At 32.7% G+C, this 271,531-nt stretch overlaps 21 protein-coding genes, 5 long non-coding RNA genes, 2 other non-coding genes and 1 pseudogene across 51 annotated transcripts; 12 read left to right on the forward strand and 17 right to left on the reverse strand.

Annotated features, from left to right (window-relative positions):
• Positions 1-3,936: 3,936 nt before the first annotated feature.
• Positions 3,937-6,878, reverse strand: LOC146930849 (cyanogenic beta-glucosidase-like). The gene is made up of 11 exons (XM_085702287.1): positions 6,616-6,878; positions 6,417-6,486; positions 6,256-6,314; positions 6,056-6,131; positions 5,859-5,936; positions 5,676-5,763; positions 5,208-5,579; positions 4,893-5,110; positions 4,657-4,791; positions 4,431-4,539; positions 3,937-4,335 (listed from the first exon to the last, which is right to left on the reverse strand). The coding sequence occupies exons 1-11, from the start codon at positions 6,787-6,789 to the stop codon at positions 4,119-4,121; spliced, it is 1,596 nt and encodes a 531-aa protein (XP_085558413.1). The 5' UTR covers positions 6,790-6,878; the 3' UTR covers positions 3,937-4,118.
• Positions 6,879-15,863: 8,985 nt separating this feature from the next.
• On the reverse strand, positions 15,864-18,580 carry LOC146930850 (beta-glucosidase 12-like). Its single transcript, XM_085702288.1, has 8 exons — positions 18,044-18,580; positions 17,770-17,935; positions 17,305-17,676; positions 16,983-17,200; positions 16,842-16,873; positions 16,639-16,741; positions 16,359-16,467; positions 15,864-16,263 (listed from the first exon to the last, which is right to left on the reverse strand). Exons 1-8 carry the CDS (start codon positions 18,102-18,104, stop codon positions 16,065-16,067), a joined length of 1,260 nt encoding a protein of 419 aa, XP_085558414.1. The 5' UTR covers positions 18,105-18,580; the 3' UTR covers positions 15,864-16,064.
• A 6,113-nt stretch (positions 18,581-24,693) lies between these two features.
• On the reverse strand, positions 24,694-27,325 carry LOC146930851 (cyanogenic beta-glucosidase-like). Its single transcript, XM_085702289.1, has 9 exons — positions 26,909-27,325; positions 26,738-26,815; positions 26,549-26,636; positions 26,084-26,455; positions 25,661-25,878; positions 25,531-25,562; positions 25,330-25,432; positions 25,135-25,243; positions 24,694-25,041 (listed from the first exon to the last, which is right to left on the reverse strand). Exons 1-9 carry the CDS (start codon positions 27,291-27,293, stop codon positions 24,843-24,845), a joined length of 1,584 nt encoding a protein of 527 aa, XP_085558415.1. The 5' UTR covers positions 27,294-27,325; the 3' UTR covers positions 24,694-24,842.
• Positions 27,326-35,939: 8,614 nt separating this feature from the next.
• On the reverse strand, positions 35,940-37,983 carry LOC146930852 (putative transcriptional regulator tpeD; annotated as a pseudogene). Its single transcript, XR_015006517.1, has 2 exons — positions 36,738-37,983; positions 35,940-36,656 (listed from the first exon to the last, which is right to left on the reverse strand). The product of XR_015006517.1 is annotated as a putative transcriptional regulator tpeD (transcript).
• A 42-nt stretch (positions 37,984-38,025) lies between these two features.
• LOC146930853 (non-cyanogenic beta-glucosidase-like) lies at positions 38,026-54,877 on the reverse strand. Its single transcript, XM_085702290.1, has 13 exons — positions 54,599-54,877; positions 53,944-54,013; positions 48,252-48,310; positions 41,499-41,574; positions 41,307-41,384; positions 41,107-41,194; positions 40,781-41,027; positions 40,550-40,668; positions 39,246-39,463; positions 39,099-39,130; positions 38,834-38,936; positions 38,553-38,661; positions 38,026-38,394 (listed from the first exon to the last, which is right to left on the reverse strand). Exons 1-13 carry the CDS (start codon positions 54,860-54,862, stop codon positions 38,223-38,225), a joined length of 1,635 nt encoding a protein of 544 aa, XP_085558416.1. The 5' UTR covers positions 54,863-54,877; the 3' UTR covers positions 38,026-38,222.
• LOC146930854 (uncharacterized) lies at positions 43,082-47,592 on the forward strand. Of its 2 annotated transcripts, XM_085702291.1 has the most exons (7): positions 43,082-43,258; positions 44,038-44,199; positions 45,056-45,520; positions 45,622-45,739; positions 45,835-46,113; positions 46,200-46,301; positions 46,812-47,592. In XM_085702291.1, the coding sequence occupies exons 3-7, from the start codon at positions 45,069-45,071 to the stop codon at positions 47,310-47,312; spliced, it is 1,452 nt and encodes a 483-aa protein (XP_085558417.1). In that variant the 5' UTR covers positions 43,082-43,258; positions 44,038-44,199; positions 45,056-45,068; the 3' UTR covers positions 47,313-47,592. The 2 variants fall into 2 exon arrangements, with proteins under 2 accessions (XP_085558417.1, XP_085558418.1); XM_085702292.1 differs by lacking the exon at positions 45,835-46,113.
• Positions 50,540-52,598, forward strand: LOC146930855 (uncharacterized). The gene is made up of 3 exons (XR_015006518.1): positions 50,540-50,791; positions 51,278-51,387; positions 52,324-52,598. It is a non-coding gene; the product is annotated as an uncharacterized LOC146930855 (long non-coding RNA).
• LOC146930856 (uncharacterized) lies at positions 51,231-52,496 on the reverse strand. Its single transcript, XR_015006519.1, has 2 exons — positions 52,443-52,496; positions 51,231-51,417 (listed from the first exon to the last, which is right to left on the reverse strand). It is a non-coding gene; the product is annotated as an uncharacterized LOC146930856 (long non-coding RNA).
• A 14,011-nt stretch (positions 54,878-68,888) lies between the features above and the next one.
• LOC146930857 (small nucleolar RNA R71) lies at positions 68,889-68,995 on the reverse strand. Its single transcript, XR_015009130.1, has one exon. It is a non-coding gene; the product is annotated as a small nucleolar RNA R71 (small nucleolar RNA).
• A 7,454-nt stretch (positions 68,996-76,449) lies between these two features.
• On the forward strand, positions 76,450-83,984 carry LOC146930858 (putative E3 ubiquitin-protein ligase ARI7). The gene is made up of 15 exons (XM_085702294.1): positions 76,450-76,794; positions 77,525-77,649; positions 78,166-78,271; positions 78,388-78,478; positions 78,736-78,908; positions 79,211-79,315; positions 79,410-79,498; positions 79,935-80,042; positions 80,398-80,488; positions 80,580-80,669; positions 82,368-82,415; positions 82,728-82,799; positions 82,998-83,097; positions 83,185-83,311; positions 83,402-83,984. Exons 1-15 carry the CDS (start codon positions 76,624-76,626, stop codon positions 83,658-83,660), a joined length of 1,755 nt encoding a protein of 584 aa, XP_085558420.1. The 5' UTR covers positions 76,450-76,623; the 3' UTR covers positions 83,661-83,984.
• A 1,242-nt stretch (positions 83,985-85,226) lies between these two features.
• Positions 85,227-89,237, forward strand: CPK24 (calcium-dependent protein kinase 24). Its single transcript, XM_085702295.1, has 8 exons — positions 85,227-86,067; positions 86,842-86,965; positions 87,059-87,202; positions 87,320-87,472; positions 87,583-87,698; positions 87,784-87,951; positions 88,451-88,678; positions 88,767-89,237. The coding sequence occupies exons 1-8, from the start codon at positions 85,513-85,515 to the stop codon at positions 88,914-88,916; spliced, it is 1,638 nt and encodes a 545-aa protein (XP_085558421.1). The 5' UTR covers positions 85,227-85,512; the 3' UTR covers positions 88,917-89,237.
• Positions 89,238-94,831: 5,594 nt separating this feature from the next.
• Positions 94,832-96,168, forward strand: LOC146930860 (uncharacterized). The gene is made up of 3 exons (XM_085707611.1): positions 94,832-95,382; positions 95,521-95,702; positions 95,885-96,168. The coding sequence occupies exons 1-3, from the start codon at positions 94,832-94,834 to the stop codon at positions 96,166-96,168; spliced, it is 1,017 nt and encodes a 338-aa protein (XP_085563737.1).
• A 4,161-nt stretch (positions 96,169-100,329) lies between these two features.
• On the forward strand, positions 100,330-102,847 carry LOC146930861 (cyanogenic beta-glucosidase-like). The gene is made up of 7 exons (XM_085702296.1): positions 100,330-100,984; positions 101,070-101,441; positions 101,546-101,763; positions 101,866-101,897; positions 101,991-102,093; positions 102,246-102,354; positions 102,450-102,847. The coding sequence occupies exons 1-7, from the start codon at positions 100,446-100,448 to the stop codon at positions 102,646-102,648; spliced, it is 1,572 nt and encodes a 523-aa protein (XP_085558422.1). The 5' UTR covers positions 100,330-100,445; the 3' UTR covers positions 102,649-102,847.
• A 474-nt stretch (positions 102,848-103,321) lies between these two features.
• Positions 103,322-107,524, reverse strand: LOC146930862 (gamma-secretase subunit APH1-like protein). 2 transcript variants are annotated; one of them, XM_085702297.1, is made up of 7 exons: positions 107,340-107,524; positions 107,076-107,231; positions 105,957-106,042; positions 105,538-105,663; positions 105,124-105,251; positions 103,817-103,956; positions 103,322-103,569 (listed from the first exon to the last, which is right to left on the reverse strand). In XM_085702297.1, coding segments are annotated over exons 1-7 (750 nt in total). In that variant the 5' UTR covers positions 107,453-107,524; the 3' UTR covers positions 103,322-103,568. The 2 variants fall into 2 exon arrangements, with proteins under 2 accessions (XP_085558423.1, XP_085558424.1); XM_085702298.1 differs by lacking the exon at positions 103,322-103,569 and having other exon boundaries at positions 103,816-103,956.
• Positions 107,525-108,356: 832 nt separating this feature from the next.
• ATNTH1 (DNA glycosylase superfamily protein) lies at positions 108,357-113,903 on the reverse strand. Of its 2 annotated transcripts, none has more exons than XM_085702306.1 (10): positions 113,604-113,903; positions 113,262-113,325; positions 113,036-113,101; positions 111,972-112,090; positions 111,542-111,608; positions 111,059-111,150; positions 110,721-110,858; positions 110,531-110,635; positions 109,082-109,165; positions 108,357-108,864 (listed from the first exon to the last, which is right to left on the reverse strand). In XM_085702306.1, exons 1-10 carry the CDS (start codon positions 113,877-113,879, stop codon positions 108,715-108,717), a joined length of 1,161 nt encoding a protein of 386 aa, XP_085558432.1. In that variant the 5' UTR covers positions 113,880-113,903; the 3' UTR covers positions 108,357-108,714. The 2 variants fall into 2 exon arrangements, with proteins under 2 accessions (XP_085558432.1, XP_085558433.1); XM_085702307.1 differs by having other exon boundaries at positions 109,077-109,165.
• A 6,082-nt stretch (positions 113,904-119,985) lies between these two features.
• LOC146930864 (uncharacterized) lies at positions 119,986-129,059 on the forward strand. 6 transcript variants are annotated; one of them, XM_085702303.1, is made up of 12 exons: positions 119,986-120,047; positions 120,490-120,660; positions 121,182-121,707; positions 122,121-122,271; positions 122,793-122,903; positions 123,618-123,697; positions 123,755-123,978; positions 124,399-124,638; positions 125,267-125,336; positions 126,698-126,843; positions 127,849-127,915; positions 128,635-129,059. In XM_085702303.1, exons 2-12 carry the CDS (start codon positions 120,520-120,522, stop codon positions 128,781-128,783), a joined length of 1,905 nt encoding a protein of 634 aa, XP_085558429.1. In that variant the 5' UTR covers positions 119,986-120,047; positions 120,490-120,519; the 3' UTR covers positions 128,784-129,059. The 6 variants fall into 6 exon arrangements, with proteins under 6 accessions (XP_085558429.1, XP_085558426.1, XP_085558425.1 ...); XM_085702300.1 differs by having other exon boundaries at positions 120,479-120,660; positions 123,618-123,978; XM_085702299.1 differs by having other exon boundaries at positions 123,618-123,978.
• A 9,745-nt stretch (positions 129,060-138,804) lies between these two features.
• On the reverse strand, positions 138,805-147,087 carry LOC146930865 (cell division cycle protein 48-related / CDC48-like protein). Of its 3 annotated transcripts, none has more exons than XM_085702309.1 (11): positions 146,957-147,087; positions 145,550-145,837; positions 144,052-144,153; positions 142,119-143,963; positions 141,843-142,031; positions 141,559-141,701; positions 140,827-141,072; positions 140,461-140,647; positions 140,195-140,260; positions 139,842-140,091; positions 138,805-139,481 (listed from the first exon to the last, which is right to left on the reverse strand). In XM_085702309.1, exons 2-11 carry the CDS (start codon positions 145,772-145,774, stop codon positions 139,096-139,098), a joined length of 3,639 nt encoding a protein of 1,212 aa, XP_085558435.1. In that variant the 5' UTR covers positions 145,775-145,837; positions 146,957-147,087; the 3' UTR covers positions 138,805-139,095. The 3 variants fall into 3 exon arrangements, with proteins under 3 accessions (XP_085558435.1, XP_085558434.1, XP_085558436.1); XM_085702308.1 differs by having other exon boundaries at positions 138,805-139,484; XM_085702310.1 differs by lacking the exon at positions 146,957-147,087 and having other exon boundaries at positions 138,805-139,484; positions 144,052-144,212; positions 145,550-145,678.
• A 3,723-nt stretch (positions 147,088-150,810) lies between these two features.
• LOC146930866 (protein SEMI-ROLLED LEAF 2-like) lies at positions 150,811-160,576 on the reverse strand. 9 transcript variants are annotated; one of them, XM_085702315.1, is made up of 21 exons: positions 160,413-160,576; positions 160,225-160,294; positions 159,313-159,462; positions 158,580-158,654; positions 158,251-158,366; positions 157,656-157,770; positions 157,178-157,306; positions 157,012-157,059; positions 156,663-156,817; positions 156,372-156,568; positions 155,993-156,285; positions 155,772-155,921; positions 155,359-155,679; positions 155,006-155,155; positions 154,210-154,285; positions 153,491-153,618; positions 153,150-153,344; positions 152,319-152,459; positions 152,106-152,234; positions 151,750-151,956; positions 150,811-151,222 (listed from the first exon to the last, which is right to left on the reverse strand). In XM_085702315.1, the coding sequence occupies exons 3-21, from the start codon at positions 159,445-159,447 to the stop codon at positions 151,061-151,063; spliced, it is 2,922 nt and encodes a 973-aa protein (XP_085558441.1). In that variant the 5' UTR covers positions 159,448-159,462; positions 160,225-160,294; positions 160,413-160,576; the 3' UTR covers positions 150,811-151,060. The 9 variants fall into 9 exon arrangements, with proteins under 9 accessions (XP_085558441.1, XP_085558445.1, XP_085558440.1 ...); XM_085702319.1 differs by having other exon boundaries at positions 157,178-157,302; positions 160,225-160,283; positions 160,382-160,576; XM_085702314.1 differs by having other exon boundaries at positions 160,225-160,283; positions 160,382-160,576.
• A 6,640-nt stretch (positions 160,577-167,216) lies between these two features.
• LOC146930867 (uncharacterized) lies at positions 167,217-168,116 on the reverse strand. Its single transcript, XR_015006520.1, has 2 exons — positions 167,648-168,116; positions 167,217-167,550 (listed from the first exon to the last, which is right to left on the reverse strand). It is a non-coding gene; the product is annotated as an uncharacterized LOC146930867 (long non-coding RNA).
• Positions 168,117-168,274: 158 nt separating this feature from the next.
• On the forward strand, positions 168,275-172,687 carry LOC146930868 (uncharacterized). Its single transcript, XR_015006521.1, has 2 exons — positions 168,275-169,419; positions 172,379-172,687. It is a non-coding gene; the product is annotated as an uncharacterized LOC146930868 (long non-coding RNA).
• A 16,232-nt stretch (positions 172,688-188,919) lies between these two features.
• Positions 188,920-195,955, forward strand: LOC146930869 (glycosyltransferase family protein). Of its 2 annotated transcripts, none has more exons than XM_085702322.1 (11): positions 188,920-189,260; positions 190,050-190,125; positions 190,223-190,295; positions 190,371-190,422; positions 190,919-190,980; positions 192,168-192,231; positions 193,501-193,558; positions 193,657-193,743; positions 194,088-194,181; positions 195,238-195,344; positions 195,597-195,955. In XM_085702322.1, the coding sequence occupies exons 1-10, from the start codon at positions 189,095-189,097 to the stop codon at positions 195,328-195,330; spliced, it is 825 nt and encodes a 274-aa protein (XP_085558448.1). In that variant the 5' UTR covers positions 188,920-189,094; the 3' UTR covers positions 195,331-195,344; positions 195,597-195,955. The 2 variants fall into 2 exon arrangements, with proteins under 2 accessions (XP_085558448.1, XP_085558449.1); XM_085702323.1 differs by having other exon boundaries at positions 188,951-189,260; positions 195,516-195,955.
• Positions 195,956-196,700: 745 nt separating this feature from the next.
• Positions 196,701-198,032, reverse strand: GUN4 (protein GENOMES UNCOUPLED 4). The gene has a single exon (XM_085702324.1). The coding sequence runs from the start codon at positions 197,653-197,655 to the stop codon at positions 196,861-196,863; it is 795 nt and encodes a 264-aa protein (XP_085558450.1). The 5' UTR covers positions 197,656-198,032; the 3' UTR covers positions 196,701-196,860.
• A 5,028-nt stretch (positions 198,033-203,060) lies between these two features.
• On the forward strand, positions 203,061-220,885 carry GCN2 (protein kinase family protein). 4 transcript variants are annotated; one of them, XR_015006522.1, is made up of 29 exons: positions 203,061-203,356; positions 203,439-203,507; positions 203,934-203,993; positions 204,423-204,528; positions 204,666-204,770; positions 205,042-205,431; positions 206,289-206,417; positions 206,504-206,590; positions 206,695-206,781; positions 206,869-206,980; positions 207,282-207,393; positions 209,010-209,064; positions 209,287-209,483; positions 210,760-210,944; positions 211,389-211,537; positions 211,630-211,879; positions 212,887-213,166; positions 213,261-213,357; positions 215,795-215,875; positions 216,142-216,198; positions 216,553-216,684; positions 216,765-216,848; positions 216,990-217,098; positions 217,185-217,321; positions 218,460-218,556; positions 219,021-219,106; positions 219,313-219,415; positions 219,498-219,605; positions 220,416-220,885. XR_015006522.1 is itself a non-coding variant. In XM_085702325.1 (29 exons), the coding sequence occupies exons 1-29, from the start codon at positions 203,217-203,219 to the stop codon at positions 220,524-220,526; spliced, it is 3,726 nt and encodes a 1,241-aa protein (XP_085558451.1). In that variant the 5' UTR covers positions 203,061-203,216; the 3' UTR covers positions 220,527-220,885. The 4 variants fall into 4 exon arrangements, 2 of the variants coding, with proteins under 2 accessions (XP_085558451.1, XP_085558452.1); XR_015006523.1 differs by having other exon boundaries at positions 213,264-213,357; XM_085702325.1 differs by having other exon boundaries at positions 218,449-218,556.
• A 17,055-nt stretch (positions 220,886-237,940) lies between these two features.
• LOC146930872 (uncharacterized) lies at positions 237,941-240,684 on the forward strand. Its single transcript, XR_015008357.1, has 3 exons — positions 237,941-238,015; positions 238,134-238,343; positions 240,054-240,684. It is a non-coding gene; the product is annotated as an uncharacterized LOC146930872 (long non-coding RNA).
• A 5,379-nt stretch (positions 240,685-246,063) lies between these two features.
• On the reverse strand, positions 246,064-247,100 carry LOC146930873 (umecyanin-like). The gene is made up of 2 exons (XM_085708320.1): positions 246,884-247,100; positions 246,064-246,710 (listed from the first exon to the last, which is right to left on the reverse strand). Exons 1-2 carry the CDS (start codon positions 247,068-247,070, stop codon positions 246,391-246,393), a joined length of 507 nt encoding a protein of 168 aa, XP_085564446.1. The 5' UTR covers positions 247,071-247,100; the 3' UTR covers positions 246,064-246,390.
• Positions 247,101-251,058: 3,958 nt separating this feature from the next.
• LOC146930874 (umecyanin-like) lies at positions 251,059-251,767 on the reverse strand. Its single transcript, XM_085707612.1, has 2 exons — positions 251,553-251,767; positions 251,059-251,378 (listed from the first exon to the last, which is right to left on the reverse strand). Exons 1-2 carry the CDS (start codon positions 251,737-251,739, stop codon positions 251,059-251,061), a joined length of 507 nt encoding a protein of 168 aa, XP_085563738.1. The 5' UTR covers positions 251,740-251,767.
• Positions 251,768-256,149: 4,382 nt separating this feature from the next.
• On the reverse strand, positions 256,150-256,944 carry LOC146930875 (umecyanin-like). The gene is made up of 2 exons (XM_085708321.1): positions 256,730-256,944; positions 256,150-256,555 (listed from the first exon to the last, which is right to left on the reverse strand). Exons 1-2 carry the CDS (start codon positions 256,914-256,916, stop codon positions 256,236-256,238), a joined length of 507 nt encoding a protein of 168 aa, XP_085564447.1. The 5' UTR covers positions 256,917-256,944; the 3' UTR covers positions 256,150-256,235.
• A 4,247-nt stretch (positions 256,945-261,191) lies between these two features.
• LOC146930876 (umecyanin-like) lies at positions 261,192-262,175 on the reverse strand. The gene is made up of 2 exons (XM_085708322.1): positions 261,961-262,175; positions 261,192-261,786 (listed from the first exon to the last, which is right to left on the reverse strand). Exons 1-2 carry the CDS (start codon positions 262,145-262,147, stop codon positions 261,467-261,469), a joined length of 507 nt encoding a protein of 168 aa, XP_085564448.1. The 5' UTR covers positions 262,148-262,175; the 3' UTR covers positions 261,192-261,466.
• Positions 262,176-270,564: 8,389 nt separating this feature from the next.
• TRNAT-UGU (transfer RNA threonine (anticodon UGU)) lies at positions 270,565-270,636 on the forward strand. The gene has a single exon. It is a non-coding gene; the product is annotated as a tRNA-Thr (tRNA).
• The last annotated feature ends 895 nt before the right edge of the window (positions 270,637-271,531 follow it).

The following is a 271,531-nucleotide window of genomic DNA, read 5'->3' on the forward strand; positions in this document are numbered from 1 at the left end:
ATATAATGCACTAAGATAAATCTTGAAAGAATAGTCAAAAATTATATTTGATATGAATCTCCATCTATTATAAATTGTATTGAGCGAACTTGTTTACAACTAAGTAGACTTATAATCCATTGATGAATTAGTTTTCTAAATATTAGAGCGAGACAGTAAGTGGTTGAAAATGTGAACCTAAAGTTCAAATGAATTATTTGAAATAAAATATTATTTTCTCATCTTGACCCTTGTATAAATCAATATGAACTGGAAGTTCAAGATGTAATTGATTAGCAAAGTTAAGCAAATCAAATACCAGTTTCTAATAACCCAAACAAAATGGATGTACCTGTCAGATAATCTATATTGAAAATGAGTGTCTACCGTGAATGAAGTGTGGTAGATCATTCGGTTCCAAATATAAAAATTCTCAACCAAGAAAATGAGCTAAAAGGAAAGATGACCCAAATGAGGATACAAAAACTCTAAACGAGTTGTCTGATATAATTGATTTTTAAGTTCCATTAAAATAAATTGATTTCGATATATTATGTCATAAATGAAAGATCTTGATAAATCATGTCATGAATGGAATGAGATAAAACCGAAATGAAGTTAACGTTGATATGTTTTTGCATATATTATGACCCTATATGTGATAAGAGATAATGATGATCATGAATTATATTCTATTAAAGATTAAAATCGCTTTATAAAGAGGAACTTTTTGGACTTCTAGTCCACACACTTGAAGATGCGAAGTTAATTAGATATTATATATGACTTTTTCGCGCAAAAAAAAAAAATAGAATGATAAAATACATTATCTATAAAATTTGATATGTTCACCAGAAGTGAATTGATAAATGTTTTTTTTTTTTTTGAAGAAGCTAAATGGCCCACCTAAATTGGCACCGGAGAGTATCGAACTTGAGACCTTGCGGAGGAGCACACTCCTAAGTTCAAATGTTTACCATTTATTTTAAAAGACATATTCATCTAAAGTGAATCCAAGAACTTTTTTATGCTTGTAAGTTTAGGAGAATATGAAAGATTCAATTTATAGGAAAGATGTGTTGCAACGTATTTGTATGGCTGGCTTAATAATGATGATTATATGAAAATCCCTGTATGATTAAAATTTTGAGACATACTATTCAAACTATTGAAGAAATGACTAATCTAATCAGTAATTTTAGTTTTACACAATCTTGTTTTACATTCAAGAATCTAAGTTAGATGTTGTGAATGAGTTTGTTGTTAGGTCTTTATGGGGATCAACATCTGTGGGTTTTTCTTTTAAGCCATCAGTAGGTGCTTCAGTTGGAATGATAACGTTATGTGATACTAATGAGGTGGGTGTTTATTTGACTATGACTGTTGACCATTGTTATCCGGCCAAAGAGAGATTTATTAAGAATGATATTGAATTTTACACCACTAATTTTTATGCTCCATGTGATAGTGGGAAAAAAGTTAATTTGGGAAGAGTTAGTTGGATTGATTAGTAATGATCAGGAGATTGCTTGGTGTATCTTGGGTGATTTTAACGTTATTCGGACCAGTGAGGAAAGAATGAGTCGAATATTGGGGGTAAGAATTGAGGTTTTTTCTCAGTTTAATCAGTTCGTTGATGGTAAATTTTTAATTGATTTGCCGTTAAGTGGTTGGAATTATACCTGGTATCGGGAGGATGGTCTATATATGAACCGGTTGGATAGTTTTTTGTTATCCGAGGCATGATGCTTATCTTGGCCGAATTGTCTCCAAGCGGCTCTCCCTAGAGGATTACATGATCATTGTCTAATTCTGTTAATTGTTTATGAAGAGAATTGGGGTCCTATAGACCTCAAGGGATGCTAAAATTTTAGGCGGACCTTCCGGTGTATAAGGAGTTTGTTCAAGAGAAGTGGTTATCTTTTCTTGTTCAGGGGTTGAGTGGAAATGTGTTGAAAGAAAAGTTAAAATTGTTGAAGGGTAGCCTAAAGACATCATCAGATATCAAACTCAAAATTTAGATAGTAATATTCGTGGTGTCAAAGAGCGTATAACTTTATTGGATATTAGAGGGAAGTACCAAGGACTAAAGGAGGATGAGAATGAAGAGCTTCATCTATTATCTGCAGATATTGTGGCTATATCCAAATTTCATTCGAGTATTCAGTGGCATGATTCAAGAATTAATTGGTTGAAGGAGGGTGATGCGCCCATTTGCTGAATCATCCATGTCACTGGTATTTACAAAGAAGTGGTCACTTTACTGTTGGGTTTGATTGTCAAGTTTCTTGAATAAAGAAGGAGGTTAGAAAATATTAGTTATTGGTGATATGTCCCACATCGCTTAGTTTAGTGAAGCAAGGGGAAGACCAACGCTATATATTGAAGTGGCCACTTTACTGTTGGGTTTGATTGTCAAGTTTCTTGAATAAAGAAGGAGGTTAGAAAATATTAGTTATTGGTGATATGTCCCACATCGCTTAGTTTAGTGAAGCAAGGGGAAGACCAACGCTATATATTTAACCTAGTTTCTTTGTTTTTAGATGCACCAGTCAGTAGCACTTTAAGCTTATATCTGATTAGTTTAAATATTTGTTTTGTGAGAGTGTGGGTGTATTGGGGCATTGGGTGAGAGTTAGAGAAGTCTATGTGTTGTAACAATTTTCACATAGTAATAATTCTCTGGTTGTCGGTTTAGACAACGGTCGTGGTTTTTTCTCCGGTTTTGGAGTTTCCACGTTATATTCTTATGTGGTGATTGTGTTTATTTTCCTTCTTCAGCCCTGTTATTTTCTAACATTTACTAGAGCACCAAATATGATGGGAGGTCATTTTTGCTATATCTTTGTGTTAGTTCATATTTTCAATTGTCGTCTTCGCGTGCAAAACTATGCTATGAGTGAAGACATTAGATTAAACTGCACTCAGTGCAACTAGGACATGAGCCAACTGCTGTTGGGGTTACTAAGATAATTTTGGAGTGTAGGAGAGCAATTTTTAAAGTCTAAAGAGCGATTTCCAAATTAAAGATTCAAATGTGATGTTTTTTGAGAAATGTCTATCTCAATTTAGACAATTGTTAGAAGCTGATTCGTCGGTGATAACTACCCCTCGTTATAGTTTCTCATCTCCTTTTTTTGGCCATTTACACACTCTCTCTCTAACAAAAAAAAAAAAGAAAAAATACACAAGTTAGCATTTTTGTTGATTAAAAGTAACTATTTTAAAACATAACTATATGAATCTGATCCACAGAGGGAAGCATAACATAAGCCCAAGATCACATTCTGCTTAGCTCAGAAAAACAAATACTGTAAAAAATGGTTCGATAAAGGGTAAACGCACAAGAGGAAACCCTAGCAAACAAATAGAAAATCATTTTATATCCCTGCTCTATTCTGTCAACAAACCGTGTTCATTTTATCAATAGTAATTACTCTACTAATTTCTACAAAATTGACAATTCAGTCTTTATAATAATGTTTATAATGTAATTACTCTATTCTGTCAACAAACCGTGTTCATTATTTAAGTATGCTAAATTATGTGTTGCTAACTCATTAAATGATTCTTTAAAAAAAACTCATTAAATGATGTGAAAATATATAATTGAAAACATGCAATTTTTTTCACTGGCAATCAGTGGTTGAGCCAGTACTCTAGTGTAGGGGTTCAAATTTTCGAATTATTGGACCTTTAGGACTATAGTCGTGCAAAAAAAAAAAAAAAAAAAAAAAAGAGGGGATTTAAGATTCAAAATATATAAAGGAATGTTTGTATTTTCTTTTAAAGTTCATTGGGCTTAGTTCAACCCCTACCTCTGCCCTAATCGATGGTATACATAAATAACATATTTCTTCACCGACAATGTGAGAAGAGGTGTGTGTAATTTCCCCTTAATTTTATTCTTTTACTTTTTCTTGAGTTAGAAAATAATAAAACAATAAGTCCATAAAATTATGGTAAAATGATATATTTAACCATAAGAATTATAATTTTCCTTCATTCTTCAATATGACCAATAATATTCACAAATAAAATGAATACATTTTCAATCCCTTTTTGGTCAAATAGGACCTCATTGGAACAAATAAAACAATTTAAATAATGAAATAATATTTACAAATATATATAATTATTTAATGAATGAATCTCATAACCTTTCTCATTAGAAACATAAGTTTAGTTTCTTTTTTGAGAAAATTTTTAAACCATAATGCAGACAACTTCTGGTATCTTTTCAAGCCATTCTTATAGTCGACAAAGGTCATTCCAAATCTGACACTATAACCGGATGACCATTCAAAATTGTCGAACAATGACCATACATAATAACCCTTGACATTCACACCTTCCCTGTAATATATAATCAAATGGACATAATTTAGAAAACTATTAACATGTATGATGAACAATAGAGAACTCTTTTGGGAAGATAAAGTACTACTTACCTAATGGCAGATCGAAGATAAAATAGATGACGATAATGGTAATCAATTCGAAAAGTATCCAAGAGTGATTCCTCAACTGATAATGTAGAATCATCGTATTCATTTATACCTACAATTAAAATATGCAGAATAAAAATTGTCATACACAATTGATTTCAACAAGTCATAGAAAATGGTAATTCAAGACAAGAAAACTATGATTTTATATACAGGTAGGTGTTTTTACCATTTTCTGTGATGTAAATAGAAGGATTGTTGTATTTTTCTTTGGTGTATAACAAAAGATCACGAATTCCTCTTGGATAAACGTACAACCATTCCGAAGCAATCTTAATGCCAATAGGTTTCCCGTTGCGCTCAACTGCAATTCATCACGAAAAAAAAGGGTATCCATTGTCAAAATACATTGAATTTAAAGTGTTTCAGTAAATTATAGAGTTGTAAAATGGATTGGTTGCTTACATGCTGGATTGACCAAAGAATCTGTTAAGTAACTAGGTCTAGCATTGGTTAACAATGGTGCATCAGAGGCATAAGTTGAAGAGTAATAGTTTAGACCAATAAAATCAAATGAACCAATGAGTAGTTTAGTTTGCTTTGTATTGAATTTTGGTAATCTAGCACCAACGAGGGCTCTCATGCTTTTAGGATAATCTCCTGATGTTAGTGGATCCATAAACCTGAAATAAATAAATTTGAATTAAATTTTTGGTCCACAAATTTGTCATGTTTTTTTAAGATACATAAAAATGGAAAGAGTTATAGATGAGCTCTTACCATCCATACATAAAATCAATTGCTCTTTCTGCTGCTTTTTGGTCGGATTTGGAATTTGAGAGTGGAAGATACCAATTCGCTACTAAGGTTATGCCTATTACGCCCTTTTGAGATTTCTTGTACTTTTTCTTGTACACATCAACAACAGCGGCATGTGCAAGAAGTTGGTAATGCGTAACCAAATAGGGCTCGATCGCAGAATCACCTCCGGTACAATTTGGATTCAACCAACTAGAGCAACGACCCGGTGCCATTCGCCCATTTGCATAGCCATTTTGGCTGTAGCTCCATGGCTCATTCAAAGTAACCCAATACTTGACTCTATCACCAAATTCCTTGAAACAAAGTTCCGCATAGTCTTGAAAATCTTTTCTGAAAATTTAAGAAACATGTAACAAATCAAAATCAAATTTAAATATATAGTGTATATATATTATGAAGACAATAAACAATGTTTTGGATACTCACACTATAAGAGGGCTTAAGAAGCCACCATACTCTTCTTCTAAAGTTTGAGGGAGATCCCAATGGAAAAGAGTCACTAATGGTTGTATACCTATAATATTTGATAATCAATTAATTATGTTATTTCATCAACAAACATATATATGAAAATAAGTTAGTGAAATAAACGTATGAATCATTTCTAACCATTAGCTAGTAGCTCGTTGATGAGATTGTTGTAATAGTTAATTCCTTCTTGATTGACACCACCACTAAGCTTTCCATCTGTTTGGATAAATTAATTATTATAAAAAGATATTGATAAATATTTAAATTAAGTTAAACATCTCTATTACGATAAAAATTAGTTGAGAATATCCATCATATATATTGACTTGACTTACTTGGCAATATTCTAGACCAGGATATGGAAAATCTGTATGAATCTAAGTTCATATCTTTCATGATCTTAACATCTTCCTATAATACAAATGAACAACAAGATATTAAATTATTTTACTAAATCAAAACACAAAATCAAAATTAATTACTAAAAAACCTATACACATAATTATTGAAGTTTGAAAATCACATAATTAATTACCTTGTATTGATGATATGTGTCAATGGCTACATCTCCATTGCTTCCATCCTTGATCTTTTCTGCATGTCAATCCAAGTTGTACAAATTGTAAATTATATATCAAATTGTAAAATTGTGTTTCTTATGTAAATTGAAAAATAGAAAGATTTATTTGTTCATACCAGGATATCTATGAGTGAATGTGTCCCATATACTTGGTGTTCTACCACCTTCTGTTGCTGCACCTTCAAACTAATCATACAAACATACACACATGTTAGAAACAACACAATCAAAACAATAATATCATATATATATATATGTATAATATGTTAATTAATATATTGTAAAAAGTTGATTATAATTTATTTAATTAATTACCTGGTAGGAAGATGAACCAGCCCCAAAGATAAAGCCTTGAGGGAAACTATTCCGATTCAATGAAGCAATGTCAAGAATAGGTTCAACTTCAACACTTTCTGTGCAATTCACAATATTTGATTTGCTAAGAAAAATAACAAAAGTAATAAAGAAGAGAAGGTAATTGAATGCCATTTCTTGATGATTATTTGAATTTGCTTATGTAATCTTAATGAAGGACTAAATACAATATTTGATTATGCTAATAAATCGTTTTATGTTTTTATGGTAAATGCAAGCTTGCACGGTCTTCTTATATAGAAACTAGACAGTTAGTTGGTCAAAATGGATAACAATATTGATTATTCAAAAAAAAATATTTGGTCAAGAAAATATGTATTATTCTAAAGTTGTCACTTTGGAGTGTTGACTAGTCAATAGTGGAAAAACAAATAAGCCGGCAAGTTTTGTATTGTTGTTTAGTCGTGAGTTCTTATAAAATGTATAAGGTTATTGATTGATCTTTTTCTTTGAAAAGAAGGTTATAGATTGATATTTTTTTTTTTTAAGAAGCTAAATTAGGTTATAGATTGATCTTGTTTTTGTCACCTAATTATTTTCAAGAGAATAAGGTTTTTTTTTTCTTGGTGACATTAAGGCCAGATTCTTATTTTCAATTTTTTTTCTTTGATATACGTTAATTGGTTAATTAGGTTAATTGGTTCACATGCTTAGTGATCGAATTACTTGAAAATTGAATTAAAAATATAATTGATAGTTTCAATCACTATACATTATTGACATTATCATTTTGATTGATTCATCATATATCAAATAACTTTGTTTCTTGTGATAGAGCTTAATTTCATAGTCTTCGTGAACTTAATCAGTTGATAGGAACAATGCATAATATATGCAAGGTTCGGAGTTTAAACCCCGACCACCACAAAAAAAAAAAAAGAGTTTAATTTCTATTAGAGATATATAGTTTAGTTACAAGTAGTATTGGTCCCATTAGTATATATAGTTGTAACCTCCCCATAAGTGGGATAACTTTCTCATATTGTAACATTTCATTTCCATCAATAGAAAGAATTTCATAAGCTTCTCTCTCCTTCATCAATGGATGCCATGTTTCCTAACATGGTATCAGAGCTTATCTGGTATCCACCTTGAAGGAATTTTCCGCTGCATTTTCTTGAGAAAATCCAATTTTCTCGCCGTTTATTTTTCCTCAATTCTTTTTCTTTCACTTTTATTTTCTCGAGAAAATTATTTTCTCATTTCTGTTTCATTTTCCTTTTCCGTCCTTCTTTTTTTTTATCCGTTTTTTTCCCTTTTCTGAATCGGTGAAGTTTGCGTCATTCTTCATTCCATTTTCCGATTCGGTTTCACTTTCTTGATCATTTTTGATCGATTTTGTTTCTTCTCACTGAATTTCATTTTCGTTTTTCTATCTGATTGTCTTCGCTTTGATTTCGATCGTTTTCGTCTACGATTCGTATCTCAATTCTGTTTCTCATGTCTTATCCATTGTGATTCTGTTTGCAATTTGGTTAGATTTCGTTGTCATCATTTTCCCCCAATTTCTAGGGTTACAGTTTCGTCTTTCATCAGAGAAAATTCATTTCATTTCGGTTTGGATTCCTTTCACTTATTGTTTGATTTCTTGATTGGAATCTAATTCCTGTTCAATTTCAAGGTTCTTTCGATTTCAGAATTCGGGATCGTATCATATGATCTGTTTTAGATCAAGTTCGATTGCGCATTTTGGAATACGATTCAGTGTTTCTTTCGTTCTTCGCTTCATCCTTCATTTTTTGTTCTTTCTCTGAGTTATCAATTTCAGTTTTGTGACTCTGTTTAGCAAATCGGTTTTGCAATTCTCGCGATTCCAATTGCGATTTGTTTCCTCCTTTATTGTCAATATCTGGTTTTGGTTAGTGATTTTAGAGAGCACTCAATTTCTGTTAGAGGTTGTGATCTGTTTGGATGATTGTGAATGATTTGAGGTTGTGATTTGTTGCAATTTGTATATCACAGTGTTGAAGCTCCGGTTGCCTTAAACCTTTGACATCATCATTGCATTTTCCGATATAAGTTGGTACCACTGAGTGATTTTGCAGTCGTTGTTAAAATCCTCTGCTGCACTCTATCCAATTGCTGTGATTGGTGTTCACTACTCAGATTTGGTTTCACTTAGTGACGTGGTGTGTATGTGCACTGCTACTCATTTGCATATGAGGATCTTTGTGTTTGGTATTATCTCTGGTTGCCGTAATTTCACCATCATCGCTACAATTTTTGAGCTTTTACATCAGGTTGCTTAAAGGTTTCATTCTTACTCCATCTTCCATTTAATTTCAGTTTTGTTCAATCATCATCTTCAAGTAAATGTGGAGAAGATTGTGATGAGTATGAATTGTTCCGATATTGGTGTTCTTTGTGCTGAAATTAAGAAGGTTATGGATTCTGTTTTGATTCTATTGGTACCGTGTGGTGTCATTAATTCATTCAAGGATAACACTTAGTTTGAAGTGTTTTGCTATGTTGGTGCTTCAACATATTTTTTTAGGGCTGCATAATTGTGCTGGTTATGGTAGATTGTTTCCTATACTATTGTTTTTGGGACTTGGTGGCTTTCCTTTTAGTGCATTAATTTCTCCTTTTGGTTGTGTATATCATGATCTATGAGAGGTATCTTCTTAACTTGTGGATTGTCAATGATTGGCTTGGATGAAACTGAGTTGGTGTATGGTATGGTAATCCTATTATCTCATCCACATCTTTGGAATTTTGATGACATCCACCTTAGCATGGGAAGCTACACCTGCATATGTTATAGGATTAACAAGAGAAACAAGTGCTGCCATTAAAAAAAAGTTGTCCTATGGATCTCTAATGGAATTTCATTCTAACACTTTTGAAGATTATTGTTTTGGTCTGATTGGAGCATTCTTTGATTGTTGCTGCCCCCTCATCAGTTGTTACTTGCTATTGGCAGTTTGTATGTTCTTTGACCTCTGTTTTGTTTTTCCTGGATCGTTCATGAAGGTTTTTTTCCTACTGATGAACTATGTACTATTGGAGTTTGGTACCTGTTTGTTATCTCTCTGTTATGTGCTACTTTTGATTGCATTATGCAAGTGGTAGCACCCTTTGAAGAGAAAATTTGGTTGCCAAATTTTGGGCAGTCCTTTTACAGGTTGCATTTGGTTCTTTTCTTGTCTCGGCTCGGCATTGATGGGCATCACTTTTATCTTTGGAACCTTGGTCTTGTTGCTTCATGATACCTTTGGTGTGAAGTTTGTTCAACATATGACCTCCTTCCATTGTAGACTATGGCCCTTCCTTGCACTTCTTTTCTTGTTTTGTGCTTCTGTTCATGATGGTTAAGACATGTTGATATGCTTCCGTCAGGAATGGTTAAACGTTCTTGTGCTTCTATCTTGAGTGATTGAACACTCTTGATGGTTAAGCGTTGTGCCTTTTAAGGCTTTGTTGATATTGGCTTCTACCGGATGGTAGTTAAGCGTTGCTTTGATGCTTCTTCCTTCAATTGGTTCAACCTTGAGTTGTGGTTGCTTCTTGTTGGATAAGCACTTGTTTGATGACTTTGGTTTTTAGCCGATGTGTTTCCGGCATCTTTCCTTGTATTTTCATTTGCTTGATGTATTTCCTTGTATTTTCTCATTTCAAGTTGGAAGTGTTTTGAGCACCTTCCAACTTGAGGGGGACTATTAGAGATAAATAGTTTAGTTACAAGTAGTATTGGTCCCATTAGTATATATAGTTGTAACCTCCCCATAAGTGGGATAACTTTCTCATATTGTAACATTTCATTTCCATCAATAGAAAGAATTTCAGAAGTTTTTCTCTCCTTCATCAATGGATGCCATGTTTCCTAACAATTTCATAAGTTTAGGTTTGGTTAGATATTGTAATTGGTTTTCTAGATTATATTTTGTATTCATAGTTGATTGGTTAATAGCAATTAAAGTGTGAATTTCTCGTTTAAAGTTAAATTGTTTTTTTGTTATTGCTTATCTTATTATCATTTGTAGCTAGTGCGTAATTCCTTATAGTAATTCATTTTTCTAAAAATTGTAAAACCGCACTTTCAATTTTTTTTTTTTAAAAGGGAATACTATTTACCCTCGCTCCTCTAACTTATCGTTGCATTTGTCATATCGGTCAACACTTATTTGAAACTTTAAATAGTAATGATGCATTCGTAATAATCACAAGTAAAGAATAAATGGTTCCGGTCCTCCACCACTCCACAAGCCGCCGAACAAAAAGAGTGGGCATACTCCAAAATATGTCACATGCACAAAATATCCTTTGTCACTAGTCTATTCATAAACAAGCGCGAAACAAAGATATTAACCTTTAGTAGAATTGCCTTTAGCCACAACACATGATTGAAGCCTTCATTGTGAACAGTTTTAGCATCAGTTAAATTATTATACGCACTTTCTTATGAAAGAGAAATATTTATCATAACTTTCTTATGTATCAGTGACAATTATTTGTCCTTTTTTTTATATATTTATCGATGACAAATTTCGTCGCATGTTTTTTATACTAACTAATGACAAATTTTGTCTTCTACCTCTTTATGTATCAATGGCAAATTTGTGTCTCCTATTATTTTTTTATATTTACCTGTGACTAGTATTTGTTCAGTGTGTATTTATGTATTAATGAAAAATAATTGTCTCGTCTTTTTATTATATTAATCAGTAGCAAATGTTTAACTACAGTTTTTTAATTATCAATGATAAATATTTGTTTCGTGATTTTTATATATCGGTGACAAATATTTTTCTTATATTTCTTTTTAATTGTCGATGACAAGTATTTATGTCATGTTACTTATAATAATCATTGTATAATTCAAATGTTTTAAACATGAGGATACAATATTTATCTGAGTGTCACCATAAGTTTAACTCAATTGATAGTAACATTACTTAATATATATATATATATATATATATATATATATATATATATATATATATATATATATATATATATATATATATAGTGATTGAGGTTCGTTCATCTTAAAAAAGTGAATTTTATAATCGTTGAGCTACTAAAAATCGGCTGATCTTAGTAATCCTACCTAGCTTAATAGCGTGGCCATGCATGAAACTTATGCATATCAGGCTCAGCGTAGTATCTATCTATCATTGTTAGAATTGGGACAGTGAAGATTATCAAATTGGAGCATTATTTCATCGTGTTTCATGTCAAATAATTATACCTTTTCAAAGAAAAAAATATGTCAAACAATTATAAATTACTTTGATAATCGTAAAACAAATAAATTTATTAAATATTTAAATGTTTTTTTAACATCGGTGTAGGTATCTATCATTGTCAGAATTGGGACAATGAAAATTATCAAATTGGAGCATTATTTCATCGTGTTTCATGCTATGAAGCTCAGATATATGATACGATATGGATACGATACGACACTGATACGTCGATACGGGAAAATTTTAAAATTTAAGATACGATATGGCTGGGATACTTCAATAAAAAATTAAATTTAAACTACATATTAAAACTCAAAATACAAAATATGGACTAAAACTCAAAAGCAAAAAAATTGGCGCAAAACCTAGACCAAACAGACATAGAAAAACGATAAGGCACAACAATGAAATTGCCTTCACACAACAATCAACAATATCATCGTTCTCAAACAACAAAAAGACACAAAACAGATGGCGGCAACAATAGAAATAGAAATATAAATGTAAGTAGTATTGATAATAAAGAAAACGACAATTAGTCAATTACATATATATCCTAGATAGAAAACATCATTACTTAGTCAATTACATATACATCAAATATAATAGAAACATCAGATAGCCCGTACATATCGATTTTCCACCGCCTATCGTTCATATCCTAGATGTATGTGAAAAGTATAGGATAATTGTTTTTTTTTTTTAAATAAAATTTAATCTTCGGATACTCTCCTGATACATATCGGGAAGTATCGGGCAGGTATCGGTGCAGGATAAGGGATAATTGTTATTTTTTTATTTATTCGTTAAATATGCTATTTTTGTATTTACAAAATTACTAACTTTTTTTCCATCCCTAAAAAAAAGTAACACTTTGTCATATCTAAAAATTATTGCTTTACGAAGTTTCAATCACTTATATTAAGTCAACATGTATCTGTGAATCATTTTTTTTTTTGGTGAACATTATAAAAAGTTCTTCTGCAAAAAGTGAGATCAAAATCTGATATATAAATTCATGTTATCATTACTTTTATTTTCGAAATTTAGTATTAAAAAACTATTTTAATTCATTTCGTCTTAAAAAAAGCTAATTTTTTGGAAACTAATTGTTTTTTTATAATCTTCTAATTAAGCAGCTATGCCATAATAACCATGAGTCTACACTCTTGGTTATGAGGCACTTCGATCCCTTTGATGAAACATCATCTACATCCCTTAACCCCTTAAACACACTTTGTTTGTTTGTATCATTCTCTATTACACAACCAAGGGGGTTGAAATAAATTTTCCACCATTTGTCGCATAATTGACTAAGAATCAACAAAATGTGTCCAAGACACTTAACAAGTAAACATCTTCAATATTTGTTGTGGTGGGATTTCTAAAACACCAAGATTGTGAGAGTTAACTTAAAATCAGGATTCTGCAGAAGCAACGTGCCACGATGGAGAAGCAACGTGCCACGATGGTTGAAGAATTTCGTGAGGCAAGTCACTGGATTTTTCGTGCCACGATGGGGTCGCAACGTGGCACGATGGTGTGCTGGCAGCGAATAACAGAAACGTATTTTCTGGTGCAGATTTGTTCCAATTTTTAAGCAAAACTTTTACTATAAATATAGACCTTGTATCAGACTATTTTAAGAGAGATAGAAGGGCTGAAACAAGGGTTTAGAAAGGCAACAACAAAACTAGGGTTTGTATAGAGTTTGTCTCTTGGCAACAAAACTAGGTTTTGTGGGTTGATTCACCTTGGGAAACACTATTAGGATTGAGTCTCTTGGTTACGGGAAGAGACTGGGATTTGGGTAGAATTAGGCGGGAGACTTATTCTTGTAATCCATCTCTTTGTAACGCTACTCATCATATAGTGGAACGGAGGGCTGCTCTCTCCCCCAGACTAGGTCAATTTGGACCGAACTGGGTCAACAAATTCTTTGTGTTCTCTCTTCCTTTTCTTTCGCTGTTGTTTTCTACTTTTGGCTTGTGTTAATTGTTCCATACACTTTGATTTTGGTTGCTTAATTATCTCTTGCTCCACACATCAAGTTGTTATTGGTGTGAGTTTTCTCATCGAATCCTCAACAAAGATCCAGAATTTTACGTCTATTGTTGTCACCATAAGTAACATGTCCTCGTTCTATCATTATCCAAGTATGATTTCATTTCTAAGATTCTCAGGTATTCCATTTGTCTCAACCTTAAGAAGATGTTCAGATCTGATGATCTGACGTATATATCAAAATGAATTTCGATACAAGAAAAGATTGGATGATTGTGTTTTCTTATGAACTAGCAAATAAAGGAGTTAAGGGATAGAGAAGATGACACAAATAAGTTATCATGGTTCATCCTAATTTAGCTAGTATGGTCTCCATAAATTTTGCAATTTTTCAATATGGTGTCTGAGATACCCCTCTCAGATTGTGAACACTTTCTCTTCTTTTCTGGTCTAACTGACCTTACAAGTTCTGGACAACCTCTTCATACTTTAGCTACCACACAATCCACCTTTATATCCTAAAGAGAATTAGTGAAACTTTACAATTGATTATAAAATTTGTTTTGTGATCTTGATCTTAACAATGATCATTTTGATTTCATAATGACCTTTCTCTCTTTATCTTTAAGTTCAATCTGATCACACTAAGGCGAATCTAAACTTTTCAAATACACTATAAAAGATGTGCCAATTATATATTGGATGCTTGAGTGTATTTCTGATTGCTATCCAATGTTTGAGAATTGAATCTCAAGTTGAAAGATGTATATGATCTCTTTCAAGCAATCTGTAATTTTCAACTTTTAATCTTTTTTAGTTCAAGTGATTCTGAAATGAGAAAATATTTTGTTGAGAGTTTGTGTTGTTTATAGGTGTTGATCTTCATTACTTTCTTCAAAAGCTTTTATCCTAATTACTTTTGAGATGAGAATCGGTGTTGAGAACCAATTATGAACTTCCTTGTTTAGCCATTATGAAGTGCTTCTGATCTGCTAGCTTTTTTTGTCTTCGGATATGCAATATCAAGTGTTTCTAATGTCTAATATGATGTTCTTCTTTACTGAAGAACTTTTTTCATAAGATTGTCATGGATCAACTTCTGATCTCACATTTCCTTAGTCAATCTTTTTCTTCAATTTTGTAGTGCCCATGAGATGCTTTTGATCTCATTCTCAAGAGCTTATGATCTTTCTGAAGTCCTTCTAAGCACTTTGTATTGTTAAGTTAGATGTTTCTTTGTATATAGTTGTATTTGTAATGTCATGTTCTTTTGAAAACATAAAGAAACTTGTTAAATCACAAACACATATTAGAATCATATTGATCTCTTTGTTTCAATGAAATTTGCTATCGTTAACGTTAACGCCTCACATGTTGAAATTTCACTTTATGTCGATGTAGAACCTTCGAATTTTAGAATATATACTCTGTAAACTGTTGTATTGTAATTAGTTAGAGAGATAACTTGCTATGCAAGTTATCTTGTTGGTTAGTTATAACTAACTAACTTAGAATTCTATTACCTACAATCATTGTAAGATTGTTATCATACTCCTACACTTTTCACAATTAATGAGAATACATTTGATTCATTTCTCTCTTCATAATAAAAAGACTTCGAGAATAATTGACCAAAATGAGAATATTCTCTCATATAGATGATAACATTATCAATTCTGATGAAAAAAAATGTTCTCATAATGCATATATTCATTTCACTCATAAATATTTCTACCAATTTAACAAATATCAAAAATTATATTTGACGAAGAAATAAATTCCAGATTGAATTATTAATCAAGTCATTTATTGGTGAGAATGATTGAAAAATAATTCAAAAGAACATTCTCATTATCCAGAAACATGAAGATTCTGTCATAAAGAAATTAGAATGATACAAGAAGTTTCCAACACTATTCAAGTTTCTTTTCGACAAATAGAGATCAATCAAAGCTTATTCTATATAAATAAGTATAGTGAAATAATAATTACTTTCACCAAACAAGTCTGTAGATAAGTAAAATGAAATTACAAGTTACATGAAGAATAAACGAATAGGACCAATTACATATAGATAATATATATTTACATACAATTTCAAATGGTATACTTTTTATATTCAAACAATGAAATAATTAAATGAAATAATTGTTTTTACAACTATGGTATTTATAAAAGAATTTTGTAGCACTGTTAAATGGAGTCTATGTAAACTTTTTTGTTCTCTGATGTGAGAAAATTCTTGAACCACAATCCTGAGAGCTTTTGATATCTTTTCAAACCATTTTTATAATCTACAAAGGTCATTCCAAATCTTACGGTATAACCCTTATGCCATTCAAAATTGTCCAACAAAGACCATGCAAAGTATCCCTTTACATTTACACCAGCCCTGTATTTAGATTAAAAGAAAGAAAATAGTTTAGCTAAATTCCATGAAAGAAAGTGAAATAGACTGATCTTTAGATATATCAAAAATTTACTCACTTGATTGCCTCATTAAGATAGAATAAATGACGATAATGATAATCAACTCTATACGTATCCATAAGTGATTCCTCAAGTGATAACGATGGATCATCGTACTCATTAATACCTACACACATTATGAAAAAGTTGAGTTATGTTCATGAGTAATAAAATTTCATATAGAAATTTATATATCTAGAGTAAAATGTTTTTTTTAAGAAGCTAAAGTAAAAAGTTTTTTACTATAACTTTATCTATTTAAAGAAGAAAAAGCATGATATGAAAGTGATTTGCTTACCATTTTCAGTAATATAAATTAAAGGGTCGTTGTATTTTTCTTTAACTTGTATCAGAAAGTCTCGAATTGCTCTTGGATAAACATACAACCAATTTGAAGCAACCTGTGAAAGTAAAATAACCAAATTCATTAATTACCAATTTAGACAAAAACCAAATAACAGATGAGATATTGGAACATTTCATGGTTAATTTAACACTTACATTTAGACCAATGGTTTTTCCATCACGTTCAACTGCAATCACACAAAAAAAAAAAAAAAAAATATACCATTAATTTAAATTTATAATATATAACTTAAATAATCAATCAATAGATATAAAGTAGGCCAAAAATGTTCTTACATGAAAAACGAGAAAGTGAATCTGTTAGGTAGCTAGGTTTGCCATTGCTCAACTGAGGTGCATCAGAAGCATAGCATGAAGAGTAGTAATTTATGCCAATAAAATCAAATGAACCACTCACTAGCCTTGATTGCTCTTTTGTAAACTTTGGTAATCGTGACCTAACCAAGGCTCGCATGTTTTTTGGATAATCTCCATTGCTTAGGGGATCCATAAACCTATAATTAAATAAAAAAAGAGAATAAGTTATCATATATATATATATATATATATATATCTCCTTGTGTTAATTTGGATGATTATATCTTTGTAATCAACTTACCATCCAAACATGAAGTCTGTAGCTCTTTCAGCAGCCTTTATATCAAGTTTGTTATCTGAGAGTGGCACAAAATAGTTAATAACCAACGTTATCCCTATCACACCCTTTTGAGAGACTTGATACTTTGTCTTGTATAAATTAACAACTGTTGCATGAGCTAGAAGTTGATAATGTGCAACTAAATATGGTTCGGTTCCAGAATCACCACCGGTGCAATTTGGATTCAACCAAGATGAACATCGACCTGGTGCCATTTCACCATTTGCATACCCATCTTGACTGTAAGTCCATGGCTCATTCAAAGTTATCCAATGTTTTACTCTATCTCCAAATGTTTTGAAGCAAAGTTCTGCATAGTCCTGGAAATCTTTTCTGCAGTTTAAAGTATGTGAAGATGAATGAGAAACATTTCCACAAATATTTAAACTAAGTTATTAACTGAAAGTTTGAAATTGTATCACTCACATGATGAGTGGGCTTAAGAAACCGCCATATTCATCTTCTAGAGTTTGAGGAAGATCCCAATGAAAAAGTGTTACAAATGGTTGTAATCCATTTGCCACCAATTCATCAATGAGGTTGTTGTAATAGTCGATTCCTTCTTGATTAATTCCTCCACTTAGTTTTCCATCTGCATAAATTAATGAAGTTAAGTAATTAAAAATAATGAAATATGGTTTATAAAGAGATAAACATATAATTGATAGGGATTAGTATAAATTCAATTGACTAGACATACTTGGGAGTATTCTAGACCAAGATATAGAAAATCTGTATGCATCCAAGTTCATATCCTTCATGATTCCAACATCTTCCTTATATCGATGATACGAGTCAACTGCAACGTCTCCATTGTTTCCATCACTGATTTTTTGAGGATATCTATGAGTGAAGGTATCCCATATACTTGGTCCTCTTCCACCTTCACTTGCTGCACCTATACTGATATGCAGAAGATGCTGTGCCAAATATGAAGCCTTCTGGAAAGTCTTTTCTATTCAATGAACCTATTTGCAGTGATTCAGTGTTAATTATTTCTTGACCTTCTGTTAAAGTAATGATGAATGTTGAAACTAAAGACAAGAAGAGAATAAATAGGAAATATCTCATGCTTAATGAATTTGTTTCAGTGAATTAGTTGACGATGATGACAAAAACAAAGGTGTGGTTTTATGTAAGAATAAGAAAGAAAGAAAGAAAGAAAGAAAGAAAGAAAGAATGAATGAATGAATGAATGAATGAATGAATGGATGAATTTGTTGTGGGCTATGAAAGTGTGTGCATGGTTTCTATTTATATAAGAAAAAGAAATGAAGAATTTTGGTGGGTAGTAACTGCCACTAACCTTTATTTTTCTAGTCAAATTTTCATAGTCAATTAATGCGACGGCTGCTGTGCTCTATGACTCACTAACCAATTAGGTACTCCTTTCAATCATTTGTAGCTCTTTTTCTTCATTGATTGATTACAAAAATATCATGACATCTCAGCAGCTAAATAAATTTTGTTGAGTGATAAACCTTTCAAGAAGTGTATTGAATCACACAGTTAGTACTATGATAAATTAAAATTATGTATCCAATGTAATTAATAAATTTTCGGTATGAATTGTGTTTGGAACATAAAATGGAGGAATCTATTGAAATAGAGAAAGACTAGAATAAAGGTAATCAAGATATTGTTTCGCCGTAGAATTTTGCATGACAGCTCTCGTCCTTAGATGAATATGTTGATTTTTTTTTTTTTTTTTTGTAACAAGTTTGATAAAATTTTGGTTCTAATATTAAATGGGCTCGGTATTAATAGTATTCTCTTTACTTCTTCCGCTTATCATGTCACCCAGTTTGGTGGTACGACTTTGTGCTATAAAAAGATACAATCAAATGTTAATCTTTTTTGGCTTGCTTGTGTTTGGAGTATTTGGAAATGAGAGAAATACATGTATCTTCCGCAACAAGGAAATTTCAATTCATTAGGTATTTGATAAAGTGAAAATGTTAGTCTTTTGATTGCTTAAAGCTAAGTTTTTTAATTTACACCCTCCGATCACTAATATAAGCAAAAATCCAATTTCTAGGTTCATTCAATTAATGATGTATGTAGTCTTTATTATAGGCTACATACATCATTTATTGAATGAACCTAGAAAGTGGATTTTTGCTTATATTAGTGACCGGAGGGTGTATCATTCTATTTATATATTTGGTCGGTAAATCCCGTAGTTTGTCTTCGGATACCGCTTAACAAAATCTCATTTGATGTACTACAGACTCACCACTAACCAAACCAATTAGCTTCTGTATACGTACTCCCTTCAATTATTTGTGCCTCTTTTTTCTTCGTTGATTATAAAATAAGCACGACATCTTAGCAAGAAAATAAATTCCTTTTAAAATGTTAATATTAATTTTACATCAACTATTTTATTCCTTTTGCTATATAGAGTTTTTTTTATATATAAAAAACATTAGAATAGGGACGACCAATTTAATGGCTTTTTCATAATGCAATTTTTGTTGATGAAATATATTTTACAATATTGATATATCCTTAACAATTGCCCATTTATTTTAATTCCAGTAAGGCAGTAACTCATTATTTTCTGCTCCAAAAGAAAAAAGGAGGAATCTATTAAGACAGGAATAAAGGTAATCAAGATATCACCCTACAAGAAATCTTGCAATTTACCAGGGGCAAAATCCTTGACAAAAGTGCATAAAGCCCTGGGAAACTGACGTTTGACAGGGGTTTTGCCAGGGGCAGAATCCCTGGCAAAACAGGTCATCGCAAATAAATTTGCGGGGTTAAACCCCTCGGAAACTTGTGAGGGGGGCAAGGCTCTGGCAAAAGTCCTCGCATAGGTGTTGAAAAATGGGGTTTTTGAAATATCACTAATCTTGAAATAAATTGGGTGGTTTTTGAAAGAGGAGGAAGAGAGAAGTTCAAAGGTGTTGGTTTCATGGCTAATAGAAGTCGGAGTATGTAGATCGGTCACCGTGAAGGTGGGTGGTTGTGGTGGTGTTTTTGATGGAAAGAGAGAGAGTATGTCTCAAGCACATAGAGGAGAAAATAAAGGAAACTGTTCTCAAATGAGAGAAAATAGAGGAAAAGGCATTTTTAGTAACGATGTATGTCAGGGATTTTGACAAGTTACCCGTCGTAAAATTTGCCAGGGGTTTGCCAAGGCCTTGCTCTTGGCAAATTTGCCAGTTGCCCCTGGTAGATAGCCCTGTGAAACTAGGCTTTTTCGTGTAGTGTCATCAAAGAAAGAGATTCTGATAATTTGGAGTTTGGTCGGAAGATAAGTAACGTATGTTCAAAAATTGTTTCCCTCATAAATCGAATTCATATATATATATATATATATATATATATATATATATATATATATATATATATATATATATATATATATATATATATATACACATACAAAATAAGAAAAGATCATCCGTGAGTAAAATTTTGAGCTTATTTCCTTAAAAAAAAAACGTGGAATTACATTACTGATGTTAAGATAATTTAATAAGTACACTACCAAAAAAAGATAATTTAATAAGTATATGATGAAGATTCATGCACAAACCACATTTTTGAAGAAAGGGATAGGGTATACGCTGCTTTTCAATTTTTTACTCTGATTTATTTATAATTACCCATGTTTTAAGAGTTAAAGCTCATCGGTCATAGAACTGATGAATAAACCTGCAACTTGTTTAATTAATTAATCAGCCAAAATATTTTTGATTGGTCTTATGGTCTATACGTTATTAACTGTTCCAGTCAAATTAACCAACGATCAAATATTGTCAAGTGTTCGTCCCATCAAAATAATATAGTAAGTAAAAGTAGGTGGTGTTTGTCAAACGAAGATGACCGTGGCATGCACGTAAAAGGAAGCATTATATTTATATTCCTGCACGTGATAGATATCATTAATATTGAAGAGTCAAATATATCTATGAGTTTAATCCTTATGCATTTCGTTGAATGTAATAGTACATTAGTAATATTAATATCAGGGAAGTAGGGAACCAACCTTCGGTTGTGACTTTTCAATCACATTAGCCATTCTTATGTGATTAACGCACTATCTTTTCCTCTTAAAAAAGCACTATCTTATTTTTATGAAAAATAAACAAATTAGTGGAGGACCAACAATATATTGGTTGAAGTGATAAAAAACGGTATCCATTTAAATTTATGATTCAGGTTCGATTTCAAACTCATGCGTATAAAAAGAATATTGTTGTGAGGGGAGAACTTATCTTGTGTGTCCCAGATATTTGCCAACCAGAATTAATCATTGTTAAACGGAGATAAAAACCTCGTACCAATATTATAGTAACAAAAAAGTATTGTTGAGGATACCCTCCACAATATTAGTTATACCATGAACCTCAACAATATTTATAATAGAGTGAGATTTCATGAATCATTAATGAAATTTACGTATAGTTTATAGCAGTTAATTATAGAAAGAGAGATATATTAATGAGGAGTGCTAGGCACAACCGCTCTAACACTCTCTCTTAGCTACTCTCTAAACTATTGGGCCATTTCATCAATTTTCATTAATCCTCTAACCGGCAACCGATCCATCTTGTTTAGTAATTAGTATATTTTAATACTTTTTATTATTTTAAATTGTCCTCTAACCGGCAACCGATCCATCTTGTTTAGTATATTTTAATACTTGTTTAGTATATTTTAATACTTTTTATTATTTTAAATTTTCATTAATCCTCTAACCAGGCATGCCATTGTTAACCAAAAAATCACACACGCATCACTTCAAATTCCAGTTTTCATTTTTTTTTTCACAGTCAAGGAATTACATGAATCCCCCAAACTCTTTGCCCAAATAAAAGAACCTTTCGAACAACTACAATAGCAAGATGACTCTAATTAACATGACATAACTCCACAATGACAGTAAGGTTCTTGCTTGTTCAAGTCTCAAACTTTATCTCAAATTAAAGGGCAAAATAAAAACAATCAAAAGAACTTTTTTAGAAAAAAACTGAATAAAAATTAAAATTCACAGGACTTTCTTTTCATTCTACATTAAATCCAGAAGACAATATACCCAGTCAAAGATTCCATGTTTCTATTTCACAGTCCCTAGGTTTCTTTTCTTTTTTTTCTCACTCAGACCCTGAAATTAATCCTTTTTATGAAAAACTGCATCAATTAATTATGGAGGCAAGCTCTAAATTTATGGATTCATACTAATAACAACCATAAATCAAATAGAATTAAAATAACAACATAATCTCTTCGATCTTGATGACGAAAATGACCTTGAACTTGTTGGGATTATAGATTCTTAGATCTAACGAAGAAGATGATCTTAAACCCTTGAACTGTAGATCCTAATCGCAAACTTGGTGCTGGTAGGATAAACAAAGAAGACAGTGGGAACAGGTATTGGGTGAGAAAACCTTTCAGATGGCAGAAGAGAGAGAACACGCTATTATAGGCAATGGCTTAGCCGGTTACCCGGTGATAGAGTTTGCAAAGAGAGTGACGTGGGCCAATAAAAAAGCAAGTGTCAAAAGGATAGTTTGAGAGATTGTCCATAGCATTACGGCTGAGATTATCTTATCTATATCACAAGTCAACCTACCTGCCAAAACTTTCGCAACCACCTTGTTGAGAGACCTTAGAAGCGAGATGAGGTGAAAATCTCCCAAGTGAAGTGGAGAGTCCACCTTAGGAATTAGCAAGACAAAATAGGACGAAAAACTCTATAGTAGGCTAGAATTAGCGAAACATTGCTCAAACATAACCCCGCAGGGAGACCATCTAACATCGTTCCTTTTTCTCCTTGTTGTGGAAGGGTTGAGTGTGTCCATAAAGATGGCGGAAAGGATTGGGGGAGTATTCCAAGTTTAAGGTAGGCTTTGCAAGTTTGACTATGTCACACCTCAAGTAATGGGCATTTGGTTGTAATTAGGCTAGAATTACATGACTCAATATAAAAACATTACAAAATATCCCATAAACCATAGGAAATTGTTCTAGAACTCCTTTAATTTGGGTCAAATCATAACTAAAATGAGTAAAAAAATATGCTAAAAATAACGTAAGATGATTTGTCATTAGAGCTCATACCTTGACTATCAAAAATTTGTTACCATGATAATCTTCAAGAGAAGCAATTTTATTTACCTTTTCCTTGTTGTAGCAGATGCATGAAAATATTTGGTGTTATGGTCTCCGTCTTTATATCAACGTGCCTTAGCTCTTTGACGCTAATACGCATCTTACTGCATAAGCAACCTATTCACGTATTTCCTAACGGGAAGCATCCGAGTCTGATTATCACCAGAATTAATATTACGAGCATTGTTCAATTGATGGCTACACTCCTTAATATCAAGTTTCAACTTATTAAAATGATCTATGCTCTAAGAGTACATGTCTTCAGCACACCAACTCATAGGTCATGTCGTTATAACTTGATCATCATACATAGGATTGTTAACATACATTACAACATCCCCCCAACTCTAACATCAACACCTAAAGGATTATTCCCCATATCTCCATCAACAGTAGACTCAAATTCAGACTTAGACTGGTTGTCTTCATTCTAGTCTTTAACAACATTAATGCGCTTATGCTTCTTCAGTTCAATCCCAAAGGCATCTGTTTCAACATCAATAGCAGCAAGAGAATTATTCCCACCCATATCATTTTCATTTGCGGCCAGCAACATAAGAACAACTTGACATGGCTATTGCACACCATTTGTAAGCATAGGAGTAGTAGCATATGGAAGCATAGACCCAAGCAAGGCTTACTTGGCCTCGTGAGAATGCTTAGTTGAGCAACAAGGATACCTGTTTTGATAGCACTAATTTCATGGAGCACCGCATTGATACGACCATCCATATTAACCATTATGGAGGACCCAACATTTGATTTACCAGCATTTGCAACATTCTGAACTGCACCATTCATAGTCCCTTCCCTCAGCCTCATTGAAGGAATAGGATCTTGAAGACACGTGTTGGTAGCAGTTGTTCCTATACGCCTTATCACATGTGGCAACACATCTCCTCAAAGGTTATTCGAGATTAAGAGTCAATCCCTCATCTGTCGAACTTATATTTAGTTTAATAGTGGCAGATTGTTTTCCTCAGGTTTTAGGTTGTAAGTCGTTTCAAGAGGACTAGAATATTTTCAATTTAGAATAATATACTTTAGGAATTATTTTTTCCTTAAAAGGTATAAACCATATTTTGAGATGCCTAATGGTATATTCATGTTTGACATAAACATACCCTAGTAGATTTTTTGTAATCACAACTTGGTTAAAATGGAAAAATTCTTCAGTTTGTGAAGGGACTAGTCATGCAAAATGAAATTACAAGATATATGTAGAATCATCAAATAATATCAATTATAATAATATATTTACATACAATTACAAATAGTATCCTTCTTATATTTAAACAATGAAATAATTAAATGAAATTATTGTGTTTACAACAACAACTATGGTGTTTATAAAGAATTTTGTAGCACTGTTAAATGGAATCTATGTAAACTTTTTTGTTCTCTGATGTGAGAAAATTCTTGAACCACAATCCTGAGAGCTTTTGATATCTTTTCAAACCATCTTTGTAATCTATGAAAATCATTCCAAATCTCACAGTATAACCCCTGTGCCATTCAAAATTATCCAACAGAGACCATGCAAAGTATCCCTTTACATTTACACCAGCCCTGCATTTCATTGAAAGAAATAATATCATATAGTTAAATTCCATGCAAAAAATGAAATAGACTACTCTTTAGATATTTCAATATATTACTTACATGATTGCCTCTTTAAGATAAAAGAGATGACGGTAATGATAATCAATTCTATAAATATCTAAAAGAGATTCCTCAACTGATAATGATGGATCGTCGTACTCATTTATACCTACACATGAAAATTTGAATTATCATACATAGTTTCGTTATATAACGAAAATATGTTTCAATATGATACATGCACGATTTGCGTACCGTTTTCAGTAATATAAATTAAAGGATTGTTGTATTTTTCTTTAGCGTATATCAAAAAGTCTCGAATTCCTCTTGGATAAACATACAACCATTCTGAAGCAACCTGAAATTAAATACACATATAACAAGATTATTAATTACACAATAACAGAAAACCAAAAAAAAAAGTAAGATGTTGCAATTTTTAACGTATAAACTTACATTTAGACCAATTGGTTTTCCATCTCGTGCGACTGCAATCACAAAAATATAAAATATACCATCATTTAAATTTATAATACTAATTAAACAATCAATAAATACAAGATAGCAGTAAGCTAAAAGTGCTTACATGAAAAACTAGACAGAGAATCTGTTAGGTAGCTGGAATTTGCATTGCTTAATTGAGGTGCATCAGAAACATAGCAAGAAGAGTAGTAGTTTATGCCAATAAAATCAAATGAACCTTTGACTTGCTTAGATTGCTTTTTAGTAAACTTTGGTAATCGTGATCTTACCAATGCTCGCATGGTTTTTGGATAATCTCCATTGGCCAAGGGATCCATAAACCTATAATTAAACAAGAAATGGAATAAGTTATCATGTGTATATATATAGAGAGAGATAGATAGATAGATAGATATGCTTGTGTTAATTTGGATGGTAGAATTATGTAAGTGACACAGTCGGAAGTGTAGGCTAACAAGCTCTAGATGGAAAAGAAACAAGTTTGGATGCGACAAACTTGTGTAAATAGCTTTATCTTTGTACTTACCATCCAAACTGAAAGTCTGTAGCTCGTTCCGCAGCATTTTGATTATGTTTGTTATCTGAGAGCGGCACATTCCAGTTAATGATCAATGTTATACCGATCAAACCATTTTGAGAAACTTGATACTTGGTCTTGTAGACATTAACAGCTGCTGCATGTGCTAGAAGTTGATAGTGTGCAGTTAAATAAGGTTCGGTTCCAGAATCACCACCGGTGCAATTTGGATTCAACCAAGAAGAACATCGACCTGGTGCCATTGCGCCATTTGCATATCCATTTTGACTGTAACTCCATGGCTCGTTCAAAGTTATCCAATGTTTTACTCTATCTCCAAATGTTTTAAAGCAAAGTTCCGCGTAGTTTTGAAAGTCTTTTCTGTAGTTGGAGGTATGAAAAGATGAATAGGAAACATTTTCATAACTATATAAAATAAATTTTCAGATTAAAATTTGAAATTGTATCACTCACATGATGAGAGGACTTAAGAAACCGCCATATTCATCTTCTAGAGATTGAGGAAGATCCCAATGAAAAAGAGTTACAAATGGTTGTAAACCTGCAATTTTTTTTACATAAGACGGCTATTTTGGAAAAATGCTAAAATGCAAATAAAAATAATAATACTACAATAATTGAAAATGAAGTTTGTATTCTTACCATTTGCCACCAATTCATCAATGAGGTTATTGTAATAGTCAATTCCTTCTTGATTAATTCCACCACTTAGTTTTCCTTCTGCATAAATTATAAAAAAAAAATAAAAAATATGGTTGGTGAAAAGAAACTAAGTTTAATTGAGAATAGTCAATTGGTATAAAATTGACTTACTTGGGAGTATTCTAGACCAAGATATGGAAAATCTATATGCATCCAAGTTCATATCCTTCATGATTCCAACATCTTCCTTATATCGATGATACGAATCAACCGCAACGTCTCCATTGTTTCCATCACTGATCTTTTGAGGATATCTATGAGTGAAAGTATCCCATATACTTGGTCCTCTTCCACCTTCACTTGCTGCACCTTCATATTGATATGCAGAAGATGCTGTGCCAAATATGAAGCCTTCTGGAAAATCATTCCTATTCAATGAACCTATTTGCAATGGTGCAGTGTTAATTATTTCTTGACCTTCTGTTAAAGTAATGATGAATGTTGAAGCTAAAGACAACAATAGAGAAAATAGGAGATATCTCATGCTTAATGTCATAGGTGCTTATTTTATAATCGCTTTTGTAGGTTATGGAAACAATGCAAACGAGCGTTGCTTCTTATATAAGAAAGAAAAACTTGTGTGGCAGGCTTCTATTGCACATTTTTCTAGTCAAATTAAATTTCAACACGCGGTTCCTTGTATTGTATGAGTCGTTATTTTTTTGATAATATCTATGACTCATTATTTAATTGGACTCCCTAACTTAAATTGATTGATTAATTTTTTTTGTCAGGTAGCATATGAGTAAATAGATATTTGTGATTTGAACTACAATAATTTGGTATGAAGTACCATATTTATTACACCCTTCGGTTACTAATATAGGCAAAAAATTTCATTTTAAATTCATTCAATTAATGATGTATATGGTATTTATTATAGACAACACGCATCATTTAATGAATGAATCTAAAATGCTTATAATAGTGACCGGAGAGTGTATTAATTATCGGATGATATTATTCGTTTTACATTCTAAAATGAATTGCTCACCTTAGGAAAATCAAATCATTATTTTGAAAACCTATATCATAGACAAATAAATATATAACATGTAAATAAATGAGCAGGCCTAGGACGTTAAATTAAACATATGCTATAACATGTAAAAAAAGAGCAGATTAATTAATTTTTAATCAGTGTCGAAAAGTCAAATACTTTCTCTGCACCGAGAAAGGGACTCTTGTACACTATTCCAAAAATATAAAATTATCAACGAAAAAAGAATAAAGTCTCTTTCAAAAAATCTCTCTATCGACTTGAAAAGTAAACTAAAAAATCTCTCTGTTGAAAAGAAAAGCTCTCATCACTATGGATCTCACATTTTCTTTCTTGAAATTTTGCTTCAATTATTTAACTTCTTTTTGGAAATTTGGGTTTCAAAAGTGTCATTTAGCCATAAAAAATATATTAGCATGGTTATTTATAACAAAAAAAAATGTTCAAGAAAGGAGTTAGCTTTCAAATTCTCGATAATCACCTTGCATGTTTAAATTTGACTAGAATTTTATTACAAAGGATAAATTCTTCCAAGAAATTGGTCCGACCATATAGTTAATTAGTTTCGAAAATGAGTGTATTTTTGCAAATGCATAAGTTATGTGAACATGATTGAGCATATAAAGGGTCGCATTGTGTAGGTGGTTTTTGGTAAAATCCACGGTAGGATACGTCTTACATTATGAGTTTTTTGAATGATAAATATTAGTAGAGTTTTTCTATCATTTGCAAAAAAAAATTATTATGAGTTTTTTGAATGATAAATATTAATAGAGTTTTTCTATCATTTGCAAAAAAAAATTATTAGGGTTTAGGGACCAGGGGTTTAAGGTTTAGTATATTACTTGTTAGGTAGTATATTTTGTATTTTTAAGACTTGAACTTTAAACCTTTAACTCCTCTACTCCTAAAATCCTTCAACTTAAATAAGCTGAGTTATACAACAACATAGTCTTACATTATGAGTGATATTACAACAGTGTATATCCAAGTAGCAATTTTTCTAGTTTGGGTGGAGCATTTGGTTTGTATATTTGATAATATTGAGCTGTATTAGATGACTTAGTTTTGTTTGTTAAAGAAAAATAGCTCCCCCAAGTAGTGTGCAAAATTTGAGAGCTAGTAGTTTGGGATTCTAGTCCTCAACAAGGTTAATTTGGCTTCTGGCATTTGGTCATTTATGCGATAATTGTAGGAGTTGCATGATGGTTGTAATTTCAGATTTGCAAGATCTAAGAGTACTCCATTTCTATATTATAATATGTATGGTTTGCTGATATATACTCTCACTTGTTTGAGTAGGTAGTAGCTTGTTTGTTATTTTGTTGTCGATGGTGTTTTGCTCTTGGTAGATTCTATTGTTACCTATAATAGATATTGTTGTTTTGGGTTGGCATACCCTCTGATCCCCTTAATAATAAACCTATTATTATCTTTAATTTACTCTTGGAAACTGCATAAAAAACCAAACTTTAATCAAAAAAGAAACTGCATAGAAGAAAAGTACGAGTATATATGATCCCGTTATTAATATACCTATCTTTTTTTGATGAAGAATATGCCTATTATCTTTAATTTTATAATAGTACATACGTATCTTTTTTTTTTTTACGTGTTATATTTAAGCTATATAAGAAGACTAAGGGAGAAAAATAATTCGAATCAACAACCTTTTAATGATGAATTCACACTTTAAAGAAAAAACATTACCACGTGTGAATATGTATGTAGTTTATGAGATTTGGTCAAAAACGATGTATTTTACGAGATAAATACAGTTTCTTCTACGTATAGATAAATACAGGTTGAATATAGTTTTTTGAAGAACGGTTGAATATAGTTTTTTGAAGAACGGTTGAATATAGTAGTTATCTTTTGATGAGTAGGGAATTTGGTCAACCTTTTGAATAAGATTTATTTTCCTTTCGATCAGGATTGGTCCCAATCTCTAACGGATGAAAATACGTGTCAAAGTTGTTGCCTGACTATTTATTTGTCACAAAATTACTACGAAATGTGTCGTTAGGAAATTTGGTCTCACATTTATCTTTGATCTAGTTCATTGTCAAAGCATATGCACGTGCCCTGAAATTAGTCAATAAATTTGCGTAAGGATACAAGGAGCAGTGTAAGGTATCAAATTAACAAGCAGGCATGCAAAAAGGCAACGTGATATGGAAAGATAAAATAACTAAAACAATATAGGATATAGTAGAGGAAGATAAAGATTTTGATATTTGGTCCCTCAAAAATTGATTTTTTTTTTAAGTAGTCTGGTGGTTAGAGTTCACATATTTTAAATATGAAGAAGTGAGATGTTTCGGGTTCAAACCCCGACAACTGCATATAAAATGCATTATCTCTACTATCTACTATCTGAACTAAACTCACGGAAATAATTGATGTATTTTTTCTAATGTAGTCCTTAATTAAGTAATCAAGTTATGTGAAAAATAGCACCGAATAGAACAAACACATGCAAGTGGTTATAATTGCATTTAACACAAGTTAACGCATAAGTATTCATATATCCTTATTTATTAATTTTGTTACGTCTGCAGCAATTTAACCTAATTTTTTCCCGCTCCTTTGCTTTATTAGGTTTGCAATTATTTAACCTAACAAATTCCATCTAAAAAAATGCATCGCACCAACATTCTATCCTCTTGCCTTTTTTTTTCTACACTTATCCTTATTTATTAATTTTGTTACGTCTGCAGCAATTTAACCTAATTTTACCTTATTTATTAATTTTGTTAGGTCTGCAACAATTTAACCTAATTTTTTCCCGCTCATTTGCTTTATTAGGTTTGCAATTATTTAACCTAACAAATTTCATCTAAAAAAATGCATCGCACCAATTTTATTCATATCCTCTTACTTTTTTTAAAAAAATTTTATTAGGTCTGCAGCAACTTTAACCTAATAATTTCCCTTTAAAATGCTGTATTAGGTTAGCAGCAATTTAACCTAACAAATTCCATCTAAAATTCAGTATATCACTTTAACCTAACAAATTCCCTCTAAAATGCAGTAATCCCTAATATTTCTGCTCGCTTTTCATTCCTATCATGTTTTGTTATCGTTTGTATATATCTATTGTTTATGTAGACTTTTTTTTTACAATAATTAATGTTAATATTCCTGAAGTCCAATAACTTCAAACCAAATATTCTCATACTTCTTTATTTTCATACGTCTTTAAAATTTTATTTTATGGCAAAGTATTATACCTTTTAACATATTATTTTATTTATGATGCAGACTATGAATATTATTTTCTACCACTATAAGCCAAGTATTGATAGCTTATTTAGGTGCGAAACTAAAGTCAATATTTGTTAGTTAAAGGATTTTAACCATTAATATGTTATGTTGTTTAACGAATTTTATTTATAAATTTAAATTATTTCAACCTAATATATTTATGTTTGCCCGAACACAAAAATTTGCTTATAATAATTAACCCGGGCAACGCCGGGTATTTAGACTAGTTGCACATAATCACATGTTTACTTACATACATACATACATGCATACATACATACATACATATATATATATATATATATATATATATATATATATATATATATATATATATATATTTGTACAATTTTATATAATCACTTTTAGCAAAATAAAGCTTCAATATATTCTTTTTGTCAAAATATAGTTTCGGTATAAGTGATCCAAGTATTTGGTCTAGTGCTAAAAAAACAGGTCTTGAGTTCATATCTCGAGTTCGAGCTCCATAGTGCTATTGAATGAAAATAAATATAAATACTTTTGTAAGTGTTTTTCATTCCAAATTATTACTCTATCTTGTATTGTGATACCCCTCACCCTATTGCTCTTGGATTTGGATCTTGAGTCGGTAATGCTCTTGGATGGATATAAAAAGAAATACATTTACAAGTGGTTTATTAGAGTATTGTGAATAAACTAAAGTTAGTTGATAGGTGAAATATGGTTAGTTGGTTGGTTAGGTTGTTAAGATCGAGTTAGTTAAATTAACTCATCCCTATAAATAACTCTCATCATTGTACTCTTTTATTTATGTTTTATCAATCTATGTTCATTCTATGTACAGCAGTTGGTTAAGCAGTTGAATTGAATGTAGATTGTGTTAGTGTGGAGAAGACTATAAAGGAAGGTGTGACAGATAGTCGCTTGGGTAGAGCATTGGTTAATAAAATTCGTCGCTTATTGGAGATGGATTGGAACGTTGTTGTTTCTCATTCTTATCGAGAGGCCAATCGGTGTGCAGATGCTTTAGCCAACATTGCTTGCTCTTTGGATTATAATCTGAAGATATATGAGTCATGTCCGACTCAAATTAGACATTTACTTTTAGCTGATATTATGGGGATTGCTACCCCTCGGTTAATTTCTATGTAGTTTTTCCTTGTTTTCGGGCTTACGCCCTCATTTCTATCAAAAAAAAATCTATGTTCATTCTATAATGATTTTATGTGGGTATCTCTCGCATGAATACTCTTATTCACTATTTTTTGTTGTTCATTATGATCTTTATCCCTGAGATTCCATAATTACTAATATGGTTTTCAATTCCGAGTAATAGTTCTATCTTAATTGTGACACCATCCTCTCGTCATATTTTTTTTGGTCAAAAAAAGAAAAGATCATCCGTGAGTAAAAATGATGAATTTATTTTACGCAACAAAAACGTGGAATTAGATTTACTAATGTTAAGATAATTGAATAAGTATCTGGTAAAGATTCATGCACACAAACACACTTTTGAAGAAAGGGATAGGGTGTACGCTATTGAACTTTTCAATTTTTTATTGATTTATTTATAAAATAGCCCACGATCAAATACATCATTTTGAGATTTGGTCAAAAAAGATGTAATTTTTTTACTGATGCCTAATCAAGCCTCCAACTTGCTTAATTAAATAATTAGCCAATATTTTTTATTGGTTTATACGTTATTTATTGTTACAACCAATCTAACATAGAATCCTAATCCAATATTGTTAAGATTTCGTCCTATCCAAAATAATAAAGTACGTAAAGTAGGTGGTATTTGTCAAATGAAGATGACACTGGGACTGGGATGCACGTAAAAGGAAATACTATTATATTCCTGCACGTGATGATATATTTGGGCCAATATAGCAGCGTAAGTGCATAGTCAGTATATTTTATTCGGAGTTGGCACATAAGACTATGCAATATACTAATATCCCTAAAAAAAAATTATGTAATACATTATTAGTAGTAGCATCAATACAAGGGGAGAGAAGTAGGGAACCAACCTTCGGTTGTCACATTTCAATGACACTAGTCATTCTTATGTGATTAAGGCTCTATCTTTTGAAAAATATTTGGTGACTTTGAGTCTTGATGACTTTAATGTGAATTTAATGGAATAGATGGATGATTAAAATAATACTCTCTTCGGTCTTTATTATAAGAAACAATTGACTTTTTGGGTACATTGAATAATTAATATATCTTGTTACAAATACAGGGCCGGCCCTGGGCATAGGTCGGGAGTGCGACGGCCTAGGGCCCATGCCCACAGGGGGCCCTAAATTTTTTTTTATAGGGGTGTATATTTCAAATCTAAGTAAAAAGGTGGGGTGCTTATAGAAATTCGTATCAGAAGGCCCAAGCCAGAATCCTTTTCTCAGCCCAGCATGTAAAAAACAGGGGAAAAAACGTTAAAAGGCCCAAATAAAGTAAAAAAAATGAAATTGTTCTTTAGGCCCCCCAATATACAAAAACAAAAACTCTTTTTGTGCAATTAGAAAGATGAAAAAAGAAACCTAATAAAAACCAAAAACTTCCTTTGTCAAAAAAAAAAAACCAAAAACTTCTAAAATCAGCCATTCTCTCTTCAGGTGAATTGTTTTAGGTTTATGTTTTTTCTTTCTTTCTAATTTCAATTCTCTTTGATAATGATTGTTTCAATTCTCTAATTGCTTCAGATGTTGAATTCTAAATTTCTAATTGAATGATTTATGCTTTTTCCAATTAAATTCTTGATTTTTGCATATAACATGATTTATGATTCAACTTCAAGTATTGTACATCGATATTCTTCAAGATTCCGTAAATATCAAATTATCAATTCAATTCAATTTTTTTATTTTTGTTTTTCCAATTCAAGTACTCGTGAATATCATTATATCAATCCAATTTGATTTTTTTTACTTTTTTTTTTCAATTCAATTTTTTTTTTGTTTAATTAAGTGTTGATATATTTTTTTTTTGTTGCGCTTTTATTTTCAGGTGTTAAAACTTCGATCTGCTTTTAAGGTGTTATTGTTCTCTACTTCACTATTTTTATGGTTTTTTGTTTGTTTGTTTGTATATTTCTATTGAGTATTTGATTTATTTTGAGATGTTGCCTAAAAAACATTTATGTGGTAGTGAAAAGCGAAAACAAGGAGCTCTTGATAAATTTATTTTCAAAAAGGTAGATACCCAAGAAAATGTTCTTAATGATGTGCCAAATTTAGAAAACAACAACAATGAAAATTTGGATCATGAAAATGAAAATTAGGAAATTAATGATAATTCAAATGTTTCTAATGATGTGCCAAATGCATATAATATTGAAAATCTTGGTGATGATTGTGAATAAGAAATTCCTCATTTTGATATTTATGATACAAGAAATTGGGAGAATCTTGATAACACCTCAAAGGATATTCTAGTTGAAAAGGGGCCTATTAGAGAAATGAATCTTAATTTTCCCAATGACAAATATTTTAGGCATTTCTCATATGCAAATTATTCAAGAAAATTAAGTAATGGTGAGATTAGTGCTCGAAAATGGCTAGTTTATTGCAAACATGTTGACAAAGTATATTGTTTTTGTTGTAAATTGTTTAAATCTTATATAATGTTAATTATTCATTTATCAGAAGAAACAAATTTATTATATAATACAAAGGGTCCTTTTTCCATACTATGTCTAAGGCCCGTAAAACTCTAGGAACGGCCCTCTACAAATATAGACTAGATACATCACTTATCCAATGAATTTAAAAAGTCAATCATTACAAAATAATTAAAGGTATCAATTCCTTCAAATGCAGACATTCACCTCAACATTTTGTAAGCCACAAGGTATAACCAGACACAAAATTGTTAGGCATTCACCTCAACAAAATAGATTGGGAGAAAGAATGAATAGCACCATTCTTGAAAGAATGATGTACGTACATATTATCATATTCAGGCATGCCAATTAAATTCTAAGTTGAAGTTGCTCATACAACATGTTATCTCATAAACATGATTCCATCACCATCTATAAAGTTTTTGGTTGCAATGTGTATTATCATGTCAATGAGGGAAAATTGGTGCCTACAGCTTAGAAGGGCTATTTTGTTGGATACCCTAATGGAGTAAAAGGATAAAAGATCTGGTGCATTGAAAATAATAGATGCATCAATATTAGTAGAGATGTCAAATTTCATGAAGAAGAACTCTACAAGTCCCTAAATTCTGATGAAGATCATATTCTATCTTAGAGAAAGATTTGGATAGTTTTGAGTTGGAGCCTATAAGTGGGAATGAGTCACTGTCTCAATAGAACCAAACAAGCGAGTTCTTGCAAGATCAATGATACCTGATATATTGTATGTCGATTTTCTTTTATACGTTTATCATGCAGAAATCAATCTTTCTTTAATTCAGTTTGTTTTTTGAACAAATAAACTTGATTGTTGAACCAAGTTCTTGCATGAAAATTATCAAGACTCAATCAATGTTGGTTTTTTTCTTTTTCTTTTTTCATTGGAAATGTGATTGCTTATATATGAAGTTGAGTTAATATTTGCTATCATGCTTATTGAGATTTCTTTTGATCAAGGTTGCACCATATGATAGTTAGGTTTTTTAGTATAAACATAGTTGTGACTTTTGACGAAATAATCTTGCTTGACGTTTTGCAAATCAATTTTACTTAAAAAAAGGAAGATAATCGGATTTCAGACATTGTTTAATGCTATATGTGTGCACTTCTATGATGCACGGACACGGACGCGGGACACGACACGGACACGGACACGGGACACGGCTAATCTAAAAAAACGTAGGACACGGACACGGCTATATATATTTTATATATTAATAAAATAAAGTATTTTGTGAGAATAATTTATAAAAAGTCTAAAACGAGAGGCATAATTCATGTTTATTTAAACTTTCAATCAACCAAACAAAGACAAAAATTAACCAAAATAAACTTAGTACTTTCAATCAAGAAAAATAATCTAAAACAAAATGATGAAATTATATCCTAGTCACTCCTCATTGAGATAATCGGACTCTATGTCTGGCTCATCTAAAGACAAGTCACCAATGTCAAGAAATCCATTATCATCCAATGATCCAAACTCATCTCCAGTGACATCCCACATTTTAGTTTCCTCTTCATTATATTGGGGAGAGTTCCTTGACAGAAGTCGGAGGTTACTATGCACATAAACTAAAGCTTCTGCTCTATGTGGTGCCATCGTGTTTCTCTTCAGAGAATGAATAAATGAATATGTGCTCCAGTTTCTTTCACAAAATGATGATGAACAAGGTTGTGCAAGTAGCTTAAGAGCAACCTTTTGAAGTGTTGGAGCTCGAGCACCATGAGCCAACCACCATACTTTTGGCTCCATTATACCTCTATCAACCATAACATCATGATTGTCAAAACCTGCTCTTCCATCTGCGAAGTTTCCAAACTCTGTATTCACTTTCCTCCTTTCGTCTGCATCAGGAAACAACCTTCTAAAACATTTATCTCTTTCTTCAATGAGCTCATGGTCTTGATGTGGAAGGACTCTATTAGGATCTTCACTTAGCCATTCTGTACTATAAAACCTACATTAAACAATATATATTTATAAATTTATGTAACGCAAAAGATGTAAGTAACAAAGTATAAATTTAAAAGTTATTAACCTTGGATTTAAAGAATGAGCTAGGCAATGAAGAGGTGTGCTACTCTTAGTCCAACGATCAATTAATATACCATGCACTACCTGATGAAAGGTTGACTCTTCAACAGGTGATATTCCTTCATGCTTATAGATGGCATTCCTAACATTTTCAATCATTGTATCCCACATCTCATAGACTAGATGAAGACATGAAGCTTCTCTATCAGTTCTTCTAAGAACGTGATAAATAGGACCGGTGAACAAAAGTATATAATCAACCTTACCCCACCAAGTATCGTTCAACAAAGTAGCCTTCACAAAAATTGTGCCTTTTGAACATCATCATCTTTGTAAGAAGACCATTGTTCACTAATCACCATTTGCTGGAGTCCGGTCTTCAAAAGTTTAAATCTCTTTAGCATAATAATAGTGGAGGCAAATCTTGTTGAAGCTACCGAAAGCAACTTCAAGGGACTGAATGAAGAGAAAATCGACAATCTCATAGAGTGATTCATCACAAAGTTCTTGATAAACAATGCATCATCCGAAATTTGGGTGATCCAAGAACACTCTTTATAAACAACACTATTTTTTTCAGAATCCTTGGCTGCGCATATATTCTTCAAAGCAAGATTTAATGTGTGCACAACACATGGAGTCCAGTAAATCGAAGGAAACTCAGCTTCAATAATTAAACCCGCTGCCTTACAAACCGGTGCATTATCTGTAACTACTTGCGCAACATTTAAAGGGCCAACCTCCATAATTACTTCTCTGATGCATTTAGCAATGAATTCTCTATCTTTTACCTCATTAAAGCAGTTTACGGCCTTTAGAAACATAGGTCCACTTTCTGTGACAGCCATGAAATTAATAAGAGGTCTTCTCTGTGGATCACTCCACCCATCGCTAACAATAGTCACACCCTTTTGACTCCATGTATTCTTTATAGGCTGCAACAAGTTTTCCACATGATTCCGCTCATTATGAAGTAATGTTGTCCTCAATTTGTTATATCCTGGGGGTAGATAACCAGGTATAGAATTGTTGGCGGCATAAGCAAAAGCCTTCCTAAAGTGAGGATTTCTTGCTAAATTAAATGGCAGCCCTGCAGAATAGAACATCCTAGTGTTTCTCTTCCTTGAACATTAAAAGCAGATTCCTTGAAGTGCACTTCTCTCAGCCGATATTCAATCTTTGAGTTTCTATGTTGTGAGAATCTAGCTCATTTCGATCTATCAGCATTCTTTAGTCTTTAAAAACTAAAATTAAAATACTAATACAAATTTTAACATAAGTTAATCATTAAATTTGTCGAAACAAATAAATTTTTTATTCAAATTAGTCTTAAAATCAAACTGATATATGAAGGACCAACTAATATATATGATCATAGCTGCTGGTACAAGGCACTTATTTCTATTTCTACAAGCTGTTAATTAAGATTAACAACTTTTATTAGGTGCTGAATTTGGATATGCATGCACCAGCTTCAAACAATATAGGACTAGTTTCTTTTGAGAAAGTTCTTGTACCATTGAGCAGAAAGCTTTGGGTACCTTTTCAATCCATCATTGTAATCTACAAAGTTTAATCCAAAACGAACAGTAAAGCCTGCAAACCATTCATTACAGTCCAAAAATGACCATGCGAAAAATCCCTTTACATTCGAGCCGGCCCTGTAAAAAAAAAAAAAACCACGAAATGAAAATTCATAACTTGTGTGCATATATTATAGTATTAATCTTTTTGTTACTTTATAATATATATTAGATGGAAATGTTGAAAACAAAGAGTATTTTCTCTTAAAAAAAAAAAAGCAAAGAAAGATTATTACTTGATTGCGGAACGAATATAGAAGAAATGTCGATAATAGTAATCAATTCTGTAAGTATCCAAAAGAGCTTCTTCTACAGAAAGTGTTGCGTCGTTGAATTCATTCATACCTGTACATATCATACATATTCTTTCAAATTAGTCAGGATAAGAACAAAATTAAATTTATACATACATTTGTATAAGAAAGAAAACAAAATATAAACATACATTTTGTATAATAGGATTGTTCCAGTTATGATGGCATTCAAGAAAATTAATATGATTTATTTGTGTATTTACCATTTTCAGTAATGTAGACCACAGGATTGTTGTATTTCTCCTTAGTGTATAACAAAAGATCTCGAAGTCCTCTTGGATAAACGTATATCCAAATTGAAGCAGCCTATATATACAATTATTATAAATATATATTATTACTGTTTTATTTATTAATTGATTTAAACTTTGACAAAGAAAATGTTTCACTCACAAAATTTAATAAGAGAATTAGAGATGTAATTTTTTTATTTTTTTTTAGTAGTACTTTAAGTTACTAGAGACTTACCCTTGGACCTAGAGGTTTTCCATTTTGTTCAACTGCAATTGTGAAAATAAAGAGAGAGAATCATCAAAATCAACATACTTAATTTATCATAATATTAAAGGAACTAATTAACACAGGTAGAAATGTAGAATAGATAAGTGTCCTTACATGAAGTATTAGTCATAGGATCTGTTAAGTAACTTGGAGGAGCATTGCCTTGTGGAGGTAAATGGTTAATATAGCTAGAAGAGTAATAGTTTATACCAATAAAATCAAATGAACCATTCACTAGCTTTGATTGCAATTTAGTGAACTTAGGCAATCGGTTTTTCACTATGGCTTGCATGCTTTTAGGATAATCTCCGGTTGTTAGAGGTTCCATAAACCTGAAATTAACCAATCAAACAAATTAAAATAAACAAATAAATAAATACTACTAACCTTTAATATTTTGATACATTTGTCCTTGCGCACCTTAACCTATGAAGTGTTTAAATGTGTGTATGGATTTTGGATATATATATATATATATATATATATATATATATATATATATATATATATATATATATATATATATAATTTAGTCATAAGAATACTACTTGGAGCACCTTCATAGAGGGTCTAAGGTGAAGGACACTATTTACATAGGATAGAAACGACCTCAAGAAGGTAGGATGAAGTTCAATAGCGACAGTGCCTGCAAGGATATGGGTCGTATTTCCAGTTGTGGTGGTATTTTTTTTGATGCAGATGGTAAATGGATTAAAGGCTACACTAAGAAGATTGGAGCTTGTGATGTCTTACATGCTGAGATGTGGGGGTTGTATTTGGGTATAGAGATGGCTTGGAGGGAGCATTTTGATCATCTTATAGTGGAAAGTGACTCGAAGATATTGATCGACATGATTTCTGACAAGTTCAAGTTTAATGGGAATAATTTTAGTTCATCTTATCAAGAAACTACTGAAAATGGATTTGCATGTGCTAATCAACCATACTTGGCGCAAAGGAAATAGAAGTGCCAATTGGCTTGCTAGTTTTAGCATTTATGTGAATCATTTGATTTGATTGTTTTGGAGACTCCAGCCACTGAGCTTCAAAAGTTCATGTTTGATGATATGTCCAAGGCTTGCATGCCTAGGAATGTCCGGTTAATTTTGTAGTTTATTTTCACTTGGGCTTTGCCCTCTTTTTGTACCACAAAAAAAAAGTGTCTTTATCTCCAGCAATTTCTAAAACTCTCCTTTAATCCCAATGCATCATTTCGAATGGACAAAAAACATGTTTTCCTCAGATCCTTTGTTTCAGAGGTGAAGAAAATGATGGTTTTAGTCCGTCCGAAAGAGTGTATCCAAATGGAATCGGTGTATTAGAGATGGTAGTGGGGTGTAGCTTTCATGGATATATGACTTTCTTGTACTAGATACTAGATTTGTGTTTGAAATTTTTATGAGCACTTAATTAATTACCATCCAAATTGGAAGTCAAGTGATCTCTTGGCAGCCTTTTGATCGGGTATGCTATTGTTTCCAAGTGGTATGAACCAATTTGTTACCAATGTTATGCCTATCTTGCCCTTTTGATATGCCTGCACACTTATGTAACTTTAAATATGAACTATTTAAAATTTAACTATAATCCAAATTTGTTTAAAAACAAGGACTAGAGACGGTTTTAAGTTGTGAACAAAAGAAATTTACCTGATACTTGATCTTATACACATGTACAGCTTGTGCATGAGCAAGAATTTGATTATGTGTAACTATATAAGGTTCTGTGCCAGAATTACCACCCAAACATGTTGGGCTAGAACATCGACCTGGTGCTGTTGTTCCCATTGCATATCCACCATTACTAAACAACCATGGCTCGTTAAATGTAACCCAGTACTTCACTCTATCTCCGAATTCCTTGAAGCAAAGATCAGCATAGTCTCGAAAATCATTTCTAAAACATTAACCAAATTATAGTTATCTATACATTGAATCGCTATGCTAGGCAAATGATATTTGAAATGGAAACTCACATTATGCGAGAGCTTAAGAAACCACCATACTCGTCTTCTAAGACTTGGGGAAGATCCCAATGAAAAAGAGTTACGAATGGTTGTATACCTAAAATTTCACCGACATATATTATGTGTATTTGATTGTTTTACTAACAACTACTTTATTATTAAAATACAAAATCTAACAAATAGTTTGGACCGTAAATTTTGAATGTTACCATTAGCCAACAATTCGTTGATGAGGTTGTTGTAATATTTGATTCCTTCATGATTTATGCCTCCACTCAACTTTCCTTCTATTTTTATGAAGTAAAAAAAAAGTGATGATAAAATTGTTGGTGTGAAACAAATATAGCATCCAACCAGAAAATATTATGTTAAAAACTGTCTATGATCAAATTTTGACTTACTTGGGAGTATTCTTGGCCAAGCGATTGAGAATCTATAGGAATCCATATTCTGATCCTTCATAATCCCAACATCTTCCTGTAGTAATAAATTTAATATATTTGTTATATTGTACACAAACAAAATGAAATTAATTAATAGAAATGAAATGAAATTCCCTCAAAAAAAATGGAATGAAATAGTGCCAAAACAAATCAATAATTAATTCCAATTCATATTACATGTGTTAAAGCAACTGTATGTAACAACTTTTTATTTTTTTTTTGAAAGATATGTAACAACTTTTTATTGAAAACAACAATTATTTATTATAAATTTATACATTTAATATAAAATGTAAAAGTCCAATGCAATCTTATTATTTTGAACTTCTTAATATATGAAAATTATACATGGTACAAACTTACTATTTTGAATTTTTTAAGTTTTTTTTTAATTCTTTTTTATGAATCAAAACAACAATATTATAGGTATTTTCAAGCATTAAATGTTCCATTAATTCTTTTTTAATTCTTTTTAAGTTATTTTCAAGCATTAAATGTTCCATTAATAGTGTATGCTTACATTTTTTTTGAAGGAATAGTGTATGCTTACATGTTAGAGAAAAATCCTACAATTTATTTTAGGTACTCCTAGAGAGTGATCCGATAACAAATGACTAATCAAATTTGGAATAGACTTTGACTTTATATTATATATAATTTGGAGGAAAAATGATATTTGTACAATCAATTTGTGACAACTTTCACTTTTATACTCACATTATGTTCTTACTTCATCTCTTCTTTTTTCTCACTCCATTGTTTTTTATTACCAACAAAAAGAGAAACATTGAAGGTTATCTCAAAAATTGTTGCAAAATAGTTGTACGAATATCATTAATCAATTTGAAGTGGGGGTCATTCAACTCTTTAAAGTCGGCTTATAAATTGAAAGATGTCTCGCACATAAAAATTTGTTTTTAGATTATATCTCATATAATATATGACTCTTAATAAATAATTTAGTTGTTTTAAAAAAAACAAAAGAGGGTGCTAAAGAGTGCCCTGGAAACCTAGTTAAAGAAACTAATATAAAAATATTATATTGTAAAGTGATAAAAGGTGGTATATTCAACTTTTTGTAAATAAAAAATTTGTTGTTTTCGGTGAAACACTACAAGAAAATAGCCATTTAGCTTCAGAAATATTAGCTTCAGGCCATTTCCAATGCTAATATTGTGTGTTTAGCGTCCAAAAATACTGATGCAAATGCATTTTTTACAATGATTTTTTATTATGAAATTTAGCTTCAGTGTTGTGGACTCTATAATATATATTGTAGACGCTAATATTTTTAAAATTTTATTATTAAATTAGCGTCCATGAATTTTGATGCTAAATTTTAGTAATTTTTAATTTTACAAATAGCATCCACAAATATTGATGCTAAAAAATTTAGGCATTTTTTTCAATTTCTTTTTTCTTTATTTATTTTGACAAAATTTCATTTCCCCCCATTTTTTTCTTTCCCACATTTTTTTTCACGGTTCCCAAAATCTTTTTTTCCACCACTATTTTATATTCTTTTTTCTTCTTATTACAATAATCCTTATCTTCAGCATATGAGTAACTTTACCAAATCCATGTGAGCGACACTTTCTCCTTTCAACCAAAAAACCAAAGTCACTTTCCCAATCCAACCAAAATCCATATCCTCTTCTAATTCGATGGTTACCTAGTGATGGCTACGTTCCCAATCCAATTTCAAGCAACTGTTTCAGGTTCTTTCTTCTTATGTTTAATCATTATCAATCATGTTTTAAGAATACCCTTTTAATCGTTCTTCTTTGTTTATTAAATTTTGATTTTTTTTTTATGTTACTTTAGGCTTACAGGGTATGACAGTAATCAAGTTCTCTTAACATTCTAGATCTTGTGGGTTTCTCTAAAAAATTACATTGGTACAAATTTTGAATTTATAAGCAATTTGTATGTTTGACCCACTTCTGGCTTGGTGGTGAGGAACTGGCTTATATAGAAAATAAGATCCTTTGTGACACATACTAACAGCATGTTTATTTTCTATTAATTAATTGTTTGCTTTACTTTCCATCATGCTTTCATCATTTCAATATGTGGTGGCATTGTGTTGGAATAAGGCCCCCGAGCCTATTAATCTTGATGAGTTCACTAGGCACTACCTTGTATATAAATTGGCTCATAACTTTATGATATTCTTTTTGCCATCACAATGACTTTTAATGTGGAGCTTTTTTACGGCTTTTTATTTTCTTTTGTATGAAATGAAGTTGGTGTGGTTTGAATATTAGTTCTCTTTACTTTGCACCCAATATATGACGTGGTTTAAAAGTGTGTTATGATACGTGGATTCTAACTTTGCGCTTAATTAATTGAAATAACCTTATTACTCTATTAGTAAGAGTGTAAGATAAAAGGGTTAATTTTGACAATTTAGTTATTAAATGTGTGCTTTGGTATTGTTATTACAAAAGTACAGAATTTGCTACTGAAATGTTAAGGGGTTAATCTTTGGTAACAGGATTTGACATCAACGTTCTCGAATTGCTTCGACGTTGTCTCCGGTGAAGGTTCTGAGTTGCTTCGCTGTTGTCTCCGTTATCGCCTTTCATCGATTCACTGTTCGGAGGCAAAATTGTTCCTTGAAGTTCTTCACTGCTGGCTCTCGCGTTTTCTCGAACTGGTATCCTTCTTTTCTCTCTCAACTACTTTCTGGTGTGTGAAGATTTTTTATTTTTGATTTCCCATATAGTAAGTACTATTTGAATAAGTAATAAATATTTAGTAGAATAGTTTTTGGTGTGTAAGGAACGATAAAGTAGTAGTATATAAATAAGTAGTAGTAAGATTAGAAAGGAAGATCTATGAGTGAATGAGTAAGGTGGGGAGGTTGGAAGTGCATTCAAAGCAACTTGTACGTCCCTACATTTATCTTTAATGTGTTTCATCAATCTCCTTCCTTTCTTTTTCAAATTTATTTGTCTCACAGCGTCTCTGTGGAAATAATAGAGGATGAAATTCCTTATCAATACGATCATATGTCACCCACTGTCCGTCACTGAGTTGGAAATACTACATGATGCAGCACTAATTGAAGAGGTTGAGATGATTATTGATCATAACAATGATCCGATGGACCAAGATGGTCAATCAGAAGATGATGATGAAGAGGAGAGTGATGGGGAGGACAATGAGGATGAGGAAAATGAGAACGAGGATGGGGATGACGATGACTACGATGATATATAGATTAGATTATTATTGTATTGAAGTAGTTGTTAGTTTAAGGGAAGGATCAAAATTGTATTTTGGAGTAGTAATGTTTAAACTGTATTTATCTTAATTTGTAGTACACTATGTATTTATTTTTATTTCTCTTATTTCTGCTATCACTACATGCTTTCAGTTGTTTTTATTATTCTTCTAGTTCTAACTGTATGTATTTTCTCTTAAGCTTTCACACATTTCTCTTATTTTCTGTTAGTTCTAACTGTATGCTTTCAGTTGTTCTAATTGTATTTTTTTGTTTTGGAAAACAGATTGCTTGACCAAATGGCTGGACAATGTCATGGAAATAAGCGGAAAAAGTCTTCCACCAAAATTCATTTGAAGGTATTAAAACCAGGAGATCTTGCTAGAGCCACTAAGAAGCTTGCTGTAGCCAACGAGATACGGCGAAAGAAACTGGGTTTAGCACCATCAGTCGAGCCTGCCTCACCAGCAGCCCAACTCACCCCACCAGCTGTGGTCCAACCTGTCCCACCAGCTGCGGTCCAACCCACCCCACCAGCTGCGGTCCAACCTGCCCCACCAGCAGTCCTACTCACCCCACCAGCAGTCCTACCTTCCCAGGTGACTGCACCATTGCCGGCCCAATCGATAATACCACCTTCCCTAGAGGAGGTTCATGTCCAGGGCTTGCAGGGAGACAACCTAGAGAATGAGCAAGAGGACGATCAGGATGATGATATTATAAAGACTGTCATACGCCCTCTTGGTCATGGGTATTTCATTTTTGTTTCTTTTACAATTTATCATGCACTTACTTTTATAAATTAAAATCTATTTCTTTTATAGTTATTTTGTTTTTGTTTTTTTTTTGTAGATTGTCTCCTAGCAATGAAGCTGCTAATGCCATGAGGATGGCTATTAGGCGTCAATTTCGCACTGCTTATTCGTGTTGGAAAAAGGTTCCTCAAGATGACTGGTTTAAAACATTTTCGGTAAGAATATAGCATAATGGTTGAGAATAAATGCCTATCGTCTGTCAGTTTTGGACTAAGATGTAAAATTTACTATATTTATATTGTCTTAACAGAAATATGTTTCATGGGAACCACATCATGCTAAGGAAATCAGGGGCATATTTAATAAAAAGTGCCCCAAAAGGCTTACTGACATGCTTACAAAAGTAAGAAATAAGGGGAAAAGACCTAGTTGGATGGGAGAGGATGCATATGATGCACTTCTTGACTATTGGAAAGGAGACAATTTCAAGAAGCTTTCTTCACAAAATAAGACCAATCGGGGTTCAACCAAGGGAGGAGCTCTCCACACCACAGGTCGTAAGGCTCACCATGATGTGGCGCTAGACATGGTATGCATTCATTAAATTCTTTAAATATTCATTGCTAGATTTTTTTTGTAATTTCCCTTAAATTTGTTTCATGACTTCATTGGCAGTGCAAAAAACTAGAACGGCCTATCTATCCCGATGAGCTCTTCTTGTTCACGCGTAAGAGGAAGTCTGGTGATTGGGTTGAAAGTCGTGCTGGAAAAACTTATGTAAGTTATTCATTGTAAAATTTTGAAGTTGGCATTGAGTTACTAGTTGCATTGGTGCAAATGTGAATTGTAATTTTTTTCTAAGACAAGATTAGGAACCTTAAATCAGAATTTGAAGCATAAGTTTGAACTAATGTATAAGAATTAGAAACCTAGGATCAGCTGAGTGCTAGTCCCTACATAGCAAAACTACAATTAATGTTTGTTTTTAAGGCAACAGAAACAGAATCACTATCACACAATAGTTGAGACTAGCTAGTGATGTTAAATATTACATTGGGCTGTAATATAATCTGGTTGTTTTATGAACTATAGGAATTATTCTTTGTTGCTGAATTATTCTTTGGTGTGAATTGAAATTGATTACATACATTTTGGATTATGGCGGAAATTATGCATTGTTGTAGTAGAGACTACATGCATGTTACCTTTAGGAATAGACATGAAACATGCACTACAAATGTGTTCGCTGATTTGACAATATATTAATAAGTTGTGTTTTTTTCCCAGGAAAAATATCAAGAGCGTCTGACTCAGCTAACAACAATTGGTGAGGACTCTACTGGTGAAATACAAGAGGTGGATGGAGAGACAAGAATTCAATTATGGGCAGATGTTGCTGGGGGTATTTCTCGAGGTCGGTGTTACGGTACCGGGGCTTTGTCTGGCAATATTAGACCAGGTGTACTTAATCTAACTCAAGAGTCTCTTCCTCCTGAAAATGAGGCGATTGAGATGTTTCGTCAGGAGGCAGCTGGGGCGCGTGCAGATGCTGCTGCAGCTAACCAAAGAGCCGAGGAAGCAAACCAAAGAGCTGTTGAGGCTGATCAACGTACGAAAGAGTTGGAGAACAAATTCTATACTGAAATGGCAGAATTTAGGCAACGGATGGCAGCTTTAGAGAATCAATCAGGTGATGGTTCTTGTAGTATGATTCAACCTCGTAATACTCCTCAACATCCACATTATGATGTTGCTCTCGATGATCAATCAGAGGATGACCTCACCTAATCATTGTCAATGTTGTAGTTTTTGTTGGATATAACAAAATTGTCATGTGTTTTTTGGATGACCTCACCTAGTCTCTTGAACTAATGTCACCTTATGTTTTGGCTTTAGGATTATGTATAGTTTCTACTAATTTTACATTTCAGACTTCGCCAAGCTTTTTTGGATGACCTCACCTAGTTCTCTTTGAACTTGTGACTCATTATGTTTTGGCTTTAGGATTATGTTTAGTTTCTACTAAATTTATGGTTAAGACTTCATTATATTTGTGGTTTGTTTATCATTAGATGCCTCAATTTCAATTCCTGTTAATATCTCTATAATATTATATTTTTGGGTCTTAAATATTATTTTGTAAGTATGATAAGGGGTCGTTGACCAACAAAAAATATATGCATTCAAGTTAATTAATGTCAGTGAATTGAATGCAATTGCGTACGGTATTTTTCAATAAAATTGATAGCTTATTATTTAGCATCCACAATTTCGAAAGCTAAACTTGACAGAATTTAGTTTTCTAAATTTTCATCTTAGCATTCACAGTTACTGATGCTAAATTTAGCCCAACTTTTAGCGTCCATTTTTATAGATGCTAAGTAGCGTCTACATTACATACAATTTTAACACGTGTTTAGCTTCAATTTTAGCGTCCACTTTTGTAGATGGTATTTTAGCGTCAACTGGATGCTAGTGTTTAGCATCAAGGCTTTTACTGTCGTCAATTTTTTGGACTCTATACTGACTCTAAATGGCTGTTAGCATCCACAATTTGCCTTTTAGCATCCATTTTTCAGCTGAATCTAAAACACCATTTTCTTGTAGTGAAAAAATCCTATTTATTATTATAGGCACCAACTTCCCTTAAGTTATCATTAAATATACTTTCTCCTATTTCACGACTAAGGATAATAATTCCTATTTAATATAGGACGGAGCTAGTACCTTATAGCGATGGTATTGGTCAACAGTCACGTCTGCATTGCTTCCATCCCTTATTTTTTCTACATTTAAAATCATATAATGCATCATATAAATATTGTAAATTATGCATATACACAATTTAAAATCAAACAATGAAGGAGAAAATATAACTGTAAGTTCTGTTGAATTTCAAATATCTAATTGAAGATTTTCATTACATGTTTAATCAAAACATCTGGCATAGGTTGTTCGTATGGAAATTGGTCTAAAATCAATCATATTCTAACAAAAGATAATCTATTTAAATGGAGGGTCTATGGTTAAGAATGACAATTATATTGTGTAGATTGTTACGTGAATGAATAGTGAGTAATTTGTTTTTTAAATAAGAGTAACTAGTAACATACCCGTGCATCCGCACGGGTGCTGGTTGGTCGGGGACGAATTTGTGCAGTATAAACTTGACATTAAATATTTGTAAACAGTTTTTTTTAAAGAGAAAGAATTTGTAAACAGTTGAAATGTATACATATTAAACAAATTATTATTAATATTTTTGTAATGTAGTATATAAAACGTTGGATAACAAAAATGATTATTAAAAATATGTTTTTCTATCATGTGCAAATTTGCAAATTTTTTGTATAATAATTTATATTATAATATCAAAATTTTTTATATGCAAATTGAAACAATAATATTATAAACTTATATGATTTTTCTCCTAAAACAATATTGACTAATATAATTTTAAAATATGTTTATCAAATTGTCATGTGTATAATAATCATTTTAAAAATTTACCAGTGACAACATGTCTCGTGTATAATTATTATTTTAATTTTTTAATCAAAGACAATACGACACATGTATTATAATTACTTTAAGTTTTTAATTAATGAGAACATGTCTCGTATATAGTGACGACTCGTCCCATGTTTAATAATTATTTTAAAATATATATCAATGACAACATGGTCCGTGTATTATAATTACTTTAAGTTTTTTATCAATGAAAACATATGTCGTGTATAGTGACGACTTGTCCCGTGTATAGTAATTATTATTAGTGACGACTTATCTTGTGTATAATGATAATTTTTATATTTTTATCAGCAACAATTTTTCAAGTATAAAATAATCATTTTAAAAATTTATTTGTGACAACCTGTCATGAGTATAATAATCATTTTAAAACATGATCTGACGACATATTCCATGTATAATTATTATTTTTAACTTTTTAGCAGTAGCAACCTATCCCTTTCTTATATTGTGGAGACTTTTTTACATTGTATAGAATTTTAGCAACGACAATTATTTAAGTGTATAATAATTTTCGACTTATACAATTTTATAATATGTTTTCCAACTTGTCGTGTGTATTAGTGATGACTTGTCCCAGGTATAATAATTATTTAAAAATTTATATCAATGACAATATGACTCGTGTATTATAATTACTTTAAGTTTTTATGAATGAAAACATGTCTCTTGTATTAGTGACGACTTATCTTGTGTATAATGATAATTTTTATATTTTTAGCAGCAACAATTTTTCAAGTATAAAAAAATTATTTTAAAAATTTATTTGTGACAACCTGTGCAAAATAACTTTTCCCGTGTATAATAATAATTTTAATTTTAATTTTTTGACGGAATTTTTAAATTTTTAGTAGCAATAACTTTTCAAGTGTATAATAATCATTTTAAAAATTTATCAATGACAACTTTTCATGTGTATAATAATTGTTTTAAAACTTCATCTGCGACAACGTGTCCCGTGCATGATTAATATTTTTAACTTTATAGCAGCAACAACTTGTTCTTTCTTATGTTGTGTAGACTTTTTTATATTGCATGGATTTTTAGAAACGACAATTTCTCAAGTGTATATTAATAATTGACCTATACAATTTTAGAATATGTTAGCCACTTGTTATGTGTATAATAAAGAATAAATATCAATCTTCAAAACAAAATTATAGTTGAAAAAAATAGGAGTCTAAAAAGCAATTTAAAAAATAGGATAATTGTCATGGTTAGGCCCAAACCGTGTAAAAAGACAGAAGAAAGCCCAATAGATAACTTTCCATAACAAACCCTAATTTTCATTTCCCATTAACCAAAGACAGAAGAAATTTTTCTCTCTCTCCCTCTCTGCGCCGTATCTTCTTCTTCTCTGCCCTCACAAATCAAGAAAACCTCCTTCTCTCTTCATCTGCAACTAACTCCGACCACCGTACTTATAAATAAAGCCACCGTTTTTATCGTCTCATTCTCCTATACAAAACCCACTTATTTATTTTGAGATCAAGGAAAGTATGAATATTGAGTCCAATTTCTCTCCGATTTTGCAGCCACCGTACGTTAGCGTCCTCTGCAAAAATCAAAGTGATATTTTGCTTACTCTAAACATCTACAACAGAAAATTACGGCCGGAGCAACTTTTTTTGGGGACAACCGCAACATCAATAGCTTCAGTTTCGTCGTCCAACATGCAACAACAAAAACATTCAAAAGATGAAAATTGATGTGATTCTCTTATATTTTCAAGACATGTAAGATTTGTTTTTGTAGATTAATGAATATGTTTTAGGTTTTTTTAGATCTAATACTAATGTTATTTTGGTAATCCTTTTACTGGATGGATCTTTGATAAAGAAGCTAATATTGCAATTTCCTTGAAGACTTCGTTTGAGTTGTTTTGTGGTTCATGCAAAAATAGATGGCTTTCTTTACCACAAAAAATTATCATTTTTATTCCAATTTTGAATTTAAAAAAAAATAAAAAAAAAATGAAACTTTTGTTCAGCAAATAAGGTTTTTTTTTAACTGGTGAATGATATTTTTCTTTTGCATATCAAAAAAATGTTTTTTTTCCTTATATATTCGATCCCTGTTTTTTATTTTTTTATTTAACAAAAGTTACAACTCTGTTTTTTCTTTTTTGAAAAAATTATTTCTTTAATAGATTCTTTTTAGAGAGTCTCTAGAAAATCAGAACACCAGCAACTCATCCCTGTTTCTCATTTTTTTTTTTGTAGCTTTGATATGGAATCTTCAATGGACAGCTTACAAAAGTCTATAATTCCCATTTTCGACAAACTTGGATCTCAATCATGGAATTGTGCAGCTGATCTGGAACCATCATCATGTAAGCTCTCTTTTGGACCTATGTGATCTACTTCTTTCACACATGCAACAAATAACAACAACAACAAACAAAATCAGCTTTTATATTCATATCCTTAATTGTATGAAATTGATTTCTTCATCATATTTATTTATTTGATACATGCAACAACAAAATCACATTTATTAAAGCAAAAGAAAAGTTTCTTGTGAGGAAACAAAATTGGTTATAAGTCAACAAAAAAAAATTATGTTTTGCTGGTAAATATTGTTTAGTAAATTATTTTGTTGTTGTTTTCAAAGAACTTTTTTTTTGTTTAATTTTAATGAAATTGATTATTTACATGATAGACAAAAAAAAATTATGTGTAAACCTTATTTAATATTTTTTTCTATCATTTAAATGATTTATTTATGTACATAGAAAAAACAGATTTTAAATAATTTTTTTGTCAAAACATAAATTTTGTTTCAATTGATAGTTTTATGTTTCGACAAAAAAATATAAATTTTGTAGGAAAAAAAGTATGTTGTTTTGGCTGTTGATACAAAAACTCATTAAATAAAATTAAGTTAACTTAAGTTGGGTCCTCCTATTTTTCCTTATTTCCTCATACTTAAATTGACATATTTCTTTTATGCATTAAAAAAAAACACTACAGTTTCTGAGATTTACAATAGCATGGGTTCTTCAAGTGTGATATTCTATCCCAGTTTATACATAATAATGACATTACAATTCCAAAATTTATATTTCTTCCTACTTTTATTGTTCTTACTCTTTTATTGTTCTTACTCTTTCATAATGATATTCATCACGTCTATTTCTTCTTTGTTATTTTTGTAGAGGAAAAAAAAGGGTAAGTTTGCAAAAATATAAAGGCAGAACTTTATTATAGTTTGGATATGAATATTGTTCGATATACTTTGAAATAGAGTTTGTTATATGTTTATGCAGTTGAAAAAAAGAAGAAAGTGAACTTAGTTTAGTTTAACATGATGATATGAAGGACATAAAGAAGGGAGAAGACATGTTTGCAAAGAGAATGAAGAAGAAAGAAGAGTTGTTTTTGTTACCTTACATTTCCTTTACATTTGCTGCAAAATAAGAAAGTGAAGATTAAGAAAAAGTGAGAGAGAAGAAAAATGAAATAACAGATTTGTAAAAGTATTGAATCTTATAGAAAAGAGTTATGAAATTTGAAATTCAAATGTGAGAGTTTGCCCCCAAAATTTTATACAGCAAGTGGACATGTGAACTCTATGTATTGGTAGAAGTGCATATTGAATTGACACTTTGGGTCAGACTTGGGAATCCGAAAAAGTGAATACTATTTAGTTTTAGTAGTCAGCATGAAACCGGGAAAAGAAATTTGAAGTGCAATGAAACAATAAAAAACATAACTTGGTAGTTACATGACATCATTTTTGTAAAGATAGGTCATTTGGTTACCAAAAGCAATATTTAGACTTGTTTTACCCCTCAATTTAGGACGTGTCATTAGTAGAGGATGTCCAGTTTGGGTTTTTCCACAACATAGTATCTTCTTATATTAAGGAGGATGATAACTTAAACTTCTCAATCCTCACACTTAGCATATTTTATGCCATGGTGGTGCTTATTAATTTTAAATTATATTATACCTTTTGTCATTGAGAAAAAAAAAAGTTCAATTTTGATTTATGTATATCAAACTTGGCATATTTTATGCCGTGGAGTGCTTAACTTTAATATTATACCTTTTGTCTTTATTAAAAAAGTTTAATTTGGATTTTATATCAAACTTGTATAGCATGGACGTCATCATAATCACATATTGATATCATTTTTTTTTTGAGGGCACATATTGATATCATGTTTAGCCAATTTATTTTTAAAGAATTTTGCTCTATCGGATATTTTCTTAAAAGACGATCATAAAGTTTTTACAATGTTAATCAATTATCGATTATTTAAAATATTATTTAAAATTTTCAACTAATTTATAATTAATTGACAGTGTAAAAGATATATATACCAACCTACCTACTACCGGATTCTTCAACAAAAAACAAAAAAAAAAGAAACCTACCTACTACCGGTAAAAAAAAAAAAAAACAAACAAACCTACATACTATGGCTATTAAAAAAAACTACATACTAATAATTAGATCATATTATAAATTTACAAAAGTTGTGTTCTTTTTCATTTACGAACTTTTCAAGTAGGCTTGTAATTGAAAATCACAATTTGCATAATATCTTAATCTTAAAAGAGAGGAGTTAGGTCTCAAAAGGTTAAAAGTACATTTTATTTTATTTCTTTGCAAATTAAAATATATTTTATTGCAAGTGGGTTAGGGATGTATCTTCCCATGATTAACAAGTTTTAAATGTTTACATTCAATTTTGGATAAGATACAAGTAATTCTTTTTCTTTTTTTTTTTTGGTCAGGTGATACAAGTAATTCTAAAAGTGATAAATTGATTTAAAATGTATTCATTAAACTAGAAATGGAAATTAACTGGCAAAGCAATATCTCCTTTCCTTTTTCTCTGTATGTTAGAGTGTTAAACTGAGATAGAATTAAAAAAAACCTGGATGTTGATGGGTGAAGGTGTCCCAGATACTTGGTCCTCTACCACCTTCCTTTACTGCACCTTCAAACTATATACATGTTTGCATTTCACAAACACAAAAAGTTAATTATTAAGAAGATCAAGTCAAGTAAGCATGAAAAACAAATAGCTGTGTAATTCTTTTAAATATAGTTTCTCATATATTATAAAGGTTTTGTATGAACTCCTCTCATTAACTTTTTGTATGTAATTTCACTAGTTTAATTACAAGGATTTTCTTAATTACAAATAAAAACATACACTTATTCCAACCAAAAAAAGCTTTTCTAAAATCATGTCACGATTTGCCTCAAAATTGGTTAACATTATGTGGCGACAATCACGACATGGTTTTAGAATCATGGCACGATTGTGACATGATTTTAGAATCATGGCACAATTGTTGAGATAGAATGTGGGTTAACTACTAAAAGAAAAAATCGTGACACGATTTTAGGATAAAGATGTAGTTATTTATTGTGTAATAACTTCAATATAGCACGATTTCGAAAAATCATGACACAATTTTGCACTAGTTTAAGCACTATTAAGGCTTCATTGTTCCAAGAAGAATTACTCTATACAGTTGCGTGAATAAGATATCTTAATTTACATCAACAAAATATGTACATACTTGGTAAGATGACGATCCCGCCCCAAAGATGAAGCCACGTGGAAAACTACTCCGACTCAGGTTGCCGATGTCAAGAGGAGTTGAAACTTCAACTCCGTTTGCGAAAGTAAGTGTGACTGAGCTAACAACAAAGAGAGCAAGCATGGCCACATTGAAATAGCCAATGAATACCATATTTGGTTTGTTCTGCTTGACCAATTTACTTTTTTGTGTTAGTGTCTGCCTTTTTATACATGAAGGAGGACTTCCCCTATTACGATCCATATGCTTGTTTAATAATAACATGTATTAAATAATTGTTTTTGCCCTATAATTGAAGGATACTTGTTAGAATATTGCTACAAATAATTGTTTTTGCCCTATAATTGAAGGATACTTGTAAGAATATTGCTACACTTTGTCATCCATAATTTTATTTTTCTTAATTACCTCTTGTGTTTATTTTATTTGTTGTGTTTTGGAACGCAACAAAAAGGTGAGTGTGATATTTGATTTTACAATTGTGGTGAAAGGACTAATAAGTATAGTAGAAAAGATGAAAGATCTTGGGGATACTATTGTTTTTCCTTTAGTATTTTTGTCTCGGCCAGTAGTAGGGTGTATCTTTTGATAATTTTTAGTACAAGTGCATGCCAACTGATATCCATGGATAATTGAGTTTGGAAACACATTCTAAATAACTTGGATAGTGATATCATATTGGAGGAAAGACCTAATATTTATGTCTTGATTTCTCTTATGATCTTCTTATGGCTTCAGAGATTGGGAAAAATAGTAGAAATTTGAGTTTACTCAGTTCTTGATTAATTTCTTATAACTTCTTTGTATATCTTATAATTAAAGACTCGTTGATAGTGGATCATAAAAATTTTCTCTTCCTCAGATGTAGGTCAATTTTGATTGACTTGGGTATCCTATCTTTGTGTGTTTGTTTCAATTATCTTTGATCTTTAGTTATGATTGCATTTTCTATACACATAAGTTGTTATGATTGTTTCAACTAACAACACTTTGTTCTTGTTAGTTTTGATAAAGGATTCGAATTCACAACACAGTTTTCTTTTCTCTATTGCACAAGAGTAAATGTTGAGACTTTATTATATAATTTTTTTTTTTGGTTGATACGCTTGAAGTAAATGTGCAACTCACTTCATGGTTACCAAAATACCCTAAAAGATATTCACGGCTATTCATATTGCATCAAGTTTGTATAAACTTATGGGCGAATTGAATCTAAAATATAGCATGTTCATATACGTTTTGAAATTTATGTGTGCAACATTCATCGTGTTATTATTTTAAGTTTTTGTCAATACATTGTTAAAAAACAAAGTGTATTTGTAAATACTATCTATAAAGTAGGACGGAGAGGGTGATTTATTATTTATTTGAGTCAAAGAGTTAGAAACAAATCCTTGTTTTACTAAAAAAAAAAAATCTTGTTCTTTTGCTACTTATTCTCAAATGAAACATTACTTGGCACAAGTGCAGACAACCGTGGGTTCCGTTTATTGGAACTTTGTTTCTATTTATTTTTGTTTCGAATTGGTCAGGGGCTCTTTTGCCTTGGAAAATTATAAAGTTACCTCATGGAGAATTAGCTGCACCCACAAATGATATAAATACTACTGTTGCATTAGCTTTACTTACGTCAGTAGCCTATTTCTATGCGGGTATTTCAAAAAAAGGATTGGCTTATTTTGGTAAATACATCCAACCAACTCCAATCCTTTTACCGATTAACATCTTAGAAGATTTCACAAAACCCTTATCACTTAGTTTTCGACTTTTCGGAAATATATTAGCTGATGAATTAGTAGTTGTTGTTCTTGTTTCGTTAGTACCTTTATTAGCGGGCGTACGTAACGGACCGCTTGCACTCCTTGTTTTTTTGCTACTTATCGGCCGTCCTGTAATAATTTAAGGATAGTTGCTCTTTAGACAAGTCTAATTCGGTTCTGATCGAGTCGATTATTTTTATGTGTAGAATTTGATCGGGTCGTAACTTTCGATCGATCTTCTTTTATAAGGCGAGCAATTTTGATATGCTTAAAGAGCAATTGTCTTTTTTTAGTGTGAATCAGATATCCTTTGCACGTAACTGAATAGACTAATTTCTCGATCTAGGTAAGACTGCAATTGATGACAAAGTTCTCTTTCAAAAGATTTAATATTGTTGCATTCACATCGTTGAATTTGAACTCAAGACCTCTAATTAAATTAGAAGAGATCTTTTATCATCAACTGTTATCTAATTTAAGACTTAGTCTATGATGTTTTTAAATTGGAGACAAATTAGTTTTTATTTTATACTGAGTTTGGAGAATAACTTGTCCTCCATATAAAAATATTAAGACTAAATAAATAGGTCGACGAGAAAATTATAAACTTAATAAAAAAAGGTCGTTTGTTTTGGAAATTCAAGTAAGTTTTTTATTTTGACAATGAACTTCAAATAAGTTTTCTTTTTTAGGAGAATTAACTTCAAATAAGTTAACAAAAAAAAAGTTGGACCAAATTATTTTCATTCATTTAGATAATGGAAAAATAACGTGCTATACCATCATGGATTCTCTCAAAAAAAATGATCGAAATAAGAAACTTTATACTTATAAAAGAAAAGTATATACACTTGTATAAAATCCAACACTAACTCACGGGGGTGTCTTCTTAATAATCTAGTAGTATTATTAAAACTATAGCAGCCGGGGATATAGGAAGATCAATGGAGGGATCTAGATTACTTCTTTTTTTTTTTTTTAATAAAGTTATATCTAGATTACTAATGAGTATTCCTTAGATATGGTAAATATAATTGAATACTATAGGTTTTTTTTAGGGGAGGTTTGGATACTATAGTATCAGTTCACATATCCGTAATTTGAAAAAAATAATTGTACTCATACTTGTATCAAATAAGAGAGTGAGTATTAAAGAGAGTGTTCAAAAGAGAATATTGTTAATATTACTCATCAAATAAATAATTGTACTCAGACCTATTTTTTTTTTTTACAAAAATTGTACACGGACCTATATCAATGTGTGCATATATAGCAACTTCAATGCTGATATATTATATATGTAACTTGTGGTCGGTGCTTAAATATTTGTAACCATTATATGTTTTTTTAGCTTTTCGGTTATCAGAAAAAGGGGTCTTGTAATCTAAAATTCGATTGAGAAGTAAGTAAAGTTTAAATAAAAATAGTCGATAAATAACAGCTACATCATTGTATTTTTTTCAATTGAAAAACCATTCAAATTTCTTATATCTGAATCATTAAATATTACAAACCAAAATACTTTCTAACTGAAAATATGTCAATTGATCACACATTGCCATAAACATCAAAAAGAATATTAATCTTGAATTGGCAGTCTCAAAGAGAAGAAAAAAAAAATGACAAATGAGAATATCACTTGATTTGTCTTTTAATGAGTAATTCAAAATAAAAATAATTGTATTTTTACTAAATTATTTTTATTAAGTATTGATGTATTCACCCCATGAGTATTAAGTGAAGAAAATTGAGTGATGAAAAAATATTAATTAAAAGGTACAACTTGTAAAAAAAATGTAATTAATATTAACTAAAAATTTAAATGATCGTTTATTTTAGGACTATTCTTTTTTCAAATACATCAACGCTAGTTCTTTGTTTGTGTGATGAGAAAAACATAATATGTCAAATGAGTGTATTGTATGTGTTAGCAAGCAATAAGATTGCATAAATAAACACTTCGGATTTCTAAAAAGGCTCTCTCAATTTTATATATGTAATAAATAATAAGTATATAAACCTCACTATACAGTGTTTTAAATTAAGTGGTGTTATTTGAACAACTATAAATTGACAATTGTATTGTTGATGGAGCAAGAGTTTGGCAAAGGTTTGGATAGTTGTCCTCGAATGTGATATCAGTTGCTTCAAACGACGCCGAGGAACGAACTTTGTCCATCGGTTGTGGATTCCCGAAGTTCTTCATTAGAACGTCAGACACCCAAAAAAAATAGAAAAACGAGAGACACACAAGCCAAAAAGGTTAGTCTCTTCAAAAAAAGAGAAATGATATTTGAACAACCATTTTTAACAACTTTTGTGACAACTTTCTCTCTCATACTCACATTATCTTTTTACTAATCTCTCTATTGCTTTGGTTTTTGTGCCAATATCTCATTTCCTTTGTAAAATTTTAGTTGTCACATATATGGATGTTCAAATAACACAACTCAAAAAAAAAAAGGAATGAAGTAGTTCTACTGGTACCCAATTGTTTGTTTTGGCAAAAAGTGATGCAAGTTGAAGGTGGTGTTGATTGTTAGGGATTCGATAGTTATTCTGACTCCAAATGTTCTATAGCCTAATTTCTCAAATATATTTAAAAAAAAAAAAGAATTAAGTAGTTCTACTAGTATTCATTTCTTTGAATTGGCAAAAGTAACGAAAATTGAAGGTACTGTTGAATTGTGTAGAGAATATCTAGTTAATGTAACTCAATTGTTTGTTGACCTATTTTCCTAAATATATCCCACGTTTAATCTCTTTCATGTTATAACTTTGAAAAGACCTTCAAATGTGTGTCTGATCGTACTCCCTTCGTCCCAAATTATATGTTGTTTCGGGGGGGGGGGGGGGGGGGGGGGAAGTTGTCTCAAATTATATGTTGTTTTACGATACCAACGAACTATTAATGTTACTTTTCATATTATATCCATAACTATTTATTACTCTCTCTTCTTTCAATTATTTCATTTATCTTTCTCGTATCATTTATTAAGGACAGTTTTGTAAAACAACTCATAATATATATTTCTCACATAAAATTAATTGCATTTTTTTAATACGTGTGAAATGCACAAAACGTCATATAATTTGGGACAGAGGAAGTACTAATTTTATTATTGAAATCAACACAATTAATCATTTGCCTTAAAAATCGTGTACAAACCTTAAACGACTATTATTTTAAAACGGGGAGAGTAATGTATTCAATCAGTGGTGGAACCACCTAATGCACAGTGGTTCATGTGCACCTCCTCAATTTTTTGTTCTTACACCAAGTTTCTATCTTTTATCTATCACGAACCCTCTAAAAAAGAGTCAATATCATCTCCATTTATCAGTCTCTCCATTTCTTTCATTTGGAAAGATAAAGACATAAAGAAGTTTGAAAATAATTAATAGTAGTGGGACTCACTTAGTGGTAAGACCCACTACATATTTTTTTTGTATCTATCTCTCACTAAATGGCATTGTCCATATAGTTTTACCAAATAAAGATGATCTTAACTCCTAAACAACAAACCATGCACCTCATTTGCACCAACTCGCTTCCTTTTATACCAACATAGACCTTTCTTTTAGGGTCGGCCCTAGGCATATGTTGGGGGGTGCGATGGCCTAGGGACCATGCCGGTAGGGGGCTAAAAAAAATTTATGAAGGAGGATGTATATAGAAATATTTGGTTTATGGGGGGGGGTATATATAGTAAAGTTCACTGAAAGGCCTCAAATGTTGACATGATGAAGGGTCGGGTTTAAGTCTGTTAATGTTTTTGCCCCTTTTGGGGTAATTTGCTATATATACCCCCATGTAGAACAAAGATTTCTATATACACCCCTCCCTATAAATAAATTTGGTTGTTCTTAATGATGTGCCAAAAAAATTATTATCGAAGAAATTGGTGATATTTTTTTGGGCCTCAAATTATATGTTGTCTCAAATTATATGTTGTTTTACGATACCAACGAACTATTAATGTTACTTTTCATATTATATCCATAACTATTTATTACTCTCTCTTCTTTCAATTATTTCATTTATCTTTCTCGTATCATTTATTAAGGACAGTTTTGTAAAACAACTCATAATATATATTTCTCACATAAAATTAATTACATTTTTTTAATACGTGTGAAATGCACAAAACGTCATATAATTTGGGACAGAGGAAGTACTAATTTTATTATTGAAATCAACACAATTAATCATTTGCCTTAAAAATCGTGTACAAACCTTAAACGACTATTATTTTAAAACGGGGAGAGTAATGTATTCAATCAGTGGTGGAACCACCTAATGCACAGTGGTTCATGTGCACCTCCTCAATTTTTTGTTCTTACACCAAGTTTCTATCTTTTATCTATCACGAACCCTCTAAAAAAGAGTCAATATCATCTCCATTTATCAGTCTCTCCATTTCTTTCATTTGGAAAGATAAAGACATAAAGAAGTTTGAAAATAATTAATAGTAGTGGGACTCACTTAGTGGTAAGACCCACTACATATTTTTTTTGTATCTATCTCTCACTAAATGGCATTGTCCATATAGTTTTACCAAATAAAGATGATCTTAACTCCTAAACAACAAACCATGCACCTCATTTGCACCAACTCGCTTCCTTTTATACCAACATAGACCTTTCTTTTAGGGTCGGCCCTAGGCATATGTTGGGGGGTGCGATGGCCTAGGGACCATGCCGGTAGGGGGCTAAAAAAAATTTATGAAGGAGGATGTATATAGAAATATTTGGTTTATGGGGGGGGGTATATATAGTAAAGTTCACTGAAAGGCCTCAAATGTTGACATGATGAAGGGTCGGGTTTAAGTCTGTTAATGTTTTTGCCCCTTTTGGGGTAATTTGCTATATATACCCCCATGTAGAACAAAGATTTCTATATACACCCCTCCCTATAAATAAATTTGGTTGTTCTTAATGATGTGCCAAAAAAATTATTATCGAAGAAATTGGTGATATTTTTTTGGGCCTCAAATTATATGTTGTCTCAAATTATATGTTGTTTTACGATACCAACGAACTATTAATGTTACTTTTCATATTATATCCATAACTATTTATTACTCTCTCTTCTTTCAATTATTTCATTTATCTTTCTCGTATCATTTATTAAGGACAGTTTTGTAAAACAACTCATAATATATATTTCTCACATAAAATTAATTACATTTTTTTAATACGTGTGAAATGCACAAAACGTCATATAATTTGGGACAGAGGAAGTACTAATTTTATTATTGAAATCAACACAATTAATCATTTGCCTTAAAAATCGTGTACAAACCTTAAACGACTATTATTTTAAAACGGGGAGAGTAATGTATTCAATCAGTGGTGGAACCACCTAATGCACAGTGGTTCATGTGCACCTCCTCAATTTTTTGTTCTTACACCAAGTTTCTATCTTTTATCTATCACGAACCCTCTAAAAAAGAGTCAATATCATCTCCATTTATCAGTCTCTCCATTTCTTTCATTTGGAAAGATAAAGACATAAAGAAGTTTGAAAATAATTAATAGTAGTGGGACTCACTTAGTGGTAAGACCCACTACATATTTTTTTTGTATCTATCTCTCACTAAATGGCATTGTCCATATAGTTTTACCAAATAAAGATGATCTTAACTCCTAAACAACAAACCATGCACCTCATTTGCACCAACTCGCTTCCTTTTATACCAACATAGACCTTTCTTTTAGGGTCGGCCCTAGGCATATGTTGGGGGGTGCGATGGCCTAGGGACCATGCCGGTAGGGGGCTAAAAAAAATTTATGAAGGAGGATGTATATAGAAATATTTGGTTTATGGGGGGGTATATATAGTAAAGTTCACTGAAAGGCCTCAAATGTTGACATGATGAAGGGTCGGGTTTAAGTCTGTTAATGTTTTTGCCCCTTTTGGGGTAATTTGCTATATATACCCCCATGTAGAACAAAGATTTCTATATACACCCCTCCCTATAAATAAATTTGGTTGTTCTTAATGATGTGCCAAAAAAATTATTATCGAAGAAATTGGTGATATTTTTTTGGGCCTTTTATTCTTAATAATGTATAGGTGACACTTATTATTCAAGAAATTAGGATAATTTTCATAACAAAATAAAAGATATTTTAGTTAAAAATGGGCCAGCTAAATAATTTAATCTTAATCTTTTTTTCTTTTTTAAAGGAAATTTAATCTTAATCTTGTCTTTCAAAATATAACAAAACATAAAATTGATTATTCAGCATGTATATATTTATTTATGTTTATAACTTATAAAATGTATAGGATTTTAACATAGTGCTTCCAAAATACAATTGATTTTAAGATTTCAACTTTTTATTAAAATGTATTGAAATTTATAATTATACTACATTCGTCCATAAATATATAAAATTCTCTTTATAAGAAGTTGAATGACTAGACTCTTTCAATATGTTTAATTTTTTTTCACTACCAACGAGAGTTAAGGCTAGCAAAAATGATTAAACTCTCACAATGTGGTGAATCAATATTCAAATTTCAAATATAAGAGGTACTCACATTTGATGTACAACTCGTCTCAAATCTCAATATAATTACCTCTAGTCGAAGCAAGTTATGAGACACTAAAAAAAATTGCACCCCGTGAACTAGGGTCTTAGCAACACCACTTTATTCAATGATTTGTTGTCACGTTAATCAATAAATATGAAAACACATAAGTTATCATATTCACTAATTGACATGACAATACATCATTTAAACTCAATATAGTCGGAAGTCGGAACAAACTTTAAGACTCAAAAAATATTTATAAAACTTATAAAATAATTTTACAGAAGTTAATTTTTTTATGACACCATTCATGTATCTTCTTTGTACTTTCATGCCCATGAAAATAGAACCATCTAAATCATTAATGTCTTTCTCCTAAAAAGAGAAATAAAAAATCTTAATGTCGTTAATTTAGCAGCTAGATTGCCTTTTGATGATGCCATTAAACCAGTCTAATTCGGTGAGGTAATGTCAAAATTGCTATGCGACAAATGTTTCCATCTTCAGATATAATAATTGTTTTTCTCTCAAAAAAAAAATATAATAATTGTTTTAAGGGATCTTTAGATATATTGTTCAAAAAGGGATCTTTAGATATAATAATTTATTAAAAAAATAGATTTAATAATTTATGAATTTAGTTTGTATGTATATAAATGTAGAAAATGTTTTTTAATAAAAAAATATTAGTGTCTTGTGAATCATGGAATTGTTGGGAAAAAGATCATAATGATCAGCAACAAGGCAAACATGAGACTCATGAGGAAAGTACTCACAAGGATTCATATATTGATAAAAGATTATGGGAATGGTTGAATGAGTGTTTTTATAAATAGAGATTAGTTAGAGTAATTATCTCTAACCAAACTTTTCAAACAAGGGTTAATTATGTTTCTAGTCCCTATAAAATAGCGACCTTGTAAGTTTAGTCCTTACTTAATTTTAATAGCATTTTTAGTCCCTAATTTTGTTTTTTTGCCCTGAGTATTAGTCCCTACTCAATTCAAATTTGTTTAATTTATGCTTAAACTCTTAAATTTTTGAACAATTTTTTGCAGACATGTTTAGAACATTACTAAAAGTTCCTCCGCAAAAAATTATCGCAAAATTTGATTTCTACATCCAGATTTTATTACTTTTTATCTTAACTTTTGTCGTTTTAAAAAATTCATATTTAATTCATTTCATGTCTGAAAATTCTAAATTTTAGTAAACGAACCTTTCATAATGTTCTAATCTTGTCTCAAAAAAATCGTTCAAAAATTTAAGAGTTTAAGGATAATTAATCAAACTTTGTTTTAGCAGGGACTAAAATTATAAGTAAATTTTTTTTTATAGGGACTAAAAATGCTATTAAAATTAAGTAAGGACTAAACTTACAAGGTCGCTATTTTATAGGGACTAGAAACATAATTAACCCAACATTCTAACTAACTATAATGTACTCTAACTAACTATAATGTAATAGTCATCCTCAAACTTAAAATTGAAAATTTATCAATTTGAGTTTGGAATACAATGAATTAACAAACAAAACACATAAAACCTAAACCAAACAAGCTTCTCAAACACACTAACTATAGTGGTGTAACTAAGAAAACAGAGGGTATACTAAGTAAAACACTTCTGCAACGCAGGCCCAATCTTCAGGAGGCCCAATGTGAAATCCAGATCCTTGAGTAGTCTAGGCCCAATTGAGAACATGTCGAGAATGCGAGATACGCTATCTTCTGCTTCTCCTTCTTGATCTCTAATATCTTCAACCTTCCAAAAGCTTTTTTGCAAAACACGTTTTTCCAAGACAGCTTATTGAAAATGCAACTGAACCAAACCGGCTTGTCCAAAACGCGCTTATCAAAACGTGATATTGCAACTCAGAAAACGAAGATGCAAGACAGGCAAACAAGTCTCATATAAGATGTGAGATTAACAAACAAAACATGAATTCGTCTAAAAAATGCGATTCAAAATATAAGCAAAGCGCGTCCAGAATATGAACTGAAATATGTTCTTCAAAAACATATTTCTGCAAAGAAAGCAAAAACACGATTATGCTCGAATTCTCCCTTTTCTAGCCATACTTTCTTGATTGCGATTGAATTTGAAAAAGGAAGAAGAAAGAATATTCTGAACTGGAAAAGTATCATAGGAAGGTGTATGATGAGCACATCGGGGAGTTCCATCGAAGAACTGTTTCATGGTATCCACCATAATCGATAACAAAGCTTGTGAAAACAAAGAACAAGATTGAAAGGAAACTTGATAGAAAAGAAGGCGACGAACCACAAAGATTTCCATCAAGATCAAAATCGACGATAGATTCGTCATGTAACTAAAAATGTTGAAGCTTGTTATTGATGGTGAATACAACTTGTTTAGTATGTTTTTCGACAAACAACCTCGAGGCGAAAAGCCTCGCCGGAGCTCAGTGAATGATGAAATCTTCTAACACTCCAGATACAACGAAATTAGAGTCACATCCAGCAATTTAGGTTCAAGAACCATTAGTTTCTCATTTTCTTGTGAAACAACAAACACATAATTGTCATTGTCGATGATGTTGCTGCAAGAATCGACTAGAACACAAGAAATCTCCCCAATGGAAAACATATGATGTTGTCTTAGAATCAACCACAAAAGTCTACATTGTCAAACTACATATCGTGAATCCATTGTAACACAACCACATAGCACATCGGTGAAAAACTCATAGTTTTAGCTAAATCAAAAGCAATGTCATCATCACGCAAACAAATACCAAAACTTGTGCGGTTCTAATGAGACGAGAAAGATGTATCAATGTTACACTTGAGTCGACCCTGCTGAGGTTTTTGCCAACGAACCTGGGGTGTTATTTCGGAGGTTTATGTATATGCCTGCACATTTCCCACAAGCTGAGTGTTAGGGCGTCTTGAGCATTATGATGTTGCTGACTTGTTGTACTTGTAGGCATGTTGGCTGCATGTCAGTCCTCCAATAAATGTCATGCTCGATCAACATGAGCGCACAATTCATTCTTCTTTGTCCAAAGCTTAAGATTATGATGTTTCCACACACTCCATATAATAGCAACTATTTTTTGACCATGCTCAGGTTGCAAGTTTTGGAATAGGAAAAAGATGGCGTCAACGGTCGAGACATTCGTGAGGAAAATATGATGCACATCATGCTATAGACTATCCATACTTAATATTTGAATAGCAAAAGGGAAATCAAAGAAAACATGATAAATATCCTCATAGGTTGCGTTAAAACTTACATAATTCGTCGGGCATTACACATCTGTCTTACAATCGACTTCTAGTTGCCAAACAACCACGACACAACCTCCAAATAAGATTTTTGACTTTTGGCGACACTTTCAGACGCCAAATGCTTGACTAGAAACCCAAGTGCCGTATGTGGGAAGAATTAACTAGATCATCCGCATAAAGTCGATACACACTCTTAGCCAAATAGAGGTCATTTTCCTCCACTTTTCAGGCCAAAATATCAAACAGAACATGAGCAAACAGCGAGTTGCGTAAGTTATCAGACGTTATATCCTCCCTAAACATCTGTTGTACCAACGTTGTATTGTATTCCAACTCTTAGACGAGGCATCAATTAAGCTATCCACTGTAATGTTCCGTACAAAGTGCGCCCCTGGTATATTAACATATATACATATACCATTCAGGAGCCAAGGTTCATCAAGGATATGAATGGAGGTACCTGAGCCAATGCACCACCTCGCACCACCCCGAGCAATCAAACATGCATGCAAGATGCTTCTCCAAACATAGCTCGAATTATGACCCAGATTGACTGTGAGATAACTCTTATAAGAGAAATATTGAGCTTTAAAAATGTGTGAGGCCAGAGAGTGCAGATCGGTTTGGAATCTCCTATAGATATTATCATCAAATCTATATTATATGTGAAGAAAATACATGAATTTGGGATAACTTTTTCAATTCCAATTATAACCTATAATTTTAGGGTTAATTATGTTTCTAGTCCCTATAAAATAGCGACCTTGTAAGTTTAGTCCCTACTTAATTTTAATAGCATTTTTAGTCCTGATGAGTCTATATTTAGTCTATTTTTATGCATTATTTAGTTTAGTTTTATTTAGATTTGAATTTATTTTATTGCAATAATATTTCCTTTTTGAATCTTTTTACTACAATTGCATATTTTATATTTCAGGAACGAATATATGATGGAAGGTGTCTTGGAGCAAAAGAAAGGAGTCTGGAGCTGATTTGGAGCAAAAATACGAAAGATTCGGAACAAAAATATAGAGCCCCCAAGTCAGAAGCTTGGCACGGCCCGTGCTAAGGTTGGCACGGCCCGTGCTAAGGTTGGCACGGCCGTGCCACCTCTCTGGATGACTTTTGCTGCTTTTGCTTTAGGCCCAAGTTACCCTGTTGTAGTTTTACCGAATAGCCCTTATAGTTGCTTAGATTTTAAGTCAATTGTAAAGCTATAAATAGAGTAACTCTCCATCATAAACAATCATCTTTTGTTCTTGGAATAAAAGTTCACTTTTACTTTACTGTTTTATTTTATATTCTTCTTCTCCTTCCTCTCTATGTCTACAATGAACGTTAGTGAGTAGACTCTTCTTGTCTTGGGATTGTTGGATAAGTCTAATGACGTAATCTGGATCAAGCCAAGCCTTAAACCCTAATTATATGTTACCTTAATTTCTTATCTAAATTCACCGTTTTAACATGAATTAATTATTATCAAACTGTGGAAGCGAACGCGGAGGGTTTGATAATGGTTAATTCATCATCACAAATATCAATTCATAAAGCGAACGCGGAGCTTTGATATTCGAACAAGTGAATTTAGACAAGGTTTGCGAAACATGAGAATAGTCTAGCAAACCTTGGGACACATAAAGTTTCGACCTTCAAGGGTCCCAAAGGCAATCACCCATGAGAATAGGTGTGGTTGTTGGAGGGATACACTCACTGACTTCGAGAGAAGCTTTGATATGCTAAAGAGAAACTTGTCCTTAGAAATTAAGATTAACGCATAATTATAAGTTTAAGGCTTGCTTGTGAAAAGATTCGTTGTTATGATGAACCAATGATCTCAAGGCTCTTTTATTATTATTGTTATTTACCTTCAGCAACTAAACCTCCCTTTTTATAATCTTTCTTCTTTTCTAATCATTCTCTAAAAGTTAATCGAATTCATAACTCCCTAGCGGAACGATAACTCTACTTACTACTATTACTTCGATAGACCGTGCACTTGCGGTTTGGCCCTATCAAGTTTTTGGCGCCGTTGCCGGGGAGTTATTGCAATTTGGTTAACTTTTTTTTAACGATTAGAAAGAAAAAAAAATCTTTTTCGTTATTTTATCCTATTCTATTTTATTGTGTTTCTTTTTATATTTCTTTCCAAAAAAAAAACATATATATATATATATATATATATATATATATATAATATTATTTCCTCTTTTATTATTATTTTACTTTTATTTTAGAAAAAAAAAATCTCTCTCTCTCTCTCCATAAAAAAAAAAATCTTTTGCTTATTTTATTTTATTGTTTCTCTATTTCTTCTTTTTCCTTTAACTTCTTGGGAAGATAATAACGATATGACTAAGGAACGCTCTCTCAATGAGTATGCAATCCCATCTTCAAATGAGTCATACGATGCTATTGTGTACCCAACGGTTGAGGACAATTTTGAAATAGAACCTGCACTTGTTCACTTAGTGCAACAAAATCAATTTTTCGGATCACCCACTGAGGATCCGAATTTTCATATTTCAACCTTTTTAAGACTCAGTGGAACCTTGAATGCAAACCAAGAGGCCGTAAGGCTGCACCTCTTTCCTTTCTCCTTAGGGGGTAGAGCTAGTGCTTGGTTTCATTCATTGGAAATTGGTTCTATCTTTTCATGGCAACAAATGAAGCAAGTTTTTCTTGCACGATTCTTTCCCTATTCTAAAACCGTCCAATTAAGGAATCAAATCACACAATTCACTCAAAAAGATGGAGAATCTCTTTACGATGCGTGGGAGCGTTTCAAAGAAATGCTTAGACTTTGTCCCCATCATGGTTTAGAGAATTGGCTTATTATTCACATTTTTTATAATGGTCTTTTGTATACCACAAAAATTTATGTTGATGCAGCTGCAGGTGGAGCTTTAATGAACAAGAATTACACAGAAGCATACGCCTTGATTGAAGACATGGCTCAAAATCATTACAAGTGGACCGACGAGAGAGACATCATTAATTCTTCACCCTCCAAAAAGGAGGCAGGTATGTATGAAGTCTCTAACTATGATCACCTTGCCGTTAAGATTGATGCATTAACCCAAAAATTTGAAAAAATAAATGTTAGTGTCATCTCTTCTTCTTCTTCTGCATCTCCTTCTTGTGAAATTTGTGGTGTATTTGGCCATATTGGCATTGATTGCCAACTAGGTAGTGTTGTTAGAAGTCCTGAGCAAGTAAACTATGCTCAATATAATCAAGGGTTTAGAAACAACCAAATTTTTTCTCAAACCCCTCAAAATCTTTTTGGACAACAAACAACAACACCTAGTTATGCAAACAACAAAAGAGTCCCTCAAAAATCCAGCTTGGAACTTTTTTTAGAAAATTATTGTAAAAATCAATCCGAGCAGCTCCAAGAGCTTGAAAATCAAACTGGATTTTTGAAGGACTCTCTTGCCAAACTTACATCGAAAGTAGACTCCATAGTTACTCACCGTGAGATGCTAGAGACTCAAACATCTCAAGTGGCTACTCCCTCTCAATCCTCCGAAGTCCTCCTAGACCAAACCGAAACCAACCCCAATAACCATATAAGTGTCATTACCCTTAGGGATGGTAAACAATTAGAGGATCCCATTGTGAAAGCTAATAACAATGAAGGAGAGATAGGATGTGATGAGCCTCAAAGTGAGAAAGCCATAGGAGAGAATGAAAAGTCATTTGTTTCACCATCTCATGAGCCTGAAATTCCATTAACACAAGGGTTTGATGAGTCCAAGTTAGATGAGCAGTTTATGAATCTTATTAAAATACTTCCAAACAAATTGCCACCTAAGCTTAAGAATCTAGGAAGTTTTTCCCTACCTTGTGTCATAGGATCTAAAACCTTTGAGAAAACCATGTGTGATTTGGGAGAGAATGTTAGTTTGATGCCATTATCCCTTTCCGAAAGATTGGGTATAGGATAGATGAACCACTTTCTAACCGTCAAGCTAATGACTCTAAACGAGCGCTTCGTGGGAGGCAACCCATGAATTTTATTGCTTTTATTTTTGTTTTGTGTTATTTTAATTTGTTTTGTAGGTATTTGTCCAAATATGATGCAAAAAGGGGAAAGAAAGTTGAAGCCATTGACCAGAAAAAAAAAATCCAAAAAAAAAAAATCCAAAAAAAAAAATCTCAAAAAAAAATAAAAATTCTTCCTTCTTTTTACAGAAGCTTGGCACGGCCCGTGCTAATGTTAGCACGGCCGTGCCAACCTTTCAGCCAAAAAAAAAAATTGAAAAAAAAAATATTTATTTTTTATTTATTTATTTTTTTATGTTATTCAAAACAACCTCTTTCATTCTTCCTCCATAACTCTCTTCAAACTTCACCAAACCATAATCTCTCCACCAATCTTCATCAATAAACTCAAAAACCTTATTTAAACCCCAACCCCATCACTAAACCAACCTTTCGCACACAAAACCCTAACCTTCACCCAAAATTCACACCAAGTCAACTAAGGTCAATTGGAATCAAAGAAGAAAGGTAAGTAGACTGAAGACTTCAGAAGTGGTGCAACCAAGAAGCAATCAACAACTCATAATCATGGGATCCAAATCAAGGATTCCAAGCAAAGAAATAGGTACAATTCTCTAATCTCTAGAACTATCTATGCTTGCAGGTACCCTGATGATTAATGTTATGGATAGACTAGGAATGGATGAACATATGATTAGGCTGTTGAATAACACAACCCTGTGCTTAGGTACCTTCAAAGGGTTATGGCTTGCACCATATAAAGTAGGAAAGAGGTAGGAATGATGAGGATTGATGAGCTGTTGTTGTGGGCTATGCTTTATAACCATCCTATTAACATTTGCCATTATTTGCTTGATTATCTTGTTTTAATTGTTAAAAAGAAACCGGATGATAAGGGTGATATAATGGTAGGTGGAATCATCACTTTTATTGCTAGGAAGTTTGGGGTGAGTGTGAATTAAGGGATCAAGAGGATAGAGGGGAACTATTATCTAGACTTATATACTACTTTGTCCTTCCTTAGAACTCATGACCACAATTACCAATATGAATAGAAAATTATTAGAGCTTATTGTTTGATTATTCTATCTAATCCGGACTTAAATAATTCGGAGGTGGTGGAAAATTTGCTTTATGTTGGTACTAACCCACATGTACATAATGATGGTGATGATGGTGGTGATAAAGCGGAGGTAGGTGCCAACTTGCACCATGAACAAGAAGCCGGTGGAAGCTATAATGATGAACGGCGGGCATGGATGCAAACCAAAGTTCAAAGAATAAAGCACCGAGCAACAAAGACAAGGTGTTGAAAGAACCAATGTCCAAAGGAGCAATCGAATAAATGAAGAAAACAATCAAATGCTCCGAAACATGATGTAACACCTTCACCTCCAAAGTCCACTATGGACCTCAATAAAATTGTGAGCTTTCCTCTTCCTCTACTCTTCTCTATTCTAATAATTCTTCTTCTTCTTCTTCTTCTTCTTCTTCTTCTTCTTCTTCTTCTTCTTCTTCTTCTTCTTCTTCTTCTTCTTCTTCTTCTTCTTCTTCTTCTTCTTCTTCATCATCATCTTCTTCTTCTTCTTCTCTTTTCTTTTCTTTTGAATCATTGAGGACAATGCTTCTCCTAAGTGTGGGGGGGCCTAATAAAGTGCCTAGAGTCGTAGTGTTCCCAAACTCCCTTGAACTTTATTCTTTTGTTTTGTTTTTATAACAAGAGGCATAACTAAAGTAGCTTGTTTTTAATGTAAATATGGCATGAAAATTTTTGTTTTGTCTTTTCCTTAGGTTGCTTCTTGTACATGAAAGTAGTTTCTAGTGTTTCTTGTGTTCTTGCTATACCCATATCTTGTTTTAATGTGAAAATTCTCCAATGAGAAAAGCACCCGGTTGCAATCCTTGAGCAAATGTATGAATAGGTATTTTAAGGAGCACGTTCTATCTTTAGTGTTAACTTAGACCCTTTAAAGTCTTAAGAGTAAAAGTAGTATAAGTTTGTGTGGGAAAATTAATCAAATTGTTCTTAATTGTTATATTCTTATTAATTTGTTAAATGTTAAATGGGGCGGGAGAATGGCACCAACATGTGGTGGAAAGGACAATTACATCCTAACTTCCTAATTGTGGTGGTGACTCCCTAATTTGAACTTAATGTGAAACAAATTCATCAATGCTAGGGGGAAAGGACAATTACATCCAAAAAGACTTCCTACGCGGAGATGAAACAAATAATAATTTTGCAGCACTGCTTAGGGTGATTTTGAATCTAGGGGGAAAGGACAATTACATCCGAGAAGACTTCCTACGAGGATAGATAGCCCCTAAGCATCTGCAGCCCCTTTGTGCTTAATTGTTAATTTAATTTAATTTTAACTTAAATTCCCATCACTCTTATATGAAATGAAGAAAGGACTTTTCTCGGTTACTTTAGCATTAAGGATAGAACCTGTTCCTCATAATGTCTGTCTTATACATGAGCAAGAAAAGGGTTGGACTGCACACACACTCACTTGAGACTTGATGTTGGGTTGAATAGGTTCACGAGGAATGTTTGAAATTGTGATTAGTGTACTTGAAACAAAACCTTCAAAGAGACTTGTGTTTTCAATTGCATTGCCATAATTAATCCTTTTAGTTGCTGCTATGTCCATTGCCTTTTGCTTGAGGACAAGCAAAGATTCAAGTGTGGGGGAGTTTGATGAGTCTATATTTAGTCTATTTTTATGCATTATTTAGTTTAGTTTTATTTAGATTTGAATTTATTTTATTGCAATAATATTTCCTTTTTGAATCTTTTTACTACAATTGCATATTTTATATTTCAGGAACGAATATATGATGGAAGGTGTCTTGGAGCAAAAGAAAGGAGTCTGGAGCTGATTTGGAGCAAAAATACGAAAGATTCGGAACAAAAATATAGAGCCCCCAAGTCAGAAGCTTGGCACGGCCCGTGCTAAGGTTGGCACGGCCGTGCCACCTCTGTGGATGACTTTTGCTGCTTTTGCTTTAGGCCCAAGTTACCCTGTTGTAGTTTTACCGAATAGCCCTTATAGTTGCTTAGATTTTAAGTCAATTGTAAAGCTATAAATAGAGTAGCTCTCCATCATAAACAATCATCTTTTGTTCTTGGAATAAAAGTTCACTTTTACTTTACTGTTTTATTTTATATTCTTCTTCTCCTTCCTCTCTATGTCTACAATGAACGTTAGTGAGTAGACTCTTCTTGTCTTGGGATTGTTGGATAAGTCTAATGACGTAATCTGGATCAAGCCAAGCCTTAAACCCTAATTATATGTTACCTTAATTTCTTATCTAAATTCACCGTTTTAACATGAATTAATTATTATCAAATTGTGGAAGCGAACGCGGAGGGTTTGATAATGGTTAATTCATCATCACAAATATCAATTCATAAAGCGAACGCGGAGCTTTGATATTCGAACAAGTGAATTTAGACAAGGTTTGCGAAACATGAGAATAGTCTAGCAAACCTTGGGACACATAAAGTTTCGACCTTCAAGGGTCCCAAAGGCAATCACCCATGAGAATAGGTGTGGTTGTTGGAGGGATACACTCACTGACTTCGAGAGAAGCTTTGATATGCTAAAGAGAAACTTGTCCTTAGAAATTAAGATTAACGCATAATTATAAGTTTAAGGCTTGCTTGTGAAAAGATTCGTTGTTATGATGAACCAATGATCTCAAGGCTCTTTTATTATTATTGTTATTTACCTTCAGCAACTAAACCTCCCTTTTTATAATCTTTCTTCTTTTCTAATCATTCTCTAAAAGTTAATCGAATTCATAACTCCCTAGCGGAACGATAACTCTACTTACTACTATTACTTCGATAGACCGTGCACTTGCGGTTTGGCCCTATCAAGTCCCTATAAAAAAAAAAATTACTTATAATTTTAGTCCCTGCTAAAACAAAGTTTGATTAATTATCCTTAAACTCTTAAATTTTTGAACGATTTTTTTGAGACAAGATTAGAACACTATGAAAGGTTCGTTTACTAAAATTTAGAATTTTCTGATATGAAATGAATTAAATATGAATTTTTTAAAACGACAAAAGTTAAAGATAAAAAGTAATAAAATCTGGATGTAGAAATCAAATTTTGCAATAATTTTTTGCGGACGAACTTTTAGTAATGTTCTAAACATGTCTGCAAAAAATTGTTCAAAAATTTAAGAGTTTAAGCATAAATTAAACAAATTTGAATTGAGTAAGGACTAATACTCAGTGCAGGAAAACAAAATTAGGGACTAAAAATGCTATTAAAATTAAGTAGGGACTAAACTTACAAGGTCGCTATTTTATAGGGACTAGAAACATAATTACCCCATAATTTTAATCAAAATCAAAACAATTTTAATCAAAACTTCATAAAAATGTTGTTCGTAATTTATACACATTAGCGTAATAAAAAGAATAGACAGACGCATGAACACTAGTTAAATATAAGGAAAGTAATATAATTTGCTTATATCTTTTTTTATCCCAAACATATGAAGCTTAGAGATATAGTACGTGTGTGGGTACAATACGTTACGGGTATGCGAATACACAACTTTTTTAAAAATTTATGATACGATACGACTAAGATACGTTGACAAAATTTTTATACTAAAACACATGTAAAATATATTAATAAAAGAACTCAAACACAAATTTTGTTTAATGTTGATTGATTGAATCTCATCTCTCTGGTTACTTTCATCCATAAAAAACATAATTTTTAATTGATTAATCGAAAAACATAATTTTTTGTCCTTCATATTTTCCAGGATACATATTTGTGAAATATGTTATAATTACTAGCGAAAAGACGGGCCTCTTAAAAAAAAAAACTAGCGAAAAGACGGCCACTCATGTGCCCGTCTTTCCGCTTTTTTTATTGCACTCACGTTTGAAAATTATTAACGGTGTTTTTTTAATGAAATTTTGATTTGGATTAAAACTAAAAATATTAATGTTTGTTGCTTTCAAGTTATAACAAATCAAACTAATCATGATTATTTATTTTAGTGTTAATGAAATTTTATTTTGGATTAAAACTAAAAATATTAATGTTTGTTGCTTTCAAGTTATAACAAATCAAACTAATCATGATTATTTATTCTAGTGACACCAATAATATAACCAAAAAAAAAAATACAATCTAAATTCTTTTTTTAATGAAACCAACAACAACGATCTTTATTATAGAAAAAGTTATTTAAGGGTATAATTGAAATAATGAAAAAGTTATTTAAGGACACACACACACACACACACACACACACACACACACACACACACACATATATATATATATATATATATATATATATATATTCATATCATGTTTGTTTCATTTTTTTTAATATTTAAATTAAATTTATTCTTATCTATTTGTTACACGTATTATTTGTATTCAAAATTAAGGGTATTTTTAGAAATAAAAATCCAGCCCAAAAGTGCTGAAAGAGGTAGTTTCCTTTATATATAGTATAGATTTGTGTGTACATGTCCAATATCTATAAGTATCCGATAAAATCTATATTATAAATTAAAATAATTATTTTTGGTACACCTTAAATATGTATACGCGAGTATCCATAGAGTATCGTTGTTCGATAAGTATCTATACGAATATATCTCTATATTTGGATTAACTGAACTTCATAGCTGCAAACTCATATTTCAATGAAGATATAAAAAATATTTTCTTTACAATTTTAGTCAAAAGAATTTTTTTATCTATTGTTATTTTATATTTTTGACTAAAAACTCATATTTTAATCGAAGAAATGCAATGTAGTTTGATTATATTTATATTTTTGACTAAAAACTCATATTTTAATCGAAGAAATGCAATGTAGTTTGATTATATTTTTTTGACTGAAAAGTAGTAATATTTAAGTCTAATAACATATATTCCTAAAAAAAAAGTCTAAAAACATATAAAAAAATTCTTTACGATTTTAGTCAAAATAAAAAAAAATACAATTGTCTTCATACAGACATTTACTCATTACAATATATTTTGTCTATATTATGTTTTGACTAAAAAGAAAAAACTAATAATTTTATCCTAAAAAAACATAAATCAAATCTTATTCATAATTGTGTTTGTCTTTTTTTTTTTGTGTGTACTAATTATCCTTGTCTTGATACACACATTTGTCTGAATCTGACCAATAATAATTACATTTGGTATCCATTTATGACTAAAATTTACTACTTCTAAATATTTTTCTTTTACAACTTTGGTCCTTATCTTCCAATTTTCAACTTCTATTCCTTTCTTCTTTCCTTTCACGGACCATCATCACATTTTTATTTTATTTTTTTTGGAATCAATAAAGCAAAGTAACATTTTTTTTTCTTCTCTCTTTAAATTCCCCAATTTCTCAAGCCCTAGATTCTCGATTTGGGATCCAAATTCTTCAATGGACTCCGAAGATGATATGCACGATGCTCACGATATGGAGTCCCTTGAAGATGACGATTTCTACAGTGGTGATACGGAAGAAGGTGCGATGGATTATTATAGTGATTATGATGATGATGCTGGTGATTACTTTGATGATGCTGATAAGATTGAGTCTCGTCGACCTGAGGTATATATCAATTTCTCTTTTTTCATTCTCAATTTTCGATTTTTATCATTTTTTTTAATTTTTAATTTTTTTATGCAAAAAAAAAATTTTGTTTTTTATAATGTTGCTTATGTGAATTTGGTTTGTTGAAATCAGTTATGTGTAACAGAATTTATGTAATGTTTGTTTTTTTGTTTGTTTTTTTTTTGATCAGGTGTTTGATTTGTTGAGACCACATTTTCTGAACATGTTTTCTGAAACCAAACAAAAACCCTGTTTTTTTTAATGTTGATTATGTGAATTTGTTTGGTTTCTTGAAATTACTTGGGTGTTACAGAATTTATGAAATGTTTGGTTTTTTAGTTTGTTTTTGTTTTTGATCATGTGTTTGATTTGAGACCACATTTTCTGAAACCAAACAAAAGCTTGTTTTTTTTTTTTCTGTTTACCTTAAAAAGATTGATTTAGTGATTAGTGGTGGTTGGATGAGGTTAATTGCAGTAATTGTTGGTTTGCTATAATGAGATAAGATGTTGGTTTTAATGGTTAGATTCTGTTTTTTTTTTGTAGGTGGTGGTTAGATTCTGTTTTTATTGTTGTTGTTTGTTGTTATGTATATGAAAATAACTGTGTTTTTTTGTTGGTTTTGAATGGATTTGACTTGAGTTTTAGAATGTCAAGTTGATACATTTGTTTTGTTTACAATCATATACCGATTTCCGTGTAACTGATTAGTTTGGTTGGATTTCAGCAAAATTTTACCATATTGAAGGAATCTGATATCCAAGTAAGACAGGAAGATGACATTGATACAGTTGCAGCTGTTCTTTCTGTATCAAAAGTTGCTGCAAGCATACTACTTCGTCACCACAATTGGTAAATTCAATTTCATAAACCTGTTTTGAATATGTTTTTTTTTGTCCTAAAATTGATTATGTTTTGTAAAGGAGTATCTTTTTGAATTTTATTCATTTCTAATCTCAACGTGTAATAAAAAATGAAGTGTTTTAGTCTATAAGAAACATGTGTTTTAGTCCTCATAAAGGACTAAAGTCTAAAAACACATTATTTTATTGATTGCGTGAAATAAAAATGAATATGATTCAAATGAGGACTAGTTTGACAACATATCTTGCTATTTGTGATAAAAAATATTGTGAAGTCTTTTAAACCTTATTGGTTGATATTTGTTTCATTTAAGTGTTTCTTCAAAAAAAAAAAGTGTTTTTGTATGGCTTTTATTATACCTTCTTTAGTGTTTTAACTTTCAAAATATTCGCTGAATCACTTCATATGCATGATGCATTCACTGCTCAATGTATACTTTGTAAGAGATGAATAGCTGCAGCATATTGTATACTCGTGTGATGTGAGAGATGCTTTGTGTTGTAGGAGTGTCAGTAAAGTGCATGATGCATGGTTTGCTGATGAAGAGCGAGTCCGAAAAGCGGTTGGCTTGTTGGAGAAGCCAGTTGTCCAGCATCCTAATACTAGCGAGGTGAGATATGGATGGGTTTTAGAACTGTTTGATAATGTTGCTACTTGATTTTTTCTCCTGCTGTGGGAGCTATATTCTCTATATAATTTTTTGGTATTTGTTTCTGCTGTGGCCAGCTTACATGTGGCATCTGTTTTGAAAACTATCCTCGCTCTGGGATTGGAATGGCTTCTTGTGGTCATCCATACTGTTTCTCATGCTGGGAAGGTATCTCTCGTATTCCATTCCCCTCTTCTTTTGTTAATTCTGATCAAATTTTGGCATTGAGCTGAATATATGTCCTTTTTATTGTTTTGGGTGATAGAATATGCAATTTGGTGCAAGTTTCCTATACCCATCTTAAGTTTTTTGGTAGCTTTTATGGCCTGTTTCATATGTTATATTTATTGATTAGTTAGTGTCCTTTCCTTCAGTTCTTTTTTGTTCTTTCAAATGACATTTTTTTGTCCTTTTCGGCATGCTAGGATACATCAGCACGTCCATCAATGATGGTCCTGGATGTTTGATGTTGAGATGTCCTGAACCCACTTGTGGCGCTGCTATTGGTCAAGATATGATTGATTCATTAGCATGTAATGAAGATAAAGAAAAGTATGCCCGTTACCTTCGTAGATCTTATATCGAAGACAATAAAAAGGTATACGATTATTAAATATGAATTATGACCTGCCAATTCGAATCCATGTAGACTATATGTTATCCATATTTCATTTTCATCATGCGATCATATTTCTTTACATACTGAATCAATCGTTTGACATATTTATTATGTCCTGGCTAAAGCTAAACTAGTAAACTTGAATATAAATTTCTATGTTATGTGATTAATAACCTTCACTACTTTTCTCAATCAAGATCAATATTTATATATCTCACAAGTCACAGCTCTATGATTGTTGTAATAACCTCATTTTTTTTACTTCTTTTGTTTTTGTCTAGTCAAAGTGGTGTCCTGCCCCTGGTTGTGAATATGCAGTTACTTTTGATGCTGGAGGTGGAAATTATGATGTCTCTTGCCTCTGTTCGTATAGCTTTTGTTGGAATGTAAGTTCTGCTGGAATTGTTTCCAATTATTACAGTATTGGATTTTAGAATCTTCTTGTTTGTTCTCCTGACTAATGTGACTGTGAATCTACAGTGCACCGAGGAGGCTCATCGTCCAGTGGACTGTGGCACTGTGGTAAAGTGGATTATGAAAAACAGTGCAGAGTCTGAAAACATGAACTGGTACAGATTTCTAAGAGTTTTGCTCATGCAAATTTCTTTTAGTAGAAAGAGAGAGTAATGTGGCATTCTCACAAATTAAATATATCTAATGTCTTAAACGGATACTAATGGAGAGTATTTAAGCGGTGAAAACTATCCATATTTTCATGCTTAAGTTGAAGTGGACCTTGGTTAAAGGGGTGTGAGTCCTCACTTCATTTATAAGAATTTTATAAATGAAATGGAGAACAGTGATGCCTAGCCCTTTATGTTTGGACTATAACTTTACCAGACAAACTAATAATCCATGGACTATATTAGGATTCTACATTCGCTTGGTCTCTTTAATAATTCTTGAGTTTCTCTGCATTTCTGTAGGCAGTCATGAATAAATTGCTGCTTTTTGGATAGTTGAGATTTGAGAACCCGAGCTGACTGTTAATTTAATTACTTGCAGGATACTTGCTAACTCAAAGCCATGTCCCAAATGCAAGCGACCAATCGAAAAAAATCAAGGATGCATGCACATCACGTGCACTCCACCCTGTAAATTTGAATTTTGCTGGTATGCGTTTTGTTTTTTTTTTCTTTTTCCCCAACATGTTTTTTAATCAAATTATATTGCATTCTATGTTCTTGGATAAGGATACAAAATGTGTATGCATGAACGCGTGATAGACAATTTCAAGAAAGTTACAAGTATGGGTATATTGGAATAAATTTTACATGAAAGACTTTCAAAAATACATGACTTTATAGTATAGTTTATATAACATAGAAAAGGAATAAGATATCGATATTGTTATGAAAACAATTTATAATCCTTTTGAACAATTATTTTTTTGGGGTACGTTAACATATATTACCATGTTTTCAAACTGATTGAGCTCATACAAATTTGATACATTTTATCTACATAGGTTATGCCTTGGTGCATGGTCAGACCATGGTGAAAGAACTGGTGGTTTTTATGCTTGCAATCGTTATGAAGCAGCTAAGCAAGAGGGAGTGGTAAGAGGCACATACTGAACAAACTTTTCTTGATTCATGTTTCTGGCTACAATTAGCTCACTTTTCTTGAACTAAATTTTGTTTCATGTAGTATGATGATACTGAAAGAAGAAGAGAAATGGCGAAGAATTCATTGGAGAGATACACCCATTATTATGAGCGGTGGGCCAGCAACCAATCTGTATGTATCACTCTATACTTGTTCGGTAGTCATGTCTTAGGGAGTTGTCTTCTGCTATAATTTCTGAATTCTTTCATCAATAATTTATAGTTGCTAGGATTTCTAATATTTTGATAGCTAAATGACTAATTTTAAGTTTATTATTTCGTTGCATGGTATTTTGAGTCACAATCTTCTTGCTTATGTATTTTTTGTTCACTGGAGATCAAATTTAACCGAAAACCATAGATGTACTTTCACCTAACAACTTAAGCTTTTATGAAAGTAATGATGAACGAGAATTCCAACAATGCTCCTCCTGCAAGACACTTCTTATTTGATAAACAAACCAAGAGTACTCCTCTTGACTGGTTATTCCTTTGATAAACCTGAAGTGACAGAGTTCTTTTTCAACTCACATATAGACTATTTAGTTGTATACTTCTCCTCCTAATGGTCTGGCCTATAGTTTTCTTTGGTCTCTCTTAAAAGGTCCAGGGTTCAAGTTCTGGCAAGGAGAAAAACACTAACATAATAATTAACATACTAATATTTGCCATTAAAAAAAAAGTCTTATCTCGGCCTCAAAATTTTATGTTTGTGCAATGAATTTTCCTTTTGAACTTGAGTGGTGCTTTTCTATCACAAATTACATTGAAAGAATTATTTTGTTTCAAGCTCCCTATGTGGATTATATGGTTAACATCTCAGTGAGCAAGTCCAGAACCAAGACTAAAAGATAAGGTACCCCAAGTCTCTTGGGCCACACCTCTAGTTATAGAAAAATCTTCCAAATTTTCTAGCTGTTTCTCGTTGTAAATATCTTTACTTGGTTCAATATACCCAATCATAACACCTTTCTTAGCACTCCATCATTATTTTTCCTTTCACATCAATTATATACATGTATAGGTCTTTTGTAGCTCCCTGATATCTTTCCATCAATCTTTGTAGTAAGTAGCATTCATGATCAATCTCCCCATGTAAAACTAAATTGATTTTATGTGATGTGAATATCTTGGACTTTGAATAACAACTGAGTTTAATACTTATTCGATATATGTTTATCATGTGGTACCTTATATTATCTAAATCTAATTACCGTGCTATCTAAATCTCAGAATATTTGGTAGTGTGAATAATTTTGATTCTCCAATTTAGCATTAAGTTTAGCTGAATAAAATCAATATCCTATAAATAATTATCATCAAATTTAAATATTAAAAATATTACAAATAATTGGATATCTGTTCTGTGTCATCCTGTGGTATAAAGTTTGATTCTCGTTGCTCTCATTCTTATAATAAGATGTTGAATTTTAATACATTGTCAAGGACCAACTCCCTTAGAGGAATGTTGAAGCTGTTCCCTCAGAGGAATGTTGAAGCTGTTGGGTGAGTTGGTCCTTGACTATGTTGAATGATTGACTAATAAGGAACGTTTTGACATGCTTCTTATTTTTGTTATTTTGAATATGCAAACTTACATGGAATGGAAAGTTAACCGGTTAGTTTATACTTTATAGTGATTTCTTTCTTGATTGAGGTTGATTTTACCTTGATTCTATATTTTAAACTGTATTTTGTGTTACTACTCTGGAAATGCATTTAATCTAGCATCTATCTTATTATCTCGAGTGTTCTGTTTTAAGAATGTTTCGTATGTGCTTATATTAGTTATTCATATAACATGTGCAATATATTTTTTCTCGTCTCACAGTCAAGGCAGAAAGCTCTTGCAGATCTAGAACAGATGCAAAATGTTCATGTAAGTTGCATGTACTCAGCCATCTCTCTCCCGGCCTTTTAATTTTGTATTGTAGCTTGTAACTTTTGACAACTGAGATAACATTTTTTACACTTGTAATATCTATTTTTCACGCATGTCGTGTCTTTACAAAAAAAAAAAAAAAAAAAGTTTCGCCTTGTTCAGGAATATGCCATTTCTACAATAGTAGCTTATTTTCCCTTGCTAGTTAGATTTTTTTTGTTGCTTTTTGCTTGCCTTGCATAATCTGTCGTTGATGCTTCTAGGGATAATATAATTGCCAGTTAATCCTCATCTTTCACTTTCTGGCAGATTGAGAAGCTTAGTGACACGCAGTGCCAACCTGAGTCACAGCTTAAGTTTATTACGGAGGCCTGGCTGCAGGTAAATGATTTGTTCAGTTTCTAATGCTGCTGTTATTCATTGAACTATTTCATGAAGCTGATAATTTCACGAGAGATTTTATTATTTTTATGATCTTTATGTTGGTTTTCTTTGTCACAGACAGCAACCATAATTTCTGAAGTTCATTTCAAGGTGAAATAGAAGGCTTTCTAAACATATTTTTTTCTCTTCTTCCAGATAGTTGAGTGTAGGAGAGTGCTGAAATGGACGTATGCATATGGGTACTATTTACCTGAGCATGAGGGTGCAAAAAAACAGTTCTTTGAGTATTTGCAAGGTTTGAATTTTCAACTCACGTTTAATTAGAAACATGTGTTTTTGGCAGTTTCCCCATGATTAATACTCAACTATATTTTGTTTTCAGGTGAAGCAGAATCTGGTCTGGAGAGACTTCATCAATGTGCTGAAAAAGAGCTACAGCAATTCCTCAGTGCTGAAGGCCAATCTAAAGAATTCAATGACTTTCGTACAAAATTAGCTGGATTGACTAGGTATATATTTCTTCTAAATTTTTAAACATCTTTCGCTCTTGTTTTGTTCATATATTCTTAATTTTGATTTCCTGGTATATTTTTTCGTAGTGTGACTAAAAACTACTTCGAGAATTTAGTGAGGGCTTTAGAGAATGGTCTATCTGATGTAGATGCTAATGGGGCTTCCTTCAGCAAAGCAACGAGCTCAAAAAATGCTGCAGGGAGCAGTAAGGGGAGAGCTGGGAGAGGAAAGGGAGCTTTGCGATCAAACAGAACTTCTGATGATAGTCACTGGAGCTGCGAACATTGTACCTCTGTGAATGTCAAATCTGCCACCACATGCCAGATTTGCAATCAACGTCGATGAAAATGTGGGTTCTCCGTTAGAAACACTTGTTAAGGTGCGTGGCCACTGCACCAAAGGCTGAGATTGGGTTCTTCTCATTACCCTCCTATCACTCAGCTGAATTTGTTGTTTATTTTCTGTTATAGGCTGTTGTAACTGAATGTTGTAACATAATAGATGCTGGAGATGAACACAAATGTGCTTGTTGTGCCTTTTTTTGTATTTTATTTTATAAGAAACCTAGATATATTCGTGTATATAAATAACCTTATGGTTGGGTTACATTTTTAAAAATCATGATAAGGAACAAAATGAATTATATACCATATCATTTGGGATTTGTAATACCTTTTGTCAACTATCTTGTTGATGTCTTCACAATATGGTGTGTGCCTGTGTCTGAACTAAGGTTGCCTTTAGAAGAATATGTAGTTTATAGGGCTTGCTTGTTAACATGTGACCTAAGAATCAACAAAAAAAAAATAAAAATTAACTGTTAAAGAAATTGAAATTTAAGTTTTTATATTTAGTTTACTAACAATTGCTAAAAAGATAACATGTTAGCATTTGCAATAAGTTGTATTCAGCTTATTTGCATAATTTCGTTGGTATAGATTATGAAAATAATTTGTGAACTTACATTGAAATACTGTAACTACCTTCAATTTCTCTTATTATGAAAATAGTTTATACATTTAAATGTTTTTGGTAAAATTATACATTTATTTTTACTGAAGTTGTTTTTATACATAAAGCAACAATAGACTTTTTCCATAAGGCGTCGTATACATTAGTATTATTCAGTAAGTGTTTAATTATTACTTTTCCTTTACCTCCACCAAAATCTTCTTCCTTTGCTAGTTTTTACGTGTTGCCATGCATTTAGTAAATTCTAAACCAAAAGAAAATCCAAGAAGCTACTCCAAATTCTGAACGTATCAATTCAAATAAACAAGATGTAGTTTCAATTGAGCAAGTCTTGCCATGGCTTTCCAAGTTATTTTAACTTTTTTTCTTCTTCTTTCAAATATCCAAGTGGCAAGAATCACCCACCAACCTTAAGTGTGAAGACGTGGTGAATTCTTGAGTTCGAACCTGCGCCCCTACACATCAAGTGTCCCTGCAACTACCAACTGAAACGTACTTGCGAGAAATTATACCTTTTTTTTATCAACTAGAGACTAGTTAGATTAGTTGAAACAAACTATGAAAAACATAAGTCTATTTTTTTTTTTTGAAATATAAGTCTATTGTCTTGATGTTCAAAATTAAATAAAGTATACTGTCTCTTGTTTATAGAGTAGAAAATTTAGAAAATTTAATATAGATTCATTTATAGATAATTTACTTGAAATGCATGAGAAACATTATGTGTTTTAATAGATTTTGAATGCATTCGATGTTTTTAAAACATGGTAGTTATAAATATGTTGTATGAAAATTTGTTGGATACAACATGAACGTGTCAATGTGTGTACAACATAAAATGGCGGGACCAACTATGATTTTGCAATGTTCCAGCACAACACGCTAATCTTAACCAAATATAGATTTCAACCTTTTAATTCTCATTCTGTCCCTCTCCACTTTTTTTTTTAGATTAGTTAGTTTATTCCCAATCTCCCTACACCTTCTATGTTATTCTTCCCATGGAGATTGGGTAACTCACCAACATTATCATCATAATCATAACAATAACTATCATCATCATTGAGCTCAAATTCACATTGCATTAATTACATTGCATTGGATTATATACACAATAACACATTGGTATATAATCCAATTCAATTGAATTTAAATACTTCTAAGATACGTATCTGAGAAGTATTTTAACATTTGTGTTTAAACCAAAACCGGTGCGTATTCATCCATGGGAAGTTGTGTATCAACGCAAGGTAAACATGGCGGGCGAAAGAAATCAAAGGATCATCACATCAACACCAAACACAAAATAAATGATCAAAACCATGAGCCTAACACACCAACAACGCGTAGATCAAGCGTGACAGGGCGTAGATCAAGCGTGACATCTCGTCAACTTAACGTGGTAACGAATCCAAGTCCAGGAAACATATTTGATAAATATGAATTAGGAAAAGAGCTTGGGAGAGGTGAATTCGGCGTAACACACCGTTGTGTGGAACTTAAAACAGGTGAGGCGTTTGCGTGTAAGAAGATAGCAAAGACGAAGCTGAGGACGGAGATTGATATTCAAGATGTGAGGAGAGAGGTTCAGATTATGAGGCATTTGCCTGAACATCCTAATATTGTGGCATTTAGAGAAGCTTATGAAGATAGAGATGCTGTTTATCTTGTTATGGAATTGTGTGAAGGTGGTGAACTTTTTGATAGGATTGTTGCTAAAGGTCATTATACAGAAAGAGCTGCTGCTAATGTTGCCAAAACCATTCTTGAAGTATGCAAGGTAATGAACTAATATTCTACCTAATTAATTTACTTATTTTTTATTCAATTTTTATCTTTATTTTGGAATTTGTAATGCTGCTAGGGATTTCCGTAAGATGTTATGTGCGGCTCATGCGGCCTTAATTGCACTTGTATCGTAGTTGCGAAAATATTTAAAATTTCATGTCACGTACGACGTCAAATTGTTGTCATGAACATATTTCGAAGAGGTTGTGACATGGTAAATATGCATGTAATTTGTTCAATAAAGTGGATGTTCATCCCTAAAATAACACCTAATTCAAAATATATACAAATGTCATTGCTTTGATAAAAAAAAAAATGAATTATCAAAGGTGTTTAATGACAAAAGGAAGACACTCTTCCTTGCATTGTTGTTTTAAGCAAGATTTTAAATCATAGTAAAAAATGTGTTGGAATTTAGGGAATCAAGACCAAATGTGGCTAATACGATGTTACTTGTAGTCGAAGAAACATACATTTTTTTATGTCACGGTCAAAATTGCAGACATTTAAAAAGAAAATGATGATTGTGATCACTTTCATATTTAAAATAACCACTTAACCTTTCACAAAGAGAAGAGAATAGTTGAATTGATGAATGTGTGAAGTCCATAATCCCTCAAAGTGTACTAATGTAGGTTTTAATTTTTCTTTCATTCTTTTTAGGTTGATCCATTTCAGTTAATCCTCTTAGAATCTAACAATAAATCATAATCTTCTTTTATCTTATTTTTTTGTTTTAACTTATTTTGTGTTGTATATTTTGCAGGTGTGCCATGAGCATGGTGTGATACATAGGGACTTGAAACCTGAAAATTTCTTATTTGCAGATGGAAGTGAAGCAGCTTCACTTAAGGCAATTGATTTTGGCCTTTCCACTTTCTATGTAAATGGTAAAGCAATTTTCTGATTACAAGCATTGTAGGAGTCCATTTTTCGCTGTAAAATTAGAATGAATGACGAACATTACAATGTGGTGGTCACAGGCGATAGATTCAACGAAATCGTTGGAAGTCCCTATTACATGGCTCCTGAGGTTTTAAGACGTAACTATGGACCGGAGATCGATATCTGGAGCACAGGAGTTATTCTTTATATTTTGCTTTGTGGAGTTCCACCCTTCTGGGCAGGTTCGTCCCGTTTGATATTTTCTCTTGTATAGATATATGTATGTGTACGCGTGAGTGTTGAGAAAAATTCATGTAAATGTTCCTTTTTCATAAAGTTTGTGTGTTTTTTGAGTACAGAAACTGAAGAAGCCATCGCACAAGCGATTATCCGGGGTAATGTAGATTTCACAAGAGATCCTTGGCCTAAGGTTTCCGAGGAAGCAAAATACCTTGTGAAGCGTATGCTTGATCCAAATCCATTCTCAAGAATCACAGTTCAAGAAGTTCTTGGTATGTATGGTGCTCCTCCATAATTCAGCAAGTAAATACTTGATAAATTAAATTTCATTGACATGATGAAAAATTTCTGCTAATAATTAAATGTTTTCTTCTGTGTGAAGATCATTCCTGGATACAAAATAGGGAGCATGGTAAAAATGTTTCTCTTGGAGACCAAGTGAGGTCGAGAATCAAACAATTCTCGTTGATGAACAGATTCAAAAAGAAAGTCCTTAGAGTAAGTTTCATCGAATCGCTTTTCATATGCAAGTCAGGGATTGATATGTTTTTACACTTCTGAATTAAATTGGTTCTCTCTTTAGGTGGTGGCTGATAACTTGCCAGATGAACAAATCGACGGGTTTAGGAAAATGTTTGATATGATGGACAAAGACAAAAATGGACACTTAACATTTGAAGAGCTCAAAGATGGCTTTGCAGAGATCGGAAATGTTATTCCGGATCCTGATCTTCAAATGTTAATGGATGCTGTAAGTTCCTTACTATAAACAACTGTTATAAATTATACTAACAATAAAGGCATGCAAGTATAGGATGATAAAAGAACACTATCTTTGATTTGATTGTGAAAATTTAGCTTTCTTGAGAGAGGTATCACCTAGTTGCTTTAAGCCTCAAATAAGATTGCCTCTTGCGGCATCATAGTGTATTTTGTATTAAAAAAATGATAGCAAGCACCGACATTTTTGATTGAAGGCGTGTCTGACATGACACAAACACATGTGATTACACTCAATTAATTTATTCCTCGAATTATTATTAGTGTTGGTGTGTCAGTGCTTCATAGATTGCAACAATTAATCACTAACCGAATATAACTCAATTTCCTTCATAGGAAAGTTTTGGCTGATTTCCATCATTATCCAAAAGAAATATAGAAATTCTTTAAAAAATTACATGAACTTTTTCTATGTAGAGAAATGTTACTATAATGAAAAAATAAACTTGGTTGTTAATTGATGACAACAGGCAGATTTTGATGGAAATGGCACCTTGAATTGTGAAGAGTTCATCACAATGAGTGTTCACATGAGAAGGCTTGGAAATGATGAGCATCTCACAGAAGCATTCAATTTCTTTGACAAGAATAAGAGTGGATATGTTGAGTTTGATGAGTTGAAAGATGCCTTATCAGATAATGGTTCGACCGATGACCAAGTGATCAGAGACATTCTCAACGATGTCGACTTGGATAAGGTAAGATATATGTAAGATGTCGGATATAAATCGGTTATATTAGTTAGAAGTCGGTTATAATGTTTTGTTTTGTTTTGTTTTGTTAAAGGACGGTCGAGTAAGTTTTGAGGAATTTAAGGCAATGATGAAGACAGGAGGAGATTGGAAAATGGCATCTAGACAATATTCAAAAGCATTTCTAAATGCATTAAGCTTCAGAATGTTTAAAGACAAATCTACGGGAGTAGCAACTAACTAAACTAAATTAACTGAATTTCAAATTCCATGTGGGGGGGTAGGCCAAGTTCTTGAGTACATACCATATGATATAATGCAGATTACTGTACCATTAATTTTTCAGCAGCATGCAAATAAATATGTTGCAATATTTTGAGTTGTGTACAGTTTGAGAGTGTAAACGGAAAAATAGGCCTCATCTGAAGAAAGTGTGAGGATCTCGTCATATAGTGTGCTCATGTTAACTTTAATTATTTATTCATTTTATTTTATTTTATTAATTAATTGTTGTGAATGTGAAAATCATTTGAATGATTGAGATATTGAAATTAATTGGTCTTGATGTGTAGAACCTCAGTACTTTACATACTTCACCTATTCTATATCTTTGATGAACATGATTATAAAGGGGGATGATGTATGACCTAGAATTTAGTATTCTTATTCAACTCAATTCACTTAGATTGACCTGATTATAAATCAAGCAATCGAACGAACAATTTTAATATTCTCCCTCCTAAAATTAGTGTCGTTTTATATTTTTTCACTAGATTAGGAAAAATTATAATTAAAGATCACATGTTAAAGAAACTAAATATATAAAAGAAATTGAAGTACATGGAAGGAGTTGAGTTATTAGTATTTCTTTATTAGTAATTTCAGTGGAAGAATGAAGTACATCGAAGGAGTTGAGTGCAAGCAAATATCCCAATATCTTTTCTTTTTGTGTGTGTGATTAATATCCCAATATCTTGATTACCTTTATTCTTGTCTTTTTCTATCCCAATAATTCCACTATATTCATAAATAAATCATCAAAAAACCTACTTGATGAAAAAATACATAAACTAGCTTTGTTCTTTTGAGCGATTTTGCACCCCCTCCGTTTTCCCTTTCTGGTTCGATGACCCCTCTTGTATTTCAGTGCTGATGTGTTCAATTTTGATGACGTGTTTTTAATAAATGGTGTTCTATTTCCATCTAATATTTTATAAACTAGCAAAAAGACGGGCACATGCTCATCCAAAATCCTTACTATTGCTCTTAACGGTACTAGTTTAGAGATCCGGCGTTGCCCGGGTTAGATATTAAATAAGTTTTATAAGTTTGTGTGCACGAATACACGTGTCAGTATATTAGATTGAATTTTTTTAAATTTACAATTATAATAATATCATAAAAATAAATATAAATGATGAGATGAATGTCCAATGCAAGAATAAAAAGTGTAACAAAATCAATAATGAATTAATCCAAGTGGTAAGAGTTTTGGGTCCCTTTAAACATGTGGTCATGGGTTTGTTTCGTGGCTCATGGGTATGAGAGAGAAAAATCGATTGAAAGGGAAGAAAGTTGTTGATATATATATATATATATATATATATATATATATATATATATATATATATATGAGAGGATCCGTTGACACCAGGTGTCAACGGATTCGTTAACACCAAATCTCAACCGTTTATTTTATTTAATCAAAGGCTAATTTTAGTGCCATATTTCTCTTTATTGTGTATCCTTTCTTGTGATCACACACTATTATTGTATTCAATGATTATAAAACTCAAAATAGAAACATGATCATATCATGATCCTCCATATTCTCTTGTCTGCAAAATTAAAATACTCTTCTTTTCTCTTATTTGCAATTTAGCGACTACAATCATTTTATGAACTGTTTGATCCACGTAAGAGATAAACAAGTTGATCCAATATTTGATCCCAATTTCGTATAACCCATGTTTCGTATTGGTCTTTGGATATAACTACTGTTCTTATATCCCATCTTGGGACAATAGTAATAATCCAATATCTTCATCTAAAAATGGTTCGTATATCCCAATGTAATAGTAATTGAATCGAATGTGTGCATAGACATTTGAAAGAGATGTAGTAGAAATTTGAACAGTTAACATATACAAAAACTGGGGATGATAGATTAATTAGGGGCGTGAATTACATAAACAAAATCTGGGGTTAATAGTTTAATTAGGGGCATGAATTACGGCAACTAGTCTGTGAGTCACCTCATGTTAGCAATTTAGGGAATAAACGTGTACCATTAGATTAATTAAATGGACGGATTAGATTTGGTGTCAACGAATCCGTTGACACCAGGTGTCAACGGATCCTGACTATATATATATCAAAGTATATGTATGAGAAATAATAAAATTGGTGTTTGGCAAACCTGAAGAAGGAAAAATGTTAGATGAAAAGAAGGTTTGGGGATTCTACTTGTGCTCAAAATATGTAAATATGTGATTAACGAAAATTTATTTATTTATAGTTAACATTTGCATTACAATATGCTGGTAAAAGATAACATTTTTTATAAAAAAAAAAACTAATCGAACCTTTTTTTTCCTCAAACATAACAACTAATTGAATGATATAGTGCTAAAAGATTAGTAATAACTAATTGAAGCTTCTTTTCCTAAGAACAAATAAACAAATTGGAGTCTTGTAATCATAAAATAAGATCGTATATGTAAACTTTGTTGAAAATATTATGTGTAGTTTCTTGAGATATTTCTGCTACATAAAATATTAGAAATTCAATAAAAATTAAAAAAAAAATACTGAGTGCATATAAGATCAAAAGTTTGTTGAGATATTTATGTTAAATAAAATATTGGTTTTTAAAAATAGAAAAAATAATAAAAATATTGAGAATGAATGTGAAAGTGACACGTGGCATAAAAAACCTTACTTTATATATATACTATTGATATTTATATTATCACATCTCATTATAAGTTTTTAGCATATATCTCCCTTTATAGCGCAAATTCGTTGCTTTTTTTTTTTTTTTGAACTCTTAAGTGCTCTAAAGTTGGTTGAGTAATGATACCTCGTAGATAAAACCATTCAAATTTGATGCATACCCAATAAAAATACTAAACCTCATGGTACCATTGTGTTGTTCACACACACACAAATGTAAAAATGGTTGAAAGTAATTTTTTTTTGGAAAAGTAATTAAAACATATTGAAAATATACCAAATAAATTATATATTACCTTTATTATTAGCAGTAAGTATAGGTATCTCATTTTTCCTTCAAAAAAGTATAGGTATCTCATTTGGGCATTTGACCCTGTTCTTTACCAAAAAAACAAAGGTATAGGTAACAATATTAATTAAATGCATTCAATAATTTCAGAAAAATTATTCTAAATTTAAAATTTCCATTTAACCACATCAATTCTTTCCTTTTTGACCGGATCCACATTTATTCAAAAAAAGTATAAAAAGTTTTGGTAAAAAATAAAATACGATAACCTCATTGATTCTATTTTTTTTAAATATAATTTTTTTTATGAGTAGAAATAAATTTAATTTTCCTCTCAAAAGAAAAATATTTCTATTTTAGGTTTACCATAAATCGGGACACACCACCCTCTGTATCATATTTTTATACTTGAATCATATAAGATCAATCTCGTTCTCACACACAATTGAAAATCATAAAATTTTAAAATGATTAAATTTCCATTTAACAATAATAACAAAAAAGCGTATGTGATTCTATCAAGAATCATCCATTTAAGGTATTACAAACCCCACGAGCGTCACTGAAGAAGAAAAAAAAAGTTTACGTGATGACACTTACAGCTATAAAGATTTTTTTTTTTTAGGAAAGCTTTAAAGAATCATTAGGTTTTTTTTAGGTTCTCAAGTTTTCACATTATTTCCCTAAAAACAAAAAAAAAAGTACCTAAAAACAAAAACAAAAAGTTTTTGCATTATTGTATTTTTTGTCGTACCTAATTTTTTACCATATAGTAAATGGTGACTTTTGGACCAAAAAGTGGCAATTTATGGTCACATAACGATATTTTTTGTATTTTCTCTTGAGTCTCGAAATTGTTGCAAAATATCATAATTTTTTGGGTTGAAATTTTAAATGAGGACTAACATTATACTTTATCCGACCCACGATGAGTGATTTAGTTAGTTGTTTAAGTGTCAATGTACATTTTTAACCTTTAATATATTTAATTATCTATTAGTAAAAATAAAATTACAAAATTTTGATATTTCAAAAATATTCATCGAAATAATTTAGACAATATCTTATATATTAACATTTGTCGTTATATATTAACAAAAAATATAGTCAATGATTATACGAATAATGCACATAGTTAAATCGAGTTACTCATTATGGGACAGAGCGAGTAATAAAGCATAAACGCAAGGAACCAAGAATCCGGATTCAAAAATAAATGGACAACAATCTTGGTTTAGAAAAAAATATATTTTATTTTATCGACGCTTTTGATAAATAATACTTAATTGTTATAATTTTTTAAATATAGAAAATAACTAATAAAAAAACAGTTCATTGTCTCATAAGCCCCATCTCAACGGATAAAAATGTCGAAATTGTTAGGTCGGACGTCATGATTGAGGTTCGAACCCCAGCACCTCCACTTTGTGTGTGAGATTGAGAGTTTATGATGAATTTGCTATTTTGTCTACCTACCAAAAAATAAAAACAGTTTGTTTACTTATAATCAATAACAATTCATTTATTTATTATTCAAGGGCCTTGTTATATACTTCCTCCGTTTCAAAATACATGTCCAATTTTTGTAATGTGCACTATTCACTTGACTTACTTTGACCATACTTTTCAACTAATGTATAAATATAAATATTAGCATGTAAGATGTTGTTTGATTTGTCTCGAAAAATATTTTCAAAATTTTAAATTTTTATAATTTTTTACTTTAGATAATTAAAGATATTAACGGTCAAAATCGTGCATTGGCATATGCGAAGTAGTTGACTTGGACATGTATTTTGAAACGGAGGGAGTAGTAGAAGAATCGTTTGTTCAATTCAACGAACCAGGATGTGACTTTATTTTTTGCGACAATTAATAATGAATAAAAATATAGTATATAGTTGGATTCAGCGGAGTACACACATCGTGGTGGTTTAACGAATTTTCCTTTGCACTTATCGTCGCTTTCCTTTTTCAATTTTCAAATGGAAATTGTCGCATAGTACAAGACATACTTAAACGAAAAATGACAAAGCACGTAAATATTAACGGTTGTTTGAGATTTTAAATTTTTCCCTCATTCTATTTCTATATTACCACACTACTAATGAATAATTTTGCACTGCGTAGCAATGCTCTTTTGTTTTTGGAATGTCATTAATCAATATTAATAATAATGTTAATATTTTGATGGCTTTTATATGTGATTAATCCCTACAATAGGGGTCATATAAAAAATGGTCTCTGTATTCCTTAATCCTGACATTTTGTCCTGCCAAAATTTAATCACTTAAAAATTGGTCCCTCAGCCCAGTTAATTACTGCCACGTCACTGTAATTACAAGCATGAAATTACAAAAATACCCCTGTAATTAGTGATTAAGTAGGGAGAGGGACGAAATTTTAAGTTAAATTTTGGCAGGGCAAAATGCCAAGATTAAGGAATACATAAACCAATTTTTAAATGACCCATATTTGTAGGGACTAAACACGTATAAAAGCCTATTTTAATTAAAACCGGATGTGCGGCCTCTTTCAAGCGTCCCATTTTTTTTGGGTGAATACAGTCGGTAATTAGTCTTTCCCACATTTCAAATTTAAATTTCCCCACATTTTTGCATTCCTTTGCCAAATTGCTACTTATATCTTGCAGTAAAACATATAAATAAAGAAACAATTTTATTTGCCCCTTAAATATAATTACAACTCAATGAATGTGGGCATTAACTAAAAAGCAAATAAAGAAAGGACATTTATTTTACTAAAATTAGTTTACTACCACATGAATAAATTTAGGAGTGATTATGGGCATTAGCTCCTATAAATAAATAAACTTTCACACTCACTCTCACATCACCAACATCACTTCCTCTCCTGTCCCTCTCTTACAAGGTTGTTGTCTCTTGCATAGAAAAATGACCAAAGCTCTAGCATTTTTGCTGCTCGTACTCCAACTAACCTCTTTCAGTGCATTCGCTGAAGACCCTTTTGATGCATTTAATGACTTAATCGATTTAGTTGACCCTTTCAATGCATTTTCTAAAGATTCTGAAACTCTTCACAAATCATCACATGCTCATTCCCTTCACCACCAATCTCCCGCCTCTTCCCCTCACCATCACCTTCACTCACCATCACATTCTCCCTCCCCTCATCACCAATCACCTGCTCCCTCACCTCACCACCACTATCACTCGTCATCACCCGCTCCCTCACGTCACCACCAATCCTCTCCTCCTTCCCCCCAACACCAACCACATACTCCCTCCCCCCACCATTACTCACAATCTCCCGCTCCCTCCCCTCACCACCAATCTCCCGCTCCCTCCCCTCACCACCACCATCACTCGCCATCACCCTCTCCTTCCCCTCACCACCACAATCACTCACCATCACCTTCTCCTTCCCCTCGCCACCAATCTCCTGCTCCATCCCCTCGCCACCAATCTCCTGCTCCCTCCCCTCACCACCAATCTCCCGCTCATTCTCCTCACCACCACCATCACTCGCCATCACCCTCTCCTTCCCCTTCCCCTCACCACCACAATCGCTCACCATCACCTTCTCCGTCCCCTCGCCACCAATCTCCCGCTCCATCCCCTCGCCACCAATCTACCATTGTACCTGCAAAATCCCCAACCCATCACAACCCTCCCACTCACTCACCATCGCCATTGAGTCCCACTCCCGTCCCTAGAAGCGTCATGGTTGTTCGAGGTGTTGTTTATGTCAAATCTTGCAAGTATAGTAGTCTTGACACCCTCAAGGAAGCTACACCGCTTCTTGGTTTGTTTCTAGGCTTTATACTTAAACAACATTAATTTATGTTTTTGTCTTTTATATTTTACGTAGTATTTATTTTTTAAAATTATATACATTATTTATTTTTTAAAATAGTATATATATTATTCGTTGGTCCTTTTTCATTGGTATGTCAAACTTATGCATCTTTTGTTTTGAAATTGAAGGTGCCGTTGTGAAGCTCCAATGCAACAACACCAAGTACAAGTTGGATGAGACCGATAAAGACGGCCACTTTTCTCTTGTAGGTCCAAAGATCATTACCATTTCTACTGCTAAGCAATGCAACGTTGTTTTGGTCAGTGCACCACATGGCCTAAAGCCCTCAAATCTCCATGATGGTATACATGGTGCTATTCTTAGGCCGAAGAGAAGATTTGTATCTAAGGGTGTTCCCTTCATTCTCTTCGCCACTCAGCCACTTGCTTTTGAGCCCAACTGCCCTCGTTAAGAAAATAATAATTTAAAAATTCCGAGTTTATACAGACCGTTGCATTTTAATGTTTAGGTTTTGATTTTCGCTTTCATGTTAAAATAAAATGTCAAGAGCTTAAACTATCAATTTTGAAAAGAAAAAAAAGAAAGGGCTTGATACATTATGTGTGATTGATAGTTCTTGTAATAATTAAGTATTAAAATAAAGATGTTTATCACCTTTATTTAATTAGTTTACTGCAATGACATGTTTATCCTTTTTATCATGAAAATCGTCACATTTCTCGACATAATAAGTTCTAGATTTTTGTATCTATGAATATACAATATCTTGTATAGATATGGGCATCGTACCTAGTAAAATATGGATACAAGTACACGAATACGAAATGCTAACTAATTTAATGCTAACTAATTTAACAACTTCAAAAAAAAAAAAAAAAAACTAATTTAACAACTTAAAAAAAACACAAATTGTTTAATAAATATTCCATTATTATTCATATTTAATTTAATGAGTAACTTTGGTGCCTTTAATCCTATATCTCTTTTAACCAATTATTCTCTTTTATCTAAATAATTTATTTTAATCATTTATATATACCTTAAATATATCAAAGACGCTAAATCCCAAAGTCACCCAAGTGAATTTTCATATCGCGACCAATACACTATTTTAATATTGTCAAATATCACAAACGCATCTCCTACAATGCCTTGTGAAGAGAATATCATTTCACATCAGCCATAATCACCATGAGGTGGCAAGCCATATTAAACTCTTGGGTTTAGTTGAGACTCTACCTTTCAACATCACTCTAAACCGATCAAAATGCTCCTCAGCCACAGTAATATTCAATGGCATGGATGTGCCTAACCATGTACATACCTTTCTCCATGCACAAATTAAAATAACGAACTTAACAGATAGTTGTCTAACCAATCAAACAGCTTTGAATTACTCATTGCCTCAAATCTTAGCCTTCTCGTTTGGGGCTGTTTGTTGTGCTTTCTAGGATTGGTCGTGTGCTGGTGGTGTAGTGGCTTTCCTAGATGCAAAAACGAAGCACATAAAATTGAATGAATGAAATCTACTATATCAAACTGTCAAATTATAAACAAAAAATAAAAGCTGTCAAATAAAATTACCTAAGGCAAAACTAACTTTAGCGTGTTTCCATCAAACTGCCTAAGACATAGAGGAAAAGAAAAAGAAGAAGAGAAAAAGTATACACGACACACTTCTCACTTTGTTGTTGAACAGGAAGCGTGTCATGTATACTTCTTCTCTCCTTCTTCTCTATTTTTCATATTTCATAAGTAACTAATACAAATACACATAAGGCTCAACTATTTATAGCTACAACACTTGCTATGCAAGTTACTTGTAATGCAAGTTATATCTTATAACTTGTATCCCAGGTGAAATAACAAACTTTTTCCTAAAAAAAACAAAATATTTTGTTCGTGGATATATATGTACGAGGATTGTATCTTTAAACTTTCCTGTAATATAGGCTCACATCAACAATATGTTCCTACTTTTTAGATCTATAGCTCAAAATAAGAATTTTCACCAAAAGTATTCATTTTTCTAGGATATAAGTCTAACGAAAAAAAAAAAAAGATCCCTAAAAAAAACTAACGAAAAAAAGAATATTTTTTTTATAAGGAACAAAATATAACATTATTTTTAAAAAGAATATTTATTCTTTTTATAAATCTAGTATATTTTCCTGGCGTTGCCCAGGTTAAATATATAGTAATTAAGTGTGATCAAAATTCTGCATGTATGGTATCAATCAACTAACAAAATTCACCATATATTGGTATGAGACGAATATAATAAAATATACTATATTTTAAATATTCATAGATTAATAGATGCACATGCGGATGAAATTAACAGATTTAATTTTTTTTTTAAACTACTCAATGAATAGAATATCTACTTCTAGAGTTAAACTTGATAAATGTCATCCCACCATTGATACTCAGTTCCATCTTCTTTGTTCTAAAACCCTTTCATCTTCTTTCCTTCGTCACCGTTGTTCTTCACCGTCGTCATTCTTCCTCCTTGACCCTTTTTCTTCTTCGCAACCCATTTCACCGTGTTCTTCCAATCTTACCAGGGGCGTAGCCCTTCATGTGGGAGGGGTAGCCTTGGCTACCCCAAAAAAAATATTATTCTTGAATTAGTCGGTGTGTATTTATATCCGGCTACCCCAAATAATAAACATTGAGCTACCCCAAATAAGTTTAGTTGCAAAAATTAGCATAAATAATAAAGTAAAAAAAATTACTACAAGATTGATAGATTTATTTGTATTAGTTTGATACTTTCGGTCTCAATAACAACAATAGAGAAACAAAAAATTATCAAGACAATAGTCATAGACAAATTAAATGGACAATGAGTTTCTTGCAAATAACCTATGTATTTACATTAGAAAAGACATTATAAATCCATTATTAAAAAGACAATTATTGATTTTTTTGACAAGAAAAAGAATTATTGATGAAATTGAGTTCTTCAAATGCATTTTGCCCAACATTTTAAAATAGCGATTTTTATGTTAAGTTGTAAGATTTGTTAATTTTAGTCCTTAATTTTTTGTTAGAGATTAAATTCAAGACTAAAAACACTTTTTTTTTTTTGTAAAATTTTAAAAAACTGAGACAAAAATTGAATTTTTTTTTAAGGATTAAATCTCATAAATGATAATTTATGAGACTAAAAATATATTTTATCCTTAAATTTAATATGTTTGTTTTCAAAAAAAAATTCTTCTTTATAGTTGGCCCCTGCATAAATTTTATGCGAGCTTCGCCGCTGAATCTTACAAATTCGAATTTCTGGGATTCAGTTTGAAAAATTAGGGTTTGAGATGAGTTTGAAATGATAGGAGTGAAAATGAGAACAACACCTTTCATATTTAATTTTAAATTTCATGAATTTTGGGGTTTTTTCTTTTTTTAAATTAATTAATGATGTGTCAGACAATTACACTTGTGGCCAAATGAAAAAAAAAAATATGAAAAATTAAGTTAAATATATATGCCAGCGCCACATCAGCGAATCTAATGAGTCAGATGGTCAGGGTCTATTTCTGATGAATCTTTATTTTGCAATGATGGAATTTTAAAAAAAAAAAAAAAACATAGGATAAACCAGAAATGGTCTATATTACGTAAAACACTACTCCCTCCGTTTCAAAATGAGTGTCGCTTTAGCCAAAATGAATGTCACTTTCGGTAAAATTGTTATGACATTTGACTACTTTATTCTATTCCTTAATCTGTGTGCAATTGGCTAAAGCGACACTCATTTTGAAACGGATGGAGTATTATTCTTTTAACATTGCATTGAAATGGATTATTTTAGGACTGAGGGTGTAGCATTTTTCAAAAAGAGTTGTTAAAGTAATTCTATTAAAAGTCAAAATTATAGTTAGTGTGCGTACGAGTCCAATTTGAGTGGAACATTGAATGAAGTACATTGAAGGAGTTGAGTACAACCAACATCTGTTTGTTTTGTGTGTTATTAATGTCCCAATATCTTGTTGACAAAATATCCCAACCCGTTATCTTTATTCCTGTCTTTTTCTTTCTTTTTTTTTTTTTTTTTTGGTGAACTATTCCTGTCTTTTTCTATCTCAATAGATTCCATCATGTTACTGTCCAATGTTATTGTCCAAATACAATTAATTACAAAAATAATGAATTATGCTCCTTCAAAAAAAAATGAATTATGTTGGAAACATAATTCATCGTATTAGTAATTGCGTGATTCAATTCAATACGTACTTCTTGAATGATTTATTATCACCACTCAACAATTCAATACGTATATGCATGACACCTCTCAAGTATTAACATTTTAAAATGGATCTATTTCAGTTCCTAAGACGTCTTGATTATTTGAATATAATAAGAAATCAATTATTTTAATATATTGTTGGATTCATTAAGCACAACACATGAAATAATTGAATGGAGTCTAGTCTAGCTAGCTAGGGCTAATTGGTTAGTGACTCAGTCATACATGAAGGAGCCGTCACATTGACTGGCCATTAAATTTTGACTACAAAAAACTTTTAAGGTAGTTTCACTGAACCCACCCACCAACCTTCTTTTTTTTTCGTATATAAATAGAAACCGCACGCTTGCATAATCCACAACAAATCCATTCATTTCATTCATTCTTTCTTTCTTTCTTTCATTCTTACATAAAACCGCACCCTTGTTTTTGTCATCATCATCAATTAATTCACTGAAACAAATTCATTAAGCATGAGATATTTCCTATTTTCTCTCTTGTTGTCTATAGTTTCAACATTCATTATTACTTTAACAGAAGGTCAAGAAATAATTAACGCTGCACCACTGCAAATAGGTTCATTGAATAGGAATGATTTCCCAGAAGGCTTCATATTTGGCACAGCATCTTCTGCATATCAATATGAAGGTGCAGCAAGTGAAGGTGGAAGAGGACCAAGTATATGGGATACTTTCACTCATAGATATCCTCAAAAAATCAGTGATGGAAACAATGGAGACGTTGCGGTTGACTCGTATCATCGCTATAAGGAAGATGTTGGTATCATGAAGGATATGAACTTGGATGCATATAGATTTTCCATTTCTTGGTCTAGAATACTCCCAGATGGGAAACTAAGTGGAGGAATTAATCAAGAAGGAATCGACTATTACAACAACCTCATCAATGAATTGGTGGCAAATGGATTACAACCATTTGTAACTCTTTTTCATTGGGATCTTCCTCAATCTCTAGAAGATGAATACGGCGGATTCTTAAGCCCTCTCATCATGTGAGTGATTTCAAATTTTTCACTTAATTACTTTAAATGGTTATGAAAATGTTTCTCATTCATCATTATATATCTTCAACTACAGAAAAGACTTTCAAGACTATGCGGAACTTTGCTTCAAAACATTTGGAGATAGGGTAAAACATTGGATAACTTTGAATGAGCCATGGACTTACAGTCAAGATGGGTATGCAAATGGTGAAATGGCACCAGGTCGATGTTCTTCTTGGTTGAATCCAAATTGCACCGGTGGTGATTCTGGAACCGAACCATATTTAGTTGCACATTATCAACTTCTAGCTCATGCAGCAGTTGTTAATTTGTACAAGACCAAGTATCAAGTGTCTCAAAAGGGTGTGATAGGTATAACATTGGTTATTAACTATTTTGTGCCACTCTCAGATAACAAACTTGATATAAAGGCTGCTGAACGTGCTACAGACTTTATGTTTGGATGGTAAGTTCATTACAAAGATAGATAAAGCTTATATAATTATATTATTCAAATGAACACAAGCATATACATATGATAACTTATTCCATTTCTTTGTTTAATTATAGGTTTATGGATCCCTTGGCCAATGGAGATTATCCAAAAACAATGAGAGCCTTAGTAAGAACAAGGTTACCAAAGTTTACAAAAGAGCAATCTAGGCTAGTGAGTGGTTCATTTGATTTTATTGGCATAAATTACTACTCTTCTTGCTATGCTTCTGATGCACCTCAATTAAGCAATGGCAAACCTAGTTACCTAACAGATTCACTTTCTCGTTTTTCATGTAAGCACCTATTTGGCCTACTTTATATCTATTGATTATTTAAGTTATAGTATATTATAAATTTAAATTAATGGTGTGCATTTTTTGTGTGTGTGATTGCAGTCGAACGTGATGGAAAAACCATTGGTCTAAATGTAAGTGTTCAACCCTCAAAATTTCTAACTACTTACCTGTTATTTTGTTTTGTCTAAATCAGTAATTAATGAATTTGGTTATTTTATTTCCAGGTTGCTTCAAATTGGTTGTATGTTTATCCAAGAGCAATTCGAGACTTTCTGATACAAGTTAAAGAAAAATACAACAACCCTTTAATTTATATTACTGAAAATGGTAAGCAAATCACTTTCATATCATGGTTTTTCTTCTTTAAATAGATAAAGTTATAGTTAAAAACTATTTAATTTAGATAATATAAATTTCTATATGAGATTTTTTATTTTATTACTCATGAATATAACTCAACTTTTTCATAATGTGTGTAGGTATTAATGAGTACGATGATCCATCATTATCACTTGAGGAATCACTTATGGATACTTATAGAGTTGATTATCATTATCGTCATTTATTCTATCTTAATGAGGCAATCAAGTGAGTAAATTTTTGATATATCTAAAGATCAGTCTATTTCACTTTCTTTCATGGAATTTAGCTAAACTATTTTCTTTCTTTTAATGTAAATACAGGGCTGGTGTAAATGTAAAGGGATACTTTGCATGGTCTTTGTTGGACAATTTTGAATGGCACAAGGGTTATACTGTGAGATTTGGAATGACCTTTGTGGATTACAAAAATGGTTTGAAAAGATATCAAAAGCTCTCAGGATTGTGGTTCAAGAATTTTCTCACATCAGAGAACAAAAAAGTTTACATAGATTCCATTTAATAATGCTACAAAATTCTTTTATAAATACCATAGTTGTAAAAAATATTATTTCAATTAATTATTTCATTGTTTGAATATAAAAAGTATACCATTTGAAATTGTATGTAACTATATTATCTATATGTAATTGGTCCTATTCGTTGATTCTACATGTAACTTGTAATTTCATTTTACTTATCTACAGACTTGTTTGGTGAAAGTCATCATTATTTCACTTTAATCCAAAAGAAACTTGAATAGTGTTGGAAGCTTCTAGGATCATTCTAATTTCTTTATGACAGAAACTTCATGTTTCGGGATATGAGAATGTTCTTTTGAATTATTTTCCAATCATTCTCACAAATAAATGACTTGATGAATAATTCAATCTGGAATTTATTTCTTCGTCAAATATAATTTTTGATATTTGTTAAACTGGTAGAAATATTTAAGAGTGAAATGAAAATGTGCATCATGAGAACATTTTTTTCATCAGAATTGATAATGTTATCTATGAGATGATATTCTCATTTTGATCAATTATTTTCCCAATCTTTTGTTAATGCAATATCTTTCATAATTCATCTTGGTGTTTGCACACTTTATTTATTGTCCAATGAGTACCTTTGAGAAGCTTTTGTATAGACATGAATGTGCAACTTAAATAACAAAGTTAATTTTGCAGACATTGTGCTACTTAAAAGATGGTTTCATTTCAAGGTGAAAGCACACATATATATACACTTATTACAATACACCAATTTAACAGAGTATATATTTTAAAATTCGAAGGTACTACATCGACGTAAAGTGAAATTTCAACATGTGAGGCGTTAACATTAATCTCTTCACTAATCTAATTACCTTTTTAGTTTTGCTGGACATAAAATGTCTGAAGATTTCAGCTTCTCTCACCATTCCAAGACTTTTATAAACCTGCTTCTGCAAACAGAGACTTCATTATTTAGTAAACCTGATCCCAGTGATGATAAATGAATCTAGCAATACAATATGAAGTTGATTTGATGCCCCATACTAACCCTGCCCATTTAAATCAGAAACAGGAGCATAACATCAAGGAAACATTTTCCATGCAATACAAACTACTGGTATTTTTATGTATTCTAACCGGAATGGTGAGGACAGGAAGTAATCATTAACAAGAACTTTACACAAGATTATCACTTACTACGAGTGACTTGGTCTGATTGGGTTTTCTGTCAATCTTCTCCAAACCATCCTCCCACAATGAATTAATGTCAAGATTGCAGTGAAATAAAGGAGAGGAATGCCAACAGCGCAACCCCCAGGTGCCAAATTAACCATTGTCTGAATAAGGAAACAGCAAGTCAACCAATATAATTTTGACCATTAATTGGAAGGGAAAAATCAAAGCACAAGGAAATCATATTTATGTTCCTTTTTTTTTATGACACATCATATTAAAGTTCCTACTCAATAATAATGTCTCTAAGTAGGCCTCCAAGGTGTCCATTTCCGTTGTAGTTTCACTGTTTTCGACCAAATTCAAGTAGATAGGCACCAGAGGAAGGATACTACATTATCAATATGACAAATTGCAGTGTACAGAAAATCAAATCATTTGCAGGCTATTCAAGCTTGACTAGCTATAGGCAATCACCTAGATAAAAGGTTTTCCTATGGTAAATGCATGGTTTAGTTAAGACAGTGAATAATATATTTAGTACCTATTCCTACATCCCAAAGTAATTGTGTTAATCATGTTGCCAACTTTTCAAATCTGCAAACTAACAAAGGTTGTACTACTCTGACTTTACTGAGCTGTGTTTTTTATGTTGTTTTTATTTTAGTTTGCCACATGCCTTTCATAATGTAAGAAAACTGTTGTACGGTGGCCCGGCCAAACAAACCATAACACCATCTTACAACAAAAAGTATGTGGCAAGTTGGCTACACAAAGTTAAAGCAATGCCAAGGAAACTGAAGGGTGGTAGCAAACAAAAACAAAGGCAACATAGCAGCGGCTTTGCAGCTTCGTTAGTAAGGCCATAAAGTATTTCTGTTTTTCTTTTAAATTGTAAATAAGAAATTATGATATTTTAAGTCATTCATTTCACGTATGCTGAAGTACAAAACAAATTTCTTCCACGTCACAGTTCTAGTTATTTCTAACCTTACTCATGTGACTTTCAATATTCACAAGGGATGATGTAGGTTCTAAATTTTCAGGTAACCCAAATAACAAGCTCAAAAATGATAATGTAAACTATGTCATAAAACAAACTGGACACAATTGATATTTTGAGCAAGTTATTTGCTTTCAAGAGTTCATTAGTTGCACAACAAAGGATATGGTATAACTTTGCATCATTGGTTAGGCACTGTCCCTATGTTGTAAATATATCAATTTGTAACAACTAGCTGCATAATAGAAGCTAATGTGATTTTGGCAACACAGCGACAGAGTATGTATAATAGGGTAGAAATATGCATATACAAAGTGTGAATTTTTACCAGCATTCCTGCAACAACGTGAACAATGGGAACAAAATAACGATCCACTTTGTTCCCCTCTGCATACCCATTAAATGCAATGACCATCGAAAAGGTGTGGATGGTGACAAATGCAAGAGCGATAACCGCTGCAATCATATAAAAAACAGTGAACAATTTGGAGGAAAAACATTAAATATTAAAAACATGACTTCTTATGTAAATTCAAAAATCCAAGTCGCTGTTGTTTATGCACTAAAAACTGGGGCTTAATAGAAAAGTCCACTTCAAGATACTCTTAAACCAACTCCAATCCATCTCTATAGATTCACATTAATGAAATAAATATACAGTTAAGCCTCGGGTACTAAAAATTCCAAGTTTGAAACTGCAGAATCCCATGCATATGAGAACTAGGGGTGGAGAAACTCTCACCAGAAAGAAGGAAAAATGGAATCTTTGAACACTTATCAACAAAATATGTAGCTGGACCAAATGCAGGAGTTAATAGGCTGATACAGAAGAACACGGCATGGGCCACACCATGACCCAAACCACCAGCTGTGAAAAAAATGGAAAAGACAATTCATAAATACAGGTTATTATTTATGATATACAGATAACATTCCAATAAATAGTATCTTTTCTCAATAGCATCACAACAAGGGATTCATTTTATAATGGAATTAGATTCAATCAAGGATCTGGTTAAATGGCAAAAGAAAAGGGAAGATAATATGGAAGATTGTATAGCTAATAATAAACTTATTCAAATCCGATCAAACAAACACTTGACAAATAACTGTAAAATTTAAGAATTGGAAAACAGGCCGGAACGTCTCAATTTTTCTTACCGAGAGCAATCAGCATCTTATCTGTCAGGAAAAGATGTGGCTTTGATACTCTATCAGCAAAAGCATCTAACATATCTTCTAATCTCCTACACAATACCAACCCGAAAATAAAACATTAATCTGTAATAGAACCAGCATAAGAAACATCACCATAATATTACAAAGCAGTTTCCATCAAAATAGTCACAGATTTCCTTATCAGATTGTAAAATAGTTTCCGTCCAAGGCCAATAAAACAATGAGTATACAACCTCTCCCCAAGGCATATATTTTTCACAATTGTCAAACCTAAAAACCTCCCTCTAAAATGTGTTTACAACAACAACAACAACAACAACAACAACGACCAAGATTTATCCCACTCAGTGGGGTCAACTACATGAATCAAACGATGCCATAGTGTTCTATCAAAAACCATATCTTTCTCCAACTCATTGATCTCTAGATCCTTCTTGATAGTTTTCTAGGTCTTCCCCTACCTCTGGTGATTTGCGTCCCCTCCATGTGATCTACTATCCTTACAACAGCATTCACAGGTCTTCTCTCTACATGCTCAAACCACCTAAGTCTTAGCTTCTATCATCTCTGCTACACTTAATTTCTTTCTTGCTGGTTCTTTACCACCCAACACTGTGTCTCGTACAACATCGCCAGTAGTCTTACTGTTGCCCAATAAAATTTTCCCTTCAATTTGAGCGGTACTTTCGCTAAAAAAGACATCTGACCTACCGGAATTGAACCAGTGACTTAAGGATATCTATCAGGTTATTAACCCATTACACTCCTCCGCTCTACTGACTGAGCTAAGGTCGGGCCCTAAAGAGTACTTATTCTTTATATATTCTCGTCACTTGCAAACGAAGCATGCTTCCACTAGGCCAGCCTCAATGACTATATAGTAAAGTAGTTTCTAAATACATCTAATCCAATATTAATAAGAATTACTTAAAAAAAGCTATGCAACACGGATACTTCAGATTGAAAACGTGTTCAGTGTTCCAACACTAACACGCACGATACCAATATATGTGGTTACATTTTCTCAAATTATTACTGATGTCTACGTGTCAGTGTTTGTGTGAGTGTATCATAGGTAAAAAGTAGAGTTGGAAAGCTTACTTGAATATTTTCCAGAAGAAAAGTCTAAGGGCTTCTTGAAAAGCAACAGAAGAGAGAATGAGTATTGCATAAGGCCATACAGAAGTTGAATTGAATGGAAGAAAAGCTCTCCATATACCAGACAACGCAATTAAGCTTATAAGCCATAATAGTGTACTGCAAATTGTTGTAATCAGAAAAAGCATGAATTGGAGTAATTAATTAATTAATTATAAAACCCTAAATTAACAAAATTGAGAGTAATTAATGAATGAATAAAGGTACCTAGCGAGAAGAGTGAGAATTAAGAATGGTTTTTTGGAAATGACGGAAACGAAGATGGAGAGAGATGGTCCTAATGCTATCAGCGCGTACCCGATTCCTGCTGCTACTGTCATTCTTCTTCTAATCTCTCTCTCTCTCTCTCTCTCTCTCTAAAATGAGAGAGAGAGACAAAAAAACTTGAAGATGGAGTTTCGGATCTTCGAATCCAGATTATTCTTTCGGATCGGATCCGTAAACCCGGTTGTACTGTCTTGGGACTTACGGATCCGGGTTATTGTTTCGGGTGGGTCGGAAAGTTGTTTAATTGTTTTCATATGTCATCTTCAATTGGGTTGTAACTTTCTATTGACTTTTTTCAACAAAGTGATTTTAAATGAAAAAAACCCAAATTTTTTACTTAAAACAAATGGTTTCTAACAAAAAATGAAAATAACTAACTTACATGTTTTCCTGTTATTATTATTTTTGTAAATAGCCATTCATGGCTAGACTCGTACTTTAAATGGAGAAGTGGAGAATCTAAGTTTGAATATTAACTCTTGCATATCAACGTTCTTATATCTATCAATTGAGTTGCGCTTGTAGGACACTTATTTTCTTGTTGTTTGTATTAGTTTGCAAGCATAAATTTTACTAAATTTCATTTTAACAATACATGGTTAATTTAAAAATGAGCTTTCTGTAGCGTAGTTTATGTTTGAATACTTTTTCTCCAAATGTATGTTTTATAAAATAAAATGTGTTTAAATCATATTAATCAAAAGTATATATTTACCAAAAAAAATACATCTTAAAAGAGTACACTAAAGTGACAAGAAGAGGGATTTCGTTTTGTCCTTCGTGAGCATAGCTCAGCTGATAAGACAATGCATTTTTATATGCATGGATTAGGGTTCGAACCCAGGACATCCGACTTATTCACTTTAAAATACTAGACAAAAAAAAATTGACAAGAAAAGGGTAAATAGAGATGTTGAGCTAGTTTCTTAAACAGAAAAATAAAAGCATCGGTGATGGTACTTTCAAGTTTCAACTCAATTGACATTCAAATTCAGACCAAGTTTCAACATCCAAGGTTGCAACTTGCATATGAGCATTAGTGTTCCCTACTACAAAATCAATACACATCTCTAGATGTTTAGCTGTGTACAATGTGAGCCTAATTAATAATAATTTAATCACATACGCCATACATACTTGTATGTACGTGTGAAAATAGAGCAAGATGACTAACAACAACAAAACCAGACCCATATCTAATCGAATTTGTTAAGGGTGTTACTTTCTGTGTGGTTTTGGATGGTACAAAATTAGAAGTTTTGTCAGACGTGTACATCTGAACTCATGTTTGGAGCGAGGAAAGTTTTCCCCTTTGTCAGCGCTTCTTGTTCCTTCCGGACTTTGTGGATTTGGAAACTGGGCTTGAACCTGCGGCCTCCTTGAACGCGGATGGACACAAGTGACTTATACTACATTCTCCACAGCGAGGTCTTAGAGGCGTACAAATTGTCTGTCCAAATCCAACCTGTTGATATTCAATAGATATATAGATAGATAAATAGATATGCTATGATGTTGTATGAAATAAGATGCCAAATTGAAAATTTCTTGTGTTGAGTCTCATCGGTGTAAATGAAATATTTAATAACTATCTTCCGTGTAAATTAATGAAGCTCAACATTCATAGCAAAATATAAGAGTAAAATTGCACAGGTTGAATTTGGACAATGAGTTTACCATACCAATAGAGGATTAATTGGATCCCATTCTTCCCTTGGGAGCCACAATTGCAGTGACACTCTTGTCTCTTCAGGTGTCAAAGTTTTCTAGCACAAGTGAAAAAATAAATGGTAAATTTCAATTATCATCTTTAGAACCAAGTGACAGAAAAACTACATCCAAGTTATAAAGCACTAAAACAGACACGGTACTTACAGTGACACGTAAACATGGATAATAATTTAAGAAAATGGAAGTAATAATAAAATGTAACCAAATGTGTAGGTGTAGGTGTCGGTGTCAAACACCAACACATGTTTGACACCAAACACGCCTTCAATCTGAAGTGCTGGTGTCCAAGCCACTTACAAAGAGAGTTTGTAATAACTTATAGGCCAAATACCTCCCTGGGTCCTTTAAGTTTCACGTTTGTAACAGATAGGTCCTTTAAGTTTTTTAGGTAACAGATAGGTCCTTTAAGTTTCTAAGGTTTCAGATAGGTCCTTTAAGTTTCGAGTTTGTTTCAGATAGGTCCTTCATATCAACTCCGTTAAGGACCTATCTGAAACTTTAGAAACTTAAAGGACCTATCTGTTACCTAAAAAACTTAAAGGACCTATCTGTTACAAACATGAAACTTAAAGGACCCAGGGAGGTATTTGGCCTAACTTATAACTAACATTGAATTTCTAACGTGTAAAAGTGATATCATTCGATAATACAACATACGAATATTTCAGATTCCTTGAAGTTGGGAGATCACAAATCTTGGAAAGAATGAAGAATTTTGACACAACAATGTATTTTGAATCCGATTTATTAAATTCGAAACATGAGTCATCCGAACAAGACTAATAGAGGAAAGAAGCTAGGTTAGCTAACTATGGTCTAGTCATAGCTTAACACCACCTGTAAGGCTGTAACTGATTCTCCACTTAATGAGTTACTGGCATAACTGACTGACTCACACCAGTCAGTCACTGCCAATGTGCAACTGGCAGTGGACCAGTCACAGAATGCATCTATAAATATATGATTCCACTTTGTAAGATGTAATCTCAATTCATAATCAAAGAAATTAGTTTTAGAAATTTTACAATTCTCTCTAGCTCTCTATGCATTCAGCTAAATTAGAATATTAATATGATATCAGAGCCCGGTTCTTTCCTCTATTAAAGATGGACAATCCAGGTTGCATTATTGCAGCAATTTAATGGTGCTCTAATCGCTAGGAATCCAAATCCATGTACATTGTAGCATATCAACCTAAAAAAATGCCATGATAAAGTCTACCAGAAACAAAATGGATACATTTCTTGATAACAGAAAATAATTTGCATGATTTTTGACAGCAGCAAATATGTTGAAGCTCAATTACATATCTGCACCAGCATCAAGATGCTATGGGAACAAATAAACTAGGTAATAACGATTTGGGAACAAAATGTGATGCCACCAAACTTAAAACAGACCTGTTTTGTGCCCGATTTTGACACCCAACCTAGCCGATTGCAAATGCGGTGGACATGAGTATCTACACATATCCCTTGGACATCGTTCCATGCAACATTCATAACCTATTGTGCCACGAACAAAATCAGCTTCAGAAAAAACTGATGAACCATACAATTCAAGTCGAGTTAGAAAATCTATCACGCATACCAAATGAGCCATCTTAGGACCTATGCCTGGAAGTTGTAGTAGTTGCTCGATTTTACTAGGTATGTCTCCACCGTATTTCATGAGACAAATATTTGCAATTTTTTTCAAGTTAGTGGCTTTTCTCGTATAAAACCCAACCTGGAAAAAGAAGAAACAAAAAAAATACAAGCACAGATTCAGTTAATACAGCGAAAAACAAACATAACCTTGAAAGAATTGACACAATAACATGCAAGCTGAGGAAAACCTTGAATCTTCATAAGTCCCTTTCTTAACTTAACACTAAATCCAAATCATTTGAACCAATGTAATACTTTTAAAAGAAACAGGGAACATACTGGGTAAATCAACTTTTTGATGGTTTCTTCCTCAGCATTGTTAATTGCATCAGGAGTAAGCAGATCGTTTTGAAGAAGGCGTTGGATTGCCCCTATATTCATAAAAACACATTTGTAACTATCACTGTTTCATAAGTTGAAACATGACAAAAAAAAAAATTAGCAACTACTAAGCATCAATCACATACTTCAAAAGTAAAATGGCAGGATGCCGTTCGTTAAATAAGTTAACTAGCAATGTATTTAAATATTGAACTGACATGACTTTAAGTCATTCTATGAAAACGTGTTTGTATATTCAATTTCCAGTATTCTTTTTCTTCTTTGACAGAACCCTTTTAAGTTTTAACTATCTGGTTTGAATCGGTATTTGATCTTAAAAACAAAATAGCAGCATGTACTCAGAGTGCATCGCTATGTACAGAAGCCAGGAAACTTAACAAGTTTTATATACTAAAAACTTTAGAAGGCATATGTACTCACCATGATTAATATGATCCTTGGTTTGGCTTGATAAAAGAGAAGATACCAGGACAGCAAATCTTCTTTCCTGATAATACACATGGAAATTTTGATAAGGGTAAATTCAATCACATAATGCTTTAAATAAATAAACTTATACAACTGAAAATCATATGTTGAGCAAACGAATCAATTCAATACAAGATTACATGAATAGTTGACAAGGTTGGTCATCATCGTCGCCAACTCTTGAAATGAGTAACGGCTATACTGGTTGATGATTGATGAAAAACAATTTATTATCAAATCAATAGCAATTACACATATTCTAGTCACGTGTATAATTTGTGTCATTTTTTCAAAAAGTCCAAGACATGAATCAACAAATAAATGCTTATATTTTCCCCAAACTGAAATATCAAATTAACAGAAGTATAATACAGAGTCACACCTTAGGAGGTAGTGTAGAACCAGCTTTCTCACATCCCATAGTGTCTACTGGTGCATCTCCAGAACACCTCATTTTGCGAATACCCTCAAGCGTCTCTTCCCAGTGTGCAGGTGATTTAACTATATCATATATGAACTAAACAATTTAAGCATCCCAGACTAGTAGACTTAAGGTGTTGTAATTCTAACAGTCAAACAGTGGGGAAGTAAATTAGTCTCAAGTTAATATGGTCACAAAATGATAATATGAATATCTCCATTGATATAGACTTATAGGTGACAAATCAAATAAATATTCTTCATTATATGCATTCTTGAGAAAATGTCATGGAATTTAACCAACACACAAACATGCTGTACTATAATATATACACAAAGGAAAGATGGAAATGAAATGAAATTAAATAAAAGTTGCAAAGTTCATATAAATCCCTTTTTTAGAATTTGATTATGTTCACTGAATACACGTATTTTAATTTAATAAATGGTTAAACAGCCAGCATTGTTAAAATGATGAGTGAAATCCTGCTTTACAACATTAATTATTACCCAAGTTTCCTGATTAACAATTCTTAAAGCATTATATAATACCAAAAGAGGACATAAACATTTATGAAAAATACCTAAAACAATGGTGTCTTTTAGGGTGAGGAAGTGTCTCATATGGCCTACAGTGGACGGATAATTAAAAATCATTCAACTCCAACAAAGATCGGTGTCACTCCCCATAAATAGAAGCTCATGGTATAATTCGGTCATCATGAGATTCACAACCTAGACAGTGACCTAATCAGTTTCAGTTCAGCGAAAAACAAGGAAAATAAATGACTCAAAACTCAAACTTATATCTGTTTTTCTTGCTTTTGCTGAACCGACGCTGATCATATCACACTTTATCACACGTAAGAATGTCAAGGACCCTGAACTTCTACTTAGGGTAACGACATCATTGTTTTGAGTGATTTTCAAACATTGCTCCGCCGTAAACCACATTTCCCCACTCTAGCAATTGCCTAAAACAATTGCCATTTGCAACTATTTACTATATCATTTCTTACTACTTACTGCTATGTGTTGTAGAAGCAACTTCACTTTCAGTTGGAGTCACATCTAAGCTCATTTCTGATTTTACTGCAACGGAAACATACTTTTATAAGATCGTCTAGGAACGATTATCTGCATTCAGGGAAATCGTACAGTCAGCGTGTTTGGAACACTGATGGCTCCAAACACGCTGACTGCGTGAATGCATTAAAATCAGCATAACAAACTTTAGCAAAGAAGTACTTACTGCACTGAGTCAATTCATTTGATCCTTTATATGCAAAGTCTTCAATTTCAGGCAAACCAAACTTCTACAAAAACAGATATACAGAACAGAATCATAACTTATTCATCACAAGTCACATTTTAAAATAGCTTATTCATTGTAAGTCACATTTTAAAAATAAAATTACTTAATACATTGCAAGTTCAAAACTTTACTGTAAAAAACACAAATGGGCATGCTAAAAATTCATGATTTAAACTTCCTAAATAGAAAGATTGAGAAACACGAAGAAAAAAAAATTGATAGAGACACCCATGAATGACCCGTTAAAAATAAAGAATCAATGATGAAAAAGTTAGTTACTTTATGAGTCTGTGTTGAAGGTAGATGTTGATTTTGTTGAAGTTTTGTGATAGTGGTGATTCCTTTGGCTTTTTTGTTTCTTCGGACGTAGACATGAACTGGTTGGGAAGGTGAAGCGCCGGATGTGGGGTCGGAGTCGGAGGGTTTGATGGAAGCGGATGTTGTTGTAGTATCAGACATGATCATAGCTTTGATTCTCCAACTTCCCAAAACAAACCAAGGAGAAGAGGGAAGGACCAACATTTTTGTTTTGGAGATGTATTTGTATGGAAGCATGGTGATTATACGGATACCGAACACGACACAGACACGTCGACACCACTAATAATTTAATTTTAAGAAAATCATATATTTCGTGTAATTATATATGTCGGTATCGTGTCAGTACACGAGTCCAACACGAGAACACGCTTAATCTGAAGATTGTTTGTGTTTAATGGTTATCTAATTAAATGATTAATTGGAAGTAAAAAAATAATCAATAGTTAACATTATTCATCACCTTATCATTATCATATAACCAATTGCAAGCCAACAAGTCATAATTCATCAATTCACTAATCCCGTCTATTTTCATCATTCACCTAAGTTCGTATATTTTTACACATTTCACATATGCTAAGTTTACCTCCATCATAAGCTACGTCAATTACTTATACACATCCAAATAATACTCTTATTAATCAAGTTTAGGCGTTTGAGACCTATTCACATGCATTGGATACCTTAAAAGGTAAAAAAAAATGAAGTCCCTCTACACTGGATGGGCGCACGGTCGTACCACATGGGCGAACAATCGTGTCATAGGTGCAAGACACACACGGTTCGTGCCACAAGGGCACATGGTCGTGCATGTCATGCAGGACAGGGAAATCTAATACACAAACATACTTACTTTTGATATTACATCATGTATCAAAACATATAAACAACTTCACATTCAACTATCTTTTAACTAAAATCGATAAGGCAAATTCAATTATTCAAAAGAACTTTTTATCATTCCATAAGCAAATACACACTTAAATATGAAATAACAACCTTTAACATTCTAAACTCTCTTTCTATCTTCACCCCTCTTGTATAACCTTCTCTCTCCCCCTTGTTTTTCTTTTTTTAGAAAAAAAAATGAGCGCAGAGAGAGTGTGTACTTAGAAAATGAATTATATACAGTTTTTAATTTTATTTTTTAAACAAAATTTACTTTAAGTAAATTAATTAAATATGTGATTTTTTTATCGAAAAAAGATATTTGGTTTTTAATTTATAATATTGTAAATTTACATAAAATCAAATCTTAACCTAATTTTAACCTAATCTTCGATTAGCCTCTTATATAAGTGGTCACGCTAACACTTTTGACAGAAGTTGTGAGCACCATCGTCGTTTTCCAAAAGCATGATGGTCCCTCTATCTAGGTGCATATGGATCAAAGGTTAGATCAATTGAAATTTCATTCTAATCAAACAACCACGGTACATACGACTAATCACAAGTCTTTTTTTTTTTTTTTCTGTCATTGAAGTTATCTATTTGTTTTTGTTGGATTGTTTTCTCCTATTTAATGTTGTATTTTTTTCTCCCAACTAGATCTATGAGCGTCGAAACAAAACTCGATTTACGGGCTATCATCATGGACGGCATATATCTAAGGAAATCATCAATGGTGTCTTACTTATGTTTCTACTCATTTTTTTTGTTTCGATCTATGAGAATGTCCAGCGTAATCTTCAACGAGTGTGATTTCTTTGATTAATTTTAGTAAAATTTTGCACATGAAAGATGATATGATTTTGTCTTGTTAAAAAAGGTAATAATTATGAAACTAATAGATGTTCATCACCAATATATTTTCATTTGAATTGATTAATTTTATTATGATATAGTAACATTTATTTTTCATTTGATTTTGCAGGTAATTTCATCTCTTTGACATAGTTTAGTGAGTGGTTGGTAATTGTTTTTCACATTTTTTTGATACTTTATATTTTTATTATATAATATTATCCATATTTTTCGTTACAGTATTGAAAACCAATTTATGTGAATTATGAATATTTAGATCTCATCGGTATATCTATCAAGCTATTCATTACCTTGGAGTCATTTAAAAGTACTTTTTTCCATTGTTCAACATGACGTAGATAAAAAAAAAATTATATTTAGAATTTTTCTTAAACAATATGTATTTTTTTATGATCTATATTTTTGCCTTGTTTCCCCATCGTATCACATTTTTTGCATCCCCTTTTCCATGTTTTTCTTTCTATTGTTTTTTATTTCACATACTTCCTATGGTTGGATGGGAGAGGATCATTGTCTTTTCTTAAATTCTTATCTGAAGGAAGGATCACATTATAATATATATATATATATATATATATAAATCACAAAACCATCATCACTAGCTTCTCTATTTTAGGGGTCGCTACCTTCTCTATTGTTTAAAATTTCAAGCCTCTCCCACAAATACAATTTTTTTCCATCCCTACGCTAATTTATTATTATCACTCTTGAACTTAACTTCAAAATTTGTCTCATTCCATTCACTTATTAGTATCACCATACACACACAAAAAAAAAAATTGTAGACACCAAAAGTTTTAGACATTTCATAATCCTAATGTCATTAATCATTTTTATCTATTGGGTAAACTTTCACAATTTGCTATTTAACAAAAAAATGATTTCATTTATTATTATTTTTTAACAAATAATGATTAATCATTTTTATCTCTTGTGATGATCAACAATATTCCTAGGCCCTGCCTTACACACCATTCTGCTTTGCTCACATTCTATCATATCCTAGGCAGGTACTTTACAAGCCTTGTGAGTTTGTAAACTCAAGGTAGCCCTCTTTCTCAATTCTCACTCCTATTTTATTGTTATTTTTTTTTTCCATGCTTTGATTACTTTCATTAAACTAACTCTCAAACTCAACAATTAATAATGACAATATTCATATTCATATATTCGATATAATGTTTATTAACCTCATTTGTTGATATTTTGCGAGCTTGTGCATCTGAATCACTGTAAGACATGAAACTAAGTTTTTATTTATGTGAACATGCAACTAAGTATTGTTTTAATGCTTTTTTATTTTGAAATGTACTTTGCATATGTCACGTAAATTGGAGTTCTTGTGCTAGAAACGAACTCATTAGCAGTTTTTCATTATTCAATCCAATTGATCATGATGATGATTCTTAATTGGTTGTGAAAAGTGATTTTGACATTGAAATTTCCATGCTCCATGATTGTTTAGAAGATGGGGGTACGACATATACTATGGCATGACTACATGGATTTTATAATTTTTGTTTAGCATAACTTCATGATAAAGTATGTTTCATTTTTGTTGGATTTGGTTTGCCATCCCTACTTTTCAATGATTGATTGATTACTAGTCTTTTAACTTTTGTATAGTTTATATAAAAGAATCTTAGTTATTTCGAGAGATTAGTCTCCAAAGTTGTACACGTGGCACACCTTAGGTTACAAACTAAACCTATTTTATATGTAATGAAGCAAAATACATTATTTTAATTTTATAATGCAACCACCAATCATTTACCCCTTATTGATTACCGATTTTCAAGTATAACTTTTCCTTTTCCAACTTTGTTTTTGCAGGATTGAGAGGAAAGCAAAATGTTCACCATGGAACCATTTCATCATCTGTTATCATCATGGTACTTCTCACACTCATCCTATACAAGCATGTTGTCAACAACCACTCAAATCCAAAATATTCAAGTTTAGACATGATGAGAGGTTTAAAGAACACCAACAATGTTGATAAAAACATCAACCATAATTTCGCGTAAAAGTTTTTGAAACAATGAAGGAAGAAAAAACAGGGAAATCATCACAATTGCACTGAATGATGCGACCTGAATGCCAAGGTTACGTGAAGGGTGTGATGCTAAAAATGGCGAGCGAAATACTTGAACGCGGTCATATACATATTCAGGAAGGATTAAATGACAATCATTTGAAAGTTAGACGAAGACTGACATCATGAATTCTCAAAGCTTTTCATCATTTGAATTGATGGAGAGGAGGAAATCAAGAATTTTGTAACAACTAACAACAATTGTGATTTCTTTGATTAAATGAGTAAATTGGGGAATATAACTAATAGGATCTCAAGATTCTTCTTCCTTTTCTTCTTCTTCTTCTCACTTTAGTTTTACCATGTTTTTATTTCTTTCGGTGTTTTTTTTTTGTTGTAAAATTTGCTTTATTTTGGTTTATGCAAATTATGATGAGGAGGAGGAAGTTGAAGAAGAAGTTTACCATAAGAAAGGTGAAGATCATGATGAAGTGAACAATTTAACATTTTTTATTTTATTTTTAATAAAAATTTAATTAAAAAAATGAATTTGTGTTGATATGGACTGACCAACTCAGCATCAAGATGGCTATATAAGCCCATTTTAACATTGTTTGACAGATAAGGATAACAATATCAATGTTGTGTTGCTTAAAAGGATTAATTTGGAACAAAAAGAACTTAAAGGAAGACCAATGTATTACAAACATTAAATTTAAAAGACACTTAGTGTAATTTGACTTGACTTTATTATACATTTCCTTTGATAGTTGGTGGCCTGATCCGAAATCCATACCTCTGCAAAAGTTTTAAAAATTTAGGCACAATGTTCCCAATGCAAAATGCTCATCACAGCTTTTTTTAAGTTAACCGTCTGATTTTCGGGGAAAAAAGCTCTGATAATCTGAAGTTTGACTCGAAGATAAGTAAAGTCTGATAAAAAAAAATTTAACCCAAATTTCAAACTTGTTCTCTTGAACAATTCGGCTCATTACAATTTACAAACTCACAAGCAGAATGCACCGTAAAATTTCATCCTCAATGACAAAACACTCCTTGAAATTTACAAACTTATAATGCAAAAATTGTGAAAATACTTCATATGACATCTCACTAAATCACAATATCATTTAAGGTCGGTGATGGATTCAAAACTGATGATTTGCGGGGACAATATTTTATACGATAAACATTTATAGAAATTTTTTAGCAACGCTCAAATGTTAAAGCAATAACATCATTATCATTGAACAAAATAATTGAGATTGATAATTCTATAAACAATCATGGGGATACACTTGATCTGTATATGGGAAAAATAACCCACAAATAACTGGAGTATATTATTACAAAAATATGTGTGAATTCGTTACTCATAAACTGTAACCCTGAGCGTGTAAACCCTTGTTTTTGTTTCAAGCTCATCTCACTGAAATCGTGTTTTCCAGAAATTGATTGAGGGATTCTATATTACCATTTTTCAGTCAATTCTACAAACTTTGTTTCAATCTGTCACATGCAAAGCAAGATATTCTAAAAATGGTTGTAAAAAGGGCCACATAAAAGGGGTTGCCGGAGCCGGGGAGAGAGAGCGGGAGAGTAGAAATGCAAATTGATTTGGGGCTAGAGTTAGGTCATTGAATCAAATGATCATACTAAGCCAAATTCACATGGATGTTTAAGATGTTTTTAGCTTTGACGGAATAATCATGGTGTTAAGTTGTAAGGGGTTTATCTAACCATTTTAAGATACCTTGGGGGAGGTTAATGTCAAATTTAAAACCAAAGGGGGTGTTTTTATCGTTTGAAAAGACCTCAGGGGAGGTCAGTGTAATTTCCCCTTATTAAAATCATTAATTATTTTTTTATACAATTATTAATCGAGTTCGCCAAAAATACAATTTACTTAATTGACTTTTCTTTCTTTCTATAATTAACAAACGTGTTTATCACGTTTGTCTGACTAAACATATGTTTGTTTTCGTGCGTTACAGTTTTCTTTAAACGTATTAGACCCGTCATCGTTTAACTCAACACCTTAAAAGAGCTACTTAAAAGTAGACCATTTTAACCAACCGTGGTTAACTTAAAAAAAGAAAATTACTATTTCATTAATTTATAGTCCAAATTCAACCAACCCCACAATTTCAAAAATCCCAATTCAGGATTTTAGTCCTAAGTTTTTATACACATGATTAAAGATGAAACCCTACCCCCATCTATATAGAGAGAGACAAAAATACCCAAAACACTAGAACAAATATAAAAAGTGCTCTTCTAATATATCCCCAAATACAAATATTCTTTGGTGAATACGTATATTTTTTTGTCTCGTATCTATCAATTGTTATTTTCTTTGACTTCAGTACTTTGACTACTACACTCGAATCTCTCACTCTCACTGTATGTATTTTTTTTTTTTTTCATTTTCAATTTAATCTCCGAATTATTTTTTTTTAATAAATAAGTGTTGCTTTTTGTTTTTGGTTGGTTTCAGATTATTCGATTATATAAACTTTGTTACATGCATTCATTTACTTCGAAACATTGAAGCCAACCAAACAGGTTCAGTTCAAAGGTGCAAACCTTAAACATTGTCTCAGGTAAACCTTAATTTCTGTCACTTTTCCAACATCCATGTTTCTTAAAGTATGTTTTTTCGAGATCACACAACATGCATGCTCAATCAGAAACTTTTTTGTTGTTAATTTGATAGCTTTTTAATGTGCTTAATTTTCATCATGTGATAATAATGTGAATTCTATTTGGGATACAATTTGTGTATTTTAATTTTGTATTGACCCTCTGGTTCCAAAGGGGTTCTGATAATCCGGAGTTCGGTGTCTGGTCAATAATTGTTTCAGTCAGGATTCTACAATTTGTGCATTTTTCTATGGTTTTTTTAATTTTATTTTTTAATTAAATAATGTTTTTTGAGAATGTTGATAGTTTGTGGTGTTCCCTCTTTCATGCATGTGTACTTTGATGTGTGTGTTTTATTGGGTTTTTGTGTGTATGTGGAAATTGATACCAGAAGGGTTTTAGGTTTTCAGAATCATTGGATAGAACAACAACATGGTTGCTTCATCAGATGTGTGTCCAACTGAGGATGCAATTCAGGTGTTTCTACAACATTTGGTTGATCCATTGCTGCCAGAAAAAGCTTCGGTTCGAGATAATCCCACAGCTTCTCAACAGCAAGTAATTGCCAAACAGGTGTGTTTTCTGCTTTTATTATAATCTAATTCAAAGATTAAGCTGTGGTTTATTTGAACGCATTGCTGGTTTATGTTGTACAGTTTCTCTGTTTGGTTAGTTTTATAACTTGTCTAGAGGATTGTTTGAAATGTTTAGGGATTTTGTATGCATTTTATGGTTTCCTTACATTACAGATTGTAACTACATTACTTGTATGTTAAATTAGTTTTCCCGAATGGAATGAAACCGATCGGTTATACATAATGTTTTCAACTCTTTAAACAACCTTCGATCTGCGGTTAATAATATTTGACATACTTAGCTCAAGAGGAATCACTGTTCAAACAACATTTGATTAAGTTGATGTTCTAAAATAATTCCTGCCATTATCATCACCAAATGAAAAGAAAAAAAAAGTTGATTATAATCTATAAGTTACAAGTCGTACACATATATGCTTATTGATATATAGGGATGTGTTTGGCCATCTTCTCTGGTTAGTTACTGATTTTTCTGTTTTTGACGTTGTCGGTTTTTAGGTGCATTCTGTTGTCTTGTTGTACAACTACTACCACAGGAAACAGCATCCAGAACTAGAATATCTGCCATTTAACGAATTTTGCAAGTTGATTGTGGTTCTGAGGCCACCTTTATTGGCATATATGAAATTCATGCAAAAGATAAATGAAGTAGAGCTCATAGATGTGGAGAAGCAGCTATCATTGACAGAAAAAGGGATTATGGATGCATGTGATATCTGTAACTGTTTAGATGCATCAAAGAATGTTCCTAATATCGAGGGATGGCCCATATCGAAAGTTTCTGTCCTTTTAATCGACAGCAAGAAGGAGAACTGCTTTTTGCTGTTTGGTTCCATCACTGAGGAGGTATGGTCCGTGGTTGAAAAAAGTATAGACACCTCCAGCCAAAATTCTGAAGTCTCAACAGAAACAAAAAATACATACAAAAGGAGAAGAGTCATTAGAAAGCCTGCAAAAGATGAAGTAAAAGTTGATGAAGATAGACTTTTGCAAGTCGGGTATTCTGCTGTGAAGGAAGCTGCAGGTAACCATTTTTATTATTACGAAAAGATCGCAGTGGCTTTGCAACAGCTGTAATTTAGTTTTAAGTTTGTATTTATGCATAAATTGGCATCACAGATTAAAGGACGTATAAAGATTTTCCACCTTCCCAATTTATTTTAACAAGTGATGATGTCAATCACAAAGGTGCATTAGTACATTCGTCATGATGAATACATAGGGTTTCTGTTCCAATCTATTTGAGGTTATTGTTGTTTCGACACTTTGTTCTATCCTTCTTCCCTCTGAATAAAATTTTATTTTCTATACAAAAGAATAAGATGTCACTGCTTCATATCTGTGCCTGTTAGTTAATGTATCATTATCTCTGAATTTTAGCTTTGACAAAGGATTTCTGATATGTGAATAGCTGATGATTTGTGTACTATGGTACAGGTATCGATAACACTGATATTATGCTTTTGGGAAGCTACACTGTCTATTCTCAAAGCAAAGAAAAGGAAGCTTCTCGCTTTTATATAATGCAGTGCTCCCAGTCAATCAATCAGGAGGTTATTAAAGTTCCCCTCAAGGATGTAATTGAAAGGTTTGTTTTAATTGTTATCGTTTTGCTATTGGCGGATTACTCAGGTCTCAAGGATGAATGGCATTAATGTCGCCAGTTTTCCCATTGATAAGATAATGAGGCCTGTTTCCGTAAGGCATTCCAGTGGAATCTTTTTTGATATGCTGAATCAAATATACTACCTTAATGTGTCACTCACTACTAAATCAAAGTCTTCGAGAATTAATTGACATGTTAACCTTCCGTTTTATTTTTTAAAATAATTTTGACAAAGGTTTTGAATAGACATGATTATTAGCCGGTATGTTGCAATCTTATTATGAAGGTGTACGTAAGAGATCATCATAGAATGATGTCTCCTGTAATTAGGGATATGCACATTCTGTGTACCTTGGTGTATTTGTTGGTTGTTTGGATTTAGTTCTTTGAAATTTGTCCCTATACTTTGGAATAATCTGATAATCACAGAAGTAAAACGGATAGTTAATAAACTTGGCATATGCTTCTGATTAACATTTACATCTTCTTCTTTTTTTGCATAGCTTGCAAGGTCCTTTGGTCAAAAGGAGTTCTAGCAGTTGGACGATCACTCCTGTGGTGGTTTACTTCCATGTGCTTCCTTATTCTGAAGTTATCTCACAGGGGATTTCTAGGTTGGTGCGGTTCTCCTTTTTGAAAAACTTTGTTTATGCCAATTTAGCAGTAGTTTGCTCATTATATTCCATAAGTGATGCTATTTTAGTTTATGCTTCATGACTTCATCAAATATACTTATTGACTGAAGCTCTTAAGTTTGGAAACCTGTGAGAACTGAGAATAAGGGGAAAAGTACGACTAATATGTGCTATGTACAACCAATTTTAGTGACAACGATTACACGTAGACCGTTGTAAATTATAAGCACTTCTAAAATACTGATATCATGGCACCTTTGGTGTGAGTCTATGTTGATGCTTTTACATTTTTAAATACAAATTGTGGGATTTGCTAACTACCTCAATTATTTAAAAAGCTTTGTGGTTCTTCTATCTTCAAGCCTTGATCCCTAGTCCCTACAGTATTTAAAGAGATTCTTTAGTGTAAACATTTTTTCTTAGAATTACCATCTACTGCAAGCTATAAAGCAAGGTTAATGTATGAGGATCCTAAATACTGTTGGACCCTGTTGCTCGTACAGTCTCACTTGTATGGCTGCACGCTTGCATGGTTTGAAGAAATGGATTTTAAGCTCATCCATTTATTGTCCGTATCAAAGCCATTATACATAATGTTTCTCTAGTCATCGCTTCCATTTTATATTTTCTTTGACAACTGTTTGTGTGATACATTGTGGCTAACTACTTGTGTAATATATTTTACCTTGGCAGAAATAAATTCTCATATAGTTTACAAGATTTGAGGGTAGTGGAGAAAAATATAATGGTCGACAGCCCTGAAGTGACAGAGTCCTATATAAGTAAGGACTTGGATTCTGGTATTTATAGTAAACCAAGTGAGGGTGATATTGAAATGCATGAGCAGAAAGAGAACAATGGAAGTTGTACACTTAGACCATGTGATTCTATCATGGAGACCCATGAAATGGATGTGAACAAATCTTCAATTTATCCATCTCAAAATAAAGAAAAATGCCAGAAGATCACCAATGCTATACAATTTGGTGAACATCAGGAAGAAAACAATCCATCTGTGCAGTTTAAATCCAATGGCTCTGGCAATGCTATTCAGGTCTGGGACTATTTGTAGAAAGTAGTAGGAAAAACACTGTCATGTTTATTATTGCAGTCTAAAACTGTTTATATAGGAGAGATTTCACAATATCTACCCAAAAAATTTATAACGCTGGGTTGCCCCCTTAATATCTATCCGAAAAATTCTTTTGGTATGCATGGCTATGCTCTTGGTTTCCTATACTTCATCGAAACATTTAGTTATAAATTTCATATTCTATTATCAAGTTCAGTTAAATTGATCTTTTTAAAGATTTCAAAGGATCATCATAATTGTGTTTCTGATCAAAAAATAGTTTTCTAAATGAGCAGCATTTCAATGTTTATAATCTCATCGTAACAATGCTTTTAAACGAGATGCCCCTCAATGCTTGAGTCATTTGTTTATTAATCTTGCTGAATGTCATTGCTTTGACAGGCTATGAAGATTGACTCGACAAGGATGCTCAACGGTAAAGGCGGAGTCAACAATATTGCTTCTTGCAGCAAACTTTGTGCTAATAAGCCAAATACCTCATATGAAAAAGACACAAAAGGTGCATGTACTCCAAGTTCAAATCATTCTAACTCAGATAAAGAGAAACCCCAAAGTCTTCAAGATTCAAAGAAGAGACTGCGAACTGCTATATCTTCTCTAATAAGAAAGAGGAATGAGCTGGTAAAACTCTTTGCATTGCTTTTTTCTTTCTAATGACAATAATGTTTTATACTCTATACCCATTTCAGTAGCTATGCATGTGCACTTAAATACGAATATACTTTGTTGTGGAAAGTCAGTGAGATAGAAACAAATACAGAATAGAGAAAATAGAGTGACAGGGTGGAGTCTGTACATTATTGACAAAAAGGTGATGAACAGGGAGAATCTTCCCCCAGAGTTTTCCCTTCCGACTGAGCTATTGCTCTTTCCAAATGAATGAATACCTCTTAGTTACAGTGGATGGATCCCATATATAACTAATTGTTCATATGAAGCCTACTTACTAACTACTCCAATAACTAACTCAACCAACTCCTTTTATTCTGACATGTGTAAGACTTAACCATTTTTTACATATAAGAATATCGAGTGGCATGTAGTTTACAATTTACACTCCCATATAAGAATATTATAGTCAATATTCTTTGGACCATGACAGTAGTATTCTGCTTTTTTCACCCATTGACTGCTCTCTCGGTCATACATGACTGGTTTAACTTTATTTTGAAATTAACTTCTCACCGCTACTTTTGAATGCCAAAAAAACTATATTTGCACTCATCTTAGACTTATTTATATCATTCAGGCCCTTCAGCAGCGCAAGATAGAGGGTGAGATCGCTAGTGTTGATGAACAAATTCTGAGAATGTTAACTGGTATGCTTTCCTTACACTGGTGTTCTTTGTTTTGCTTCCTGGGTTCATTATTCTATCAGTATGACTTTTCTCCCTTTATTGTGTTTCTTGGAGTGTATCTTCTCTTTGTTGTTTTTTATGATAGTTTTACTTTTCTATTTCAAACACTCAAGCAGATCTGATGCTAGTTTAGGCATTGGTTACTGGCTTCTAATATGCACTTTGCCCTGGTTCACAATTAAAACTAGTCGTATGATTCTGTGGTGTTAATTGGTAAGGCATTGGTTCAATAAATTCCACTTTGCTTCTTTTTTTCCATGAAGAATGTATGGGGTTGGGATCTCATGAACTCAACTATTTTCTTTTTGGGGGATATGGTGGTGCCAATTAAAGAGTGAAAAACAAATGTTCTTTGAGCGTAAGGTTTTGAGAGACCCAAGAACATTTTAATGACATGTGATGAAATGACTAAAGGGAGTCAAAGTATAGCCAAAGCAACACTAGGAGAAGTGAAGGGGTTTCAGCTTTGGGTTAAAGAGAGTAAAGGTTTTTGGTCGTGGGGACATTATACAACAAAAATTGACAGTTAAAAAGCAGTGTTATAAAACATGATATTTGTTTAAAAATGAAGAAAATTGAAATAAATATAAAGTAGCTAAGCAAGACAACAAGAAGGCGATAAGAAATAGACAAGAGCATTCGATAGTTTATGCTAGTTCTTAGGCACTGAAAACAGGGAACGGATTAGTAAAAAAAGGGGAAGCATAGTATCTAGAATCTTGCTAAAGTAGGGAAAGAAAAACAAGAGACTTGAACTAGTTGAGGTGCATTGGTGACGAAAAGGGAAAATCATGTCACAGAACAAGATATCAATGAAAGGTGTTTAGAGTATTTTTAATACTTCATAATGAAGAACACTAGTATTTTTTGAACTTCAATAGACTTAACATGAGTGATGAGGATCAAAATTACTTCTACTACTGAAGAGTTTGATAATCTGAAGAGAAAATTGAAGAGGATGAGAAATGGTAATGACATAATGTAAATGGATTAGATGATATACCTATTGTGGTATGCAAAGGGTTAGGAGAGAATGTAAAAAAATTGTGCAGTAAGATGTAAGAAAAAAAAGTTCTTTATTAAAGAATATGAATGTACATGGAATCTCCATTTGCTAGAACCTAGCAAAAATTACCTTTGGTAACCCTCTCCCAACTCCCTTTTCCTCTTCTTTTTCCCTCCAACTGCGACCAAACTAATGACAACTGTTTGTTAGCTCCTCTGACTAACCCATTCTCTAATTCAGACCTACATTTACTCTTTTGTCCAAGTTATAGATGAATAACCATTGAGTTTATTTTGTGTCTTGTTGATACACGTAGATGGGAAAGATGACTTTGTATCAATGATAGAATGCATTATGGAAGGCTGCAATGATGTATCGGTAATAAATCAAGAAGGGACAGGTGGACAACAAAGCCTCCCCCTTAAGAGGAAAGATTTGTCGGAGGCACAAAGTTCATGCAAGGCAAGACATTCCACTTACTTGCTAATTTTTGCATTTGAATTTTTTATGACTAAACTGAACCTGGAAACATGGTTCGATGCATTATCTGTCATACATCATATATTAGGGCTATGGCTGTATAGTTTTGTTCACACAGGATTAAATTGTTATTTTAAATTTCTTGGAAGCATTGTTGCTGGCTTAGACACAAATATGATATAATGCTGAAACTGAAATGAATCAATTTAAAATATAAATATGTTGGGTATAGAACCTAATTAATAGATGCATATGGAGTGCTACCAACACTCTTTCCACCATTTTTTCACTATTAGCTGAAATTCATTTGAGTCCCATGAATTTATTTGGAATCCATATCCGAAATAGTGTGATCCACATAAATTTCAACCAATAGTAGAGATAGTGCCGGTAGCACTTCTCATTCTCCTAGATGCATTGATAAATAATCAAGAAGAAACAATGCATTATATTATAAAAAAGTTTCTTATGACACAATTAAAGGGGAAATATATAGCTTTACTAACAAAGCAGATTGATCCCTATTCACACCCAGACAACTAAAATTAATTTCTGCCGAAGTCTTGAATTATGGAGGCCTTTGAGTGATAGATATTATGAATTAAAAGATTTTTTTTCTTCGAGGGGCCGGGGCTGTTTAACAAAGAAAATACATGTTTTCATATATGCATGCGTCCTTGGTTTTATCTTTGCAAATGCATTATATTAACAAAAGCATATGGTGGAGATGTTATTTATCCGTGCGAGCCTTCAAACATAGTTCTTGTTATAGTCTTTAATTTGACATATTACTTATATTTTGTGGCTTTTTTTCCTTGTGTGACCGTTTTCGGGTATATATATTTTGGGAATGGTCTAATATCTTATGAAACATATGCTAGAATCCATAAAATAAAATGCCAGAACATGACTTACTTGACATTACATGCCAATCATCTCCTTTATCTTTTTTGAAAACAACTACTTAGAACTCCCTTTATCTTGCAGGATCTAGATAGCATATGTCATGAAAACAATTGGGTCCTACCAACTTATCATATTTCTCAACCAAACGGTAAGACTGTCTAGTTACTAGATTGTTAAGGTTTAAAAAGTTTATTGAGAAATCCAAAGGATACAAATTTGTCAAGTTTAAAAAATATTATTGGAACTGCTCAATTAGTTGTTATTTGAACGAAAACTCGACAACTTTTGCTGCAATAAACTGAGTGGTTAACGCGGTTCAAAACATACAGTTAGTGTAAGGTTGAGGAATATACTAGGTGTCAAAACTCATTAATAATTAATGTAACTTCATTAACCACGAACTTGGATGTGATTAATCACAATCTTCAGGGTTCTAATCTACATGTAGTTGAACACCTGAGAATTATTAACCACATTTAAATTTGTGGTTAATGACTTTCGGCGCCTGGTATATCCTCCACTAACCATCTACTGAAAATAATTAACCACTTATTTGACGGTACAAAAATCATTTCTCTTCCAAAAAATCATCAAACGTGTAGCAGCATGATCAACCTTTTATTTGTCTGATTCTTTAACCTAGATGTAGAATCTGTCAGCAGCATAAATTATCATGATAAATCAAGTAATGCATTATCAACAACATTTTTTTTAATTATATTTAATGAGATACAGTTGAAATTTTATCATTCCACTTATCGTTGCACTTCCTATTTACCTTAAGATACTTAAAATGTCTATGATAATATTATATTTTGTATCTAGATCTGAATTATCATTTCATTTTGATTGATGTTTCTTTTGAAGGTGGATTGCAAGCCAATGTAACTGTTAATATAAACAAGTTTAAGTGTTCCGATGAGGGTAACTTGTGTCCCACTCCTCTTGAAGCAAGAGAATCAGCTGCTGCTAAGATGTTGAATAAACTGAGAAGTATGGGAATATTAACCAAGTAATGTTGGAAGCATATAAATGCATGCTTCTGTAGTGGCTCTTGGTTTTTGCCTCTAGTGTAGAATATTAACAATATGTAGAAAACTACATGGTCATAACTTATCGTTGTACTCTATGGATTCATCGATGACCATGTGAAATGCGAATTAGTCAATCAAGCTGTATTGCAGTGATTGGCTTATCACCAGTTCTCAGCATGACTTCATGTTCGTTCAGTTACATTGTCATTCCTAGAAAAAATTAACTTGGTATCGACTTCATAGTGCTATTATCCTGCAGGGTTTGGCTTCTTTTGTTTTTACTGCAAAATATTACGAAAATGTTTTCTCAAAATTACAAAGGAAACAGAAAAGCAAAAGATTTTTTCTCTTCCACACTGTGTTTATACCCAATCAAATGATTGGTTATAAAATATGTTGATCAGTTGAATCAACTTCCTTACCTTTTCTTGTCATACATTTGGGAAACTCAGTAACGAAAGTGCAAACTGTTTTTTTTTTGTTCTATGTGCAAAAAAAAAAAATATATTTAGATCTTTGTACAAAGGGAAGGAGGGAATTAGAGAGGCGAAAAAGATATGGAAAATAGAGATAGGAGAGTATCCATAAATAAATAACATGTACAGAAGACCAATCTCCTTTGTTCAGGAATGGATTCACTAATTTTTTTTCTCTCATTTTTCCTCATATTTTCAATCTCAACCCTTAAAATCCTATTTCCCTCTCTTTGATCAAATCAAATTTAAAATTGTAACTCTAAAAATTTAAATGGAGTAAACTATGAGATAACAATAAGTGCTATACTTTTTCTTATATTTGAGACCATCAATTTTATTTTTTTGTTTCTTACATTTGAGACCAGAGGGAGTAGTCAACATTAGACAATAGGGTTTTTTTTTTTATATAGTACTTATGACGTTCTCTTTGGATGGTACTAATGATGTTTAGCTATATTCTATCTAATTTGTGCTGAAAAAATATGTAATTGTCACTTGTTTTGATCATTATCATTAATGTGAATGTTTGTTTATTATTTTTAGTTATGTTTATACACTGTGCACTTATACTATTAATTTTAAATTTAATTTTTTAATAATGTATCGAGGCCGTATTGTATCGGGAATTTTGAAAAATTTCCCGTATCGATGTATCGGTATTGTATCCGTATCATGTCAGGTATCGGGGCTTCATAGATAATCCATCGTATCATACTATTATAAAACTAATATGATATTAAATTTTAATATGGTGAAATTAATTAAAATGTCCTTGGATCAACAAATAAACATTCCTTAAAGGATGTAGATAAAGTCGCAAGTTCAAAATTCGTTATTCATGATATGTGATAATATTGGGAAGTTTACGACATAAATAATATTGTCTATTTTCCATATGTAAGGGAGATTGATTCGTGAGACATCTGATTATCGACGTGTCTTTTTTTTTTTGAGAGAGATCAACGTGTCTTATAAAGCCACGCGTATTGAAATTTTCAAACTTAAATGTGATGACGCAACAAAATGGTTGTGCGGCTGGTAATGGTGTTTTGAGTGATAGCAATGGGATGGTTTTATATGTTGTTGCAACATGTTTGAGAAAGTGTTTTTTTTATTTAGACAATGTTTTGGGGTATTTTGTTTAGTTCAAAATTAGCTTGAACCATAACTTATAAGAAAGTCTTTGTTGAATATGATTCTTGTACTTCTATCATCTCATCGAATGATGGTCGCGTATTTTGGATCATGCTCCCAATATTATTTTGAACTTTTTTGAAGGTTACTCTTCCAAAGTAAAAAAAAAACTAATGTATATCGCTACGGACGACAAATTTATTATATAACAAATAGACGATAAATTTAGTTATCTATGAAATCTCTTATTTGAGTCTTATTGGTGGGAAAAAAATGTTAGCAAGTTTTTCTCGTTTAAATGCTCAAACTCAACTTGATCCAACCCAATTCAACTCAACTTAGTCGAGATTCAACGCAACATATAAGACATCTAAAAGGAAAACATCAAAATAATATCATATGTGGTTTAATCCAAAACAAATGAAAATGATACTTAAGTTGTTTGTTGACACATGATTGTATGCATCACCGTATAAATAACTTGAAACTTCAATAAGATAATTCATATTATAATTTTTGGTGGTATTATCCAATTCATGAATTATTTTTCCTATTGCCCGTGGAGGATGTATGATTTACACTAAACAGGTTCACAAATCCTATTTCAATAGTAACTTAAAACATGAGACTTATAATCTTAATCCATTGATTAGGGTTACAGTTAATAGACTTAAACTCAACACTTTTATTCTAGTTTACTTTATGTTGCAAAAGTGAAAAGGGAAAAAACAAGAAAGAAAAAAATCTTAATATTCATATGGACCATTTACTCAATTAATTTTTTTCAAAAATAATGGAAAAATAATGGAAAAAATTTTGTAAAAACAAAACATTATGTTTCACATTTACTATGATGCAACCCACACTTGTGCAACGGTTATTTTTTTTTTTTTACAACTTGTAAAAACAAAAACAAAAAACATTCAACTTTACTATCATGCAACTTCCAATGTAATAGCAACGTTGTACAACAATCACTTTTTGTTTTTAATTGTATAAATAAAATATTTACAACTTCGTACCCTACATGATATAGTGTTGTTTTCTCGATATTTCATCCAAACGGCCGTTAAAGTCTAATATATTTTTGTCTACATGAATAAGTATAAAAAATTACAATTTTTCATATTATAAAGTATAAAAAATAGTATGGTTGTTATATTTTTTTTTTGAGGGTGTATGGTTGTTATATTTAAAGAACTATAGCTTATTCATTGGTATTTTTGTCTGACTTAAATAATTAATATTGCCCAAACCTACTATCATAACTCTTAAATCAAGTGATAATTAAGATGCAGCTAAGCCGTCTCAAAAACAACAATAACGTCACATAAAGTTGTTGTAAATAACAATTTTTTTTGTAAATATTTTTGCAATTATAGTTTAATGTTTCAAATATATTAATTGTTATCATTGTTATGTAGATAGAGATATTTGCCAAATTGTAAAACATTTGTGTATAAAATACAAACAATTATTTAGAATATGATTACGCTGTTAAAGTCTAATACTTGATAGATTAGAGAAATAAGTATGATTACATCACGAAGTCATGACTTGTCTTGCTAATAAGTACATACAAGGTACATACAAAACAAAGGAGATACAGGAAACTATTGTTGTCAAAATGTCATTTAACATAAAATACAAGATTAACAAAGTTAATCTTCACGACTAAGCAGCCTTTACATTTCCCTTGGTCGTCTGTTTATTTGTAAAATAATAAAAACTACGAAATAAAGATAACATATCAATGAGTTCTTAAATTAGTGCTACATAATATTTTCCATTATTATCTTCTAGCATATGCCTTAATTAAAACTATGTTAATAACAAGTATATATGTGAGATTAAACAAGTAAGGTTGAACATACAAATAAGGTTAAACAACTATTGCAATTGCACATTTCGGTGGAGACCAGAGCTTCATCAGCCCAGACAGGAAGCCAGCCAGTTTTCTCAATACACTGATTACAACAAATGCATATTGTCACATGAGTATTCAACTACTTGTTGTGTAATCACTAACTGAAGGAAAAAAAAAGATAAAAATAAAATAAAAATATCTTTGAATAGACGCATTCAACCATGAAGTTGGTGTCATGATAAATGACAATAATATAAACGAAACATCAAAATTATGATTAAGCTTTGATTAAAATTCCCTGACTTCATTCTCTAGAAAACCACAAAAATACCCAAATACATACAGTTTCTCTCTTTAAAACAATTGGATATTTGTTGCAATAACATCTTCTAACGAAGTCTCCCTAAAGCTTTTTAAAACTCTTAGGTCTTCAAAAACGGTTAAAGATCCATCCATCAATGTTTATATAACAAAAGGTGCTACAATAGTTGTTTGTTTCTTCTTTAATTCTGAATCACACGTGTTCAGTTTCTGCAGAACCACCACTATCAGCTCCAGTTTCCTGATCTGTTTGTTGTTCATGGTGATTCTCACGAAACTTCAAAAAGTTGTCATGTAATGCGAGCTTAAGGAAATTACATACAAAAACATTCCAGCCACTTGTTACCAACTCTTTTTCAAACTCTAATACACCATCAAGTGTCAAAGTCCCGGTTAACTCTTGGATGGGTACGTATTTAAGGTCAGCAGCCATACTTAGAAAGTCACCAAGAGGCCCCGATAGGTGATAGTCCTCTCCTTCATCTTGTATTAAAAATTATGCCTCTGATTTCTTCATCTACATTCCATGATGAATAATGTCAATCAAACAATACTCAACATTACAATGCTTACATACTTATTCCCAGAAGTATTTTTTGCTCACCCTTAACTCCTGACTTGAATCATTCAAGTAACTGCACAAACAACAGGGTGTCATTTTTCTGCTAATTTAAGTAAAATTCAAAAATTCATAAAATTAATAACAAATTATATACCTCTCCCAATAATCAGCGGAACAAGATTCCTTTTCATTTCCATATTTGTAGGTTGTAGATGCTAACACCTTAGAAAATGACTTGTCAATCATTTCCTTCCTGATCTAATAGATTTGTAGGCGGAATTGCCTGTGGAAAGAGTGGAAAAAATGGAAAGAACTATAAACACGGTGATGTCTGTCAAGTGGAGTCTAATAACCAAACCAAGTGAAGTGACACTAGATTGAAATAAAATATACAATAAAAAAATAAGAGCTTACAGAACGCATGCGTCTGAAATATCTACTTTGCATGTCAAACTTGTGATCAGCAATGTTGCTATTATCCACCTCCTGTGGACTAAATGTTTCCAAGCAATTACTCGGACGCTTTCGAGAAAATTAATTAACATAACAGATACTTCAAGAATGAAGCTTTGTTGTTCACTTATCCTTGCCGCAGACTCACGTAATTTTGTACCGAGAGCAAAAAGGTCAGGTTCTAGTACCTCAGAGAATAATTTTTGAATGTCCATAAAAGCTTGGTTTGCAGAAATCATATCTTGCGCAGAACCACCACTCAGGTACAAAGCTTTAGCCAGCTATAAATAATTAGAAACAAAAAATCTGTGTTAATATAATTTATATTATAATTTCATAATACAACAATGTTAATGTTATTATTGGAGAGTTTTGTTGATCATTGTGGTATTATTTTCCAATTCATGAAATATTTTATTTAATTGTCTATAGAGGATATATGATTTACACTAAAAACAAGTTCACAAATCATATTTCAAAAAGTTATAGGCATATGATTTTCTCTAATTATCTTGCGGGTGGCTAATGAAATTGTTATTGTCGTTTAGACATTGTTTTACCCTTTTCAATTTTAAATCTTATAAATATATTCCTAAAACCAATTAAATCTTATATGTATATTCCTAAAAACAATTATATCCATATTTGTGCACTTATCCAATTTTTCAACTTTCAAAGATACATAGTAAGATAATATCAAAATAATCAAAACTCGACCAAACATTAAACCAATGAGGACACAAATTCGAGATTTAAAGGTTATAATAGGGTTCGATCGGGATTCATCTAGTAATAGTTAAATATGATATTAAAAATTATAAAAAGTATATAAAATCATAAAACGATAAAATTTTCTTAACTTTTTTTTTTGTTGTTAGAAAATTTTCATAACTTTATACCATAAAAAAATGTTTCTTTTTTATTCAGTTATAATCTTTCAGGAGCCCCTAATCTGAACCTCCTTTTTTAAGGACCATTCATGTTTTATTGGATCTTGACACTATGGAAATATAAAGGTCTATTCTTGTTACATTAAAAGATGATGAAAAGAAGAAATGCATCTATGATGGTTGAATTTAATTTGTGTTTGATAACATTTTGCATATGGAAGACAAGATTTGTTGTAGTCTTGATTTTACTTTGAATGACTTATTTATTGAGATAGCTAGAGCAGATTGATAAAGTATGGAAGAAAATTGAAGTTCGTGTGTGGAAGGAAATTAAAATATTACGTATTTTAGTAGATGTTGGTCTATCGGTTTTATGCTTACTTTTGAACTATATGCATTATGCACCATGAATAGAATTCAGTAAGTATGTGCCTTGTTTTTTTAGCTTAGAAGACTTGTTGGATATAGGGACAAACCTTTTACGACTTTGGCGAGTTGAATGTGTTTGTGTGTTGTTGTGGTTTTTATCTTCATGCAATTATTGTTAATATTTTAGTGGATGTTTGTATATCGTTTTTATGCTTAGTTTTGAACTATATGTATTATGCACCATAAATAGAATTCAGTAAGTATGTACCTTGTTTTTTTAGCTTGGAAGACTTGTTGGATATAGGGACAAACCTTTACGACTTTGGCGAGTTGAATGTGTTTGCGCGTTGTGGTTTTTATCTTCATGCAACTATTGTTAATGAATGGTATTTCTTATCTTGAATTGACGACAACAATAAATATACTAATTATGACATTATTTATAGTGTCGTGTAGAATCAGTGTGTTATTGTTGTGTTCAGCTTCGATTAAAAATTAATTTCGTCTTTGTAATTAAACTAACGTCATTTGTAAAGTGTCTTAACCGCGTGGTACACGGGTTGGAACACTAGTATAATACAAGACAAACTAGACTAATCTTCATGACCAAGTAGCCTTTATATTTCCCTTGGACACATGTTTATATGTAAAATAATAAAAACTACGAAATGAGATAACATATCAACGAGTTCTTAAATTAGTGCTACATAATATTTTCCATTGTTATCTTCTAGCATGCTTTAATTTAAACTATGCTAATAAGTACATGTGTGAGATTAAACAAGTAAGGTTGAACATACAAATATTTATCTTCCTCATTTTACGACAACCCCCCCGAGTGTGAGTGATCTCAGGGTTTTTTGTCTGCGGAAAATTTATAAATTAATCATTGAACTTCTCACAAGTTATTATTCTTTAACCTTGTTCTTTTACTACATACGTGTCTAAAACACAACGTGAACTTGATTATACACAATATTATTTTACTTAATCACATTCATTGATCAATTATTATATCTCGTCTTAATAATAATATCATACTCGTTAAACAATTAAACTTATACTCTAAGTACCATTAAACTCTCACTTGGCCTAAAAATGACCATTAACTTCACTTATGGAGAAAGTTTATGTGACACTAACTAAAACGATTTTGAGAGAGGAACGAGGAAGAGCTTTCCAAAAATTCGATTTTTTCAACCTAAGAATTGATATCGTTAGGTGGAGAGAAATTGACTATTTTGACCTTCCTATTTTAAGTAATATCCATTTTATCCTAATGTTAATTATCAACCATAATCATGATAATAATAACATGATTGAGTGATGGTAAATTAAAATATAAATCTTGAGATGTTATACTCTACCTCCTTAAGAATTTTTCCCTCGAAATTTAAACTTTATATGACCCAGTCCAACTCAGTTTAGTTGAAATCCAATGCAACATATATGATAATTCCTTTAAAGTTCACATACTTTTTGTTTAAAAGAAATTGTATTTTAAAATCATTATTCAATACACCCCGTAATTTTTTTGAGAGACAAGACGATCCTATCCCCATCTCAAGCAATGGAAGAACAAAAAACTAGTGAACACCATAATAATGGGAAGTGAGAATGTTGTTTTGGCGGTATGGAAAATTGTTTATCTATCTATGCGTCCTTAAGCAAACCAAGTAGCGTGCGTCTCAAGTGAATTTTTGGTTGGTTACTCATAAATTCATTGAAATCTACACTTTACCCAAAGTTTTTGCTTGTTCCTAACTGAAAAGACAATAATACCCCTGCGTGAGTTAACTCATGCTAGTGTTAATCTCTGCGTGACTTAACTCACGCCATGTCTGTGCTCAGTCCCAACACAGGCAGGAGCACTAATTCCCTGCTTTTATTCAATTCTTCATTCATACATACATCCATTCATTCAACTGCATCTATTTGTCATCATTTATTCAAGCATTCATTCACTCATTCAATCACTCATAATTAAAATAGGAAGAATAAAATAATGTAAAATGTTATAAATAAAACGCAAACGTGCAAATGTAAATATATTACAACCATATCTGACAAAATGTCATCAAAAACTAAAAATATACAAAAGTTAAATTTCGGCAGTGTCATTTTGATCCGTAAACTACCACATTGCAGTCAAACTAACTATAATCAAATATAACAAATCAATTTCTAACAAATTTCATTGAGACATTAACTACAATGCAACTTTCAATCAACTTAAAATTAAACAATTTCAAAATCCTAAAACTACCACATTTCACCCTAAACAACATCTAAGCTACAATTCCTAACTTAATTCATCACTAACAATCCTAAAAACTAACATGCAAGCCAAATTTTTAAAAACCTAAAAATGTTAAATTTCTTCAAAAAATTTAAAATTTCAACAAAAAAAAAAAGCAATGAAGTAGGATAAGCAACACTTACTTGATATTGTGGGAGAAATTGACTTTGAATGGCGCAAAAATGAAGAAAATCGCACTTGGAAAGGAAAAAATCGTATCTGAGAAGTTTAAAAATGGTTGAGGTTATGTTTATGTGTTGCTGTTATATGGCTTAAGTCACATAGCGTGACTTAACTCGCAGAAACATAAGTAACGTGAGTGAACTCACACAAGGGTAATTTTGGTATTTCAGTTGGGAGCAAGCAATTTCTGTTGGGTCAAGAGCAGAATTGAAATTCATTTAACTAACCATAATTTCATTAAAGACATTGAGACACTAAATATGCATATCTTTTATCATATATTTTGACTTGTAATAATGTGAGAGCCTAAACACTTATATCATACCCCAACCGCTTTTTAGGAAATGTTAGACCCAACAACAACAATCGTGGTTAAAATTGAGATACCACGAGACTTATTTTAAGTGATGAAAAGTTTTGATTGAATACCTCAAAACTTTTTTAAAATGATAAAGAGTCTTGATTGAATATCACAAGACTTTTTTTAAGTTGCAAAGAGTCTTGATTGAATACCAATACATCCCCTTAAATAATGTTTAGCATGTCATCTAAATTGTTGTTGTGATAAATGAAGAAGATAGGGGAATAACTCTAATAAGCATAAGATTGGTACTGCTAACTAACTAGTAAGCAAGATGAAAGAAACTAACAAGATCTCCCCAAAAAAAATCTAATGAGATCAATTGTGATAACCCAGAAACAAATAATCACTGAGGAGATCAAGCTTAAAAAGAAGTAAAAACTAACAAGATTAACCATCACGCACTAACAATTTATAACAAGTTTTTTTTTTTTGACAGAAAACAATTTATAACAAGTTAAAACTTTTTTCACATGCTTCTTATCAATTCACATCATAATACCACTTTTATAGATTAGTTCATAATATCTATAAATATCGATACAATTTGATTTTATTGGATACATGTATAAAAAATTTTATAGTCAGCATTCAAATTAAATCCATTAACTAGAAGAAGAAAAAACTTATTGGGCATCGTATTCAAGAAAAACCATCAATAGTAAGATACATTCAAATTTTAATCAAGTACAACTCAAAAAATGGAACCGCACTACTGTGAAATATAAGACCTTATTTACATGTTATAAATAAAACTCGGTAAATGCTTGTTAAGAAGTTTAAAATAAAAATTTTATCTTGAAAATTGTACATTCAACACATTAAAACAACAAAAAGTCGCTTTTTTATCTAAATTTCATCAATCATTTTTAATTTTGAATCTTTAACATGTGTCATAAAAGCACTTGTTAGCATGACCCATAAAACTTTCGTCCCTTCAAAAAAGAAAAACTTCCGTAATTATCAAGTTGCTGACAATTTTTTGAGAAACGTGACTGATCATTGAGAAAAATGTAACATTAGACTAGTTTTTAGCAGGTTCTTTATGGAAGGGCAAGCTAGTGAATGAAAACATGACAACAATAAAGAGAGTTCTAACACCCTACTCAAATTTCCAATCTCTAGCCACCTTTTGCCTTTGTATGTTGGCATAAACTAAAACATCTAATCATCATGATAATCTAAAATTACAATCTCACGGAATATATAGAAAGAATAAATGCTTACTCCTCTGTACAATGGTTTGGACCTTTCTATCTAAGGGAAAAAGAGAGGAACTCAAGTGCTCAATAAATAACATTGAATTAAAATTGAAAAAAATCCCGACTTTACAGAAAAAATCTTTCCTTTTCCTAAATCATCGAAGAATAAGGGAAAATTCAGTTGTGTCCGAAATTTGCATCATCCTCTACAAATTTCGACAAAAATCCCAAAACCAAAGTCTTGAGGTCATCATCATTCATTCCTCTATCTCTGGTTTCAAACACGCCCTTCATTATTCTCGTGTAAAGCCTTTCAAGTTGTGGGATGCTGTATTTTTCACTGCGCTTCACAAAACGCTGCTTGACAGACTCCACTTGTCTTGAAAATTCACCATCTAGCATTGTGATATCCTGAAGGCTGCTACCATCAGCAAGGTTATTTGTACAAGATCCATGCAAATCTCCATCGATTTCTATAGGTTCCATTCTTTCAGAATCCATGTCTTGTGTCTGATGCTGCTCCTGAGACGACTTTGTTGGTATTGAATCTTGCAACTTGTCTTCTGCTGTAATTTTTGAAGAAACATTAAAATTAGCATTTGAAAAGGAAGAAATTAATCATAGGAAATCAAATAACACCACCACCATTGGGCTGTTAAGCATGACCAAGCATATAAAGTAGAGCCAATATCATTTATGTTTGCAAGTATAACAAAGCATATGAAAGGATTCAAAGTATGGAGATTTCACAATTTTCAAAGATGCCTCACTACTGTATGTGAGTGTCATGCCTCAAACTACTTATGATGGGTTAAACATCCACACTTATTGCTTGTCCTAGTTAGGAATGTAGGATAATTTTCCACACATTTGCAGTCCAAACATTTGATATTGAGAACAGATTCATATTCCAAAGGCCATACCTGCATTTATACCATCACCGATCTTCTTGGTCCGCTTCAGTACTTCGTAACCCTGATCCAGATTAACCTCTGGTTGGACATGACGAAGTCGAGCACTCGTTCTAGTAGTGGTGGCCAGCTGTACAACAGGAGTAGCAGGGAATGTAGTATCCCCTAATTCATCAGGCAAATGCGCTGGGCCACCTTGGCTAGCAATCTTGTCACAATATGCAGCCAGTGCTGGGTCCATTTGAGAGAGCATCCCGTGCACCTAAAAAAACGTGATGAAAGAGTGAGTAAGATGAAGAGCATTTTCCAGACAATAGTCGACATCTAAATCTACAATGTAAAACTTAAAGAGAAAGTTCAAGTACCGTATCACGGAGCTCACAAGCTCTACTAACAATCCTAGTACCATTGTAGTCGTCTCCATTGTAAGCCTGAATTACATTAAAAAGGATCAAACAAGGAACATGCTTTAAATTTTGAAAGTAGTGTATGAAGCATTCCCAACAAATTTATTTCAGCACTGATTGTGATTGGTTATAACAATTAAAATGATCATGCATTCTCCATTACCCACAGACACAAAAATGCCCCAATCCGATAAAAAATAGAACTCAAGGCACAAGATACATGCCTTCGCATTGGAAACAATAAGATCAATGTCCTGCAGGAATGCAGCACATGTAATATAGTTGGCATTATCAACATGCTGCAAGATGGTGGCAATGTCCATTGGGTTCTGTATAATTGAGCGATAATTAGGCGCATCTTCATCGGAAACTGGAAAATGGAAGGCATTAAATCGTTTGTCATACAATATCCTGCAGTAGGAACACAAAACATGAGAGTCATACAATATCCTGCAGTCGGAACACAAAACATGAGAGAGAGAGAGAGAGAGAGAGAGAGAGAGAGAGAGAGAGAGAGAGAGAGAGAGAGAGAGAGGTGTCAGTATGCCAAGTGAAGCCAGCAATTGTACAGAAAGCATAGGTTAACCTACCGGTTGCAAACATCTCTGAGGCACATTCGCAATCTACGAAGTGCATGCTGCTCAGCTTCGACCTTTGCTTTTAGCTCAGATGCCTTTGGACCACTCGCCAATTTTGGTGCCCTGGGAAGTTCAGAAAGGCGATTTGCATCCTGGGATTTCTTGCTGATTCGCTCCAAAAATATCGAGATAGCAGCTTCTATTAAACGATCAAAAAACAAGGTCCTATCTTCGGTAGATGGCATGTTCACTTGATAACTGTTCAAAAGGGAGAGAAGTGAACATTTATAACCAGAAACAAAATTGTAAGCATGAATGCTTTTCAGGTTTAAAGAATAATAAACTAATATTCACTTGGCCTTAGTTTTTGAACCAACAGTTATTCAAATACATGTGGGAATAACGAACTATAGAAACTAAAGAAAGATGGCACCAAATATTACACCTCTTGCTAAATCATCTGAAATACATTCAATAGTGATGCATGAAAAGCAATGTAATGAAGATTTTTGAGAAAAATACTAAAGAACTTGATAAAAAGGTTTCTCAAAACATCTACTATCATCAAACTTGAATGTTTTCTTTTCTATATAAAAAGCATGTCTTGTGGAACTACATTACTAATTTTTACCATACACAACCATCCATAATAAAATATATTTGTGTGCATCCAAAGCGCTGCTATAAAAAGGAAATCTTGAGAAACTCAGATTAAATATTTAATGTAATTTAGATTAATCGTACACTGAGCGATGAGGGAAAACTGAAGTGGGCACTTCCTCGACATCAGCAAGTGCAGCTGAGGATGTACCAAGAAGTAAGATAGGTAAGTCAGATGGCAATTCTTCTAGCATAGTCAGGAGAACGGCTCTGAGCTGTTCATGAGCCTGCATGATTAGTAAACCAATCCAACTCAGAGGCCAAAATAAAGAAGCAATACAATAACTCGGAACTCATCAGAATGAGATATAAATTTTGGGCATGCAGATCAGTTCATTTAGAAGCACATTTACAAGATATGTACTCACAGTTTCCCACCAAACATCAAACTGTGGTAAATAAACAATTGATGGCGTTGTTCTTCTAGCTTCACCAAATATATGTACCAACGCCTCCTCCGGTGTCTTTGCACTAGGATCTGACAGAAGAGAAGGAAGTCCTAATGAATGCACAGGAAATTTTTCCAGTTCATGTAAAACCGCAGGCCCAAGATGATCCTGTTACACTAGAGCAGTAAGTATATTCAGTTTTAGGTTGTTTTAAAGCATAGTTTCGATAATATAAAAAAGTTCCAAGATAATTACCAGCCCTGTGCCTTCACCACCACAAAGTAGAAGCCTAGGTCGATATACAAGTGGAATCGCAGACCCGTACGAAAGCATTGACAGTTTGGTTAATTCTGATGTAACAGATACTGGAGGGAAAATATCAGATATAGTACCCATGACTTTCTCTAGATGTTTCTGAAGACATGGTTGAACTACTAGAGACAATGGCCTAGAGTGCACAATAGCTCCTCTATGAGCAGCAGGAGTAATTGTAGACATTGCTTCAATAAAATGATACTTTTCTACCGTGATAGAATCAACATCAATTAGAAATTTGTCATCACTTGTATAAACCTGTGGATATTTTTGCCGGAAAGCACGAATAGCCGCTTCAGTACAGAGAGCCTTTAGGTCAGCACCACAATAACCTACACAACTAGCTGCAAGTTCCTTTTTGAGTTCTTCTGGAGGAGGGTGCCTCCACTTACGAGTATGAATGTCTAATATTTCAGCACGTGCCTCACCACCAGGCAAGGGAAAGTTAAATTCACGATCAAATCTGCCAGGACGTCGTAAGGCTCCATCAATAGCATCAATCCTGTTGGTAGCTCCAATTAAAACAACTTGACCACGAGAATCAAGCCCATCCATCAAAGCAAGCAAAGTGGACACAATGGAATTGTGAATTTGTTCTGACTTGCTAGATCTCACAGGTGCAAGTCCATCTATTTCATCAAAGAAGATAATAGAAGGTTGATTCCTTTGTGCTTCCTCAAAAAGAAGTTTCAGTTGTCTTTCAGCCTCACCAACCCACTTGCTTAGCACGTCTGCTCCTTTGCGCATGTAAAAGCTAACCTTCTGACCAGCTTTTGAAGCAGCACAAGCCAAAGCTCTTGCAATCAATGTTTTCCCCGTGCCAGGGGGCCCACATAACAACACCCCCCTAGGTGGAGTTATGTGGTAACTTGCAAAAAAATCTGGATACAATAATGGAAAGAACACCATTTCCTTTAGAGCATCAATGTATTCAGAGAGCCCGCCTATATCATCAAAACTCACACTCTCATCAATCTGCAAGGGTTGGATATCTGCCCCTCCCTTAGAGCTTGGACCAGCAGTTTGAATCCCTGAAGTTAGCGTGGCAAAGGCATCACCCTGATGACCCCAACCTGATGCAGCAAGGTTTAATCCCCAAGCTGTTGTTCCATGTGTGTCTATGCCCCCAAAAAGAAAAGGTGGGCCAGATCTGCTGCCACCACGACCCCATGGAATAGCAGGGCCTTGGTCCAACTCATCCACAAGAAGGGAGTCATCAGAATCTTCAGGCCTTGTTAAGCGATGGCGCTTGTGAACTCGTGATCCACCCTTCCTTACATCCCTGTTGACCTTAGTTCCCATACCTTGATGTAAAACTCGTCGTGGAGACCTTGGCCGCGCTTTCCCTTCCTCCATAGAGAACCTGCGGACCTCTGCACGATTTCGAAGATCGTAGCGCCTTCTTCCATCCTGTTCTTCTTCACCGTCTTCATCATCACCATCTTCATCGCCATCCTCATCGCCTTCATCCTCGCCTTCATCTTCACCCTCTTCACCCTCGGCATCCCCCTCCATCTCATTATGATCATCTTCTGCATCATTTTCCTCAACATCATTTCCATTTTCTGTTTCATCTTGTTCAACCTTTCCCTCTGAAAGGTCTTGATCATCATCTGATTCTGATATTAACCTTTCTCTACCAGCAGCCTTCGATCGACGAGGCCGTAGACCTTCACGTCGAGGAGTTGGTTTGGCATCCACTCCTCTTTTGCGCTTAGAAGATATTGCATCATCCCGACTGACACTGTTGCTAATCCGGTTTCTCAACGGTCGATATGAGGGTCTCTGAAACATGGTTAGATACTTTAGCCATAATTACAGATAATTCAAGCTTTAAAACTCAATACTTAATATAATAGGGAACAAAACCAACCATTAAATCGGCATCCTCAGATCCAGAGCTGTCTGCGAACTCCATAAGATTTACATTAACTCTTCTCTCCCTGGTTGAGCGCCGAAGGTTGGCAGAGCCAGACTGTGAATAGAAGCACAGATAACACAGCTCAGGGATTTAAAACGTCCCACATAACAAAACTGAAAGAATTGATGTTATCATCTAATCAAATTCAGAAAATGACATGATTACATGCAATAAGTGAAATACACACAGAAGTTCATTATTAGAAAAATAATTTATCCAACATTACTTATTCAGCTTATTTTCTGAAGTCTTTTTAACAATTATGCCAATTCATCAAAAACAATTAGTTGCATCCATCAAAGTTGTCGACAGATGACAAAACAGTGAAATGAGGAGAGAACTACTGTTATCTAGATTATCTTCATGCTAGTTGGCAAACATCCATAACTTAAGAATGCGGTCATATGCAGACAATCATAATATCCAAAAAAATTGTAGGTTTAGATGTTGTTCATTTTAATACATACGCACGGATAAAAAAAAAAACCCAAACTCACACCACTAGGTGCAGAGACAAACATTTCGAGTGTAAGCGGATTCAAATCCAGTCCATCTACGCCCTTTCAGAATAAAAGAAGTACAGAAGAAAATTATTGAAGTGCATGCAATTGTGCAAACTGCAAAGTTGAAAGGCATGAAGTAAGTAAAGTTTGTCATTTCCCCCAAAACTCTGAAATAACCTAAACATCAAAAGAAGCATCATTTTTTAGGCCTGTAAATATGTAGGGAGATCATTTGTCTTTTGTTGATTCTGTTCTATCAATTACCATTGCCCAAGTAAAAGTCTTGATATTAGAGTTGGTGGGAACTTTGGCACTTGAAAGAATGAGACAAATAGAGAAACATTCTGAACTGGAGGGCAATGAATAAGAAAATGGAACAAAGATTTACATGTATAACATGGAGATGCATCCAAAAATCAAAGCTAATAGTCAAGCAAATGAAAATGGTGAAAAGCACCAAAGCTATCTGATTAAAAACAGGTGCATCGGCTCCTCTATCATTAGGGTTTACAAAAACTAGGAAAAAATTTAAGAGCTGTTAAAACCCGGTTGTTGATCCCTGCCATAAAAGATTCGACAATGTTTTACATTGGCTAAAAATGTGATCGGAAACTAAGGAACCAACAGGGTATAGATCTCTAAGATATAGTTCTTTCACAATAGACTCAACTCACTTGGCATCTTATAAAGTTATAATTGACAAAAGGAAAATAAACAAAAAAAATTAAAAAGCTGCACAAGTTTTGACAAATTATAAATGTGTTCTTTAATTCCATAGATATCCAAAATATATCCAAAAAGTAACTTAGAGGCGGAAAAATGCATGACACGATGTCATGCCTGATATTCCTAATGATTTATGTATAAAACCATGCACTTTAATTAATAAAGTAACAATATTCTGAATAATTATGCTTCTTGAACATATTTGAGATGCAGACACTTACATTATTATTCGAATCGCGTGCTTTCCGATTCCCTGGACGCAACATCTTAGCAATCTGGGAAGCTGCTGTTCTTGTCTTATTCTTGCTTTTCCTGGGGCGCCTAAGATTTGAGTTGTAATACAAGAATGGTGCACGATTATAAACTGGTGGCCTCGTCTTGATCCTATCACTTGTGCGCACTGGCCTGGAATCAGGATCATCTTGGCTAGAACGTTTGGGATTCATGAATGAATGCTAAGTTTTGTGATTTACAAAATCACAAGATCAGCATCTCTCAGTCAGTTACACCTGCAGAAAGAACAGAGTCTACAACAATCAAATTTTCACATAACATAAGCACCAGAAAATATCACAAATTTTGCCAAAAACAATAAACCAACAGTAATTGAATATTCTCATCAAGCTTGTACTTAACTACATAATGAATATTAAAGCATATTATTGACATGGGCATGCAATTACATTTTGAAACTCATACAATTAACATTACAGATAAACAACAACGAGAAAGCCAACAATGACAAAAGCCCCACTTGCAGTGTATAACCATTGACTTTTTCATATTCTACGGAACTATTACAATTTATAAGCCTTACAACTCAGAACGTATGTAAGTGCAAACAATAAGACTTTGTTTGCAAGTTGGGTTTTGGAGGGAAGCGCTTACTTTTCTTTTTTAAATTTAAGACACTATAAAATAAAATATCTTTAAAAATGAATTTAGCGTGATTGCAGTAGTATTATACGATCATTTATCATGTTGTTTAAATCATTTTAAAATATCAAAACATAGACTTAGCCCTCCAAAATCCTTTCCCTCCAAAACTCAACACCGAAACACACCCCAAGGGGACGATGAACCCACCAAAACCAAAACCAAAACCATAAATTCAAATCTCAAATTAGGGTTCAACATTGAATATATCTACAATACAAGTGACAGATTCTAAACATAACCAAAAGTTTTTCCCTCCAAAACCCAACTCCCAAACACACCCTAATGGCACAATGAAGCCACCAAAACCAAAACCACAAATTGCAATCTGAAATCAGGGCACAACATTGAACATAGTTACAAGTAACAGATTCCAACATGCAAACACAAAATCAACCTAGAAACAAACACAACATTCATCATAACAATAAATTATCAAAAAAATCAAAAAAAAAAAATCAAAAAAAATAATATAAAAAAATAATAATAAATAAGCATTTGCAATATAAACAGTGAAGCAAATAAAAACAACAATAATGAATACGAAAACACAGTCCATTTCATTACATGATAAAGTTTATACAAATTAAGTCCATTCTATTGAGTGAAGTTCACAGTTTATCAGAAACAAAAAAAAATAAAAAAAAATAAAAATGAAAAATAAGAGAACGATGAGAAGATGAATGATGAACCTGATCGTGAAGAATGAAGAAATGCATGAAATTAGGGTTTGTGAAGAAACAGTTGAGTTTTTCAGAGTCCAAAACCAAAAACCCTTTCTCTTTGTTCTGTGTTTTTTTTTTTCTCTGCTTTTGTGTGTGTTAGTTTTCTCAATTCTCAACTTCACCCGTTTTATTTTGTTTAGTGTTGTACGACCCGGATCCGAATATTGATCCGCTATGTTTGACCCATTCAGTTAGTAACAACTGTCTCGTAGTTTATTGGGCCGTTTTCAAAACTCTAACGTTCGGGGAAATAACTACACACACCACCCGAATTTATATTCATACCCCTTCTACAATCTTCATATCTAAACCAATCAAAATAGTACAAAATTAAATGTTGTTCTGTTAGTTATTGCATGTTTTTAAATATACTATTGTGAAAAACTGCTCTGATTAGATTTCAAATTTCTTTTCTTAAAAACCAAATCAAACTGCACATGTGTGTGTATAATAGAAAATTAAAAAGTTCCCTCCAAAACATTAATTAGTTAATTAAAGTAAAAAAATCATCTATTTTCTCTAACCCACTTCATTAATTAATATATTAAATTAAAAAAATAACACGAAAACTAATTCAATGTTTTCCTACCAAAACTCCCATATGCCCACTAAACCACTTCACCTGCTAACCGTATCCTCAACACCAAAACTTCCATATCCCACTAAACCTAAACCATATTCCCCTTAGTAACCGTATCCTACCAAGTGAAACCATACATAAATTTTTTTTTAATTTTTTTTTTCTTTTAACACACTCTTCTAAAGTTAGTCTTGCTTTTTTATTCTGCTTATTATTTTTGCTTTATTAATTTCCATAACCAAATAACAATGCTGCTTCCTCTTGCTTATTGATCTTGCTTTATTAGCTGAGTCAACCAAGAAAATGCTAGCAAATTAAGGTGACATTTATCATCGTTTTTTGTTAAGAGATCAAACTTTTTGTTTATCCACATCAAAGATCTTCCAACACTTTAACGCCTATAGCCATTCAAATGTTTGACCGCTACTTCTATAATTAAGACAAAATATAAATGAAACTTTATTCTACCTACTCCAAAACTCTCTTTGTATTTATTTAAGGGTTAATTATGTTTCTAGTCCCTATAAAATAGCGACCTTGTAAGTTTAGTCCCTACTTAATTTTAATAGCATTTTTAGTCCCTAATTTTGTTTTTCTGCACTGAGTATTAGTCCCTACTCAATTCAAATTTGTTTAATTTATGCTTAAACTCTTAAATTTTTGAACAATTTTTTGCAGGCATGTTTAGAACATTACTAAAAGTTCGTCCGCAAAAAATTATTGCAAAATTTGATTTCTACATCCAGATTTTATTACTTTTTATCTTTAACTTTTGTCGTTTTAAAAAATTCATATTTAATTCATTTCATGTCAGAAAATTCTAAATTTTAGTAAACGAACCTTTCATAGTGTTCTAATCTTGTCTCAAAAAAATCGTTCAAAAATTTAAGAGTTTAAGGATAATTAATCAAACTTTGTTTTAGCAGGGACTAAAATTATAAGTAAATTTTTTTTTTATAGGGACTAAAAATGCTATTAAAATTAAGTAGGGACTAAACTTACAAGGTCGCTATTTTATAGGGACTAAAAACATAATTAACCCTTTATTTAATTATTAAACTAAGGGGGATGTATTGTATTGAGATTTTAAAAGAATATTTTGTCAAAAAAAGTCTTGAAGATTTTAAATGATTGTGTAGGAATGTATTAACTTTGAAGATTTCAAGGGATTTTAACTCAAAGACTTTTTAAGATTTGAAAGTATTCTATGAGAATTCGTAAGATTTGAAATGTCTCGGTCAAATTTTAGCAAAAATACAAAATTACAAGAGTGGATGACTAAAGATAATAAAAAAATCAAAAGTTTGCTTAATAAAAAATAAAATCGATACAATTTTTAAATTTTTCAATAAAAAAGTAATATTTTTTCACATACTTTAAAGCTAAACTATTATACCGTAAACTATCATCTTCTTAGACATGTTCTGTTTGAATAATAAATTGATAATATTTTTAAGACAATTAAAAACATCAAATTTGAAATAACTTTTTGTTAACAATTAACGAGATATATATCGTTTTTTTTACTATTATGAGACTGATGACTACTAATAATAATAGTTACTTAATAAATCAAAACTCATTCCTTCATAAAAAATGAGACTGATGACTACTAATAATAATAGTTACTTAATAAATCAAAACTCATTCCTTCATAAAAAAAAAACGTATTGATAATAAAAGAATACACATAAGAACATGACAACAAAGAAAACAATAACATCTGGTAACGCGATCTTGAGTGAAAAAAAATTAAATAATATAATCAACGATGACAGCCACTTCGTTAATTTAAGAAAATAAAAACGACGAGAACCACAAAATTAAAATCTGGAAAAAAGAAAAGAAACTAGACATGATACAACGATGCTCAAAGAAAAACAAAAAGAAAAACAAATGGAGGATATCAACAGTAAGAGTGATGTGGGAGAAGAAAGAAAAAAAATATATAATTGGAGTACAAAGTCTCAAGAAATCTCAGGTCTTTGCACGAGATTGTTAGTTTTAAAATTTTCAATTAAAAAGTCTCACAAAATCCATTCTACCAAGTAATCCATTAAAATCTATACATTTTTGAATACCAAGAGACTATTTTTAAGTTATGAAAAATCTTGATTGAATACCATCGGAATTTGTTGGATTCTTTAAAAAATCATGAAAATCCTAATTGAATACCACCGGATTTATTTCTAATCTTTTAAAATCATGATTGAATACCTCAAGATTTTTCTATAACCAAAAAGTCTTTTAAAATCTTTAGAAATCCCAATTCAATACACCCTCCTAAAAAAGTAGGTAGGAAAAGAATAGCTTATGAAACTCTTCATCATCATATCCTTATTTCACTAAACATTCTCAATTAAGTAGCACTATTCAACTTAATTCTTACTGCACTTTAACAATGGCATCGGACTCGTTTCAAAAGAAAAATAAAAATACGGTTTGTTAACTCCACTGATAACATAGTTATTACTTCCATTGATAACATTCAGATTAGAACTTGAAGATTCGTATAATCCGTTTGTGGACTCTGCCATAATTCAAAAGTTCATCTAAAACAAACAGTTTAGAGATGATCATTATCATCTTTATCTAAGTCACCAATATCTTACTCTTATTTAAAACACAATAAATTCAAATTGATGTGCATCTACACTTATTAAATATCTTGTGAGATATTTTACTGTTTTCTAATGATTCATGATTTCAAGGTTAGAGAATCATTTTCACAAAGTTTTTATGATCGAATTAAAAACGTTATATTGTCGTATTCATAGGCTTTTTATGTGCTTCTATTATGTTTTGTGAAAAAAACATGGTTTATGCTAAATGAAAAAACATGACATCCGTGTTTGTCGGCCAAGGAGATATGCTATTGGCTAAACTGTGTATCATGAACGGCTCCGTACAAAACATCTCGCGTTAAATAGCAATGCTCTTTGTTTTTTTTGGAAGGGATACTTCCATTAAAAGTATGTTTAAGCCAATTAATTGGTTTGTGAAAATAATTGGTTTGCATATATCCAATTGTAAACTAATTGGTGATTTGTGAAACTAATTGGTTTGCATATATCCAATTGTAAACTCTAGCTTGAAGAAGCTCTATACCTCCTTGACATTCAAGGAGGTATTAAAAAAGGCATTGTTAAGTAGGCTATACAGTCAGAAAGATGGTGTTTGCAGGGGTTCTATGCTGCTCAGTGGTTTTCATTAGTTAGTTTCCTTCCCATGTAAAAAGGGATCAGACAATCAAATAATTATATTAAAATACTTACTTTTAAAAGTTTCAACTCATTTTTAGGGATAAGTTGTCATGCAGTGGAAAGTCTTAACACACATTTTACTGAGATGAATGAGAGAAAAAATGGCCTACTATGTGGCGATGAGACAACCAAACAAAACAATACAATAAAAAGACGAAAAAATAGAGGGGAGAGATTCATGTCTACATAAATGGTTACATACACATCAATCATGGCAACCTAGCACCATTAACATCCAGCAGCTTTCAAGAATTTATCATAGGGGCTGGCAGGTGGTAGTCTCAAAGAATGTTGGTGTCTATAGTCATACGAACACGGTCGTACTTCATACAGAGTCTGTAATTGCTCTTGACTCACCAACTTCAGATCGCCTTCCGAATACTCCAATGTCTGCACAATGACACATTCCATAAGACGTAGCAATCAATAAATAACTGAACTCTATTCCTACAGTATACCTTCAAAAGCTCCTCAGTTATATCATTTAAACTAATGAGCAATTTATTTTTAATGCCAAAACAGGTTACTAAAATTCAAAACTAAGAGATTAAGAGTGTCAACTGTTGAAGTTTTTTATTAGATTATACTAACTAGCCGTGAATATGAATAACTCAGCAGATAGGCTGAAGGCAGAAGTTTTTTCACTTTATTCGAACAAATGAGCATACGCTGCATTTGGGTCAGTGGGGTTGTGTTTCATCTTTTCAATGTTTGTTTTTTGACAATGATAGCCTGATCAACATTCAAATCTCAAACTGCCTAGACACTAAACCAGGACATTCAATAATCAATAATTAAACAATCTCTTAACCTGTAAACCAGCATAACCGAAGTTCTTCTTGAAGAAAAAATTATCTGTTCACAATATATTATTCTTTTGCGGAAAAGTCAAACTTCCATGGTATAAAAATACTGACCTTAATTGGTAGAGGGGAAACTTTTGTTTCAATTGCACTTGAAAGAACTAATGCTCTAGTCTCCTGCTGGTGCTTAAAACTGCGAAGAACTGACATCTTCTGTTGCTTCCCTGATACAAGAGCCTCACACTGGTTCTTCATTTGGTCATAAGGTACAGGATTTGCAGGAATGGGGAAACTAGCCACTTGCCGTGCGGTTTCCAAAACCTGTCAATACAATAACCCTCATGGAATCTTTAACTGAAAGAAGAAACTGACACCACTCTCCAGCAGAAATATAAAAGTTTGATTTTAAAATACAATCACAGTCAATCATCTAGAACCAATAGTAAGAATAAAATCATATCAAATTTTACCGATTCTAAGAGTTGATTAACGCTTAAAATCGTCAGGTTATCGACAGAGAGCAATGGTTTGCAGTCTGACAGATTTCCACTTGGTTCAGGCCCAGTCTCTTCGTCCATCAAAGCCGCCGAAGCCACAATCTAGAAACAATCCATCACAGAAATAGTGAAACATAATTTTCAAAGCCACTTAAATGCGGATACAGTACAACTACAAAAATTTACCTCATCAAAATCTGGGAACTCAATCTGAGCAACTGGAGAACATGTCCTTGGTGTCTCCATAAACAATGGAGGTCCCATTGGATATGCATCATCAGGAGAAAACCCCTGTGCAAGTTGTTTCTTTATGCTTGACAACTCATCCTGGATAATATGGAAAAAGCTTATGTTATTTACTACTCACATCACTCCCCAAACAACTCTGCCGCCATTTTTTAGAACATTCCATGCTCTGCTGACACCTAATATACTATTTGCAAGTATATTTCTCAACAAGAAAATGACTGATTTAATCCATAGTTTCCAGGATAAATGTGTGCATGTGCAGTAGACATACAGAGTACAAATTCGGATGCAAAAACTTAAACTAAAAGCAATGAATTATCTGGTTAAATTAATATATTCAATTATTAATGAACAAGTATTCTCTGTCAGCCCAAGTAAACCTGACGAAGCTTTTCAATTTGAGATAAAATAATGTATTCCACTGTTAAATTACAGATGGCTTGCGTAGCTAGCTCATCCTCTGCTGAGGCAGCCCTCATAATTTATGGTAAGATGCATAAAGTTAGATGTTATTCTATACTTGAACCAAGAGTAGGGTCATGATATTGACATTTCCACTTCCAAAGAGGCAATTCGACCATCGTTTGGGCATAAGCATGGATTGCATCTTCTAAACCAACTTTAATGTGATTTTTACTGTTTGATATGCTAAAACTAAAACTAATGACAAGCTGAAATACAGTAGTCTCTACTTTAAGGTACTCCCAACTAAGCCTGGCTATATCCTAATCTCGAATATAAGCAAAAAGGGAAATGAATCCATATTACCTCCGGTAATTTTGAATATTTGGTCAGGAAGTACGAGATTACAGTATCTTTCAACTTCTTATCATCCAACTCTACGGCCGAAAGTGACTTAATAGCGGCAACATCATCTTCTTGTGATCCATAGATTATCTTCTCTGATTCTATATTAACAGCCTGTAGCCTGACATCATCGACAAGCTCAAGAAAAGGATCTACCTGTGGATTTCTAACAGTGATTAATTACCTAATTAAAATTTTAAAAAGGCAAACAGACAATAAGTAATGCAAATCAATCTTGAAAAGGAAGCTGAATAACAAGGGCATGAAATGGGGGTAGGAAGAGGTTAGGGAAAGAAACTAACTGTTGAATATATCAGGGATGCTTTAATTATTGGAATTAGCTCAGGTAAATTGCCTGTCTTGGCAGAGAATATAAGCATGTACGATGCCAAGGTAAAAAGAGACCTCCTGCGAGATGGTTGTAAACCTCCTTTAACAGCCACAGAGAGAATGATCAGGTCAGAAACTTAGCAGCAGAAAAAATATTTAACCCAACAAGTTTACAACATAATAATAAAAATTATAGCTTACAGTCATACACAGATAAACGTACATGCATACACCATTTTAGAATAACAAGCCATGAAATTTTGTAAATCAATGATGTGAATTTGCACTTCTTTTCTAAAGTAAAACAAAGTCAACAATTTAGTATGCATAGATAAACGTACATACACCAATTTAGTATAACAAGCCATGACATCCTGTAAATCAATAATGTGGATTTGCATAACAAGCCTTTACAGTATTGCTTGTAAACTATTAGGATAAAATTGAAATAAATTATAAAATGCACCATGTGTAAGTATTTTCAAGTGCTCAAGAATGTCGAGAGGTGCTGATGAGGCTCCTAGGATGCAGAAGAGATGCAGGCAGTGGTTTGAGGCTTACTCAAAAAATTACACCTTAAAATAGGTGATTGATAACTATTCCAATTCAAGTTGATGTTGAAAACAAGTTCACAGAGAAAGGAATCACATCAAGATGATAAGATAAAAGATCACTTATATGTTCAACTTACCTTCTTGGTCCAATGAAATGCTCATGAGGGAGAATGCCAGTTGGAAACATCTTACGAAAGCCAAGTAACTGGATGTCTGTGGAAAGCAATTTAAACCATCATGGACTTGGACAGGTTAAGAGAAGTGATAAAAGAAAGTATGAAAATATGTTTTTTTTTAACAAAACTTTGTTAAGGAGAATTGAGAGAAAATCATAATATACAATCTCAGAAGCTAAGTAAGAGAATTGCAAGTGGTTTGCACTCTGTGCACTAACATCATTCATTCTTGAAAGGTTCAAGCAGTTGAAATACTATTCACCAACCATCACTAAATACTAGTGGCAATTTCATACCAGACTGAAATACTCATTTATAGTCGTTGTTCTGATACAGGAATAACCTAGTTGCCTGGTAAAACTTAAGTCCAACAAAGCAGACATAAAATGTCTGAATTAAAACCATAAAATTTCAAAATTGCACTCATAAGTACAGGAACTATGCGGCTTTATACAGACACGCATAAGAGTAAGAAATGATAGTATAGTTATAATTATTATAAATGTAAATTGACATGGAGTGATAAGGTGGTTTAGGGAGGAGGAACATAAGTGTTGGAGAGATAATGGGCTGTACGTTCAACTCAACCCACTAACATTTGCCATTCAAAGTAAATAAATAAATAAATGTAAACTTATAATTAAAAATGTAACTTCTTATAAGTAATTAGCAACCACTGAAAATGAACAACATTATTTATTGTCTTTACTGATCATAGTTTTAAAAATCCCATGCATTTGTGTTATACCAATCTCACCTTTGAACGAGTGAACAATAAAGCAATGCTAAAAGTGTGGGCCATGGCCTCAAAATTCGCCGGGCCATTGTCCATAGATGTTGCCTGAACCCAGATTGAAGAAAGTAAGAGACTCACTTGGTGGCTGCTTAACCGAAAAGAACTTAGCTCCTGAAAGAGTAGTCATTCAATATTTGAGTATAAATTACAGCAAAAAGAAATCGTTGAAGTCCCCATTGTAGGGAAAAAAAACCAAACAAACTGAACCACTTAATAATATTAGTAATGCAACTAAAATCAATAATTGCATATGAAAAGATAAGTTAAATTAATATATGATATAGACTAAAAAGTGGTAAGTAAAAAAAATGTACATCTTTCCCAAGATTTAGAGCATCGGAAAAGCTGTAAATACGATATGGAAGGACTCTATATTTCCTACTGCTGACATCAACTACTGCCCCTCCTTCCACAGGTTTCCTATTGATCTGTTCTGCCCCTAAAAAGCTTTCCTGCTGAATGGAGAGGCTCTGACTTGGTACCTTCTCAGCCATCATTGTTTTATGGTCTAACTGGGGAGAAAACAGAGATGGCATAAGCACTGTAGAAAATACACTATGCGCCCCAATTCGTGTTTCGTGGTCAGGATGAGCCATCACCAGGAGCAATTGATGAAACAAAGCATCAGGGAAAGCCTGGAACGGACACAAATGCAACACAAGAGTCATCTTACTAGAGCTGAGCATATATAGAAAGGACTATTTCAAGTCAAAGTAAGAATACTCGCCTTCTTGTGATATGACACGTTAGGGATGGATATAACTAACTTTGCAGTTTGATAAACAGCATAGATTGTTGTTCTTGCTACAATGGTCGTAGTTGAGATATTCTCTAACACCACAGCCATCAAATCAAGGATGGGTCCTACATCCCCAACCTGTTGTTCTCAAAATGTTACAATGGACACAGTATATAAAGTTTGAAAAACAAATAATATGTTATGCATACCTTGTTTGAAAGTTGTAACATACACATTTCTAAGGCAGATTGAAGTTCAGTATTCAACTTATACTCGTCATTCCCAATACTGGAAACTGCAGCTAAATTTTGTAGGCACCTCCTTAAGTGCTTAATGAGGTCGGATATTGCACCAATTATTGCAACTGAAGCCTTTTGCTTCACATTTTTTGCAAGTTGTGCTGTGGTGTTGATAATATTAATCTGAAGGATAGGCTGCTTAGAAACATTCTTATGATCCAAGTGCTTGACCAAAATGGACAACAGAAGATAGGAGTTATCTCCTGGTGTGCAAAAGAAACAATCAGTATACTGAAATTGGAGAAATATCCTATTTTAGAAAATTGTGTTACTAAATGTCGCAGGGTACCTGAATCTTCTAAAAGAGATTGTAAATACATCAAAACACGGACAGCCTCTCCTTTTTCAGAAGACCATTGATTTTGAGTATCAAAATAATGAAAAAGAGGTTCAAGGACACGCCGCAGAGTTGTAGCTTCCCTTGCCAGTTTGACCATATTATACAAGCAAGCCTTTGACCAATATGCCGGATCTTTAGCAGTATCCCTGTAAAAGTAATAAAGACACAAGACCTGTTTCAAATGATGATGACCTTTGGCTTCGTAATAAAGGTGGGGGAGAAGAGTAAAGTAAGACATACACCATAGAGTCTACCCCAGTCCCTGCCACAAGAGTCAGCCACAAATTATCCTTCTTGGAGATATCTGTTAAAGAGCCGTGCTCTTTGGGAAATTCCTTGGGGTGATTGGAGCTAGATTGGAAACCCATGTAATTCTCCAAAGTCACTAACATGATCTATTTTAGATAAAAGAAAATAATTAGATTTGAAAAAATAAGGTTGTCTGTTGCTACAAGTAGAAGCTGACTTCGAAATTAAATACCCAAGTTTTGATTCAAAGTTTGGAAAAACAAATGCATAAATGTATCCTTTTTTTTTTGTATCACTAAACATAGCCAAAAGAGTATATAAGTATGGAAACGGTACTCACTTCATCCAAGTCCATTGAAAGATGTGATTGCTCACCCATGAAACGCACCTAACCACAGAAAACATAGGAGAAAAGAGAAATCCTTAATCCATGTGCTATCAAATTATAGAAATGTATACACAATTTCCAGAAGATGTAACAAGTGACACAGAGAACAAAGCAGTACCATGTAGGATAGAGCTTGTAGTCCAGCTGAACGGAGACGTAAAGCTCGTTCATCTTCCCCCATTTCTTGAGCCAATTGACACAGTTTAGGAATAAAACCCTCTAAATTGAACATGTATGTACCATCTGTCTATTTTAAATTTAAAAAAATTAGGATCACAAAAAGTTATTCCATTCACACAAAAATATATGGTATAAATATACATGGTCATGATCTATAAAATGCAATATATATAGCGAGAGTTATAGTGCAATCATCACCAAAAGCCAGCATGGTTTTTTATCTAGGGAGTGTCCATTTTTACCACCACCATCAACTTCCACACAAAGTCCGGAAAGTTAAAACTTAAGTGTATTATTCTTCAAACGGGTAGCAATTCTCTTGCTAACCAAACAGTGATATTTTTTTTAAAGAAACTCGGTATAACCAAACAGTGATATTAACTTCAACAATTCAGAAAGGTTTATTAGCCAAATACCTGGCAATCTATAAAATCAAAAAGAGTGTTGCAGCCTATGATCCTGATTTCATCTGTTCGAGTTTGTTCTAAAAGAGTCCGAACAATCTCTAATAAACTACCCGCAAAAAGTGGCCTGCAAGATTCAGAAGCATTATTGAATATCATCACATATTCAAAAGAAAAAATGTGGCAGTCCAACAAAAATAGAGAACAGAAGAACCGCAACTTTATGGTATAAGAAAAAATCCTGGCACTGTTTATATTGCATCAAAATATAAAATTGCCAATATCACATGAAACTTGTAATCAGATCACTTCACATATGATCATAAATAAATAATAACATCTACGGAAATCAACACATTCAAGCATTAGATGTATTCAGTAACTTGAGATGGATGCAGGAGTTAAGGGAGGAAGTTTTCTCGTTGGATTAGAATCAAGAGGGTATAGTGTTTACAGAAACAATGACTAGAAGTTTTCAGATTGAAATTTTTTTCTTACTCAAAATGTACTTTAAAGTGTTCAATTTTCTTGTGGCAAATTAAATCTACTTGATAGAAATGATTATGGCAGAATTGGTGAAGATCTATGTATATGTCATAAAACTTACATCTGCTCCTTACATGACGATAAGAATTTTCTGTATATGCACAAGACAACTTTCACTGAACCAAAGACTTCATTACGCAAATCCTTGTAACATATTTGCTCCAAGTTATCGGTAATCTGCATAGATAAAACACAAGAAATCCTTAGGTGGAACACAATATGAGACGGTAAAACACAAGAAAAACACAAGAAATATAACTTTGGACTTGGATAAATGATCCAGTAAATAATTCTAATAAGTTATCACATCATAATTTGTTTTGAATAAATGACATATTTGAACGAAGTGCCAAAGAAAACTAAAGACTTCTTAGAACATAACTATTTTACCTTAGGAATTCTCAACGGATTTTTAGAAGCATAGTCACATAGCTTTCCAATTTTTCTATCATTAGGTTCAGCTACCTGCCAAAAACAGCAACCATCATGCACATCAGACACTAGGAAGAGGAGAGATAGAAAGAGAGAGGGTTCAAGGCATTAAAAATATTAAAGAAACTTTCAGAAAATTTACAAGAACAAGAAATAATTTTTTTCATAAAGAACCCTCCAGTACCCTTTTTCTTCTGAAAATTGAAGATAGCAGTCATCATAACATAATAATGCAATAGCTACTACGAGTGGAAATGATGAACCGCAAAATTTCATTACAAATAAGAGTGGAAGAAAATACAGTAAATTAAATACAAAACGTAGATTAAAAATTACATAATCAAATCACTGATAATATGTTTCAAACATGAAACTCTAGCCTTCACTAAACTTAAAAACCATCTCACCAGTACTCACAAATAATTACTAAAATCAATATAAGCATTTTCCCAGATACCGGTACCTTAATCATTAGAGTCAAACATATATAATTATCAGTTTTATGGTCATTGATTTTCACAATAAATGTTCGGAGTCCACCAAGTATTACCAAACCAACAACCCCAAAGTACAGAAAGCTATGCAAACCATAGTGCTAAGTAAGTTGGCAACTCAAACAAGTACCAACTTAAACCTTCCAAAGGTAGCTGATATGTAAAACAAAATGGCCTAAATAAGTTGAAAACCTCACCTGATTACGAGGGAAAATTTCAGCCAATAACTTCTTGTAACGCTTCACCGGTTGTCTTGAGCTAGCACGAAGAGCAGGACAAACACAGCAGAGGTTGCCACAGGCGGGCACAACCCTCCTTGACATAACCCCCATTTTGCTACTAAGACCCTGTTTGGATAAACAGTTTAATTAAGCACTTATATCACAAGTACTTATCATATAAACTACAAACTGTTTTCAAAAACTATCTTGTAGATCTTATGAAAATAAGCTGAAAACAACTTATGAACATATCGTAAATTGTTTCCATAAACTCTAAAATAGTCTCACAACTTCTTACGTTAGTAGATAAGTTCAAATAAGTCAATCCAAATAGACCATAAATTACAAACCCTCATCCCGTCAAGAATTTTCTCACAAACAAACCTACCTCCAACCAAAATTCACACATCAATCATTAACAACTTAAAATCACAATTCATCGGAAAAACCTTGTTCATCATGTGCATACAATTGCAAAACTTCCAATAAGAACTAAAATTAAAAGACATACACAATTTTTTTAAGCTCAAAAATGAAAGAGAATTACAACCTCACAGGATCTTAGAACCAAACATAAATATAAACTATCATTGAAGAGCTTATGGAGAGGTCTTAACTCTTAAGTTGTTTCCATAAGGTCTGACAAGTGATTACGTCAGTACATAAGTTCAAATAAGTCAATCCAAACCCTCCTCCTCACAAACAAACCTACCTCCAACCAAAATTCACACATTCCATCATTAACATCTTAAATTCACACCAGTTCATCATTCTTGCAATTGCAACTTTTTTTAAGAAGCTCTTACAACTAAAATTCAACACTAAAATTATAAAATTTAAAACCTCACAGAATTGTAGAACTAAACAGAAAAAAATAAATTAACATACCTAAAATCAAAAGAAGGAAATTGTAGTTGGTAACAAATTCAAGTGACTCAAACAACGATCTGAAAATAAACTAATCACACATTTCACAAAATTAAAAACTTAAGATCAAATTGAAATGAATGAATTAAAAAAAGAAAGAAAGAAATTAAAATAACACCTCTTAGAATAATGATGGGAATGGGGTTCACCCGACAAATTGTGCTGTTAACAGTTACGCATCAACATCGTTGGAAAACAACGTTTAGAATTTGTTTTGTTTTTTTTTTTTTTTCATATTCTGGGGGCAGTTACTTTTTGGTAGTAACTAACTCTTTGTTTGAACTGAGAAACAATTAATGAAACTCAAACAATTATTTTTATTATTAATTAACTTTTGTTTGTTATAAAGAGAGAAAGAAAAAGTTAATAATGCATCGCATGTCACCGTTGGTGTGATCGGAGGGAACTTGACTGCACGATGACTCCATTCATTGTTTCTTTACGCGTTAATGTGCTGCCATATGGCACCCAACTTTAATTCCTTTAATCATTTCCCTAATTTAATCATTCTTACCATTAAAAAATTCCATCCATTTATGTATTTTCTCTCTTTTTTTATATCGAAGATAATCGTATTTGAAGCTTGAGAGACACCACTTACAGTCTAAAGTTGTCTCTTTCGATTGGAGAGTTAAAATTTTAGTTTGTCGTATTGTGGAACACGGTCTTCCGTTAGTGTTAGGGCCCGTTTGTTACGGATTAAGAGTCCGTTTGTTATAGCTTTTTTTAGGAAAAACTCATTTTTTTTTTAAGAAAATAATCACTTTTAAGAATATTGCATCCATTTGTTACAGATTTTAAAAAAAATCAGAATCTAAAAAAAATCTAAAAACAGCTTCAAATGAGAAGCTGTTGAGAGCAGCTTCTAAAAAAATAGATTTTTTTTAGAGGAGAGAGAAAATATGAATCTAAAGATTGAACTAATTTTGTAACAAAAAAATCGCTTTTTTATATAGCTGTATCCAAACAAACTAAATTATTTTTTAAAAAAAGTGATTTTTATCACGGTAAACAAACGCAAAATAGATTCTGATTTTTCATAAAATCTCTAAAAAAAAATCTCTAAATTATTTTAGGTCAAAATCACTTTTATTTAGGGTTCGTTTGTTACGGATTAAAATAAAAGTGATTTTCACATAAAATAATTTAGAGATTTTATTTTAGAGATTTTGTGAAAAATCAGAATCTATTTTACGTTTGTTTACCGTAACAAAAATCACTTTTTTTAAACAAATAATCTAGTTTGTTTGGATACAACTATATAAAAGGGATTTTTTGTTACAAAATTAGTTCAATCTTTTAAATCGTATTTTCTCTCTCCTCTAAAAAAAATCTATTTTTTAAAAAGCTGCTCTTAACAGCTTCTCATTTGAAGCTGTTTTTAGATTTTTTTTAGATTCTGATTTTTTTAAAAATCTGTAACAAACGGATCCAAAACTCTTAAAAGTGATTATTTGTTTAAAAAAAGTGATTTTTTTCTTAAAAAAGCTATAACAAACGGGCTCTTAATCAATGTTTGTTATCAATATTTCCTCCAATTTAACCAGTGTCATTTAATATTTTTAACCACGTATTAAGAAAAGCAGTAATATTTGTACAAAAAAAAAATTAACAATACAGTCTAAAGAGATGCTAACACTTTTACCAAAATAACCTTTTTTTACGGGACTATAATACCATGGTTAACTATTGGTGCATTATCTATCGTTATAAATTAAAGTAGAATAGGAGTACCATGTTTTGGAAGTAGTGTGAGAGTAATAATTAAAGAGTACTATTGGGGAAAAAATGTTTGCCACATATTTGATATTCCTAGTAATATTGGTAGTTCCCTAAAAAAAGAATATTGGTAGTTATAATTTTCTTTTTCATTTTACAACCTATAAAATTTGGCAAATTCTATAGTACACCCAAATATTTGGGTGTACCGGTACACCAAATTGTTAAACTAATAATTAAATGAGTTGTTTTTTTTTAAGAAAAAGAATTATTTTATATCACTGATAGTCATAATAATTAAATCTTATTTACCAAAAGTTTCGACGAAATAAAATTTACTTTTTTGAATTTTTATTACTCATAATAAAGAATATTGATTATTTTTTAAGAGAAAATGTTAAAAATTTAATATGATTTTTATAAACAATGAAATGATGTTTTATAAAATATAAATATTGACAAATAACTTTTTATTTCATAAAATGATCATTATTTTATAAATTTATAGAGCAAGAGTACCGGTGCACCTCAATTTGTGAGGTGTATTATAAAAGTTCCCATAAAATTTTATGAAAATGTTTATTCCCACATTTTTATATGAGAATAAATACACGTGAATTGTCGAAGTTATGGAAAGTTATCATATTTATGAAAACTTTGCACCAAAGAATGATTATGATCACTCGTTGGCCTATATTTTGAGGATTAAATTAAGGAATATACACTCTAAAAAATACTCCTTCCGTTCCAAAATACATGTCGCAGTCAACCACTGCACATTGCATACATGTCAATACACAATTTTGACCGTTAATATATTTAATTATATATATTAAAAAATTATAAAAATTTGATATTTTGAAAATATTCATTGAAACGAATCAAACAATATTTTACATGCTAACATTTGTATTTGTATATTAGTTAAAAAATATGGTCAACTTGAGCTATGTGAATAGTGCACATTATAAAATTGTGACATGTATTTTGAAACAGATGGAGTATTAATTAAGGAATACAGTAAAAGCAAAAGTTTTGTGTTGATTTCCCTAAAAAAAAAGTTGTGTTGAAAATAACACTTTAAAATATTAATTATCTTATTTTTTTTAAACACAATAATTCTATGTTTATTTTTCCATAAAACAGATTATATGTTTATCCTCATAAGCTTGGTTCAATAGAGATATTATATATTATATGTAAGGGCTGAGATTCGAACCTCAGATGCTATATTTTTTTCATATTTAAAATGTGTGAAAATTAACCATTAAGATTTTTTTTTGGTTACAATTAACCATTAAGATACTTGACAAAAAATCTATATTTATCTTTATCTTTTAGGTAATAATAATAATAATAATAATAATAAAGGAAAACTTTTCTTTTCATGATCCAATCAAACTTCGTGCGGTTGGGTATTTTCGGTGGCCATAATCATTGTATGGACACAATATAAAAATTTAACGTACACAACATTTTTCAACCAAAAAAAAAAACGTACACAACATTTTCTTTTATAACCATAAGAAGTGTCAGTAGAGTATTCATTAAAATATAAAGGTTATGTTAACCAGTGCCCCGAAACACTGGTTAAGGAAACAAATATAGTAACATCACATTAGAACTTGTGCAGTCAACTCTTTAAAAGTCTAAAAAGTACTCCCTCCATTTCAAAATGAGTGTCGGTTTAGCCAAAAAAAATTGTTTCAAAATGAATGTCACTTTCAGTTTCCAATGCAATAATAACTTTTTCTTTTCAATTGTACCCTCCGATTAATACTCTGCACACTACTTTCAAAGTATTACTTTTAAAACTAACCAATAGTTAATAAGGATAATTTGGTAAAATAATCATTCTCTTTCTTTTAATCATTACATTTCTTAATATGTGTGTAAACACCTAAAACGATACTCATTTTAAAACGGAGAGAATATTTATTTTAATTTAATACTTTCTCTTTTAGGTTTCCTTAACAAATGCCCCGGGGCACCGGTTAACATAACCCTTATATTTTAATGAATACTCTAATGACAATTCTTATGGTTATAAAAGAAAATGTTGTGTACGTTTTTTTTTTTGGTCGAAAAATGTTGTGTACGTTAAATTTTTATATTGTGTCCATACAATGATTATGGCCACCGAAAATACCCAACGGCACGAAGTTTGATTGGATCATGAAAAGAAAAGTTCTCCTTTATATTATTCCTCTCTTTTTGACTACCTGTTACAATATTATTACAGCTCGTAAGCAATGATTTTTTTTTCTCTATAAAGCATGTTGATCACTTATTACTATTAGTGCTTACGGCTGGGAATAAACCACGTTTTTTAAAGGCACGAGTCTGACTTTTTTGCCCTTAAAATAATTATGGAAAATGCTAATTTGCGCCTTCAAAGCACAAGTTAATGATTCAAATATAGAAATAATTTATTGGAATGTGTGCATTGCATTTAATCTTTAACTTTTTAATCAATTAAATACACAAAATTTTAAAGAATATGTCTTCTTTTGATTTAGTGAATAGTTACATCGACAAAAATGATATAAACATAAAACGAGGAATGAAAAATTAAGAAGAAAAAAATGAAATGATAAAAAAAAAATTAAATGGGAGATCAAAAGCCCTGAAAAAAGGGAGATCAAAATTATATATAAGCGGTTTATATAATAGGGTTAAATATGTTTTTGGTCTCTATAAAATTAGGAACTTTTAAGTTTAGTCCTACATAAAAAAAAATACTTCTAATTTTAGTCCTTGTTAAACCAAAGTTTGTTTAATTATCCTTAAACTCTCAAATTTTTGAACGGTTTTTTTGACACAAGTTTAGAACACTATGAAAGGTTCATTTACTAAAATTTAGAATTTTTTTAACATAAAATGAATTAAATATGAATTTTTTAAAACGGCAGAAGTTAAAGATAAAATTAACAAAATCTGGACGTAGAAATCAAATTTTGCGACAATTTTTTGCTGAGAAACTTTTAGTAATGTTCTTAACACGTTAGCAAAAACTTGTTCAAAAACTCAAGAGTTTAAGCATAAATTAAACAAATTTGAATTGAGGAGGGACTAATATTGAGTACCGAATTTTTTTTTAAGGACTAAAAGAACTATTAAAATTAAGTAAGGACTAAACTTAAAAGGTCCCAATTTTATAGGGATCAAAAACATATTTAACCTTAGATAATATAGTCTTATAGTTGTCTTCTAATTTTAAGACGGCTGATAGGAATGAGTCAAAAACGACAAACCAAACATTGTTTTGGCCCTAGCTTTGACACTTCTTCTTAATTGATCCTTCGTTGTTAGTAAGTGATGAAGCAAGACCATGAGCATATGCTACATGTGTTTAATCCTCCACTCCTTTTGATACTATCAAGTTATATATCTCTTTTGATGCGTAAACTAAAAGAAGAAGAAAAAAAATAACAACCACTTAAAATTAAGTACAAATAGATAAGCTCTTGTAAAACCAAAAAAGTACAAATAGAGTACCGCAACAATACTTAATAGAACAATAAAAAAGCATAATTGCTTAGGGGATATTCACGGGTCCGGATGGCCTCTTCAACTCGATCAACCAACTCAATCATTATGTATTCATCTAAACTCGTTAAAATTTGGGACCAATATTCAAACTCGTACTAGTTTGGTTTGGGTAACGAATTTAAGATTTCAAACCTTGGAACCCAAGCAGTTCAAAAAAAGTGTTACATTTTTTATAACATGGTTTAAGATTTTTATACCCTAATTTTAAAGTGTTTCAAATAAATTCAAATGTTAGCATTTAATATACTAAAAGTTAATTTATGAAATAGAATGTCATGTTATTATATTTATTTTTTTATTTCTCAAAAAAAAATGTTATTATATTTTTTTATTTGGATTTTAAAAAAAAAAACATGTTTAGTGACCTATTGACCCAACCAAACCAATCTGCTCATTATTGGGATGGTTTGGTTCGGGTTTGATATAAAAAATGTGGATCTTTTACCCAAACAAAACCAATTATATTTGATGGATCACGGGTTTGTTCAAATCTTATTCAACCCAACCTGTGTACACCTCTATAACCGCACATGCAAAATCAAGACAAAACTTGATAAGTTATAAAATGAAAATCTATAGAGGGTTGAAGCTATGGTGTGTGAGTGGGTCACATAATTTAAGCCACTTCAAACAACAATTATCAAGGTGAAAGAGACATAGGATGTTATCGTGAACTTTTTCCGCCATAGCATTTTTTTTTAAAATATATTAAATAAATTAAAATATATTTTTTTTTTTACAAAAAACATATCTTCTTCACCTTCACCATCAAATGCATCCTAGAACAATGGAAGGAATTAGAAACAAATTCATCTAGATTCAACAAAATAACCTCTAAAAAAACTATGAAAGGGAAGGAGAGACAGAACAGACCTAGACCTAGATCTACGTCTCATCACAGAACACTTGGGAGAAAAATAAAAATAAAAGTTTATCCTTCTCCTTTCCCTCGTATTTTCTTTTCCTCTTCATCACCTCTTTTAGATTCGGTTAACCTTGTTTTCGCTGCACATAAACCTCTTCCAACGGACCCAAAAAATTGCACACAAATCTAAAAGCCTTGGTGGGTCAGCTCATATATGTGTGTAGATATATTAAGTGGGAAGAGTAATTAACATGAGACACAATGTGCTTAAACAATAACCATAGACTAATCCATTATTTATATCATTTTACCCTTTACCCTTTCTTTAGGTGTATCTATTTATTTTTCAAAATGAAATTGCATGTTCAATCTTTTTTTAATTTCCCATCATCTTCCGATGAAAACCATATTCTCTTTCGTGCATGACAGCCACTTCTCATGTTATTTCCTCAATTGTGCCCCATTTTCAATTTGATTGACCAATAACGTGAATTCAAGAAAAAATTAAATTTATTGCCAATATATGCCTTGTGAATTACATTCAAATGGCACACAGGTTGATCATTTGCAGGGATATATGGGGTTTAGAGGCAAAAATGGGATTAAGTTTGCGATAACTGATCTAACTGCCTATTTCTTTCTAATTCAATTTATTTACTTCGTTGAGAATGCAAGTGTAATTTTTAAACATTTTTCTTCCATTTTACAATAAAGAAATCCTTGTTTTCACATAGTACACACAATAAATAAATCCTTGTTAATGATTTTCACATAATATACTGATACGGAAATCAAAATTATAGAGAGAATTGTCAAGTGCATGGGCAAGATAAGTATTTAATATTCATAATTACGTATTACATTAATATTCGAACTAAGATAAAAAATAATTGCATAATACGTATAATAATACATTTCGGATCTTGTCATAAAAATTGAAACATCCGAGAAACATAAATTAAACTTTGAAGTAGTAAAAGTATAAATATGATGATATACAGATAATTTATGCACTTACATGTAACTTCATTATTTTTAAACTTAGTTGAATATATTTCGTATCTTGAACTCACAAAAATTATTAACGCACTTCAAAATTGGAAGTAAAAATGGCTCTAGACAATCATCATCAGAATTGCAGGGAGTGCTAGCTGCATTATCAAATAAGAAAAAATATTGTTACTAAATGATGATAATATATCGTGTATAAGAAAAATTTGAAAATGGTGTCAAAAGAAAGTGGCATACTTCTACTTGCTACAACAAGAAAGAGAGAGAGAAATAAGATCAAAGCATAAACAAAGATTAGAACTTGAGCCATGTTGTTTCTCATAATCGTGTAATAACAGAAAATTTTATCGCTTTATAAATAAAAATTTCGTGATTTGTTAGCTTTAATTGAATGGTTATCTAACACTTATGAGTTGCAAGAAGTCATTCATAAAATTGGAATTAATATTAAATGTCTCTATTCAATATGTAAAGTGTACCCCTATATTTCACCCAATTGATCACTTAATCCTAGTAAAGATATCACATAAAAACATTGATGATCATCAAAGTTCATAATTTTTTCTATTAAATAACAATAATGAAAAAAAAATCCATCCATGATTTTTTTATTTATATTTTAGCCTTTCATAATGGATAGAGGAAAACCGCAAAAAATAAATAACAATAATGAATGATGAAAAAAATTGGTTTCATGAATAACACATCCAAGAGATGACAACAAATTTATCTATAGATTAAAATAATTATTTAATTGTAAAAACATATCATTAATTTATTGGTTTAGGAAGCAAATGTATCAAAACCCTTTAATTTGCGAACGTGTCGTGGAATCTTTTAAATAGTACTTTCCAATAATTTTAATTTGAGTAAACAACCCAAGCCAATCCCGCAAAGGCAAAATTCTACACACATAAGTCATCAACGACCACTTGGTCAAGATAAGACATTCAATTTGAAGATAAGTAATAGGATTATCACTAGTGTCTACAAACTTGTTTTCCCATAACCATGGAAAATGGGTGGATAGTTTCTTTTCCCAGCATTCGTCATTCTCATGCACCCTCGTGTTTCCAATATTTTTTTTTGTACTTGCAAAAAGTACAATAATCGTATTAGGGTTTGTATTGTATTGGTCTTGCCTTGAGAAGGCTCTCAAGGGATGTATTTATAGCCATCTATGGGCCTGATTTATGATTACTTAGGCAGCAAGTAATAGGGTTAGTTAAGTAATTAGGCGGCTTCTAGAAGCAGCATAGGGCGGCGTCACGAGGGGGACGCGCCTAGGGCCTAAAAGCCCTTCTGAAGGGCGTTTAAGGCCTAACAGAGGACTTCGAGACCTTCAGAAGGGTCCCTCAGGTCCTTAGAAATATTATGACGGTCCATTTTTATTATATAATCTGAAACATGTCATTATATAAGTAAGACTTGGAATCATTCCCTCATTTCAACAATTACAAATTTCAGACCTAAACTTCTTCCAAATCATCTAAAATTCAAACCACCACATATTGTGTCATTCTTAAAGTAAAGTTGGTCGATTTCATCGCATTTCAACCCTTTTCAACGACTGAACAAAATGTTGGTTCACAATTGTTCAAGCATTTGTTCTTTAATTTGATTTTTTCTTAGATGCTGGTTCATTTCAAATTATATAATATGAAACAGGTTGTTCATGAATACATATTATATAATATGAAACAGGGTCAAGTGTGTTAAAAGTTGTCTTGACTCTGAACTTTGTGGAATATATTGATTTGTATATGTGATTTTGTTTGCTTTTGCATATGACACACATCTCGATCGTGTTAGAGGCAACATGATGACCATGACTAACTCAGCTATGTGAAAGCAGGAAGGTGTGAGCAAGGGGGCAAGTGTGATGGATCTGTAAGATAGTTCACACCTTTGCATTTATGACGACTGCCCTAACACGCTTGTACATCGAGCTTAACGTTGCCAGCGTCCATAAGACGAGGAAGCTGTCTAGCTACTTGACATTGCTTCAGGTATAGCAAATAAATTGTTATTTACATAATTGTTAAATATATTAGTCCTACTTCTGACGTGTCAACTTATATAATCTAAAATCTTAAATTTGCTTTCAAATTGTATTTTCCAAAAGGTTTTGAAACAAGAATTATAGTAAATTAAGGGCAAAACACTTGGACTTTTTGGGTTCTAAACTTCTTGGAGATTATAACTTCAACATGGTAAAATAAGAAGATAGTCATTTTCATTATTGAATGTGTAACGAGTAGCTACAATAGTCCTTCAATACAATGAAATTACAAAATAGTTTTTGATTATGCATTTTGTTAGTCAAAATAGTCATCGACGAGAACAATCGCTCTTATTTTCAAACAATAAATGCTTACATCTTTATGTCTACTTTTTGTTTTAAACTTCTGCAAGTTAACTCTTTACGCTTCAACCTTCCAAGAGCTCCAAGGCCATGACGTTATAAGAAATATTTTAACGTCAAAAACTATATTGACTAATAGAGTGTACAATAAAAAAACTACGTAGAAATTTCACTACATTGATGGACTATTATAGCTACCCGTTACTATGAAGCCCAGAGACTCCAAACATGGAGATGAATCCATATCAGACACCGACACTCCTTCTATAATTACGAATACTCGTGGATACGTACCTACAAATTATCAGAATTAATATTAATTTTTTCAAAAAATATTTAATTTTTTTTTGAATTGGCAAAAATTTATTAACCAACAAGCCCGTGCAAGACGCACTAATAAGCTCGGGTGGAGAAAAAAATACAAATAAGGGGAAATCGGTTGCCATACAAATAATGGCTCGAACAAAAACCCCTTAAAAAACCACCCATAAACAAAAAGGAGCAAAAGAGAATTGACGCAGGCATATACAAAAACCAAGTCGCTTGCATACCCCTGCGTGCCCGTCTTAATTATTTAATTAATTCAATGAAGTTGGAATATATTTATATTCTTATATGATTTATGATTTAAGTGGTTTACATGATTGATATGTGTGAATGTTACGATTCATGAAGTTGAGTGGTTTATATGATTTATAAATAAATTATTTGAGGTATATGATTTTGTGAAGCTGCTATGTTGGTGTGACTTATTTTATTATTAAATAAAATAAGATATGAGAAATAAAATAAAAATATTAAAAGTGAGGCTGTGTTGTGAGATGAGTAAATTAGTAGTGAGAAGAGTAATATGAAAAGATAAATAGACAGACATAAGTTAGTAACAGAGTACGTACGTTTTTGGAGAGAAAGGGAGAAAAGTCAGAAGAGGAGAACAAGAGAGTGAGGGCTGCGATTTCTGCAATTACCAGGTAAGGGTGAGTCTATCTTTCACTAATATTAAGTTTGTGAATCATTAGATTACATCTAACATGTTTTAGGTTAGAGTTGTGGAAAGAAATTTAAAATTATGAAATAATGGGTTAAGAATTGATTAGAGGATTAATTATGTGAGAGGCCGTTCCTTAAAAAAAAAAAAAGGGGGGGTAATTTTCGGTGATATCTTAAATCATTATAATCTAATTTTATGATGAATAGGGTTCATGTTTGTGTACTTATGATATCGATTTTGATTAAATTTGTGTTGACAGCATGATGATATGAATGTGATTCGTACGTGACAGCTTATTGAATATGCATAAATTTTAATAGTATTTTCATGATATTCGTTTTGATTCCTTTTGTAAGCGGTATATACATAACTTTGAATGAATGAAAAATAGGTACAATATGCGTTCTTTTCAATTTGGCTTGCGATTTACTGTTGGTTACGACATGTCTACGGTTTCTGAATTCTAGTTCAATCTTTGATTTTAAAATTTGTTAATTTTCAAGTTGAACTAAAAGGTGTGTGATCCACTGATTTACAAATCTGTTATCATTGTATTAAATTGTTTTAAACTAAAACTAAAATAAAATAATGGATAATGATACTGTTACACGTATTTTAAGGATCATACATATATAAGAGATTGTTTTACATTTTATAATTTGAAATAGTTAATTCAAATGGCATAAAAATTGAATGTGATTCAAATGGTTTAGCTGATCCGAAAATTATTTAATATCAATTTATTTGATTAGTTTTGGAATGCAAAAATGATAAAATGATGAATTACTTGATGATGTGTAATTCATGTATTATTTTAAGATGTCTAACTAAATGTATTATCTGACGATGTGTTATATAAAGATGTGTTATATAATGAAGTGCTATTTAGAAGATGTGTGATTTAAATATGTGTTATTTATGATGCTTATGTTGATGCGATGTTTAAGATGTTGATGTTTATCGTTTGATGTTGTTGACCATTAATGTCATAAAGTTGTAGGTGTCGGTCTAAGTTGTGAAGTCGTAAGAAGTTGTCCAAATTATTGGAATCATATAAGTTGTTTAAGAAGTTCAAGATGTCTAAGTTGTAGGAGTTGAGTCCATTGCATACTCATTAAAGATGGGGGCTTGAGGCCCGGCAGCTTTATGCTCAAACTACGTTGGGGGCTTTAGGCCCGGCAGCTTTATTCTCACTTGTTGAAGAGCCTAATTACGCTCATATATGTTGCTGAATGGTACCACATGCATTTGCATATCAAGAAGTTTCACGATGATTTGAGTCGTTAAGTTGTTAAGAGTTGCATTGTCAAGTTGAGTCGCATTGTCGAGTCAAGTATCAAGTTGTATATGATGTCTGATGTTGATTTAAAAGATGTTTGAGTATGATTTAATGATGATATTTTATGATGATATGTGACGATGAATGTGACTGCTATATGATGATATATTGCTAAGATGAAATGATGATGTCTATGTATTTGATTATAATTGTTAAATTATAAGATGATTATATTGTTAAATATAATTTATGATTTATGAGCTTAATATTATTGTTTGAGAAATCTCACCCCTTCTGCTTGAAAATGTTGCTCTTCGTATGAGTAACTTGCAGGTAATCAAGATTAGCTGCGGTCGTGGGTGACTATCTCTCAATGTGTCCTTAGGTGCTCTGATACGTAACGGGATGAGGGTTTTGATACTATTTTCTGTTCCTTTACGTATTACTTTTGAAGTTTAAGAATTATTATTAACTAAGACTTATGAGATTTCTGATAAGGCCTGTGTGCCAAGATTTCTGTTATGTTGAACTATTTTCCGCTGTGTAGTTTCAAATTTTATGATGTTGAATTTTGAAAGATAATTATTATTATCTATTTTAAGATTTTTCTAGAAGTATGTGACATTCCGTTTATGAACTAAATACTCTGATTTAATACGAAATTTTTATGTTGGAAAAACGGGGTGTTACAGTCAACACCAAGGCTGACCTGAACTGTTAAAGAGCAGCCAATAGAAACTGCTTAAAAACCAGCCAAAGCTCCCCACAAACAAAAACTGACAGCCACAAAACAAAAAACCAGAAGCACAAGCCAGGAAGGCACGGCATGTACAATGTAACAGCCCGATTTTCGCTAGTTTTATTTTATTAATTATTTATGTGTGTTGTGTGTGCTATTATGTGATTATTTGCTTTTGTGTGTATTTTTGGTTGGGAATTGTAGTATTCGGTGAAAAAGGGTATTTTAGTCATTTTGGGCTTAGGGGCATTTCGGTCATTTTGAGAGTAGGGGTAATTTTGTAATTTTGGTTGAGGATTATTTTTGAGTGTTAGTAAGAATATTATTTTACCAAGTTACTAGAGAGAATGTAGTAATTATTTTATTTACCGGTAAGTGACCGTTAGTGTTGTAATTTACCGATAAGTGAGTAGTGACATTTTGGGTGTTAGAATAGAAATGGGTTAGGCCCATTAAGGTTGAGAAATAAGCCCAATTGATGAGAGCACATATATAAACTCTAGCTGTGAGTGAAAATTAGGTTTCACAACATTATTCATTTCATTTCATTTGGGAAGAGAAGAGGTAGAGGCTAGAGACCACAACAAGAGCAAGGGCTAGAGCTAGAAGAGTGGATTCAACACCTAGGAGCTAATTGAGGCTTGAATTAAGGATTCTTGGTGTTAGAGGTAAGGGGGTTAGGTTTTAATCATAATCCTCTTTGTTTAATTCTACCCTAATTCTTTGCATAATTGTAGTTAAGTGCTTAATTTGATTTTGGTTGTAGAATTTCGTGCTTAATTTTGGTAATATGATTATGTGTATGAATTGAATGTTAATTGTGATGTTGTTGTAGAATTTGAATGTTAAAATGGGTGGATATGAACATAAGTTGTTTTTGTGCATAATTGATGATGGAAGAAGTTGTTGTTGTTGAATTGTTGATGAATTTATGTTCAAATGTTGTTGTTGTTATCATGACATATGTTGTTGTTGAATTGTTGCTATGGGTATCATAAATTGGATGAATTGTTGATGAATTTGGGTGTTGTTGTTGCAAGTTGAGAGAAGTTGATATATTGATGAATTATTGATGAATTGATGTTGTAATCCCATAACTTATGTAGGTTTAAGTGTATTGAACCTATATTGACCTATAAACACTTTTGGAACTTGTTTTGGTGAATTGGGGTATTGAAAATTAGATTTTGGGGTAAAAAGGGTTGGAACCCGTAATATTTTTGATGCAGAACTGCGATAGTTCGCTTAAGCGAACGCTAAGCGAACGCGTAAGCCAACTAGCATGTAGGTTCTGACTTGAGTTCGCTCAAGCGAATTGTGCCTTCGCTTAAGCGAACCTGCCCAGTTTTAGCAACTTTTGATTTTTTAATTCGGGCACTTGGGGACCAATCCGATACTTCTAAAATGTTTCTTTGGACTTAATTAACATCTGTTTACACCTTTAATCCTACTGGAACATGATTTGAATTGGTTTGGACTTGGATTTGTGAAAATCGTCTAACTTTTATAAAAACGGTCTAAACGTCGATTTTTTTCCGAAAAATCGTTTTCTCCGGAAATTGCAGTGGGATTAAGGTTGTATAATGTTTATATGATTTCTAAAAATGGTTGTGACTGGTTCTATCAAGTTTGAACTTGTTTTGTTTTGAAAATGGAAAATTTTGGGAAAAAGTGAAAAGTGAGACGAACTTTGGGTTTTACTTGAACTCGTTGTTTTTGGCCGATGAAATGCTTATGTATCCTCTACTGCACCTATAAGTGACTTGTGAGAATACATGGCATAGGCAATTGAGCTTGTAGAGTTGGTTTTGGTTCATAAATTCTATTATTTTTAAAAGGTGACTTTTGGAGACGAACTTAGTAGAAATGAATCTTGTTGGACTAAAGTCTTATGAATCTTTTGTGAATGGTCACATATGATTAAATAACTGTGTTTGAATGGTGGTGGAAGGTTGAGAATGATGTTTGTCATAAATTGTTGTGTTGTTCCATTTTACTTGATTATGTGATGTAAATGGAAATGAATTGTAAATCGAGGTTGATGAATCTTATGTGAGATGTGATCGTTGAATGTATGGGCATGATTCTTGATAATGCAATGTTGTTGAGTTGTTGAAATGTAAAAGGAGGTGTACTTTTACATTGTTTTGATAGTTGTTATGTTGGAGTTGTGCATTATCGAGTCATTGCTATATGTTCATGCATCATATCATGTTGTTGTTGTTGAAATGTAAAAGGAGGTGTACTCTTACTTGGATGTTTTTGTTGCATACATTGTTGTTGATCTGGTACCACATGCATATATGTGTCGAGTATAGGCGCATTGCATATTGAAATGTTATCTTGTTGTTGCATGTGAATGGTGAATGTTGATGATAAGTGTGTTTGATGAATACATACTTGTGATATTTGGATTTGAATAGTTGATGGGTTGTGTCATAATTGAATATATGACTTGGTGAATTGTGTGTTGGTGAAATTTGGTGAATGTTGTGATTGTGTGGATTGCTGTATAAGTACATTGGTGGATTTTGTGGATGGTTGTGAATAATTGATTTATGCTCTAATTGCATGTCTTATTTGTTTGTACTTATACACTTGGTGAATCTATTTGATGATAATTGATTGGATGATAATGATGAGGTGAGAATTGTATATGTATATACATAAGATGTGGTGATTTCTTTGATGATGATGATTGATTGCTTGTAACTAGAAATGATGAATTGTACTTGTTGAATTAAGCATGCTAAATGAGTAATGAGGTAAGTGATGTGATCATTGATTGATGTTGATAAATGATGAGCTTTTATTGATGACTTGATTAGAGGTTGATTATGCATGCTATGCTATGATAATAATGTGATAGCTTGAGATGCAAGTAATGGGGGATGTTAATCATATGATGCTAGTATTCTAGGAGGGGTGGTTATGTATATGTGATATGTATAAATTCTTGAATACCATGTTTTTATATGTGGATTATGATTAATGTAATGCTTACCCCCAGTGGTTTCGACCGCCTACCTGTCTGTATGGATGGGTAGACGTTGTGCAGGACTAGACGCTTGGTGAGTTTGCTTGTTGGATGTTTGGACGACGGGAGCTTTCTCCGTTGTCGTGTCAGTGTCGTAGTATCTAGGCTCTGATTAGGCTTAGCGTCTATTTGTTGTTTTGGATTCATTTGCTATGTTGTTGCTATTGTCCACTTGTCGGACTTGGAGTATTTTCATATGAGGATATATTTGACCATGGCATGTATATGTTGAAGTTTATGATTTGAATTCCGCTGTGACCGTTGAAGTATTATATATATATGCATGATGTTAGTTGGTTTTATTTTGAGACGTAGCATCTATTTCTTGAATATTTGTTATATTCGCGTGTTTTATCGCTTTAATAGAAATAGGGTGTTACAAGTTGGTATCAGAGCCGTGGTCGGTCTTGTCCAGACCAGAACCCGTTGATTTTCCTGTTTGTATGCGACATGTACGGAAGTACTGTCGGTACTTGTTGTGTTGTTTCGTTCTTTTAGGTGGGTTTGAGAGTAGTGGGGGAGTAGCAGGTTGTTTCAGGTTGTTGGGTCTGGCAAGGGAAGGTATCTTTGGCTGCGGAGGCTCAGTTGGTTGTGGTTTGTGTTAAGGTTCATGTTGATTTTGAGTTGGATCTTGTGTGTCTTCCGTTGAAGCATATGGACGTTATTTTTGGTATGGATTGGATGTTGACTTTTGGTGTTAACATTAATTGTTTGACCAAGAGTGTAACGTTTTCTAAGTCGGTAGCTGAGGAAGGTAGAGGGTTCTTGATCGCGGAGCAAGTGAAGAAGTCTTTCGATGGTGAAGCTTGTGTATTCATGATGTTTGCTTCTTTGAAGGAGAGTAGTGAGAAAGGAGTTGGTGATTTGCCGGTAGTGCAAGAGTTTCCAGAAGTTTTTTCGGACGACATTACCGAGTTACCACCGGAGAGGGAAGTTGAGTTTGCAATTGATTTGGTACCGGGAACGAGTCCTATTTCGATTGCGCCGTATCGGATGTCTGCATTAGAGTTGGGTGAGTTGAAGAAGCAGTTGGAAGAGTTACTTGAGAAACAGTTTATCAGGCCAAGCGTTTCGCCGTGGGGGGCTCCTGTGTTGTTGGTTAAGAAGAAAGACGGAAGCATGAGGTTGTGTGTGGATTATCGGCAGTTGAACAAGGTGACAATCAAGAATCGGTATCCGCTTCCGAGAATTGATGACTTGATGGATCAGTTGGTTGGTGCAGAAGTGTTTAGTAAGATTGATTTGAGGTCAGGATATCATCAGATTAGAGTAAAGGCGGAAGATATATCCAAAACTGCGTTCAGAACGAGGTATGGACACTATGAGTATTCTGTGATGCCATTTGGAGTGTCTAATGCGCCAGGTGTCTTCATGGAATACATGAATAGGATATTTCATCCTTTTCTGGACCGTTTTGTGGTGGTGTTTATAGATGATATTTTGGTATATTCTAAGTCTGAAGAAGAGCATGCTGAGCATTTGAGGATTGTGTTGGGAGTTTTGAAAGCGAAGAAGCTGTTTGCTAAGTTGTCGAAGTGTGAGTTTTGGTTGCGGGAAGTGAGTTTCCTTGGTCATGTGATTTCTAAAGGTGGCATTGCCGTGGATCCGTCGAAGGTGGATGCAGTGTTGCAATGGGAATCACCTAAGTCTGTTTTTGAAGTTAGAAGCTTTCTTGGATTGGCAGGTTATTATCGGAGGTTCATCGAAGGATTCTCTAAGTTGGCGTTGCCATTGACGCAGTTGACTCGGAAAGGACAAGCTTATGTTTGGGATGCTAAGTGTGAGAAGAGTTTCCAAGAGTTGAAGAAGAGGTTGACGTCAGCTCCAGTGTTGATTTTGCCGAATCCGAAGGAATCGTTTGTTGTGTATTGTGATGCTTCTAAGATGGGTCTTGGTGGTGTGCTTATGCAGAATCGTCAGGTGGTGGCTTATGCTTCAAGGCAGTTGAAAGTGCATGAGAAGAATTATCCGACTCATGACTTGGAATTAGCGGCCGTTGTGTATGTGTTGAAGATTTGGAGGCATTATCTGTATGGTTCTAAGTTTGAGGTGTTCAGTGATCACAAGAGTTTGAAGTACTTGTTCGACCAGAAGGAGTTGAATATGAGGCAGAGGGGATGGTTAGAGTATCTTAAGGATTTTGATTTCCAGTTGAGCTATCATCCTGGAAAGGCCAATGTTGTTGCAGATGCTTTGAGTAGGAAGTCGTTGCATATGTCTGCTTTGATGGTAAAAGAGTTGGAGTTGATTGAGCAGTTTCGGGATTTGAGTTTGGTTAGTGAATTGACACCGGATGGTGTGAGGTTGGGAATGTTGAAGTTGACAAGTAATATTCTGGAGGAGATCAAGAATGGTCAGAAGGAAGATTTGGAACTTGTTGATCGTGTGGTGTTGGTTAACCAAGGTAAGGGTGGAGACTTCAGGTTGGACGAGAACGGTGTTTTGATGTTCCGTGATCGTGTTTGTGTGCCGAGTGTTCTTGAGCTTAAGAGGCAGATTTTGGAAGAAGGTCACAGAAGTAGCTTGAGTATTCATCCAGGAGCGACTAAGATGTATCAGGATTTGAAGAGGTTGTTTTGGTGGCCTGGAATGAAGAAGGATGTTGCAGAGTTTGTGTACGCTTGTTTGGTGTGTCAGAAGTCTAAGATTGAACATCAGAAGCCGTCAGGTTTGATGCAACCGTTGTTTGTGCCAGAGTGGAAGTGGGATAGTATATCAATGGACTTTGTTGGAGCATTGCCGAAGACTGCTAAGGGTTTTGATTCTATTTGGGTGATCGTTGATCGGTTAACGAATTTGGCACATTTTTGTTCCTTTTAAGACCGGTATGTCTGTGGCGGAGTTGGCTGAGATCTACATTGAGCAGATTGTTAGATTGCATGGTGTTCCTTCTAGTATTGTGTCGGATCGGGATCCGAGGTTTACTTCTAAGTTTTGGGAGAGTTTGCAAGATGCTTTGAGAACTAAGTTGAGGTTGAGTTCTGCGTATCATCCCCAGACTGATGGACAGACGGAGAGGACTATTCAGAGTTTGGAAGATTTGTTGAGAGCTTGTGTGTTGGAGCAAGGTGTCAGTTGGATCGAATGTTTGTCGTTGATTGAGTTTACCTACAACAACAGTTTTCATTCTAGTATCGGAATGGCACCGTTTGAGGCTTTGTATGGTCTGAGGTGTAGAACTCCTTTGTGTTGGTATGAGTCAGGAGAAAGTGCCTTGTTAGGACCGGAAGTTGTGCAAGAGACGACCAAGAAGGTTAAGATGATCCAAGAGAAGATGAGAGCGTCTCAGAGTAGGCAGAAGAGTTATCATGATAAGAGGAGGAAGGACATCGAGTTTCAGGTTGGTGATCATGTGTTTTTGAGAGTGAATCCTGTAACTGGTGTAGGACGTGCTTTGAAGTGTCGGAAGTTGACTCCTCATTTTGTTGGACCTTTTGAGATTGTTGAGAAGGTTGGGGTTGTAGCGTATAGGATTGCGTTACCGCCATCTTTGTCGAATCTTCATGATGTGTTTCATGTGTCTCAGTTGAGGAAGTATGTGTATGATGCGTCTCATGTGGTTCAAGTGGATGATTTGGGAGTAAGGGATAATTTGACCGTTGAGACTTGGCCAGTTAGGATTGAAGATCGTTAAGTGAAGCGTTTGCGTGGCAAGGAGGTCGTTTTGGTTAAGGTGATTTGGGTTGGACCAACCGGTGAGAGTGCCACTTGGGAATCGGAGAGTAGAGTGAGGGTTGCGTATCCAGAGTTGTTTTCTTCAGGTAATTTTCGAGGGCGAAAATTCTTTTTAGTGGGGGAGAGTTGTAACAGCCCGATTTTCGCTAGTTTTATTTTATTAATTATTTATGTGTGTTGTGTGTGCTATTATGTGATTATTTGCTTTTGTGTGTATTTTTGGTTGGGAATTGTAGTATTCGGTGAAAAAGGGTATTTTAGTCATTTTGGGCTTAGGGGCATTTCGGTCATTTTGAGAGTAGGGGTAATTTTGTAATTTTGGTTGAGGATTATTTTTGAGTGTTAGTAAGAATATTATTTTACCAAGTTACTAGAGAGAATGTAGTAATTATTTTATTTACCGGTAAGTGACCGTTAGTGTTGTAATTTACCGATAAGTGAGTAGTGACATTTTGGGTGTTAGAATAGAAATGGGTTAGGCCCATTAAGGTTGAGAAATAAGCCCAATTGATGAGAGCACATATATAAACTCTAGCTGTGAGTGAAAATTAGGTTTCACAACATTATTCATTTCATTTCATTTGGGAAGAGAAGAGGTAGAGGCTAGAGACCACAACAAGAGCAAGGGCTAGAGCTAGAAGAGTGGATTCAACACCTAGGAGCTAATTGAGGCTTGAATTAAGGATTCTTGGTGTTAGAGGTAAGGGGGTTAGGTTTTAATCATAATCCTCTTTGTTTAATTCTACCCTAATTCTTTGCATAATTGTAGTTAAGTGCTTAATTTGATTTTGGTTGTAGAATTTCGTGCTTAATTTTGGTAATATGATTATGTGTATGAATTGAATGTTAATTGTGATGTTGTTGTAGAATTTGAATGTTAAAATGGGTGGATATGAACATAAGTTGTTTTTGTGCATAATTGATGATGGAAGAAGTTGTTGTTGTTGAATTGTTGATGAATTTATGTTCAAATGTTGTTGTTGTTATCATGACATATGTTGTTGTTGAATTGTTGCTATGGGTATCATAAATTGGATGAATTGTTGATGAATTTGGGTGTTGTTGTTGCAAGTTGAGAGAAGTTGATATATTGATGAATTATTGATGAATTGATGTTGTAATCCCATAACTTATGTAGGTTTAAGTGTATTGAACCTATATTGACCTATAAACACTTTTGGAACTTGTTTTGGTGAATTGGGGTATTGAAAATTAGATTTTGGGGTAAAAAGGGTTGGAACCCGTAATATTTTTGATGCAGAACTGCGATAGTTCGCTTAAGCGAACGCTAAGCGAACGCGTAAGCCAACTAGCATGTAGGTTCTGACTTGAGTTCGCTCAAGCAAATTGTGCCTTCGCTTAAGCGAACCTGCCCAGTTTTAGCAACTTTTGATTTTTTAATTCGGGCACTTGGGGACCAATCCGATACTTCTAAAATGTTTCTTTGGACTTAATTAACATCTGTTTACACCTTTAATCCTACTGGAACATGATTTGAATTGGTTTGGACTTGGATTTGTGAAAATCGTCTAACTTTTATAAAAACGGTCTAAACGTCGATTTTTTTCCGAAAACTCGTTTTCTCCGGAAATTGCAGTGGGATTAAGGTTGTATAATGTTTATATGATTTCTAAAAATGGTTGTGATTGGTTCTATCAAGTTTGAACTTGTTTTGTTTTGAAAATGGAAAATTTTGGGAAAAAGTGAAAAGTGAGACGAACTTTGGGTTTTACTTGAACTCGTTGTTTTTGGCCGATGAAATGCTTATGTATCCTCTACTGCACCTATAAGTGACTTGTGAGAATACATGGCATAGGCAATTGAGCTTGTAGAGTTGGTTTTGGTTCATAAATTCTATTATTTTTAAAAGGTGACTTTTGGAGACGAACTTAGTAGAAATGAATCTTGTTGGACTAAAGTCTTATGAATCTTTTGTGAATGGTCACATATGATTAAATAACTGTGTTTGAATGGTGGTGGAAGGTTGAGAATGATGTTTGTCATAAATTGTTGTGTCGTTCCATTTTACTTGATTATGTGATGTAAATGGAAATGAATTGTAAATCGAGGTTGATGAATCTTATGTGAGATGTGATCGTTGAATGTATGGGCATGATTCTTGATAATGCAATGTTGTTGAGTTGTTGAAATGTAAAAGGAGGTGTACTTTTACATTGTTTTGATAGTTGTTATGTTGGAGTTGTGCATTATCGAGTCATTGCTATATGTTCATGCATCATATCATGTTGTTGTTGTTGAAATGTAAAAGGAGGTGTACTTTTACATAGTAAGAGGAGGTGTACTCTTACTTGGATGTTTTTGTTGCATCCATTGTTGTTGATCTGGTACCACATGCATATATGTGTCGAGTATAGGCGCATTGCATATTGAAATGTTATCTTGTTGTTGCATGTGAATGGTGAATGTTGATGATAAGTGTGTTTGATGAATACATACTTGTGATATTTGGATTTGAATAGTTGATGGGTTGTGTCATAATTGAATATATGACTTGGTGAATTGTGTGTTGGTGAAATTTGGTGAATGTTGTGATTGTGCTGTATAAGTACATTGGTGGATTTTGTGGATGGTTGTGAATAATTGATTTATGCTCTAATTGCATGTCTTATTTGTTTGTACTTATACACTTGGTGAATCTATTTGATGATAATTGATTGGATGATAATGATGAGGTGAGAATTGTATATGTATATACATAAGATGTGGTGATTTCTTTGATGATGATGATTGATTGCTTGTAACTAGAAATGATGAATTGACTTGTTGAATTAAGCATGCTAAATGAGTAATGAGGTAAGTGATGTGATCATTGATTGATGTTGATAAATGATGAGCTTTTATTGATGACTTGATTAGAGGTTGATTATGCATGCTATGCTATGGTAATAATGTGATAGCTTGAGATGCAAGTAATGGGGGATGTTAATCATATGATGCTAGTATTCTAGGAGGGGTGGTTATGTATATGTGATATGTATAAATTCTTGAATACCATGTTTTTATATGTGGATTATGATTAATGTAATGCTTACCCCCAGTGGTTTCGACCGCCTACCTGTCTGTATGGATGGGTAGACGTTGTGCAGGACTAGACGCTTGGTGAGTTTGCTTGTTGGATGTTTGGACGACGGGAGCTTTCTCCGTTGTCGTGTCAGTGTCGTAGTATCTAGGCTCTGATTAGGCTTAGCGTCTATTTGTTGTTTTGGATTCATTTGCTATGTTGTTGCTATTGTCCACTTGTCGGACTTGGAGTATTTTCATATGAGGATATATTTGACCATGGCATGTATATGTTGAAGTTTATGATTTGAATTCCGCTGTGACCGTTGAAGTATTATATATATATGCATGATGTTAGTTGGTTTTATTTTGAGACGTAGCATCTATTTCTTGAATATTTGTTATATTCGCGTGTTTTATCGCTTTAATAGAAATAGGGTGTTACATACAAGAACAGGGCCTGACCAAAGGAAAAACTCTCCCAAAGAGCCCACAAAAACTGCCACCACCGAGACTGCTATCCATCCCCACGCACCTAGCTGAAAACCAACCCATGCCGAAAACAAAGACAGCAGCTTCGCAACCAACAATCACGTACGAGCTTGGGATCTTTTAAGGCACCATTTAGGATTCCAACACCACTCGAAATATTGACAAACCGGAATACACAACTTGTACATTGCCCACTTCCAAGCCAACACTTTCACCTCCTCCACAATTACATCCACCTCAACATTAACGTCGTTAAAAACCTTATCATTCCGAGTATTCCATAACATCCAAATGGTGGCAAGCCAAATAATCCCCTTACCCTTTTTGACCCACTTCTCCCTCTCCCCTTCAAGCCAACACTCCCAATGCACAAAAAGGTTAGGCGGCGTGATGAACGAGCAATCTAACCACCACATTAGCTTCAACCAAACCGCACTAGATACTTCACAATGGAGAAAAAGATGAAGCACCGATTCAACGTTTCTATTACACAAACCACACAACGGTTGCACATCCGGCCCTAGGACATTCCTCAATGCAAGATTAAGTTTTGTTGGAATGTGATTAAGGAAAGATCTCCAAGCAAAAGTCACCACCTTAGAAGGTGTCGGACACTTCCACAAGTACTCAAAAATACCTCTATCCTCCTCTCTCCACAACACTTCGCTAAAAACAATTCCCTCCAACCTTTTATAGGCCGAATTCACCGTAAAAGTCCCGGAGTCATCTAACTTCCACCTCCACATATCCACATCGTTCGATAACCTTACTCCTTCCAAATCCTCCTTAAGGCTCAAGAGCACCTCTTCTTCCCACATGAAGAGATGTCTTCTCCAAGTGAAATTCCAATCCGTTCCAAACTCCGTCCGCACACCCACCTCACCCACCGTAGCCTCCTTTTGATCGGAAATAGAATAAAGCCTAGGATACTTACTCCGAAAGCAACAATTTCCTCTCCAAACATCATTCCAAAAGCTAGAAGTGAGCCCGTTAGCAACACTCCGCTCCACTCCCGAATTAAACCAATTAAGCTCACCAAAATCACCAAGCTTAATAAGTTCCTTCCACCAAGAAGATGAAAATCTCATCCCCCCACTATACCCTCCCTCCAACAAACCACCCACACAATCACCATATTTGGAATTCAATACATCCTTCCACAAGGCCGACTCCCCATCTAACATTCTCCACCGCCATTTAGCCAAAAGACTAACATTCATGACTCGAATATCCTTCACCCCCAAACCACCATTCCTTTTTGAATGACACACCGTCTCCCATTTCACCCAACTAATTTTCTTGCCTCCACCCACCCCTCCCCATAGGAATTCTCTTTGAATCCGCACAATCCTCTTCCAAACTTTCACCGGTAACTTAATGAAAGACAAATAAAAGATAGGGATCGCATTAAGAACCGAATTCAAAAGAACAATTCTCCCACCAAAACTAATGTACTTGTGGCCCCACGTATTTAACCTCCCGCTAATCTTCTCTACCAAAGGATCACAAGTCGCCATACTCCTAGGATTTGCTCCCACCGGAAGACCCAAATATTTGAAAGGAACACAACCCTCACTACAATTTAAAAAATTACAAGCCATAGCCATAAAATCACTAGAGACATTCACCCCTATCAACGAGCTTTTAAAGAAATTAATCTTGAGCCCCGAAACCATCTCAAAGCCTCTAAGGAGAGCTTTCAAAGCCCAAAGATTTTCCACCGTTGGTTTCCCGATACAAAGAGTATCATCGGCATATTGTAAGTGTGAGACCACCAAACCATTACCACCAAACTCAAAACCCTCAAACAAATTACGATCCACCGCATTCCTCATTAAACCACTAAAGTCTTCCGCCACCAACAAAAACAAGAACGGAGCAAGTGGATCCCGTTGTTTAAGACCGCGATGTATACAAATTTCCTCCGTTGGGCTACCATTAACAAGGATGGACATACTACCCCCAAACACACAAGCCTTCATCCACTTAACCCACTTCTCACACATACCCACCCTCCTCATCATGTATTCCAAAAAAGCCCAATCGACCGAGTCATAAGCCTTCTCGAAATCTACCTTTAAAATAAGGCATTCTTTGTTCGCTTTCTTCGCAAAATCCACCAACTCATTAACAACCAACACCCCATCCACTAAGTGACGACCTTTAAGAAAAGCCGATCGAGAAGGAGAAATATATATTGAATACTCATATGATAAATATATACACAAATACTTAAAGCTATGTTTAGATTGGTGGAATCCAATGAAATAGAGCGGAATGGAGTGGAATATAATGGAATACATTCCATCCCATTTCATCATTCTCTCTTATTTCTCTTCCCTCCCAATTTGGAGTGTATGGGGGATGAAATGAAGCCTTTTAATAAATAATTATCTTTCTACCCTTATTTTTTTATTTCACATGACTGTAGCATTTCTTCTTCTACCTCCCGAGTTTACATTTTTTTAATATTCAAATCAATTTCTTTCTGCGTTGTTTCTGCAATTTTTGTGTCCCTTTCGACAATGCTTACAAGTGCAACTTGTCATTTGTTGATAAACCAAACTATCAAGATATTTTCTTCACTGTTGCATGTTTTTTCGTTTCCCTGTTCATATATGCACATAAGTCATAACAATAACTAATTGCAATTGGGATTTTTTTTGAATTAATATTTTTTCGTTTCCCTGAATTCTTTGTAGTCAGATGCGAAAAAATGCAGGCATACTTCAATAATAGTATTCTACGGTTCAATATAATATTGATTTTCTTTGGTAATTATTATAGTGATATTTAAATTAGAGTATAAGTTTTTTTTTCGACAATTGTTGTTCTAAAAGTTATAACATTTTAATCATTTTGAAAAAAGATAATAAGGATAAAAATGGAATATTTTTTTATAAGATACTCTGTTTCGTCCATTTTTTAAATAATGGAATGAAATTCATGTTCCATTTCGCTCCGTTCTACTCCATTCTATTATGTTTTATTCCATTCCGCTCCTCTCTCTTCCATCAATCCAAAGAGAGCCTAAAAGTTAGTTATGTGACACATATCCTAAAAAGGAAGAAGGGTAAAGAAAATGAGACAATATTATGAAAATTCAATGGTGATGTATATGATTTAATTTAAGACGCCAATTAGTAGTATTGCCTCTAGATGAACCAAACTTAAAAATTATGTGTTTTTGTGGAGTTCAGATCTGCTCCAGTTGTTAAACTGTCCAGTTTCCCGGTTCCACACACAGATGCACGACATGTGGCGCATAAAAAATCAACGGAAGAGATTAAAAGGTGACCATCAACATTTTTTGTATATTAATTAAAAAAAAAACTCTCTGCCTTTATTCCTCTTCTGCTTCTGAAACACAAATCGCCGTATCTCCTACGCTGACGACAATTCTCTATTTCCTGCAATGATTTTCCGTCTTTGCTTCCTCACTGCCGCCTCATGGTTGAGTTGTTCCTCAGTGCCACCATATATATAACAAGGAATATTCAATTTAGGAATTACAACAAAAGTGTGGATGGAAATTGATGAACGGAAACTAGAAATCAACAATCAAATTAGATTGACCCAACTAAATTAAAATAAAAATGAAGACTGGTCTCGAGTGTTCTGAACTGAAAAAGGGGGAAAATGGCAGTAATAGATTCTGAACTGAGAAGAACATTGTGTGTCGAACTGTTTTTCAACTTTAAATCTGGGCCATTGAAACTTTTATTGCCACGTGTCGAACATCTGCGTGTGGAACCGAGAAACTGGACAGTTTAACAACTGGAGCAGATTTGAACTCGTTTTTGTGAATGAATGTAATAAGGGAAGGAGACTCAATCAATCAACATAAGGCAAAGTTTATTTGAGTTGGTTTAATGATGATTTTGTTGGTATTTTAACACAGAGATAAAAATAGAACATGATTTATATAGAGATTATACATTTTCTTCTTTTTTTTTTTGGTCAAAAGAGATTATACATTTGACTTTTAATTTTTGTAGAAAAATTGTATGCTCTAGGATTCGTGTTGGTATTTTAACACAGAGATAAAAATAGAACATGATTTATACAGAGATTATACATTTTCTTCTTTTTTTTTGGTCAAAAGAGATTATACATTTGACTTTTAATACTTTTAATTTTTGTAGAGAAAATCAAAATTTGAAAAAATTGACTTTTAAAATCAAAATTTTTGTAGAGAAAATCAAAAATTTGGAAAAATTGTATGCTCTAGGATTCAAACCGCACACATACACATGAAGAAAGGGGACGACATGAGAATTAACCACTACACCACCTGTTTGTTTGTGTTAAAAGTGAAGTATAGGAGTATATATTTAGGTATCCTGCATCTTCACTTTTTAAAAGCATAAAACACATCGTTTTTTTTTCTCCTTCAAAAAGATCACATGATCTTGAAATGTCACTATTTTCACAATAATAATAATAAATATCCCCCTAAAAAATAATATGCATATAATTTTTTTTTTGGGGATTCATATATTTTTTTTTACATGTTAGTTTTTTTTAGTTTTTAAGTGGTCGAGTCATCGGTTCAATCCGATCTAATATGGTTAAATACCTATAAAAATTTAATCTTAACACCGGGTCATATAACCGAGTTATCCAGTTTAATCCAATTCAGTCATGCGATTCAACTAGGGGTGTAACGGTTCGGTTTGGATTGGTTTTCAGTCATAAAAATGTCCGAACCGATGAAACCTTCATCGATTTGGATTGGTTCGGTTTTCACTGTTTTTCAAAAAAGAAACCGAACCAAACTAATTGGATTGGTTCGGTTGATCGGTTTGTTTAAAAATACAATTAAAAAAAAATTCATATTCTCACAAAATATTTCATAGAACTTTGTATAATCATATTTCATATTTTGTTTTTTCATGTTCTCTATTTTTCAAATAACTTTTTATAACTAACCTTACTCAATATTTCATACATATGATCCAAGATTCATTTATCAATCATTCTACAAAAACAACTTCATCAAACTCAAATATTTCAATTATCCATGATCCATACATGCATCATTCATCAACAAACACAAAAATTCCAAAAAGAACATGGAAAACGTGTATAAATCAATGACATAGAAAATGAACATGGAAAACAACGAAATATGAAGAGTATAAATCAATGACATAAACATGATAAAACTAACCAAGAGATGAACGATCTCAGCGGTGACCGGTAGCGATGAACAATGGGTTTGGTGTGCTTGACAGCTAGGGTTTTTTTTTTGACAGCTAGGGTTTATTTTTTAGTAGAAATGAAAGAGTTGAGATGAGATGATCATGGTGATGAGATAAAGTGAATGGATTAAAAAATATTTTATGTTTGACTTTAATTTTGGGCCTAAACCATAAGTTTGTGTGAGGTAGGATAATATTAGTAAAATAAGGAGTGTGGTTATCATCGGATTGGTTTATCGGTTTCACGGATCTCGAAATGAAAAACCATGAACCAAACCAAACTAGATCGGTTTCGATTGGTTCGGATCGGTTTCAAACCGAACCAAACAAGGTCGGATATTTTTTCGGTTTGGTTCGGTTTGGACTTTCGGTTTCGTTGGTTTTGTCCGAACCACTTACACCCGCGGATTCAACCAGTGACTCAGTTGTTCGACCATTAACCCATTGACCCAGTACCCATGCCGAATCGATGACCGAGCCGAGTCTTAAAACTATGGTTAAAAGATATGGCAAATTTTAAAAATTTCATGTAACCGTGTATATCCGTATCATATCCACTTCCGTATTAAGTATTGAGTCTTGTTACCAAATGCCTCTAATTATTCATTTAAAAATTCAACTATTACAATTTTCAATGCGTTGAATACACAACTTTTCATAAAAAAACTTACCATTTAAAGTGCTTGAAGACTCTTCGGAGGCAATCGTTAACATTTTAGCTTCGTATACTTTTACACATTCAAGAAGAAAATGACCGGTATTTACCGAGGTGAAATATGTGTGTTTGACATGGCATAGATGGGGCCCACTAAAAACAGGATTCAGGCAGGACGAGAATCTGAGAAAGGGTGGTGAAGAGGCTCTCTGACAACGGTTGTACGATGGGACACTCTGCATCTAAAACCACCGTAACATTACTCATCTTCATCTTCTTGTTCATCTCTGAATTTTCATTCACCATCGCTATCAGAAAAGATATTGGCTTCAAATTCATTCCTTTCTGCAATAACACCGTTCAAGGCAGGTTCCTTCTTTCCGACAACAACGGTATGGTATCCTTTTTTCTTTTCTTTATTTTCTTATTCAAATATTTCCTGTGTCACTTTAGGAGGTATCAAAATCTATGAAGCACCGACACGAACACCGGTAACATAATTGAACATAATCACATGTGTCAGGGTCTTGTTGATGTCGGACACAATTAATTCTTGAAATGTAAAACTGTTTCTGGAGGTGTTGAATTGATTTTAGAGGTGTAGAATTGACTCTGACATGTTAAAATGTTTTTGAGTAGAATTGATTTTGTCTCAATAATTTATTATAACTTAAATTGTTCAAATTTTTTTTTATTATAACTTAAGTTAAGATTTGTAGCTTTTGATTTCTACATTGATTTTAGCTGTGATATGTTCAATCCACCTTTACGTTAGTGTATTCAAATAAAAATCACTTTACATTCATCTCGTCTTTAGTTCGAATCACTTGCCTATGTTTGGTTCCATTCTTGGAGCGTCTAGAATTGATTTTGGAGATGTAAAATTGATTTTGACGTGTTTGGTTGCTCTTGAGTAGAATTGATTTTGTCTCTAGAATTGATTGCTTGTTTTTAGTATTCGTAGCTTTGAGTCTAAACATGATTTTTATATTGAAATTTATTGTTCAACTCACTTTTACGTAAATGTATCTAAACATAAAAAACTTTACATTCAACTCACTTTTAAGTAAAATTGATTCATTCAAAATCAATTTTTGTCATTGCATAACGAAACATTCATTCAAAATCCATTTGTGTCACCATAGAACCGAACACACTTTTACATTCTTATTATTTTGTAGGTTATGTATGCAATGCACTTTCGGTTGACTCAAAGTCTCGTTGTTGTCCTCAAACTGGGAAGAAATTCTCTTGTCAGTGAGTTTGTTTCCTAACTTCTTTTTTGTTTTGTTTGAATTTTGAGCGTTGAAAGTGAAAATAACAAATAATGGTTATTGTGTTTAATAATTTGCAGTGGATGCAATCTTCTTTCACAGTGTTGCAACTCTTATGAATATTGTGTTTCTTGCTGTCTCAATCCTGCAATGGTAATGTCTTAACCTGCCTTTTGATTTTTCACCTTCCGCGAATGGCTGAATTTTTCACCGGGCTTAATTTAACAGACAAAGAAGGAACACGTGTTGAAGATGAAGATAGCTAAACCTTCTACTGCAAGTAATGTTTCTGTTTTATTACTTTGCAATTTTGTTGTATTTTGAGCATTTAATTAACTAGCGTAGATAGATGTATATTTCTAATAAATATTGTTGCATGTAAACGTAAGGACTTGGGGACTGTTTAAACTAACAACTTAATTAAGAGCTTATAGTATAAATGCTTACCTGTAAGCTATTTCTATTGTCAAAGAGAAAATATGGCAAAAGTGTCAAATTACTTTCATATACGCTATCTTGGAGAACTTATCAAAATTAGCTGAAAACAACTTATGATAAGCTCTCTCAAACACTGTCAAGCGTTAACGCCAATAGGTATGTCCAGATACAGACACAGATAAACATAAACAAACATATCCCCCTACCCCTTTTTCCTTTTCATCTTCAGCTTCTAACCTGTTCTTATGTAACCGAAAGAATCTCTTGTATATGTTAAAGTAATATACATATATCCATTTTTTTTTTTTTAAAACAAACATCATATAACTAATTGGCAGGGACTTATGAAAGTGTATTTGACTACTGTGCTGGAAGATGTCGGCATAGTTCTGAGAGTGTGGTGAGTAAACTTCTGTATTCCTGCCATCTTATTGTTTTTGAAATTGTATTTTTGTTTTAGAATTTTTCTTTAATACCTTGAATAACATACACTTTCCATATTAGCAAGGTTGCTTATTACATGCACAAAACTATTTTCATGGCTGCCTATCTTCTTGACTTGTTAGAGGAAGCTTTGCATAGTAGTCTAAATCTAGACATTTGAAGGGGAGGAGTTGAATGTATCTTTGTGCATTTTCATCTCACAATCAGCATAACAATTTATTTGGAGCATGTTGTTTGTACTTTGCTTTTAGTGTAAATCCTACGCATTCAAGACACGCTAAAAAACTTTGCTTTTAGTGTAAATCCTACGCATTCAAGACACGCTAAAAATGGAGTCACATAGCAGTTATTACTTCAGATATATGCAAGAGTAATTTGAACTCACACATTTTCGCTGTATGAAGGACAACATAACAACTTGAACGGGCTCTTTTGCTTATTTTCTAACGTAGATCTAATAATTAGACTTTTAGATATATTGTTGTTCAACGTCTTTATATTTTCCTATTGTTTAAATTCACAATCAATGCTGTCAAATCTGAGAATTTAGGCGACACATGGAGCCGTTGTAAACTTGAATTGTAAACTCTTTTAAGTTTTACATATTTCAATTTAAAAAAAAATGTTTTATAAAAATATCAGTAACCAAATATATTAGTTGGTAAATGCATAGCTAATATTGAAAATTCCAGTCAAACATAGGAAATAAAAAAGATGAAATTATAACATAACTCAATAAAATTATCGATCCAATTACAATGCCATACTTGACCTCATTAATACATTATTCTATAGTGTTTGATAAAATAGAACAAAATATTATTTGGTTCATACACCCTATACATGTTGCACTGCATAGGCAACTCAAACCGAATATCGTAGAAAATGGACCAAACTACACATATTGTAGCCAAAACCATGTCTAATGTCAGACTCACTAACTAGTTAGTAGAGTCGATGATTTATTGATTTTATCTAGAGTTTACTTGAGCACATATTAGTTTGACGAAAAGAGTTTGCATGAGAGATCACTTGTTTTTACAGCCTAGGATTGTCTAAAAGCTAGCTTGAGAGTTTGTTTGAAAACCATGTCTATGATGAGTGCATTTGCTGATGTTTCTATCTTGTTATTTAATATTCCAGGTTCATGAAAATGCTTATCTTAGTGACTTCCACCATTGCTTTTCTCTACCGTCCAATTCTTCTGGTAAGTCTGCAGATTTGTATGCCTCAGTGCCTTGTAATTGTGTTAGTTTCTAATCCTGTTTTGACCTAGCAAGGTACCGATTCTAAAATCTCATCAGTTAGCAATACCTTAGGAATAATATGCTACTGTTTTTGCCCAGACTGAAGGAGAGTGGTAATATCGAGTAGTTAAGTAGATGGTTACGCCTACAATCCATTCAAATGACATTGTACTTCGTATTCATTGGGATATATATGTTAGTTTTTTCCTTGTTTTTTCTCTTCCACGGGAGCCAATATTCAGTCAAAGTTGAGTTGTTGTGGAATGCTATTTTTAAGGGAAAAATCTTGCTGAATTGGTCAACTTCTTTTCCCACTTATCCCATAATCTGCTTAACGCTCCCTCAAAAAGTGTTACACATTCTCCAGACCTTGTGATGGGCAAGGTTTTATAAAATCAGAAACGTATTCACTGTTTCAGAGTCACTAAACCTACTTTCTCTCTACATAAAGCTGCACCATCGAGTTTGAGCAAGTGAAGGTTTGGAACAGCGAAACAGTCCGGTTAGAGCAGCAGCAAGCAGCAGCACTATGATTTTTCTCACCTAGCAATGGCTGGAGGTTAGTGCTCCTTTTATTTTGCTTCCGCTTACTGGTCTGGTTTAAACGTGTTGTTTACATGTTTAAATCGATAGAATAGTTTACATTTGGTTCATGTAAACTATTCTATCAATTTAAACATGTAAACAACACTAACAACACGTTTAAACCAGGCCAGCAAGCGGAAGCAAAATAAAAGGAGCACTAACATCCAGCCATTGCTAGGTGAGAAAAATCTTACTGCTGCTGCTTGCTGCTGCTATAACCGGACTGTTTCGCTGTTCCAAACCTTCACTTGCTCAAACTCGATGGTGCAGCTTTATGTAGAGAGAAAGTAGGTTTAGTGACTCTGAAACAGTGAATACGTTTATGATTTTATAGAGCCTTGTCCATCACAAGGTCTGAAGAACGTGTAACACTTTTTGAGGGAGCGTTAAACAGATTATGGGATAAGTGGGAAAAGAAGTGGACCAATTCAGCAAGATTTTTCCCTTAAAAATAGCATTCCACAATAAACTCAATATTGGCTCACGTGGAAGAGAAAAAACAGGGAAAAAACTAACAATATATTGCAGTCATGCTCTTGTTAGGGGTGGTTGTAGTTGTACGTCTTTTGGTAAATATATTTATGCTTTTGGCCTTGTTATAGCTATTTGGACGTAATCTGTTCTTTTTCATGTATTGAATCCAGTGGCAAATAGCACTCTCACAGAAGCAAGGCTGAACGGCATCCATGTTGTTGCTGGGAGGTAAATTATTACTCATATCCCTTCTTTTTAGTTGAGGTTAATGTTTGCAGTTTCTTGATGTGGCTTTGCAGTTGAACTCCTTATCACTTGTTTGGCAGGCAAGGTGAATCGTGTAATTCAGTTTGCAAGTCAAGAGGACAATCATGTGTCCCAAATAAACTTGTGGTGCTTAATCATTGTGACATGTAAGTGATGCTTTGAATGTGTGTTCTAAATTCTGTTGCTAATATATTTCAATGGGACTACTACTTTGAGTAATTTATCCGCGCTGTGCATTAGACGTATAATTTTATTTACTTGGATGGCTTTCTTCTATACAAAGCATATTTAAAGTATTTCTGGTTTTCTTTTTTGTTGCACAAATAATCCATTTTATTAATGCTTAGTGCTTGGTTGCGTGTCATGGATAATATATTGGCACTAGAAACAATACTGAGCGAGGAAGAAATATCATTTCAGCATGCTGATACTTTTGTGTCTTTTATCTTAATGTACTGACTGTATCAATTGATCTTCGTTATGTGGGCAGTATACAAAAATACATGAGCTGCAAGGGAGGTTGCTTGGCAAGTGTTGGCACAGATCAACCTGCTGAAGTTGTTTATGACGCCCCAAAGTATATGGTAATAATTGTTTTATGATTTAAGAAGAAAACAAACATGTTGGATTCCAGATATTGATAAATAGAGGTTGATCAGCATATACATTTTTCCTATATAAATTTAAGATGATATGATGTTGATGTCATAGAAATGTCGTGTAAATTGCCCTGCATAACTAGTCTTAGAATTTGTAGTTGGGACTAACACAACCCCACAAAACCGGCCTGCGAGGTGAGGATTGCCCCCACTTATAAACACTTGTTCAGGTCATCTCTCAACCGATGTGGGGCTCTTTAACACCCCCCTCATGCCCAACACTATTGGGCTTGGTGTGTGGATATAAATGGTGGGTGATCCGATAGCGGAAACCTGATAGTAGGTGCCCCAACAGATCTTGGAGAGGCTCTGCTACCATATTAGAAATCATGGTTGTGCCCTACACAACCCCACAAAATCGACTTGTGAGGTGAGAATTGCCCCCACTTATAAACACTTGTTCTGGCCATCTCTTATCCCACATTGGACTCTTTAACACACCCCCTCACGCCCAATACTATTGGGCTTGGTGCGTAGATATAAATGGTGGGTGGCTCGATAGCGGAAACCTGATAGCAGGTGGCCCAACGGATCTTAGAGGAGGCTCTGAACGCAACCCCACAAAACCGGCTTGTGAGGCGAGGATTGCATCGCAAACCGGTTTTGTGAGGCTGTGTTAGGCGCAACCACGATTTCTAAGAACTGGCGCTTTAAAAACATGTTTACGCATGTCATGTACATGCCCTGACATAACCATTATGGTGCCTTTAATTACCAAACTCCATGTTGGAGGTGGTGTCCGGTTGGTTATCAACTACCAAGAAGCTTTAAGATTGGATCTAGTCACCTGTTGCCTTTTCATTTTCTCCTCCAATGCTATTGCGGTAGCGCTAGGCGGGAAATGCTTTGAAATTTTAGACGTTCAGCATCCTATATTGATTTGAATTCATGCTCATTACGTAGACATATCATTACACAATCTATACCAAGGAAAACACTTTCATGACATTTAAATTGATATTTGCTTTGGGTTGTTTTCAGAATCCAGAATCATGTTTATACACGGAAACACAATCTATACTTTCTTGTGATGGTTCGCATCAGCACACAAGGAGACTGTGTCCCTGTGCTTAGTGCTTTTTTGCCTGGTAAGCTGTGTTCCCTTTTAACATTACTAAATTTTGTTTGTGATGTTAGAAATTAAAATAGCTTTCTTTATCAATTTGAAGTAGAAAAGAAAAAGAATTTTGTAAAATTGAAGTCATGTATGATGTTTGTTTTCTCTTGTAATGCGGAGTTGTTTGACTAACTTTCTTCAGGTGGAAAGTATCCAATTAATGTGTTTCCTTACAAACTTCACTCCATTTTTGTTTTAAATTTCAAAAGTTCTGATGTGCTAGATTTTGTTGCACTGGACGGGCTGGTATCGAAGTGGCAACTATTGTTTTGATGGTATGGAAGGAGGAAACTAGTGCAAAGCATCAACCTTGAGAAATTTAATATACCATCCATTAGCTTTTATGTTGTAAAATTTAGCTGATTAGCTTTTCCTTTCACGAACTGGAAAGAACGCTACTTCAGGCTGCATTTGGAAAATTTAGGGAGGATGAGATAGAGACACAAGGGATAGAGAATAGGCTAAATGGTAAAAAGGGTTACTTTCATGTTTTAATGAATTAACGATAGAAGAAATGTAAATGTAATATGTTGCATATCCCAATTTTAATACAAGTTCTTTTGAACCTTTTGTTTTTCAAAAGAATCTTAACTTATGGAACAAAGCTATTCTCATTTATTACACTAGTTTGGTGAAGAATGAAAGGTGAAAGGGAGAATTATACTTGGTGCTTTCTACCCTTTAATAAATCTTGCAACATCCAAGCAGTTTTCCCCTCGTTTCTGTTTCTATTAAGCATTTATTTGGCTTTTGATTAGTACAGCTGTACTCTAATAAACGAATAATATACCTCAGGCTTTGCATATACATTTCTTTGTATTTGTACTTCTCAGTGTCTAGTAACAGTTGGTTTTACTTCATCTTTCTCTCAATAACACCGAAGTTATGTGTGCAATGAAAGTGTTGCACCAACATTATTCTTGATTATAAACACTCAGAAGTGACTGTAGTAACTAGCATAGTTCTTGATTGTTTAAAAATTGGAATTAAGATGTTAAATAGGTTTTGTTTTGGTGAGGTGGGGGGAAATGAAAAGGAGAAATTGAGCCATGGCTGGAAACTAAAGTGAGAAACACTGTATTAGTAAATAATCTATAGAAAAGGCACAAGTTGCAGAAGTCAATTTTTGTCTGTGTCTGGTAGAGTTCCGTTGCAAGTTGCAACTGAATCAACAGTTGTCACTATAGAAACGGACGTTATAAACAAGACAAGATGGCAGGCTTTGTTATTTTGTTCATTATGTGCACTAGGATTCACATTAACATTTTTTCCACTCCACTCCTTTTAAACCATGACAGCTAACATATGAAACATATGGTTTAATGAGTTTCTAAAACGCAAATATCATTAAGTAAAAGAAAAAATACAATTCAAGTAACTACCTTCATCTATTGATGATTACTATGTATATACGTAAAAATGAAAACACAAATTAAGTTACATTCTCTATGCACTCAGAAAGTTTATTGTGAAGTTTTCTGAACTCATCAGAAACTATAGTCTGTTTTGAAGATCTTGGTAGCCAATGGTTTTGATGAATCTTTTAATCCTTTGAGTGCTCCATTTCCCTCAGTGCCACCAAATGAAACTTCAACTTCGTCTTGGACTGCATCAAAAGCTGGATGGTTAAAAATATAACTTAGCAACTGTGTTCCTCTGAGTGCATTTGTCAGAGGTAAATGACCTTCTGGAGTGTCATCATTGAGCTCCCATATAAACTCTGTAGGAAAAGACCTATAGTTATATTGTTCCATCTCAGTGTCAAGCTTCTTCATCCAACCAACCTTGATGAAGAACTTGGTGAAGTCTTTTTTAGCCTTGTTAAATAATTTCTTTTGGACACTGTATCCAAACTTGTTGTCACTATGGTCTCTCCAGAGCTGGTCAATTGTTTTGAGGTCTGCTTCTGAGATGAACTGAACCTCTGAGAAGAAAACATAGCCACGCTTCTGAGCTGCTTCGCCTGCTAGGACGATGAGAAGACGTCTTGTCTCTTCATCGGCTTCTCGGAAGTTTTTGGCTGAGAGATGCTGCTGGAGGAGTTCAAAGGAGCTGGTTTGAGAGGTTGATGATGGTGTGGATGATGTTGTTTGGGAGATAGAAAATGTGACAGAGGAGTTGGAAGAGGAAGAGTGGGAAAGGGTTATGTTGGTGGGGTTGATGGTAGTTGGTTTGAGGAAAAGTGAGGATGAAAGTGTGGATGGAGGAGCAGTTTCAGAAGGGTAGTAGTGGCGTTTGCTGAGAGAATGATGTTGAATTGAGTGAAGAGAATTGGTGGCCATTTAGTTCAGAGAGTATACTACAATGTTCTATTGTCAATTTAGGACAACAAAAGAGAAGGGTTATTGAAAGTGTGGTAGGAAAGTGAAGTAGAAGATGAATGAATGTGATGTGAAGAATTTCAAGGCTTTGATATTGGGGTAATGTTGTGTGCTACGTTGCTTGATTGTTTAGTAGGAGTAAGGAGATAAGGAATATGTGGGGAAGGACAGTGAAGGGCTCATCAAAAGTAATATAATAGGAGTTTGTGATTGGCTGAAATAGGGTGAGGTTGGATCACACCCAATCTGCCCCACATCACTCTCTATACACAATTAATTTCTTTACCCATGAAATAGACTTCTTTTCTTTTTTAAGAAACAAAATATGGTTCATACCCTTTATGCAAAATTGTGCTTGATATTTTAAGAAAAAGTGAAATAAGGCTTACATCATGCACAGGTTTATTTTCATCATTTAGAACAATAACTCTTGCTATTAGATCAAATATGATATTAAGTGACTTATTAATTTAATGGTAGAAAATAAACTTTTACAAGGTGTAAGATTAATTTACTTGTGCATATTGAATAAAACCATTTTAAATATAAGTTACAATAGTATTCAATAAGTCATATAACGTCAATCACAATTCACAAGGGTAAATGAATGCATAAAAGATTTTGGAAACAATAAATATATTCAATAAGTCAAATAACGCCAGTCACAATTCACAAGGGTAAATGAATGCATAAAAGATTTTGGAAAAAATAAATATATTCAATAAGTCAAATAACGCCAATCACAATTCACAAGGGTAAATGAATGCATAAAAGATTTTGGAAAAAATAAATAAAAAATAGTTTTTCTCTTTCTAGAACATACCACGTGTCACACACTCTTTATACTCTCGATATTTTTGGTAATGTTATAATTTTTTTTGGTAGTAATACTCTTGATTTTGATTTCAGTTACAACCCCGCCATCCCAACTTTCACATAATGCAAGTTTATGACTAAAATGCCCTTTATCTTCAAGTCTTTTAACAGACGTTCATATTAAATTATGCACTCTCTTATCGTAATAAATTAAAATGTGGATAGAGCAAGAATGAAGAAGAAAAACAACAACTTTAAATTGTAATCGCAATGCAGGAACAATATTATACAAATCTAAGTTTATCATTTATAGTTTCCGAAGACATTATTTCGTGTCAATCATTTCGTCCAAATCATATGCTTTTTTAAAATCTACTTTAAACAAGATGAGTTCCTTCTTCCTCTTTTTCACATCATCCACCACTTCATTGGCCATTAAAATTTCATCTAGTATTTGTGTCCCCTTAGCAAAACAGATTGAGTTTCTGCAATACCTTGCAAAATAAATTGTTGGATCTTGTGTCAAGGGACTGGTGCGAAATTTTGACCATGAAGAAGCTAAGAATGATCATAACTAGTTGTGTAAATAATTCTAAAGCGTGCGTGAATATACCAAACTTTATGTTCGATTTGCCCCATCAATTTATGTCAACCGAATGGAAATGAGTATCTTGGCGAATCCCTTCTGGATACATTAGAATTCTCGACGTGAATTGGACAATCATATTAAGCGTATCAAACAATGATAATTTATAAAATAAAATTCTCTCAATTGCTCTAATGCACTAGAGAAAAGAATAAATGATTTAGAAACATTTAGGCAGAATTTTGACGTGTAAAATATACATTTCCCACTATCTTTTTGCCTTAAAGTGTCTATGATTATAAAGAAACTCATACCAAGGGAAGCAAATTTCAATATGTTTCAACATTAGACCTTTCAAATAGATATATACAAATACGATTCACAATATATTATAACAAATGGTGCATTGGTTTTCTTCAGGAAAAAAAAAACAAATGGTGCATTGGTTTAGTGGCATTCTGGGTTCAAACCCCATTAAACCCATTGTTTTGCATTTTTATAAAGTTTCATTTAAATTAATGAACATACAATCAAAAAATGCAAAGTCTGAAAGTTGAACTTGTGAGCATAAAAAAAAAAAAAATTCAACCACCACAACCATTCAACCAAAGTGACACTTCTAATAATACATTTTCATCGACAATTCCTTTGGGTTAATTATCGACTTTTCCGAATTGTCTCCTTCAAGGATTTTGTCGAGTCCCTCACATGCAAGATACTTAATCAAATTGTTTTTACAAGTTATATAATTGTCCACAATTATGATTACAATTTTGAATTGATGCTTAATGTTGGACATTATTATATCTAGCAGTAATAAGCACTTTCGATGGAAACAATCATGCTGATAACATTATAAAAAAACCAGACATTTGAATACTTATTTGATGATATTTGTGAACTAATAGAATGATACAAATTACTGCTCTAAGTATATAAGACTACAAATGTATATAATACTAGGATATACCAAACTAAATAAATAAAGAGAGAAGAAAGTATGATGGTATATCTATATTTCTCAAAATGGTGCATCTTTACATGAACCAAAGTGTGGTATTTATACTACCAAAGTTACCAGTATTACATGTATGAAATAATTTACATTACTATTTTAAGTTGACATTTAGATAGTTAAGTTACATTACTATTGGAAGTTTACATTTTAAATAGATATTTCAACCTAAATAGTAAGACACGCGTTTCATATAATTCTAATATAATTTAGGTTTTTCTAATTTCTTATAACAGAAACAACGATTTCATTATATCTCGTGTCGGGGAGATTGTTGCAAAATTTATGTATGAAGAAGATGAAAATGATCATGATGACGATTGTACAAATAATTCTAAAACGTGTGTGGACATGCTAAGTTTTATATTCGGTCTCCGATCCCCACTAATTTATGTCATCGAATGCAAATGAGTATACAGTGAATCCTCTTCACAATTTTGACTCAAAATATTATTTTTTGTATTTTCTTTGTGCCTTAAAAGCGTCTCTATTTACATAGAAACTCATACCAAGTTATGCTGTGGTTTAATGACGAATGAGTGCAAGGATTCGCCTACGGGTTACGGACCCCTTCTTTTGCAATTTTATATTGTTTCATTTAAATTAATGAAGTTGGACTTGTGTCCATACAATCAAACTCAACCACCACAACCACTGTACCAAGTGACACTTCTATTAACATATTTTCGTTATTTTTTTTTTTGAGCAATATTATTTTCGTTAATTATATTAACAATTATACAACCTTCTAAATTTATATTCTAAAAATTTCTCTCTCAGATTTGCTTTTTAATATATTTGCACGAACCTTAGATAGTATCTTATACATCCCACATCCAATTGGGTTCAAATGACATCCATAAGTACCTCAACCACTATGAATGAGTGTAAAGTGGAATTCACAAAAAGATGATTCATGTTCTCGATACCTTAAAATTTGTTTAAAAAAATGTTGAGTTTTGAGTAGAGATGTAATGTCTTCCTCCGTTTTTTTTTACTTGAGCGAATATAATGTTGTGCAACATAATTAATTGTTTTTTAGGGGAATTGTTTTTTTTAGGGGAATTGATTACAATTATATTTATTTTTGACACAAATATTCATACTTATTAAAAAGTTTAAATTAACTCAAAATTATTTTTAGATTTTATCCTTTTGAGAAAAAAACATATCTTTCTATCTTAATCAAAATTACCGATCTGATCAATGAAGGTTAACTCAATTGATAAAAAGTTGACTCATTCGTAAGATATCATGTTTTTTTGATATTTGAAGCCTACTCCAATGTCTGAGAAGTCTTTGAAATCCAATTCACATAAATTTTTTGTTGTAAAAAAGCCTTCAATTTAAATCCAAAGAATGCAACAACTTAAAATTCTTATGTAAATTTTGTCACTTGTTTAAGTTTCACAAAACTCAAGACATTATTTTTCTTCATTTTGTTCGAAGGATATCCCATATTTAATTTTTGATTGATGTAAGAATGAGAATATTTTACTTACATTTTTGTATACCACCTTCGTCCTTAAATATAAGAGCCTTTTGCAAAAATTACGGAGATTATGAAAGTTGGTCATAGTATTCAATTTGTATATAATTACTATTGTTTTTACAATTTTATTCTTAAGAGAGAGAGTTAATTTATGTTTTCAACATAATATTTATTGTTGATTGAAGAAAAAGATGCAAATTAAATAAGGGTATGTTGGTAAAGAAATAATTAATGTACTTGGAAATACCAAAATGGGTCTTATAAAAATGAACAAATTTTTTTCTCAAAAGGGTCTTATAATCAAAGATGAAGGCGATAGTAAAAAAAGTACTCCATCCGTTTTTAAACATAAGCAAATTTGACTTTCTAAGTTCATTCAATTAATGATGTATGTGTTCCATAATATGAGCCACATACATCATTAATCGAATGAACATAAAAAAGTGAAATTTGCTTATATTTAAAAGGCTTAAATATGAAAATAGTCCCTGCAATATGTAGAATATTTTGTTTTAGTCTTTGTAAAATTGATTCATATTGGATTTGGTCCTTGTAATATGTAGAATATTTGATTTTAGTCCCTCAAAATGAGGACTAAAATGAATATTATAGGGACCAATTTCAATATGAAATGATTTTACAAGGATTAAAACAAAGGGTTAATTATGTTTCTAGTCCCTATAAAATAGCGACCTTGTAAATTTAGTCATTACTTAATTTTAATAGCATTTTTAGTCCCTATAAAAAAAAATTTACTTATAATTTTAGTCCCTGCTAAAACAAAGTTTGATTAATTATCATTAAACTCTTAAATTTTTGAACGATTTTTTTAAGACAAGATTAGAACACTATGAAAGGTTCGTTTACTAAAATTTAGAATTTTCTGACATGAAATGAATTAAATATGAATTTTTTAAAACGACAAAAGTTAAAGATAAAAAGTAATAAAATCTGGATGTAGAAATCAAATTTTGCGATAATTTTTTGCGGAGGAACTTTTAGTAATGTTTTAAACATGTCTGCAAAAAATTGTTCAAAAATTTAAGAGTTTAAGCATAAATTAAACAAATTTGAATTGAGTAGGGACTAATACTCAGTGCAGAAAAACAAAATTAGGGACTAAAAATGCTATTAAAATTAAGTAAGGACTAAACTCACAAGGTCGCTATTTTATAGGGACTAGAAACATAATTAACCCTAAAACAAAATACCAAAGACCAAAACCAAATATTCTATATTTGCATGGACTAAAACAAAAAAAATATTTTTACAGGGACTAAAACCAAAACGCCAGATATTTGCGGGACCATTTCCATATTTAAGCCTATTTTAAAAAAAGGGAGTAAGTAATGTGAAACTGTGTTAGAATTATTCAAAACACCTGTACCAAAAAAGGAAAAGAAAAAAAAAGAATTATACAAAACCCAAGCATTTCCCCTTCCTTACTCTGTAACAGTGTAACTTGGTGCTGCTGATGTAATGAAGCGCCACCTTCTCTGACTACACACACACATTTCGTCATTCTTCAATTTCTCGTCAATATCTCGTAACTGCCATTGGTGCTTCATTCTTCCACTCTCGCTCGTTTTGATCGAAGCTTTCTCAATCAATCAATGGGGAACAAGAAGAAGAAAGGAGGTGGCGGAGGAAGAAGAAACAAAGCAAGAACACCTTCTTCCAAAGACCACCACACTTCTCAATTCCGTAACGATGACGATAACAATGAACAACTCTCCGAAGAAATCACTGCACTGTAACTAACTTCACTTCAACTCATTCACACTCATTCATTTCGATACAATTCATATTTAATTCGTTTCCTAATTTTTGATTAGGTGTGCAATTTTTCAAGAGGATTGCCAAATTATTCCTGGATCGCCACCTCGAATTGTTATTAAGCTCAGGTTTGTTGCTTCATAATCATGATTAATTGAGCAGGTTTCGATAAACAACTTATTTGCAGCTTACGACACATGTGTTTATCATGATAAGAGCTTATGCATTCACTATTTCTATATTAAAAGATGAAATGAAGTTAAATTGCTTTCTGTATAAGCTATAAGCTATCTTGTCTTGGAGAACTTATGAAAATAAGCTGAAAACAGCTTATGGATAATGCCATAAGTTGTTTTCGCAAGTTCTCCCAAATAGTCTCACAAATCTTATAAGCTCAAATAAGCCAATCCAATCATGCTCCTAATTAATTAATTAATTAATCAATTAATTAACTAATTAATTAATGGTGATATCATATTGTTATTGTTGTTGCTGTTATTATTATTAATATTATTTTAATCATCATTGTTTCACTTCTGTTTGAGATTGAACAGGCCTTACTCTAATGACATGGGTTATGAGGATGTGGATGTTTCCGCTCTTCTTGTTGTCAGGTATGTTATGTGATTTCTTCAGTTAGAACAACAACCTGTTCAAAAGAGTTAAAAATCAATAAACACAAACAATGAACATCTGATATTTGTTAATGAAGTTTGGCCAATTATGCCTACGTCTCTGACTGCAGTTCCTTTGTGTTATCATTGAAAGATTAGGGTTTACAGTGTACACTTGTTAGTATTTATGAGCCATACTCAACAATTTTCACGAATCACACACTTCAGACATGACACTGACATGTAAACACCGATAACAGTTTAAGAAAATGGAAACGGTTTAATGCAATGTAAATGCATGTGTCCGTGTCTACCTTCAATCTGAAGTGTCTGTGCTACGTAGGTTGCTTTCTATTTTTGTTTCTGAAGAAGGGGATCTTTGTTGCTCTAAAGTCAATCATTGTTTTTCACTCTTTTCTTTTTGGCTAGGTGCCTGCCTGGGTATCCTTTCAAGTGTCCCAAGTTGCAGATTACTCCCGAGATGGGTTTATCACAAACCGATGCTAATAAACTTTTGTCTCTCCTCCTTGATCAGGTGCTTGCCTGTTCATTTGGTATTAACTATTGTTTCACAGTTAATTCGTGATGTATTCTTTGTTTGAGTGTGGCAAGGGTGATATATTCTTTGTTGTGTGTAAAATGTAGTGATCTTTTGTTCTTGCCATTTTCCAGGCCAATTTAAATGCTAGGGAGGGACGAGTGATGATCTTTAATTTAGTTGAGGCTGCTCAAGAATTTCTGTCTAGAATTGAGCCTATTGCCAAACCAACTGAATCTGTGAGATTACTGTTTCTTACATACTATTTTCTGTTAAGCTATTGTAACTATTATTATTCATTCGTTTTATTATTATTCACTGAAGGTTGTAATCATAAAATCAATATTAGTTAGTATTTTGTTTTTAAAAGAAAAGAATATTGTAGATGTCAGTGTTGATATTCTTTAATTTCTTATATAATTTTTGAGGTTTGATCAATCATTTATTTCTATGAAAAAGTTAATTTTCTACTTAAACTGATGGTGCTATGCTTCTATCCTCGGATTGTAGAAGTTTTCACACTCAACTACAGAGGGCATAGATGAACTGTGTCCCAAGGATATGGCATCTTCAAATAAGAATAGATCTTTTGTCTATGGTTTCATCGACCTTTTCAGTGGCTATGGAGAGTCCTGGAATTGGGGTTTTGGAATTGATGAACCTGCTGTAAAAATTTCTTCTCTTCCTTCCTCTAAGTTAGATGCCTCCAAACCACGAATAGAAGCTCGGGAAAAAAAATCTGATAGCAAGGAAAACCCGTTCATATTGCAAGAACTTCCTGCCAAATTAGATACTGTCGGAGAAGTTAGTGAAGACAATAACAATAGCTCAACTTTAACTCATTCAAGTAGATCTCTGGTGGATGGTTTGGTAGGGGACGACAATGAAGGTGAGAAAGAGGTAATGTAAAGGACATGATTTGCTTGTTGTAAGGGTCGTGTATTGTTTGTTGGACATCAGTAATTATTTTTTATTTTTTTACTTTTGTTCCTATATATCCTATGTTAAGAACTACTCTTGTTAAATTTATTATCCGGCCAGAATTATGTCGCTAACTGTTGAAGTTGACGAGTCTTTCAATGATTTTTGGACTTTTGGTATCTTGCTTTCCACCTGAACAAAAAAATGGTAATGATAATGGTCATGGATTTTTAGGAAAATGAGTTAAGCAATTTGATCAGATGGTGCACAATATTTGATGTAATTCCTGAAAGGTTTAATGCATTAGATTGTTGAATTTTAATTAAGCACACGAAGACGAACAATGCAGATCATGTAATTTAGAAGTTCTTAACCTTTGTTTTTGTCTGGATTTGTAGGTTTGACGTTTGAAATAATTGCGCAATAAATGAGTTAAAATCAGAAAAATGTTATGTTATAGAGGGATGGAAATGTAATATATATGTCTGTGTATGTCATCCTATGTCAAGATATAATCATTGGTCCTGTCCTGATAGGAAAAGCCTTACCTGATTACTCTTTTTAAACCCAGACCTACCTGGATTTTTAGGCTCATACTGTTTATGCGAGAGTCCCAGGTTTGTTCAAATGAACTAATTAAAGATAACTCGAATGGACATATACGAGGAAATTCCTTGAATTGATGCAACATGCCTCTATTCTGATGGGAAATCATTCATGTTTCATTGAAATTTAGAAATTCTCTCATATTTTTTTGGCACCATTGTAATTGGTCTGCATCTGTTTGAGACACCTGTTTATGCCAATTCCTTTATTTTCTATCATTTCACATGCAGTATTTTATTGTGGATGAGTATACAACAGAAGATAACAAAGATATGTCTGACAGTGAGTCTACAGAGTCTCTATCTTCTGTGTCGCCTCATCACCAAGCATCTCAAACAATAGAAAAGGATCTAATAATGGTAAAAACTCAAAATTTACTGGTTATCAGCTTGTCACAGCAGAGTTACGCTCAACATTAATTTTGTTTTTCCTTGTTTTGCATCAGGTTCACATGCTTCGCCTTGTTTGTGCCTCTAAAGGTACCTTGGCTGACTCTTTGCCTCAATTAGCAACAGAGCTGTACAATTTAGGGGTATAAACTAGATTGCTATTTTACCAAAACAATAATATTTTTACTCCCATTTTCAAATAATTTCCAGGTCTAGAATGACCCTAATCCTTTGAGTTGTATTCCAGATATTTTCTGACTCGGCACGTGATATGGCATCAAAACCACCTTCCCTTTTCAACAAAACCTTTGATCATATCTTCAAGAAACACCTGGTTGGCAAATCTTATGGGGAAATATACTCTTTTTCTTACCACTAAATTTTTGTTTATTTTTTTTTATTATTTATTTGTTTTGTCTAGGCATCATCGAGAATATCTCAATTTTGGACACCTTCTTCTGATCTTGGAGGCTCTAATACAGTTCAACACAGTTCTCGATATTTAAATGATTTTGAGGAGCTACGCCCTCTTGGTAAAGGAACTTCATGAACTTGTGTCGAGTTTTATATATATAATAATATAATAATATTCTTTGATGTCATATGCTCCTAGATGTCTCCCATGATGATGGTAGAGTACTATAATTTCTTTTTGTCAATGATCTTGATTGCCTGGCCTTTGTGTTTGCTGGAAAAGATAGCATGAATTATTATAGCTTTGGAAATGTTTTTAATCATTTCAATGAACTTTTTTTATTAAAAGATGATTATTTAACTGGATTTTCTCATATCTCTAATCATTTACTGAAACATTTTGCTTGACAATGTAAATAGGTCATGGTGGTTTTGGTCACGTTGTGTTGTGCAAAAATAAACTCGATGGAAGGCAGTATGCAATGAAGAAAATTCGCCTTAAGGACAAAAGCATGCCTGACCGAATATTAAGGTGAATTTAATTGATCTAGGAAGGAACTTGCTACAGCTTTTTCACTAATGTATATAATTCAGTGCATGATTATGTAATTATGGCCAAAGCATTACATTTACAGTCATTGATTAATATTAGAATATTTACCTGATCCAGTTTTTGCAAATCTTCAATTTCTTTTTACAAAACGGGCTGTATTGTCATCTGCACTTTCTGATCCAACTCCTGCATGCTGTAGTTTATGATTAACTTTGGGTTGATGAAACATTTTGAAGCAGTAATCGTAACTGCTGTTGAAACTAAACTTTCTTCAGAATCCAAGGATTGATTTCGTTCTTTGACATAAGTTTTATTGGTCATACGGAAAGTATGATTGCGCTTAAAAACTTCATATTCTGATAAAAGTCTTAACTGTGGTGGTGTTTGAAGATATATCCGTTACTAAGCATGTCAATTTGTCAACATTTTCATCGATTAATTTCCTTGCCACCCACCATTTTTTGGTCTACATAATTTATTGTAGGATTTCAACTAGACAACTAGGCATAACTTTGCATTTCATCTACCTGTATTAGATTCTGAGGTTGATCTTCGATCTTATTGTTACGTTAAATTATTGATCTCATTATTACAAAATATTTCCTCCTTCGGTTTTACTATTGCTTAACCTAAATATCTTTAAAATCTTGTATCTTAGTGTTCTCAAACTTATTGAAATCCTGTACAGCTGCATCAACTAGTATCCCCGTAGCTATATGTTAAATTATATTGAGGGAATCAAATATAATTTAGAGCCATTATTTGTTGATGACAAAAAATAGAGCTGATGTCTGATGTAGATCATAAAGCTAGAAGATAGGATTTGTGATGGAAGATGAATGCAGATTTAAAAGAGATTTGAAAAAGAAAAAAATTGTGAAAAGATATCATGGTCAATTTATTTAATTGGTGCAAATGTTTCGTTGCATAAAATTGAAATGACACGCAGAGGAGAATTTAAATTAAAACCAAGGGGAGGGCAAGTATGGCTTGTAAATAAGTATGAGTGTACTTCACCTTTGCATCACACATGAACTTTTTTTATTGGCCAATTAGATGTCATGGTATACGTATGACATATCTTATGTATTGTCTCACCTCATGTTTTGATATACTCCCTCCGTTTCAAAATGAGTGTCGTTTTAGGTGTTTACACACATATTAAGAAATGCAATGATTAAAAGAAAGAGAATGGTTATTTTACCAAATTATCCTTATTAACTATTGGTTAGTTTTAAAAGTAATACTTTGGAAGTAGTGTGCAGAGTATTAATTGGAGGGTACAATTGAAAAGAAAAAGTTATTATTGCATTGGAAACTGAAAGTAACATTCATTTTGTAACAATTTTTTTTAGCTAAAGCGACACTCATTTTGAAACGGAGGGAGTAGTTTATTTTCCTTTACGTTGTTTGTCCTCCCCATTTCATTTTTTTTTTCTTGTGTTGAAAATTCTAAGAGAGAGAATATATTTATTTGATTACTGCCAGCTTTGCCCATTTCTTATCTTTTCTTACTGTTTATATGTAACTGTTTACTCGTTTTTTAATTACAATAACTTACCTGTTTATCCATCTATCTATGGTGAGAAAATCAGGGAAGTAGCTACGCTTTCTCGTTTACAACATCAACATGTTGTTCGGTATTATCAGGTATAAAGGTTTTTATTTTTTGCACAAATTTTCATATTATGGAAACTTTTGTTTCTTGTATCAGATTTTTTATTTCCTTATGTTGCTGCATTAACTGTATGCTCTAGTGCACAGTTTTTGGAAGAGTCTATAAATAGAAATGCAAATAAAATGTTTTAGTTTACCACAATATTATGTGGTCATATGATGGTTTTAAATTTTTAATAGCTGTAAAACTTCCAGGCATGGTTTGAAACTGGAGTTGCAGATTCTTATGGCGATCCTGCTGGGGAATCAAGAACTCCAGCGAGCTCTACTTTCAGCTACAAAGCTGCAAGCTCTACTTTCAGCTACAAAGCTGCAAGCTCCAATGATGCTATTGGGCTTGAGAATCAGCTTGAATCAACATATCTTTATATACAAATGGAGTACTGTCCCAGGTAAGATTTTCAGAGAGCTAAGTTCTTCATAATTATTTTCTCTTCTTATTGAACTTCTCCTTTTGTATTAGAAAAGAGGTCTTTCCTTTTGGCAGTTAATGTAGTATAATGACTAGTAAGTTTTGGACATGAAAGTCGGGGCATTTATAACTGAAGGAAATTTTTGTTGTTGGGAACTTGGAGGCTCGAAAGTTGAAATATACTTTTCAATTGGAATTCATACAGTCCACATGTTTGTCCGGTCTCCACTTTCTTTGGCCGTGTTTTTATTTCCTGCTGCCGTTTCCAATAGGCTTCCTTCAATTCACTGCCACTGTACATCTCTAACTGTTGCTGTCAGCTTGTCAGTCTCAGTTTTCGTCCAGCCTTTCACTAGGTCTGGCTTGCAGTTGTTGGATCAAACCATCCTTAGATATCAAACACACCCACTTGTGCTCTTTCTCGCGTGTAACCTAACATTGCCGCCACTGTTTGCCGCACATTCCGACGAGTCTTTGTCAATATTTGTAGTGCTTGGTTTATACCTTACAATTATTTGTTTCCATAATTGTGCTATACTGCTATTTCTTACTTTTCTTTGTTGATTCACACCGAATTCTAATCATCTGAAGTCTGATCCTTCCATTTTCACCAACTATATCAGTGCCCCACTGTCAACTGACAAGTTAGACAAAAAAAACTATAATATGTGGGCCTCCAACATCAAACTTTGCTTGAATTCTAGGAACATAAAGACTACCGCGCCAAGATGGTCGATTTTGTGCTTGAGCCCAACCGTTCTTATAAGATCGGTTGTTATCCCCCCCCCCCCCCCCCCCACAAAAAAAAAAAAAAAAGAAAAAGAAAAAAGAATAAGATTGGTTGTAGAATGAAGGTCTGAAGAGGTTACAGAGACGACACTCATTTTTATTCTCTCAAATCCAGCGTTCCATGAGAGGATCAAACATATTTAGGTATAGGTCATTATACTAGTTTTGTAAATTCAAATTATCAACTGGTAGAGGTCTTCACTAAAGATTGAAGGTCCTTGAATCAGTTATGTGTGTAACAAACTTGGTGTATGTCATTTATATGCTCCAGATGAGGGTGGCTGATAGAAGCAATGTAAATAGGGTACTTATAGGCTGATCTTGTGTTGTATATGATTGTTATTGTTATTGTGTTTGTGTCTATTGTTTCATTTAATTCTTGACTCATGTATACAAAATTTCACAAGTACACTCATTATTGTTAATTATGTGGTATTCACTAAATGTCATTGTTGTTGGGTTCAAAGGACTCTTCGCCAGATGTTTGAATCATATAATCATTTTGACAAAGAATTGGCCTGGCATTTGTTTCGCCAAATAGTAGAAGGTTTGGCACACATACATGGGCAAGGAATAATTCACCGGGACTTAACACCAAGTAACATATTCTTTGATGCTCGCAATGATATTAAAATTGGTGACTTTGGTCTCGGTAAGATCTTCAATCCTTTAGTTACTTATTTTCTTTTTCTTCGTGTATGTTTCCAATATTTTTTCTATCTAGATTATCACAACAATGAACAACTTCAATATATGTGATTGGTGCTCATGAAATTATTAGAATATGTGATAGGCCTAGTAATCTGTAGGCTAGCAAGGTTTCCAATTGCATCCTGATTTGCATCTGCAATTTTCATTTATCCATATAATTCTCTTTGTAATACAGTCGAGGTCATTAATAAATGCCTGCACTTATACACATTTTCCTGTGTGTGCAGTGACATTATGTAACTCTTGGTGTAGTGTTTCGCTGTTTCTGATTTGGTCTAAAAATTCATATAAAACAATGCCCTGTTAATGTGTGAGCTTTCTACACTGGAGGGAGTGGTGTTTGTTCGTGAATGAATTCTCAAATTTTCTTTTCTTTTTCTTTCAGCCAAGTTCTTGAAGTTGGAGCAGCTGGATCAAGATCTAGCCCATCCTGCTGATACAACTGGAGTTTCCATTGATGGCACTGGACAAGTTGGGACATATTTCTATACAGCTCCTGAGATTGAGCAAGGATGGCCTAAGATTGATGAAAAGGTGTAAAGCATTCAGCACTATCCTTTTCTAGCCATATAACAATGTTTGCTTCGAGCAAACTTATGTAATTCTTGGGTTTAATTGATGTGCAGGCTGACATGTACAGCTTAGGAGTGGTTTTCTTTGAGCTTTGGCATCCATTTGGGACTGCAATGGAGAGGCACGTTGTTTTATCCGATCTGAAACAGAAAGCGAAGTTTCCACCTTCATGGGTTGCTGAGTTTCCAGAACAGGAATCCTTGCTGCGGCAGTTAATGTCTCCAGGTCCCTCAGATCGCCCGTCTGCAACAGAACTTTTGCAGAATGCATTTCCTCCACGAATGGAGTCTGAATTGTTGGATGGCAAGTGATTATGACCTTTGTTGTTCATTCTGCAACTTATTATTGTAATGAACCTACGCAGTACAAGTCGTTATCCACCAAAAGAATTCATCATCTTATCTCATTAGGTGCGGTCAGTTACATGGGCCAAATAGTATCGACTTTCGAGTCTTGTGCTAACCATAAGCCCCCCCTCCCACCACCACCACACACACGCGCGCGCATTTTGTAACGCTTGAACTCAATGCATTCCCAATTCCCATCAATTTGTGTTGGAAGGTAGTCTAGAAATTTATGAAATTTATTGTCATTATGAAAATACAAGAGTATGATTACATCTATTTAGAGGTTTTGGTTTCTGATATGGTGAGAACTGCATATGTTTCTAACTATATTCTTGATGTGTGCGAGTGTTCTTGGTTACATGTGTCCAGCCGCATCCAGTGTATGTGCATGCTATATTAGATATAAAAACCATGTATAAATTTCCACCCCAACAAACTATTTTAGGAGAGTTAGCTCATGACATTATAATAAGGCCTCTGACCAAGCGGTCAGCGTTTGATAAGGCCAAAGGGTTCATGAGTGTGGGAGTGTGTACTAGATATATAAAAACATTCATGAACGCGCAACACATTAAGCTTTCTGTAGTTGGTTCATGATATTGATAGTTTTTTCTTTTCCTGCTAAAGAACTCTAATTTGTTACAGCTACCAGTGGCTATATGTGTTATTTTTTACATAAAAGTAATATATCAGTTATGTGTATATTTTGCTCTCTTGAATGCTTGCTTTCTATGAATATGAAACTTTTTAATGAGTGGCTACTCCCAAGGAGTATAGAAAAATACAAAAAATCAGATGATCTTGACAATTACAGTTAATAATGCAAACTGAAATTTCATTATGATATATGCATTTTAGTACAGACCGTAGACATTAAGAATCGTAAGTCCTTTAGCTAATTTGTTTATTTTTTTGTTAAGTTTCTTGCATTACCCTGATTCAGTGTCAGTTCTCTATGTTCAGATATCCTGCGAACAATGCAGAAATCAGAGGATACAAGCATTTACGATAAAGTTTTAAATGCTATCTTTGATGAAGAGATGTTAAGCACAAAACACATTCGTCAGGTTGGTAGATTGGGGTCAGTTGGAGATAACAGTTCATCCATTCAGCACACAGATTTTGTAACCGAGGTCCGAGATTATGTTGTAGATGTCAACAAGGAAATTTTCAGGCAGCATTGTGCTAAACACCTAGAAATATCACCAATGCGATTATTGGATGATTGTCCACAGTTTAACAGGTCAATATCTTCCTTTAAATTTCATTACTAGTTTTTGTTTTAGTTCTTGGTAGACAACCTAGATAAAAGATTGCTGGGTTTGATTTTCGTGAAGTAGAAATGCAGTTAAACTCCTGACCCATGGTGGAGCCATGCTTGAACTTTCCCATGAGCTGCGTTTGCCTTTCGTGAACTGGATTATATCTAACCAGGTAATGTACATATTAGCTTGATTTAATTTCTTTGCATTTTTTCAATTTTTTCTTAAAATGTATTTCGTTACATTAAAATTTGAATATAATATGATATATATTGCAATAATTGATTTACTATTGATGCAAAGAGATGTGTGGTTTTAAACGCCCTTTAGTAGTATGATTTGTTGTATGAGTTGTACAATAATGATTTTAATGAGTAGAGAACATAATGGTGTGCTTTGTAATATTGGATTTATGGATATAAATGACACTCTTCAAACAAAACAGCATGTATTGGGAAAGTCAGTAGTATTAAAACATCCCTCAAGATTCACTATAAAATTGTTTTGCATCATATAATTGTTTTTTTTAACATTTTAGAATATGGGTTTGGACTTAACTCATTCCTACAAAATCAGCACTCACACGATCTTAAAATTTGGGTTTTGGTCTAATTCAACTTGCAAAACTGGTTTGTATGGTGAGCTGTGTTGCACGGGTGCGGGTACGGGACCCGGTACGGGTACGGGTGCGAGTACGGGATACGGCATTTCTCAAAAAACAAAGGTACGGGTACGTTAGGATAAAAAAAATTAATTTAAAATAACATAGCATGAGGAAATTATATTGCTCAACCGGTGGATTCAAACTTGTAGTTCCGGTAGGAAAATGAACTTCTTGTACTGGATTTGCTTTTTCATTAGCAATTCTATCAAGTTCTTTCATCTCAGCAAGATATTCATTCGTCACTTTTGGACAAATAGCTATCCCTTTTTCTTTTCTAGGAGCAAATGACATCTTATTCTAAAATAAGAATCCTTGTATGATATATTGCAATAGTTGCAGTTCCAAGTTGCATTATTTCCTTTTCCTTCACATTTAATTTTAAATGAAAAACCTCATTTTCTCAAGAAAAAAACGGTTATGCGTACCCTGAGAGTACCACCGCCGTACCGTAACTGTACCAAGGTTTAAAAACTAAAAAAAAAAATTGGTACATCATGGGTGCGTACAGTACGAGTACCATACGAGTACCAGTACCCGCGGAGTACCCGGTACGGGTACGTTTTGCAAATTGGAGTACCCGTGCTTCAGAGATGGTGAGGCATGCCTCCCACTTATAAACACCTTTTCAAGTCATATCACTTCTAATGCGGGACTCTTAACAAAACTACTCATAGTAGATTGGATGGAATTACTTGGTTCTTGGGATTATTAGAATACAGTAGCTACAGAATCATGCTTGGTTATTGTGCCTTTGTTCTCGTATAGTCACAATGACTGTGTTGGTGTTGGTTCTCTGATGAGAATGGCTACGTGGTTTCTTACTTAAATGGAAATCAGTTAAGACATAGAGTATGATTTAACGATTTTGTTGTTCTTACGAGGGTGTTTGGAATGCAAAATCTTGTGTTTGAGACTTGAGTAACAACTCACAATTAGTTTGGAAACCCGATAGTATTACAATATCCTTCAAGATTTATTATAAAATTATTTTGCAACATAATATTGTTTGTTAAAGGGGGAGCCTTGGCGCAATGGTAAAGTTGTTGTCACGTGACTGAAAGGTCACATGTTCAAGTTCTGGAAATAGTCTCTTGTGTAAAAAACAGGGTAAGGCTGCGTACCATACACCAAAAAGGGTGGGACCCCTTCCTGGATCCTGCGTATGTGGGAGCTTTAGAGCACCTGTTTGCCCTTTTTTTTAAATTTTATTTTTTAATATTCTTTGTTAAAAATTCATAGTAGATTAGAGGGCATTGCCTGGTCAGTGGGGTTTTAGAAAACATAATACCTACAGAATCATGCTTTGGTCTTATTTATATAATGTGCCTTTGTTCTTACATAGTGACAACAACTGCGTTGCGATTGGTTCTCCAAAATTTCTTACTTATATGGAAATCATTTAAGACTTAAATAGCAAAAGTATCAAATTGATTGTTCTTATGAGGGTTTTTGTAATGTAAAAAATGTAATTCGAGTTATAAATCAAATTGTGCTTGAATAACAACCACCAAAGCTTTTAAGTTTAACCCACTTAGTGGGATCAACTACATGGATCACACGACGACATATTGTCTTTGCTTATGTAGAATAATTTAGGACCAATGATAGATGATTTAACTCTAAATATCTCTTAATGGTTTAGCCTGTAAATTTTTACAAACTGAGCCTATACTAATGTTACTAAAGGAAAGAGCTAAATTAAAACCTAAATTTTATAGAAAGAATTGTTTTTGAGTTATCAGTAGTCTTGCCAATAAGACCTTAAGCCTGCCTATTAAAACAAGATATAAAATGCAGAGGAGGGAAAAGGTGTGTTATATCTGAATTCTGAACTGTATCTGATAGGAAAGAAAATGTCCTTGACAGTTTTGGCATTGCTTCTCTATTATTTTAGCTGGCTTTCAAAAAAGCATGAAAAATCTGAGACAATATAAATCATGTGTAGATATCTTCATTCAAACGATACGAGATATCATACGTTTACAGAAGAGCAGTTGGGCATTCATCACCAAACCGTTACCTTCAGGTACCATTCTACATACTATTTCTGTGGTTATTGTTTTTGACTCAATCTGAAGGTACAAAATAAATAATCGATATTTCTCCTTTTTGGTTTTTGTTGTTTTTTGGTGAAAGAAGAATCTAAAATATTCCAGTATTTTCCTCTGCATTCCATAAATAATCTGTTTGGACTTTGGGGCTTCTGTAATGGTTTGTGATGCTTTGCGTGAAACTTTCAAACAAAATTTATTGATTATTGAAACCCATCAATACAAAACCATTTTTCTACAGGGAGATTTTGACATTATTGGTGGTACTTCAGCATTGACAGAGGCCGAGGTCATAAAGGTGATATTTTCTACTGTATCCTTGTAGATTTTATAATTCTTTTCATTTTATTTTATCTTTTTTATTAAGTTCTGCATATTATAAACAGTTACCCATGATAGTATTTTGCTACACAGTTGTTGTAATACTACTGCCAGTAAAAGGAAAAATTGTATATTTCATCAGCATGGTCAATAAATCTATAACTTATTTTTAATAGATTTTTGCAAAATAAAATATATGTGACAGTATTTACTACTAAACCTGTATTTTGTTCATTTTGTGTCTGAAATCCTTTAGACTGTCATATTATAATGCTGATCACTTGCTAGTAATGAACATAGCATACTTAGCAACTTACCGACTGTATTATAGGTCACGAAAGACATAGTCACTTGTTTTTTCCATGAAGACTTGTGTGACATTCATCTAAACCATGCTGACCTCCTGGGTGCAATTTGGTCATGGACTGGAATCAAGGTAGAACACAGACTCAAAGTAGCAGAGGTATGTTAGCCGTGTAATCAAGAAACCGATATTATTAAGTTTTTAAGAATATAGTATGACTGATCTTTGATTTTTTGAAGCTTCTTTCAATGATGGGTTCTTTGCGTCCTCAATCCTCAGAAAGGAAATCAAAATGGGCAGTGATAAGGCGGCAGCTTCTGCAGGTGAGAAAATTTATTTAGGAATCTTGTATGTTTGGCTGCAATAACTATTGTTGTTGTGGAAGTTTTCATAGTTTCTTTCGGTAATTAGCAAATCAATTCTCAGTCAAAATTAATGTATTTGCAATTTTAATGCTTTTCCAGGAACTGGGTTTAGCTGAAGCTATGGTAAATAGGTTGCAGACTGTAGGTTTGAGATTCTGTGGATCTGCAGGTCAGGCACTTCCCAGACTAAGGGGTGCTCTACCATCTGGTATATATCTGTGGTTAGATTGAAATATACATTTACACATTATAGAAGGAAGTTGATACTCATTGGAAAATAGTAAACTAATGCAGATAAGCGTACCTTCAAGGCACTTGATGAATTGTCTGAGCTTGCCAGCCTCTTGAGAATTTGGAGGATTGACAAAAATGTATATATAGATGCATTAATGCCGCCAAACGAAAGTTATCATAGAGATTTGTTTTTTCAGGTACCATGAATTTGTCATTTATTTTCATAAAAATATTACACCTTTGTGGTATGGATTTTATTATTGCACTTTGTAAGAAACACTCCTCCCTCCTTATTTATGAATTGTCCTTTGTAAATATAACTATTTGAAACTTGGAGTAAGAGGTGCTGTGCTATATATAATTAGTATATGAATCACTCACTAGCAACCATCTATATGTTGTACTTTCATTGAAGAGTCATACTAGACATATTAATCTCTTGCGCCTGGGTTGTTCGAACTTAATTAGTATATGAATCACTCACATACAACATTTTCTGTATTATCTGTATTTGTCCATCTGTCACTATTCCAAGCTATTTTCTGCGTAGTGTTTTCAACATGATATAATAAGGTGGCTGAAAAAGATTGATATTGAGTGATGTCCATCTTGGCATGATCAATATGCTCACAGACAATTAAAAATATGCAAACATATGTGTCAGAGTCAGTCAATAAATGGAGGTTATTATTAGGTTATATTGGAAAAGAAGTGGAACAATTACGATAAAAGATAATTAATCATAACAAGTAATACACCAAATTATTGGTATAGAGTATGGAACTAAAATTTGATAACTACTATTTATCCGTCTGAGTCACCAACTATTAAGTTTAAAGAAATTCATCTCCTTTTTACTGCTTCATTTAAAAGAAAAATGAACTCAAATCCACCAGTCCAACATCCATTTCTTCTCCAACTATATGTCCTCACCAGATTCTAACTGGGAATCTAAACATCTGCTTTGTTATATTGAAAGAATATCAGGATGATAATGTATCATATATTGCAATATATGATGTAGAAAATGCACTTAATTTCTTAAGTTCACCTGTTTTTTATGATGTGCCTTTACTACCTTTTAAAATTGTAATTATAACTATTTAAGTCATTCATACTTGACTACTTGTAAAATAGAATTACCCCTATTCTAGAAACTGTAGTGCATTTATTTTTATTGATAATGAACTAGGTGCATTTCTATATTTGGAATATTCATATTGCCTAATGGTTCTTTGGATTGCATCAAGGAAGAAGAAGGGCTAGAAATATGTATGTTTTGAATCTTTTTATGATTCTGATGAAGTTGAATTTTTCTTGGAAGATATACTTAAGGAAGGAGAACAGTTCTGGATCACTTTCTGAAGGTGTCTTGCTAGCTGTTGGTGGTAGATATGACTATTTGCTTCATCAGTTGAGGAGTAGTGACTATGTAGGTTATGCATTCAAATTTAATTTCTTCTTAATGCCATTAACACGACCTGTGTCTTCTATACTAATTTTTCTCTTCACAATTCTGACAGTCGAGCATTCTTCCAGAATGTTCGAAATCACGTATTTCTATGTATTTTTAACCATTATATATAATTTGATTCTTGTTTGCTTTGATCCCTAACTGTACCATCAACTAATCATGCTTAAACTCATTGGTCCGAATATGATTAAGTATTCATTGATGTGTTTGTTTGTGCTTCGTGCTCTAAATACTTATTGTTACCTTTTCCCTCAACATATTAGTGACAGTTATCTTTACTGACGATATCAGCATGTTTCTTTTGCATATGCTTCAGTTGTTCATGGTGTTTTCTTACCGCCTGTAGCAGTCTTGGATAACTTAAAGCTTCTTTTGTCTGTGAATTTTATATTGTTTCTAATAGTCTGTCCTTTCTGCAACAGAAAGGAAATCCTCCAACCGGTGTGGGGACTAGCCTTGCACTAGAGACAATGATTCAGAATTGTCCTGTAGATTTTAAGCATAATCGGTTAGTGTCGTTAAACTCGAACATATTTTTTTTTTGTTGGTTTTGTTATTTTTACATTCTACAAACTCTGGCATTTAGGTCATTGCCTTTTCAATTTTATCCTATTACCTATGCGTGTTGTGCGTGCCTACATGTGCACAAATAACAGGAGTAGGCTTAGTTGCTGATGGCTACATACTGATGCACTTAACTCTCAACTGTTTCAGAAATGAAGCCAGCATCAATATTCTTGTGTGCTCAAGAGGAGGAGGTGGTCTGTTGGTGGAACGCATGGAACTAGTTGCTGAATTATGGCAGGAGAATTTTAAGGTTGATATTTCTAAACAATTTTAATCAGCGTGATTGAGTATTATTACTGAAGGTTCTGCTCATTCATCTTTCTTGTCATTAGGCCGAATTTGTTCCTGTCCCTGATCCAAGTCTCACAGAGCAGTATGAGTATGCCAATGAACATGATATCAAATGTCTCGTTATTATTACAGATGCAGGTTTAGTTAAGGTAATATAATGTTCTAAAATTCCATTTTCTGGTTAAGACAGAAGATTGAGTTTTAAGTGAAGTAGTTTATGTTTGGATGTTTGTACTCTAAAATCAAGTCTGATATAAATAAAACCTAGTGTAAAATTTTCAACCTAATGCAAGTCCGATATAAAATTTTCAATTCTATCTAACATTAATCAAACAAGTTTTTTTTCTTTCACTAAAATCATGTTTAAGAGGGGGTGTAATTAATATATGGATGGTTTCCAATGTGAAACCGAATACGTGCCAAGACTTTTTCATGCAATCAGTATTAATAATATTGTCTATTTGTTCTCTACTCTGATGTAAAATACCTTCTACGAACGTTAAACTCCCCTGAGAATCTATCGTAATTTTAATCCCTTTGAACTACATAATTAATGTAACTGGCTGGTCATCCTTCTTTTTCCTTCTAAATCCTAGACTTTTCTCTTCTGTCTGTAGGTCAACTTATCACGCTCCACATACAAAACTTTATCAATCTTATTATTTGAGTTGTGGTATTTTCCTTGAATCTCTTATCTGGTAAACTTATCAATCCTCATAAAGGTTATCTAATAGTTTAATCAATGAAGAACTCACATCAGCTATCTAATAATTTCTATTTGAAGAGTGAGTTGTTTATTTTTGTGTGTTTTGTTAGAATCCCCTTTTTTTCTTGTCCTAATATTATATGTCATGAACAAAATCTTATTCAAGTGGGGCATACTGCCTATATGACAACATGATGCAATCTGTTTCTAAGATAGTGTTACATTAACTATTTTATATTTATATTGCCTCCAGGTTCGACATCTCGAACTTAAGAAGGAGAAAAATGTTGAGCGAGAGAATCTAGTCAAGTTTCTATCGGATGCTATGGCAACACAATTCAGAAACCCCTCCATATGGATTTAAGCAACATTCTTTAAAGCTTAATTAGTTGTTCTGCCTTCAAACATAAATGGATGAGATGAAGTCGTTCTTGGTTCATAATTCAAAGCGAATATCACTGGTTTTGTTTAACTCAGCATTTCTGATAGAAACCAAATTATCAGCAGGATTGTCAAAAACAATTATATCAAGAGGATGGCCTCCATTCCAAGATATAGAAGACTTATGTACATCAATTTTGCAGCTTTATTTGATTCCCCAACACTTCTTATTTTTTAGGATTTGTTGTGCATAGTTGTGATGATGTGAATATGTATAGAGCTTTGAATAGTTTTGATTCATTTAACTCGACAAAGTAGCCGCTGATGAGATTTTTTCCCTCATTTTTGTGTTGAATTTTAGTATTTACGTTTTAACCTTTGTATGGATGAAATAAAAGGAGGAAAAAAGTGCTTTGTCATTTGTAATGAGCTAAAGAGTGAGAAGGAAATGAACAAGTGTGCTGCAATTACTTATTGAGTATTACTTTTCCCACCCTACGCCTTTCCTTGCGCGCCCTATTTTTTTTTCCAAAAATACCGCTAGTCCGGAATATATAATCCGAACCTACTCCGGAATATTAATTCTGGATTTATTCGTGTATTTTGGCACTTCATCCACCCTGATGGATGATGTCAGTTATGAAAATACTGTTCCGGATTATATATCCGAAATAGTTAGATTATTCCGGATTATATAATCCGAAATGTGTAAATCATCCCGTTGAAAGTCAACAAAAGGGGGTGGTGAACGATGATTTTGGATTATATAATCTGGAATGTGCTAAACCTGTCCGGATTATATAATCCGGATTGCATCAGTACAGAGGCAGAAGTCATCTGTTTTGGCTGACCTCTGTTGTGGCGCATTTTGCTTGCTTCCAAACAGACATATCATGCCGGTGACATGTTCTAACAGTAAATCAAACTTATAACATTAAAATCATCAACACAACATAATTTTCGAACAAAACATTAATCAAATAACATTAAAAATTAGCCAAGATTATATAACATTAAAAATTATCCAAGTGTTACATAATTCAAAAGCATTCAAAATGTTCAAACATAAACATAAAATCCAATATATCAGCTCCTAATAACTACACCCGTACCACCGCCACCTCTGCCACCACCCCTGCCACCACCTCTGCCACCACCCCTGCCACCCTCAGTAGCTCCCCGACGACGATAAACTTTCCCATCATGCACCTCTCTCAACGCATCCTCCAAATGCTGCCATTCCTCAGTCCCTTTCGGCACCAGACCGCTTCTCATCACAGCATAGACGTGGTCTTTGATGCGGGTCATCCTCCCGCTAAGCTGTAAGTACGCAAGGTCTCCATCATCTTGAGCAGCTCGCGCATCAAGGAGCTCACGCTCTGGTGGCCTCGGCACCGGTACCGGCATCCTTGCTTCCCATACCTGGGAAGTGATGAAACACCCAAGCCTGCACGAAAGACAACCACATATAGATATACAAACCATATACACTTACATTTTAAAAAATAAAACATAGTTCTTAATTTATACCTGCAACAAACTCAGGTATCCTGCCACCTGACTGGTGTTCCAACGTGAAGCATTCTTGAGCTCCTTATACAAGTGAGCTAGTGCCGCAGCTCTCCATGAATAACCGGCACAAAGATCAAGGTCTCTGAAGTACTTCAGGTAGACAACATCCACAACCCACTGGCTTTTGTCACTGAAGATCGTGATCCCCACCAAGTATAGCAAATATATGCGGACAACCTGGTCCTGCAACCTCTGCACCTCCTCAGTCACACCATACTCGGCCGCCAAATCCCTTTGCTCCTTCAAACGCTCCTTGAATATCGTCTCCAAGTAGCTAAATTTGCAATGTGCACCTTTGGTCTTCTCGACCTCTTTAAGAGCATCACTCGTACTAGACCCCAAGTACCCCTCCATCCATTCCATCGTCTCGTCCCGTGATATGGACCCGTGAGGCCACATCATCAAGTGTGACTGTCATCTCCCCAAACGGAAGGTGGAAGCTGAAAGTCTCCTCGTGCCACCTCTCCACGATCGCACAAATCAGCCCATGGTCAATAATGTTGTAGCTCGTATCCTGGAGCCTGTAACACCCCGTTTTCCCAACGTAAAAATTTCATAATAAAAATCAGAGTAATTCAATTTAAACGGAATGTCACATTATTTTTCTAAAAACATAAACTGAATAAATAAATATTTATCCTTCAAAATCCAATATCATATTATTTTAAACTTCGCAGCGGAATAATTTCAAAAACTTAAATAAATCTTTGGCACAAGGGCCTCAACATAAAATCTCATAATATCTTGGTTCAACAATAATTCATGAAAAACTTTCAAAGTAATACGTCCCTTTACGTATCAGAGCACCTAAGGACACAGTGAGAGATAGTCACCCACGACCGCAGCTAATCTTGATTACCTGCAAGTTACCCATACGAAGAGCAACATTTTCAAGCAGAAGGGGTGATATTTCTCAAACAATAATATTAAGATCATAAATCATAAATTACATTTAACAACATAAACATCTTATAATTTAACAACTATAATTAAATACATAAACATCATTTATCTTAGCAAAATATCATCATATAGCAGTCACAGTCATCATCACATATCATCATACTAAAAGACATCACAAAGTAATTCGTTAAAACATCACAACTTAACAACCTGACTTGACAATGCATCTAAACTCGACTATGCAACTCTTAACGTCTTAAACCATCTTGAATCATCATGAAATGCAAATGCATGTGGTACCAATCTAGGGCATAAGCCCTCATCGTCGTGGTTGAGCAAAAGCTCCATCGTCGTGGTTGAGCAAAAGCTCCAGGGCATCAAGCCCTCAACATAATTGAGCAAAAGCTCCATCGTCGTGGTTGAGCAAAAGCTCCATCGTCGTGGTTGAGCAAAAGCTCCAGGACATCAAGCCCTCAACATAATTGAGCAAAAGCTCCAGGGCATCAAGCCCCCAACGTAATTGAGCAAAGCTCCAGGGCATCAAGCCCTCAACTTGAATGAGTATGCAATGGACTCAACATCTTACAACTTGAACTTCTTAAACAACTTATATGATTCCAATAATTTGGATGATTTCTTACGACTTCACAACTTAGACCGACACTTAGAACTTTATGACATTAATGATCAACAACGGCAACATGCAACAAGTGCAGCTTATAACAACTCTTTTATAACACATCGTCATTTAATAACATCACTATATATAATCATCTTCAATTATCACATCATAACAGCATCAAATGGTAATCAACAACATCTTAAACATCGCATCAACATAAGCATCATAATTAACACATATAGTGCATAAATAACAATATCACATCTTTATATAACCCATCTTTAAATCACACATCTTCAAATAACATATTAATACACATCTCTAAATCATTCATCTTTGCTCATCATATAATATCTCATCAATTCTGTTCACTATAACAATTATCTCCATAAATTCATTTTAAAAATATAGTATATTATTTTGAACTAAATTAGTAGTGAATCCTCAATCAACATATAAATATACTACTGGTTAATCACTCTTCTTTCTGGCCGTAAAAGGTAAAATAAATAGAAGATGCCCAACTTGAATTCTCTTTTTATCTATATTATGATTGTGAATTATGTAGCTTAGACCCTGTTTACATGGTATATGAGGAAACTATGTAGCATCGTTGTCTTTAGATTAAGCCTTAAACATAATTAGTTTTCTAGTTCCAACAAGTTATCGAAATATTGGTTTGTGTGGGGCACTAAAAACTTATTCATGTGTATACGTTCATATAAGCAAATAGGTTACTATACTTCTACCAAATATATATTAATATATGTTGTTTTTCGATTTAAAAATTATACCGAACGAAATTACTGGGTGAGTCACGACCAGGTCGCTTTCTTTAAGACGTTTCGCGGCACTACCCTAGTTTGTGCAAGGTAGACTATCAACCACGCCGTCTCCAGGATAAAACAGCCCAGATCACTGTTACGAGTATACACTGCACAGTATATAGTCGCTCGAGAATTACACCTCAAAGTATGGTTCAATCGTTCGATCGAAGCCACTCGATACGGTACGTAACCGCTCTAATCGAAACCGACGGGACAGAAAGGAGTAGAAGATGAAGAATGATTCGCTAACACAAATCGGAGGGAGAAGCGAGAAACCGCACAGGAAGCATCAACTGTGAGATTTGGTGTGAAGAATGAGTGGGGCGAACTCTCCTTTTATAGGCAGAGTTCGTAACAAAAATCCGCGTGACTTGGGGATTAAGTCTGCTCGGATTGTAACACATCAATTTGTTACGCGTACGCTTTCGTATAATGAAAAATTAATTAATTAATTAATTTAACATTTTCAAGTGACAAAAAAAATATATATCAATTTTTAACCCACGACCCAAGCCCAAGCCCGGCCTGGCCGGTCGGACGGACGGCGTCGTCGCGCGCGATATATATGTTTTGTAAGCGTTCACCCGTTCACAAAAATGGGTACCCCAAGGGCACACCCTTGGAGGTCACCCCACCCTTATATAAACACTTACTAGTTGGGGTGACTCTCCAATGTGGGACATTTTTAAGTCACATACCCACACACTAGTTTCTCATAGTGTTTTCTTTCCAATTTTCTCACTAGAATTAACTAGTGTTCCAACAATCCCCCACTTGACTTCAAAATGGTTTCGAGAAATAACGTAAAACGTTTCCATAAGATTTTCTAATATACAAAGGTGTTGCCAACAACTTGAACCTTTGCATAGTGGAAGGTATTCTGATTTAACAAGAGTTGCTTACAACATTGAACTCTATCTCAGACATAGAATCCACACACAAACCTTTTCATAGGTGTATTCTTAAAGCCCGTGCGTTTTTATAAGGCCCTGCACGTGTATCCCGGTTTTAACGAATGCTCTAGGAATTCTGCCTCGAAATTCCATAGGACCGGCCTAAGTTCCACATTCGTATAGGTGAGTCTATCAAGGGTACTCCTGTAGCTGTGTACCCCACTCAACATAGAGTATAGATCTCATTAAGAGTTACTATTACCTCATCCTTCTTTCGCTGCAGGATCATGCTTTCTATATTCTTTCTCTCATAGCATGTTCTACCACTTCATGACTTGTTTTTACCCATTGAACCTAAATCTTGGGATCTCCAGTCATATAGGTCGGGTTACCATCATTCAGTGGGCTATAGACATTAGTCCCATCCTACTGGATGTTTCTCGGACTTTCTCTCTATTAAGTCCTTTCGTCAAAGGATCAGCTAAGTTTTCATTCGTACGTACAAAATCAACTCTAACCGCTCCATTAGAGATACACTCTCTAATCGTGCTGTGTTTTCGCCTTATCTGTCGTCTCTTACCATTGTAATAACGATTCTTAATCTTTGCAATAGCCGCGGTACTATCACAATGAATTAACACAGCCGGTAACGGTTTCTCCCATAAAGGGATTTCAGCTAGCAAGGATCTTAGCCAACTTGCTTCTTCACTAGCAGTAGCTAGTGCTATCATCTCAGATTCCATTGTGGACTGAGCCAGAATGGTCTGCTTCTTAGACTTCCAAGAAACAGCTCCTCCAGCTATGCTAAATATATAGCCACTGGTCGCTCTGGAATCATCCGACAAGGTGTTCCAATCTACATCACTGTACCCTTCAAGTACAGCAGGATATTTTTGATAATGCAGTCCTAATGTCATAGTCCCTTTCAGGTATCTCATGACTCTCTCAATAGCATGCCAATGCTCCTTGCTTGGCCTACTTGTAAATCTGCATAAGAGTCCCACGACATAGGCAATGTCAGGTCTAGTACAATCAGTGGCATATCTGAGACTGCCAATGATGCTCGCATATTCAGTTTGTCTAACACCATCTCCAGTGTTCTTAAAAAGTTTTACACTTGGATCATAGGGTGTGCTTGCAGGTTTACAATCAATGTAGTTGTATTTCCTTAATATCTTCTCAACGTAATGAGACTGATCCAAGGAAATTCCTTTATCTGATCTAGTAATCTTGATGCCAAGAATTACATCAGCTTCTCCTAGGTCCTTCATATCAAAGTTGTTACTCAACAGTGATTTCACAGAATTTATGGCAGGAATGTTTGACCCAAATATTAGTAGGTCGTCTACATATAGACATATGATATTGCAAATGTTTTTATCATACTTGTAGTAGATACATTTGTCACTTTCATTCACTTTGAACTCATTCGAAATCATTAAGTTGTCAAACTTTTCATGCCATTGCTTAGGGGCTTGTTTTAGACCATACAGAGATTTGTCTAACTTACATACTTTGCTTTCCTGTCCATGGACTACAAAACCTTCAGGTTGTTCCATATAGATTTCTTCTTCCAACTCACCATTTAAAAAAGCAGTTTTCACATCCATTTGGTGTACTATCAAGTTATAAACAACAGCCAAGGAAATTAGTACCCTTATGGATGTGATTCGAGTAACTGGTGAGTAAGTATCGAAAAAATCTATATTTTCTCTTTGTCTGAAACCTTTGGCTACAAGGCGTGCCTTGTATTTATCAACAGTTCCATCAGATTTCAGTTTCTTTTTCAAAATCCATTTACAACCTATTGGTTTGCAGCCTGGAGGCAGTTCAGTCAAGTGCCAAGTTTCGTTAGACTGTAGAGAATCCATTTCATCATTTATGGCTTCTTGCCATAGGTCATCATCCAAGGAAGACAGAGCTTCCTTAAGATTTGATGGATCCTCTTCTAATGTATTGACCACATATTCAGGTCCATACTCTTTAGCAGTTCTTGCTCTCTTACTTCTTCGAAGTTCTGTTACATCAGTTATGATGTTCTTATCACTATCCTTAATCACCGGAGTGTGATAAGGTGTAGTGTTCTTATTTGCGCCCCCACTATTACCCCCACTATCTCTTGATAGAAAGGGAAATTTCGTTTCATAGAAATCGGCGTCATTTGATTCTATGATCACCTTAGCCTTTAGGTCATAAAACCTATATGCTTTACTGTTCAAGGCATACCCAATGAATACACATTCATAGGCTCTACTTGCTAGTTTGACTCTCTTGGGATTAGGAATCCTTACATAGGCTAGACAACCCCATGTTCGAATGTAAGACAAATTTGGTTGTCTTTTCTTCAAAATTTCATAAGGAGAAATTTTGTTCTTAGTTTTAGGTACTCTATTTAGCACGTAGCTAATAGTTAATAAAATTTCCCCCCACCAATGAGGCGCTGCACCAGAGTTAAGCATGATGGCAACTACTAGCTCGGTAAGGGTTCTATTTTTTCTTTCCGCTTTACCGTTCATCTCAGGAGAGTAAGGTGCAGTTGTTTCATGAATGATTCCGTGCTCTTTATAATACTCATTGGATGTGTGTGATAAATATTCAGTGCCTCTGTCACTACGATATCGCTTGATTCTTTTATTGAATTGAGTTTCAATTTCTTTGACAAAGATTTTAAACATATCAAGCACATCACTTTTGTTTTTCATTAAATACACATAAGTGTAATCAGAGCAATCATCGATAAAAGTTATAAAGTATCTTTGCCCGTTTCTAGTCAAGTTACCATCAAGTTCGCATATATCAGAATGTACTAATTCAAATGGTTCGGTTTCTCTTATTACAGATTTATGAGATCCTTTTGTTATTTTTGCTTGACTACAAAACTGACATTTTTCAAATTCATTCAAAGATAATTTAGGAATTAAACCGAGATTGCTCATATTAGAAATGATTCGTTTATTAACGTGACAGAGTCGTGCATGCCAAATATTAAAATCACACAACATATAAGCAGAAGGAGAAATTTTATTCATAAGATTCAACTTAAACATACCATCAGTAGCATACCCTTTCCCAACAAAAACCCCATCCTTAGTAATAGAGTACATATCACATGATATGATTTGTTCAAAACCAGCCTTATTCAATAAAAAACCAGAAACTAAATTCTTCCTAATTCTAGGAGTGTGCATCACATCCTTCAATATGAGAGTCTTCCCGGAGGTGAATTTCAGCTCCACATCTCCGGTTCCAGCAACTTCAGTGGTGTGAGAATCTCCCAACAACACCTTCTGATCTCCAGCAGCAGTGTATGTCTTGAACATAACACGTTCATAACAGACATGACGAGATGCACCAGTGACTATCCACCAACCATCAGATCCACCCACCATGTTGATTTCAGTTATCATTGCCATATACGGCTGCTCCTCATTTGTTGTCAAGTGAGCCTGAGCTTGAGTCGGTCTAGTGGATGGGTTTCTACACTTTCGTGCCATATGACCTGGTTGTCCGCAATTGTAGCAATTAAACGGTTGAGCAGGGTCATTCTTTGATGGTTGAGCTATTGGGACCTTTTGTGGGTTCCCATTCTTATTCCGATTGGAATTCTTATTTGTAGGACGGTTCTGATTCTTAAATTGTTTGCCAGCAGGCTTCAAAACAGCACCCACAGATTTCTTTTTAGTGTTGTTGTTCGAGACAACAAACACCTCTTCCTTCAGTTCTTGTTTTCTTGCCTCTTCTTCAATACGAAGTCGAGTAATCATACTTTCAAGAGAAAACTCCTTAGTCTTATGCCTAAGGGCATTCTTGAAGTCCTTCCAAGCAGAGGGCAGTTTATCAATTATCACAGCAATCTGAAACTGCTCAGGTAATTGAATTCCTTCAACAAAAATCTCATGAGCAATATTCTGAAGCTCCTGAGATTGTTCTTCGACAAATTTCTCATCGTTCATCTTATAGTTTAGGTACCGGCTCACAACAAATTTCTTTGAGCCAGCCTCTTCAGTGTTATATTTATTCTGAAGAGCATCCCAAACATCCTTAGCTGTCTTATGAATCAGATGCAGATCATATAGATGATCCGCAAGACAGTTCAATATGTAATTCTTGCACAGGTAATCCTCTTCTTTCCAGAGGAGTATATCCTTTTCAGTCTGTTTCACCTTTTCAGCATGTTCGACAGTAAGCCTCTCCAACTCAGCATTTGCTGCAGATATAGAAGCATCTGTAGCCACTGCTGTCTTACCGTTAGTAGTCGTTTCCATAGGAACCGACATCGATGGTATCACATATATGTTATCCTTCAAGACATGGGCAACCTTTTTCGTAGTTAGAAAAAACATCATCTTTGTTTGCCAACACTTGAAGTTACTACCGTGAAACTTAAACGGTTTGTTGAAGTCGACAGCTGTTCCAGAGACAGTAATTTCGTTGTTGGTATTCATGGTTTCGAAACGTCTTAAAATTGTTGTTTTTCGATTTAAAAATTATACCGAATGAAATTACTGGGTGAGTCACGACCAGGTCGCTTTCTTTAAGACGTTTCGCGGCACTACCCTAGTTTGTGCAAGGTAGACTATCAACCACGCCGTCTCCAGGATAAAACAGCCCAGATCACTGTTACGAGTATACACTGCACAGTATATAGTCGCTCGAGAATTACACCTCAAAGTATGGTTCAATCATTCGATCGAAGCTACTCGATACGGTACGTAACCGCTCTAATCGAAACCGACGGGACAGAAAGGAGTAGAAGATGAAGAACGATTCGCTAACACAAATCGGAGGGAGAAGAGAGAAACCGCACAGGAAGCATCAACTGTGAGATTTGGTGTGAAGAATGAGTGGGGCGAGCTCTCCTTTTATAGGCAGAGTTCGTAACAAAAAACCGCGTGACTTGGGGATTAAGTCTGCTTAATCCTTAAGCAAACACGTTTTGTTTCTTAATTGGAAATATCCGGAAGTTTCTGGATCGGGTCGGATTGTAACACATCAATTTGTTACGCGTACGCTTTCGTATAATGAAAAATTAATTATTTAATTAATTTAACATTTTCAAGTGACAAAAAAAATATATATCAATTTTTAACCCACGCCCAAGCCCGGCCCGGCCGGCGGCGTCGCGCGCGTGATATATATATTTTGTAAGCGTTCACCCGTTCAAAAAATGGGTACCCCAATGGCACACCCTTGGAGGTCACCCCATCCTTTTATAATCACTTACTAGTTGGGGTGACTCTCCAATGTAGGACATTTTTAAGTCACATACCCACACACTTTCTTTCCAATTTTCTCACTAGAATTAACTAGTGTTCCAACAATATATTTTGCTAATATACAAAATACTAATTGATTCCCAGAGGTTCAGAACGAAAAGGTTAGCTATCGCGTATGTATATATTAGTAAATTTCTACTTACCCATATTATAGATAACTCTTGCTTTTATATATATCAACGCATAACATCATCATATATTACTTGATTTCGACGTAAAAACATGACGGTTCAAAACTAAAGTCAAAATATAATTACAGAATACATAAGGACATGAATTTAGCAAAAGAATCATCAAAAGAATTAAGAAAACAACTAAAAATTAACAACCCTTCACTACCCATATGTTCATGCAACCCTATGATGAATAGAGACTCCCCCTTACAAACTCATCCTAAAGCATGTTAGATGCAATATAATGATTCACAGACCTAATATTAGTGAAAGATAGTCTCACCCTTACCTTAGATTGTTTTTCTGAAATCAAAAGCAGCGTTCTTCGTTCCTAGAGTTTTGTCTCTCTGAGTTCTCCTCTTTCTCCAAAAAGCGGTTTTAACGTAAAAACTCTTTCTAACCTAAGCTTCCTTATTTATAATACTAATCATTCTTCCTAAATCTATTTAGGCCCAATAACTTATTTGTTTTTTCCTATTCTAACCTCCAATTCTACTTACACTAATAATTCTCATATTCTAATAAATAATAGAATAAAGCCACCTAATATAATACTAACACATCGCATATTTAAAATAAATCACATAAATAAACCTTAACTTAATAAAAAATAATTAAATAAAAAGGAGGGCGTTACAGAGCCAACCAAAGGCCCGTGGCATGCAATCTGTTCTCCCACCACCGTGGAACCATGATAGGTGTGGTGTCATCATGCATCGTTTCTATCTTCTTTCCGTTGTTGATGCATTTTAATTTTCCATGTCACTGCAAATAATTAAAATTAATAAAGTGAGTTTAGACTCATGGCTTCACAAACATATTTAACAATAAATAAACCAGTAAGATTTAACAGTACATAAACAGACAATTTCAGATATAAAGTGAGTTTCAGATATAAAGTGAGTTTAACAGTACATACCACGCCATCAGCCGCCTTCCTGGCCACGTGCACATGGTACCTCCACAGCAGGTCAGTATGATGTGGGCCACCGGGATAGTCGTCTAGTGGCTCAGGGTCCACCACCTTCTTCTTTCGCTTTCGCCGTTGTAACGCCCTCCTTTTTATTTAATTATTTTAATTAGTTTTAGAATATATTTATATATTTATATGTATATGAGGGATATATGATTTGTTGAGGTTAATGTCTTTTTATAATTTAGTTAATATATTTTGTTGAGTGATATTTTGTTATGTTATATGTTGGTATTTACTAGCATAATATATTTGTTAATTGTTATAGATATATATTTGTTATTTGGTGTATTATTATTATTATATATTTAGTAGAGAAATATTATTTATTAGAATATGAGGATTATTAGTGTGAGTGGATTTGGGGGTTAGAATAGAAAGAAGAATAAGTTGTTGGGCCTAAATAGATTTGGGAAGAATATTTTAGTATTATAAATAGAGAAGCTTAGGTTGGAAAGAGTTTACCTAAAAACCGCTTTTTGGAAAAGAGGAGAACAAGAAAGAAGAGAAGAGAAGAGAAGAAAAAAGTCAAGAGAAGAGGAGAATACCTTAGGAAAGAAGAACGCTGCTGCTGATTCAAGAATTAATCTAAGGTGAGGGTGAGACTATCTTGCATTAACATTAAGTTGTTAAATCATTAGATTACATCTAACAAGTTGGGGAGAGTTTGTGAGAATTTAAGAATTAGGGTTTTGAGAGAGATTTGATGATTAGATGATGAAAACTTGTTGAATTGATGTAGAAATTGTGTACAGACCTTAGATAATTGATAGGATGATTATTGGAAGTAGTTTTGAGGTTAGAACCATGGAATTGGATGAGATGTCGGTGAGTTTAAGAATTAGGGTTTAAGAATTGTAATAGGTTGTTAATAGATTTGAGAACCCTTTGAATTTGCATACATTAGGTTGATGAATAATTAGTGTTCTAATGATAGGGTAATCATAGGGTAATGATTAGGGTCAAGTTTGGAGAGTATTGGATCGAAAACGGAGTCGAAAAGATTTCCCCAAGGCGAAATCGCAGCTGAACTGCGATTTTGCTGTCAGTGTGCAAAACACGTTTTTATTGTCTCAGTTTGACAAGTTTAAGTTCCGAACTGGATTTAGGTGTAAACACGAAAGTTGTAGGTATGGATGTTAGCTTTCTAATATCGTTGGTTTCACGTCAAAACGATTTATAGAACTTGAGTTATGGTCAAATTACTGCACGTAGGTTACAGTGAATTTTTATGGACTTTCAGCACAACTTTTCCGAATTTAAAATGAAAACTGGTATTGATAGGTACAAAATTGGTCTTAGGAGTAAACATGAAGTTTTAGATAACTTTGTTAGCTTTCTAGTGACTTTGGTTTGACGTGAAAATGATGTTTGGTCTTTGAGTTATGATGAAAATACTACAGGGAGGTCTTAGCGAAATTGTACGGTGACAACATTCTCTGTTTCATGTTTTTACGTTTTGTTCATATGTTTCTGTTTTGAATTGATCCTTGTTGTAAACATGAAAGTTGTTGATATTTGTGATATCTTTCCAATAGCTTTGGTTTGACATGAAAATATGTTGTGGATAATTTATTATGTTTTTACAAAGATACATAGTGAATTATTGTCGATGTTTAAATACGATGTTATATGAAGTTGTTTATGATTGATGAATATGATGTCTTAAGATGTTGTTTATTATCATTTGATATTGTTATATTAGGATATGACATGAATTATTTATGTGATCCATATGTTGTCAAGATGCTAAGATGTTAAGATGTTAAGACGTTAAGATGATAAGAGTTGTTAAGTCGTCGAGTCGTTATTAAGTCATCAAGTTGTTAAGATGTTATGTTGTCAAGATGTCAAGATGTTAGGATGTCATAGATGTTCATGAAGTTGTCTAAGTTGTAGAAAGTTGAGTCCATTGCATACTCATATAAGTTGGTTGAGGGCTTGATGCCCTGGAATGCTTAGTCATTCACACGATGGGTGAGGGCTTGATGCCCTGGAGCTTTTGCTCACTATGTTGGGGGCTTGATGCCCTGAAGAGCCTATTTACGCTCATATAAGTTGGTTGGGAGCTTGATGCTCTGTATTAGTACCAAATGCATTTGCATATCAAGAGGTGTTTAAGATGATTTAAGATGTGAAGTTGTCGAGTTGTCAAGTTGTTAAGTTGTTAAGATGCTAAGATGATTTGAGATGTTAAGAGTTGCATAGTCAAGTTGAGTCGCATTGTCAAGTTAAGTGAGGTTTGATTATGAAGTTTGATTGTGATTCGATGATTATGATTTAATGACGATGTTTGTTTATGAAGTTGATTATGAACTTGATTATGAAGTTGTTTTCGATAAATGCTATGTTTTGATAATGATACTTATGTGAATTACATGTTGATGCTTATGATTGTTATTGATGTTAGATGTTATGTGATTTAAGATAAGATGTTATGTGATTATGATAAGGTGTTTGTGACTATTGTTTGATGACATGTGATGATGTTTTATGATTAATAATTGAGGTTATTTGATGAAGTATATGACTAATGAAGGAAGAATAATGACACTAGTTAAGGAAGTTTAAGTTATTAGATATGATTAATGAATTATAAGATGTTTAAGTTGTTGAATGTACCTTATATGATTTATATGTTTAATATTATTGTTTGAGAAATCTCACCCCTCCTGTTTGAATGTTGCCCTTACGTTGGTAACGTGCAGATAACCAGGATTAGCTGTTGATGTGAGTAATCTCCGCCGTGTCGTTTAGGATGCTCTGATACGTAACAGGATGGGAATTTTGTCATTGTTTTCTATTCCTTTGCGTATTATTTTATGAAGCTTTGATGAACACTGATGACTATGATTTATGAGACTTTTATAATAAGGCCTGCGTGCCAAGACTTTTATGTTGAATGAACTAACTCCGCTGCGAAGTTTTGAATTACTTATGTTAAATGATTTTGAAGAACAAATTGTTATTTATTCAGTTTATGAATTTTTAAGAAGTGTAGCATTCCGTTTAAAGTTGTTAAACTTTGATTTGTATTTAAGAAATTTTTACGTTGGGAAAACGGGGTGTTACAGCCGTGGCTCGGCATCTTCCATTTCCTCGTCCATACCCTGCAACTCCTCCTCAAGCTCCTGCTCCTCCATATTCTGCAATTCCACATCAGCCTGCTCCTGCTCCACGTCCATATACTGTTGCTGCTCCTCGACATCAGGCTCTACATCAGCACGGCGTCCTCTACCACCCCGACGCCTCGGAGGAACACCACCTTCCTCCTGCAGCCGTCGAGAACGCTCTCTCTTATGGGAAGCATGCTCTGCCTCCCTTACGCGTTGGGTATTAGATGTTGAACCTTCTGTAACATTCAAATTAGGGTAATCAAACATCATAATCAAACAGCACAATCAAACAGCACAAAACAAAAGCAAAAAAAGCATTCTGGGTTTGTCCGGATTTCAAAACCCGAACTGCAACAATCAGTTCCGGAAAACGAAATCCGGATAACACCCGACCAGAATTCCAAAAAAAATTTGAACTAATTAACCATGCATGTGTACAGAAATCGAACTTACCTTCCATGATGTTTGAAAAGGGTTGAAATACGATCCTCTTAAGCAAGAAAACTTCAAATTTGGTGCAAATATGTGGTTTACGGATTTTGGGATAATGTAGAGAGAGAAAGTGAGTTTTGAAAGTGAAACTGTAAAACTGTAAAAATGGGGGGGTGAAGTTCCTTTTATACTTCGCAATTGTCCGGATTCTATATTCCGAAAAACGTATAGATGTTCCGGATTATATAATCCGGAGGGCATGTTGGTAATTTGCATAGGGCGCGCGAGAAGGCCATAGGGTGGGAAAAGTAAATCTCTTACTTATTTTGTGTGAGGATTTGGCTCATCTAAAATGAGGGTATACTTTATTCCAAAAAAAAAAAAAAGAATGAGGGTGTCCTTTAGAGGATAATAGTCGATGTTTCAATTAATGGTTACAAAGGATAAATCATGCACATGTAACATTTAAAATTAACATGTTAACTGTTAATTAATCAATTCTTTTACTTTTGCACGTTATCATCTAAAGTGATCTCCCTCTAAATGAAGGGGCACAAACTGAGCAAGAAATGTCCTCCCTTCAAACGAAGGGGCATGGATCGAACAAGCAATGTATTTTCCCTAAAAGAAGGGGCACATACCAAATAAGAAATGTCCTTCCTCCAAATAAAGGGGGTATAGGCCGAACAAGCAAAATTTTTCCCCCAAATGAAGGGGCATAGACCGAACCAAAAATGTCCTCCCTCCAAACGAAGGGGAAAGGACCGACCAAAAGATGTCTTCCTCTCAAAACAAAGGGGCTTAGACTGAGAAAAAGTTGCTCCCCTGTTTCTTTCAAATAAAAGCGATATAAACCAAGGAAGATTATCCTTTCGTGAAAAGGGATCTAGTTCGCATAAAATAGAAATGGAGAGATAATTTTTAGACTTTATCAATGCTTTTTTCATAAAAGAAACTGAGAATAACATCAATCAAGCAACCTAATAAGCAGTCTACATTATTATGATATGATCTTTGAAATTATTACAAATCTAGGGTTTGCGCCAAAAAGGTCAACGAGATTACATGTCCTAAATAAAGCAATCCATGACTCCATGAATAGTTTTATTTGGGCCATGACTCGACCCCTAATCCATATGGTTGTTGAGGCCCATATCCGAGTAACCTGACCCATGGCCGAGTACTACAAGCTCATCACAAAATCTCAGTTAAAGGAACAACTCTAATCCAAGTCATTGTTGACTCAACTTGAGCAAATCAAGGCATGTTAACCATGAGATTAGTGGCGTTGAGAATCAGCAAAGTAAGGGATCTGACCCACCTCCATAACCCTAAAATGGAGTTAACCCGATATATATAGAAGGCGACTCCATATTAAACCTTCATACACCCCTCTACGAATTCTATCACGAACATGAATTCATTTTAAAATATAGAAAAGTTAATGTAATTGAGCTTATTCAATGTGTAAACATTAGACTCAAAATAAAACGGTTTGCAACAAGTAACATAGTTAAAAACTATGGCCAAAAGTTGGAATACAGTTTTCCAGTGTTTCTAAATTTCTTATTAACAAATTCTAAACATTATACACATATTTCATAATAAATACGATTATTTACTTCTACATGTAAAAAAGAATCATGCACCCACAAATCAGATCACAAAATGACGATCAATATGTTACTTAGTGTATAGTATTTGGTTTCAATTTGGACGAGGCAAAATTGATTATAACTAGAAACTATAATTTGTAGCTTTTGACTTCAAACATGATTTTTACATCAAATTTACTATTCAACTCACTCTTACTTAAATGTATCAAAACATCAGGGCCGTCCCTAAGAATTCGGAGGCTCGGCTCTGGGAATGAAAAGAGGTCAGTGATAAAATTAAAACGTATTTTTTTTAAAAGAGCAATGTTTTATTTATATTTTTTAAAAGATAAATATAAGGTGCCGTATATATGCGGTACACCCAAAGGTGAAAATGACTACCGTATACATGAGGAACCCCCACCTAACACCAAAAGCAAGAAGACCTAATTCTAATAGGTCTAAAAGGCTAAAACAAGGGGACGGAAAATGGCTGGGGGTATTAAAAAAAAATTGGAGGGCAGTAGTACTAGTGGGTATTAATTTTTTTTTGAGGCCCATGGCTGAGGGAGGCCCAGCTCTGTTGAGCTGTTTGCACCCCCTCAGGGTCGGGCCTGCAAAACATAAATTACTTCGCATTCAACTTACTTTGAACAAACATCAATTTTGCAAAATCAATCAATTCAAAATAGATCTATGTCATTGGAGAATAAAATCACACGCTTAAGCTTGAAAGTTTTTTAAGTTTGAGATTGCTCATGAAATAACAACTTTCCATCACTTGATCCCTGCTCATGTGGGTAAGGCATAACTTCAATATGTATGTTTTTATTTTTATTTTTAAATTGTATGCTATTTTACTCTAAAGAAATTAATTAAAATTATGATTTTACGATCTAAAATTATATTTATTATCTTAATTTATTATATTATAAATTTAGATTACCTAAAATTAACCTAATTTTAACCTAATCTTCGGTTAACCTCTTATATAAGTGGCTGCCCAAATTATTTTGACAAAAGTTGTAAGCATCACCGCCGTTCTCCAAAAGCATGACGATCTTTCTATCTGATGCATAGGGATCGAAGGGTAAATCTATTGCCACCCATGGCTAGTCAATGTTATTTTTTTCCGTCGTCGATATCATATATTTATTTTTGTTGGATTGTTTTCTTCTATTAATCTTGTGTTGTTTTATGCAATCTAGATCTATCAACGTTAGAACGAAACTTGATCCATGGATTCTCATCACAAACGTGTATTGAACGAAAGTCGTCAATGGTGTCATGTATCTGTACTCTTCTCTGTTTTGATTCGATCTATGGGAATATCAAATGTATCTTCAACGACTGATTTCTTTGATTAAATATGAGGAAAATCGTGCACATAAAATGTGACATGATTTTGTCTCAATAAGGTAATAATTATGAAATTTATATATGTGTGTGTGTGTGTGTTCACCTTCATATTTACTACTATAGTTGAATTTTAATTGATTAGTTTTGTTTTGATGAATATTATTTATTTTTCATTTGAATTTGCTAGTAATTCCATTCATTTGACATGGTTTAGTGGCCGGCCGGCTGGTAATGTTCTATACATTTTTCTTGAACATAATTTTTTTTATCATCGTTCAATTTTTTTTATTATTATAAATCTTAACTTACTCCCCTCAAAAAAAAAAAATCTTCATTTATAATTTTAAGGCTTAAATATGTAAATCGTTCGTGTGTTTTTTGTTTTCGTCCCTATATCTTTTTTTTTGTTCTAAAACAACCTCTGGAAGTTATCAACGTTTAGTTTGGTCCCTGCCGTCATCATCTATTACAAAAATGTCTATGTGGCAAACGGAGGATGATGTGGCACATGTGATGTGGCAGCGATGCTAATGTGTCGTTCCATATGCTGAGTCACAAAGTTGGAGGGACCAAAATCAAAAAACAAAATTAGTAGAGGGACCAAACCCAAAAATTCATAGAAAACTTCATCTTCCTTCATTTCCTCTTCATGTTCTATGGCATATGCCATCCTCATCATCATATACAGCCCACACCTGGTTCTCACCAAAAGAGTCCTCAATTCGATCCCCATCAAAATCATGGAAATCCGGGTCTGGAACATTCATGGAGACGGAAACATTCGCCTCTGAATCAACAGAGATAGATTTGTTTTTGTTCCTAGAATAACGATTTCTTTTGGACATGGCTTCAGACCATTAATAGCATTTTCTTTGTCCTTTACTCTAACTTTTGCAATAGTGTTCTTTGATATAGAAGACATATATCGTTCATCAAGCTTTTTACGGATCTCCTTCCACTCATCAAAATTCATACGACTCTCTTTCCACTCATCAAGCTTCTTATGAATCTCCTTCCGAGCCTTTTATGTAAAGATATCTTGATGAGTGAAAAGAGAGTCGTATGAATTTTGATTAGTGGAAGGAGATCCGTAAAAAGCTTGATGAAAGATATTTGTCTTCTATGTCAAAGAATACTATTGCATAAGTTAGAGTGAAGGACAAATAAAAGGCTATTAATGTTGTGAAGCCTGGTCCAAATGAAATTGTTGATTCTGAGAACAAAAACAAATCTATCCCGCTGGTGAATGTTTCCATCTCCATGAATGTTCCAGACCCAGATTTCAATGATTTTGATGGGGATCAAATTGAGGATTCTTTTCGTGAGAACCAGGTGTGGGCTGTATATGATGATGAGGACGCATGCCATAGATCATGAAGAAGAGGAAAGGAAGGAAGAAGATGAAGTTTTATATGAATTTTTGGGTTTGGTCCCTCTGCGAATTTATTTTTTGATTTTGGTCCGTCCAACTTTGTGACTCAGCATATGGAACGACACATCATTGTCGCCACACGTCGCCACGTCATCCTCCGTTTGCCACATAGTCGTTTTTGTAACAGATGATGATGGCAAGGACCAAAACCAAAACATTTATAACTTACAGGGGTTGTTTTAGAACAAAAAAAGATACAAGGACGAAAACCAAACACACACACAAACTTACCGAGACGATTTACATATTTAAGCCTAATTTTAATTATTATAATGTGAAACAATTTGTATGTGAATGTGGGGGATTATTCAGCATGAAGCACAACTGTGTGGTACAGGTTGTGGGGAGATCGAGTCAGATGGTCATCTGTTCTTGTCTTGCAGCGTTTTTGGGCAGGTTTGGCATCATGTTCGGCATTGGTTAGGTGTTCACTCAATACATCCCTTAACCATTGTCGACCACTATCTACAGTTTGGTACTTCCTCAGGTCTTGCAAAATCGTGGTGTTCCCTTATGTATCTAATCTGGTTTGCAAGTACTTAGGTCATTTGGAAGGAAAAGAATGCTAGAATTTTTCATACATCAGAGAGCACATCATATCAGCTCTTGGAAAAAATCAAGCTTCTTTCGTTTTGGTGGTATAAAGCACAATTTGTTGTTTATATCATTATAAGTTTCATGATTGGTGTCAAAACCCATTTTTATGCTTTTGTGCTGGCTATTGATTTTTTCCGTTTCAGACTATGATGTAATTATTGGACATCCTCTTTGGCACACCTTGTGCTAGAGGGATAGGTTGTTGGTATTAATATATCTCATTTTGATTTCTTAAAAAAAAATTTGTATTCGAATGTATTTCTTTCTAGTATATCTAACAAGCTATTCACTACCATAGAACCATTTGAGAGTCTTTTTTTTGTTCATAGTGCAATGTGATGTATATTTGATGTAGTAAAGAAACTTTTATTTAGCATTTTTCTTATGATCTATTATTTTTTTTTACCACTTTTTTTTTTCTCTTTCTCTTTTGCTATTTTTTCCCTACATTCTCCATGATTGGATGCCGAAGGATAATTATTTTAAAAAATTTTCTCTTGAAGAAGCATCACATATTTTTATATATATATATATATATATATATATATATATATATATATATATATATATATATATATATATATATATAGGGTTATGATAGAAGACACCTTTTGTGAAGGTGTCTTTTATCAAGTTACTCTATGAGCATTTGCGAAAAGACACCAACTTACTTTTATGAAGGTGTCTTTTAGCAAAGTTATAACTAAAAAGTGAAAATCACACCTTAAGGTGTGACTTGATAAAAGACACCACCAAAGGGTGGCTTGTAACATAACCCATATATATATATATATATATATATATATATATATATATATATATATATATATATATATTTATTTATGTATTTAGTTTTATATTTAAAAAGTCACAAATTATTATTATGTTATAAGAACTTGATTAATCATTTTCATGCCCTTGTGTTTTCAGTGTTCTGTCTTTTGGCAAACCAAAGCTGTTGTGGCGCAGTGAACTAGATAATGATGCTGATGAAAATGGAGGATCATCATCCAAAGCAACAAAATGATGCTAATGATTTTCAGTAGCATCTGCTTTGGAAGTTCATTTTTTGTTTTTTATCACGACATCTGGTTTGACAGAACCGTGCAATTTATTTCCAACACTAGAAACATGAATTGTTGCACAACGAGGTTTAACAGAGATAGGCCTCATGTTAAAGAGAAAAAGAGCTTGATTGTGATTTCTTTGATTAAATATGAGTAAAAGTTTCACATAATAGATAACTTGATTTTATGTCGTTTTAAAACGGTAATAATAATATTAATAATTAACTTTATATTTCCAACTTTATATTTACTACTATAGTTGAATTTGAATTGATTACTTTTATTTTGACGAGTACATAATTATGTTCCACAACCGATTCCTTTCGGATGTTCTCCATTCCGTTTATATATTTCTCTTTGACAAGATCGTGTTGATAATCTCGTTCCTAAATGTCCACCTGCTGAATTAAACAAAATCAATGATAATCTCGTTTCTAAACTTCATCAATTTATGTTAAAGGCAAAACAACCGAGCTTTAAAGAACATCAGATAAAATCCATATGGAGGGGTTTTTAAATTCTGTTCCCATGGCATTTTCTTAATGTAACATTTTCTTAGGATCAGATTGCATCAAGCCTGTCATGTATGCCATATATCCCAGTTATTTAAGATTCTGTTCATGACACATTGGCATTAGTACAACAAAATGGGATTCTAGCGAGGACACAATCTTCAACTAATTTATGAGTATTGAGAAGTTTACCATATAATAGATTCGAAGAAAATACCACAACTCTAATAACTAGATAGGCATTGATAAAGTTTTGTATGTGGAGCATAATAGGTCGACCCACAGATAGAAGAGATAATTATAGAATTATGAAGAAAGAATTGAAAAGGATGAGCTGGTTACTATACTTATGTAGCTAAAAGGGATTAAAATCTTGATAGATTCTCTAGGAAGTTTAATGTTTGTTGTACGTATTTTACATCAAATAAATAGTGTTCGGTTTCACAGAAAGTTGGAACCATCAATATTTGATTACACCCCAATCTCAAGCATGATTTTATTTTATTGAAAATACATGTTAGATTAATATTAGATAGAATTGGTTTTGCCTCTAAACATGGGTTTGAGTAAAAGTAATGAAATGTAGTGCTTGGTTTAGGTTGAAAATTAAAAACTTACACTAGGTTTTGTATCAAACTTGATTTTAGATTACAAGCAAACATAAACCACTTCACTTGAAATTCTTTTATATGTCTTAACCAATCAATGAAGATATAGAACATATGTTAACTTTGTAAAAAAAAAAAAAATCAACATATGTTACCTTAATTGAATTTTTCAGGGGGAAACCGGTATATGTAGTAACTATAGAACATTTATGGTTATTTTATTTTTTTAAAGAAAGTTTAGGCGAGTTGGGTTTCGAAGGCTCATCAGAGTTAAAACAGTACTTACAGATCACTCACCAAAAAGGTCCTTACATTGGTATTGAGAGTTGAACCTACGACCTTGCAGGTGACTGAACTCCTTACAAACTAAGTCAACTTCATTGACAATTATGGTTTATTTAATTTATAGGTCCCTCAACTAATAAAGTTTGAATCAAGTTCTTGAACTATTTGATTTTTTTCTTCTTCTTTCAATTAGGTCATTCCGCTAAAAAAGTGTTAGTTAACGGTAAAGTGACATTATACAAATAGGTCCCTGCACGAAATGTTCTAAAAAAAGTCCCCGCACTAGTAATTTAAACATATAAAAGTTGATGACATCATTCTTAAACTCCTTCAATGTCCCAACTCTTTAACCACTAGACTACACTTTCAAAGACTTATTTATTATTAGCGTATTGTTCACGCCTTTCTCTTTTTATTGATAAAAAATAATAAAATTTGTAATTTTTTATTCGATTATTTTAAAAATTAAGTTATTTTTTTGAGGAAAAAAAATTAAGTTAATTGATTGGTAAGGAAGCATATAACCGTAAAAAAGTTTAAGTGAACGGTAAAATTGAAAGGAAAAAATCTTACATCAAAACTTAATATCTATTTATATAAACATATATATGTATTTAAAAAAATTGATTATTTAATTAAATAAAAAATATTAAATTGTAAATAAAATAGTTTTTTAATAATTTTTTTATTATTTCAATTTCTTTTGATAATATATACATCCTTCGATCATTATTATAAGCAAAAATGATTTTCTTTTATTCATTCAATAAATGATGTATAAACCACATATATCATTTATTGAATGAATCTAAAATGTGAGTTTTTGTTTATAACAGTGATCGGAGGGTGTACACATTATTGTTTTATAATATGCATTCTTTTTTTTAATCAAAGTCAATCTTTATTGATGAAGAAAAAGTTATACACATGGGGACCAAGCCTAACCCATTAAGTACAAGAAAATCTATAATTTGGCAAACTAAGCATATATCTCTAACAAAGTGAGGTAACAAAATCAGGCACCGAGAGAGAGCCACCATTGTGCAGAAAATGGAACTTTATTTGGAGTGGTGATATTGCCACTCAAAAAGTTAGTTTTGTGTCTTGGGACAATACCTGTTTACCTTGTGATGAAGGTGGTTTGAGAGTATCAATGAGGCATCTATAATTCTTCTCCTTAGCTGGAAGCTTATGAGACAATGGGTATTGAGCTAAACAATGCATAATTAGATTTTTCAAGTACGATCAGCCTATAAACTGATCATGATCAGTTCCACCATTTGGTCTGGCATCAAGTAGTTTATGTCAGAAGCAATGTCAAACTCTCTTTCGGTTATTGGAAATGGCTAGGCAGTTCTTTCATGTATATTTTGCAGTTACCTTCATTTGGCTTGCCAGATCTGAAACGTTTGTTTGTAGATGAAAACCTCGTCTGTTGGTCTTGGAACTTGAAAGTGATCATCCTTTTTACTGCATTCCCCAGTACTTACTATTTTTTAGGATTTGCCGTGCACAGTTGTGATGATGTAAATATGTATAAAGCTTATGAATAGTTTTGATTAATTCATTTAACTAGACAAAGTAGCCTCTGATGAGATTTTTTCACTCATTTTTATGTGTCGAATTTGAGTATTTTATTTACGTTTTAACCTTTGTATGGATGAAATAAAAGGAGAAAAAATGTGATTTGCCATTTGTTACAAGACAAAATGGTACGAGAAGGAAATGAACAAGTGAACTGCAATTACTTATTTTCTCACTACAAAAAATTATCAATTTAGCTAGGAATTATACCGAGGAATTCATTTTCCTCGTTAAAGACAATGCGTAGTGGCAAATTTCCTAGGTAAGCTTCTTCGACCGATTGACCACTAAAAAGCTGACAATGGCAGTCAGTATGGTGTTTAGCGAGGAAATGGAGGTGTTTAGCGAGGAATTATTTCCTATAGGTAAATACACGGTGCAGAACATGAATTGCAGCGAGGTTTAACAGGGATACGCCTCATGTAAGAACGAAAAAGAGCTTGATTGTAACAACTATGATTTCTTCGATTAAATATGAGTAAAAGTTTTACAGATGACTTGATTTTGTCTCGTTTTAAAACGTTAAAACGGTAATAGACATTACTCAGCTTGTCTTGTACTTCAAAAAATAGACAAGCAAGTAGGCAAACAATTGAATAAACTACCTTGCTTATCTCGCACTTCAAGAAATAGCTATGCAACCCATATGTCTTTCCAAACAACCACCTTATATTTATGATTTCTTGACAAATAAATATCGTCTTCAACTTTCTTGAAAAACAAGAGAAAAATTCCAACAAGATTTTGAGTCACACGCACAACAAATATAATGGTAGAAAACAACAATTTGAAGCTTATGTAGGCGGACAATGAGTTCTTGCCAATAAAAATCTTTATAATAGCATCAAAACATATTTACCTAAATTTACAAATCATTTGTATAACTTGCAATGATTTCTTATTCTAAGTAATTAAAACCAAGTTGCAGAAAACAAATTACTGGATACAAAACCAATCAAACCAAAAAATAAAGTATTGTTACCAAAAAAGGTCAAATGCATCTAAAAGTCCTTTAAGTTTTTCGTTTTTCCCAAAGTGGTCCTTTAAGTTTCAAAAGTCCAAAACAAGTCCTTTAAGTTTCAAAATTCCCAAACAAGTCCTTTTAGTTTTTGAATCGTTTCAAACAAGTCCTTTTAGAGGATGATGGTGATGATTCAGATGATAGCAACAAAGAGCATTATCCACCATTTGCCATACTTAAAAAGATGACTAATTTTAAGTGGGTGTTAGGAGCCAGATTTGGTACCAAAGATGAGTTCATGGAAGCAATTACCAACTATGCTATCTACAATAGGACTTGTTTGAAACGATTCAAAAACTAAAAGGACTTGTTTGGGACTTTTGAAACTTAAAGGACCACTTTGGGAAAAACGAAAAACTTAAAAGGACCTTTAGATGCATTCTACAACTAAAAGGACTTGTTTGGAACGATTCAAAAACTAAAAGGACTTGTTTGAGACTTTTGAAACTTAAAGGACCACTTTGAAAAAAACGAAAAACTTAAAGGACCTTTAGATGCATTTGACCACCAAAAAACAACAAAACTAGCCCTACATCCAGCTCAAATTCTCCTAAAACTAGGACAAAGAATCCGCATATACTGCTCCGAAACTGAACACCTATTAATATCATAGTTGTTGTCACATAAAGAAGAAAACTACTTCATGATGATGGAACCAACAAAGGAGACAATAACAACAACGTTTTTGCTTCCTGTTCCTTTTCTAGCCTACCATCAATAATTTTTTTATTAGTCTCTAGATTCACAACCAAACAATCAAGTCTTTAGGAAGGAGGCAAATTTATTATTCCGATACAAACTCAAAGGGCTATCAATCAAGCCATCCAATACTATTTAAAAAGATAAATAAATCAAGTCACCCAATATGTGCTTACCAAAAAACAAAATAATAAAAAAAGCCACAAAATATGAATATCAAATACTAAATAAAGAGCATCAAACACGTAAATTGAAAAACCTTGCAAACTAAAAATAGCAACCCTTTCAAAGAAGCTGAAGTCTACAACAAAAAGTTTACAACAACAGCAGCAATGAGAATAGAGAAAGTAGCAATATGAGTGTCTCTGCTGACAGAGGAAGTAGGAGAAGATGGTCCTTGTGCAAGAGTTGGTGAAGAGGCAGAGACGTTAACACTTAGCTTTTGGCCACTGGCACAATGGCCTGGGATGGAACATGTAAAATAGAATACTCCAGTTCTATTTAGGGTGAATCTTACTGGTGATGTATCTAAGACTTGGATATTCTGATTCAAGCTGCAATTCTCAAAGTATGTCTGGTTCAGTTCAACAACAGTGTGGCGTCCGGTGACAAAGTTGAAAACTGCAATAGCAAATACAATAACAATCAGACACTATTAAATAAAAGCTATTGGTATTGAACAATTATGTCTATAAGAAATATTGAAAAATTTCAATGTCATAGCAATGTTCAAAAATATTTCAATCAAATTTGAGATTCTATTCAATTTTAGAAGCATATACCAAAAAACTCACCTAGCACATCGTTTTCTTTGAATGTGATATTGGAGGCCCAATCGGAGTAAAAAGAATGGCCAGCTTGAGGACTAATCCAACCATTCTTGCTTCCAACAATATGATCCATTGCTTCTGTGCTTCGTAGCATTGCTGCAGCAAGAACAACAATAAAGAGAATTGATGACATATTCATTAACCGAGACATTGATCTTTGACTAAGTTTCAAACTTCAAAGTTCGATAACTAACTAATGATTTCTTAATCCTTTCTAAGTAATGAGAGATACATTTATAGGCAAATTATAAAATCACAATTCTCTATTATTATTATTATTATATCACAACAAACTAATAGAACATGATTTCCTTTGTTTTTATGATATTAACAATGGATAATAGATATTTTGCCACTTTCATATTGTAACAAACTATACTTATCTTTTTTTCTTTTTTCAATGATACCAACAATGTAACAAATATAATATAAATTCTTTTTTTAATGACACAAACAATAAACATTATTTTAAGAAAATTTGTTTGACGCTATAATTGGGATAACAAATCGTTAGTTACTCTATTTTTTGTTTAAGGTTATAGTTGAGATAACGAATCATTAGTTACTATCTTCTTCTTCAACAAATTCTTATTTTTTTTAACACACTTTATCTCTCTTTTATAACAAAGAATTATCAATAATTTAAATATTTGTACACATATTTTTTAATAATGGTAAAGCAAAATAAAAATTATTCCAACTTCACATTAATCAAAAGTTAAGAAAAATTTAACTCTCCTCCAGCTCCTTTAATCAAAGTTAAGGTTTCAACTATGATTTCAAGGAATAAAAAACAATAAAAAAAAAAAAAACAAACTTTGTCTTAAAGGCAAGACCTGAAGTAGATTTCTCCCATCGCTCAATGCAGGACATTGATCACCAAATGTGAAAAAAATTAAGGAAAATAAAAAGTATTCCAAAACACATCCATTTTTTTTGGAAGATTCTACATGCAAAGCTACCAGTAAAAAATGATCTCTTTAAAAAAGGAATAACTTGCGATCCATTGTGTGTTTTTTGTGGGCTATACAATGAGACAATTTCATACTTCTTTATGGAGTGTCACTGGTCAAAGCAGATATGATTTGCTTCATCTTTAGGTGTGGTATTTAACTCGCAATATTCCACGTATTTGTTGATAATCTTCATTTTACAGTTGGAATCTAAATTTTTTACTAGGGCTAAATTGGAAATCAACTATATTATAGGGGTTGAACATATATATTAACCCATTTTGTAAAATCAATATGTATTCAAAATTGTTCTCTGGTATCGAAGAATCAAACACACACTTAGGCTCGACAAAATTTTAAGTTTGAGATTGCTCATGAAATAACAACTTTCTAAGCAACTTTCTATAATTTGATCCATGCTTATGTGGGTAAGGCATAACTTCATAGCCGTTTCTGAGATTTTGGTGGCCTGGGACGAGCCTACAATTTGGGTCCTAAATAATGAGAACACTAAAAATATTTAAATTTCTAAAGTCTGAAAATAATTTGCTTGAAAATGATAGTTTTTACTACGTTAAGAAATTATCTAAAAAAACATCAAAATTCATATAGAATACATTGAGTTTTTTCTTTAATATTCAAATGTTCATACAAAACAATTCCTATGAGCATTTCTATATGCAAAGTCACTAACAATTGTGTCAACATCAATAGTTCTATCACGTCTTTCTCAATACATAAAATAGCTAGATCATTCAATCTTTCTTGTGACATTTTCGATCTCAAGTAATTTTTTAATAACTTTAACTTCGAAAAACTTCTTTAAACAGTTGTCACTGTCACCAACATAGTTAAGAGAATTCGATAAGCAATTGAAACATTTGAATAACAATTTGCGGCTTTGATAAACTCAAGAATTTCAAATGCTGACATTCACATATTTGGCGAAGACATTTTCAGCACTTTCAATTTAAAAAAAAAAAAAAAAAAACTTGCATCAACATCAGACAAATCCTTATGAGAAAATGCAGCTTTAGAAGTTGTGCAAGATTTTTTTAATTTATAATTTATCTAATAAGAATCAAAATATCCTCTCATAAAACATGTCTAATAACATATAACCCTCAATTGTTTAGCCTCTAACTTTTTCAAATAAGGGATGTGGGATGGTTTCTTTTGATTTTGACATAAGAGTTTGGGATGGTGGAAGGCTAGGGATTTGAACTCTCATTATAACCTCACAATAAATTATAAATGGGTTAACAAAGAACTAAGCCCACTACGTACTAACGATCACACCTCCCTTTAGTAGTTAAATAATTGGTTAAAGGCCTAATGAACCCCTAATTTTTTGATGGGACCCAAATTTTGTACTTATTTTTTAGGGCCTAAGACGGTCGCTCTACTCGCCCTGCCTCAGATCCGGCATGCATAACTTCAAAATGAATTTTTATTTTTTTGAAATTGTGCGCTATTTTCCCCAGAGGAAGGTTGATACAATTCAAAGAATAGTGAATTGATTCAACAAGGCAAAAAAAACAAGACTAGAAGAAAAAAAATGATATAAAATTCTTATCTTTTTTTAATAACATCAACAATATAATATAAATATAGAAAAATTTGTTTGCTCTTTTTATTGTGCTAATGAGTATAACTTACTAACAATATTTTTAAAATTTTTTTTTTGAAGGAAATATTTTTTAAAATTTTAATTAAAATTATAACCCACTTGGGTTGGTCTGGTGGTATTGGCTTGGGTCTTGGGAGTGTGCTCCTCCGCAAGGTCTCAGGTTCGATTCTCTCTGGTGCCAATTTGGATGGGCTATTTAGCTTCTTAAAAAAAAAAATTAATTAAAATTATTTTTATTTTGATTAAAATTATAAGCATAGATAGTAGGTATTTGGCACTTTCATATTGTAACAAACTATACTCATCATTTTCAATGATATCAACCATATCTTTTAAAAAAAATATCAACCATATAACAAATATAAATTATTATCTTTTTTAATGACACCGATAAAATAACATTTTTATAGTTAAATATGTTTAAGGGTATAATTGAAAGTAAAAAAGCTAACTCAATAAGATGTTTTTTTAGACATGTCCGTCTCAGTTTAGTCATTTATTTTTTTGCTGTCGTTTTGGGGATTGTTACCCCTCGTTTGGTAGTTTTGCAGTACTCCTCTCCCACGCTTCGATCCTCTTTGTAATAATAAAAAAATACTTATAGATGATTAACCTAACATATAGTCTTCGTGTTGAGCACAATTGTTAGAGACATTGCATAATATATGTAAAGATCGAGTTCGAACGTCGGACACTTCGTTTCTTCACCTTAAAAAGGTGAATTTCTTGCGCTACTTAACAACAACAAAAATATTAACCTAACAATATTGACAATATCAATTGAAGAAAATGGTTTTTTACACCACCACAAATAGAATTGGGTAGCAATTATTAGTACTATGTATTTTTCTAAACCCTAAACAATACAATAATCTCATTCTTTCTTAAAAAAAAAACGACAAACCCTTTCTATTTACCACATCTATTTTTACTCTGCACCTTTTTTCTCTGCTTATTCTTCTTTCCTTTAACCTAATAGAGTATAGGGCTATTTCACAGCGCAGAGTAGAATGGCGACGACGAACAAGAAGACCAAAGCTAAAGTGGTCAAAAGAAAACTACTACCTCCGGTCCTATTTATAAGAGAAATTTTGGTCAACAAAAGTTAATGTATCTGGTTAAAAAATTGGACCAAATACATTCACTTTTATTGACCCAAATTTCTCTTATAAATAGGACCGGAGAGAGTACTATTCATGATGATGGAACCAACAAAGAAGACAATAACAACAACGTTTTTGCTTCCTGTTCCTTTTCTAGGCCTTGGTATCATTAATTTTTTTATTAGTCTCTAGATTCACAACCAAACAATCAAGTCTTTAGGAAGGAGGCAAATTTATTATTCCGATACAAACTCAAAGGGCTATCAATCAAGCCATCCAATACTATTTAAAAAGATAAATAAATCAAATCACCCAATATGTGCTTACCAAAAAACAAAATAATAAAAAAAAGCCACAAAATATGTATATCAAATACTAAATAAAGAGCATCAAACACGTAAATTGAAAAACCTTGCAAACTAAAAATAGCAACCATTTCAAAGAAGCTGAAGTCTACAACAAAAAGTTTACAACAACAGCAGCAATGAGAATAGAGAAAGTAGCAATATGAGTGTCTCTGCTGACAGAGGAAGTAGGAGAAGATGGTCCTTGTGCAAGAGTTGGTGAAGAGGCAGAGACGTTAACACTTAGCTTTTGGCCACTGGCACAATGGCCTGGGATGGAACATGTAAAATAGAATACTCCAGTTCTATTTAGGGTGAATCTTACTGGTGATGTATCTAAGACTTGGATATTCTGATTCAAGCTGCAATTCTCAAAGTATGTTTGGTTCAGTTCAACAACAGTGTGGCGTCCGGTGACAAAGTTGAAAACTGCAATAGCAAATACAATAACAATCAGACACTATTAAATAAAAGCTATTGGTATTGAACAATTATGTCTATAAGAAATATTGAAAAATTTCAATGTCATAGCAATGTTCAAAAATATTTCAATCAAATTTGAGATTCTATTCAATTTTAGAAGCATATACCAAAAAAACTCACCTAGCACATCGTTTTCTTTGAATGTGATATTGGAGGCCCAATCGGAGTAAAAAGAATGGCCAGCTTGAGGACTAATCCAACCATTCTTGCTTCCAACAATATGATCTATTGCTTCTGTGCTTCGTAGCATTGCTGCAGCAAGAACAACAATAAAGAGAATTGATGACATATTCATTAACCGAGACATTGATCTTTGACTAAGTTTCAAACTTCAAAGTTCGATAACTAACTAATGATTTCTTAATCCTTTCTAAGTAATGAGAGATACATTTATAGGCAAATTATAAAAACACAATTCTCTATTATTATTATATCACAACAAACTAATAGAACATGATTTCCTTTGTTTTTATGATATTAACAATGGATAATAGATATTTTGCCACTTTCATATTGTAACAAACTAAACTTATCTTTTTTCTTTTTTCAATGATACCAACAATGTAACAAATATAATATAAATTATTTTTTTAATGACACAAACAATAAACATTATTTTAAGAAAATTTGTTTGACGCTATAATTGGGATAACAAATCGTTAGTTACTCTATTTTTTGTTTAAGGTTATAGTTGAGATAACGAATCATTAGTTACTATCATCTTCTTCAACAAATTCTTATTTTTTTTAACACACTTTATCTCTTTTTTATAACAAAGAATTATCAATAATTTAAATATTTGTACACATATTTTTTAATAATGGTAAAGCAAAATAAAAATTATTCCAACTTCACATTAATCAAAAGTTAAGAAAAATTTAACTTTCCTCCAGCTCCTTTAATCAAAGTTAAGGTTTCAACTATGATTTCAAGGAATAAAAAACAATAAAAAAAAACAAACTTTGCCTTAAAGGCAAGACCTGAAGTAGATTTCTCCCATCGCTCAATGCAGGACATTGATCACCAAATGTGAAAAAAATTAAGGAAAATAAAAAGTATTCCAAAACACATCCATTTTTTTGGAGGATTCTACATGCAAAGCTACCAGTAAAAAATGATCTCTTTAAAAAAGGAATAACTTGCGATCCATTGTGTGTTTTTTGTGGGCTATACAATGAGACAATTTCATACTTCTTTAAGGAGTGTCACTGGTCAAAGCAGATATGATTTGCTTCATCTTTAGGTGTGGTATTTAACTCGCAATATTCCACGTATTTGTTGATAATCTTCATTTTACAGTTGGAATCTCAATTTTTTACTAGGGCTAAATTGGAAATCAACTATATTATAGGGTTTTTTTTTTTGACAAAAACAAAAGATATTCATTCATTCATATTGATAGAATACATCAGAGCCAATAACATGATCAATATCGCTAAAAACGTAAAGGGTGAATCTGCGAACAAACTCACAACACCCAAGTTAATAGCATTCAACGGCAAAATGCCTACAAATAATATGATAAAATCTAAATCACCAGAATACCCATACTTCTGGATCTACAACATTGATGCCCAAATCATTGATTGAATTTGTGATTGTCTGAAGCTGATCTTTCAATACGAAGCAAACGAACACCGTACAACAAAAGATGCGAAATCAAACAACGCCGCACAAGACTACGAAATCACGAAAAAACACAAAAGAAAAACTTGATGTATGTGGAGATCACTTATTTAGATTGAAAGAAAGGGGAAAAGAGATGCAGAGGGGTGATTCTAGGTCAAAAATTGACCTAAAATCACCCCTCCTCGATGTGTGAAAGAGAAAGAAAACTTAGAGAGAAGGCAGAGTTTCTCACTATATTATAGGGGTTGAACATATATTAACCCATATATTAACCCATTTTGTAAAATCAATATGTATTCAAAATTGTTCTCTGGTATCGAAGAATCAAACACACACTTAGGCTCGACCAAATTTTAAGTTTGAGATTGCTCATGAAATAACAACTTTCTAAGCAACTTTCTATAATTTGATCCATGCTTATGTGGGTAAGGCATAACTTCATAGCCGTTTCTGAGATTTTGGTGGCCTGGGACGAGCCTACAATTTGGGTCCTAAATAATGAGTACACTAAAAATATTTAAATTTCTAAAGTCTGAAAATAATTTGTTTGAAAATGATAGTTTTTACTACGTTAAGAAATTATCTAAAAAAAAACATCAAAATTCATATAGAATACATTGAGTTTTTTCTTTAATATTCAAATGTTCATACAAAACAATTCCTATGAGCATTTCTATATGCAAAGTCACTAACAATTGTGTCAACATCAATAGTTCTATCACGTCTTTCTCAATACATAAAATAGCTAGATCATTCAATCTTTCTTGTGACATTTTCGATCTCAAGTAATTTTTTAATAACTTTAACTTCGAAAAACTTCTTTAAACAGTTGTCACTGTCACCAACATAGTTAAGAGAATTCGATAAGCAATTGAAACATTTGAATAACAATTTGCGGCTTTGATAAACTCAAGAATTTCAAATGCTGACATTCACATATTTGGCGACGACATTTTCAGCACTTTCAATTTAAAAAAAAAAAAAAACTTGCATCAACATCAGACAAATCCTTATGAGAAAATGCAGCTTTAGAAGTTGTGCAAGATTTTTTTAATTTTTAATTTATCTAATAAGAATCAAAATATCCTCTCATAAAACATGTCTAATAACATATAACCCTCAATTGTTTAGCCTCTAACTTTTTCAAATAAGGGATGTGGGATGGTTTCTTTTGATTTTGACATAAGAGTTTGGGATGGTGGAAGGCTAGGGATTTGAACTCTCATTATAACCTCACAATAAATTATAAATGGGTTAACAAAGAACTAAGCCCACTACGTACTAACGATCACACGTCCCTTTAGTAGTTAAATAATTGGTTAAAGGCCTAACGAACCCCTAATTTTTTGCTGGGACCCAAATTTTGTACTTATTTTTTGGGGCCTAAGACGGTCGCTCTACTCGCCCTGCCTCAGATCCGGCATGCATAACTTCAAAATGAATTTTTATTTTTTTGAAATTGTGCGCTAATTTCCCCAGAGGAAGGTTGATACAATTCAAAGAATAGTGAATTGATTCAACAAGGCAAAAAAAACAAGACTAGAAGAAAAAAAATGATATAAAATTCTTATCTTTTTTTAATAACATCAACAATATGATATTAATATAGAAAAATTTGTTCGCTCTTTTTATTGTGCTAATGAGTATAACTTACTAACAATATTTTTTAATTTTTTTTTTGAAGGAAATATTTTTTAAAATTTTAATTAAAATTATAACCCACTTGGGTTGGTCTGGTGGTATTGGCTTGGGTCTTGGGAGTGTGCTCCTCCGCAAGGTCTCAAGTTCGATTCTCTCTGGTGCCATTTTGGATGGGCTATTTAGCTTCTTCAAAAAAAAAAAATTAATTAAAATTATTTTTATTTTGATTAAAATTATAAGCATAGATAGTAGGTATTTGGCACTTTCATATTGTAACAAACTATACTTATCATTTTCAATGATATCAACCATATCTTTTAAAAAAAAATATCAACCATATAACAAATATAAATTATTATCTTTTTTAATGACACCGATAAAATAACATTTTTATAGTTAAATATGTTTAAGGGTATAATTGAAAGTAAAAAAGCTAACTCAATAAGATGTTTTTTTAGACATGTCCGTCTCAGTTTAGTCATTTATTTTTTTGCTGTCGTTTTGGGGATTGTTACCCCTCGTTTGGTAGTTTTGAAGTACTCCTCTCCCACGCTTCGACCCTCTTTGTAATAATAAAAAAAATACTTATAGATGATTAACCTAACATATAGTCTTCGTGTTGAGCACAATTGTTAGAGACATTGCATAATATATGTAAAGATCGAGTTCGAACGTCGGACACTTCGTTTCTTCACCTTAAAAAGGTGAATTTCTTGCGCTATATATAACAACAACAAAAATATTAACCTAACAATATTGACAATATCAATTGAAGAAAATGGTTTTTTACACCACCACAAATAGAATTGGGTAGCAATTATTAGTACTATGTATTTTTCTAAACCCTAAACAATACAATAATCTCATTCTTTCTTAAAAAAAAAAAACGATAAACCCTTTCTATTTGCCACATCTATTTTTACTCTGCACCTTTTTTCTCTGCTTATTCTTCTTTCCTTTAACCTAATAGAGTATAGGGCTATTTCACAGCGCAGAGTAGAATGGCGACGACGAACAAGAAGACCAAAGCCAAAGTGGTCAAAAGAAAACTACTACATCCGGTCCTATTTATAAGAGAAATTTTGGTCAACAAAAGTTAATGTATCTGGTTAAAAAATTGGACCAAATACATTCACTTTTATTGACCCAAATTTCTCTTATAAATAGGACCGGAGAGAGTACTATTCATGATGATGGAACCAACAAAGAAGACAATAACAACAACGTTTTTGCTTCCTGTTCCTATTCTAGGCCTTGGTATCATTAATTTTTTTATTAGTCTCTAGATTCACAACCAAACAATCAAGTCTTTAGGAAGGAGGCAAATTTATTATTCCGATACAAACTCAAAGGGCTATCAATCAAGCCATCCAATACTATTTAAAAAGATAAATAAATCAAGTCACCCAATATGTGCTTACCAAAAAAAAAGCCACAAAATATGTATATCAAATACTAAATAAAGAGCATCAAACACGTAAATTGAAAAACCTTGCAAACTAAAAATAGCAACCCTTTCAAAGAAGCTGAAGTCTACAACAAAAAGTTTACAACAACAGCAGCAATGAGAATAGAGAAAGTAGCAATATGAGTGTCTCTGCTGACAGAGGAAGTAGGAGAAGATGGTCCTTGTGCAAGAGTTGGTGAAGAGGCAGAGACGTTAACACTTAGCTTTTGGCCACTGGCACAATGGCCTGGGATGGAACATGTAAAATAGAATACTCCAGTTCTATTTAGGGTGAATCTTACTGGTGATGTATCTAAGACTTGGATATTCTGATTCAAGCTGCAATTCTCAAAGTATGTCTGGTTCAGTTCAACAACAGTGTGGCGTCCGGTGACAAAGTTGAAAACTGCAATAGCAAATACATTAACAGTCAGACACTATTAAATAAAAGCTATTGGTATTGAACAATTATGTCTATAAGAAATATTGAAAAATTTCAATGTCATAGCAATGTTCAAAAATATTTCAATCAAATTTGTGATTCTATTCAATTTTAGAAGCATATACCAAAAAAACTCACCTAGCACATCGTTTTCTTTGAATGTGATATTGGAGGCCCAATCGGAGTAAAAAGAATGGCCAGCTTGAGGACTAATCCAACCATTCTTGCTTCCAACAATATGATCTATTGCTTCTGTGCTTCGTAGCATTGCTGCAGCAAGAACAACAATAAAGAGAATTGATGACATATTCATTAACCGAGACATTGATCTTTGACTAAGTTTCAAACTTCAAAGTTCGATAACTAACTAATGATTTCTTAATCCTTTCTAAGTAATGAGAGATACATTTATAGGCAAATTATAAAAACACAATTCTCTATTATTATTATATCACAACAAACTAATAGAACATGATTTCCTTTGTTTTTATGATATTAACAATGGATAATAGATATTTTGCCACTTTTATATTGTAACAAACTATACTTATCTTTTTTCTTTTTTCAATGATACCAACAATCTAACAAATATAATATAAATTCTTTTTTTAATGACACAAACAATAAACATTATTTTAAGAAAATTTGTTTGACGCTATAATTGGGATAACAAATCGTTAGTTACTCTATTTTTTGTTTAAGGTTATAGTTGAGATAACGAATCATTAGTTACTATCACCTTCTTCAACAAATTCTTATTTTTTTTAACACACTTTATCTCTCTTTTATAACAAAGAATTATCAATAATTTAAATATTTGTACACATATTTTTTAATAATGGTAAAGCAAAATAAAAATTATTCCAACTTCACATTAATCAAAAGTTAAGAAAAATTTAACTTTCCTCCAGCTCCTTTAATCAAAGTTAAGGTTTCAACTATGATTTCAAGGAATAAAAAACAATAAAAAAAAACCAAACTTTGTCTTAAAGGCAAGACCTGAAGTAGATTTCTCCCATCGCTCAATGCAGGACATTGATCACCAAATGTGAAAAAAATTAAGGAAAATAAAAAGTATTCCAAAACACATCCATTTTTTTTGGAGGATTCTACATGCAAAGCTACCAGTAAAAAATGATCTCTTTAAAAAAGGAATAATTTGCGATCCATTGTGTGTTTTTTGTGGGCTATACAATGAGACAATTTCATACTTCTTTAAGGAGTGTCACTGGTCAAAGCAGATATGATTTGCTTTATCTTTAGGTGTGGTATTTAACTCGCAATATTCCAAGTATTTGTTGATAATCTTCATTTTACAGTTGGAATCTCAATTTTTTACATGGGCTAAATTGGAAATCAACTATATTATAGTGTTTTTTTTTTTTGACAAAAACAAAAGATATTCATTCATTCATATTGATAGAATACATCAGAGCCAATAACATGATCAATATCGCTAAAAACGTAAAGGGTGAATCTACGAACAAACTCACATCACCCAAGTTAATAGCATTCAACGGCAAAATGCCTACAAATAATATGATAAAATCTAAATCACCAGAATACCCATACTTCTGGATCTGCAACGTTGACGCCCAAATCATTGATTGAATTTGTGATTGTCTGAAGCTGATCTTTCAATACGAAGCAAACGAACACCGCACAACAAAAGATGTGAAATCAAACAACGCCGCACAAGACGACGAACAACACAACGTCGCACTAAGACGACGAAATCACGAAAAAACACAAAAGAAAAACTTGATGTATGTGGAGATCACTTATTTAGATTGAAAGAAAGGGGAAAAGAGATGCAGAGGGGTGATTCTAGGTCAAAAATTGACCTAAAATCACCCCTCCTCGATGTGTGAAAGAGGAAGAAAACTTAGAGAGAAGGCAGAGTTTCTCACTATATTATAGGGGTTGAACATATATTAACCCATTTTGTAAAATCAATATGTATTCAAAATTGTTCTCTGGTATCGAAGAATCAAACACACACTTAGGCTCGACAAAATTTTAAGTTTGAGATTGCTCATGAAATAACAACTTTCTAAGCAACTTTCTATAATTTGATCCATGCTTATGTGGGTAAGGCATAACTTCATAGTCGTTTCTGAGATTTTGGTGGCCTGGGACGAGCCTACAATTTGGGTCCTAAATAATGAGTACACATAAAATATTTAAATTTCTAAAGTCTGAAAATAATTTGTTTGAAAATGATAGTTTTTACTACGTTAAGAAATTATCTAAAAAAAAACATCAAAATTCATATAGAATACATTGAGTTTTTTCTTTAATATTCAAATGTTCATACAAAACAATTCCTATGAGCATTTCTATATGCAAAGTCACTAACAATTGTGTCAACATCAATAGTTCTATCACGTCTTTCTCAATACATAAAATAGCTAGATCATTCAATCTTTCTTGTGACATTTTCGATCTCAAGTAATTTTTTAATAACTTTAACTTCGAAAAACTTCTTTAAACAGTTGTCACTGTCACCAACATAGTTAAGAGAATTCGATAAGCAATTGAAACATTTGAATAACAATTTGCGGCTTTGATAAACTCAAGAATTTCAAATGCTGACATTCACATATTTGGCAAAGACATTTTCAGCACTTTCAATTTAAAAAAAAAAAAACTTGCATCAACATCAGACAAATCCTTATGAGAAAATGCAGCTTTAGAAGTTGTGCAAGATTTTTTTAATTTATAATTTATCTAATAAGAATCAAAATATCCTCTCATAAAACATGTCTAATAACATATAACCCTCAATTGTTTAGCCTCTAACTTTTTCAAATAAGGGATGTGGGATGGTTTCTTTTGATTTTGACATAAGAGTTTGGGATGGTGGAAGGCTAGGGATTTGAACTCTCATTATAACCTCACAATAAATTATAAATGGGTTAACAAAGAACTAAGCCCACTACGTACTAACAATCACACCTCCCTTTAGTAGTTAAATAATTGGTTAAAGGCCTAATGAACCCCTAATTTTTTGCTGGGACCCAAATTTTGTACTTATTTTTTGGGGCCTAAGACGGTCGCTCTACTCGCCCTGCCTCAGATCCGGCATGCATAACTTCAAAATGAATTTTTATTTTTTTGAAATTGTGTGCTATTTTCCCCAGAGGAAGGTTGATACAATTCAAAGAATAGTGAATTGATTCAACAAGGCAAAAAAAACAAGACTAGAAGAAAAAAAATGATATAAAATTCTTATCTTTTTTTAATAACATCAACAATATAATATTAATATAGAAAAATTTGTTCGCTCTTTTTATTGTGCTAATAAGTATAACTTACTAACAATATTTTTTAATTTTTTTTTTGAAGGAAATATTTTTTAAAATTTTAATTAAAATTATAACCCACTTGGGTTGGTCTGGTGGTATTGGCTTGGGTCTTGGGAGTGTGCTCCTCCGCAAGGTCTCAAGTTCGATTCCCGCAAGGTCTCAAGTTCGATTCTCTCTAGTGCCATTTTGGATGGGCTATTTAGCTTCTTCAAAAAAAATTAATTATAGCTTCTTCAAAAAAAAATTAATTAAAATTATTTTTATTTTGATTAAAATTATAAGCATAGATAGTAGGCATTTGGCACTTTCATATTGTAACAAACTATACTTATCATTTTCAATGATATCAACCATATAACAAATATAAATTATTATCTTTTTTAATGACACCGATAAAATAACATTTTTATAGTTAAATATGTTTAAGGGTATAATTGAAAGTAAAAAAGCTAACTCAATAAGATGTTTTTTTAGACATGTCCGTCTCAGTTTAGTCATTTATTTTTTTGCTGTCGTTTTGGGGATTGTTACCCCTCGTTTGGTAGTTTTGAAGTACTCCTCTCCCACGCTTCGACCCTCTTTGTAATAATAAAAAAAATACTTATAGATGATTAACCTAACATATAGTCTTCGTGTTGAGCACAATTGTTAGAGACATTGCATAATATATGTAAAGATCGAGTTCGAACGTCGGACACTTCGTTTCTTCACCTTAAAAAGGTGAATTTCTTGCGCTATATATAACAACAACAAAAATATTAACCTAACAATATTGACAATATCAATTGAAGAAAATGGTTTTTTACACCACCACAAATAGAATTGGGTAGCAATTATTAGTACTATGTATTTTTCTAAACCCTAAACAATACAATAATCTCATTCTTTCTTAAAAAAAAAAAAAAAACGATAAACCCTTTCTATTTGCCACATCTATTTTTACTCTGCACCTTTTTTCTCTGCTTATTCTTCTTTCCTTTAACCTAATAGAGTATAGGGCTATTTCACAGCGCATAGTAGAATGGCGACGACGAACAAGAAGACCAAAGCCAAAGTGGTCAAAAGAAAACTACTACCTCCGGTCCTATTTATAAGAGAAATTTTGGTCAACAAAAGTTAATGTATCTGGTTAAAAAATTGGACCAAATACATTCACTTTTATTGACCCAAATTTCTCTTATAAATAGGACCGGAGAGAGTACTATTCATGATGATGGAACCAACAAAGAAGACAATAACAACAACGTTTTTGCTTCCTGTTCCTATTCTAGGCCTTGGTATCATTAATTTTTTTATTAGTCTCTAGATTCACAACCAAACAATCAAGTCTTTAGGAAGGAGGCAAATTTATTATTCCGATACAAACTCAAAGGGCTATCAATCAAGCCATCCAATACTATTTAAAAAGATAAATAAATCAAGTCACCCAATATGTGCTTACCAAAAAACAAAATAATAAAAAAAAGCCACAAAATATGTATATCAAATACTAAATAAAGAGCATCAAACACGTAAATTGAAAAACCTTGCAAACTAAAAATAGCAACCCTTTCAAAGAAGCTGAAGTCTACAACAAAAAGTTTACAACAACAGCAGCAATGAGAATAGAGAAAGTAGCAATATGAGTGTCTCTGCTGACAGAGGAAGTAGGAGAAGATGGTCCTTGTGCAAGAGTTGGTGAAGAGGCAGAGACGTTAACACTTAGCTTTTGGCCACTGGCACAATGGCCTGGGATGGAACATGTAAAATAGAATACTCCAGTTCTATTTAGGGTGAATCTTACTGGTGATGTATCTAAGACTTGGATATTCTGATTCAAGCTGCAATTCTCAAAGTATGTCTGGTTCAGTTCAACAACAGTGTGGCGTCCGGTGACAAAGTTGAAAACTGCAATAGCAAATACATTAACAGTCAGACACAATTAAATAAAAGCTATTGGTATTGAACAATTATGTCTATAAGAAATATTGAAAAATTTCAATGTCATAGCAATGTTCAAAAATATTTCAATCAAATTTGAGATTCTATTCAATTTTAGAAGCATATACCAAAAAAACTCACCTAGCACATCGTTTTCTTTGAATGTGATATTGGAGGCCCAATCGGAGTAAAAAGAATGGCCAGCTTGAGGACTAATCCAACCATTCTTGCTTCCAACAATATGATCTATTGCTTCTGTGCTTCGTAGCATTGCTGCAGCAAGAACAACAATAAAGAGAATTGATGACATATTCATTAACCGAGACATTGATCTTTGACTAAGTTTCAAACTTCAAAGTTCGATAACTAACTAATGATTTCTTAATCCTTTCTAAGTAATGAGAGATACATTTATAGGCAAATTATAAAAACACAATTCTCTATTATTATTATATCACAACAAACTAATAGAACATGATTTCCTTTGTTTTTATGATATTAACAATGGATAATAGATATTTTGCCACTTTCATATTGTAACAAACTACATTTATCTTTTTTCAATGATACCAACATTGTAACAAATATAATATAAATTCTTTTTTTTAATGACACCAACAATAAACATTATTTTAGGAAGATTTGTTTAACGCTATAATTGGGATAACAAATAGTTAGTTACTCTATTTTTTGTTTAAGGTTATAACGGGGATAACGAATCATTAGTTACTATCTTTTTCTTCAACAAATTTTTATTTTTTTAACACACTTTATCTCTCTTTCTTAACAAACAATTATGAATAATTTAAATATTTGTACACATATTTTTAAATAATGGTAAAGCAAAATAAAAATTATTCCAACTTCACATTAATCAAAAGTTAAGAAAAATTTAACTTTCCACCAGCTCCTTTAATCAAAGTTAAGGTTTCAACTATGGTTTCAAGCAATACTAGATTCACACAAGGTGACATAGATTTGAATGTTGAAGATAATAAAAAAAAACTTTGTCTTAAAGGCAAGACGTGAAGTAGATTTCTCCCATCGCTCAATGCAGGACATTGATCACCAAGTTTGAAAAAAATTAAGTAAAATAAAAAGTATTCCAAAACTCGTCCATTTTTCTTGGAGGATTCTACATGCAAAGCTACCAGTAAAAAATAATCTTTTAAAAAAGGAATAACTTGCGATCCATTGTGTGTGTTTTGTGGGCTATACAATGAGACAAATTCACACTTCTTTATGGAGTGTCACTGGTCAAAGCTGATATAATTTGCTTCCTCTTTAGGTGTGGTATTTAACTCGCATGATTCCACGTATTTGTGGATAATCTTCATTTTACAAGGTTGGAATCTCAATTTTTTACTAGGGGTAAATCGGAAATCAACTATATTATAGGGGGGTAAACATATATTAACCCATTTTGTAAAATCAATGTATTCAAAATTGTTCTCTGGTATCGAAGAATCAAACACACACTTAAGCTCGACAAAATTTTAAGTTTGAGATTGCTCATGAAATAACAACTTTCTAAGCAACTTTCTATAACTTGATCCTCGCTCATGTGGGTAAGGCATAACTTCAAGGCCATTTCTGAGATTTTAGTGGCCTAGGACGAGCCTACAATTTGGTCCTAAATAACGAATACACAAAAAAAAATTCTAAAGTGTGAAAATAATTTGCTTGAAAATGATAGTTTTTCTATGTTAAGAAATTATCTAAAAAAACATCAAAATACATACAAAATACATTGAGTTTTTTCTTTAATATTCAAATGTTCATACAAAACAATTCCTATGAGCATTTCTATATGCAAAGTCACTAATAATTGTGTCAACATCAATATGTTCTATCACGTCTTTCTCAATACATAAAATGGCTAGACCATTCAATCTTTCTTGTGACATTTTCGATCTCAAGTAATTTTTGAATAACTTTAACCTCGAAAAACTTCTTTCAACATTTTTCACTGTCACCGGCATAGTTAAGGGGATTCGATAAGCAATTGAACATTCGAATAACAATTTACGGCTTTGATAAACTCAAGAATTTCAAATGTTGACATTGACATATTTGGCAAAGACATTTGAAACACTTTCAATTAAAAAAAGATCATTTGTATCAACATCGGACAAATCCTTATGAGAAAACGCAACTTTAGAAGTTGTGCAATTTTTTTTAATTCATAATTTATCCAATAAGAATCAAAATCTCCTCTCATAAATCATGTCTAATAACATATAACCCTCAATTGTTTAACCTACAACTTTTCCAAATAAGAGATGTGGGATGGTTTCTTTTGATTTTGACAGAAGGGTTTGGGATGGTGGAAGGCTAGGGATTTGAACTCTCATTAACAAAAAACTAAGCCCACTACGTACTAACATCACACCTCCCTTTAGAAATGAGGTAATTGTTTTAAGGCTTAATGAACCCCAAATTTTTTGCTAGGACCCAAATTTCGTACTTATTTTTTTGGGCTTAAGACGGTCGCCATACTCACCCTGCCTCAGATCTGGCCTGCATAACTTCAATATGTATATTATTTTTTTTTGAAATTGTATGCTATTTTATTCTGATGAAATTAATTAAAGTTATGATTTTATAATCTAAAATTATATTTACTATTTTAGTTTATTATATTATAAATTTAGATTAACTAAAATCTTAACCTAATTTCGACCTAATCTTCGGTTAACCTCTTATATAAGTGGCCGCCCTCAACATTTTGACAAAAGTTGCAAGCACCACCGCCGTTATCCAAAAGCATGACGACTCTATCTGATGCATAGGGATCGTAGGGTAAGTCTATTTCCATCTCATTCTACTCAAACTAAAACTATACATATGACTAATCAATGTCATTATTTTTCCGTCGTTGATATCATATATTTGTTTTTGTGGGATTATTTTCTTCTATTAATCTTGTGTTGTTTTCTACAATCTAGATCTAACAACGTCGGAACAAAACTGGATCCATGGATTCTCATCACAAGCGTGTATTGAATGAAAGCCGTCAAAGGCGTCATGTATTTGTACTTGTTCCCTGTTTTGATTCGATCTGTGGGAATATCGAATGTATCTTCAACGAGTGTGATTTCTTTGATTAAACATGAAGAAGGTGACATGATTTTGTCTCAATAAGGTACTAATTATGAAATTTATATATGTGTGTGTTCACCTATTTTAATTTTATTTTGGGAACGTTAGTTGAATTTTAATTGATTAGTTTTGTTTTGACGAGTACTATTTATTTCTCATTTGAATTTGCCAGTAATTCCATCCAATTGACATGGTTTAGTGGCCGGCTGGTAATGTGCTATACATTCTTTAAATACATAATTTTTTTAAGGAACATAACATTTTTATCATCCTCCAATTTGTTTTTTTTTTATAAATCTTAATTTATAATTTTAATTATTATATCGCGAAACAATTTGTATGTGAATGTTTTTGAAAGTCTTTTCTTTTTTATTGTACAATGTGTGATGTATATTCGATGTAGAAGAAACTTGTATTTGGCCTTTTTCTTTTGATCTATTTTCTTTTTTGCCTATACATGTAAGGTTATTGCCAGGAGGCCGTGTCAATCGATTTAGTGTTCCGACTATTAATCTTGGGATGCCTAGTAGTTCTGTACCACCACGACAACCACCTCCTCCTTCAGATCCACCACCGAGTAATTACAGGCTAAATCCCCCTCGACCTCCTCCTAGATCGAGGTTTAGTACTGTTTTTCAAACTGGCGAGTCATGCAGAACAATTCAACATTGGCAAGATCAGAGAATCCAGCTCGTCCTGGTGGTAATAACCGCATTTTCATTTCAACTTCTGATGAACTTAGGGAAGAGAGGAACGCTCTTCATGGACGAGGTATATATACTTTCTTAATTACTTGTGATTATATATGGTTGTTCGTTAGTATAAATGAATTTAGTGTTAATAATGTGCTTCACTTTCAAATATTCTGGATTTATTTTCCATGATTAATTGTTAGTTGAAGTTAATAAGTGATATTGTTATTTTGACTGAGTACATAATTATGTTCTACAATCGATTCTTTTCGGAGGTTCTCCATCCTATTGACGTATTTCTTTTTGACAAAATCGTGTTGATAATCTCATTCCAAAATGTCCACCTGCTGAATTAAACAAAATCAATGATAACCTCGTTCCTAAACGAGTTTTAAAGAACATCCGATCAAAACCATATGGAGGGGTTTTTAAATTATATTCCCGTAGCATTTTCTTAGGATCAGATTGCATCCAGCTTGTCATGTAGGCCATATATCCCAGTTATTTAAGATTTTGTCCATGACATATGATATTAGTACACCAAAAGGGGACTTTAGCAAATAGGGGTGTTCGTGGGCGGGTTTGGGTTGGGTTTGGCCAAACCCAAAACCAAACCAAATAGGGTACTCTAGTTTGAGTGAGGTAAAATAACCATCCGTTATACTATTGGGTGGGTTTGGGCAAACCCACTAATTGTTTGGTTTGGTTGGATTGGGTAATAGGTTACCCAACTTATTTTTCTATTTTTTTAAATATTAAATGACTAAATGACAAGTTCTCGTAATTTTATTTTAAAATAGTACTCTACTTTTTAATTTTCTTAAAAAAAATGTTTAATTTATTTTATTATAATTTTATGCATCATAGAATATCAAATAATAAACTTCATCATAAAATACTTGCAACAAACTAAAGTTGCATGACATAAAATTGCATTAGTATCAAAATAACCAAAAAGTGCAACATATTAATTTGTAACTCTGGTATGTTTTGATTTTCAATATATAGGGTACAATCTGTATGTTTTGGAAATATAACTTTCTTCTACCCTATGAAAATAAAGATAAAAAATATTAACATTATTGGGTAAGTGAGTTTTTTGGGTTTGGGTTTGGTTTTAACCGAAACCCATTTATTTTTATGGGTTTTCCATTATTAGAAACCATACCCACCCAATTACCCAACCCAACCCATTTTTTTGGATTTTTGGGTGGGTTTGACCGGGTTTCCTGGGTTGACCTAACCCATGAACACCCCTACTAGCAAACACACAAATAATCAACCCAATCTTCAATTAATTAATGAGCATTGATAAGTTTACCATATAATAGTTTCAAAGAAGGTTTAAGGTTTCCGTTTGTGCTCAAAATATGTGAATATGTGATTATAAAAATTCATTTATTTATAGTTAACATTTGTATTAGAATATGTTGGTAAAAGATAACATAATAACTAATCGAAGCCTTTTTTCTTAAAAAGTAAAACTAATTGAATGATACGGTGTTAAAAGATTACTTAGTAACTAATTGAAGTTTCTTTTCCTATAATAAAAAAAAAAACAATTGGAGTCTTTTAATCATAAAATAAGATCATATATGTAACTTTGTTGAAATGAAATTATTATATGTAGTTTTATTTTTTGTGGTGGCCGGGATTCGAACCCCGGACCTTGCATATATTATGCATTGTCCGTATCAACTGAGCTAAGCTCACGAGGACTATTATTATATGTAGTTTGTTGATATATTTCCGCTACATAAAATATTAAAATTCAATAAAAAATTTAAATGAAATATTGAGTGGATAAGATCAAAAGTTTGTTGAGATATTTATGCCAAATAAAATATTAGTTTTCAAAAATAAAATAAAAATTAAAAATGTGGAGAATGAATGTGGAAGTGACACAACATAAAAAAACCTTACTTTATATATATATATATATATATATATATATATATATATATATATATATATATATATATATATATATATATATATATATATATATATATATATACTATTGATATATTATATATATACTCGTGCATACCTCAAAATTCGTGGATTATCCGCTTAACAGATATTCGCATGGATGGAGCGGACACGAATATCATACTATCCGCACCCATATATATCCATTTTGCATCTTTAGACGTAAGAGGGCACGAATATCATCATAGAACTATGAATAAGGAATTAAAAACGATCAGCTGGTTACAATTATTATGTAGTTAAAGGGGATTAAAATTAGGGTCTTTCTAACGAGTGTCCTAAAGACACTCTTTAAGGATTCTTAATTAAAAAATTATTCATTGAAATCCAATACTTCAATTTTCGATCCATTGAATAAACAACTTTCTATAAAAATCTACTATATAAAGTCCTTAAAGTGTGCACTTAGGGCACTCGTCAGCATTTTCCTTAAATTTAATATAGATTCTTAAGGAAGTTTAATTTTCGTAGTTCATATTATACATCAGAGTAGAGAAGAAATAGTGTTAATATTGATTTGTGTGGGGTTAACCTATTTGGGATTGGCTTAGTGTTGGTTTGGGATTTTTGATTCAATTAATAAAGTTGTATATTCAGTTTATGATTCAATTGTTTGATTTAATTTTTTATATGTTCCAATCTCAATACTTTTCAACTAGTGGTTAACCTGATTTATAGGCTAAGGTATATGACTGACTATCTTGTTGGTGCCCGAACAAGAAATTTACTTATTTTCTAAATTAATTTCTTTTAATTGAATATGAGTATGATTGTTAGGGTTATGATTCATCTTTTGGAGAAGTTGCAAGTATAGCCTTTGTCGAGGCACAAATACTCGAACATCTCACCGTAACATCACGGTATCATATTAGAATTTTTTGTTTATCAAGGCAATGTCATAACTAATAGTAAACCAATTTAATTCCAACAAAGAAGATAGAGGGGATTCAAAGATACTCTAATCACTGTTAATCATTTGAATCAACCAAACCTAATCTCGTATTGTGCAAGACAATTCAAAAATTGCAAACAAAACCTATATACTCTTTTAATTGTGTTTATAAACAAATAAATTTTGTTAATTGTTAAGTGGAACGACAATTCATGTGGAGACGATAACTTACTACTTTATTACTTATTTTAATTTGGTGCACTTGTCAATTCGTCCATCAGATTCCAATACGAGATACTCCACCTTCTTCCTTCTCCCAACAACTATTGTCTCTAGTGAATTTCTCGATATTACACTTGGTACCTATGGTGCTCGCCTTCCAATCGCCCCACAGTGGGCCCAGTTGCTGTGAAATACAAAACTAACACCAATACTTTAATGTGCAGAGTAAAATTAACCGCAACCAAACCAAAGTGATTGCAAACAATTAACTAAAATAAAATAAAGGAGAAGAAGAACACGACAATATTTATGCATCCACTTCGATCCAAATTTGACCTGCATCTGGAGGATATAGATCTCTCCAATTCATATCAAAGAGTTTCTTTACAAAGAGAAACAAGTGTTACACGAAATTAGCCATCAACAATAAACTCTAATTTCACCCTTTTTATGAATCGCTTCTCATGACCAATGAAAATAAATTCTAATTTCTCTCATCTTCTCTTATCTTTTCCTATGACCAAGAGACTCAATGATTTATCCCTAAGATGTTTCCTAACCCTTGCTTATCTCTTCACTGGGCCAAGAGACTCAATGATTTATCCCCAAAGTCCCAACTCTAGTTATTATTCAAAAAGGAACCAATCCTTAACCTTTGATTTCCTAAGGATTTTCTATTTTGGTAGACCTTTGTTACATGTGTATTAAAGGGTTATATTATTTACAACGACAATAATTATTGTTGGGATAAGTCAGTTTTTCCAGCGATAAACATATTGTTGAGAAAAATAATAACTTATTACGGTGACATAGATTAGTCGTTGTTGTATGCATATTATTGGCAACATATTAATTGTCGTTGACCAAAAGGTGTTGCGGAATATTTTATTTCTAGTAGTGGCATCTGCAATTGAGAATCTACATTTTTAGTAATTAAAAGAATCTCATATATACACATCACTCGTTTATCATATTTTAATAACGGTACTTAATAAACATTCAATCTTTTCAACTCAACACCTCTAACAAAAGTTTTGAATGGATCCCACCAATAACTCTTCATAACATTAACATCTATTGGTCTCACATATATTGTAAAACTATTTATTTTAAGAGTAATGATATTTTGACATCCATTTGATGACAACTTTGTTGACAACCTTGTTTTTCTCACTTCTTATTGGTCAAAAACAATGGAGAGAGAAAAAGGAAGAGAGAGAATAACAACATCATGTGAGTATGAGAGAGAAAGTTGTCCAAAAATTGTCAAAAAGTGGTTGTCAAAATATCATTTCTCTTATTTTAATGGCAAATATTGACATATCCCAATTAAGAGAAAATGTTTAATATAGACATTGATTTTATTAAGGATTAAAAATTATTGTTTTTCGAATGAGGGTATCTCATAAGTATAATGTCTTGAATGGAGAGATCCCCCAGTCATGATGCTCATTTTTTTTGGTAGTGTCATTCATTATAGTTTTTTTTTTTTTGTGGTCGTCGGGGTTTAAACTCCGGACCTTATATATATCATTTATGATGGATTGATGGTCTAACAATACCAAATAATTGTTGGAGTTTTTTTACAAAAAAAAGGGTACTTGTTGAAGTTTGTATTTTATTATTTTACATAATTAACGTTGAAGCTTTATTTTATTTTTTTTGAAGGAAACGTTGAAGCTTTATTATTATTTTTCTTTTTAAAGATATTGTTGAAGCTTTTAAAACTTTTCAATCATCATCCCCTCGCTTCATAAATGATTAACCGGAAAATTATTCCATTTCGATCTTTAAGAACTAGTTGCAAATGTTATTACATAACGTTTACAAAAGATACAGCAAGTTGCCCTTATAGCTCAGTGGTAGAGCGTCAGTCTTGTAAACTGAAGGTCCGTAGTTCGATCCTGCGTGAGGGCAATATTTTTTTTATTTTTTTATTTTGTTTCCCGATTTTGTTCTTTTCCCTACTTCCTTCCTCAATGAAATTCCATAAATCTAATTATATTCTCTTCTGTTTCTACTTTCTATGATAATTCACGACTGTATTCATATTTGCCAACAAAATATATATATTGTTGAAGAACGCTACTGATTGATAACAACAATGTGAAGATTTTGATCCGCTCATGGTGTATGCAATATGAAGGGTTTATGTTGATGATATTAACATAAAACTCGTTAAGTCTTACAACTTTAATAAAAATATAAGTGTTATCCAATGAATTTTAATGGCGAGATCATCAATATAAAACTCTCATGTTAAATTCAAATACGAAAAGATCAAAATCTTTAAATATCTGTGATCATGATATCGTCGGCCACTGTGTGAGGTTGTATTTTTTTGGGTGGTTGTGTTGGTCAAGGGGGGCAAATTGGGGCCTTTGGACGAGTTTTATTTTTAATGAATAGGAATCGAACTCGGTATTTTGAAATTGTCAACACGTAGATACATTCCGCACGAACAATTTGCTTTAGACCCCTTTGTTATTGTGTTGAGAAAGGGAGTTTATTAATTTCTCTTCAGGTTAACTTGTTGATAACATAATTAATGATGTGGATTGTTGTGTTATACCTAATTATTTATTCCATTTGTATGAACTTTAAATGGATATTGTAGAGATTACTTCTACTCAGGGGCGTAGCCCTTCATGACCAAGGGGTAGCCTTGGCTACCCCAAAATATATACTATTCTTCAATTGACTGGTATATAATTATATTCGGCTACTTCAAATAATAAACATTGAGCTACCCCAAACAAATCTAATTGTCAAAAATTAACATAAATAAGAAAGTAAAAATATTAATACATGA

Source organism: Medicago sativa, chromosome 4 (genome assembly GCF_051527215.1).
Source record: "Medicago sativa cultivar Bolivia chromosome 4, Bolivia_mono, whole genome shotgun sequence".
NCBI lineage: Eukaryota > Viridiplantae > Streptophyta > Magnoliopsida > Fabales > Fabaceae > Medicago > Medicago sativa.

What these genes read in the sequence shown, in the direction of transcription:
- LOC146930849 (XM_085702287.1), bottom strand. Translation starts at nt 6,789, where the DNA reads ATGGCATTCAATTACCTTCTCTTCTTTATTACTTTTGTTATTTTTCTT. An exon ending in ATTCACTCATAGATATCCTG is followed by an intron (nt 6,315 to 6,416) that starts GTATGAACAAAT and finishes ATTGACATGCAG; the next exon opens with AAAAGATCAAGGATGGAAGC. An exon ending in CAACGAGCTACTAGCTAATG is followed by an intron (nt 5,764 to 5,858) that starts GTTAGAAATGAT and finishes CAAATATTATAG; the next exon opens with GTATACAACCATTAGTGACT.
- LOC146930850 (XM_085702288.1), bottom strand. Translation starts at nt 18,104, where the DNA reads ATGAAGGATATGAACTTGGATGCATACAGATTTTCTATATCTTGGTCT. An exon ending in TTGGTCTAGAATACTCCCAA is followed by an intron (nt 17,936 to 18,043) that starts GTATGTCTAGTC and finishes TAATTTATGCAG; the next exon opens with ATGGAAAACTAAGTGGAGGA. An exon ending in TTCTTAAGCCCACTCATCAT is followed by an intron (nt 17,677 to 17,769) that starts GTGAGTGATACA and finishes TTTAAACTGCAG; the next exon opens with AAAAGATTTCCAGGACTATG.
- LOC146930851 (XM_085702289.1), bottom strand. Translation starts at nt 27,293, where the DNA reads ATGACATTAAGCATGAGATATCTCCTATTTTCTCTATTGTTGTCTTTA. An exon ending in TTCTCTGTCTAGTTTTTCAT is followed by an intron (nt 25,563 to 25,660) that starts GTAAGCACTTTT and finishes TTGTGATTGCAG; the next exon opens with TCGCACGAGATGGAAAACCA. An exon ending in AATTTATATTACTGAAAACG is followed by an intron (nt 25,244 to 25,329) that starts GTACGCAAATCG and finishes TTTCATGTGTAG; the next exon opens with GTATAAATGAGTACGACGAT.
- LOC146930854 (XM_085702291.1), top strand. Translation starts at nt 45,069, where the DNA reads ATGGCTGGACAATGTCATGGAAATAAGCGGAAAAAGTCTTCCACCAAA. An exon ending in ATACGCCCTCTTGGTCATGG is followed by an intron (nt 45,521 to 45,621) that starts GTATTTCATTTT and finishes TTTTTTTTGTAG; the next exon opens with ATTGTCTCCTAGCAATGAAG. An exon ending in GTCGTGCTGGAAAAACTTAT is followed by an intron (nt 46,302 to 46,811) that starts GTAAGTTATTCA and finishes TTTTTTTCCCAG; the next exon opens with GAAAAATATCAAGAGCGTCT.
- LOC146930853 (XM_085702290.1), bottom strand. Translation starts at nt 54,862, where the DNA reads ATGGATCGTAATAGGGGAAGTCCTCCTTCATGTATAAAAAGGCAGACA. An exon ending in TGTATAAGATCAAGTATCAG is followed by an intron (nt 40,669 to 40,780) that starts GTAAATTTCTTT and finishes ATAAGTGTGCAG; the next exon opens with GCATATCAAAAGGGCAAGAT. An exon ending in CTTGACTTCCAATTTGGATG is followed by an intron (nt 39,464 to 40,549) that starts GTAATTAATTAA and finishes GGTTAATTTCAG; the next exon opens with GTTTATGGAACCTCTAACAA.
- LOC146930858 (XM_085702294.1), top strand. Translation starts at nt 76,624, where the DNA reads ATGGACTCCGAAGATGATATGCACGATGCTCACGATATGGAGTCCCTT. An exon ending in CTACTTCGTCACCACAATTG is followed by an intron (nt 77,650 to 78,165) that starts GTAAATTCAATT and finishes TTTGTGTTGTAG; the next exon opens with GAGTGTCAGTAAAGTGCATG. An exon ending in GGTGGGCCAGCAACCAATCT is followed by an intron (nt 80,670 to 82,367) that starts GTATGTATCACT and finishes CTCGTCTCACAG; the next exon opens with TCAAGGCAGAAAGCTCTTGC.
- CPK24 (XM_085702295.1), top strand. Translation starts at nt 85,513, where the DNA reads ATGGGAAGTTGTGTATCAACGCAAGGTAAACATGGCGGGCGAAAGAAA. An exon ending in CACAGTTCAAGAAGTTCTTG is followed by an intron (nt 87,473 to 87,582) that starts GTATGTATGGTG and finishes TTCTGTGTGAAG; the next exon opens with ATCATTCCTGGATACAAAAT. An exon ending in TTCAAATGTTAATGGATGCT is followed by an intron (nt 87,952 to 88,450) that starts GTAAGTTCCTTA and finishes TGATGACAACAG; the next exon opens with GCAGATTTTGATGGAAATGG.
- LOC146930860 (XM_085707611.1), top strand. Translation starts at nt 94,832, where the DNA reads ATGACCAAAGCTCTAGCATTTTTGCTGCTCGTACTCCAACTAACCTCT. An exon ending in TCTCCTGCTCCCTCCCCTCA is followed by an intron (nt 95,383 to 95,520) that starts CCACCAATCTCC and finishes TCCATCCCCTCG; the next exon opens with CCACCAATCTACCATTGTAC. An exon ending in GGAAGCTACACCGCTTCTTG is followed by an intron (nt 95,703 to 95,884) that starts GTTTGTTTCTAG and finishes TTGAAATTGAAG; the next exon opens with GTGCCGTTGTGAAGCTCCAA.
- LOC146930861 (XM_085702296.1), top strand. Translation starts at nt 100,446, where the DNA reads ATGAGATATTTCCTATTTTCTCTCTTGTTGTCTATAGTTTCAACATTC. An exon ending in TTCACTTTCTCGTTTTTCAT is followed by an intron (nt 101,764 to 101,865) that starts GTAAGCACCTAT and finishes GTGTGATTGCAG; the next exon opens with TCGAACGTGATGGAAAAACC. An exon ending in TATCTTAATGAGGCAATCAA is followed by an intron (nt 102,355 to 102,449) that starts GTGAGTAAATTT and finishes ATGTAAATACAG; the next exon opens with GGCTGGTGTAAATGTAAAGG.
- LOC146930862 (XM_085702297.1), bottom strand. Translation starts at nt 107,452, where the DNA reads ATGACAGTAGCAGCAGGAATCGGGTACGCGCTGATAGCATTAGGACCA. An exon ending in TAAGATGCTGATTGCTCTCG is followed by an intron (nt 105,664 to 105,956) that starts GTAAGAAAAATT and finishes TTTTTTTCACAG; the next exon opens with CTGGTGGTTTGGGTCATGGT. An exon ending in ACGTTGTTGCAGGAATGCTG is followed by an intron (nt 103,957 to 105,123) that starts GTAAAAATTCAC and finishes TTCCTTATTCAG; the next exon opens with ACAATGGTTAATTTGGCACC.
- ATNTH1 (XM_085702306.1), bottom strand. Translation starts at nt 113,879, where the DNA reads ATGCTTCCATACAAATACATCTCCAAAACAAAAATGTTGGTCCTTCCC. An exon ending in CAAAATCGGGCACAAAACAG is followed by an intron (nt 109,166 to 110,530) that starts GTCTGTTTTAAG and finishes CACTTGTGCTAG; the next exon opens with AAAACTTTGACACCTGAAGA. An exon ending in ATCCAATTAATCCTCTATTG is followed by an intron (nt 108,865 to 109,081) that starts GTATGGTAAACT and finishes GAATATCAACAG; the next exon opens with GTTGGATTTGGACAGACAAT.
- LOC146930864 (XM_085702300.1), top strand. Translation starts at nt 120,520, where the DNA reads ATGGTTGCTTCATCAGATGTGTGTCCAACTGAGGATGCAATTCAGGTG. An exon ending in AATTCTGAGAATGTTAACTG is followed by an intron (nt 125,337 to 126,697) that starts GTATGCTTTCCT and finishes TGATACACGTAG; the next exon opens with ATGGGAAAGATGACTTTGTA. An exon ending in AGGCACAAAGTTCATGCAAG is followed by an intron (nt 126,844 to 127,848) that starts GCAAGACATTCC and finishes TTTATCTTGCAG; the next exon opens with GATCTAGATAGCATATGTCA.
- LOC146930865 (XM_085702308.1), bottom strand. Translation starts at nt 145,774, where the DNA reads ATGAATCCCAAACGTTCTAGCCAAGATGATCCTGATTCCAGGCCAGTG. An exon ending in GTGGTGAAGGCACAGGGCTG is followed by an intron (nt 142,032 to 142,118) that starts GTAATTATCTTG and finishes CTAGTGTAACAG; the next exon opens with GATCATCTTGGGCCTGCGGT. An exon ending in GTTTTCCCTCATCGCTCAGT is followed by an intron (nt 141,073 to 141,558) that starts GTACGATTAATC and finishes CCTTTTGAACAG; the next exon opens with TTATCAAGTGAACATGCCAT.
- LOC146930866 (XM_085702315.1), bottom strand. Translation starts at nt 159,447, where the DNA reads ATGGGGGTTATGTCAAGGAGGGTTGTGCCCGCCTGTGGCAACCTCTGC. An exon ending in AAATTTTCCCTCGTAATCAG is followed by an intron (nt 158,655 to 159,312) that starts GTGAGGTTTTCA and finishes TGTTTTTGGCAG; the next exon opens with GTAGCTGAACCTAATGATAG. An exon ending in ATCTCTTTTAGAAGATTCAG is followed by an intron (nt 156,286 to 156,371) that starts GTACCCTGCGAC and finishes TTTGCACACCAG; the next exon opens with GAGATAACTCCTATCTTCTG.
- LOC146930869 (XM_085702322.1), top strand. Translation starts at nt 189,095, where the DNA reads ATGGGACACTCTGCATCTAAAACCACCGTAACATTACTCATCTTCATC. An exon ending in TCTACCGTCCAATTCTTCTG is followed by an intron (nt 192,232 to 193,500) that starts GTAAGTCTGCAG and finishes TATTGAATCCAG; the next exon opens with TGGCAAATAGCACTCTCACA. An exon ending in ATGACGCCCCAAAGTATATG is followed by an intron (nt 194,182 to 195,237) that starts GTAATAATTGTT and finishes GGTTGTTTTCAG; the next exon opens with AATCCAGAATCATGTTTATA.
- GUN4 (XM_085702324.1), bottom strand. Translation starts at nt 197,655, where the DNA reads ATGGCCACCAATTCTCTTCACTCAATTCAACATCATTCTCTCAGCAAA.
- GCN2 (XM_085702325.1), top strand. Translation starts at nt 203,217, where the DNA reads ATGGGGAACAAGAAGAAGAAAGGAGGTGGCGGAGGAAGAAGAAACAAA. An exon ending in GGAGTCTGAATTGTTGGATG is followed by an intron (nt 211,880 to 212,886) that starts GCAAGTGATTAT and finishes CTCTATGTTCAG; the next exon opens with ATATCCTGCGAACAATGCAG. An exon ending in ATAGAGATTTGTTTTTTCAG is followed by an intron (nt 217,322 to 218,448) that starts GTACCATGAATT and finishes TTTTCTTGGAAG; the next exon opens with ATATACTTAAGGAAGGAGAA.
- LOC146930873 (XM_085708320.1), bottom strand. Translation starts at nt 247,070, where the DNA reads ATGTCTCGGTTAATGAATATGTCATCAATTCTCTTTATTGTTGTTCTT. An exon ending in CAAAGAAAACGATGTGCTAG is followed by an intron (nt 246,711 to 246,883) that starts GTGAGTTTTTTG and finishes TTGCTATTGCAG; the next exon opens with TTTTCAACTTTGTCACCGGA.
- LOC146930874 (XM_085707612.1), bottom strand. Translation starts at nt 251,739, where the DNA reads ATGTCTCGGTTAATGAATATGTCATCAATTCTCTTTATTGTTGTTCTT. An exon ending in CAAAGAAAACGATGTGCTAG is followed by an intron (nt 251,379 to 251,552) that starts GTGAGTTTTTTT and finishes TTGCTATTGCAG; the next exon opens with TTTTCAACTTTGTCACCGGA.
- LOC146930875 (XM_085708321.1), bottom strand. Translation starts at nt 256,916, where the DNA reads ATGTCTCGGTTAATGAATATGTCATCAATTCTCTTTATTGTTGTTCTT. An exon ending in CAAAGAAAACGATGTGCTAG is followed by an intron (nt 256,556 to 256,729) that starts GTGAGTTTTTTT and finishes TTGCTATTGCAG; the next exon opens with TTTTCAACTTTGTCACCGGA.
- LOC146930876 (XM_085708322.1), bottom strand. Translation starts at nt 262,147, where the DNA reads ATGTCTCGGTTAATGAATATGTCATCAATTCTCTTTATTGTTGTTCTT. An exon ending in CAAAGAAAACGATGTGCTAG is followed by an intron (nt 261,787 to 261,960) that starts GTGAGTTTTTTT and finishes TTGCTATTGCAG; the next exon opens with TTTTCAACTTTGTCACCGGA.